General features: G+C 38.8%; 1 protein-coding gene across 2 annotated transcripts; it reads right to left on the minus strand.

Moving 5' to 3' along the window:
• Positions 1–84,407: 84,407 nt before the first annotated feature.
• LOC108885083 (cadherin-18) lies at positions 84,408–222,566 on the minus strand. Of its 2 annotated transcripts, none has more exons than XM_018679270.2 (12): positions 222,370–222,566; positions 137,803–138,371; positions 125,839–126,133; positions 121,131–121,250; positions 111,333–111,500; positions 109,820–110,007; positions 108,881–109,134; positions 104,742–104,878; positions 102,313–102,434; positions 100,387–100,504; positions 91,072–91,323; positions 84,408–85,326 (listed from the first exon to the last, which is right to left on the minus strand). In XM_018679270.2, the coding sequence occupies exons 2-12, from the start codon at positions 138,031–138,033 to the stop codon at positions 84,821–84,823; spliced, it is 2,391 nt and encodes a 796-aa protein (XP_018534786.1). In that variant the 5' UTR covers positions 138,034–138,371; positions 222,370–222,566; the 3' UTR covers positions 84,408–84,820. The 2 variants fall into 2 exon arrangements, with proteins under 2 accessions (XP_018534786.1, XP_018534785.1); XM_018679269.2 differs by lacking the exon at positions 222,370–222,566 and adding an exon at positions 156,347–156,747.
• Between the last annotated feature and the right edge of the window lie 55,506 nt (positions 222,567–278,072).

Raw genomic sequence — 278,072 nt, forward strand, 5'->3', positions numbered from 1 at the left:
GACGTGACATTTAGAGTTTTAAATGAAGAGCAGCGGTGTGCTCAGCCTCACAGCTTCTACAAAGTCTAATTCCTTGTTTGTGCGGCTTAGATTTCAGTGCTGCAGAAAACCTGCCGGTGGACAGCAGAAGAAGATGTTTATAGCTTATTAAATGTGTTACTTTCATGCTATAATGTTAAAAATCTTAAGTGTAAATAGAGGTTGCTTGTGTAAAAATATACTTTAATTGTTATTCCTAAAAATTTTACCACCATCTGTTAGATTTAATGAAAATCAGTAGAAAGTTTTCAGCTTGCATGAGTAGTAACTTACTGAATGTAAAAACACTCAATGGTTATTGCACAATGAAATGTTGACCATAAATAGGGGGTTGATTAGAATCTTAAGGATCTTAACTTAAAGTACATTTTTCCAATTGTTCTTACACACTTAACTATTGAAAGTGCTCATTATTCAGGTTGGGTGCTTTTTTTGAGTGACAAATGGATTATGATTACAGGGCACTCATGTATGAGCAGCATGAAATGTTGCAACTGAATTGGATTTGAACTATTCAACATACTATAGAACAGGTGCATGATGAAATTACAATAGTGAGTCAGATTTTATAAGCTGCTTGTCTTAAAATCTTAATAGCTGTCAGATAAATGCAGTAAAGAAAAATGTGATATACTAACATATATTAAAAAATATAATAGGTTGCTTTATGGCTCCAAAAGAGATTTCTTTAGGAGATTTCATTTTTACTTCAGTATTTCTCAACTTTCCTCCTGTCCCACTCTTCTTAACTGCACATTCTGTCAAAAACATGCAGGCTGCTCAGCTCTTATTCATCCTCTTCAGAACAAGTAAACACTAAAGCAGCAGCAAAAACAGGGATGGGTGGGAAAGCAGCAACATCCTCTTTTTGAGATGACACACAAAATACTAAACATAGCACCTTTTTAATGCACCTCCACCTCACAGGTGAAGCATGTTATAACATTTGTAGACTGTGACAATGTACAGTATGTAACAGTGATGTCAGCACAGCCAAGCATGCTTTATAAAGCTGTACATGATCAATAAGTAATGTCAAGATGATCCTGTTCTTGCCTCTTCAGCTACACTCCACTCCTTATTAACATGCTGCTTATGTGAAAGATTTGTTGAACAACAAGCAAAAAGCTTGCTTAGAGAGTATTGCCTATTAAAAGTGCAATGTCTGTAAACAACTTGTGGGAGTATGCTAATTTACCACATGTGAAACTGTGTCTATCATTACATATTGTCCAATGACGTGTATGTGAAAATCGTATCCCTTCCAAAAATATATTTATCAGAATCAGCTTTATTGGCAGAGCATGTATACACATACAAGGACCTTGACTCTGGTTTGAAGTTTTTCTCAGCGTACTCACACACAGTTGCAGAATAATTTTCAGGAAGAATGAAATAGACATACAGCTAAGAACAAGGACAAAAAGTTGAAGAATATAGGCAAATACAGACATGTAACTATTACAAGTTGGTGAAAATAATTGATGCATATATGAATAAATTAAAAAAGCAACAAGGAACACCAACACACAATAGTTACTGTGTGTACAAGAGAGTAGATTCTAAATGAGAAGTGCAAAGGAGAACAAATAGCCCTGGAATAAATATATGAGTAATGTTACTTAATACACATGAAGTGGGTGGTTATGTTATATGCATATATACAGATTATGTAATCTGTCCAAAAATATATATATATATCTATATATATTAATTTATTCCATGGTGCTTAACCTATGACACATATTCATGTGTGTTTTTTTACAGTCTGATGTAGGATTAGTTGAACATACTGTGCAGGTCTGTGGGTCCAAATTACAGTGTGGCTCACATACAGTGTTTTATCCTGAATTGCAGTTGGAAGCAGAGGAAAATTGTGACACTTTTTAGTTGCTGTGTAAGCTTTAGCAAATATACTCACTATGGTGAGACATTAGTTGTATTTGACAAACATCACAGCGGAGAGACAGCGGGTGTCATTCAGCATCATCTGAGTGTGTTTGCTCAAACATTGTATCCCTCCTCATTAAGGTCGTGGCTAGCTCGGATATTTACTGGCCCTGTGTTGGTGATTGTGTTTTCATTCAGTAGCTGTCCCTCAGTCACAACTGCTTTCTTTCACACGGTGTGAGCCAAGCCCTGCTGCGACAGTGATTTCCCGAATAGTGTTTGTGTCACAGTTCCTGGGAGTCCTGTCCCTCTTCAGAAACAGACAGGATTCTCTTCTCCAATGCCCCTAATGGGTCCCCTGTTCTCTTCTAGTTGTAGCACTGGCAGCGATCTTTACAAGTTCCTCTTTGGGGAATCTTTTCTTTTTTTAGTCCTTTCCTGCAATGGGAACATGGAAACGTCTAGAGTTTTGCATTTCAGGCTGCGTACCCAGGTTTTGATGGATGTCATGTTTCCTCTGGAGGTTTTTGTTTATGACAGTCACTATCCATTTTAGCACATATCGCCACTGCACAGTGTGCTGTTACGTAATGGGCTTGTTGTTTTACGCAGAATTGATTTATACACCTTTCTGTAATGGTTTTTTTTTTGTGTGTGTGTTTTGTTTTGTTTGGGGCCTTGCTCGTTTTCTGCTCTGACCTCAGGTTATAATGCAGAATGAGATGTTATCCCTAAAACATAATGAAGTGCCTGTAACAGCTTGCCAACCTATGATGTGTCTGCACTGACATTTGTTGTGGGTTTACCCCTTTGGCACAGAAAGCCATGGTGAGGAAAGGCTTATATGTCCCACCGTTTGGAGGCAACATTAAGCACAGAACCACCTTGTACACTGCAAAAATATCCAGCTTTGGCAGACTTGTTGTTTTGATGTTTTAATAAGCCTTCATTTTTCTTAAAAGAACTAAAAATATTTGTAAATGGAGACAGAAAAGGCATATCCTCATTTCAGAGGGTTCTTTGATGACAAGTGACCACTGCAGTCGTTTCACGTTGTTATTATTAAGGGCATTTCATTTATCAAAATCCCACAAGCTGATTGCCGTGAAAGAGGGGAAATGATTGGCAGCCCTTTTGAATGCAGCCTGCTAATTATGGAGTTAATTATTTTGTAAATGTGGAGCACTTAAAACAATCATTTTCAGGCACAGTAAAGTGGCTGCAGGGGAAACAAAAATACTGAAATAATGTTAACTACATTGTCTCTATGAGGAACTTTTAACTCTAACCCACACCTCCAAACTCATTTCAATGATTGGACTCCAGGTTTGGTAACACCTGACTCCACTTGGTTTTTGGTGTCAAGTCATTAGTCGTGGGATTCACATTCCTTTTACAACCTGCACTGAATGTTTGATATGGACAAGAACAATTCAGTGATTTGTGTATTAGTTAAAACAGATTGTATTTGTTCATTACTATAACTTTGATGAAGGTCAGATCATATTTTATAACCAAGTAATGCAGAAACCCAGGTAATTCCAAAGGTATAAAGGTAATTCCTTTTCTTGCCACTGTTTTTGGTGTGGCTCAATACAGTTATATGCAGAAAAATCAAATACTGGATGTGAAAAAATGGTGTAATTTACTAAGGTTATACATGTAGAGTTATAGCATTTTTCAGTTGCAGGCACCTTTTTCAGGAACTCAGGCCCTTTACTTGCCTCTGTAACCTGTGTTCCTCATTACTGTTTCAGAAGAAGCAGTCAAATACAAAGAAAACACTTGATCTTTGCTTCTTGTTGATTTCTTCTTCTTGTTGACAAACATCCATATAAAACATCAGTTGCACAGCAGCACATTTATTTCATGTAAAACTTCCCTCACAAACAAAGCTTGGTGGCGTGCATGGACGCAGCGGCTCAAGGCTCCCTACTTCTGTGCACTATTTTGTGTTTTTCCCCCCACAATTTTGTTGTACTCCCACAATTTTGTTGTACAGTGACAATAAAAGCCTATTCTATTCTAATCTTTTAATTGGACTAATTTCCCCAGTTCTTCAGATGCAGATGAAGCACAAACAGAGATGCACAAAAGGGAGAATTTTGTCCTGAATTTAGCTCCTGCGGCTCCCTAATCTCTAGGCCTGTTTGTCTGAAAAGGGTCATTAGTGACCACAATATGCTGTAATTTGAGGGTGCTCAACCTTCTTGTTCACAGTAATTTTGGGTAAAGAGCAAAGTTGTCCCACAGAAAATCAAATACTACACCTGACTATCTAAGAAAATGTTCAGGGTCATGAAAAGCATGAACAGGTCTTTTGGAACTTTTCTGATAAAATGGTAAAATATAGTGTATGCTAGATTTTTTTTCACTGACGCCAAAGAAACTTTTCTTACCTGCACTGTATTACAAAATGTCACTGTGATAATTGGGCATCTACAAATAAATATATTATGATGTAACTTCAGACAGGCAATTATTTGCAATTTAACATCTGTAACAAATGGTGAGTTGGATAACCGGCCACTTAGTGTGAGTTCACTGCAAAATACCCTCATCACGTTGCCAGCACAGAAAGGTTCACATGTGTCTGTGCTATCTGAGAAACAACATGATCTCAGAGCTGCTGCTTTGAACATGCACTTATTTCAAGTACATGCTGAGAGGAAATAATAAATAATGGAGGATGGTAGCTGATGTTGCCAGTGAGAAACAGGGTGGGAAGGTGTCACATTGAGCATTAGCAGTAGGCACAGTGGGTCAATTACAGAGCTGTACAGTGATGAATACTCCCAGAGCTGCTTGTGAATCACAGAGACTGTGAAACAACAATGTGCTGTAAGCCTGTCTAGTTAAACTGCTGTCTTCCCCCAGTAGCCTTGCTGTTGCATGAAAACAAGAAGGCCTACCTTCCCATTGACCCCATATATCCATGGCAGACTCTACATACTGCCAAAGAATAAGCTGATGGAGTTGTCAGTCTCTACCACTTCACACTTGATATGGCTTGAATGCAGATGAGCCATTGACAAATTGCTTTTTGCCAGAAGGTTCACCCAGAGGTAAAAGCCCCCAGGTTCACTCCACAGCAGCAAGAGGAGGAGTGATTTATAAAGACGCATAGACATGTCTTTGTCGAGCCTGTGGCATTGACAGGCGCTTCATCAGCGTCCAGATTGGGTTTCATGGTCAACTAGAAGGCAGTGATGCGGCAAGAGGAGATTGGCATCCTCTATATTCAGTGCTTTAACATTGCCTCTCTTAATGCTGTTTTTGACTGGAAAACATTGGCATCAGGCAGGAGAGCAGAGAGACGACAAGCAAAGTCATGTGACTAATCAAGAGTATGTCATCCCTGCTAAAGGATGACGATGTTTTTATACTTTTTAGGTATCAAATCCACTAAAAAGTCCAAAGCTTAACTAAAAAAATCAGTGCGTCATACTAACAGATGTTGTCTAATATGAATAGTGTATGCCTCTTATGCCTTATGCCTCACCTACAAACTATTAAAAGATAGTTCAGCATCAAACTTAATTCCTTTTCTCCTTTTATTGCCCCGTAAGCAGCTTTAAGGCTGGAATAACCATCTAATTTTACTCTGTCTGACAGTGGCATATACACCAATCAGCCATAACATTATGACCACTTGCATGATATTGTGTAGGTCCCCTTTGTGCCGCTAAAACAGCTCTGACCTGTCGGAGCATGGAAACGGGACCTCTGAGGGTGTTCTGTGGTGTCTGGCATTGGGATATTGGCAGCAGATCCTTTTCATTGCAGACCCATGTTTATACAGCTACACCATTTCATGAAATGGAAAAACTGTTTGCATAGGATAGGTTTCAGTGTAACTCTACTTAAGAATGTGTAAAGTAATGTGATTACTTAAGTAATGAACACGTGAGCATGTCATCCAGTTTAACAGTTTGGATCTTTTATGTGGTTTTAATATTAAGATTTTATGTGAAACATAAGCAACCCTGACTAATAATACTTAAATACATTAATTGTTGGTTTTGATCTTTTCATGGGATTTATTGATGTTGAAATAATTTTTAAAACCAACAGAACACCATCCTTATCTTTTAAATTGTGAAATCATTTGAAACTGTGGATGAAAAAAAACAGGCCAATATCAAAAAGAGGTTTAGCACAATGTGAGTGACACTCAGCGCCCGCAGCGCAAACCTTCATCTAAATAATCTACCTTCATTAGAAGAAAAAGAGAACCACAGAGTGGGAGAAAAATAACTAGCTGTGTTCCCCACCGGCATTTTTGACCCATGTGATTGACTAGGATCTGAAGCGAGAGCGCAAGTGGTTTTGAGACGGTATGAAAAGAGATAATGACAACAGAGATGGGGGTGATATCTAAAGTGAGTGCTCATTTGTCACTTATCATGTCTGCCTCCTGCTGTGAGTCTTGAAGTAACATGGTGAAAGAGGCACTTTAAGGTTACACGAAACGTACATCTCCTCACACTGGAAGAGGATATTGGAATCCTTGTTAATGGAGGAGTGTGGATCATAATGAACAAAGGGAAAATAATGATTATCATTAATGGGCTTGGGGGAGGAGGGCGAGTCAATGGGAATGCTTTTCATTCCCCTCTTTAGGGCCACTGAAGAGTGATGCGTCTCTCAGTAGACTGTTGTTAATGTGCCATCAGGGGCTTCTGCAAAGCTACTGCAATGAATAATAAGTTTAATGATGTTTGTTCTCTGTGATGACACATCTACAGTGGTGGGTAACCACTTAGTATTAAACCACTACTCAAGTGCAGGCACCCAGCCACTTACACTGCACTCCTCATTTTGTTATTCATAGTGATGCGTAGGAATATATTTCATGCTATAATATTTCTGTCAAAAATTGATTCTTCTTCTCACAAAATTATGGATGATTATGAACATTTTTTTCTCTCTCACTCTCTTTTTTCCTACTGTCAGGAACCAGGCAGTGTGAGAATAAATGGGTTCTTATTTCATTCAAAGTGCCTTGAATTTCAAATAATATGACCTTTTTAATATGCCCTCCCATTCCAGAGCTGCATGATGGTCCAGCAGGTTTTTGAAAGGTGCAATTGACAGGTGGGCACAATATGCCTCAGTCTGGACGGGCATTTTTTATTGATATCACTATTTGAATGAAAATGAGTCCAAGACCCCAAATGTCCCCTTAAGTGTAGATCGATAAAATAATAATATATAGCCACTAATTAACTGGTGCTTACAGAACATAATCTTTGGTAGATTTTTTTTTCCAGTATTGTTTTTCTTCGACTCCAGTAGAAGTGTTTCATCCAGAGAATGAATGTGCACAATATATCCACTTACACACAGAAAGCATTCATTCAAAGGTCCAAGTTTCCATTATGAAATCTGGCATTTCATCTGAAGCAGCAGTACACATGCTTGTTCCCCATCTCTTTGTCCCTTTATCCAACATGCAAATAACCAACTGAACATATGAAAAAGAGGGAAAAAAACAACAAAGTTTTGTCTACACTGAGAGCAGGAGGTGCTGGCACTGTAAATGCTAGACTGAATTATAATCAGAAAAAAATAAGAGCACAAGCGTCTGTTAGTGACTGCACACTCATCTCATAAAAGTATATCATCAGAGATCCTTAGTTATTGCTTATGGCAATGTTAATAAAAGATCTTTGCTTAGAAAAGGTTTATTGGCTGAATGTGCTGTTGCTTCCTCAGACACTTAGGCTTTAGTTTTCTGAACCTGCCAAACCTACCAAATAAGTAAATAAGTGAGAAAGCAAGTGAAACTTAAAAAGGCAAAACATAATTTAGTCCATATTGCTTAAAGAAAATTACAAACAAAACCAAGGTCAAACTCTGAATTTATGTATTTGAGGGACACAATTGACAATACATCACAAATATCAAACATACTGTATTCGATGTGGATGAGATGTGGCAGCACTGCTTGGTGACCAAACTTCACAGTCACAGTCACACAAAATGTTACAACATGAGAATACACTGAGGTCAAATCAATAGATTCCTCCACCATGACAGGATTATATGACATGAGTAGCAGCAGTAGTTCCTAGCCTAGGGGTACTTGTGAAATACAGGAGAGTTTTACCTCTTTTGGCCTCTAAAAAACAGGGAACTTCATTCTTTGGTGAAACTGCTGTGAGACATACACAACTTGTAATGAAAGGTCAATCATAGGCAGTGCTTTATTTAGTCAAGTAATTAGAAACTTGACTGGGTCAGATGCTACTGACAAGTTTGCCTGTAAAAGTCAGTTAAGGTGGAATGTTCAGGTTGTGAAGACACTAAACATATGATTTGTTTGCTCATGAATGATGAATGGGAAAATGTTTAAAACTTTTAAAGTTGAAAGCAGTTTTGTGAGTTACATGGGTTTATTGAAGTTGAAATCATATAGATTGGACTTCCACACCATTACCACCATTACTACTTTGTCTCTACTCCTATTTCACATCTCCACTTTGTCTTACCATATTTGCATTTTAATCCATCATGCATACTTCTCAGAATTTTTGCAGACTAAGCTGTATAGATGCCACACGCAACTTGTTTGTTTACTTCACGGTTAACACCTTATACGTCTTCCATATAGATAATTTCCTAACTACATGATCCCTAGCAGTTACAGCAGATCCGAAAAATTAATGAGCTGTCTGTTCAGTGGTAACAATGAAAACATTGCTGTTATGCACCCTTCAGTGATGCTGATGAAGGGCTATAACCAACTCAAGTATTTTCCCCCTATAGCTCCATCGCCATGGTGACTGCTCACACATGGAAATCAGTGGTTAGAGGAAGGAAATGACAACAAGAAGGGTCAGCCCAATTAACCTCATATATGTGCTTACAGTGCAGGAGTTTTTGTAAACGCCACTGTGAATGCTGGCTTTAATTGGTCATGGCAAGGGGTTGTATATAATATTGTAATGTTTGAAGCTTAAAGGGCCACTGCGGAAGCACTATGTAAACATGGAATTACATGCTAATTAATTGATTGTGCTAATTTCAATTATAGTAGGAAACTAGACCCGGATGGTTAAAGAGTTTCTGTTGAAAATGTAAAGTCTGCCTATTAAAAAACTTGCTCATGTTCACACAGAAATATTCCTATTGTAAAACAATACATAGTTTACCATTTAATTGTCATTTTTAGACTTTTGCACACTTATGTGATTAAAAAACGGTTTTTATTATGTATATTTCATAATGTAGGTGGGAAAAATGCCTCAAACATAATTGACAATGTTTTCTTGGATTAACAAACAAAGCTAAGAGGACAGTAATTGTTCTTTTAGTTAGTCTTTTCCGATGGGTTACTCTGTGTATTGATGAAAACACTGCTGCTAATTATGTAGAGGTCCAGTCTGTGCTGATGCGTTGTGTAGTCCATTAAACCACTGTAACTACTCCAGCACAATTTCATATTGACAGAAAAAAATCAGCATTCTCCTGCTCAGAGAGCCCGTCACACATTGTTTCCATGTACCAGTATGCATCGACCGCAAAGTTCATGAAGCAGAACACCTAAAGAACAGCCCAGCTCAGGGAGCGAGTGTGTGTTTACATGGCTGTTAGCAGGAGCTGCTCATCATGTCTGACTGCGAGCACTGGATAGTAAAATTTGAATACCTTGTCAGTTTAAGCAATGATAAAAATGAGCATTTAACAAAAAGCCACCCTGTGAGCTATTGACATGCTGTCACAGCCTTTTTTATTGTATTTATTCACTGGCTGCCCATTTACAACAACAGTGCTTAAAGTGGCACCCACTTGGTATTGTTCCTGTCAGCCATCGTTGTTTTAACAAATCATATTATTTAGGGTTGACTGGCCACATCTGTGACATCATGAGCATATATTTGAAGATGAAACCTGCCTCTCTAAAACTCACTTTTGCAGCTTTAGCCTCAGGCTTTCAGTCATGGACTCTGGGTCATACTTAAACTTTGATAATATGTTGAAATGTCAAGTAATCCATTATATCCTCTGTGTGTATATAGCATAGGAAAGCTGCATTGTTCATGAATGGAGACTGTCATGGAGCACTAACAAATTTTTGGTGTTTGCACTGATTAATTAATATACTGGAATTAAAAAAAACCATTGTACAGTGGAGTGCTGCCATACACACAAACGTATCTAGTGAGAGCTGTATTTGGTTTAGTCTAATCTCCCAGGGACTGATAATAGGAGCTTGGTGCTTTTAGAGGGGTAGAGATTAGCCAGGTTTGATATTCATCTACACTGTTCCATCATCTAAAGCCAAGCTGGACAAAGCGCTCTGAATGTTAACGCGCTGGGGCCACATCTAGACCCCACTTTTTCATGAAATCGAGTTCAAGTGAGCTCTCAAAAAAATCCCCATCTCGGTATACCCTTCATAATGTATCAAACAGATGCTCGTGCATGTTTGACTTCTGATATTCGGACTGCATGGAAATGCCTCGGAGCTCGCTTGGCTGTAGCTGTGTACAGATAGCGAGGTGGGACATGTAAAATGCATGATCTGTTTAATCAGAGCACACATACACCAGAGATAAGACTGCCAATCAGCACACAGGCTCAGATGATATATTATAGTTAGACAAATATCAGATATGACAATATTTCCATTATGTGAATATAAGTTACCATAAAATCAGCTTTCACATAAATGCATGTTTGGGTCAGTGTTAAGCTTGACTTGCTATGAGAGCTACATGGAAATTTATAAAATCTCTTCTAATGACAACAGCGTTGTGATGACTGCAACTCCACTGATGCTAGTGGTTTTTCTTAACTCAAACTCACAGTATTGTAATTCGTGTTCTTGCTAGCTTATGCATCTCATACATAGTCATAAATGTTATGCATTTCCTTCTGTTATTCTTCTGTGTCAGCTGTCAAAGTTCAAAGCCTTTGAAATATTTCCCAGAGTCTCTTTGAAGAAATTTAAATTTTACATGCCCTGTTGATTTAAATGCAATCAGACAGAATATGGCTGCGTTTGCACAACAAAGGGAGAACTGTTATGTGCCAAGTAAATACAGTATACGTCCATAAAAGCAGGAGAAGCAAGTTTAAATTATTGCACTTGAATTATTCATGATTCAGTAACACCTTGCACATCTCTCATGGCCAGTGGTGAAACCTAGAGCTTTTTTGTGTGTGTTGTTGTTGTCTTCAGTTCTGAGTTGAAAGGCTGTGCGCTGACAGCTCAAGCATGATAGTTATTCCTCAGAATTGGTGCCGTAACATTTAGTTTCAGCACCATCATGCGCCCTTCATTTGTCAAAAGCCATTACCACTCTGGTTCAGTGTGTACCATGGGTGGTGACATAGTGAATTTTTGGTTAATTTGTTGCAAAATGATATCAAAACTAGTGTACATAACATTTCATTGTGACATACAAAACAAACATACACAGTGCAGGGGCCTCAAGGCTGCTTGTATGCTCTTCATTAAAATGTCTGCGATCAAAGTGTGTTGTGGCTATGCACTATGGATGGTTACAGATGTGAACCGCGTAGTATAAGATGCCCATGGCAACTGTGTCCAAACTCATAATAAATTGAAAGAAAGAAAAAGACATAAACACACACACATGCATCGTCACACACACATATCAAAGACCTGCACACAACCTTCAAACAGACAGCCAGACACACACAAGCTGTAATCCCTGCCTCTTAGCCTGCTGTTGTTTTTCTCCTAGTTTTTTGGGGGGTCTAAATGCTTGGGCCTATCTCAACAGCAGATGGGGGGGCACAGCTGGTGTTCCCCTGTGCAACACAAGTATTGCCAGTGGAGATGGATGTTGAAGCCTAATGTATGCGGGCACACAAAAGGAATCACACTTGCACTGGGGAAAAAAAGGACAGAATGGATTTTCAGACTCATCCCTGGTGTCTTTTGGCTGTCTGTGTGGAGGTTTGCAAGAGCCCAAGAGCTGTAGATTAAATTTCTACTTTGTTCTGAATCTTATTTGATGACTAAAGGTGCTCATGGATTCACAAGAACGTGTCTTTTCTTCTTGTGGAAAATGAAAATATTTTTTCCATACTTAAACTTATATATAGTAACGGTTTGATAAAAAAGTCTATAATGAGTGAATGATTTATCATCACTAACATGATATCTAACTGTTTGACATTCATTCAGCCCTAACTTTTTAATTCTAAATTAATTGACTTCGTGACTGACTGGAGTAGATGCACTCCTGATAAGATTAATAAGCTTTGTCACACTTTAGTCCATCTTTTCTCATTATTGTTGTTATTATTTTGGATAAATCTGATTTTTTTTCAGAGTTTGAATACTTAAGTTCACTTTGGATTGATATCCATCTGTGCTTATGTGATATTCTGACAGGGCTTTGAACCCCCAACCCTCTCACATTGAAAATATTAGTAGTTTTACACTAAAGGCCAAAATATGCATGTACCTGATTGTCCAAGCTCTTGTTTCATGACTTAAAGATGTGATTGCTACATAATCAGAGGTACGAGAGGCTTGTAAATACATCTATTTCAGTGTCTCCAGCCACTCCACTATTGCCAGAATGGTGGAAGTATACCTTCCTAATGAGAAGAATGCCAGGGTGTGCCAGCCTTGGCTGATGAAATGCCTGTGCTAAGTGTCCAGGTGAAATCACACCCGTTACTTGTGTGTGTGTCCAGCTGGTGCTCTGCAATGCTGCCATTTCCCCTGGCCTCTCTCCCAGCCCCTTAGACCAGGAGGGGCCTGGTGCAGGGTGTTTGCACCTACAACTTCTCATCACAACTGATGAGGCAAAACATCTTTCCCTCTTTGATCAAGTCAAAGCCCAGCTGCCTCCCATCCACTGAAAGTGCCCAATTGATGTTAATAAGTTAATCGACAATGCAAGCAGATAGGGCAGGTTGACAGAAATTCATTGTGACAGTATGTAAATGTAGGGGGACAACAGATTAAACACAAGATGACATAAGGTATTAGTGGTAAATAAGAAGCATCAGCAGGTCTGAGGATGTTGTGGTAATGCTGTCAGGGGCTGAAATGCATTGATTCTGACTGAAAAAAAAACAGTCGATTTAAGACTTCACTAAAAGGTTTCTGTTTTTAAGAGTTCTCATCCATGTAGACTAAACTTTAGCTTGAAAATTTAAGATTGTTTCCCATTGACTTCAATGTCAAACAAGCTAAAATGATTTCATCAACAGATTTCTTTTCTTCTACAGGTAGATATATGAAAAACTTCAGGTTTGATTTATTTCTCCCTAAAATTCCAAACAACTTCATGAATTTCAGCTCAGGATAAGTCAAATCTCCCACATTGATTTGTTAGGTGTCCATGTGCGAGTTAAGAGACAGAAAAGATTAAACTGATAATACTGGTGTTAACTTCAGACTTGTGCAGACTTGAAAATTGCTTGAGTTAGATAATCCATCATAATGACCATAAAAGTCTGTATTTGTTTTTTTCACTGTTTCTTTTTTATTGTCTTTTAATTGTGCCCTTGAATTGAGTGTGTGAGTGTCAATCATTTGACGCCCATGGGGGAAACAAAAAAAATGGAAGTCTTCACCAGGAAATAATTCCCTAGAACACATCATCTTTAAGACTTTGCTGCAACCCTGTCTACTTGTTTGAAGCATCTTTGGCAGCAGTAGATCCTTTGGAGGACCACAAGTGTCACAGAAATAGTAATAAAGTATTTCATTATTTACTCATTATAAACAAATTGATATATTAATCTATAAATAGTGTGTGTTTTATTGTGATATTTTATAGTTAACCTCCCCCCACAAAACAATTTTTTTGTTATTGATTAATGAAATGCGTCACTACTTTCTCCATGACACATGCAGTCCTCCATAGAAGTTTTAAAAAATGAAAAGTGACTAGATAATTTACAGCATATGTGTTGTAAAATAGTGGAGCAAAAATCAAAAGACACACAAGTAGACCACAAGAAACAAACTATAACTCTAAATGAACGTCATTTTCCTTAAATAGGACATAATTTTGTCTTGTACTGACTTGATATCAGCTGCTCTTGAACTAAATTGAACCTGGTCTTGGAATTCACAACTGATCACAGGCTCCTCTCAGCTGGAGTCCTGATGCCTTCTTTCAGATTTCTGATTTTTTTCCTCTAAAGTGCCACAGGACACAAAATAAGTTGGAGGGTGTTTACACCAAAAGAGAGTGGGGAATTTAATAAGACCTAAATATACTTTATGCTGTACAACTTGTAAACGAATACCAGTTTATAAGTGTATTCCTATTATTATAGTAATATTTCCCCCCATGCTCACTTTGAAGTTCACTCTGTGAAAGCCACTCTAATCTCTACTGATTTCAGCAAAGCATGTTTTACTGTGAGAAATAGCTATGAAAAAAAGAGGATATAGAACCCTTTGAAGCCCTTGGATCCAGACCTAAATAAAAATGGTGTTTTCCCCCTCTTTTTTTAATCTTTTGCCTTCTTCCTCTTTCTTCTCTTTGCAAACTTCAAATGGTGGTCTGTTATCTAACAGCATTCCAGATCAGTGTGAGTCCAGAAAACACTGATCAACAAAAATGGGAATTCTGGGCAACCTTGTCGTACATCTTACTTTTCCCAAGCCACAGAGAAGATGTTTGTACATTAAAATGATAAAAGTAAATGATAAATGTGTTTCAGAATGCAGATACATCTGGAAACATCGGAAGGGCTTTTCCTTTTGTCAAGGGAGGAAAAATATGGTGAAAAGTAGACCCCCTACAGCAGAACATTCATTTTTAAAAAAGTTACTGGGACACCAGAGGAAAGAGAAGTACAGAGCTTCAGACAATAGACATAAAAACACTACATTTCACTGAAACATAATGTCCTCTCTTTTGTGCTCTGTGTCTTTTTATTGTGAGAATGTACACAGTCGGTCTGTGATAATTGGACCAGAGATTGGATCAGCATGAGGTTTTTCTGTCGAGAGTCTGTCACTCTGGTCTAGAGATGCCTACTAAAATATTCACAAGAGAAAAGAGCTTGCAAAGAAATACAGGCTGGCTGTCGCTTATAGTTTTAAGTGGTGGTTTTGAATACAAGCCTGTGGGGGAAAAAGTGGTAAAAATGCACTGATCTCCAACTGCTTCACCAGAAGGAAGCTGTTGTTGGTTTGGGCAGCTCCCAGGTGTGAATGATGGAATGATTAACCAACACAGGTGTTTTAACTAGTTTCCAGTTTAGAGCTCCTTCCAGGTCTGTGTGGGAGGGAGTGACTGATAGCCGCCTCCTCTCTCCCCTTTCTTTATTATTATAATTAGTCTTTATTATTAGTAGAACTTCTGTAACTGAAAAAAGACAGGCTTAATTGGCAGTATTTATGAGGTTGAAGAAGGTTCAAGTGTTTTTTTTCCTCACAGTATATACAAGGGACTTCTAACTGTATTGATATGGAGCTAGAACAGTGACATTACGATTTGGCATTGAAAACAAAACCCAAACTGAAAAAGGAAACATTGGCATTGAAATATTTGTATTGTAAAAAGTTGTATTGGCACTGAAACAAGTATTGGCATTGAAAAACGTTTTCCTGAATAAAACACAGACATCAAAAAATTACAACCTCAAAATACTGTCTACTATTTTACTTTATGATAATATCTTTTGTATTATGATGATGTTTTGGCGTGGAGAGGCAGGTCTGGAGGGGAGGGGCAAGGAGTCCTGGTGGGTGGAGTAAGGTGCTCTCTAGGCTAAAGACAGAGAGAGAAAGCAAGACATGGCACATCTGAAAACCACCTTTAAAAGGTGTCCGTTTTATGTAATGTTGCTCGTATGATGTCAATATGACTAGCAACAAATCTTTTCCCAGTCTATTTTTGTCTTTCGCCTAGGTGTAGAGAGCACCTTACTCCACCCACCAGTGCTCCTTGCCCCTCCCCTTCAGACCCGCCTCACCATGTCAAAACAGAGACATAGAATTGAACTGAAAAGCTGTGACATCAAAAAAAATACTGACTTCACAAAAAAAAAACTGAAAGCAGACAGATTGAACGAAAATTATCTGCAGATCATCACTGAAAAACACATCATAATACAAAATATATTATCATAAAGTAAGATAGCTAGCTATATCTTGCGTGACTACAAGGTTAGCACTATAGCACTAATCATCTTGGAATAATTCGTGATCACTCCCAAGAGTTTTTTTCCAGTTATTCACAGTCTCCTGACGTTGTGTGAATGTAGCATTAGTCCCTAAAAAGGATGCGATTCAATGGCTAAACTGTAAAACTGTCAAACTGTGTGGGTAAGCCATTAACGGGACGCATTCTTGAATTCATCTTTCGTACATAATCAAAATTGATGGGAGACAGGAAAGATAATATATATATGTAAAACATCTTTGATAAGAATTTATTTTATTTCATTTACTTTTACACCAGCAGCTATATAACTGTGTTTTTTTGACCTGAAGTAACTCTGTGTATAACTCAACCAACTGCATCCGAGCTGAGGTCTAATCAGCTCAACTGAAAACACCTGTGTGGGAGCACAGAGTCTTTAAAAGGAAAAGGAAACCTGAGGTAGGGTTTGACCACACTGTGTGCAGAGCTTCATGTGAGAAGCATGGGAATGGGGTTTAGAAGTCTGTGCTCACATGACACAATTGATTGAATGGTTTATCTGAAGTCTGAAGCCTTTTTGTATCTATCTGGGCTCACATTGCTACGTCCAAGGCCATCAAACTTATTTCATTTTTGACTGAGGTCCCAAAAGACATCAAATATATCAGGCTGAATTTTGTGTTGTCTATCATCATATCTATGTAAAAACTTTTGTAGGCTTATAATGAAGGGGGAATTTAAGGCCAGATATTTGGCCAAGAGTTAACCAAACTCTGACACCTGCAGGTCCTCTGACATGTGCTCACAAGAAATGCTTAGTGGGACCAATGAAGCAAACCAGTCATGATATCTGCTGGTATTAAGATTTTGATTCATCCTAACTAAAGTCAATCATCCAAGTCCAATCATGCCAGAAGAGTAAAGCTGAAGTTACAGATACAGATGCAAGATTTGTTTTCACTCCCCCTGCAGCCAGAAAACAATCAAAGAGAATAGTAGATGTGACCACACTTTTGAAATATTTGTATAGATTGGAAATAACTGCTCTGAAAAAAAATGTTTTTGCACACTGCAAAACACTCATAGGAGTCTTGAGCTGCACTCATAAATCTGAGTATGTGTGGTCTCATGCGACAAGCCTGCATCATGTTACACTAATCAATCAAGGGAATGTTTTCAAGCTTAATTACCTTTCCCTGTATGTCTGTACAGTAGGTTTGGAAAATCATTACATTTATGAGATTATTGCTTGCTAATTTCATCTGCAGGGCTGGGCTTTAACACACAAATAAGCTTAGCTCAGCAGACTTGACAAAACAGGCAGCTTACAGATGCTGTGGAGGAAAACAGAGAAGAGAAGCAGTGATTTATAGTTGTAGTCTCAACAAGGCCAGGCTTGAGGTGAAGTTGTTTACTACACTCCATCCTTTCCACATCTAATTCTGCCACTCATATACAGTTCACTCACGATGGGGATGTATTGGGGATGCACTGCGAAAAATTTGCATTTTAACCAGTAATTTAATCTTGCATTGAGTCCTAAAATCTTAGAGAGGAATGTCTTTGATAAAGTGGAAGTGGTCTCTCACTCTGACACTCAGCAGCATCCCACACACCGAGGCACGTTGTTATGACAGGCTCCATTTTTCATAATTCTGCCGTCTGATTACAGCTGTGTCATGATTGATGAAGCCCACCGGTTGACTTTAACGCATCATGCCGGGTCTCGAGATGGGATGGTAGATTGACATGAGGAAGTGAAGAAAATTCAAGCAACTCACTCTTCTACTACAGACACTGAATGACAATTAGTTATTTAATCCTTTTTGTTAATGTTCAGATCTTTTTTCCAACACAATTAAGATTTTTTTTGTTCTCTACTGATTTGGTTAAAAAGAAATTTGCAAGACAAGGCATGCAGTCACCATGTGACTAATGAATCTTGACCCAGGATCATGCACATGACAGGAACACAACCTTGTTATACTGTATGTCAAATGTTTGAATTTTTTTTTTATTCATGTAGATTGGTTTGTTAATGACATTTCATACAGCTTTTGTGGATTCTCATAGCAGAAGCATTGCTTTCTAAGCATTTTGTTACTATTGTCTTTCTGTTGTCTAGTGGTCTCTAAAAGGTATTTCATTTTTTCCTGGTGTCTTGAAGAGAAATGTCAGAGTCCAGAATGGCTGTGGCAGGGAAGTCTGCTCTAACTATGTGGTGCATGTCTGGATGAAAAAGTGTGCCTATGCCTGAAAGGGTCCCTGAAAGCTTGGTTTTCAATAATTTTCACTTTATGCCACAGTGCAGAAAGTGTTTGACAGGCACAGAGGAAGAGGAAAAAGGGGAGGCAGGAATAAACCACTTTATATCTGCAGAGACTAAAGATGGACTATCATTTATTTAAAATATGTGTTGTCACAAACATTAGGTTTTTATCAAATTCATGGCTGCATATATTTTTGTGTTGTAGTAGCTTAGCTTCAGATCTGACAAAGTAGCTAGCCTTGCTGTCTCAGTCAGTGGTGTTGTTGAACATCTGTGTCGGCCATTGCTATGAAGCGGGGGGAAGCTAGTGGAGCTCCTGCCATAGTTCAAAAATACTGATTAAGCTTATTGATCAGCATGTTTGTATATTTCATGCACCATCATAAATGTAAAAATGACTAGTTGTGGTTTTAATAGGAATTTCTGTATGTGATGTGACTATTTGTACCAGGTGGCTAGGCTAAGCTAATTGCAATAACTACTCCTTCAAACATGAAACAGTGCCACTTCCATCTTCCATGAAACGCTCAATCCTCTTTTAAGAAACTCTTCACATTCCTCTCCCAGGTCTCCATGCTCTGCTTGTACTTCTTTGCTGCTTTTCTGCTTCAGCTGTGTTTCTCTTTTCTAACCACTTTCTCCAACCCTTTGGTATATTAATAATTCCAGGGTCAGCAGCATTATTTGTACTGTGTTAGGGCACTTTGACCATGACCCTTTTGCACTCCTTACTACTGCTTGTTTTCAGTGCTGCAAATATAATCTTTAATAGTCAAAGCCAGCTACTTCGCTAAATGACCTCTCAATAAATATTAATGGAATGATGACTGATTCTTTGAAAATGATGCAAGATGATTAAAAAAAAGACACAATATGAATACTGCATACTTAGAGTTGGTTATAAAGAGCTGCATCCCCTCAGCAGTTCAACCTTTTCTCTACAGGCAGGCAGGATCGTCTTTGGCTATGCAGTGTTCAGTCACCCTGCCTGCGCTTATCAACTTACCCTTTTCCCATTTCCACCTTATCAAAAATAATTATCTTTATTCTCGGGGCCTCTCACACTTGGATTTTTTTTTCTTTTCTTTTTTTTTTTTATATCCCACCATAACCTGTTATCGCATGCTGACTGGCATGCAGGATTTATGTTATTTATAGCCCTCCTAACATGCAACCCAATATGGTTTATTTCTCAATCTCTCTACGCTTTCGTGATCCCTGTGTCCGTTATCGAGCTCAGTGGCTGCTCTAAAGATACTACAGGATGTTGGCTGTGGCTGGAGTTCAAAGGCTAAGAAACCAAGGGAGTCATCTTGTGGGCTACTCTCGACCTGCTTCTCCAGGATGAAAGGCTACCACCTGCCCTTTTAGTTCAATGTAACAGGCAGACATAGAAAATGATGGTTTTATGTCACCTCGTATACTACTGATTTTTCTAGTTTGCTTAGACCTTTGACATATGCACATATACTGCAATTGAGCAGCTGCACTATGTTATTCATTTTATAACATTTTATTCCACTAATAATCAATCAGGGTTATGAGGACAAAAATACCTCATGGAAACATTAAATCACAATAAAATGGCTCAGTTTATCAACATAAAAAGCCTTGTCACTTAATGTTGCCTACTACCTTTCCATATCAATTCCCACATGATACAGTTTCTAAGAGATTCACGATCTTGGCGGATGACACAGGTGGCTCCCTTTTTGGGTTAATAGCCACAAGAATATTAAAACTGATTTGTCAGTAGAAACCACTGCAGTAAAGAAATGTTTCAAGACTCGACACAGCTCTGACCCTGTCAAATGTTTGCTTCTGTCAGATTCGTGATGGAGTGGTGGATTTGGTCTTGTGCATATTACTACTGGCTATGAAGCCATGTGAATAGAATATCTCCAAGATCATTATTTTTAGTGATCATGCATGCACAAGTTGTTGGAAAATCACTATGTGGATTCATTTTACTTGGAAAGGAACAAATGGTCACAGCTGCTTTGTGAGCAGCCTGATTTGATTTGAATTTTTGGTTTGTTTTAGTTGAAGGCTTTGCATGAGTGAAAACAATGGAACCATTAAAAACCTCCTTTTGATAAACTAGAAAAAGTGCAGTGGTCATGGGAAAAATGTCACTCATATCCACTAAAAAACAAATAATTACTGAAATTCAGTTGAGCTTTCTTACAGATCTCAATAGACAATCATATTAAAAATGGTAATACTTCCAAGTATGTTTCAGTTATAAAAATCAATTCTGTCTCCAGCATTTTTACATCCTACTAAATGTGTGTTTCTGAGGAAGCAGAATGTTATTTGGCAGCATTTTCCCTGTTCACACAAGACTATGTTGTCGGACTGCGCAGAAGTTGTAGAAAGGTGCACAGCGGCCATACAAAGCTCAAGACTTTGACACCAGAGACTGGTGCTCACCTCTAGCATTCTGTTTGAGGTCAGATTTAGCTTAAAGTTAGGTTTGGGAAAATTTGTGTTTAGCTTAGAAACTGAAAGTAAAGCATCATGGTCACCTTAAGCAAGTGCGGCTGTGCACTTGAGAATATGTCTATATTTATTAATTATATGCACTATTTGGAGATCTCAGTGTGAAATGGCAAAGAATTATACCTTTTGGTCTTTTCAGCACCACATCCTGTAGATATAGCACAGTTTGACATATAGCTTCCTTTCACGCCTGACAAAAATCTGTCCAGGAAGCATACCATTACTATTGTCAAATTGGGACTGCCAGTTTATAGCCCAATAATGCAGTCATCACTCATACTGTCACTGACCATCACGTGTTTCACATTAGCTTTGAGTTTGACACTGATTTATTCCACCACCCCTGCAGCTGCAGAATAAGAAAAAAACCATCCAGTCAGCATCTGTTGTGCCAAACTGTCTTTTGCCAATACTGTATTTTTATTGTAGTTGTGTTAAGATCACGCAAACTTCATTTCTTCGTGTACTTTCTCATACATTTCTTTTATTACACTTGTTGTCTTCCGGTTTAGCAGACTTGCTCTTGCTTTGACCCATCCCAAAATGAATATTTAGCAGAGAAAGAGCAGACTTGTATCCTTATATCAACTGTATAGGGCAGGCCTTTGCTGTGCCCATCTGTTGTGGAATACACATAAATAATGTGTGACAAAAGGCTGCTCGGGACACTCCTAGGCCTGCTCATTTTGACCTTTCGACAAAGAGAAACTCGACAAAAACAAACAACTCCCCTTGACACAAGGACGCAATCTAATTTGGTGCAGAGAGGCTGAAACAAGGCTTTCCATTTCAGAGTCTTTCGGGGGAACTGATTCCAGCTCAGCACACCCACATCAGGACTGGCACATGGAGCCTGAAAAGAAATCAATGGCAAAGGGTTTAACAGGCTAACCATAATTGGGCTCATAGTCTAGACCCACTGTGGTCTTTGCAAGTTTTGTAAATACCAACAGAGAATAACAATCTGGGTGAAAATAGCTTGTGTCTGTCTAGATGTGGCTCATTGATTTTTCTTTTTTTTATTATTTATTTATCCTCTGTTTTGTGCATGCTTCAGAGAACCTAGGAAGACGACGAGAGAGAGAAGCTTTGTCAGATGAAAATATCATTCTGTGCACAGACCATAACATTACCAGATTATCCATATAGCCAGTACATTCTTTTCATATTTTAAACAAATTTAGTGCGTGCTCTTATCCACTGAAACTGACAGTCAGTGCTACATCTGAATGAGTAGACACCTGGATGTGCAAGTACTGCTGTGACCCTGTGATCATTATATATGATATATTGCTAGAATAAGGCTAAGAATTAAAAGGCAGGATGAAAAGGCAGAAAATAGGCTATTTGTCTTGACACACTTAACAGTCTGAGAGTTGCTTTTACTCAAGTCTGACAGTCACTGCAAAGGGACACTTAGCAGAACAGAGGAGACTTTAAATATTGGACTGTATAAATATGTCTGAATGGCAGTGAGGAGGTCAGAGAGTTCATTCATTCATTTGGATGATGATGAAGTCATTTACTGAGGGAATCAAGAGACATGTCACCTAACAGACATTTTTCTTCTCCACCGGCTGGTGGTTTGAATATGATGGGATTAAAATGACCTCAGGCGCAAAAAGCTGGAGAAAAGCACAACTAGGGTCCTATATACCAACCAGGCATCTTACAAATTACGTGTATATATAGCTAGACTGTTGTAGAGAACGCGCTACATTAAATAACAGTAAAGTTGCCAGGAGGTGATTAGGGTGGACAGCAAGTATGCAAAGTGCACAAATGTCACACCAGATACCCCTGTTTGCATCCTCCATCCTGTCAGTGGTTTGTCCTAAACCAGACCACAATTTCAATCTAACCTTAACCAAGTGTTTATTTTGAAATCACTTACCTTTTAACTTCCTGCCTTTGTGCCTTTGTTTCCTGTCAGCCTTTTTCCTGACATTTTGCCCTTTTTGCCTGCTCCCTGCCTGTATTGTTTGGTATTCTTATTCTTCTTGTGTATGACCTCCAGCTATCAAGTAAAGACTTGGATTTTTGAACTCTTACCTGGTCTTGTGTGTGATCCCTATATCTGAGTCTGTTCCTTGGTTGGAGATTGTTACATTAGGATGTTTTCAACTTTTTGGCAGTGGTTTGGGGAAGGCTCTCTGACCTCTCTGAATGGTTCTGACTTTAGTGTGAAAGAACTTGCCTGGCCTGCACAGACCCCTGACCTGAAATCCCATCCAATTCCAAATGGAATGCAGACTGCAAGCCAAGACCAAATTTCCTCCAAATTAAAAGACAGAATATATTGTCATTAATGACAAACTTTTTCTGATCTGCCACCCATTGACAACATGATGTTGTCTGTCAGTTGGAATCCATTCCACCCACCTCCCTCTCCATACCTTTGTGGGTCTGTAACAATATCACACTTACTGTATTTCCTCCTCTGCCTCCTAAGGACAAGAGTCATAATTTCTAAAACCACTAGAGGCCTTCTCACTTGGATGGAAGTGTCCTGCTCTTGGGGTTTTGCTGAAATAATAAAGTAATGCTCTCACTTTGTGGGAGGACAGTCTTGCCAGGACTTATCACCCAAAATCAGTGACCAACCAAACTAATACACTTGTGGCAGAATGGGAGCAAATCCCTGCAGCCAGGATCCAAAGTTTTGTAGAAAGCCTTAGCTAAAACTACTGCCCATGCCTTAAGAATGAGATGTTCATTTTTGCACATCTGCATTCTTTTTGCCATATAGTGTATGGCTTATGGTCATACACTGTACAACCTGACCCATCAGTAGCCTTTACATAAGCAAAAGGCACAAATCTGCAGCATTTTAGTTAATGGGGGGGGAACAGTATAGAGCTCTATGACCTCATTTTGTGATGTAGGTTTATTTTTAGACAAAAATGGCAAGATTGTGGGTTTAGTACATACTGTGTTTGTGCAGAGGCTTTGTCACTGAATTAATGTTTCCATGTGTTATGCACATTAAATGTAGCTGTGAAAACATATAGTGATGATGACACAGTCTTTTGCATGATTCTACCCCCATATGAGCCAAAATCATTTCAACTGTGTAATAGTCTGCACATTTTTGTGTTTTTACATTTCTAAATTTAAAGGAGCACTAATCTAAATAATGTGACAAACAGGTGAAAATGGCATATCCAATTTCACATAATCCAGTTTGTAGCAGAGGAAGGCACTCTTAACATAATCACATCCACAGCACGTAAGCTGCATTTTAGAGCTGTGCTCATTTCACAAAATGTTATGAGGCTGTATTGAATATTACACAGTTTCAGCATATTTAAGATGACTTTTTAGAGTCCCTGTTTTGCGATGTGCATCTGCCAAGTTGCATTGTGTGGCTTTCATATTGTGATAGGCAATGACCCAGCTGTAAACTGTAGAATGTGTACTTGCAGTGTCAGCTGCAGCACAATGTGCCTGATAGGATTCTGAGTCTTAAGGACAGCAGGGCATTTGCTGAGGGATCTGAAGGTTGGTATTTGGAACCCTGCCCCCCCTCAACCCTCAACCATAGAGGAAAATATTGGCAGGTGGATACTTGTGTCTAGACTTTTCTGCAGCTTTACAGGAGCTGATCCTTATTGTTATGCCATCCTATTTTTTGCTGCTGCAGCTCCTGGACTTTGACAACTTGAGACTGGGCTGTGTTCCATGAACTGGTTGTTAAAGGGGAACCCCACTGATTTGACAGTCTGTTTACAGGTCTTTGGAAGTGCCACTTAACATATGAACAAAGTTGTATAAAACCTTTTGTGGCTTTAGAGAGAGCTGCGTGAAATCTGATATTTCCTCAGACGATGTCAGCTTCAGTCAACACTGGTTGGGTCTAAAGATGAAAGGAGGGAAAATAAAAAATTAGATAAAGTTAGAAAGAAGTGAGCTTAGCTACCAGACCTGTAGCCTGCTTGTATCTCTGCTTGAGACTACATTAGCTGGTACTAGCATAACATGCCTGAACCTTTTCTGAACTGAAGGCTGTCGAGATGCTTTGTGGGTAATGTTGGCACCAAGTTTTGACAAGGAGGAAGAATGAATATGTGGAGCAAAAGATATCTCTGGCTCTGCAGAATTGATTTAGATCTTATATTTAAATACTTTTATTTAAATGTGTGGGTGGAATTTAAAGGTATTTAATGCAAATGTTGGCATAATTTCAGGACATTACATGTTTTATTTCTTGAAACCTTTTATACCTTTATATACCTTTTTTTTATTTTTAATTACGGTTGACTGTTCACATACATCTTAACACAAAACTTTATTTCTTGGTACATAATTTGCTGTCCCTACCTCCCTGTGTTCCCATCTTTTTTTTTTTTATTTCATATTAACATATTTTCATATTATATTGTACTTATTTAGTACTTTCTGTATTGGTGTTGCAATGAAATCACAATATTCTGCGTATTTCATTTAGCAGGTTTTTTTTTTTTTAAGAAATAAATAATTCTAAAATAATTCAAGTGAAATTGTGTACATAAAGGATATACAAAGCTCTAAGTAAATAATTAATGAGAAATGTGTAGTGTATTTCAAAATGAAACACTAAAAATAAATTGTCAGTAAAGCCTTTTTTCCCCTTCCACCTAATATTTTTATTCACTTATTACCTTTTATTCCCTCACAAAGTCTCTGCAATATTACCAACAGATGGTGTACAGAAAGGGTTTTAGTGGCTGGCTCACAGACACTGATACAGTGCTTTGCCGTCCATCAGTAATTACTGTCACCACAATTTCCTGGTTGCTTAATTAAATATTTATGAACACGCTCTCCCTATTTTTGTCTGGAATCACTGTAACAAACATGAATTTATAATTAATTGCCTCACAGAGGCTCAGGAGACGGCTCGAGTGATCACACAATAATTTGCTGTTGCAATTACAAACCATTGTTCACGTAATATGATGTATATGGAAAGTAAACTTTAACGAGATCTCAGTGAATTGCTGCATAATTATATAGGAGACCACACATCTCCATATACACTTTGTGTCACAGACATAGAAAAATTGACCAGCAGTTCATCAGTAGATTTACACACACCCTCATCCTGCAAATAACAAACCTGAGAAGTGATTCATCAGTAATCATTTTGTGCAGTAATTACTCAGCCATTTCTTCTCGAATAGATAAATTACTTCAAAACAAGAGCTAAATTTTGATCCAACAGTGAGAGAGGTCCCATGTGTCAGCAGCTGGAGCCTTTTGGCTGTTAATCAGTGTTAGAGACAAAACTCAGGAAAACCTGTTAGCCTCAGCAATATACATTGTTGTCCAAAAGAGACATTAAATGACAACAAAAAGAGGCCATGCAATCATCACCTTTTTCGAACATGACGTTGACTAAGAATAGCTGACTGACTGAGGTTTATTTTTGCATCAAGGCTCTGCAACTCATCACTCCTTATAAAGCAGCAAATGAGAGCGTGGGGAGTGATCAATGCAAATTACTCACAAGGCCTGAGGAGAACAGAGTCGGCAGGTGGGTGCTGGGGTGGTGGTAGAGCAGATGAAAATGCATGCTGGGCAACAATTCAGCAGCCGTGTTGGCAGCAATAAAACAGCTGCAGTAGAGAGAACATGTAAGCAAAAGCTAGGCAGTTAGAAAGGAGCTGTGAGGACATCTTTAGAAGCACCACTCAGGTTGTCTATCAAAACTAGCTTACACGTTTGTTTCATTTCCAAAATGTATTAGAGCACCATTGTGTAGAAAGCTCTAGTCCAAACCCAGGGGTGTTGTGAAGCTGTTGGAGGATGCAATAAATTACACCTGCAATTAGTTGACAATTACTGGAAAATATTACATTTAGTATATTAGTAACAAGTTCTAATGCCTGAATGACAAATCGTGTTTCTAATTTCCCATGAGTGTTTTCTGGTGCCCCCATCAAATGCACCAGCTTGTAGTACTTGAGCTTGGGTATTTTCAGCTGGTTGGTTGGGATTAGAGGCAGTGTGGAGATGGCAAAGACATTATTATTATTGGAAGTAAAGTTACACTTAGGTAATTAAAAGTACAAGATAAGGGTTAAATCGTCTGCATGGTTAAAAGGAACCCAACACTGACAGGTTGTAAAATCCTGTCCATTAAACTACTTCCTGCTTCATCAGTGAATGTCAGCGTGAGTCATTTTAAGCTGGTATTTTTTTTTCTGCTGAGGACAGGCTCATATTTACAAAGCCTGAGGAAACACAGCTTCAGCTCCCTCATGCTGTCGACAACTATGGTAAATTTATGGATTAGAAGTATTTCGGTCCAGCAACCTTTTGTCAGGCAGTGTTGTCAGTATTAGTGCTGCTAGTGTGCAGGAACTGATTTGTTACTTTCACTCATCACTTATTCTCCTATGCACCTGTGTTGTATCCAGGTATACTGATATTTTTACCATAGTTAACCACAAAACTGATAGTGTGCAGAAACACCACTGCTCACTGCTGTACATGTAGTTCTCTCTGATCTTTCTGACCTTTCAGCAATGAATGGAAAATATACAAAACAATGTGTACCTGTCACTTTAATTTGAGGAACAAAACATTGGGTTTGTTAATGAGCTTTGTTACTCTGATTTTGACCTTTCTTTCGGCTATTTAGAAGACTTTAAATATTAGCATAACATGCTTGTATATTCATAATTGAGGTAAAACATTAGTGTTTGTAGGATATCCTGAAGTTTTGCCTGACCCTACTTACCAAATCTTAAGACATCAATTTCCTCAACCTGTTACACCTGACAGTTCCCTGAAGTTATTATTTCCACCTGTAGGACTTCCTGCTGAGGACACATCACTTCATTGAGCGCAATGAGCCTGCCCTCTGCAGTCTGCTAAATCATGCAGCGAATTAACCATGCGTAGTAATGACTTCTCTTTCCTTTTTTGGCAAGTTTATTGCAGATTGCTGTTTAGCATGACATGACACTTTACTCCTAGCTATGTGGAATACAGTGCATGTTGAGCTACGTGGAGTACTTTGGTTTCTATAAAGCTGCAAGCCACCAGTGAAGTATGAAATAAAATGTCAGCTCCTCAGAGTGAACGACTTGTTCTGAATGCTCAGATTATCACCTCTCTGTCTCGACTGAGATGCAATTTGTTTTCTGTCTGAAAAAGTTTTTGGGGAAAAAAATAGAAAAGAAATAGAGCAGAATAGTGAACAGGAAGTTGGTGGCTTATTAGAATGCAAATGTACTGCTGGGCTGAGATTTTGCATGCCGTTATCAGTAGCCATCACAGGGAGAAAGAGTCACCGCTGTGACTCATTCAGGGAAACATGACATTTAGGAGATAATCTGCCTGTCTTTTTGCAATTGTTCTTCAACTTTTCAGCAGTGTGAAACCCTCACGCTTATTCAGAGGCTATCTGAGCTGCAGAGCAGGCCTCGTCCTGTCCTCTGGCTAGGCTTTGCTGATAGAGGAGGAAAAAAACTGGAATATGAGCATGTGCTAGAAATCCATATCAAAGTGGTTTAAATTTCAAATGTACAGATTGTGGATCCTCTGATGGTTTCCTTCTGTGTCACTATTTTTGAAATGAGGAAGTATATTGTATCATGTTGGCTCATAAAGATCAGCTAATCTGGAAAACACTCACGCAAGCACAAAGCAAGATGAGGAGACAGGCGAGAGGTTATACTGGCCAACCCTCATTTCTGCTCATGTGCTCATGGGAGATATTTTTTTTTCCTTACAGTAAATGGTGTGGTAAATTTAGTTTATCACTGTGTCAAATACATTTCTAAGATGATTTTCTAGCCCAGTTGCAAAGTGTGACTTGCTCTCCCATCACAGAGAGAGAGAGAGAGAGAGAGAGAGAGAGAGAGAGAGAGAGAGAGAGAGAGAGAGAGAGAGAGAGAGAGAGAGAGAGCGTGAGCGGAGCGTGCGCTAGCGCTCTATACTCCCCCTCACTCTGTGAACATTATATCCAGACAGTTTGTGCTGCATAATTTAACTCCATCTGTGAAGAAATGTGGAGCTAGAGCAGAAGAAAGGTGTGAGGAATCTGGGCTCCTGTGTTCTCGGTGCCACTTTTCATACTGAAGCTGGGTGGTAAAATAACATTATCTGTCAATAATAGTCAGACCTTTAAAGTTATGAAAGGTGGGAGGATGGAAAAATCTTGCTTCATCTTATTTTCAAAAACAGTAAAATGCTCTTTCTTTTCAAAAGCATTTTATTTGCTGTATTTCTCAGGAGAAATCATTAACTGTTCAGAAAGACTTTCACAGTAACAGTGATATTTTGTCATATTTGAAAGAACTCGATGGTAGTAATAATATTGAATATAAAACAGATAGCATTTACATCATGTTTAAAACTATTGTTAGAAACAGTTCTTTGGTTTAGGGTGATCTATCATTAGTGGCTAAATGATTAGAAATGCAGTCTTATCACTAAAAAGTCCCCTATTTTTATAACAGTTGACACCCAGTGCAAGCTTTGGTCATAATTTGCCATTTCCAGACCAAAAAAAAAAAAAACCCCTTGAGCTAGCATGGAAATCTGCACTCATCACAAGAATTCATAATATGCATTCCAAGACTTTTTACCTTGTTGTGAGCTCTCTCAGATGCTTAAACTCTTTTCAAACATTGAAACATTTGATTTTTACTGTGGCCAAAACTACATGTGCTTGCAGTTAGAGCACCTTGGAGATGAATGCATCAATAAGTGTCCACTGAGAGATCAGCAGGAAACGGGACAGTGAACACACTAGGCAGTGAACACACATCAAATATTTGAGATGTAAGACAAATATTCTTCAGTTAGCACAGAATCCATGCTCGTGTGTCACCACAGGTTGTGATGTTCAAGCCTATAGAAGAATGGTTTGTGCATCTCTAAGACAACATTCTGGAAAAGTGTGAGCAGTACAGTAATTCTCAGACTTTTGAAAGTTTTCTTCAATAAGTAATAGTAGTTCATCAGCAACGTCTTGATCAGGACAACAAGCCCTGACTCTGCCCTGAGGATTGAACCAGCCTCCAAAAACCTTTTTAAATAAAAAAATAAAAAACACTGAGGCTTACAAATTCCAAAGCAATACACCTGTTTAGTTTTGGTAACCATGAGTATATTATTGAAATAAAACTGAATTATTTCCCAATAGTGGCTAGTCCCTGTTGTTATCTTTCCCAGCTTAATTTTTGCTTCCCCAAAACCCATGGTTAAAGAAAATAAAAGTAAAATAATGAACTTGTAACAGAAAACTAATCTCAAAATTAAGCAGTTTGTGGAGGAATTTGATAGTTAAGCCAGTGTTCCTTATATGTCACCAGTGAACGACAGGCAAGCCTGGTGCAGAGCAGTAATAACTACACTAATTAAAGTGGGCTCAATCCTCCTCACCTCCAGTTACGTGCATGTACGAAGGCCAGTGAGGTAGCTGAGGTTGAAGCCCAGTTAATGAGGTTTGCTGGGGGAAGCGGTGGCGCACTGTTGTTGGTTGTGGGTTGGCCGCCTCCTCTCAGCTGACCTCGGCTCATTACCGCACATGAGAAGAGGTGACACTGGCGTTGTGACCCCCATGGTCCAATTCATTACCCTGCATCCTGCACCCTGCCTCCCCAAGGAAAACACCATTTCCACAGATTCAAGGTGACGATGATGGATATAAAAAGAAGAGGAAGAGGGATAAAATGAGGGGGAGAAGGGAAGAGAGATGAGGATTCAGTTTGTCCACAGGGAGATGTCACACTTCGGTGAAGGGTCTGATTAACAAATGCCCTTAATTTGTGATCCATTCAAGAACCATTGTCACTGTCGAGAGTCTGTGGATGATGTAAAAGTCACTGGAGGACATCCAAGTGGGAAAATAAAGTTTGAGGACTAATGCTTTGTCATCCAAATATCAACTTTTGGTGCAAAATATCCACAACGTATGTTCTGACCACAGTATAATTGAGTGTAAAATTCAGTGTTGACAGCCCTGTGTTTAAAAAACCTTTCAACACAAAGGATTACACAAATGCCCCCCCTTCCTTTTTTAAAAATAAATAAATAAATAAAAAATCCTGCGACAGGCTTTGAGCTGTCCTGTATGGAAGTGTAATTATGTCGGTGTCTCCGTATGAAGTAGCACAGTGAGGTGCAGAAAGCCTGACACATCATCTCTCAGCAGCACTAAATTAGCTTTTGGAAGTGTCATGTCTGAGTTGTTGGACTCATCCTCATCCTCAGCAGGAATCCCCCCCCCCACCAGACCTGTCAGCTCCCATATTGCTGCTGCGGTGTCAGATGGGGCCTCTCACCCTGCAGAGCATCACCAGAGCCCTGTTCTTCTTTCCCTGTGGCAGCTTGTCACCTGCATGCACCCCATCCCATCACTTCCTCCCTCTCTGTCTCTTTATTTCCTATTTCCCTCTCATTTCCTCAGCGTGATTTTAAAGCAAGCGAGAGGAGCAAGCAGATGACCTGCACACACTGCCCTATGACTTGCTCATACAGCTTCTGCTTCGCTGTCGCTCCATCCGCTCTCCCCCCCCCCCATCCTCGGTCTCTGTTCTTGTCGGTTTCATTTGATCCCACAGTGTGTTTCCTTGTCCGTATTGCAGGGCTGTCCTCACTTTCAGGTCACAGAGTGACATGCCACCAATCCTGCTGGAAAGCTCTGCCTTATCACCCTCTCATGCCTCTGCTAACTCAGACAGTTCACAGAGGTGCACTATTAAGGTGAAACTGCCATATATCGCTTGATGCTTAAGATAAAAGAGCATGTTAAGGGACAGATCTGATTCATCACAACTTGGATTTTTCCATAGTTTTGGCCATCATTCCTGTCAGTGATAATAAGTTCATAGCTGAGATCTGGAAATGCAGTATCATAGCTCACAAAAGTCAGGTTGGCCGCACATATTTTTGAGAGAAAGTATTGTTGTCTGTCTGTTAAATATGAAGACAGAACCAGGAGATGGTTAGCGTAGCATCTAATTTGTTGAATCCGTACTAAAACTGAAGTGTCAAAGTGACAAGTTGTGGCTTTATGGGTAACACCTCAAGGCAGCAACAAGACACTCAAACTATTCCTTTAATCCCCCTCCCTTTCAGGTAACATTTGATCCCATGTTGGATTTGAATCATTACATCACTAAGCTGGTGGAACATTGCAAAGATTCATTCAGCGTCTGACACAGAAAGCATCATACATGCCTTCACAGAAGGACAAACTGACAAACACTCCTGGGAATCTTTTAACATTTATTAGGAGATAGGATGACATTACACCTGTTTTAAGTATAGCTGAACTGCTTTGTAGCCTGTTTTGAGTCTGCAATTTATTATATAATTGCTGTCTCCTTCTGTTTTTTATGTTGTAATGCACTTTATGCCTCAGAAAATGCTACATAAATAATATGTATTATCGTTATCTTATAGAATTACTATCCGAACTGTGAACATCTATTGTTGTTTAATGGCCACCTTCCTGTTACATCTTGGCCAGTCATACCTGCTGTGGTTCTGGTGCTTTTAGGAGCAGCTGTTGCACAGGAGGTAAAGTGGGTTGGCCACTCACCAGAGGGTTGGTGGCTTGATCCCCGGCTCCTCTCGTCCACATGTGGAAGTGTCCTTCTGAGCCCTATCAGATGTGGATGTGTATGATAGAGCTCAGCTGTGAGTAGAAGCACTGAGATGTGTGAGAGTGAATGTGACTTGTAGCGTGAAGCGCTTTGAGTGGTCATTAAGACCAGAAGTGCTATATAAATGCAGTCCATTTACCATGCAGCCCATTTACTCACTTTCATCCCTAAATAAAGCGGTTATATGGGCTTAACAGTTATCTTGTTTATAACCTCTCACATCGTCTGACCAATTACAATATTATCAACCCTGATAGAAATAATTGCTTAGCTGTGGAATTAAGACTAAAGTTATAATGACTCACATAATTTTTTCCAAAGTGTGTTTCTGGGGGTGCAATCCATAGCTAAAGCTCTTATTTTTGATGCTAAAATATGCCTGGTTCTTTCTCAGGGCATGTCAGGCTTTTCGAAAGTTGGGCATTTAGCAAAGTGACTTCATCTGTGCTTCATCTTCGCACTCGGTTTGAACCGAGGCATCTGAGCGCAGCCACTGCTGTGCAGCCAGTGGAAAGAGTTTGACTTTTCTGTCTCTTCTCTTGTTCCTGCTCTCCCTTCTGTTTGTTACTGGTCCTGTTTCTCTCTTGTTTATCACTCCTATAAACACCTCTTGGTCACTACCAACAGAGAAGGCAGCCCCATGTACAGAGCGCAGGCAGCAGGAACAGCGGGGAGTGCTAAACAAGACTTCTGCAGGTCTGTCGCTAATGGGAAGGCAGTATGCTCAGAAAAGCCATAGTAGCTCACTTTCTCTTTTTCTAATGGGCTCGTGGATGCCAGGCAAATGAGCTTGCCCTGACTGGCCAGGGTCCAGTTCCTCCCCTGCTACTGGAATGATCACACTCATTATCTTATTTAGCTCCCGGGTCAACACGAACAGCACAATTCGTGCTTTTTGCCAGCATCGGGTTAACAAAGGCAGTTTTTCCTGCACCTCTCCCTCTTTTTTATTTCTCTCTGGGGATTCTATGCCATCTGGTATTGTTGGTGGCGGTGAAATCAGGGGGAGCGGGAGGTATCAAAGGGGCCTGTCCTGCAGTTGATCAAGGGAGAAATCCCGGCTGCCTGTCTCAGGAGTAACATGGCTGGAAGCAAGGGGTCCACACAGGATGAGTTAGACGATCATCATTTCTGGGTGGAGTCTTGTCCAATATGTGGATAATTTTTTTTTGGCTCCGAATGAGTAATGTTATTATTAATGTATTGAGAGAGGAGGAGAGGAAGAAGAAAGAGAGAGAGACTTTTGCATTGGGTTTTAGATGTGGGGATATTTCCCCTGTGTAGACTTTCATATCCATTACCTGAAGTGCCTGGCAGTCAGTGCCACAAATGGAGATCCCAGTCGCTCTTTATCATAACTCTGACATTCAATATTAAAAATACATTCAAGCATGATTGAATGTTTGATGGTGTTATTCTATGACTGATCTTAGTGTCTGGCGGCAGCATATCATTTGGGGACTGGTGCATTTGTAGAGCCAAACATAAAACGTTACCTCTGCCAACACTGGATACTCTGGTGGATTCTTTTTAGCTTTTTTTTTTTTTTTTTTTTTTTTTTACCAGTATTACTGTAGCCATACAAACAAGGCAATTTGACTTGTGTGTCATATTTATTATTGGCAAAGAAAAGGTGCTAGATATGAGTCTGAATGTTGTTGTCAAGCATTCTCAAATTAATCTCAATTGTTCCCTTCCATTATCTCTGCATCTAGCTATTTAACAATAGACTCCAGGGGCAGAACCTTTCATGAATGCTCACCCCAAAGACCTCCATATCAAACAAGATAACTGCACATAGAACATCAGAAAATAAAGTGCTGATGGTCACTGACAAAGAATCAGATAGGAGACATCACTCATCCAGCACTTAGTCCCAATTGTGATCTACTGCATAAATTAAATATGCTGGAAAATGGCTGCAGCCTTTTAGAAATGTCTGCCACCAGTGAGATGGAGTTTTCTGAGGGGACAGGCAGAAACCTCTCTGGGGATTTAGCTCCCGTTTCCAGCGTCCAGATCAAATGAAAAATGAATCATTCTGCAGAGTGAAGAATATGATGCATGACTAAAGGGGATGAGGAAGCTGATGGTGGGGTGGTGTACTGTAAACTGTAACTGTTGGCAGATGGAGATGGACCAACATGTACTGTGTGGTAAAGGCAACATTTTAAAGAGAATCCAATTTACCTCCAAAGTCTGATTCATAAGACATTTTTAAGTCTGTTCTTCTCTCTGGGTTCCTGCAGTGTCTTTTTGGCATTTAAACTTCATTATGGCAAATTTCCATGTTGACTCTGTTCAAACATGCTAGGGCCAGTTATGGATAGTACTGCCATGCTAGAGCAATAAAGGAGATCCACAGACCTTTTTCTTCCTCAGCATGGGAGTGGCAGAACAGCACTGAGGTAGAAAATGTCAATGAAGAAGGGTGTTTGTTCTTTTTGATTGATGACCATTTCCAGAGCCGGGGTAAGGTCATGTAACCTCCCCTAAACTACTACCTATACCTTTACACATCTCCAACAGTCCACTTACTAGCTTGTCCTGGAGCTTTCAGACACATCTCAGATAGTATATTTTACATTTTATATTTATCTGTGCTGTAATTCTAAGAGTTGCTAAATGGTGTTTCATTGTTTTGAAAAAACAGTGACAATAAAGATCTGTTCTATTCTATTCTAGTCCTTTTCCACTGACATGGTGCCAGTGTCTAATCTAGAACCAGTTCCACACATTTACAATGAAAATGGTCTGGTGCTGGTGCAAAAAGCTGACACGAGATATACATTTTGATAATAAAATATGCATATACAGACCATATATTTGTGCTTGTTGTGTCTAACTGCACTGTATTCACACTCGTGGGACCCTTCTATATGTAGGCAGACTATTAAAGTGACTTTCTCTCAGACAGGACACTAAACTGCTAAATGCACCACACCCTACTTAAATACCAAAGAGAGATGCTTGCCCTGATATCCTAATAATGTTACATCAATATTTAAAAATGTTAAGTTATTTTATGGGTTTCAGACATTTATCTGACAAAGTTCCTGGATCACACACATCTTGGGTGTTTGGGAGAAAGTGCCAGAGCTTCTAAACCCACAGGATTGACTGTGCGAAAATTTAGAGCACAAAAAAAACTGAAAAATTCACTTGACCCTCTGAATTATGAATGCAGAAGAGAGAGCATAGTATTAGTATCATGTTTTTGATGAATATTTTAGCCATGCATGAGTGCATCATTTATGACTCAGGAGTGGCTGTCTTCTTGACAGGGTCTGGAGATGTTTTCCTTTGTACAACTCCAGGTACGCTGCCATTATAATGACCACACTTGAACATGGATGATGTTGTTGCCTCTTGCACCGGGAGCAGCTAGAATAATGAGCCGCTGATGAGTCACACCGTGACAGCAGTGCAACTCAATTACCCAGCAACAACAAACACAGACGTGAAGAAGTGCAGTTTGATGATCCTGAGGAGAAACAAAGCTGTCTTGTTTGGCTGTCTAGTAGTTTCAAGATTCGTTTGAACGCCCTTCATCATCAACTCCACTGGTTTTCTACTGTAGCTACACAGAGCTGCCTGCCCCATTCATTTTATGAGTGCAGATTTGTAGGGTTAAATGACTCACTTGTGTAAGGCTTTCACCTTGCTGTCTCAATATGAGCGAGGAACAAAGAAGGTGCATTTAGCAGGCACCTTTTTGTCAACTTCATCTGTGGAATCTGACATCCAATCATCCACACAACAAACACCCACATACAACAAACACACAAAAACATTACAGGATTGTTTGCACATGCTTTTTTCAGTCTGTGAAATGAACAAGTCAAAGTTCACAAAAAATATAAGTAAAAATCTTGTTGTATTTCCAACCTTTGTGTTCCTCTCAAAATAAATACAATTAGAAGACATACTGCATATATCCAGTTATGAGTATATAAGCCCAATTCATTCATCATCCACTCCAATAACTACTACAGGAATATTGTTGATCATCACTGACTGATCAAATTAGATACTTAATAAGATTAGAGAAAATCATTTCTGTTGTATTTCAGTTTGATTTTGCCATTGAAGATAAACACACACTTTTATTCATCTATTCTAAATCCCTAGGATGGTTACATAACAAAACAGCCCCATTTTACTCCAGTCCAGAATAGAATAATGAACAGTTAATGACTCCTGTATGTGTGTGGGTGTCAGTTTAACAGGTTTTTACTGTAGAACATTCATTATTGAAGCAAACAGATAGAACACTTGGATAAATCACCAAAACTTTGTTCAGTATGTTTATTTTATTTAACACAAAGAATGGCATGGCAATCCTATGTGGATGCCTAAACATTATACCAGTATGTCCACTATTAATATCTTATACCAAAACGATGGGCATTAATCTGATGCTATAACAGCCTCCGCTCTTCTGGGAAGGCTTACCACATTTTGAGACTTGGCTGCAGGGATTTGCTCCCATTCAGCCACAAGAGCATTAGTGAGGATGGCCACTGATGTTAGGCGATAAGGCTTGGGTTGCCATCAGCATCCCTCAAGGTGTTGGATGGGGTTGAGGTCAGTGCTCTGTGCCAGTCACGTTCTTCCACGCTAAAGAGGGAAAACCATTTCAGTAAGGACCTCACCTTGTGTATGTTGTTGTCCTGTTTCGAAACAAGAAAGTGTTGTTCCCTCTGCTCCTCTAATTACTATAGTAATTCAATCTTAACCCTCGACCAAAGTCTCAAAATAAATGCTAACTTCACTTTGAAAAAAACATCCTCACCCCGAAAGTCTAAAATACTGACTCACATAATTATTGCAAACAAGCCCATACACAAACACACTTTCTGGTTATTTCCCATTGAAGAGGGTGAGGGCAGCTCTCATACACACAAAAAGCATGGTGGGTGTTGATTAATACAGGGCATCAAATTCAAGTTGGCAGCCCCAGAAAAATAAACAGTCCACACTTTAATTAACTCTGCAGAAGAAAGAGTATGACTAAGTCAATATTTATCACGTCTGGCGATGGAGGCCCACGCTGGCTTCCCCCACTAGGCCCGGCGCTAATTACCTGGAGGCCAACAGGAGCGCTGCTCAGAAATGATGAGATGTTTGGTGGATCGTTTCTTAAATTTCCCCCAAGTGCCATGGGTAACACAAAGCAATCACATCAGGGAAAACACAAACACATACACACACGCATACACCTTTTTTTGGTAATTGGCTCTAATGAGATGCATGATTAAAGACAAAAATATTTTTTGTTGCAACAAACAGAGGCAGTGTGGTCGCACTAGACAGCTCCCTGCTGGTGCTTCCACCTGATGAGAGGGGCTTTGCAAGCTTGATTAGGAGCAACACCTCTAATTGTAAAACACACACACACACACACACACAGGTTCTGAGTAAATCCTGAGGACTGGTCCTTGTTGTTTTACTCACTGTTGCATGCAGACTCTGATGCCAGTGATACAGCTTACAGTAGACATGCACATTTGGAAATCATAGGTAGGCTGAACTACACGCTGTAACAGGAACTGCAAATACTTGCAGGTGGATAAGAGAACAAAAATCTTTGAGGGAAGCATTTATCTGGCAAGCTTCAAGTTTGCAGGGTCACAGCAAGCCTGCTGTGAGGGCAATAAACCAAAAAGATATCATATTCCCTTTTCACAGCGTGAGGACTTGCCTTATCCACCACTGGGGGAAAAATACGTCTTTGAGGGAACAATTTTAATTAACTCCCCTTTAGACGTTTTGTGTTGGTATCTTTTGCCTCCCTGGCCCCCCAACCCCCACCCCCTCCTCACCATTTTTCTCTTCTTTCTTGCTCTCCCTTTCCCTCTGATATGAAATGGTTTCAGGCACAACTTGCTCAGTGTAATTGTCTCCAAAATGGCGCTATGAAGGTCGAAGCCGAGTAAGGGTCATTTGAATAATTTGATTACGGCACGTTTTTTAACCTGCAAAGCTCTTAATCCCGTGGTGGGCAGGGAATGTTAATGAGTCACCTGCCTTGTTGTGCTCGCTGATAAGGGAGGGAGGGGAGCAGGGAGGGAGAGAGGGAAGAAATTTTGGTTTTCATTTTGTTGGGGGGGGGGACTACCTCCAACACAGCTGATAGACAACTAGACACACTTATGCAAGCATATGCACAACTCTAATGCAGCACTGAGCTCTTTAGGGTATTATTTCCTACCAAATCGTAATGGCCCCCAGCTGTTTCACATATGTACAGCGATAACTCATAAGCAATTAATGAGACAATGTGACCCCAGCAGATAGAATGGGGCTTCACTCTCATCAGTTATCTGCTTCCTAGTGCTGTTCAAAGAGCCAAAATGGAGCCTATATCTCACACTGGGGTATCCAGTTTGTACTCTTGAACATATCATAGCCTCAAATGCAGGAACTACCTAGAAAAAGGGGAAAAATGCTTTTCAGTGGGAAATTGGGTTTTTTGTAAAGGCAGTAAGTGCGCTCCTCCAAGAAGTAAAATTGGGGCAAGACCATTTTAAGAAGAAGATAGGCCTATTGAATATCACTATGGAAGTGTGTTAGCCAATCTGAGACTGTTGGAGTGAAACCTTTTTCATTTTTCAGCCTCCAATTCTCCCTCTGTATTAGAGCTCACTAACAGTAATTGAAGAATCTCAGTCTTACCTCTGATGTGGCTGGTAGTTTTTTTTCCCCAAATAAAATGGTAGTCTGTTACTGTACTGTAAGACCCAGAGACTGACAGAGACACTCTCCAGACTGCAGAGTTTTTGTCATAATGCCCAAAATCTATACTGAGCAGTGATCAACAACTGAAGAGGTACAGTTGTGCTCACAGAACAGATGGACAGCGCACGTTCCTTTGAAAGTCATAATTTCATAGGTTTAATAGGCAGCAGGATTTCACACTTTGTTAATTTGTATTCATTGTGAAGCTGAGAGACAGACCAGCACAGGAATTTCTTACTGAAATATTCATCAGAATCCCACAGGGCTTGTACCACTGAGACGCTGGCATAACAGAGAAAGCAAATAACATCCAAACTAAATTCATTCAGGGTAAACATTTTGCCCTTCCAAACAAGTCACAATTACAGCGACTTAAGAACTGCTTTCTCCTGGTGTTGTTTTTTCCACCAGAAAAGACAGGAAGGGAAACAGAAATCTTTTCTTTCTTTTCAATTAGAAATCAGCTTTTATGACAGTCTGGCTCGATGAAATGAATGTTAATGAATGTTTGCTAATGCAAATGCATACTACTAGTCTCAACCCACGCTTAAAGATTCAAGATTGAATACTTTATTTTCATCTCAGCAAACTTGCAAAAATTATTCTAGCAGTTGTACCAACTCCACCCAAACAGAAAAAAGGGGTCAAACCAGGTGGATGGATAAAAAAAGTTTGTTCTACTTTTCTTGGAGTAGCTTTCCAGGATTCACTGACCCCTTGTCAATGCTCACATTCAAGATAATCATAGTGGGGACAGTTAGAGCTTAGGGGTTCCCTGGAGTTTATCCTGACACTGAAGTTCCTCTGTATCTCTACGTATTTAGGCTGTGTTTGCCTCCCTTTCTTTTCATAAGTATGTCTCCAGTATACAAATAGGGCTTGCATAAGCTGGGCAGCTGGTAGGATGTTTATCAGTGTCTTTGGAGCTGCTCTGCCTCTGGGTTGAGGGCTGCTCTTGTCCAAATAGAACCAGGACCCTCCATTGCTGGAGGACAGGCAGTTTCCAAGTGGCTTCACTGGTGTCTGCTTGTGCCAAAATGGATGAATGCCGAATGCATATATGAATATAGATGTGTTTACTCTGTCCTTTTTTGTCTCTATGCTGACTGTGACAGTGTGTAAACTCATGTAACTATGGCTACATTCATGCTGCAATTGAAAGAGTCCCAATTCTGATATGTAATGTCACCTGCGGCACCAATCTGATTTACAGAAAAAGCATACGGATGCATGGAGCCACATTTGTTTGGCGTTCTGATCTGCACGTGTGGTGCAAAATTGGATCCTGAGGCATGCAAATCTGCCAGCTTCTCCATGACGGTACATAAATCTTACATAATTAACCTGAGAAAAAATGTCATGATTTTTTTGCACCCTTGGCAGCTCGGCTGTTAGTGTTAGCATGGATGCCCAGAAGACAAACAATGGAAGGAAACCAAAAAAGCCAAAATAATTGGTGTTTGGGGAGAAGCCTTGGTTGAGTCTGAACTGCAAAGCACAGACATTGCTAACAAATGTGTTCAAAACAAGCAACAGGCAGGATGTAGATACTTAAATGTGCTATTATTTTAGTTTTTACTCTTTGCATCCATGTCTTCTGTGGTCCTTTCCTGGAGCTGATATCAAAACAATGAACATTACAGGATATAAGCAAAGAAGCAGACCTTTAATATGAAAAGAACAACATCAGTTATTTAAAACTTACATCAGTAACCAAGTAAATCAAATACCTTCTTGGCCAAACTTAAACCAACTGAATGAAAGCAGCAACACAATTACATATTGTTTTGTGTCTGTTAAAGTGCCTTTGGTATTGCAAAATCTGCAGGACCCAGTGACATAAAGAGTGATAAACATCTGGCTGCAGGGACTCCTCATGCAGTATAATGGCATGCTTATAATGAATGCTTAGCTGTAATCAATGACCAGCCCTAATGTGTGGGTGGCAATGCCCTGTAGGCCCCGCAGTGTTGAAAAATGATCCCCAGACATGACAGCACATCTCTGTATGGAATCTCATTTGTTTATACTTCTAATAATGTCATAGGCAGAGCTGTGGTCATATTAAGGTAAACTCCCCCTAAATGAATGCATATTTTGTTGAGGTGAATTAAGCTCAGTATTCAACTCAGTAGATTGCTCAGCAGGTTGCTGGCAATGTGTGAAGAAGTGAGAAATGGCAGTGCTGTCTAACATGAGCTCTCGCTGGCACACTCTCCCACAGTCATGCTGTTAAACCTAGTCTGTACGTCCTGGCCAGAGGATGATAAAGGCAGCATTTTATATTTGTTGCGAGGTAGAAAATACTTATATTCTTCATATTTGATGTTAGATTTTGTTGTTTGTCAGTGTTTTCCTTCTTGAATTAAAGAGCAGAAAGACTCTATCATAGGCACAAATGATTTTTGATACTGTACACAACAGACAGATGACATATTACTGACAACAGTGAAATGAAAGAAGGCCTGCAGTTTATTATTATAAATTATTGTAATTCTAATTCTATTATGTAGGGAAATTTGATCCATATAAAGTATTATAATCCATGGCAATGCAACCAAAATTACAGAAATATATTGAGACTGAGATCAGCTGAAGCTTATTTGGAGCTTATCCTGTGTTCCTTAATCTTTGGTGTCATCCTCTTTTAATTGGCTTGACAGATGACAGATGTTTCAGTTGTTTTTTTTTTTTTTTAAATCCCTGATGTACTTTGGGGATTTTCTGAAGTCTTGAGCAACTCCTACCCAGGTGCAGTTTTTTTTCTTTACCTCACCTCAAGCTGCTCAGGAATAACAGCAGTCTAATGTTGGCATCTGAAGTGCTCCACTGGGGCACATTTTTGGGTAAAGTGTCATACTCCGTTTCACTAGGATTCACCAAATCTTCACTCAATTTCTCATTTCCCCAGCTAAAGAGTTGCTGTCACCTGCAATACCTGAGTCAGCATATCAGACTCCACACCTGGGGATGAGAAACTTTATCCTATGGAAAGACTGAGCTCAGATGGTCTTCTTATTCAGTGTGTGCACTGAAGATTTTGGTTTTGTTGTCACCTGTGTCTGCTCAAAACCCTGCATCTTTTGTCCTTCCCTGGTGGAAACCAGGACAGCGACGTCACCTTTTTTTGACTTTTTTTTGCTGACATTACAAATGTTATGAGCCTTAATTCACAATGGTGGTGGCCTGTTCTTGCTTGTACCTTGGCAGCGCCTGACGTTAGCCCTATTAGCACGGGACTGTTATTGTGTAGGGATCTGGTTTGATTAATGAATTACTGCCCAACCTCTGTGTTTTGTGAAACACTGGACGATAACATAAACCCATTCAATTCCTTGGGTGCCTCCATTTATAAAGACTGCATAAAGGTACAAATTTGGTGTCTGTAAGAGGAAATGAAACTGAGCAAATCAAAAGTTCAGTTACTCTCAGGAGACATTTGTCTTTGCCAACATACAGCAGGTAACTTGAGCTAGAATTACAGGCATAGGTGATTTGTACTGGATTAAAACCTCTAACAATCTCAGCAGTCATTAGAAACCACCACATGATCCCAGGTACTTCCTAATTGGTCCTGTGCGATTGGAGCTTATGTCAAATAAGCCTACAGTAGCTAAAGTCTCCACACATCCCTGCTGCCAACTCCTGGATTCAGCTGCTTATTCCCTTGGTGTAGCCAAATATCCGCTGAGCTGCAGCATTGGCCCCAGCTTGCAATGTCAACAAGTCCTTTACCAGGATAAGCAAGAGAATTTCCCACAGCAGGGAGCTAAAGAGACTGGAACTGAAATAGAAATTTCATCACTGGAGCATCATTCCTGACTCACATATTCTGCCTGAAATGTTCATCTAAACAAGTAACATAACAGGTTTTAGACAGTTTTCACTTTTAAATGTGTTATTTATTTATTTCATCCCTCAAAAAAACCTACATCAGTGAAAGGCAATACAATGAAATCAGATTATATCAGGGCAAATCCTCTGGTAATTAAGTGAAAAAATGAGATCCAGTACACTCTTACAATCTAATAAAAGCTCAATGGTATTTCTGTTTCCTGATTTTAACTTATAATTATGGCAGACTGAATGGAATAAAGGCATTTAACAGATTTCTCGAGAGGGTCGATTCCTTCTTTTATCCATACAAATCTCAGTGACTTGTTAAGATGAACATTTCTCTCTCCATACAGAAGCAGACTTATCCAGTCTTCCATTTGAATAACCAATTGACAGATCTGAGTGTCAGGAGAAAAGTCTGCCAGTGCAAAGCTGAACTTTCTACATTGACTCAGGCTTTGGTGAAACACGTCACAGAGCCTACCCTCAGCTATGTTCAACCTGAAGCTAATAAGGATGGCCAACTTGTCCGGCTTGTTAGCAGCAGCCTTGGATGTTGTAGGCTCATATAGAAAGACAGTGACCGGCGGTACTGAAGCCTGAGATAACGATAGATGGGATACCTTGCTCCCTGTGCTGTCAGTGTCTCATGTATTCAAGTGTCTGGCAGAAAAAAATCACAAAGACAGATTTTTACTTTGACAGGATTTCAGACTTACAAGGGAAGGGTTCTATTCTGAAGCAGTCAAGTTACATGAAATGCTTGCTGCACATTTTATAGTGGTTTTAACTTTTGGCCTAAATGCAAAAAAAATTGTAACACCTACAGAGCCCTAAGTTCATTAACAGAAACCTTACTGCTGTTAAGATTAATCATTTATGATAATAATGATTCAAATTATTACATGTGCATATGAAAGGTCTTGCTCACAGTAATTACAGATAATTAACACCAAACTCTGCAGTTCCCCTCATCTCTATAGAGAATTTTAGTGTCATCTCATTGTCCTGGTGTTCTGACCTGCAACTTTGCTGTTATAATTCGCTCCCATGGCTCTTTTTATCTTAACCCTAAATAGATGCCCAGCACACCAGAGGACCAGGAAGACTATCTCTTGTACTTATATACATGTATACTCATACACCATTTAGACTGACACAACCACATATGGCCCTGTTAAAAAGCAGATTTACAGCTCAAAAGCAATGGATGCCTTATTTGGCAAACCAGTTCTGATTGTGCAGCTATTCCACTCGTTCATATTTCCTTCTCCTGAAGAATGTGCTGACTACCTGAGCCGGTTGTCAGCACATTGAACTTGCAGGGGCATAAAGAACAACGCGAGCAGACAGACAGCAGCATGTTGCCACAGCAGGGCTCCATCTAGGAAAAGAACTGTTGAAAGCACTGTTGCCCTCATTCTGCTATAAGCACTGAAAGATACATGCTGCTGGCATTTGAATGTGAATTCAAATCCAAGAGGCATGGATCTCTCGGCCATGTCTGTGCTGAGCCACACTTTGATGCTAATCATTTGAATCTTTTTTTAAATGTGATTTTTGTCATCAGCTCAGATTGCCCGTGCTGTGAAACATCTGTGTGGTAGATGAACCCGAGACACAGATTACGCAACGACTTGTTAAATGTCACAACTGACTCTCTGATGGCCTCAAAACACAAAACCAGGGCCCGATGCGGTTGCTGTCATACATGGCACAGTGGAAAAATTATGCCATTTATGAAATGACAGTAGAGATAGAAGAAGGTACTCTATCAGCAAGTTACTGATCTGAGGCGATCGTAATGTTCTTCTCTTTTCCTACTTTTTGAGTCGATGACAATAAGATCATGTTAATTAATTCCTCCTATGTGCTGCTATAATGTGGTGTCATCTGTTCAGTGATATTGCCTTTCAGTCTCGGAGCTATCAGGCCATGGACAAATCTCTCTGACGTACCACAAGGAACTAATGATGTTCCTCTTTCTAACCAGCTGTCATATCCCATTCTCTTGCTCTCCACATGACTGATTTTATTCTTTTTTTTCCAGGTTCAATTGAGTATTTAAAGGTCGAATTGTATTTTCTGAAGAATAGAAATAGGAGAAATCATTGGTGAATGTCAAAGTCAAGCTATCAGGTTTGCTAATCAGCCAACACAGATCTTGATAGTGTAACCCATTTTTTGGGCCTGATGATTTATTTTTTGGTCAGATCCTGCCTTCTCTCTTCTGCCTATCGATTCATCTGACTGTCTAATATACATGCTGTATGATAGTCTTATCTATTATAGATATCAGCTACATCCATATTTCATTAAAAGTGATGAAATGAAAACAGTGAACTGCTATAAGTCGTCAAAGTGTACTCATTCACTTATAACAGGTTATGGCCAAGGCTGCTGGAGAAACTTCATCACTCATAATTAAGACTGTTGCGTGTGATAACATGTTGTGGCTGTGTTTGGAGAAGAATATGATGAACAATGGAAGTGGAGTTAGTTTTACTAGTTGAAGCAGTAAATTAAGGCAAGCTTCGTCTGGACTGTAAGCTACAGGCTTGGTAGGAGTCCTCAGAGACATGAGAACTCTGCAGTTCATACAGTGCAGGAACAGTAACCCTTTTCACAAATAGTTCCTCAATTTTTGGATAAAGCAATAATGAAACGTAAAAATACAGTTAGGTTTTTGTAGAGTCAAAGAGGAGCAACCAGTTTGAAGGCAAAAAGCCCTCAAAAAGTAATGCTGACTGCAGTCCAGGCTTGGCAGAGCATCATCAAGGAAGCTACCAGGTGTGAGCAGCTGGCTATAGGTCTTAGACTTCTGATAAGCCAAATAAGTTTCTGCATTTTGTTTCCCTGGAGGATTGTGTATTAAAAGTGGTAAAAAAGTACAACACATAAAGCCCCTAAAATAAGAATTTAAATTCAGCACTTTAATTTGATAATCATTCATAAATTTAAAATACAATACAGTGGAACACCAAGCTAAAACAACACAAAATGTAATAGACTGCAATGTATGATGTAATTATGGCAGAACATCAGGCAGCTCAAGGGCTGCTATGTTATGCATATGTGCTTATATTGCATTTTTATGACAAGATAGCCTGGCAAACACTCTCATTACACATTCCTTCCAGCACAAAGAACATCAAAATTTCACTCATAAAAGTTTTTAGTACTCAAACTAACCACATATTACATCTGAAATCATAGATTAAAATGCCACAGTTCCTACTCCTGAAGTTGGAAAAGTCTGCTGGGTATATTTTTATTTAATTTAAAGAAGCAAAAAAAAAAAAGAAACGAAAATGAGAGAGAGCTGCAGTCTCATAAATGCAGATGGCAGCTAGACGGTAGAAAAGCATCGCTGTTAGCCTGTGGAAAACCCTGAGAACAAAAGCATGAGCATCCATCAGGCTGCCGCTGAATAGAGCTCCCTCTGGGGAGCCAGGGCAAACAGGCCTCTCCTCTCTCTGTCTCTGTTGCAGCACTTGCTACATAATAAGGATAAGCCCTTCCAGCTATCCAACTGTGCATGCAGAGTAAACAATTACATCTCTTTTTCATGCTAGGAAAAGAGCTAGAAAGCTTCAGTTTGTCTTGGGTTCCCACCAGGTATCGCTGTGTGAAGAGAGAGGGAGAGAGAGAGAGAATACTGGAACATCACCCTGACCTTGCTGGCAGAAATCTTTGGAGCTCTTTCATGTCTCACGACAGGAGGAGTAACTATATCCACTACAAACAGTCATAGGCTAATTGTAGATTTGAATCTTGAGCCTGACCAAATGACACTTGGAGCTTGGAATTCCAATTAAGTGAGCAGTGAGGACTGCAAAGGGACATAGAGCAAGTGTGTGAGGAGCGTTTGCTGAGCAGCTGTTTGGAATTGTGTTTGTTTATGCAATGAATAAGTCATGAATGTTGAATTATCCGGCTGGTTACAGTGCAAAAACAATGTTGGCGTGGGTGGCGGTGAAGGGGAGTAAGGGTCCAAAAGACTTCTCATTGCAATAATTTAATGATTCAGTCTCCAGAGAATGAGATGAACGCATGCTGAAATGCAAGTTTGACATGCTGAGGAGCCTCCGCTGGGTTGTATGAGTGAAGGATGGGAACGATATGAGAGTTTGAATGAAGTGGTTTAGCTATAAGCCCTGCTGCTTTACTCCTTGCTCTGTGGGGTGCTTCAGTGTTCAGAGAGACCATCTCATAAGCAAAAGGTCACAGGTTCAGTCTCTGCAGGAGCTGAGAAGGCCCATCACCAATCAGTCATCAGTGAAGTGCTTGAGCAGGATGTTGAACCTCTACCTGCTCCTGCTAATTGTCGTTCACTTCGGATAAGAACACCATCTAAGAGCTTAAAAGGAAAATCCACCCCTGGAAACCCCTTACGCTGTTATAGTAGGCTTAGTGGAAGTTCAATCAGGAAGACGACTTCATTGACGAATTATCCCTCTCCTTCTTTAATTCGTAACAAGAAGACAGAATGCCTTTAGTTTGCATCATCCAGTCAGCTAAGCTTAAGAATATCCACTCCCTCTCCCACACCCACTGGGGAATTAATCACAAATCAATGCACGCTTTATTAGTTTAAATCGTCTTCTTCAATATGGTGCTGTCATTCCAGTCATTCCTTGTGATCTAAAGCACATCACTGCCAGTGTGGAGGATCTACTTGGACTCCCACTGTTGAGACAAATTATTATTATTTTTGACAAATTGTTGCATTTTTTCTTCATTTTTCTTCTTCCAATTGAATATGGTCGAACAAGAATGCTAACACTACTGTGTTTCTGCAGCTAAATACATGTATTTGCAAGGTTAAAAAATAGTAGAGTACATAAAGGGGCCCTTGCTCTTTCACACAGAATCTGATATTTGCAGTTTTAGACAGATGAAACATTGTTACAGCTGCAGTAGAACTGTCTGTGTTAACACAAGGGGGATTTAGGAAAATACATCATCAAACAACAAATTGAGTAGGCTACATGACCAGTAGCTGTAGTTTTAGTTGTTCCGGGTCTTGGAAAATATCAGCAGATGTCTGTCATTGCAGATCACTCACTGGATAAAATACTAGCTCCTCCTGTGCAGTTGCTCCCAGTATTTTATAGCAAGGTACGTGGCAAATTATTGTATGAGTGTCTCCTTTCTGTTCCTTCTGTTCAATGGCCTTGGAGCACAGCTGAAAAGATAAAAGAGAACAGCACATGCATTCTCACTAAAGAATGACTTGTGAGGCACAGACTGCATTGTCTCCCAGCTTCGGCAGGACTCCCATGGGTTTCCCATTATCTTCCCTGAGATGACGATTTCAGACTCAGTCAGTTCTCCAGCTCCAACTAGCCCACTGAAAGGAAGACAAGAAACCACAGTGTGACAGGAGATATGGGAGTTGAAATGTGATACCTTCAAGAATTTTTCCTCCATTTGTATTGAATACAGTGACCACTTTGACCTTGTCAGTTACCAGTTATTTAAAATATTCCTTCCATGAGTCTTGAGTGCTGGGGGAATTTGCAGGGGAAATGTTATTTTATGAGCGTGATCCTGAAAGACGGAGAGAATTATCAGCTACTCTTGTTTGCCATGTGTGAGGAAAGAAATGACTGATTTCTGGCTTTGAAAGTCATCTTCCACACTCACAGCAGCAAGGTTGGTTTAGCTCTGTCAAAATAACAAGGCCTCAGGCCCCAGGCTGCATGTTTCCTTGTTTAAAAAAAAAGGCAAAGTCTGTGTTAGAGCTGTTTTTACTCAGACCTCAACATCAGAGTGTTGTTACCGCGCACAGACCATGCTGAGAGACAGGGAATATTTCTCTGCTGCAGCAACCAGGTAACCTGCCATCAGCACCCTCGCACCACCAGATCTCAGACCAGTCTCATCCCTGAGCACAGAGACTGAACTGATACAAGCCTTCCATCAAAATCCTATTAAGACAGCCAACAAGCGCAGACTTACCAAGTGTTACTGGGATTAGTAAATGTACTGTAATTACTGATTTTACATTTTAATCCCTTACACTACTCATTACTGAAAGAAAGTAATCATATTACTTTACCTTGTCACTGAGTAATGTGTTTCTACCCAACACTGCTGGCAAACTGTGTTGTGTAGGGTCAGAAAGATGATTAGAAAATGCTCATATGGATTATTTATAACATAATGGCAAGCAACCATGTTTGTCATTTCGGTTGGAGGACTCCTTTTACCATTCCTAGAGCAATACACAAAATGAAATAACTGGATCCATGTACTTTCCAACTCAGTATCGCACTGATTGACACCTTATCAGCCTTTCCTTCACATTACATTGCCGGATATTTAGAAGTCTAGACAGTATTTACTGACAGTCTAGCTGTCTTTCCATGCAAGGTTAGTGCATATCTGTTGCCTGATTATTGTGTTATCAGGCAACCCCTCATGTCTACATGTCTCCTGAACAAGGTTCAAACCTTCAGACCCTCTTCATCAACAGTCTTGTCTGTTCTTGAACAGTGGGGAGATTAACATGCATAACAGGATGCAGTCAGCCTCCAAAGGCACTGCTGTCTAAAAATTTTAATAACTGGGCTGCAACAGAATACAGCAACCAGACCTCACTAACTAAGACAGCAAATTACCCAAGTTATATCACAGCATTAGGTAATTTTTTTTAACCAAGGTTCAATATATACAGTCCTTTTGGCACAGTATTGGAAGGTTTGAGGATGAGCCAGGGCAGTTTTAATAAAGAGAGCTCACTTGAGCCCACCCTCATCTATGTAACTTCATCAGTTCTAGTGTGTTATTCCTCTTTATGGTTGTCAGTGTTTATTTTTCTTGCTAAGCATCACTCATCCTGTTCTCTCAGTAGCATCACTGACAAATGTGTCAAATGTGATGCCTAACTATTCTCAGGGGTTTAGTGGGTTTTGCTTTTTGTTAATCTTTGCCTGAGTCCCTTATGTTATTAGTTAATCCTTCTGTATCTTGGGCTAAAGGTTCACAAGTCTACAGCTAAAACCTAAGGAATGCTATGTGAAGTTTCCTCTCCCAGTGATGGGAAAATATTACCCTTATTTTCTGTTTATAGAGTTATGGACTAAATGCACTGACAGAAGAGAGGCAACACCCACACACAATATCTTGACAAGTCAAACACTTTTAAGAAGACGTTTTTGCCTGAGGATAATCAGTCACTGCATAGATATGAGATCCAGTGGATGAAATTTGCTTATTTAGCCTTCTATAGATCTGACTTGTCGGGCTAATCATTCAGTCTTTACACAGTATCATTAATCTAAGGACTACATAAGGAATTGTGAGTGTCACAGGTATTAGACGAGTCAGACATGTTAGTGCGCCTGCCTTCAGGTCAGAATGTGATCAAAATTTAATTGTAGTGAAAGATAAAGTTCCACAGCAGACATTTCCAACAGGCTCTGTTTACATAATAAGTTTACATGATTTTGTTTACATTATTATAATAAAGGCATTAGAGAACGAGAGAGAGAGTGGGAGGATGTGGATGCCCATTCCACAATAATCAGGCAACATGTTGAACTGGGTAACAAATGCAGTAGATTAAATTAAATACAGTTATACCAGAATAGAAATAAGTGTAGACGTAATGCGTTATCTCTAAAATAGAAGCAGCAAATTCCTGAAGGCAGTGTCATAGTAAGGTTTCCATAGGCAGTCTGGGATCTCCTACCAGGATTGTTAACAGTGTCAGTTAACTCACATGTGAGAGTAATACAGTACATGATTTATGCGCAATGAAGTGGCTTTTGTATCTTTTATTTTGCTTTTTATAGATGCCCAACAGCAAATTTTCTCCTATAGAAAAGGGTATCTTTGGAAAATAACCCCTTGAATTGGCTCAGTCAGAGTGCCAGTGTGAGGAGGAGTAAAGATCACTGCAGGTATAAAAACCAAGACAGACTTCAAATAGTCCAAAAAATATCCTTTAATCTCAGGAGCAGGGTTAAGGTCAGGGTTTGGGGTATACTGCGGGGACTGAGCAGACTGGCAAGCGACACTTGAAGATAGACATTTTTACTTTGTCAAGTTTACACATTGGTTAAATACAGCATGATTAATAGCATAGGGTGGATAGGGCTCAGGCTGCACATCAGTGTATAAGCCATTTGTCTTTGTACTCAAGTAAATCCAGAAAAACAGAAACATGGAGCAGTAACCTCTCTAAATGTGTTCATGTGTGTGTTAATGTACCCAATTAGAGCTGTGGGACAATCTACATATTACCAGTTCTTGCTACAGTGAGGGAGAAAATAATTTTAACCTTCAGATGAAAAACATGTAGGTGACAACAAGAATAAAAAGACATCAAATGCATGTTTTCCTGAATTCAGTATGATAGTGTTTTATTTTAAATTAGTGGCACCAGAAGAAGAAAATCTCACACCACAGTCTCTGATGCTGGACAAATCAAACACTACGCAACTTGTGCATGGGCTGGAGGTGTGTAAGCCAGTGGGAAATACTCCCTCAAAACAAAGCAATTTCAGGGAGATCACACACCTGCAGCCAATTCCCCCACACTAAATCTATTCAAGATGAATAGTTTGTGCTCGCCCAATTGGAAACGTTGTGTAAGCTGATCTAGTGTCTCTGAAAGCGGGAAACGATGAATTTCCTTGGTTACCTCACCAAACAAACTCCTGTCCCCAGCCTTTCATTGATTGCCCATGCTGTATCAATCCAATTGAGATGTTTTCCTCTTGAATTTGGATGCTCCACTGAGTTGTTTTGACCAATATTTTTAGCTGGCCTGTATTTTCACATCATCACAGCTTTGATTGTGTGGTGTTTACTTTGAAGTAGGAAAAAAAAAAACATGATAGCAAGCATTCTGCCCCACCCATGTGGGGGCTTGTTAGAATATATCATTTCTTATATTAATTCACTGCCATCTCTGCTTTATTAAAATGCTGGCCTGTTCTCATCACTATAATTACTGTGCTGCAGATAATATATGTGTCCTTTGCCCTTTTCCTTTAGAGGAAGATAATATCATGCTTGATGCTCTGACTTTATTGGATCATGAATTTTGAGCTCTAATTGTGCATGCCATTTTTTAATTAGCAAGTTATTATAGGAGGTCGCATTGCAGATGTGCGTGGCACTCCTTGCTCAGCCACAAAGTTAATGTATTTAGCACTGGGAGTGACACCTCACACCCCTGGCTGGAATACCTATTTTGGTGGCCTGGCGATGACGTCACACCCCATGCATAGCCACTCTGGCAATGCCTGCTAATGTTCTGGCTGTTAGAGACAGGGCTGATGAGAGCAGATGAGAGGCCACTGAACTGCTGTGGCTCACTAAGCTGCTAACTCACATATTAGCAAGTTGAGGGACGAGTCAGTGAACTCTGCTATGATCTCTCCCTGGTCAGCTTTTCTCACTTTTTTCATTTTTACAGTGGATCTGCTTAAAAATAATCTAGACAGTGATTTTTCTTACCACTTGCATTCATTACTGTTTATGAACCTGAATTTCACAAGCAGCTCAGTCTCAAAAACATTTAATAAAATGAGCATACACTCAGAAACAGCTTATGTGTGGGCGCAGTTAGAATATGATGAGCCTCTACCAGGAAAGGATTTTGTGAGAATTGCATGAATTAAACACAAGGTTAAGTTTAGGCAACAAGAAGTGGTTTGGATAAATGAAAATTTTTGCTGCTAATTGCATGTGCAGACACACACACACAATTTATCCTGTCACTCTTTTACTACCCTGGAGGAGTTTTCAATTCTGCTCTTTTCTGCTGTATAGCATCCTGTAGTGTTGTGGTGAAATTTGAAATCCATGGAGACAGGAGAGTCAGCCTGTCTTATGTCTTAAAGCCTTTTTATCTGGTATAAAGTCAATCAACAGCCAATAGCAGCCCTTTGAGGTGTTGTACACCTGTGTAATGGAGGCAAAAAGACTGATATTTTCAAAGTGGCCATGCTCACTTCACTTACTGACGCATGCTGTCAGTGCTGAAACCATGTCATCACACAAGAATATTGGGAAAGATCTGTAGTTCAATGTAAAACTTATTACAGGTCTAACATGGTGTGAGCTCTGCTGTGTCAAAATGTGACTTGCTCCACTCCCATTCACCATGTCAATCTCCATACTCTTAGTTTCCTCACCACATAATCATCACATCGCTTTCTGCATTGGCACTGAACATAAATTGTGAGGTGCAGAATCGTCTAATTTGTACATAATTCTTTGGGATACCAGGCTTCAGTGATGATATGTGCACTGATACTGGCAGCTGATATTTATATTAGTTCATTCACTTGCAGTATGTATGTAAGAGTATGTGCCATACTACTCAGCCTGTCCTACAGTGCCTATGTACTGTATATGTAACAAGATGCATTCTTAAAAGGCAAGCTCTCAGACTAGTCTGGCTTTGAGTGCATGTATGCTGTAAGCATTATTTGCATGTTGGGATAGGTAAGGTACTAGTTAGAGGAAGTTTTTGACATAATTGGTGGTACATGTTGGGAGAATTATCAGACGTGTTTGTTATCTGGTTTTAAATTAATGTGATGTGCAGCATGTTAACTCATTTTATGCCCTTGTTAATCAGAAGCGATCCAGTAGTAGCGATATGCAGACAGAGACACATCAAACAAATGCCCCATGACACCTTGGAAACATCAGTATAAATGCTGCAGTGGTGTTTGTCAGCTGAAAAACCTGCAGAGAAGAGGCCTGTCAAACTGGATTTTTGGAGACTTGCTGTCACTAAAATCAGGGGACACGCTGCCATGTTTGAGGCATGCAAAAAAAAATGTTCCTGCATTTCTCATCTGGAAAGAGATGAAGAAAGTTTCTAATGTTTTTTGGAGGTTCTTATGGAAAACAAAGACGATTTGGGTGAGAGAGAAACAGGAGAATGGTTTTTGCTTTCTTTTTCCAAAACCAGTGTATCCCTGTAAACACTCTATGCAGGAGTTTTTCTTCAAACATTTTCTTTCTAAAGTGAAATACACTACAAACCAGCTAACAATTAAATAAATTAAAAAGATAATACCAATGATTTTAATTGCTATTGTGTGTGCCTGTACGTGTGGCTCTGTGTTAAGCGTCTTCATACGAGGTTATAACTTCGCTCCGGGCTCTCCACCCTTAATTATCACATTCTTAAGAGTTGGAAATTGAATTGTGTCACCCTTCACACATAGATTAACACCTGTTAGACCAGTCGTGATTCATAAAGGACAGAGGCAAAATGACTGCTGTTGACTGCTTGTTGAGTTTTTCTGTTAAAATGAGTGAAAATGCAAAAATAGATTTATCTGAAGTGCCATTCAAATTATTGCTAAGCATGTTTTTTCATTGAGGAAGCACTTTCTTTTCAGTCAATAAAACCCATCAAAAAGTTTTAGACTAGTAGGCATCAGTGTGTCTTCATCTAATCTATCAGTTATACCAGGTGATACAAATCCATCACAACAAACTGTTTTATCGTTCTGAACTACATGACCCTGTTTGCTTCAGCTCATTGTACCTTTTCATTGCCCTTTAAAGCCTGTCAAATGTGCAGCGGGGGAGACTGATCCATGTGATGGATAAATTAATCTTGACAACTTCCACATCAAAAATCTCACGAATCTGGCCAGCTTGCAGGCTCCCTAAAGGAGAGAGCACATGGCTGACATGAAAGCCTTAATGCTTGTTAATTCATGTGAAGGAATTAACCAAAGCTAAGAAAACACAGCACATTAATTATTCAGACATGCTTAATTGGTTAATTATGATGGCATACGCCCGTATCTGCCTTAATAACCTCGTATATGGCGCTCAAGTGTGTTATAATGAAAGTATTTAGCAAACGGCAGTCTGTAAATCAACATCACCACTTTGTTGTTTCCGTCAGTGATTGTGAAATGTTCCAATCAACTTGACTTCCATGTTTAAATCGTTTGAATGAAACACCTGTCTCTCCTCGAATTTGCTTCTGTGGTTGCATCTGTCTACGGGTTCAACATTGGCCTACAGTTTCAACACAGTGCTGAAGGGATCCTAATTATATATTATACCCCAGCCTGGGCTGTAACCAGGCTGCACTCAAAGCAACGAGCAGTCTGAAATTGAACATGATGAACATCAGAGCATTTCTCTGATTTAACCAGTGCACAGTATCTAATGCAACTACCCAATGTGTATTAAACTGGTTGTGCGCTTATGCTGGGCAATATTCCCAGCCACTAGTTATCATTATGTGCAGCTGTGCAGTCACAATTAGTGATAGAGCCAGTTCTTGTTAAAATCTCTCAGGTTTGCTTTCACACCTACCATAGGTAGCTGTTTGGTGCAGACACACTGTGGTGTGTTTGCCTTTTTTGGTTTGGTTCACTGGCTGGTGTGAAAGCTGTAATTCAGACTCTGCTGTGAAACCGTACAGCAACAGTGAAACAAATGCTTTTCTGTCTCCCAAGCAAACTCTGGCATGGTTAATTTGTGGTGTGAACTCAAAGCAGACCAACCACAGAACTGTGATATGGTAGGTGTGTGGCAGTACTATTAAAGGAGCTATTTGTAAGTCTGCCATCATGTGGTTTCTTGTTGTTTGGCAAGATCTTCAACCATTGTTGGGTTTACAAGAGGTTAGAATACGCCCTCTGAGCAACACTACTTCTGCAGGGCAAGGGGCAGGGCAGCCTGGATGCTACAGTGAATCATTATTGCCAGGGCTAGCTGATTAGCATGCCAAATTCAGAAGAAGAAAGCAAGTGATAGAGAAGCAAAACGCTGAATGTTTGCAGATTTATTGTGCAGAATGATACATGTACAGAGCCTGACACTAGAGGACTGTGTAGAAGGCAATGTGTACATATGAGTCTAATTTAGTGACTTCACAGCTAGTAGGAAGCCAATTATGGCAGTGCACATACACTGATGAAGGTGTCTTCAGTGAAGTACGAGTGTACAGAAATTACTTTATTTCAGTGCAGTTCAAAATGATAAGTTTGATTATTTTAGCAACTGTATCATTATGTAGCAGTGCAGATGTAATCATGATTATAGCTGATTTTGTCTGAATGTCTGAGTAGTGGAGAGTTGATATGTTAAGTGGACAGTTTTCATCACAAAACTTTTGACTGAAAACTATAAAAGCCTCAGCTGTAAATTCAACCCCCTTCCTTTCCCATCCCCCGCCTCGGTTACAACCCTCCAATCAGAAGGACGATTGAGTTCAACGGGCCACTGATTTTCTGGACTCTGGAGGCTTACAGTTAGCCTCTCTGCCTCTCGACTCGATCTCTGCCACAGCTTCATTACCCATTGACTACAAAGGATTTCTTCTCTCTAGTGACTCACATACTATGATCACCAGCACCTGCTAGACAATGTTTGTGTGTGTGTGTGTGTATATATGTGTCACAGCTTTATTGTCCTCATCGCTCATTAAAGCTATCCTCTGAGGGATGCAATGGCAATAAGCGCAGCAGCAGGCAAAACGCTGCCTTTCCTCTGCCGACCACCACGACGGCAGGATCGATGGTCTCCGTGGCCGGGGTGACGACCACAGGGTCACTCATCACATCAGGCAGCTGATAACGTGGGAGGATGCAATTGTGGCTGCCTGAATGGGTTTTTAATTCAAGCTTTTTATTGGAAAGACATGGTGGTATTGCCCTCCAGAAAGTACTGCTCAGCCTCTTTTAGATTGACCTTGGCACACAGGGGTTGAAGTTTCTTTTTCAAATCTTTTCCAATTCCCACAGAGAAGCTCAGGATGTACAGTAATTGTTTGCCTCAAGTGCTATGAATCACATTCACAGAATTTAAATTTTAGCTGCCAGATCCACAGGGACACTGAGATAGTGTGAGTGTGAGTGAACTCATAAACACATGCATAAAAACTAGAAATACCAAGAACAATGGAAAGTAAGCTGTTTTTTTCCATTATGTCACAAAGTTGAAAACTGACACCTAAAGATAGATGACTGTGTTGTAGGTTTAAATCCAGATCACTTAGTGTCTCTGATGGATAAACATACTGGTGTGATAAATTTGTTACATGGAGTTGCTGTAATTTTTTTTTTTTTTTTTCCCCAAAACATGAGTTCTCATGGCAGCACAAAAAAGGGGCAAAAGTAGTTATGACATGTTGGCACTTTCCTAACCTTGATATTGGCTTTGCCAGTGACATAGTGCTGAGGATTTGCCTGAGAAGCAGGGCCATTTTTAACTAGCCTACAAGTCTAGGCTGTACTTAGGCACAGCTGTGTTTTGTTGGTACTTTTGAACCAGGGGCTTATTTTCCCATGTCTTTTTGCTTCACTGTGTTTTTTATTGGAAGTGTTTTTATTATTATTCCCAGTATTTATTGCATGCTTTTGACCTATCTATCTATCTAGCTACCTATCTATTGGTTACTTTGTGGTGTTGTGTCACTTTCAGTGCTGGAGAAAGTATTCAGATCCTGGAGGTACCACACAACAACTCAAACAAATGAATTGATTGAAGCAACAGTGCTCCAGCAACTCCTGTGTTCTACTTGGTAATAACAATCTGAATCTGTCAGTGGCAAAAACAAGAACTTTAGTGCTATGTTCTTTGACGCGGACAATCGCTCATTGGATTAGTATTTGTTTGTGGTTGCTGGGTACACAGTAATGCACAGATTCCAAATAAAGTACAGGTGCAAAGATACCTGAGTTTGTTAGCAAGTGTAATGCTTACTGTGTTCACTGTCTGTACCAAGTTTCATGGTAATCCATCCAAAAGTTGTTGAGATATTTCACTTTGGACCAACTGACAGATATCACTGACCCCAGAGCCACACGCCAGTGGCTAAAAAGCATCTTAAGGTAATGATGATTTTAGTCCCAGTGTAAGTCTCTGGGATACGATTATCTAAGCCTTAAAAGGCTTTTGGGAAGCAGAGCTCAGATCTGCTTTCAGCACAATGTCACTCAGTTTGTAATTTGTCGATTCTACCAGCAAGCACAAAATAGAATACATGATAGATATGTGTAGCAGTTACATCATAATGCTGCATAAACACTTTGATTGCACATTCTCCAGCCAGTGCACATTAAAAATGGCAATCACAGCAGGACAGGTATGTGGGTTCCCTCTGCAGCCTCTGATTTAAAAAACACAGCAACAAAGCACATTGTCATTATGCGTAGTGGCCCATTTTGTTTATCATTTATCAAATTATGTGCAGCTAATACCGGACTGCTGCAGAGTACCACTCAAACCATCAAATGATCAGTCATCTTAAAAAAAAAAAACAGTACAAAAATAAACTCTCTCCAAGTTTAGAAACACAGTCACCTGTTCACTGTCAGTGCTGCCCATGAGCTGAGGACGTCCTGTGGCCCAAGAGGACATTTTGAACTTGAGGGCATATGTGTTATGTCACCTGAAAGCCCAGCTTAATATGATTATGCGCACAAAAAAAATCAGGCTTATCATTTCTTTAGAGGGGACTGCATGTTTCTTTGATGCAGACTGCCTCTCGTATGGACTGAGTCAGTGACTAATTAGTAAGTGGTTCATTTTTCCAGCCACCAGCAAAGACCAAGCATACACACACTTTTTAGAGCCTCTTCACTGTGCTTTTTAATTTTTTTCTTTCTTTCTTTTCATTTTTAATTGTGCAATATTTTAGCAGAATTTTAGGTTTTGTATGCAGACATAAGCTACAATACTATCTTATTCATCAACCAGTGTGACAAGAACTGTATAATATACTGTAGCTGCCTCCATCTCCATCAGTGACAAGTCAAAATTTCTGCACATGATAAATGCCAAATGGAAATTCGTGAATGATAGCTGGTAATTATCCTCTGATATCTGCAGGCTCTTGCATCCTGTGACATACGTATCCACTCCACTGCTATAGTGGAAACAGTACAATTCAAGTCAGGAAATTGCTATTATTCCTTGTGAGTTGTTCTTATTGTCTACTTTGGTTCAGACCTTTGTACTTTTCAGTGTAATCCCAGTCCAGGACAATGGGCTAAAATTTGGTCCAGCCAGAGGAGGTGGTTTCAGTCCAGATCAAACTGAGCCATGGTTTAGGTCATTTGCAGCGTGAAAACACTTTTTTTCATTGAGTCACTGGCAGAAAAGGGCTTCCATAGTTTAAGACAAAACATTTAATAATCCACTCAGAGATTCAAGTTACAAAAGACATGTTTGGAAAAAAAAGTAAAAAAGTATATAATTAATCTATTATCAAAGCATCCATAGGTAAAACTATTACCATTTTCCAAGAGTTTTTATGTCTAATGTCTCAGCTGTAACTAGTGAAATTTCTCTCTGTACATTTAAAGAGTGTAGTCTTAATTATCCAAGGTGATTAAGCACTGTGAAAGGCTTTCCAAACGCAGTCATTATGGCACATTCAAATTCAATCTACCAGCAGGCAGAGGCTATTACAGCCAGCATGGATTTTGATTACTGATTATATGCTTTGATGACTTCAAACCTCTCGGCTACACGTTACTTCATACAACTGGAGGGAAGAAAACCACCTTTCTTAGCCATGTATTCATTGTTACTGCTCCCTTTTCACCTGCTGGGGCGAATGTCTCCTGTCGAGCTTAAACTTTGCAATAATGGACTGCATAGGGTTATGTGGTTGTTGCTTATGGATGAGGGGAGTGTGCATCTGTGTCCTGCTTCCCTAATATGGAAGCCATCCTATCATTGCATCTCTAGTCCTGAGGAATACAAGGAAAGCCAGGTGAGACTGGATATTATCTGCCTGCCCTGAGCGCCTGACTGTGAAATAGAGACTGTGTGACAGGAAACACACAAGGAATGCAACGTAGTTCCATGCCAGTCTTTCCTAGACTGGCCATTGCAATTCACAAGTAATGAATACTGACCTTGTTACTTTGGATATTGGTGTAAAGAAAACACCAGCACGATGCAGAAAGTCATCATGGGTGAAAAGCCATGGGCAGACCATGCACAGCATTAATAAAAGGATAAGTGGTTTTCATGGTCTAGCAGTGTGTGATTTCGATAACTCTCCAGAAGTAATTTTTATCAAAATGCCTCATCTAAGTCAAGGCTGAATTCTACCTCACAAATTTTAGTGTATTTGATGAACCCAGCATGTTGCATATTATGCCCATATTAAAAGATCAGACCTCTACAGCTGGAAAGTGTGTCAATTACACTGTGATCTAATCAAGAAAGAAGTTAGAGGATACCTTTCATTTTGGTTGATAACCTTCTTGGAAGGATACACACAGACACAGCTCTTATCAGTCACATCTAGTACACGCTGCCTCTGTAACTCAGAGGCCCTGGTTGTCTTTGATGTGTTACAAGAAATAGGTTTGGTTTTAATAAAGGAATTTCATGCTAATTTAAAATTACTCTTGTCCTCATCTGCAGTATATGAAGGTTATTTAGGGACCATTGTGATAGAAGAAAGGAAAAAAAGAAGGACAATGTCAGCGTGCTGTACGCTTTTCTGTAGATCTAAGCTAGCAGCACACCCAGGCTCCAGCTGTGATAGTGCAGCCTAAGCATAAAAGTGACCCACCATTATTGCCATTTTCTGAGTTACAATAAAGTGCAGTGACAAAAAGAAAAAGTAGCATACTGGTGGTTATTTGCAGAAATGTGTGTGTGTGTCCTAATCTTATGTAATCTATGCTGCAGTGCTACACAGCAGTTCTCTTTATCCCTGGCTTTAGCAGGCCCATATCGTGTTGTCAGAATCACATGGAAACAGGGAACAGAGTGCACTGCGCTAATCCCATTTTTGCATTTAATTACCCACTACTTCAGAATGCTCACTGCACCCTGGCTGCAGAACTGTTTGCAAAAACTAGGAAGTCGAATACCACTCTGCAGCACACTCTCCCCAAGGGAGAAGGGCTTGGCTGAGCAATTGTTCATACTCCTCACATACGCATCACATTAGCATATCTGGCTGCCTGCACAGACATTAAATGCAGGTGAAGCACAACCAGGGTATTATCACTTTGTTTATAACACAAAAGGCTGTGTGTGCGTGCTCTTCCCCTCACTTCATTTCCCACCGACAACATCAGGCAGCATGCTTTGCATACTCGTGTTTTTAATTGCCTGCTCGGATTCTGCATTCTGACCCATAATCTCTGTTCTCAGCTGCTTGTAAGCCATTTTTCTTTTGTGCTGTCCTTTATATAGATGTGTTGTTTTGCTCTTGCTCGTCAAAGAGTTTGCAGAGCACTGTCTGCACAATGAACACAGATGTTTATGTGCCAAAGTATCATGTTAATTTCAGTGTAGTGTCAATGAAATTGAATGAGCGATGAATGAATAGCCTTAATGCTGTTGTGTGTTTATTCTGAAGACTATATCTGACACAGTTTTTCATGATGAGAACAAAACCACTTATAGTTAATGACATTATCCCAAAACAGCAGTTTTATCCTGTGAAAAAAGGCAATATGCCTAATTTTTTGTAGATATTTCCTTCATTATAAAAAATTTGCATGACTGCTGAAATCACAAAAGCTGTGGAATTATACTTGAAAAGGAGAAAAGATGCAGAAATGCTCAGTACATTGACTCAAAGGCAAATGACTAATTTGACAGTTGGAAAATTACCTCTATGGACAACAAAGGGACCAAAGAATAACATTGAATAACACAACAAAAGTGTGGAGAAGTGATAGTTGAATTACAGATAACAATTTCATATCATACAACCATCCAATTACACAGCCAACAAAGTGCGGAACAGCTCTCAACTTGAGGCACTTATTAATTCGGGACACCATTTGAAGGGGAAAAATAGGCTCCCCTTCCACACTGCATGTGTAAACACCAGCTAATACCCATCATGCCAAAAAAAGAAAAAAAGAGTGAGACAGGGAGAGAGGGAAAAAAAATCCTTCTTCTGCATCCTTAAAACCAACAAACATTCATAACGTTCACAGTGTGATTAGGCTATTTACAAGTCACAGCAGTGGCAGTCAGAATATACCAACAATCGAAGCTGGGAACATCTAATTAGTGGTGACATCTCTAAACACTCGAGCTGTGTGATAGCATGCTGATTACCACACCATCGACATAGTGCAGGCTTCTCTCCACCTGCTGTGTTCCCTCACTTTGACACTTACCTGATAATGCAATGACTCATTCATTCATTCTTCATGCCTGCTAACACATGTAAACACTACACCATTGCTTCACGCTCCTTCCCCCTCACTTAGTCAGGTTTCGCTCAGGTTAATCCACCAAGGGTTTTTTGTTGTGAAGCTACAGGCTTGTAATAGGATCTAGGAGAGCATCTGGATGTGCAGTAACACTGTGAGCTCTTAACTTGTATGAAACAGGGCGTACCTCAGCAAATCGTCTTAATGGATAATGCTGGATAAAGACAGGGATAACATTTTCTTGTAACGCATTTACCAAGAGTAAAATTAAATTGGATGAGTTGCTGTATTTGGTATGATGTTAGAAGAAAATATCTACATTTTATACATAAATCTGTGATTTTTTTGATGAAATACCGAGGTTACTGTGTTTTGTAATGAAGTGCTGTACTTTACAAATCCCAGAGAACATGATGTTTACGGTGTGTGGATGTGGAGTATCTTTATTCTAAGCGAGGGAAAGTGTGAATGGAAAGAAAGCAAAAGTATGATGTACCATTCAACATTGAAGTGGATATTGCATTTCATACAGATTCAAGCTCTGACTACATTGCATTATGGTTATCTGAGGCCACAGTCTATTGGACACTGGACTTTTATTCTTCATTGTTATTTTCTCTTTCTTCTCCTTTGCTTTCTTTCTCACTACTCCTTCTACTCTATCATCATCTTCCTTCTTTCTGTCTTCTTCTCATTTTTCACTTTGATAAAGTACACTAAGTAACAAAAGATGATTTTAAAGGACATACAATGTGTTTCATCTAATATTCCAAAAGAAGGATTTTATCATAGTTGTTGCTGTCTGCCTGAGCACATGCAGAGCCATTTCTTCTCAACTCCTGACAGAGAAAAGTTGTAGTTCAGGGGAGAGGTCTCACTCACACTTACAGTATCTCACTCACTGCATGTGATCTCATCCTGTGTGTGTATTAAAGGGGTTGTATTGCCGTGGATCCATGTATGGCAATATGTGGAAACCATCATGGTAAACACTGCCTATTGCCTGCCCAGTCTCTCTCTCACTGACTTTGATTCATTGTGGACAGCCTAACCATAGCTTAACCATAACCACTTCATGTCTAACCCTGACTTTAACCAGAACCTCAGAAATGACATTTAGCCTCATTAGGACCAGGCTTTGGTCCCCATGAGGACTACAGAAGAATAGAATTTGTGCTCGACAGTACTTTTGATGTACTAGCAAAAGAGTAATTTTGTAATCTATGTTATAATTTACTGTATATATGACTTTTATATATTACAATCTAACTATGTTATTTGCTAGATATAATATTAGCCATAGTATGTAGCATAGTAATAATAAAACACAAACATGATATTTAGTCAAATGCAACCAAAGCCTATATGCTATGAAACCTTAAACTTTTAATAATGAAAACTGCTGGAAGGCCCTGCTTGATCTAGCCTTGGAATGTGGCATTGAAATTGGAAATTTCATACAGTTTACACAGAGAAAAACTGAATTGGGCCAATGTGTGACTCACACATGTGATCTGGGAAAAAAGGATCATCCATAATAAAAGTACTAGCACATCTTTAACTCTGAAATTAGTATTGCTAGAAAATAGAGTATATACATGGAAATTAGTATTGCAGTGGCAGTATTTGCACACACACTCTCTGCACCCCCATCTCAACTGAATAACCTCATTGATCACTGGCGCTTGTCCTTCAATATCCAGACATAGATTGCTCACCTAGCTTTCAGCACAGCAACCTCTCCATCTGCCTAGCTTGTGTGCTCTCTGAGGTATGCTAAGTTTATCAGTTAGGCTCAGGTAAATGTCTAGACTGGTTCAGTAAGGCCCTGCAACATACTGACATAAATGATGTAATTATACCTTAGATGGATAATGGCTTATTTACAAAACCTAGTCATTGGTGGGGTCACGTTCATTCTAGATAAGGCAATTTGCCTTGATAGACCCTCACAAGCTACTTGTGCATGCAAATGGCAGCATTCATTAACATGTGACTACTCTCTGCGTGGCATAGAGAGGCTATTACCACCAGACACTGGGTGCCATTATCAGACAGAAGAAAGTGAGATGGATAGACCTTTCTCTTCACACTATCCATGGTTGATGTTATTAATTTGGGTCCTTGCATGTGGGAGTGGTGTGTTTTTCTAACAACCCCCTCTAAGTTAGTAATTGGCTGGGGCATCTACTGCAGACAAGTTCTTCCACTGGACTGTGATGTTTGTCCTGTGCATCCAGCATAGACAGGGTAATAGTGAGCAGCATGTGATGGAGTGCTTGGAGTGTAAGCACACACAGCCAGTGCTGATGACATGAGCCGAGATGGCCCCCCAGACTCAATGACTCATTAATCATGGAGTGTGCTGAAAGTAGGATGACAGGCAGCTAAGAGCATACACATTCAGATTCCGCAGTGTTAATGACACAGAGTCCACAGGAAAGCCTTGCCACTATGTGCTTAGGTTGATAACGTAGCAGATGAAGTGCAAACAAGCTCATGTCTACTTGATAACATTGACGTCAGCCTGTGGTTGCCATCAGGATCAGGACACATTCTCCTAATTGTGTTTGCATTGTCTGAACCTTAGTTATGTGACACATCATTGTGCAGGTGTGGGATAGATGTATGATGCAGTAACAAATTCACTGTTCTCTCATTAGTAAACTTATATAAATGTTGTTATATATTGTAGGCAGATTCAGCATCCAAGTGCAGAGGACACTTTTTGACAACAAAAATCTATGTATGTATTAGCCAACAAGGAGAGATGTGGCAGAGAGATGTGCACAAGACCAAACAACCAGGATGTGCAAGGCACAACCTAACAAACGGGTGAAATCAGTGATTAGAAATGGTCTTGGCTGTAGCTTGAGGACAGGAGTGAGTATCATGGACCGCTTCTTTGCCACTGACAGCTGCGGGATCAGGACCTTGGTCAGTGTACTAGTGTGTAGTCCTGACAGATACACTCACAATCTGTCTGTATCCTTCCTTTTCCACAAACATTGTTTTTTTCTGGAACTGCTGTGCCCTCTGGCAGTTCATCCTCATGCTAGTTTATGGCTCTTTAGTATTTGAATGATGGAAATAAAGTAGATGTTAGTTGTTAAAAAGCTTCAGACTATATGCAGTTTGTTTCACCTCAGTTGTCTTTATAAAGCTGTCTTCAGGCTGACATTAGTATATGAGAAAGCACCCTCCTCATTCCTTCCAATGAGACCAGTGCACTGGCACAGTAGAGGTCCAGATGCAAAGGCTCAGGTAAGAGAATGTAGGGTTGTCTGGCAAAAAAGCTGAATCAGTTCAACATTTGCTGCTATACAACAGATGCCAGTTCAAATTACAGGTGGAATACTTTGCAACACTGACAGGCTAATTCTATTACTGACCTTACAGCCATTGAGAGAGATAATGACTGCTTGTCACAACACAACTGCATCACCGTAGCCTCCTGAATATTTAGTAATGTATTGCTTTTTTTGTTTGAATACTTAATTTTATTGACGAAAGATAATTATTTGACTGTATACACTGTATAGTATTCATTTCTCCCATGTTTAAGGTGTGGTTTCCCCTCTGCAGCAAGGCTTCTAAACATTTCAAACAAACATCTCAGGACTCTCAAGTTGCCTTTAATTTGTTACTCTGAGTCTTGGTAATCTGTCATCCTGCCAGGTTACAGGTTTTGTCGGCAGGGGTGTGTCATAACAAATCTGATCGCAGCCCCTGAAACTTCAGCTGAATGTGATGGAGTGTCTGCGCTCTTTGCTGCAATTTACCTTCTCTGGTGTTCATACCAATTAAGAACACATTAATCAAAACTGTATTTGACCTTGGTTGATCTTGGTATGACGTCTTTCCAGTAATGAGCAGGTGTGTTTGTGTATTGGTGGTTATTTTTTCCCACTTATTTTAATCACTTACTTAACCATTCTCAGAAAGAAATCAATGCAGTTAGGCGTGATGACTTTGCTGTAATATAGGAGTGTTTGATTCATCATAAACTGCCCAATAGCATATACCATGACGCTGACATGCATGATAGTCTGCTATTTTTTATTTTATTACTTGAGGTTAACACAGAGGAAGATTGTACTGCTGCCCTTTCTCTTTCTTGTTAGAAAAGTATGTCCCTGTGCTGCATTCCATGCCAGAATATACTGTACTGTAAGTCAGTGCTCTCCAAGGACTGTGCAGGTGGGGAGCCAGACTGCTTTAGCTTTGCAGGCAGGATGATAGAGGAGACAGAGGAGGGAGGGGATATGCGTGAGTGTATGTGTGAGAGAGAGGAGGGGTGGGGGGGTATTAAAGAGAACATAAGACACGTACTTGCATAGGAGTGGGTTGAAGAGACCCATACATCCAGACAGAAAGACTAAGGATGTATTGGGCAAAAAATAAGAACACACAAAACCAGAAGGAATGTATAAAAGGTGGACAGGGGGACAAATGTTCAGTTAGGCCTGGTGAAACAGTGGTTATATATAGCCCGTCTATGGGTGGTGAGAGGAGAGGAAAAAAGAGAGGAGAGACATGAGAGGAAAAGGAGAGCAGAAAGAGTTCTGTTTTGGTGGAGATCACAGTGCCAGACCTTGTCACAGACAGCCAGTGTGCAGATGTTACAATGTACAAAAGGTCCCAGTCGCCCATGATCTCGAACAGCTTGACTATGGCTGCCAGGGCTCTCCATGGAGTGGTCAGGTGGGCGAGAGACAGATATAATAAGATGGACTATTGTGTGTGGATGGGACTGCGGCGAGCCAGGGCACTAAAGGTCTAATGAGGCAGCGTGTTCCTACAACCACACATAAATACAATACAATGTGACCACCTGATCGCTGCAGTTGCACGTCCTGCAGAAATTGAACAGCCTGTTGGAAATAATGGAGTGTGAAAACCTCTGCCCTCGAATATAAATAATGATATCATAAAAAATAATAAAAATAAAAAACACTGACAGATGTAAATGCTCCTCCCCTGTGTGTGTGTGTGTTTGTATGCATGTAGAAATATGTGTTATGAGCGTAAGCAGAGTGGATTCAGATCCTGCAGCATTGGTAGTGTTGGCAAATCAAGCTGTTATTAGAGCATTATGGGGCTTTGGATTCACATAACTCAACCCGTCTATATTGTCAGTTTTGGAATATGGCGTGTGCTGCCAAGTGTGTTTCTGGCCATTGTATTAAAATCTAGCACAAGGCTAGATTGGCAAGACAGTTTCATTTATATCAAGCATACTAAGGTTACATTCAGTTTGGAGCACATGATCAAAGAGCAATGCAAGGCTTGTGTGTGAATATGGACAGTATTGTTTGTGACCACATCTTTGTAACACAGAGCTGAACATGTCACCTAATTGTATTTTACAGACAAAGTATCTTTCACAGCCATGTTCCTCTTGGTCATTTGCAGGTCTAAGTCAAAACTGGGTTAAGTTTAGTAGGCCTCAAGGTTAGATAAGACCTTGACTGAACATCATTTCAGTGACTTCCTCTAATGTGTGGTTAGAACCAGGTTAAAGTTTTATTAAAACAATGGTTATATGTAACCTAGAATCTTAAACATTTATTTCCTTTTTAGCTAGTTTTAACCCTGACATTTAGATTTTATTTTTATTTTTCTATACTCTGCACACTGTATAAATCAAATTCTTTCAGATAAAGATGGGAAAAAAAACAATTAATTGTCTATCTTCTCTTTGTTCTGAGCATCTGATAAGAGTAAATGGATGATTTCGACAAGCAGGTCTTTAAAAAGAATGGTGTGAAATTCATTATTTACTATGCATTTCACAAAGATTCCAATCAAAAAAAATGTGTTAACCTAGGTGTCTAAAGAGGTACCCTGCGATTTTTTTTTACCAGCAGCGGAGCAACAAAATAACATTTCAGTAAGTGGCTCCCAGTTTTCTTTGCATCTCATGCTTTATGAGCTCCTGCGTGAGGGTAATGAGTCCTGCCAGCGGCTGCGGGCAGCAATACAAATAATAGTGCATTTAAGCGCTATGACGTGTCTTGTTATATAGTGTGCATGTATGGGGACTGCTAAGCAGTTCAGGTTTCACCATAGCATTTCACACATTTTTAGCTGGATAGCATGCTAATCTTAGTAGAAGAAAAAAGTGATAGAAATAGAAGCAAACAAGTTAACAGTGGTTTGCCTTCCACCACTAGAGACAGCTCTTGGTGAGAAACGGAATGAAGTTTGACTCTGAACTCACAATGTTTCCTCCTCCTGACTATATGAAAAATTTTCATATAACATCTTTAAGAAGCCTTTGTATGTATGTAAACATGATTCTTGTGGGTTTCATTCCATTTCCAAATATTGTGTTATCTCCAGTTTTTGTAGGAACCTCATACAACATACTATACTGAACTGCTCTTGGCTGTAGGTGATCTCTCATGCAATGATAAGTCTGGCAACAGGGTTTCAAGTGATAAATGCTCCTTCCATACCTCTCATCATAACAGAGCCATTAAGATGCTACATGCCACAAAGTGTGACCATAGGCCTTTTTCTATTTAACTGCCCAGCTGGCTGGGAGTCATTGCTTGTATTTTCAGTCTTGCTGCAATGAAGGCCCATGGGTATTTGAACACATTAGTGCTTTAGAGGGTAGCTCTAAGCTGTTGCCATGCTACTGTGTTTGAACTCAGCAGAAGTAAGGTATTTCTGTCTGCAGTCATTATTGGATCAATTTCCTTTATAGATATGGTAATATTTCTGAACTGCACTGAGCTGTGAGGACTTCAAAAAGATACGCTGGAATCTAAGGGTCAGGTGTAATACACAGATGTAAAAAGGTTTAGTGTCAGCACTATCTCTCAAAGGATATAAAACACTATTCTGCATTGATGTCTTTTAAAGACCTGCGTTAATGTTCTATAGTTCATTCATATCATTCACAGGCACAGCCATTAATGTTAAGGCCAGAGATTTACTAATTTATCTGATGTTCATATTCTGAATGACTTACAATCGGTGGCTAGTTTAGTGTCTGTACTTTCATAAGAAACTGCTGCAGGGTACAAAACTAAGAGCTTCTGCCCACAAGGACAGATATTGTCCCAATATATTAAAATTGTAGAGCTGTATTTTTTTCATAGGCACACTTTTGATCAGTTTCAAAAGAGAAAACTGAGGCAAGAATACAAGGAATGGACAAGTAGTAGACGAGGCAGAGCTGCTCTGTTGGGAGTAGTAATGATTTTAGTTGGGTGTAACCTAAGTGAAATGAGACAAGGACTTAATATTTTTCTAGTTCTGCTCTAGTATTTTCCGAGTTGTTGTTGGGAGATGTCTCCTTACAAACAGCACATAATTCCAGTAGAACAGTGACGGGGTGGACATCTCTTCCCATGACACAGCCACCTTTTCACTACCCTTTTCAAACCAACTTTCATTATGTTTTATTATGTTCAGAAGCAAGCTGTGTAAGTTGGGCAGACACATTCAAAGAGCAAAAGTTAACCTGGCAGTGCCTACAGTGAATTATAGTGTGAAAATGGAAATGTTTAGATCATTATCCCAGTCGACCTCCATGTTTTAATGTGCCATAATTCTTGCCAAAATTACTGTTTTTTCTGAAATGTTAATGAGTATTACAATTTTCTCCACACACTACATTTACTATATACTTTGTCCTCCTATATACTGCCTCACCCAACATTCTCCTTTGCTCTCATCATAATTACTCCAGCCACTAGGGGTTCCTTGACAACAAAATGTAACTATGGGTTGCAATAATTTGCTCAGAAACAGAAAAAGTACCAATTTGTGCCTAATGTGAATACAAGAAGAACCATTACAGTATAGAGACCAAGTGGAATTTTGTGTATCCAGCTTTACAGCCCTGTTTAAAGCTCCTCTGAAATATATCCACAACATGAGAAACATTTTTTTGTTTTTTCCTGGTTTATTTGCTTCTCTGATGCATTTACCCAGCCATACGTACAGTACAGCCATCACCACTGAGCACCGGTTGTGAAATGTGGATGTTATTCATATAGCACAGATGGCAAGGCATAGAACGCTACCAGTCTTACTTAATGAATGTTGGCAGTAATAAAACAGTCAGTTCGTCATATTTTTAGCCAAGTGTATCAATTTTCCAAAGAAACTGACATGTCACCAACAAGATGAGAAAAAATGCAAAAATAGAAATGTATTTATTTAGTGCATCTCAATACTTTGATTTGTCATATAAATGGTAAAAAAAAAACAACAACAACAAAAAAAAACCAGCTAGTTCAAGGATCATTATAGCTAACAACCTGGATTCACACCTTTCAAAATATAAGACTCACTTTGTTTTCAACAATAGATTAGATAAATCAATATGAAACATGTCAAATCATCATTCTTATTCCACAGAAGCTTTACTAATATTTGTACAAAGAAAGGTAAAGATTACAGCAACATTACTACTTTGATATTCTTGGGTTTAAAATATCCTGTAGCATTGTGTGGTTAAAGTGGGATTTACCTCCTATGCTGCATAAATACCTGCTGTGAACAAATGAAGACCAGGGCTCAGTTTATTGTTTGCTTAGGCACATGAGATGGGGTGTTTAATTTGTCTTTTGCGAGTTGGCTGCCAGCGTGTTGACTCTTAACAGGTTATAACACATTTTGAAGGCATTTTAATTGGGTATTAAAATTATTTTAATGGCTTTTAAACATTTTTCAGGAGGTTTTAGCATCAGGTAACTTAGCCAAAGGTTTGTGGACACCCAGCTGCCACTCCTCTGGAAACAAAACGGGAATTCCAATTTACATCAACTTTAAGATGCTCCCTGTGGTGAATGCTACAAATTTATGTTGTACAGATTCGTTTCAGGTTTGAAATGGTGAATAATCTCTTCAACTAAATGAGTTTGTGTGGGTTTATGAGCCAGTTTTATGATCTTTTTTTTTCTCTTTTGAATGATACTGATGAAGACTGCACAGCCAAAACAGGTTCACTCTAAGTGCTACACCATTGCAGTTCAATCATATTTTCAGACTTTGAGCTGGTATTTCATCTATCGGATATATCCAAATCCATTCCACCTCAATTTGTCTTTCTTTGGTGTGTGAATAGAGCTGAATGCACTGCTGTAGTGCATGTATTTGATGGCACTCAATGAGAGATTAGTTTCTCAGACATGTAGAATGTGAAGGATTCTGAGTGGGAGGCCTACATCCTGCAGTAGAGGTACCATGCGGCAGAGGAAAGAGTTTAGCTTCCTAATGAAGTAATCAGACCAGGGAAGATGTTTATCACTCCAGCAATCACACAGTCTGAAATTCACTGAAAGACAGCCAGATGAATTACATGAAAACAGCCAAGCATATCAACTGCATTTAGATTTGCTTTTACTGGCAGCTTTTTATCAGTCCCGGATGTCTGTCCTCAATGTGTCTTGTAGCTTCTTTTCATATCTGCTTGCTTTAAAAAGCATACAGAATGCTATCAGTTTAGTTGTGTTTGGTCAAATTTACAACGTGTTATTTCTGATGTCATAAAGCAGGCCTTGAATGTTAAAATAAAGAGTAGACATTTCCTCTGCAGTTAGAAGGCTTCGTTCTTGAAATAACACTGAATGTATGCTGAGAAACAATTTACTTGAAATTGACATCCACAGGCAGATCATATTAGCATTTTGATTTGTTTTCTTCAAAATTTACACGTTTTATTTAGAAGTGACAAATCAGGTTTCCACTGAAGTTAAACCATTATACATAATCATTTACAAATCACAGAATGTCCAAGTTTCCTATGAAGAATCAAAACTTTGCTTAAATGTCAACTTTCCACTGCATCCACTGGTTTTTATGAAGCAAATGGAGCTCAACTCCTATCAATTTTTCGTTCAGAGAGAGTTGATGTAGTTGGTTTCTGGTGTTCATTCAGTCTCTTGTCCAGGGTCCCTGCCGTTTGGATGATTTGATACACTGCTGCATTCTAGGGGGTTGTTATATGTAGGATGTACTGAAATAGACTTGAAGACTCTGGCTGTGGATGTTCTAACAGCCCATTCACATAAGGGAGTCCTATGTTCTTGGAGGTCTCCACTGAGTCACCAGTGTCCCTCCCTAGACCAACAGGGCCATGTAGACCCCAGGTTTACAGAGCCATCTGATGATTATTTGGTTGTGATTTAATTAGTTGGATGTACCATTAAAAACACATTATAAACTGAAATGATTGAGGCCTGAAGGCGACACCTGTATTACTGCCTTATCCTGACACCCCACCTTGTAGAGTGGCTGCAGGTAAAATGTAGTTTTATGGCTTTTATTATGTCGATCTGTTTTGTGCTTATGTGGTGCATTTTAACAAATATATTGTGCCCTTATGTAATCATATAAACACAAAGTACTTTCAAAGTACTTTGGTCAAATTAACTCCTAGGGCCCCATATAATCTGACCATGGCTATAGTTGAAAGCTTCTCCTTTATTGTGTTTAATGAAAGTAAAGCCAACCTCCTAAACTATCAGCATTCACATGCTATGTGAACACTGAAATGTACGTTCTTTTGGTGAGAATATCAAAGACAATCTGGAGACTATGAGACTCTCATTATCAATTGTCTAATTTCCTTATGTCCCTTTTTTTGTTCCTGTTTTGGTTGTAAAAATTACCACCGGTGAGGGAATACAGTGGGAAAGATAATAAAAGTGTTGCGTAGCTGGGTTTCATTTATTTGTTTATTCCTTCTCAAGCATTATATTAAATAAACTTACCTTGGAGATTTGCCTAGTCAGCTGGGACATGACTGTGCTATGAGGCAGCCGCTGTGCAGGCTTGCATATTAGCTTTTGAGTAACTGGGACAAGATTCAACACTGCTGTATGATTTCAATATGTCATCCGCACATGTGGGTCGCAAACATTTCCCCAGAGCATTGGAATTGGAGTCTGGAGAACCAATTGTGTTCCTCACACAACACACATGATAATGAAAATAATCTTGCCCAGTTCTCCACAGGGAAATCTTCCAGCCCTAGAAAACTAGTAATTCTTTGTCCGTGTCTGTTTGCTTTTATATAGTTTTTTCTTCCATTGTAAGTTTTTGCAAAGCATTCTAAGAAACGAGCACTTGAAGTTGATGTGAGAGCATTGTTTGTGTGATGTTCCCATGACAGATGCCTCAAGCAAAAAGAAGAAAAAGCCTGCTGAAATATTCCTCAAATCACTTTTGTAAACAGTTTCTCTAAGCTCAATAACAATCACCATCCCATTTCTACCTGTTTGATGTTCCTCCTTAATCTCTGTATATGTTATGCTTTTCATCTCTTGCGGTTCCTGCTCATTTTGGAAGCAGTAAGAAGCTATTTAATTTATCTCAAAGATGGAGCATGTGAGTGCTGTCTTTAGCCTCAGTTAAACATGCAAACACCACAGGAAACATGGACAGCAGCAGAGGCACATTCCTTAAGGCTTTTCTCAGGCTGTCTTTTTATCTCAAGATCAAGAATAATATGGGATAATCATGAGACCTCCACATGTATGCTACATAAATATACATAATCATGAGACTGCAAACAGCGACAGGTCCTTTGCATTACCTATGGCATGTTGTTGTTTCTCCTAGCAGGTTTTCACAGATTATTCTGCACGTCCCTGCTACACTTCAACTCCACAAATAATGTCACCACAGTGCAAACAAGGCTTAGGGGGAACTATTACCCAAAGGAATTCCTGCATGCTTTTTATTTCAAATGCTGCTGTGGAAGTTATCCTTTTATTAAGTACTGTGTTGTAGTGTTGTTGCATGGAAGTTTCTGCCTATAAAACCAGTGATATCAATGTGAGCTGTGCCTCAATTCCCAACTATAATACAGTATATTGTTTTTATTGTTAGAATTCAAGAAACTAATGTCACAATATGCACCCTTACTCTGGAAAATGCCAACCATGATGACGCTGACACTAGGTTTACAGAGAGAAGGCAGAACTATTTCCAATTATTTGATTTTCTTAGATTTTTCACGACCATCCACAATTGGTTTTAATTTCTTGCACTTAGAGGTAGCTCCCCTGGAGTCTGTGAAACATTTAATCTGTGGGACAATAGGCCTTTTGCACAGCAGACACTTGTAGCAGGAAAAGCTCAGGTGTAATTAATGCCATTAATGGTTGGTTGCATACTGTTATTATTATTACAGTTCTAGTGCCCCACTGTTGTGCCTTCCAGCTCACTGGCATGGCTTACTGGGACACTTAAAATAGAGTGGAGAAATCCTTCATTTGATTAGTTCCACCTGTGATTTTCCTGCTTTGACAAGTAGAAATACCTGCTGTGAAATAGCCTATACTGTACATCAAAAGCACACTCAAATTAATTCATGTGCATTTTTATTTCCCCCCAGTCACTCCTACTTTAAAGTTAGCGGTGTGTACCAGGGTAAAGCAAATGTTGTATAGCTGTGAAGGGACATTCTCCCTTTGAATGTCATATTCAACAATGGTTGTTCTACTCAAGTTTCTCAGTGAATATATATTATTGTGTATGCTCATACTGAGACCCTGACACTGAAGCTCCTAAACACTCATTATTTCTTTTACACATACACACACACCTGTACTTTTCCAACTGTTATACATCAAGATATATTCAGTGGACAAGGGAATACAATATATACAATTCTATTTTTTCCATGCTGTGTATTTCTGATGCTTTTAGTTTTAAATCAAAACTCAAACAAGTCTCTCAAACAGTTAGCCTGAATACTTGCAAGTCATAAACATGGGAACCAGCAAGGTTGCTGAAAACCACCAACCCCTTCCACATTCAGCTGTCAGTGAGCAGAAAAATAACGTTGTCAAAGTAGGTGAGTGTAGGAGCATCTGAATGGAGGTTTAGGCTGACATTTATGATCATTTACAATAAATAATTAACAAATCTTGCTAACTATTCATGCACCTTTCAGATCACAATTTATTTATTTATTTGTGATATCTAGCCCTCTCACACCACATAACCCATCATACTCTTTGCAAGAGACTCACCACTTCTCAAAGAAAATGAATGGTAGCTGGTGCAAAGCATTTGTTGTGTTTCTGCCCTTAATGACAGTCTGCAGGGCTCAGGGGCCTGCTGGTTTATATTGGAGCTCTGTTATCAGTGACTGATTTGCACCTGGGAAACCGGGTGAAGGCAATTAACTGTTAAGTAGCTGCTAAGAAAGAAAAGCAACACAAGGAACAGCACTGAAAACTACAGCTTGGAGAGATATTTTACAAGATTTCATGCCTTCCAATAATAAAAAGTCTGTCTTTGGCAGCAGGAATGTTAAATTAAAATGAGGAGGCACATCTACAATCAAGTGAATTCTTTCAACAACCTATGTTGTTACAACTTGGATGCTTGATGCTGCTAAAAGAAAATGTTTTCTTCACATACAGCATTATAGTGTACTGTATTACTTGACCATTAGTATGTGTTATTATCTGTAATTGTTATCAAAAGTGAAATGCTGCAGTGTCCTCTTTTCACAAGCATCTGTTTTGAGAAGGCTCAGTGGTTTTGTCTCTTGTGAAGGCAAATCAAAGTGGTTTACATACTCTGTCCCTCATTCAGCTGAATGTCAGAAACACTCATCAGTGTCTCCCCGAAGACCTCATTATCCTCTTAATTTCCAATTATTTCAAAGACAAATGAGTACACCTGGCATCCCAAGCAAACCTGTCAATGATGAACACGGGAGACGGTGCCATCCCCGCCTCTCTCACTGGAGATAAATGGGCCCATGATCAAACCTTTTCTCTTTTTTTTATATTCCAACAAGGCAAGAATTCAAGTAGGACTTCCTTCTCACAGCTTCTGTTTTTCCTTTCAGTCACGTTCACAAATAGGGTTCAGTGCTATCTCCATTAACTGCAATGCTTTTGCTTTTGTGGTGGAGCTCAGTTGTGGTTGACATTGAAAGAGGATATCCCCAGTGTTTCCTAACAAGTGTGCAATACAGACGTCCTTGTGACTCAGCTGTTTGGGGCAATTATACTGTGTTGAGCTTTGACCTGGGACCTCTTTAATTAGTTAACACCCTCCAAATATATAGTAGGCACTTTAAGGCTTTTAAAGATATTTTGTGCTTGGCCATTCCATTTCTCCTAAACAGTAGCGCTGCCTGAGAAGGCAAGTTCTGGGGCAATAAAATCCCCCTCTACAAGACTTAAAGGTGATATATAGGTTTTTGTTATCTCTACATAGCTGATGTTAGCATTAAGAGCTGTTTATTTACCCATCTAGCAGAAAGGTTCTCCAGCGGTGGGCACGACTTTAATTTGACTTTGCTTGCTTGCCTTTTTTATGTGGGAAAACTTCATTTAATGGTAAAACTGGCAAGCATTCCTCCAGTGCAGGCATGTGTCGCTAAATATTAATTAAAATTAAATTGAGTTCTTTCTAATTGCAAAATAGGGAATTCCTAGTGAGACCCCACCTGTGGTGCAGAGGAGCATGAGCCCAGCAGGTACTGAGGAGTAAAAGTTTTGATCATGCCTGCGTACAGATTAGTAATTCATTCCTTCAAATGAATAATTCCTGGACAAACCCCAGGCTTCAAGACATCTCTCAAAAAACTGAGTGATGTCACAGATAATCTCCTTTTTTTTCTTTTTTTTGCATGATTTACTGCATACATAATTTATTTAGTATGTCACATTAAAAATTTACCTGATGTAGCTTTTGAGGAACTTTTAAGGAGTAGATAAGAGTTGGCATGTGTACTTGTGGGTATCAAGTGGGAACCTCCCATCACAGATGTGTAATTGAATTAAGCCCGTGAGCACTGATCAGACCTTGACTCACTCATACTGTGCTGACAGCGCACCAGTCTACATTAAGCCCACAAGAGGCCAAAGTTATCAAGTTAAAAACACACCTCATTTCAAATCTGTCCAGTAAAACATGTTTCTACCTTCTGGGCGCTGGGGATAATGTTCTAATACATTAGTGATTCCATGTGTGCAGTACATGTGGCTTATTTCACACTTAATCATTTAAGCTGTTGTGATTTCCGCCTGTCAGAACAGTGGGGAGCACCAGAGCACTGAGATGGATTGTTAATGTTCGTAATGCACCCGCAGTAATCATTTGTTGTGTTTATGAGGGTTGTTGATAGTAGGGAAGGTATTACCACACTCTTATTAGTGAAGAGCTGTGAAAATTGCTTGCAGCTGCCATCGCTCATGTTTTAGCAGTTTTCAGACCTGTTCTTTCAGAAGATGATTAACTCATGACGTAACTCAAGAACAACATTTGAACTTTAACTACAAGTTCCAGTTTTGGAGCATCACGATGTCTACATTCGCATGTTAATTGGGGAAAATTTGATTATAAGTAGACTAAATCTTGAATGCTTCAACATATAGAGTAGAAATGAATATTGCACATGTAAAATGAAATGACAGATACAACAGGGAGCAAAAGTGTGATTCTACAGCAGCAGTTGCATCTAAAACAAGCCAACTAAAAAAAAAAAAAACTGTAGTAAAATGACATTCAAAAAACAAACATCAAACTACAACCCGAACAGGAAAGTAGAACTTTGCAAAGTACTTTTTCAATGACAAAACACCACAAAACTTCACTGAGGAAGTGAAAAAAAGAAGATGAATCAAAGTTTAAAGTTTAAACTTTCCAATTTCAGTTGGAGAGCTCATGTGAGGAGACATCCACATTGGGAACTAATTAGAGCATAAAAACCTAATGTTGGTGAAAAGATTCAGTTATTGGAATGTTTTTTTATTCAGTAGTTCCACAGCCTCAGTCCTCACCCCAAAAAGAATTACCACCTCATTCTGCTGCGGCCCATCGTCCCCTGTGGCTTAGTGTGAAAGAAGATTCATTCTCCAGTGGGACAGTGACTGTAAACTTGCACCAAAGTTGCGCCTGACATATTGAGAGTACTGAGTTGCATAATTTTCTTGTTAATCATCTTTGGGAACCTTTTGAAGAGACTAGGTCAAGCCTACATGTAATATTAAAGCCCAGGTGGCAGAGTAAAAACACTCTGACCTGGGTTCAATCCCCAGCTTTGGGACTTTGAGCTTTGTGCTTCATCAAGCCAGAGGAGCAGTGATTGCTGGTGGCAAGACGGGGAAGATACTTGTCAGAGTCTTAGCAGTGGTTTGGCAGGGTGCTTGTGCAGTGACAGGATGGCAACTAGAGGGATATAACATGAACCTCTGTATGTTGGACTGATATGCAAAGATGTATGGACCAGACAGATACAAATTTGCTGTGGGTGGCTAAAACTGAAGTGAAGAATTGTCCATGTGAGAAATTTGTGCTCTTACCATAAGGCCTTGTGAACACGATTCATGAATGCAGTCAGGAATAATGGAAAGGAGTAAAATAATTAAGCTGCTCTCCTGGTAGGTTTTGAAGATCAGTATCTAACTTTGAGAGTGCACACACAGTGAGGTGCAGATGGTGTGAGACTCAATCCATCAAAATTAAAACACAACTCTTCTCCAGTACACTATACTTTATTCACCAAACCGTCTCAGCAGACTGCCCTCATTAGGGTGGTGTGGCTTTGAGGTCAGTCAGAGGCTAAGCTGTCACTCAAATCAACACATAGTATTTTACTAGGTCACTGCACTGTAAAGACACTCCAGAGGTCATAATTGTGCAAATTGCAAAAGGTAAAAATCTGCATTGAATTCAATGTGAATACCAAAGACTTTTGGACACCACACTTTAAACAATGAACACATCATAATATTGTATATTGTAACTGGTTATGTCTTATAATATTAATTGGGCATTAACCAGGCCAAGTGTCAAAATTAGTTGACAATGCTTTTCAACTTTCATTTAATTTCCAGAATGTTCTAAAATCCATACTCTGGAGGTCTGGGAGTGAATGTAATTATCAAAATCTAGCTAACACACTGACTGAATTGCATTTTAAGGCATAGAATCTGCAGTTAATTCCATGTGCATTAAGCGGCACATGAATCCGCCACATATTCATGAAGTGGTTTCAATTTCATGATGTAGCTTTTTATTAGTCACAGGCTGGTGAAGAAAGTCAGCAGCAGCTTGTCCCCACTCCTCCTCTGCATAACTTTTCAGGCTATGTAGGTCAGCTGTCTCACTGATGCTGCTGTTTTCAACTGCAATTTTTAATTTCTTCATTGTTTATTCTCTAATGTCACTGGAAATTATGTATCACTGCAGAGGTGAAGTGACAAATGCTAATCAACAGACGTGCAGCCTTATTTCCCCTTTTCCCTGACAGCAGTGGAGACATTTAGAACCTCCAAAAATCAGAATTATGTAATTGTGCTCTCTAAACAGACTCATTTTCAAAGCCTGAATTCACAGGCATACAGTTTTCCCATAATGGTCTCTCAACTGTCATAAACATCAGTGAAAGAAGATGTGACACTTATAAGACATTTTGCATTTTTAAAGTTGAAATTTCAACTTTCGCAAAGTACTTTTTAACAGCAAACAAACCTCTCAAACTTTTGGGTAAAACAACTTTAATGATTGCAAGTTTGAATTTGAAAGGTTTTTTAGTCTCTTTGATCTTTTATTTCCAATTCACCTTCACATACTCCAGAGTCATGAACATTTATAATATGCAAAGCCATCCTCCATTAAATCATACTCTATGTGAAAGCTTCAAGCCTTCTTAGAAGCCTCTGACCTCAAATGGTATGAAAAGTAGCACCAACTGGCTCTGCAGGCCCTGAGGTCTTCGCTTACACAACCCACTGAAAAAAAAGGAACAGAAAGTAAATAAAATGTACCCTACATACACACACCTTACCTCTCAGGCAGTCAGATACACAAACACAAATGCACATCCATCCTTGACCTGATATGCAAAGTGCAATTAAAGCTGTTTTGGTATAAGCAAACATAGTCTGTAAACAAACTCCACTGTATGATGCATGGTTGCTCTTCCAAAAGATATGAGGGATGTTAAAGGTGAAGGAGACAGTAAAACATCACGAGAACCATCACCACTTGCAAGAGTGGGTAGAGACTAGTATTTTCTGAAATAATCCATTCTGCTTCTTTTGACAAAAGATAAAACCTCTGGAGCTATTTCCCCAACACATATCCTCATACGGCCTGAGAGATATTACCCCTGGCTTATCTTAGAAACATATGGGCACAGCTTTGATAGATTGTGGCTCTATAAAGAAGGAATCTTTATTCAGGGGGTGACAGTTTAATCCATGTAAACCTCTCGGTGTCTAACACTTATCTCACCATTCATTTTTTGTACAAAAGCGCGATTTGGCACTCTTTTGGAAACTTTATGCCACTTTTTAGTTACACTTCTCAGCTAAAACCTGTTCTGTAAGTGTCATGTATGCTTAATTACCTAACAAGTAACTAATTGCCAGGAGATTAGTTTTTCCTGCCATGGATGAAAAATCTCCCCCTCTTAAAAAGCGTTGTTCCCCACAAGATTTATCTTCTACACAAATTGCATGCCTATGGATTTGATAAGAACATGCTATGTACAATAGAACGGCACTGAGGAAATGATGTTGATTTCATGTCATTAGTCTGGTGCAGAGATACTGCAGGGAAGTGCACAGACCACAGTATCCATCAGGGGTCAAATTCAGTGCCCTCAAGTCGAATAAGATCCTTAATTACACATAGTAAAACTAGCTAATCATGCAACTAAATCATTTAAAGGGAGCAAATGATTTCCTGCTCCGGGGCTGATTACTGACTTGAACATCATCAACTGTACAAAAGTCAGATCGTGTTGAGGTTTTTAAATTATGAGCATCAGTATTTAAATGGCCATTTAATATTCCACTCTGGACAGACAAAAATAAAGCTATAAACTAAAAGCTTAACTTTTGTTTAACCCTCTCACTAGACTGTAATATAAAAAATACAGAAACTATATCTGTAAATAGAAAATTGGTGAATTTTATTACATCTATTACATCTGCAAATAGATTTGTTGAATTTGTTTGTTTGTTTGTTTTTTAGTTTGATAAAAGCAGCATTTATGAAGTTTGAAGCAGATGATATTTGCCATTTTTGCCTGACAAATTAGAAAAGTTGTCAATTTTCTTTCAATGAATCGATTTAAACAGTAAATCTTTTCATCACTGTAGGAAATTAAAGATTTGCTCCAATGATTTGGCACTATAGCTGTTTTTCACGGGTTGAGTAGTACTTCCCTAAATGAGTAAAAGCTGTAAAACTGGTGGACTTTCCCTTATAATCTTAATTATGTCATTCAAACAAGTGTACATGACTTCTTTTCTTTTTCTTTTTTGGCAACTTTTGTCTCCAAAGCACCTGAAAGGCTGCCTCAGGAATCCTGTAACAAATAAATGACTTTGCTTTGATTCAGGTCACAGAAACAGAATAATTGCAGGTCTATATTTTCTGGCTTACAGACAATTTTACCATTTGGAGCACTCTCCGCTGTAGGGAGGAAACTATCCATCTTCCAGAACAAGGCCCCCCTTTTCCAAAACTGCCTTAAAAATTTCCAGTTTTACTTGTTTACAAACACAGCCCCCCAGGGCATGCACTGGTATATTTGTTGCCTGAGGAAAGAAAATTTGCTGCTTTAGGAGCCTGGAAGTCATCAGAAAGTTGCAGTTTTGTGGGCTATGTTTCCCTTGGCAACAGAGAATGATTTTGTGAAGAATGAGGCGGAGGAGGGAATAATGGATGAAAGGGAGAGGGATAATAAATTTTGAGGAACTGAGTGACTCCTGCTGCATTCATCTGATAATCAAATAATTTAGGTTCAATTCAAACACAATGCCTCAGATAGAAACATAAGCAAAGTAAGAGCCACTGACTGTCAGTTTTAGCAAGTTCTACGCTTGCCTTTGGCTGCCTTATATGACCTTTGCCGTGGGCCAGCCCTCGGGCTCCTCGCAAATGTTGGAAGATTTCTATGCTTGTCTCTGTGCTTCAGTACAATTGTGAAAAAGACAAAAACACAGTCATTCTGTGAGCAGAGGGAATTAATGAGCAAGGAAACGAGGGAGGAAAAAATGAGACAGAGGATTGTTATGGAAAGAAGAGAGTGGGGATATCAGGAGGTAGGAGTGGAGAGTGTAAAATATTCATCATCCTTCCTTCGTCTTGTTTAAGACCATTGTCAGCGTTTTTGAACACTGAACAAGAGCATAAGGACAGAAGAGTCAGGCCTGGGTGGAGATAACTAATCAACATGTAAAAGTGATACCAATTTGTAAGTTCTGAAGTTAGTGCCCAAGTACTTTTTTGTTTCCTGTCGTCTTCATCATTACGCAGAAGAACTGAAGAATTTTGTTGCAAAATGAGACATTCATCAGTTGTGGCAGCTATTGAACTTTCCACACATGACCCCGCTTTACAAAATGCTTGATAGCACAAAATGAAAGCAAAGTGGAGGTGAGTTAGCAACTTTAACTCCCAGCTCACAAAATGATACCACTTTGAAGTTTACTTTTCTTGTCTGTTTGACATTTTAAGTTATAAATGTGAGGCGATTCATTGTTCTCTAATGGATGTAAGGGATGTAAAGTTTCTTCCATTCAGTGTCATATAAAATATCATAAAGATGTCACTGGTGGCACTTTGAATGGAACAGATCAGATGTGATTCCTTTATAAAGAAGATACTTTGCCATCATCCTGAGAAGTAATGAAATGTGGCAATTAATCTTCTTTCCTCAGCAAATACCAAAAAAATCAGAATGAAATCTCCTGAAACAATCACTAAAGAAACTTAACATCACTGCACTTAGTAAGCTCCTTTTTATAGTATATTGCATCAACCTAAATGTACGTGGCTTCTCTACACATCCCATTTCTCATTAACGTGACTCTTTCTGTAAATCTTTGTAGTAACTGTTTTGGCAGTTGTTAGTGTACAATAAATAAAAGTACTTCACCCACTTTTATACTCACAAGAATGAGAAAAGATGTGTGCTAAGTACTATATGAAAGTTTTTGCTATGGTAAAAACTATACATAGCCAATGTTACCATTCACAGCTGTTTACTTACCAGTCTCCTCCTGAACTTCAGCATCAAACTTCATTCCTGTACTTGCCAAGAGCTGTTTCCAGTGATGGAAAGTAATGTCAGTGTTAACTCTTGTTTTGCTTCTATCACTTCTTATATTATTATATCATAATACCATGTTTGTGATAGTGAGTCACTGTAGAGCCCAGTCTACCCTGAGTCCAGCATGAGAGGATGAAGAAGTAGCGCAGCCCAGAGGGCATATTCTAACCCTTTGTTGTTTAAACCCAGAGATGGCTGAAACAGATGAACAACAGATGAACAACGCTGGCTATGTATTTAGCACCTTCTTAAAGCACATTAGTCAAACTGGGACTGATATAAAAAGTGAAAAGTTCAAATCAAATCAAAATGTTTCTCCAATAATTTCATACCATTTTTATTTGGCTCTCCAAAATGTCCCCAGAGCCATCTCACCACTGCCCACAACTTTCAGTTTAATTTTATCCAGCACTACAGCTCCATTACCGTTTTGCATCACATTACAGGATGATTTTAAAATTTCACAAAGCACTAAAAAAGGAGGAAAGTTTAGAACAGTATGCATACTGATGCTTAGTGTTAATAAGTATGAATTAGTATGGAGTACTGAAATTGGGACTTAGCACTGAAGTTCCTCTGCACCATCTACATACCCATATTTCCCTAAGCAGTCTTACTGCAAAAAATGTCACGCACAACCAAATTAATGAACCAATGTAGACACCAGCTCCTATAGGGGGGCTCTCACAAACCTAATAAACTGGAAAGTTGACCACGAGGAGACCCTGGGGAAACTTCGGAATACCAAGGTTGCATTTTTTGGTTTTGTGGCGTTCGCTGAGTCTGCTGCATTTGTGGGGAAGCAAAATGTGTTACATCTTGATGGGTTCACAGTTTTGAGTAGTAACTAAAAGATTTTGGCTTTGGGGAAAAGTCAGTCACATTCATTGTTTCGCCTTGGATTATACTAATTACATACACTGATAGTATAATGTTAGAATTTAAAATGCGAGATGTGATAGCATTATCTACTTAAAGTAGTATTTGATAAGTCAATCCATATTACCTCATCTCTCCTCAATTAACATCAAAGAAATTTCCATATATTTCCATATAAGGCTGATTTCATGAGTGTTTCAAAGATAATGACATGGAAAAAATGACACAAAACATAATTTAAGCTCATTTGACTGGAGGTGTCATTATTGTGCATATGGCTGGCTCAGCATCAATCTCTGCTTGGTGAATCATGAACACCTTTGGTAATGCCTCCCACCATGATAATCTTAACTGCATGCAGTGCTGTAGATCCATTCTTGGAGGAAGAAGACAAATATACAGTTTGTTTTCACATATCCACTCATATGGATTTCAGGACTTTATTGAGCAATAAAAAATATACACCAAGGAAAATATCATTTTCCTTTTTCCCCATATTGTTGTTCTTTCATCTCAAAATCTGATTTAATACTTCCAGATGAACGACCCATCATCCAAAGCGACAGATTGGAAAAAAAAAAAAGAAAGAAAAAGAAAAATAGAGCAGTCTTTTTAGTTCAACAATAGAAGTTGAAAACCACCAGACCAGTTTGAAAACATCTCTGTTTGTTTTATATCGTTCACTGAAAATTTGAAAAACAGATTTCAAACAGATTTGGTTTGAACAGGAGTGAAATCACAGACTAGGTTGTCACCTCTGACTCTGCCGCTCCATAGAGTTCTGCCAGTTTCTGGAACTCAGGTCCCCAGTCATCCAGGTAGTTATAATCCTGCTCTGATTGCGTGCCTGGAGAGTCTAAAGGACTAATGGATCCTGTGGGTGAGCCCTGACCTTCATAAGCGTAGGTCTGGAGGGAATCGTAGGGTGGCACGCTGGTGTCCATGTCAGCCTCTACCAATCTCTGCTTGATAAACTCATGCACGTCCACCTCGTCCAGCTCCACTGACGGGCTCCGGCGGCTTGGAGCCGGGCCGCGGTGTTGCCTTGTCTCTGGGCGAACGTCCCGCCGGAACTTGAGCTCCTCGGCGGCAGCCGGGTTACGAAGGGCGATAATGTCGAAGGCCTCAGTGTCTTCCTCGCCTCCGCCTTCATCGTCATAGGTGACCACATTCTCTCGGATGTCCTCTTCAGAGATGATGAGGGGCTCTTTCTTACTTCGCCTCAGTGTGATGAAGAGAACCACGATGGCTGCAAGACAGAAGAACATTATTTTCTTATTTTCCAAAAAAAAAAAAAAAAATTGAGAAATGCTGAGGATAATGACAGAGAAAAAAAAAGTACCAATAATATACATAACATTTTATTTTGTATAAAGTTATTTTCAAAAATCTCATACAATAAACTGACATATTTAATTGTTGCAGATAAAAATCAGACTTAGAGAAAATTGCTTTTTTCAACAATTAAATTGACAAACTGCTTAGCAGAACATCACATAATGGAACAGCTGAATGTGGTTACAATGCTCAGCCATTTCTGTTATGCTAATACAAATCCCTGTGTGTGCCTGTGTTGTTTGTTAATTCATAGCTCATGACAGGCAAACATGTTGTGGTTCGTAAACAGCAAACCAAATGAACATGAGCCAATTTTATGTGCATATTTATCCGATTTTCCATCAGGACACTAAAACTGGCCAAGCGTTGAGGAGTTGTAAATCAATAATCACATTAGCTGACAATAGCATTGAGGGTGTGAAGATTCTTTGAATGCAAGCTGTTGAGATGATGACAGTATACTCATTATCATCATCTGCAGAGCAAATTCAACTTCACATCCAGCCAAAATGCAATACATCAAGTAAGGAGGAAGCATATGGAGGTATGTCGCATCAAATCATCTCTTAGTTGTAGGTGAGGTCTGTAATGGAAAGAATGAGTCAGTTGTGCCACATCAAAGAAGTATAGCATGATGTTGCAAAATGTGTCTGCTGATAAGTAGCTTACAGTCTGAAGTATCTTTTCCAACTGTTAATGAGGTCATGAAGCCAAGTAATATTTGATGACATGCTACAGCTTGGAACTTGTTCCTACAACTAATGAGAGTTATGCTTCTTTGGGTTAATGATGACCTCTCTGCGAGATGTTAACACTAACATCCATTTAATAAAATGGCGTCAGCGAGGGAAGTACATTTTTACAGCAGTGCAATATCTAAAAGGAGTTCATTATGCTACATCAGCAGAGACGAACAAGATAGATCACTGCTCCTGCAGAGACGTCTTCGCTTCATAATGAAACTGGCTGTTAACAGCAGGAAAAACATTACAGATTCAAAGGAACAAAAAAAACACATTCACAAGGTGATATAAATCTTTTTGTCAACTTGGTGTCATACATCAAACTGTTATATGTTATCTTTGTCTAAACAACAGCACACTACTGTGTTAGATCAGCCTCTCGGGAAGAGGCACCTTATATATATACATGCAAGGTGAGGGCTTGTCAGAGAGACAGGAGGGTGGTGGATTAAGAGAAAGGTGGAGGTTTCAGCTTTCATAGTGTCAAGGATGCAGTGATGCACTTGGCTGATCTACTGTAGTTTACTCAAGCAGTCCATTTTTGTTTGGTGACTATGGCATGCTGTAAACAGACTATAAAGCGGTTTCAAACACAAAATTTAAGCCTCAAGGTAGACTTAGACTACAGGTGCAGTGACACCAAGCTTGAGGTGTTTAGTCAAACACCAGAGCCTTTACTCCTTCAGTTCACTTGGCCGAGTCAGAATAATCCCATTGAAAATGAACTGCATTGAATAAGTGGAACACAGAGCTGTTCCAGGATGTGTCACAACTGAGAATCTGAACTAAATTCAGTACATGATATTGTCCTTTTAATAGATGTAATCATGGACAGATTAGCCTGCTAAGCAGCCCCGGAGACAAAAATTAGAGGAAAAACTGTTCGTGATCATGTCACTTTGAATGAGGGGGTGTCAACACAGAGGGCTGTTGCAAAATCAGGATCACAGACAACAGAGTTGATCCTGTGGGACGGTTAACAATTAGCCCAAGTGATAGTCCAGCCTTGAATATAAGGCAGATATTAGCATCTGTTATCCTGCAGTTTGCTTCAAACCCACAACAATAAGGAATTGTCTGGATTCTGCTTGTTTCATGTCAGAATGTTTCAATATAATATAACAATATAACAGATAACCACAACTAAGTCCAGTAACTAAGCTACTTGTCATTCCCCTGAGGCACTGCACAAGTCCTGACTGAGCTGTAATTGGACAGTGTCAAACGAAATGTGAATTGCAACACAGTAAACTTTTCCATTATGCTCTGTATAAAAACGTCTGACTGTACCATAAGACACTTTTGTAAAAGTAATTATGCACAGATTCATCTATCTACATATATTTCATTGTTCAGTGCAGTTCCATGTCTGTGTTTTTAATGAAATGTCCCCCTACCTGCATGTGATTAATCTATGCAAAAACCCCAAATTCGCTTCACTCCACCTGGTGCACTGGCACTGCCCATGTGGGGTTAGAGAGGCTGAAAAATGCAATTTGTCTGGGACAGTGCTTATCGCTCTACTTGTTTAAAGGAACCAATTACACAATACAAGGATGTGAGAGTCTGTGAGGTGGGCTAGGTCAACCACTGAGAATTTTAGCTTTTTTTATTTACCTCCTCGTGCATATTTTGAAGTTGGTACATTTTTGGTCATTTTTTGCTCCTGCTATCTACAGTTTCCCATCTCACTGTGGTTTAGAGGTAAACAGCCTCCATATAATGAAAAATAAAATGTTAGCCATACACTGAGTTAATGCAACTTTATTATTTACCATCATTTGTAATACTTTCATGCACTTTCCACAGCTCATGATCTACTTGTATTTCTACTATATTGAGTCAGCTGAGGCCTAACTATTGCTCAATACCCCACTCATGGCACCAGGGAGCAGTACCCCAGTCTACAGATATCTATTTGCTGCAGTTGCCATTGCAGAAACCTCATTTGTGCTGCATTTATACCCAGGTTGTTATTGAGGATTCCACTGAAAGACTAGAGGGTTATTTTGCTTTCTAAAATAATGTCTCTAATCTAAATAAGAGGCCATTTCTTGTAACTTTTCAAGGCTCAGACCTCAGCTTAAAAAGAGTAAAAGTTACACTGCAAGAAAAATGCTAAAAAAGTGACTACTGCAGTATTTTAAGTGTCTTGTTTTGTTGTCTCATGTTTTTGAAACATGAGTACAGTACAGCACGTCTTCACAATGATCAGTATCACCATAATACCATGTCATTCATCAGCTAGACTCAGTTCTACAATAGCTACATAAATGTGGTTTATAGTTTAGAAATAGAATCCCTGAAAAATATTCTTCACCCAGTCAGACTAATATTATCTGTTTGCCTACTAGTCCTTGAACTTGTTGCTGTGGAACTAGAGTGAGATGGACCTGCTCAGGATTATAATACAAAATAAGAGTTATTTCTACATTAAGTAGAGCTGTATGGTTGTATTCTTAATCCAGTTTCTTATTAAATCCAATTAGAAGTGTATTCTGTACCATTCTCTTTTAAACTAAATAGGTAAAATCTAAACAGTGGTCTTCTTCTGAACATGTTATGTTATTAAGTGATGTGTAAAGGCCAACATTATCAACAGAGTCAGTTCAGAGATAGTTTGTATCCCTTTCTGGTTTGCTGCAGGCTTAATTAGGATGGCTTATTAGAGGGCACAGAGATAAAACATGGACATTAATTGGGCAGATGGAAAACAATCAAACACAAACAGATAAGCAAGAGCTGAAAGTGTGAGCCATGACTATGTAAGAGATATAGACACTGATGTGCTGGCTTTACCACTTTTGTCAACTAATGAGCTTTAGTCTGTTTTTCTAAAAGACACAAGTAAAAACCCTCGATCACTTTGCCTTGCATGACTGCGTGTTAAATATTTTTTCAACCTCAAGCAAGTTCTTTTTGGTCAATTTAGACTAAAGTAAGAATTTAGATGAGGAAATATTTGATCAAACAATAAATAATGAAGCCCTAGACTTCCATACCAACTGTCAGTACTTGAAACTTTTCAGCACTACAAATTTCTGTCCATTATTTAACATGTGATCTGTATCTGAAAAAAAAAAAAAAAAAACACATTAAAGGAAGCTCATTCATGCACAATGCATTGTCATTGGAATGTGACTTAATGTCAGCCAGGTGTAAATGCAATCAATAATAAGCATGTCCCGTAAAAACTACAAGTTGTAGCAGTAGCAGGAAATCCAGTCAACTGGATGCCATTATACAGATCAAATGCCAAAGCCAGGTGTAAATATGAATGAATATGAGCAACAAGGATAGTAAATTATGAAAAATGGTACAGGAAAGTCAAATGAATGGCTGTTAAATAGAGTGGAATCTGATTTACTTTGACTGTGACCCATTGACAAAATCTCACATCTCTTGGAGTGATGTGTTACCAAAGCTCTGTCCAGTAGCGAAGCTATGTGTGAGACACTTGGCTTGTAACTGGAAAGTGTGAACCCAAAATGCAACAGAGGTCAGCTCTCACCCCCCCCTCCCAAAAAAATATATAGGTGTGAACAGTTCCTGTCTCTCCCTCTTTCTCTTTCTGTCCCTCTACTTTAACTAGAATTTGCTTTGTGCTGGTGATTAGTGATTCAGCGTGTGTCTCTCACTCAAGCGTTTGCTCCAAACAGTGGTGATGGCCTTTTGTTCGCCTCAGCCAGAGGCTTTGGCATAGAGGAAGCAGACAGACAGTATGAATATGTATAACCTTCACGCACTAATGTCCACAGACAATCACTGAGGAGAGGAGGGTAGAGCAGCAGCAGTGAAGCTGTGTTATTAGACAGTTTTGTATAATCATGTTCTACTGCAGTTTTGGTTTGCAGAGGAAAATACTGGTCTGCAATGCCTCTAACAGCCCAAGATCAGCTGACAGCAGACTGTTTACTTTGGGAAATTTAATGATTTGATCTTTGACATAGAATTTGTGTCACATTTGAGACATTTTCCACTTCTAACATTATGTTCAGATTAGTTTTTTTAATCTGACCTGTAAAGCTGATTGTCCACGTTCCAAATTCAAAGTGACAAGATCATATTTGCAAGTATATACATAACTTATTCACTTAAAAGACTGGTTGCCATAGTAACAAGGCACGCACATCATTGACTGAGGACATGTTTTCTGGGTGCTGGTAACATGGAAGTGGCCTTGTTTATTTTCACTGTATTTCTGATGGTGTTTTGAATTCATGGTGCAAAACACATCCGTCACACATGATATCAACAAGAGTGGTATCTGTGTTGGCTGTCACCACATTCCTCCATGCTTGTCCTCTGCTCTTCTAGTTACAACATGCAATGTCAAACACATGCCAGGCAGAGGAGGGCGGGGGAAAAAAAGACAACTCAGATTTGAATTGAATTTCAAATTGTCAACAAATGTGATTTAGGTCTAATCTAATTTTCTGATTTGAGGTGCCTGTTTGAACATGAATCCTCACTACTGTCAGTTTCCCTCTCCAACTACTGTAGAGTTATTCTCAGTATTCTTTCAGTTGAATGCACTTCCTTTCTAAATCACACTGAGCCTGCAGTTTCCAATTCCCTCTTCTTTGCTGTCTTTGTCCTTACCATCTCCTTTCTAGTCACCTCTCCTCCAGCCTCCTCTCTGTGTCCTTCTTCTCTTCTGTCCTTCATATCCTTTTCTTTTTCTTCTATCTCTGCCCTCTCCGACTCTTTCTAACCTCATTCTAAATTCTACCTGTGTCCTCGCATGTCTATTCATCCCTCTCTCCTCTTCTGCCCTTGTCAAACCCTTTCAAACCCTTTCCACTCTTCCCTGCTCTTCTGTGGTCCATCTCCTCCGTCCAAACCCTCGGGATATTTGCCCCCAGCCCCCCCCCCCGCCTGCTGCAGTCCCCACAGCGGCTGTCCCAACTTACCCAGCAGGATGACGATGCACAGCAGGATGGCAATCAGAGCCCCTGTGCTGAGCCCCGCCGAGGAGAGGAATGCCTCGCCTTGGCACAGGCGGATCCTGCCATGGCGCTGGCATGGGCACACCCGCAGGGTCAAGGTGCTGGTACCGCTAAGCGACGGCTCCCCACCGTCCCACACCACAATGGGCAGCTCATACAGCTCCTGGGTCAGGTGGTTGAAACGCCGCCGCCTTGCAATGATGCTGGCTGTGCTGTCTATAATGAAAAAAAAAAAGGTTGGGAAAATTAGACCCTTTGGCTATAAAGACTAACTGATGGTTTGCTTTTCTTCTCAATTGCGTCGCTCTTTCATTGTAGCCTGCAATTACCCATTCACACAGACAGACATTTAGATTAAAGGTAAGAATTGTCAGCAAAACAGGGGGAAAAAATTCAATCCACAATATTTGCCATTGTGAATTGTTTTTTGTTTTTTTTTCTATTCACGTATCTCTAGCTGGTAGATTTCTTACTGTGTCAGCTGCTTCCCTGTGTGCCAAGGCTAATTAATTTCAAAGATGTTCGTTTACTATTTTAATGTGCTGTGTAAGAGCAGTTCACCTTGGCTTGTGCAGAAACACCTCTGTTAATGGAATATGTCATGCAGATAAACAGAAATAAAAAGGCTGACTTTATAGAGAAGAAAAAGCAAATAAGAGAGAGCTCTGGAGGAAGGTTTACAGCAAGATTCAGCAAAGCTGAGGAGGCAAATAAACACAGCTCTAACACGTGTATGTAATGGATTAAAATAAATTTATTGTGTAACTTGTGATGTCAGTACTCTCCCAGGTGGGCTTTAACCTTTAATCTGAATGCATGATCTGAGATAGTGATGAAACAACTCTAATTAGCCTATGCTCCTAGCAGGCAGGCTGTGTACCACCACTTCAGTCCATATAAATATTTGTGATGAATAGACAGTCAGAATTCTTCAACAGGAATGTATACTAGTCACAGTGGCATCCTTATTTTGATGTAATGTGTATAACATGCACAGCAGGCTTCTTGCCAATGTCCTCTATATTGCTGCAGCCAATAACCTGAAGTTGTTTGTGCTGCTTGGCAGAGCTACCCATTCATATCCAACTTTACAGCATCATTTGTGTTGTGGTTTGATGACTAGCATACAATAGCTGCTGAGATTAGCTAGCTAGGTTAGCCAAACGTACACAAGAATGTTTGGAATTCCAACTACACCATTCTACTATATCTGCACAAATGCGCCAATTTGGTCAAAGCCTATCTTGCATTTATTCTATTTGTTAAACACTTCCTTAAAGGAGTGTATGCAAAGAAGCTTATACAACACATAGGCTAACACACAAGCACTTCACACGCTGTGCTAGTCTAAGGGTTTAGCATTAAGAATCTAACATGCTATGCACCTGTAAGCTATGTGAGAGGGGGTGTTATCTCAGCACGAAATCACCAGTTTATCTGGAACATGAAGTTTGTCCAAATAGTGTAGCTTTTGTTTTATGGACTAAACAAAGCACTAACGCAACAGCCTGAACATGTGCAATTACAAAGCCAAAATATCCATTTTAATTCTGTATTATGAGCTAAGGAATCACCTAATGCTTGAACACCACCAGCTACAGTACATGATCATCCATCCCTGTTCATTCCAACTGTATGGCTAGGTGATTCAGGCACCTGGATGACTAATTTGGTCCTCACTTGACTGACTAACTGGAGACTTGCAGATGACACACTGAATGCTGATATATATTTCTATGATATTTTAAGCTCTGAAAATGCTGAATCGTGCACAGGGCAACCTTTTCCTCTCCACCCAGCAAAAACACCTCCGCCGTGCTGTACTATCATGCTGCTGCTCTGAGACCTCACCTCCCACTCCAATCTCTGCTCCATCTATGAATAATTATAATGATCGACAGTTGGAATGACAACACGTACTTCAAGCTTTATTAAGTCAGAGTTGCAGTATCACTGTATCAGCAAGCAGATGGGTGGGGGGTTTGAGACAGTGGAGAGTGAGAGATGCAAATAACAAGGAAGAGAGATAGGGAGTTGAAAGATGGGGGGGGTGTGAATGAAGGAGGTGTATGTGTGTGAGTGAGTGAGTGAGTGATCCAAAGAGAGCAGAGAGGACGAAGACAGAGTCTGAGGCAGATAGACAAACAAGCTGTGTGTACGTAATGTTCACCATTACAGCCCTTACACAGAACCACAGCGGCACAGGTCCTTGTACAGACCACAATGAGGAAGTGCACATTAGTTATGTCATGCTAATTTCACATTAAACCGCCGCTCGTCGCAGGTGGGTGGAGGAGAGCTGTGCGCTTGTTGATTAACACTGCAGTGAGATGGGCCATCTGCAGCCAAGCAGCATCCACATAAGAGGAGAGACAGCACGAGTTAGCACAGTCACAGTTTAACTGTGTTGTGACAGCTCGCACTATGTGATGTTACCTGCAGTGCAAAGGCAGATGACCACCGAGGAAATGAGGGAAAATATGCTTTTAAGAGCATTTCACGCTCCATTGAGAATGATGTTCCACGTTTTTATCCGTGTCATTTTGCAAATCAGAAGTGAGCAATTTTTTTTGGTCTTCTATCACATAAGAAAATGCACACAAGCATTAATATGCATGTGTGTGAGTGAGGTTCTACACAGCCCTATGGAATTCCCCTAGCACTGGGTTCGTTAAGCCACAGTATGAACCACTAACTGGCAAATGGCCTCATTTTTTCACTTTTCCAAAAGCATTAGCATGATAGGCGAAGTATTACTTACATAACGTTTGTATCACTTATGCATTCCTGTCTCTTCACCTCAAGATAGAAAGTTAAGTAAGCTTTCACAGCAGGATATAAAACAATGGTGTGGAAACAGTTAGCCTTTAGGACTCAATTATAATCTATAGGGTCAGTTCTAACTGTCTCTTGTGTTTTCAAGATTAAATGGTTATGAAAGAGTTAACAAAACAGTGAGGTCATTTGAACTTTGCTCTCATATGTCTAAACAAAAGCCTGAGAGTAGTAAGAAAGGCAGGTTTTTTTGTAATGTTTTGCAGGGAGTCCTTGATTTACAATACCGGCTACAATTAAGACATGCACAACTATAGCTACCACTACTATTTAAGGTATTCACCATATAAAGAATGCCGATACCTTTGTTATAGAGCTGATTCAAAACTGAACATATGAAGTGTGATTAAAAAAAAAAAGCAAACCAAAAATAAATCAACAATAGACACAAGTGACACAAACACATCTCTACAGACTTCACACTTGCCTACACATGCACCTAGCTGGATTCCTTGTGAACTTTGGTGGGTGTGTGTAGGTGCCACTGATGGGATTCAGCACGATCCTTCTCTTCAGTTGCCACTTAGTTCACAACATACTGTGCTACAGTATGGGGGGGCATAATATACATTGGCTCACATTCTGAGGATGGGTACTTAATGTTAGAGATGACTCAGACTTGATTTATTGAAAATGTATATTGTGTTAAGTGTTAGTAGCAATAGATTGTTGGTAAATCTAAGTTTAAATAATTTTATTGTTATTCTGTTTACCTGCAAGCCTCTGTAGGGTCAGTGAACCCAGCAGCATCAGTGAACAGAGAAGATCACATTGGGGATCAAGGATATTGGTTTGTGTAATTATAGTACAGTATTTTAATATTGGAAAAGCAGTAGCACACAAAGTTTGGCTGAGTATGGTAACTTGTGCCAAGCACTCTCCATCCCTCTATCCTGTAATAATCACGATTGAGTGATGTTGTTGGACATCATGTTTTGCAATTTTCAGGGAAGTATGGTCACATGAAATAGGCCAAACAATGTCAACACAGAGTTTCCCTCCAATACAGTGGGTACACTGAGAAACCATAATGTTCCCACAGGGTAATTAATATGGTTTACCGGCTCTGGCTTACAATTTGCACCTATTGTGCTCATGAAGTACAGCAGTATAGCTTGAGCTAACCAAATTGCTAGTCAGCAACCAATACACTCCCAAAGCTTTTTGGTGGAAACTGCACTTTTAAAAACACTGTTTGATCCACACGGGCCAAGACATAGAGTGTAATTAGTCTATATTAGACTAATTATGCTGCAGTTATTTGGTTGATAGAGGCTCACTGAACCAAAACAAGTCACATACTAAACCAAACCTTCTGTACCAAACAGAGCATGGCCAACACATATACTGTTGGCTCATCATAAAAGGGCAGCTCTGAATGGGCTCAGTGCTGTTCAAATACTAATATCATTTTCTGTAAAAAAATAATAAGTATTTCATGCAGAATAACAAACAGCACATCAAGAGACAAACGTAACAATCTCCTTTAAGAGAAGCCTCTGAATTCAATAAGGATTAGTCTGACTCAGTAAGGCTTAGCTTAACAAAACATGCCTGGCAGTGACAAGAGATAGCAGCCACTGATTGGGCTGCTCGTAAAAAACAATATGTTTTGCTCACTGCATTGGTTTCAGCATATTCACACTGTCACAGTATGGTATGTTTGTTCAATACGGCTGTGTTTTGTGTATTTGATTTAATTATGGGTTGGCCTGGGTGCTTCTGCAGTAACAATCAAAGGGGACTGGTGAGTACTATTATTATGCTCCTCTGTTAAGCAGGAACAAATTGGTTCACTGCTCCGACGTGGCACCAAAGGCTGTTGAGGCCATACTGCATACACAAGGTTTATGCAAAACAATATTGTTTTTTTGTTTGTTTGTTTGTTTGTAATCTTTTCGATCATAAACATCAAGTAATTAGGGAAATATCGTAACTTTGCTTGAATAATGGGAAAGCTAATCAAATACTCCGATGTTAGACTGTGACAATTTTCAGCTGTTTGTTTCAACAAACCCAGCATGAGACACTGCTCTGCCCCCTCTGCACAAATCATGCTGTTTCAGCAGATAATGGGTGTTTGGGAATCTAACAGTGTAACAACCATTGCAAGTGAAGTGTGAATGACATAAAAGCTAATTAAATGTCCCACATATCAATGACTTGACAGTGTTTCTTTCAACACAGCTGATTAACTGTAATATTATAAGGTCTTCTGTATGCACACTGGAAGAAGATGCCTTCAGAAATCAGTTGATCTATTTAAGTATGTGGGTTATTTAGAGATCATAGCCTCCATTTAATTGCCTTTTTAGAAGCAAATGTCATCATGATGTGACAGATAATAAGATCAAAGAGGCATTCAATTTTCACTCATTGTAAAGTAGGCATAGTCAAGTTGAATATATTTAAAGGGCTTTTAACAGAACAGGTTTGTCACAAAGTGCTTCCCCAGAGCAGCTGAGCAAAAGCATCCCCCCTTGTTTTTCAGCTTTAATGGTCCCTCATCCACTGTTGGAGTTTGACCTGCATTTATTGGAGAACATCCAGCACTTTAATTGCATCAACGTATCTGCATGACAACTGGGTGTTTAAGGAGGTCTGGCTTGATCTCTCAAACAAAGACTGCAGTTCCACAGCAAGGAAATAGCCTTGATCTGCATTTGTGTTTTCTTTTTAGCTAAAAATTCACATTCAACCGGTATGCTGATCTGATATTGTTAGAGTTAGACCTGTTACAGGTTTACAGAGAAATAGCACCAATTGTAGAAGGATAATAGCTTTTAACAAATCTGATATGGTTGCAAGTAGACAGAAAATAGCTTCCTGAAAAAGCCATAATGCTTTAGTTAATGGCTTCTTTTAAAAGGCATGATTTTTAAACCACCTGAAGTGAGTGAGAATGGGAAATCAATTGCAGATATCATTAGTTATTTAACTAAAGATGCCGTCATTAAACATATCAGAGTGTGTCAAAATTTTTTCTCTATACAAAATCTGAGCACAGAGCCACAAAAAAATTAAAGCTTTATGACAATCCACTGTGAGCAAACTCTAACTGAGGAGGAAAGGAGGTCAGGAGAGAGTTAGTCGAATGAGTGACTGAGAGGGATTTTCATCAGTTGCACAACAACAGAGGGAGGTATTAGGCCCTGGCACAGAGCAGCTACCAACTGTTGGTCTGCTACAACAGCAATGAACAAAGCTGCTTCGAGTGTGAAGAGCTTACTTTAATTATCAGACACAGGAGTCAACAGTATGGTGCATTGTGTGTGTCTCCCTCTCACCCAGATATTGTGAACACAGCAAATAACTTCTAATACACAGTGGCAGTCGAACGCTATATGACTCCCAATACTGCTTTTGAGTGTAAGTGCAAATGCAGGCTCCAAGTGACTGGAGATGACTGAGGCAGTTTGAGCTCTGGTTACAACTGCTTATCATTAAAAGGGAGGTTTGTGCAGATGAGCTAGGAAGAATTTAGAGAAAAATACTGTAAGTGATATGAGTCATTCTAGGTGGACAAGGAATTGCAATATAAATGACTAAGCAAAGAAATTACACAGCAGAACAGACCAGAAACAGGTGGGGAAAAGAAAATCTTGATGCTTAACACTGTAATATAATGATCTTCCATTTGAGTTTTTGGCCTGAGAATGGCACTCTCCTTCACTGATGAGCTGCTGAGTATAAATTAAAGTGTATGTGTGTGTCTCTGATGGTGGTTAGCTCTTAAAACCACCACTTTTCTTGTCTAAAAGCTAGCTCTTGTGTGCCCTTGATCAAGACATTTAGCTGCTCCAGTGGAGCTACTCTGTGGTCAACAGAACAAGTTAGAGGCTTTGCTGGGCAGCTGCCTCTCTTTCATCTGGTCAACTAACCATCCAGCTTGTTGCTCTAAATCAGAACATGCTCCTTAACAGTTTTTCTGTTTAAAGAAAGGATGCTATATGAAGAAATACATGGATCCCTTTATGTTACAGTGGGTCGTTTGAATGCCACCTCCATGCTACCCTTACAGAATGTAAAACTGATACTATGTTTCTAAGAATGTAACAAAAGCCTTAAAGTGTTTGTGCTGTAGAATCTGTTAGTTGTACAGCTTATTTTTCCTTATACTTATCCCAGAGTTATCCCACACTATGGCTTGCATAAAATTCCCTTTGTTCTGTCTCCATGACAAATGATTAAAACATGAATATTTTTTTAATTCCATGTCATGACACATAATCGGCCCATCCCACATGGGATTATATCACAGATATAGTCTGACAAAAACAAGAGCCTGTGGGATGGTATGCAGCAGGCGCTAAAACCTAAATTGAAAGGCACCATTACTCAAACAGCATGAACCAAAAGAAGGAAAAAAAAAACTATCAATCCTTCAAGAAAGAAGGGTTTCCTTCCTGAATGCTTTGGGAATATTGTGCTGCAGATGGCTCTGTTGTAATAAATTTTACAACTTTTGACAGAAACGTTTTGCAAGAGTGGGAAGTATTTTCAGATTGCTGTTACTGGGATTAAAAATCTAGTGTTTTAAGAGTTTAATTTGTACTATGCACTGATAGTAGACCTTGCCTGGCCTGTCCCCATGGGTAAAACTACCCACCAGTCACTTGCTGTTAGGATAACAGCTCTGCTTCTCCCTCATTCTCTTATGTTTCTGCTGTTTTGCTTCCCTTGTGTCTCTCGTTTGTCCGTTTTGTCTCTCTCTCAGTGTATTTGTGCTGGGCGTGGCCTTCCAGTTTCTTCTCCCTCCTATCCACCTGCACACCTGTTCCTGATCATCTACTCAACAAGCCACTGCAGTATTTAAATACCCTGGCTCTTCACTTCACTGTTTGCCAGATTGTCTGTTCACCTACATGGTGCTGTGTCTTGGCCCAGCTCTTATTTCCTTGCTTTAAGTAAACTTACGTTGACCGTGCCTCAGGATCATCTTCACCTCTTTGGTCAAAATATAACAAGTATCCCTATCAAAGTTGTGTTAGCCCTTTACCTCGCTCTGCCTTTTCTAGTATCTGTAGCCAAGGAGCCATATTCCTCACATGTCTGGCAGACATCTGACTATACAGAAAGCACAGCAAGGAGCAGCAGTAACAAATAATGACTGCATTACTGTGGCCAGCTTGTTGTTGGCTAACATGTTATTTCTCAGTATTAGCTTTTATTAGCTTTCCTTCAAGTCCACACTGATTTCCTAACACAGCATATGGCAAATCAGCAAGGGATGTTTTGCATGCAGTAGTGACAGTGTACCTCAGTGTATTTCTCAGTAATACCCGAGGGTGACAAACTGACAGAGATAAGAAATATATTTAACAAGTGTGTTTCACAACATATTCACAGCTATAATGAGATGCCAAAATACCCCTCCTCAGTTAGTTTGGATAAAATGGTGTCATTGTAGTATTATGTTTTATATCAAGCTCTGAATCTTTCTTTTCAATGAAATAAAAATGCTTGGATCCTCTGGGGAATTAGGACTCCTACACCAGACCGTAAAGGACCTAATTAGTAAAGTAAATATTCAGATCGCACTTGCTGGCTTCTGAACTGCTATACTGTAATATGTGTAAAACTGAAGCAAACTACTGCCCGAAAAAATATTCATACCAAATTTGTACTTTCAAAAAAAAAACAATAAGTCATTTTCCTTCAGGAGATATGTGGAGCAGTGATGCAGTCGATCCTTTCCTTGTTTGATTCATCTCCCCCTTTAGGAGGGGAGGTAAGCAGGAGGTGAGGGACGTCTCTAAGTGCCACTTACATGAATGTAGCAAAAGTTGCCTCTGCACCTTAATGTGGTTGAAGTAGGCAAGGGAAGGCTTGCAGTGGGAAGCAACTGGACCAAAGGCCAAGCAGACTTATCTCCTATTATCGCATTGATTTTTTTTTTTTTTTTTTGGTTTTCTATCTCACTCGCCCTCCCTTCCTCTCTGTTTTCCTGCCTCTCTCTGTCTCATCTGGAGTGCTGTGAACTCCTCTTCTCAGTGGGCAACTGTGAGATCTTCTGGCTGAGAGCTTTTAAAAGCCCTGTGATTGCAGACCAACCTAGGGCTAGGTATTCACCTGAGACTGAGATGGTTACCATGGTAACACTCACTGTTCTGCGCAGGCTCAAAATAATGCACGCAGGAAAAGAGAGGGCGTCAGAGCCGGTAATCTGTTTGACAACAGAACGCGCAAACATGCCAAAACTCTATGACTCTAATGTTTCACAACAATCCGGCTCACAGTGGATCCCGGTGGCGTTCGAGTCTCAAGATGTCTGCCTTACCCAGTTGACAGAGCACATATTATTATTGCACCTCTAAGGTATGGAGGAAATCAGTACAGCTTATTGGATCTTGGAATGTGAGCAATGAGGATGGAGCTCTGCCCTGAAGGCAAAGTGCAAAACTCATAAGAAATGCAAACAAACATATTGATCGCTTAAATTACCTTCATTGTCCTTCAGGGTGAAGTTGGGATTAACTGGTAGCTGGCTGGGCAAAGCGAAAGAAAACCGCTGTCCATTGGCAAAGTCATCCTTATCCACTGCTGTGACAGTCTGGATCACCTGTTGTTCAGAGGAGAGTAAATTACTTCCCAAAGACGACATCTGCAACATTTAATTAGCTGTTGCACTATTTAGAATCACTGTCCACTCTAACTGCATGCAGGAGGAGGAGCTGATATAGCCTGTGATGCATGTCTCATGATTTGTTGATCATAATTGGACAGAGTCGGAGTTCCTCTGACCTACAGCCAGCTGATATTGTAACATTTTCTCCTCTACCTGTGTATGCTCCCCGAAGGAGAGTGGCTGGTTGTGTCACTAGGATTTCAGAGCATTTGGCTTGTGGAGGGGGAGGGTTGGGGTTGGCATCCAACAATGACAGGGGTGCTCTCAGGGCAACCTCACCGCCACTTATGTCAGCTTGTTACCCTTAATTGGTAAAAAGCACAGTAAGAGCTGGGAGAGAGCCGGTGTTGAGAGAAAAACGACCTGATAGCCCCCTGTCACCACCGGGACTTCTTAACTTCAATGTGAGATTTAAGGTGTTGGAGTGCTTCTGGTATACTTGCCCAAGCCTTTGTCTGTAACTGTGCAGTATTATAATGGGCTTTGTACGCGCTCGAGCTTACTTATGTGGATGTCATGGTTGACAGGGTGACACTTGGTTGAAGAGTTTGGCTGAGAAGAGCAGTGTTCTTTTTATTCTGGTGTTATTTAATGGTTCCAAAGCTAGGATGTACTAATTTATGTTTTTCATCAATGTGAAAAACCAGTTTCAGAGGAAGCAATACAGTACAGTGCCATGATGGTTGAGCATGCGCATTTGAGCATTTACCATGTCTTGGATTTATTATTTATTATTTACAGGCAGATATGTTCTTGCAACTGCTGCTCTCAACAGCATTCACAAATCTGGATTTGGGGCACTGAGAATGACAGCTGTTAAGCTTGAATCAAGTCAAAATGTGAATTTTCTGATCACTTTTAAGAGTGATTATGGTCATTTTAATTCATGGATTGCAGTACATTTCAATTGTGAAATGTTGGTTACCTGCTGTTTAATATACCTTGAGCATTGATTTAGAACAGTGGTTTAACTCTTAATTGGAACTAGGTTCTGTCACAATTTTGATGAACACCTGCCAGCTAATTAGAAAATCGTCCATCGCTGTGGTTCAAGAATTGAGATGCAAACAGATTCTGAAACAATAATGAGCAGCTCATCTGAATGGTGGTGTGCTACTATCTCATTCAACATATTATAATTCTTCCTACTTAATCCCCTGGGCAAAGAATCCTGAGGCTATAATGCAGCCATAATTCAAATTTAATGTAAACTTTAATTCAAACTTTTCTTCCACTTGCTTGAAACTATTAAAAATGTATTTAGTTGTGTCTTCCCAGTCTTTACTCCATCATTCTCAGCTGAACCAGCCTTTCAGCCATTTCCATGCTGCTGATTGCTCTATATCTCAAAAACCTTCTTAATTCGAATGAATCAAAGACTACTGAGAGCAAATTGGAATGAGCTTCGATTTAGAGTTGTCATGGTTTGCTGCTGAGATACTCATTTTTAAAGAGGGATGATTAAGCAGCTCTCTCCAATGCCTTTGCGGTCTCTTAATGCTCAGCTCTCTGTTAGCAACCCAAACTGCTGAGGGAAACAATAGTTCAGTGCAGAATGCATGTATTCAGGATGATGACTGAGGTCATTGCACGGCACTCAACACTTTCCTTCCGAGGTATGTTTGAGGTGTAGAAAGATTTGAATGTGTAAGGAGAGAGAGAGAGGAAGAGTTAAACAGAAATAGAGGCAGAGAAACCGTAGGTGTTACACAGATTTTTCTAGGTGAATCTTAGACACTCACCTGCCCTGGCCTTGAGCTCTCACACACAATGACCTCCTCGTCTGTAGCTATTTCTGGTGGATTGTCGTTCACGTCCAAAATCTGGACGGTAACAGGAACATGACTGAGAAGGCTTGGGTTGTCTATAGCAGAGAGAACATGTGACAAAGAAGATGAAAGTCAAATGTAAGCCTTAATAACAAAGTAGAGCATCAACACTGTAATTTTAAACTGGGACACACTGTGCTCTTCTTGTTGAGCTGTTTATGGGTTTTGTCTTAGGCTGTGCCACTATAAAAGCACTAAGGGATGCAATGCTGCAGAAGGCAATTTTGTGTATTAAAGCACATCTGATCATTTGTGTGCAGTGTTGTGTTGTCCCAGTTGCTAGCGTGCAGTCATGATGCATTATTTTCCCGTTGTACTGTACGAGCAACTCGTGAAGCATGTAAAACATATGCTTTTCATCTGATGCTAATACCAAGTCTTTTCTGGTAAAACAATACAAAAAAATGAGATAACATAATTATGATTTACTCCGCTGAATTCAGTATTCATATTGAATTTATATTCAGTTCCTACAGGTAACCCTCATCCTGTATCTCAGTCGCTAACAGAAGATCAGCTTTACAGTGGAGCTTCCAGGTGCAAGTGTGTTTTACATTATGTGCGTGCTGCAGGACAAAGCTGAAAAATAGCATGCTCACTCAGCGAGACCTTCCTTGAATAGAAAACAGCCATGCAGGTGCAGCAGTCTATCTATTAAATTAATGCTTCAAGGTTTTTATTTACTTCATCTCATACATACAGCAAAGGTTTCCATGCATGGGATTTTTTTCAGCACCAAAAGAGGGTTTGATATTGCACCCTCTAATTATAGGACAGTTGTGGCTCTTTGTAAATGTAACATTCAATCCTGTATTCATTCTCTGAATCACTGTTCAGGGTGCTTTGTGTCTATGACACACTGTGTGTCCTTGCTCATTCAAAGTGATAAAAGTGTCTTGGTATGTAACTGTATCCTTGAATATTAAAGAGGTGAAGAGATAAAGAAACATTAGCATGCAGCACCTCTGTCGGTTGGCAAGAGATTTGCCTAATTGTGATTACAAATTACCCAAGTTACCTGATAGCAATTCTTGAAGTTAGCAGGCCCTGCATTGATTTAATTAATTTTCAATGTAGGAAAGGACATTGAAACAATTGGGACTAATTTGATTTTGTAGTTAATTATAAGGAAAATACACTCTAACCTATTTGAATACATACTAATCAATATGCAAATGAACTCCTTCATCCCTGTTTTCTCCTGAAATGTTAATTTCACTATTAATTCACCTGATGTTGGGCTGTGTTTAAATACTGTTTGTAATTGTGATATTACTATTAATTATACAATTAAAGCATCTTGTAGCTGTGAAAACTGGACATGTATAGAAATGTAAACAACCAGAACAACAATGAGAGCTGAAAATTAAATTGACCATGTTAAACTTGAAAAATATTTTAATCATAATTTTTAGTGAAGAAAATGAGCAGAAAACTTTTTGAATATAGGGATGATGACCTGGACAGATTGGAAAGAGCTCCAGGTGACAGCCACTGATTGCAGTTTTGGTGACTTGATATTCTGCTGCAGTGGGTGTGTGTCCATTAACATGTACACTACCCCAGTGAAGTGTCTAAGATGAAGACATTGAAGTGAATATCTGCCTAAAATGTGTTGCAGATTTTATTCTGTAGGTAAAGGGAGAGGGGGCGCAGCACAGATTCATATAGCTGTTCCTTTTTATGGAACCTTTCTTTTGTTGATATTGATTCTGACTCCAGTTTTACACTCCATGAATTTGAACCTGGACTGCTCTCTGACTATATGATCCCCTCAGGGTGTCTTGTTATCTTGTAGGAAAAGAAAAAATCTGGGTAGAACTATAGCACCTACCCTTGTTTTTCAGGCAACTGCATTACAGCAATTCGCATATCAAACATGGGAGAAATATACCATATTTATAAGTCAGTGGGTGATGAGAATGGTACAGTGTATGTAAAAGCTGTTTTTATGTCAACATGAATACAAAATATGTAGATAAATCTGGGCTGAAGTGCCTCTAAACCTGGTGAAATTGTGGGTCTACAACTACATAAAAATTGCTTTTTCATGTTAGCACAGAGACAGAACTGGAACATCTTCAAGCTACCAGACTTTCTTGAACTTTCCAAGATGAAAATAGAATCAGAGTCTGTTTGTACATTTCTTTTTGAGAGTTTGAAGAAGTGGCATGTCAATGTGGCAGGAAATTCAGAGCTTGGGAAAACATCAGCAAAACATAGTTGGCTTCCTACATCTGCTCACTCACATTCCCATAAGAACAAACAGGCGCAGCAGGTGCATTACGTTTACTCACCCACATGTAAACATTCAGTGTATGAAAAGTAACCTGGGTACCTACCAACCTCCGAGGCCATCACAGTGATGTTATGCCAAGGCATGTCTTCTCTGTCCAGAGGCTGCGTCGTCCGTACAACTCCACTACTCTCATCAATTCTGAAGTACCTTTCTCCCTCCTCTTTGCTGTCCAAAATATACCTAATAAGGAAAGGATATTATGATTGTATGTATCCACTCCAGATGCATTTGTCATAAACAAAGCAATGTACAAATAGAAGATGAGGTACAAATAGTTATATAATATAAAATCACACATTCAATTTCCACTACAACTAACTTACAAACCTAAAGGGCCATTCCAACATTTAAGTGTTCAACCTCAACTAAATTAGAGTAATCACAACAGAGCCAAAAAAAATGAATGCACAAAATGCAAAAGAGACTGAGTTAGCCTGACTTTTAGTCCCTATGGATCAAGTCAAAAATACTAGGTCCTACATTTCCCCCGATGCATCCACCATCTCTCAAACTACCCAAACTTTAGTAGTCAGTAGTCAGCTGTCCCCAAGCCTCATTATACAAGTAGTATAATGAGAGTATTACTGCGCATTACGAATAAACTGACCTTCATGTAAAATCAGTAGAGTGCCCCTTTAAGCCAAACAGTACTTAGTGAAATGCCTAAGAACACTTTGCAGGCACTTAATGTCTTTTTGGCCTTGGCTTTCATTCACTGATTCTACTGAGGCATTAGAAAACACATTTATTTATTTTGGTTTCGGTCATATTTGGTAAGAAAATGTATCAAACCAGAAAACAAAACTTCCATTAATGATCAGAGATTCAGTCAACCAAAACCGTACAGTGAAATGAATGAAGCACAGAAAGCTGTAAAAGCCAAAGGGGATGTTCTCACGCTTCCATGATTTTCAAAGTCTTGTCCCACCTCGAAAGCACGTGAACAGAATAATCCCAACGGCTTTTAAATGGACTTAAGGTCTTGACAGAATGTTTCGAAAATACATATTTCTAAGTCAAGCGCAATTATCCTCAATATTTAATAATGACAAAAGGCAATGTTCTGCTGGCAATGTTTACACTGTTGTAATGGCTTTCTAGCAATGCTGTTATCAAACTAGAAGCAAGCAGTCTGTGGAATACAAAGCAGAAATGGGCTCAGCTGCTCCTCTCAAGAGTTCAAGCACGAAATGAGCATTGACTGTGTATTCCCTAATTTATCTCTTAATGACCTATTTACACCTTTAATCCAGCATTCATTCTCCTGAGCAATACAGCCTAAGTCGCCAATTTTCAATCGACATGAGAGATGGAAATGGTATAGGGATATTAATGCCAGGATTGCATTTATTTGAAATAATGAACTAATTTTTTAAGCATGGATTGCTTACAAGTGCATGCGGCACTCTCGGTAGGAATGTTGTCATGATTTATTAAATGCTCAGACTCATAAGAGCATGAAGGCTTTCCAGCTGTAAAAGTGAGAGTTTAGGTGCTGTGTATTCACTTTGTTTGATAGAGAAGCATGCTATATTATGGCCCCACTGAAAGATACTGTTAATTACTGCAACTGCTGATAAATCATGTGCATTTTATTGTTTGCTGGTTTATTCTATTCATATTCCTGCAGATAACTAGCCAAAGTATAACGTGTTGCACCATGTAATGATTATTTTCCAGAACACCTTGTTAGGAGAAAAGCTTTTCTTCTCTTCATTTAAATGTCAGGTTTGAATCAAACAACAGTAATAGCCCCCTTCTCTGCATTCTTGGAAATTTAAACTGAAACACAGTAATTGTGGACACATCCACAAAGAATAAAAACAAAACTGTGAAGTGAAAACTTTATTGTCCTTAAATCCGTAACACTAGTGTGGCAAAATTCAAAAATGGCCTGAGGGTGGTTAGAGATACTGCCATGTTGTTACTCAGTTTCTGATGTTTATTGTCTTTAAAGTGGTGGTTCTAGGACTTCTCAGACTAAACTGGTTTCTACATTTTCAGACTTGACTCAGTCTCAAAGTGGGTGTTGTGGTTAAACATAGAGTGGGTGTAAGATACTTTCACCTTCAAGCATGAAGTGTTCATGCATGTTCACTTATGTACAGCCTGGAGAAGCATGTTCATGCCTTTGTGTAAGTTACTTTGTCAGCTTCAGCTGTGCTTTGCTTGTCTTTTCTTTAAGCTGTGTTCTAATATTAACATGCTGAAGATGATTCCTGTCATGAGCTGACATGTGAGAGAAATGGTGGTGCTAGATGATAGGTAACAATATTCAGTGTGAGTGAAATAGGATTTACCATCTGGGGACCATAACTAGTTGTGTTAGCTGAATTTTTCCTTTTATGATAACTAATCTGCCTTTATAACTAGATTGTTAAAACTGGCAATATGTATTATACCTGTGCTACTGAAGGTTAAAATAAGCTGAAGATGGGACTGATTTTGAATCTGCACAGTGATTAATAGTAACCAGGCCAAGAAGTTTTTCCAACTGTTCCTGGTGATTATGTTAATGTATAAGAGCAACCAGAGGTAATGAGCCATCAAGACATGGTTTGGCTCTTTAGATGTCAATTTCAGACCAACATTTGAAATGTCACCTCAATAACATGTTTATTTCAAGGCATGCATGGGTAGACTTTTGATGATCAAAGCGAGCCAGATACTGATCCCTGCTGCATTCTACATGCTGATGCCATCACAGAGAGCAGTGGCACAGTTGTTTAGCTTTTTTCTGGGTTCAAGTGGGTGTCATTGAAGTACTTCCCGCTGCCTTCTCCTTTATGTGGTGAACATTGGGAGAGATGTACTGTAGGAATGGACCAAGAGGAGGTATCCCATAAGGAGAGCAAGGAAACTCTTTCATATGTAGATTACTGTCTTGTTTACTACAAATCTTTCACAAAGTTTTAAGATTCTAACATGAATCAAAGAATCATCTTTGCCCCATATCTTCCTGCCATTTCAAATTGTGCAAGGGCCGCAGATCTTACCACTCCAAACCATAGAGGACTGCAGTATGTTAATAGGTTTCTGTGCTTACTGCTTAAAACTTAAACTATGACCCTATAATATGTAATGGCAACAGATGATAGCTTGTTATTGATGTAGTAGCAGTACTATATTTCATGAGTTTCATGTTTACAGCTATTCCATCATTTACACTGAGGATACAGAAGGAATTCAAATTAATACAAGCAGTGCATAGTAGCTTGAGTGTAATGTCATGAAACGAGGTACCTGTGCAGAGCAGAAACCTATGAGTGGTCCACTGCCTAAGGCTAATATCAATCTTTTTTCAGCAGTACACAAGCATGTGTTTAGAGTGCATACAAATGTGTTAAGCAGTTGTATTGCCCCAGGTTACTTCACAGGCTTGCAGACAAAATAACAATCTATCTGATGATGCCAAAAAATGAGAACAATTCACAGTGAGTATTACTGATTTTTGAGGGGATATGAAACATTTAGGGCATGTATAGTATCATTAACACACACAAGGCTATTAACCACATTGCAGTAAATCCTTTATGACCCAAGATGAGTTCAAAGCCACCAGAAATATTCTTAATTTGATCATTGATCAAATTGTCATATAGTGCTTACAGACACTGCTGCATATTCAAAATGCATCATGCATTATCTCATATGTGCATTATGACAGACAATGACTAATACGTATCTATAAATGGTGCAATTACATGAGACAGGGATATTACATGCAAATTGGAGTTTTAGTAAGACACACATTCTTGGAGGCAGAAATAATCTTATCATCAGTGGGCAAAGCCAAACCAAATTTAAGTCCAAAAATGGACTCTCATTATCAGAATTCTTGCATGGCAAACATACGCTTTACTAACTAATTTTTTAAAGAATTTTTTTGAAATCCGTCTGGCAAAGCCTGGTATGTTTCAAAAAAAGTTTTTGGCAACAAATTAGTTGACAAAGTGACATTGGCTGCCGGTCACAGCTGAAAATGTTGAGTCTTAAAATAAACCTTGTAAAATTAGCAAACTCCTCTCTTTGCTTTTGCATTCATATTTCTTAAAAAGCAAACTGTAGATTTTCAGCTCTATCCAATAAGACAGGATGCCTATAGAGCAGCTCTTCCCCTCAATATTTGTAATCATGTCACTCCTGATTGTATAGATACACCTAACACTTAAAGTGTCTTACCTGACAGGACTGTTCCTGCTGTCAGGATCTCGAGCCGTTACAGCGCCCACCTCTGTGCCACTTGGTGCATTCTCATATACATCCATGATATAATAATCCATAGAAAAGACAGGGGCCTCGTCCACATCCCCAACTGTGATTTTAAGGGTGGCAGTATCTTTGAAAGCCCCAAGATAGGAGAAACGAGGATCCATGTGTGTATTCACTCCCTCAATGTGGAGAGTGTAGGTCTTCTTTCTCTCATAGTTCAGAGCCTGTTGGGAAAAAGGCACCATAGGGACATGATTAAAACATTTATAGTAGAAAGTAGTGACACTCTCTTTAAGTGTGTACAACTTAATTCACTCACATTTTTGCTTCTTTCTGTGGCTGTAAGACCTTTTTCATTTATCTTTACTAAAAATAAAAATAAAACAGCCCAGTATTTACTAAACTTAATCAGATGATATTAAATAGCAAATTGCTTGTCTAAGAACTGTCAGTTTAATGCCATGTATGTTGACAAGACAAATCTCATTTCAGTGCATGATTTTTTTATCTATATAGTCAGTTACACTCTAGTGGAGTTTTCACTGTATACTAAATTATTTATTTGACTCAAATTCATCACTACTACAAGCCTCAGACCTACTTTTTGAATCCATTTCCTTCTGCAAAATTTAGACTTTATTTTGAAGAGTTTGGAGCTTGCATATCAGCTGGCATTCTTCTTTTTTCTCTCTTCTATTTAAGCATTCCTACATTATTTAGTGCATTCCTTCCATTTACTGTCCACATCACCATTGTTCTACAGCACCACTAGAAGTCCAAAACTCCACAGTTCAACTTTAGTCTGTATCCTAATAGCAAAAGACTGATAAATATGGCCACTACCTTGTACATTTTTCTAAGAAATGTCTCAAAGATGCCTTTCCTGTGTTGATGAGAGTATGTGCTTACCTTTTTGAGGCTGATGATTCCCTCTCTTGTGTCCCTGTCCGTGGATATGGAAAACATGTTGGCCCCCTCTGAGTTAATAATGCTGTACTTGATGTCTGCATTGATGCCAAGGTCCTCATCATTGGCTTTGATCTTCCCTACCGGTTTCCCTTCTTGAGCTGATTCAGGGACGTACAGCTGGTAATTTTCTGTGGATGAACATTGATGTGCACCCATTTAGAGACAGCAACAAAAATGGTTTTAAACACAGAGTGATCTGCCCCACATCGCTGTCTGAATGTCATCCTAAAAGGGCTTAGTTAAGCAATTTGATTCTGCCACCCTTTGTTCCTGAGGGAATGTCATTAAAAATACTCTGCAGTGCTTCAACTGACATTAAATGCCAAGCTGAGGTTGATAGCGCTGCAATGGAGCAGATCAACTTCTAAAGCAGATGATTATTCAGAAAACGTTGATGGTTTTGAAATAGTTTTTCACTGCAGCACAAAATGAAAAACTCCAGGCCGAGGGGGATTTGTGTTTGATGAGGCTCTTTCAAAGACAAAGAATCACAACTTCATCATTACTTAAATTTATCATTAGAATGGAGAAAATTTCAGACTGCAAAACAGAGGCCTTGGATGAATGCTTGTCTAATTTTGCTAATTATAGAACATTTTACTGCAATATTAGACTACTGAGTCGCACAATAATGAAGTATAATTCATCATAGTGAGGAATGCTGAATAGGTCTAAGAGGGGAAGCCTCAATAATCCAAGCTCCCTGAACCTTCTAAGACTGATATATAGTTAATCAATAGATGCATGAAAAGAATATAAAAATTATTTTGTCTCTGCAAATACTGACATATTGATGTTTTCTCTTTTCATTCACATAGAAAAACCAGAGAATACACTGTGAAGGATAATCTTTCATGTGGAAATGCATCAGGACATTTACTCTACAGTGTACATAGCACTTTTCTCACAATTACTTTTCCTGCTATCTTTCCACTCCCACAATGAAAATTCAGTATAGAATTCTTCTTGTAAATGCTTTTCAGGTAATGTAGTTGCCTCAGGGAGCTGTAGTGGAGGTCTTTTGCTCGGAGGCCAAAAATGGCTGAGAACAGCTGATTACATTACCAGCCACAGCATGGCCATTTAATGTAAAAGAGGCAAATGTACTCAAGTTAGTATTACTAGGACATTAACATTACCAATGGTTACTTTGTTAAATTAGCCTTCTGGCTAGTTAAGTAACAAAGAAGCCAAAAGGCAACAATTTTCTCAGGGTAGTGTTTTCAGATAGAGGCTTTGGACAAAGATAATGTAGACTTTCCTAAATATAAAGCACTTTATTCCAACACAAACAACTATCTAGTTTTAGAGAAGTATAATTTTCCAACCCAATTTTCACATTTTTTTTTTTTTTTTAAAGACTTTGATGTAGTATGGTTGCAGAGCATTTATCACTGAAAGGCCTGCATTTTGTTATTAGGGGTGTCATCTTCAGGTAGTGTTATATACATACTTTGGGGAAACTTGGGCGGGTTATCGTTGACATCTGTCAGAGTGATGTTGATGGTGGTCGAGCCAGAGAGGCCGCCGACCTGGCCTGCCATGTCTTTGGCTTGGATAACAACAGTGTAGTGTTCCCTGGCTTCCCGGTCCATGTTAGCTAAGGCAGTCCTGATGATTCCTGCATGGTTGGAGGAAAACAAACCATTTAGACTAAAACAGGTATTGATGAAGTTTCTCCCAGACATTTTTATATCAGCAGAGACAGAATAACTACTTGGTTAACCGCAACTGATGACACTAATACTGGAAAAGCAAAGTGGATAAACAAAGCTCCAGATTTGGACACAGAAAGAGGTTGTTGGTAAGAGACTGAAAATAACATTTAATGTTGTCAAAATGTTACTGTCATTGTCCTAATATTCTTCCACAAAAGCCTCTCTCAGTTATGGACTACTCATACAGCACCATATTACACTTTCCTTTAAAGACTAACACCATAAAATTGTCCGTCATTTTTGATTCTCCCGGTCTCTCATTGGCAAGGTTAGCCTTTCCTCACTTTTCGTCATATTTAAAATGACTATGCAACCTTGGATCTAGGCAGAATGCAACTTTCTAAGGCACCCACTCAATCACATTTATTACTACAATAACACAGCAAACACAGCCATGAACTTTCACAATGCTAACTCAGTGATATATGACTGCACCTCTGCCCACTACAGAGAGACTCTACACAGGTAAATTGCAACACACTCACAAGCTAAAAAGACAGGTGCAGTATTTGCCTCCTGTGTTGCTGGGTGGTAGGTGATATACTGAATATATAATAGGTGCATGTCTTGCACATATATTTGTCTGTGTGAGTTTGGTACAGACGTAACATGTCTGTTAGTCTATATTAGTTTTGTGTGTGTGTGTGTGTGTGTGTGTGTGTGTCTGTATCTGTGCTAGAGGGTTAATTCGCCATCTTAGCTCCTGAAACCTCATCACCACATGGAACCTGATTTAATATGTTCCACCAGTTACATCAGTGTTGATTGTAAATCTTACAATTCCCCGGAGCCCAGGCCCTCTGGCAACCACTGAACTTATGTTCTTGTGAACTTGTGAACCCTGCAATAATACACAATGCCTGAGCAGGAGCAGTTACTCCCAGGAGGAAATGGCATGGCGTTGGTCATGACGTGAAACGGACTTTGCTGCTGTTGCCTCAAATGACGTTTGATAAAATGGCTTTAGAGAATGGATTAAGGTATTTTTTCTGGTTTACGTTTGCAAAATTAAGTGCTAATCACATGTTTTGCATGAATTACATGATACATAATCAAATCCCATTATACTCCTCATTTGAAAAAAATAAAGGAACCATTGTTTTGTTGTACATTTGTAGACTCTTACTCCACTCCCACTGCTTATTTTCATTCTTCTCTGGGAGGCAAGATGAATGCAATTAACTGCAATTAGCCCTTTTCACAAACATGGCTTACAAATGATCATTCTCATTTTGTATTTCATAGAGCCACCTTTTTTTCAATTATTTTTTGACTCAAATTCACAATAAAGTGTTCCACAGCCCTTACTTTTCATTTGTCACAAGACTCTAATCAGTTAAAAAGCAGACTAGCTAACAAGCGAACATTAAATCCTGGGTTGTGTTGTTTGCTGTTTGCTAAGAGGTTCACCAACTTAGATGGTGATGGTATATAAGTGTTAGGTTTACATCCAGCAGTCATGAAAATCCCTAGACACCTACATCCACATAAAATATAAATAAAAACTCACAAATGTAATTGTTATTGTTGACAGAATGACTAATCTAATCAGAAGATCTAATCCACTCAGAAATGAGTTTTTCCTGCATTTATGTTTCTGTTCTTTAAAGTTTAATGTGGCAGCTGGATCTAAAGCAAACATTTTTGCATTTAAACTGGACAAAATATTAAAAATGCAGGGTATGTCTACATTTCTTAAAATGTGTCTGAAGTACATGATTAAGCACTGACTCAGACGACTGACCAAGTAAATGATCATTTGTACCAGTTATTCTGTTAGTACTCCGTTTCCATTTCAAACATTAACAGCTTGAATTTAACAAAACTTAATTCTGGATAAAATTAATGCAGTTTCATGATTTCCTAATTTCACCAAATAGGCAGCTATAGCTGTGTTACACAATAGGTCATTTTCCTCTTTCTTTCTACAGGGCTCTATAGACAGAAACTAATCCACTCGCCTCAGGCAGAATAATCATTAAAAGTGGGTCAAGGAGCAAGGCAGCCAACAGTATTAAGATCCAGGAGATCTTAGGTTACACATCATCTGTGACACTGAGCTGTGGCTGAGGTCCCATAGACTGTCAGTGATCCTGGACTCATCAGCAGTGAATCAACACAAAGGGAAAATATATCCTAAATAGCATGATAGATCAGAATGGTATGGCAATATGTAATTATGAAACAAATGAAATCTAAGAAGACTCATATGAGCAGAAGATCTTATATAAGGAGTCAGTGTTCTGCTAAAAAAAATGCATTCAAGATTTGATCTAGTGTCAGATGAGTCTGCAATCTCTGCAATGTAACCTTTTAAAAGTATAAACTTGACAAGGTGATGAAGTTTCTATGAATGAGCTGTGAATAGTTTCTACTGCTGCACCCACAGTACTATGAATAAACTCCAACCTATTGATTCCTTCTGTTCATATTTCTCTGGTGGCTGATGCTTCAAGACTTTTCCCATAAAAAGGACAGAACCAGTTGACTGGTTAAAAAAGTTTGTCAATGTGAAATGTCACAGTATACTGTGTGTCCCCAAACTCTACTCCAAAGCTACACAGAAACACCACTTGTTAGATGTTGTGAGGTAAAGCAAAACTAGATTTAGCCATTTTTGTGAGGTAGTTTCAACTATATTGTGGTGGTTCAGTTTGTTTTATGTACCAACTCTGATAGTGGTTCTGTTGTGTCATTGTTTGTGTATTAGTTCTTCTTGCAAAAGAACAACCATTAAGTGTGGCAGCAAGCTAGACACTCATGTGTTGCTGGGCTTTATTCCAAGGGATACAAAAGCAAATACATTTATTTTGACTGCCAGGTAGGCTCCTCTCTGACAGTATGTAAAAATATTTTGTTACAGCTGCATTTGCATTTAGTTCATTTATTCATTTATTTGTTTGGTATTAGAATTAGTTCTTCATTTAAAAGTAATAGTGGTTATGTATTGTGACTCTAGTTCTAGTTGAATGATTACCCTAATTTAATGGGAGTCGCCTGACCTCTGAGTTGGTGATGAATTATACTTTGGTACATTCTGCCTTTCAAATGCTAAGCAGACATTAACAGGTTCTGTTCTGTTTGAACTCTGACCGAGTTGACGGGACAAATTAACACCATGCTGCCCTGACACTTCTGTTGTAAATGTCAGAACTATGAGTTAAATGCCTTATATTTTGAGACCTTGTATTATATTTCATATTAATAATAATAAAATTCAGCATTTTATGATAAGACTCAAGGGAAGCCTAGAAGAATGTGTGTCTTTTGCTCTCATAGAGGAAGTTCCAATTTAAGTTCAACAAAATATTTCCAAGAACCAGAACACAAGGATTTTATATTTGTTACACTGTTATTTTCAAATGCCAGGCCTCAGCATGGATTTGCTGCGTTTCTTGGTTTCAAAACTTATCAAAGTGCTTGGAGTCACTTTCCTCTAATTATGCCAGCTCTGCAAACTCTATTGGAAGTCCTTTGTTATTAACTGGAGTCTTAGCATTACTTAACCTGGGGTCCTTGAAACACACAGACCTTGGCAAGTGGCCACACTTTCCATTAAAACAACACTAAGACAGACGATCTGACCTTTCAAGTCTCTTATTACCCCTTTACTCATGAAGGCGCATCGCTCCTGAGCAATATTTCACAGAGTACACACAAAAGTATGAGATTTTCTTTTTTGGCCTCCTCCGGAATTCTACTGCTGTCCACAGCAATGAAGAGGATCTGCTGTCAATCATTTGTCATCAAACAAACTGTTGTCCTGCTGTTTCTGACCATCCAGAAACACAGAAAAAACTCAGCATGGAAGACAGATTTGTTACCACCCAGTGCAGCAACACATTCACCACTGATGCAATGCACTACATTACAAACATATAATCACTGACCTGCATTCATTCTTAAACTTTTTTATAACAATACAAAAAGGCCACAAGGGCATTCTTTGGGAAGTGCAAGCACCTGACAGGTATGTCAGTGCTTTGACCTGAAGATCACACCCCTGAACTCTCTTTCCTAAGCCGTAATATCTCAGATAGTCTCCTCTAAATCTCTATGGAGCTCGTCAGTTAATTTAGAAAATAATTGAGAAAAAGCTGACTTCCTTGAACCTGGGCCCATTTGACACAGTGAGGTGGTTAGCCTTTTTCTCAACCTCCCCAGTCTATTAGAGTTGATACCATCACACTATCCACCTCTTTGTCTGGCTGGAAACTTCTAAAGGAGGACAATCTCCTGGGTGAACAAAAAGGATTATAGGAGATTACTAAAGCGCTCTTCAATCTCCAGCTCCAGGAATCTTGGTTTTTGGCCCATCCAATACGATGTTATCCCTGTGTGTCTGCACTCTTACAGCATTTCTAGAGAATAGGTAGATAACATCAACAGAAGTAGCTATAATAATCACAGAAATAATAGTAGTACATGTCTTTTTTTTATTTTACAAAGATTTTCCTTTTTATATATTGGATCATATATCTGATTGAGAATAATTGGTTGGACTGCTCAAGGCTACATCACAACTGATTGACAAAGTGACAGCTTTTTCCTTGATCCAACCAGCGATACGACTTAATCCACAAACCGTAAAAACGTCTTGATCTGTGTCAGCTCCTTCAATAAACTCGAACACTCCCAAATCCCAGATCAGCAGAGAAATTAGCCTATTTAGGATGCAAAAGGGACTTAGGGGTTCTTCAGCATGGCACGTCTTTGCCTCTGTGTGTGTGTGTGCAAGCACAGAAGTGAAGTGGGGTTTTGGGGGCCATTTGACAATGAGACTCAAGAGGAACAACCTTGATGTCTCTGCGGGTAAGTGACAGATGCGCAGTAGTGATGGGAAAGACAGGAGTTACGACCCAACTATAAAAAGGATGAATGCAGCCGCCGTCTAAGATGTACTTTTGCTGAGATATAGAATGCTCTTATTAAATCTGCTGACTTGCAGTTTTGAGATTTGCAAACCATGTAATCAAGTAAATCCATTGTAGTGAATATTCTCAATGCAGTTAGCATGTCACTGAACTTGCCACATCACCAGGCTAGTTATATTTCCAAATAACGTAAGAGCACGCTGGCAACACGTGACAGAGCTTTCTCCGAGCACACCACTGAAATGTACATCCAGGCACCATATTTAACTTTTATTCTGTGTGATTTATATTCAGTAAGCACATAGAGGTTCAGTCTGTCTAACTCTCTATTGTCCTTGTGCACCTGCTCTTGTTTCTGACCAAAATCCCCAGACTAGTCTGACATGAGCAGCAGATAGGAAGTTCAGGGTCCTTCTAAAAGGGCACCTTGCCAGGATTTGTGATTGTCTTGACTAGAACAAACATCTGTCATCATCAAGCATGTTTATAAAATGCAGCACATTTAGAAATTTAAAGGAGTAGTTTGACATTTTGGTAAATAGAAGATCCATGCACTTTCATATATGTCCAGTCAATATGAAGCCACGCCCAGAAGCCAGTTAGTTTAGTGCTAATCCTGGCAAAGAAATTCCAGCATATGCTCCCCAACCACAAACTGTCATTTTTACTACACTTTGGTTTTTGTGTGCATTAAGCAAACAAGATATAACTTATTAATGAGCTTTTGAGGGGCATCCAGGGTAACTGTTTCCTCATAGTTAGCTGAGCTCATCGTCTCCTGGTTCTAGCTTCATATTTTGCATACTGACATGAAAGTGGTATTGATCTTCTCATTTAACTCTCAGCAACAAAGCAAATAAGTGTGCTTAAATATGTCCTTCAAATCCATTTCTGGGATATCACAAATAAGTTCCTGCTTATTAGTGATGAATATGTTACTGTATGAGCTACTGCCTCCACATGCAATAACTCAATGTAGAAAGGGAGTGAAGGAAACTATACTGAATTACAAGTTTGCAGGTTCTCACTCTAGCCACATGCTACACCAGGTGATTTCACTGATTTGCCTCTCCACTCATTTTGACTATGTCATAATCAGTAGCCTTCGGTATTGTAGTGTGCAGTTGGAATGAAAACCTGCAGAGTCTCTGTGCTTCACTAACAAACAAGTGGATAATCTAGACACACCTTTAAATTACTCACTGTGATTTATATAATGCTAGAGACACCATCTAATTTTGAATTTGCACAAATGTGCCCATGTTTTGCTCAGTTATGTTACTGATTTGAGTGGTATTTTAAATGCAGCGTTTATGTCATACATATATATAAGATATATAGGCTCCTTTGACTGTCCCTGAGTGAACAAACATTTCCTAAGATGTAAGACAAGATGTAAAATTTCATCTTAATATTCTGGTGAAAGCTGGCTGCTAGAATCTTTGGATTCTTTGTAAATAATCATAACATCATGACAGGGTACACAGATACTTCATTTAAATGTTACAAATTTCCCTTAGCCAGCACCTATACTTTGGCATTTGCGCTTCACCTACTTCTACAATGGAATAATGACTTTTAAATAATAAAATGAACAAGTTTCTCCCATTGCCACACTCACCATTAAAACTGGTTCTCTTGTACTGTGATCTCAACACTGTGAGGGACTGTCACGTGTGCAGATGTCAGATCATAAATATCAAACACACTGATCATTTAGAATGTTTATGACAGAACCACATCTATATTGTCACAACACTGTCAGTACCTGTAGACAACTTATTTTATACGTAACTTTGAAGAAAGAACGAATGAAAAAGACTTATAAGGCCATACTACATATTTTAGAATGAAGTATTCTAATGCAGTGCAAAAGTTGAAACATCTGTTTTCATCATTATCGGCTATAGCAGTTATATTTCTGTCTTTACAAAGTCTGTGCCATGCTCATTTATTTCTTCAGTGAAGTAAATCTAATCCTAAATATCTATCTTGCCTTTTTTGCATGCCGCATGACACCATCATAGATGTGTCAGTTACAATTTTACATCCGTGACTGAATTTTATTTCCAGTGCAGAAAAGCAGCTGCGTTGTCATTCTCTGAGTCTCTGAGATTAGTCAGTAAAGCAATAGGAACTCAATGTCATTTTTTATTGAGCTATTAACACGTCTGTCTTAGTTATCTGAGTGTGAAATCCAGAATGTTCAGTGGAATTCACCTCTGGCTTGTTAAAATATTCACAAGTGCCTGTTGGTTCAGTGTCTAGCATTTTGCAAATGTAACTATGTTCATTAACCATCTTGAGGAGTCACTGACACTCAACAGGAATGTCAAGTTTAGTTTAACAGGCTTTTTGGGACAGTAACAAAACATGTTATAGATGTCAAAAAACAATTCTAATGCTCATTTTGGAAATTTTGCCTTGTAAACATTTATGTATGATTCCAGGTGGTGTATAGAATTAAACTGATGTTTTAAGTATCTGCACCTGAGCAAATAACTGTGAACATGGATTATTTTCACAGTTAACATACCAAACCCTGGTTTAGCTATGGCATGGTATTTCAGATTACTGAGGGGCACTAAGTCATAACACACTGCAGTATCCACAGATGCTCTTTAGTTTGAATAGGGACATTACGATACGGTGTTATAATTTTAACAGCTGCAAGGAGACAAGAATACTTAATAGAATATTTGGTAAAAGTTTCACAACTTCATGATTGCTTTGCCAAGGCAGTCTGTTATATCAACACTATGTTGTGTTCTAAGGGTTAGAAGAGCTATACACTCTAACAATGGCCAATTTACCACTTAATACAATTTCTTAAACAGTCAGAAATGTTTATTGTTTCATTTGCTGGTGGGTTTGGGATAATGTTATCAAAACTACTAAGCCAGGGGGAAGAAATAGGTAAAACTGTTCACATTCTTACTTGCTGAGGATTTGGGTCTAGCCTGAGACGGTCCTTTGGGGATTCCGTCAATGCCATATGTCCAGGCCAAATGCTATCATTACCCTCTGTCCTTAAATGATCTTTCCTTCTACCACATGGGCCTTGTAAAATCTGTCACTGCTGCATCAGGCCACCAGACCAAGGTCAAATGGGAAGAGGGAGAGTTGTCCATGTGAGTGCATGTGTTTGCTTGTGTGTGTGAGCTCTTTTAATCCTGCTAATAATATATGAATTCCCCATGATTGTGTCTCTGCAGTTTAAGCATGGTGGTAGCCAGGTGCATGTGGATATGAGGAGGTGTAAGCAAGCTAATGCGCAGTGAGACAGATGCACGAGCAGCTTCAGCTCCCCAGTGTGCCGCTCAAATTTGGCAGCACGCCAACACAAATGCTTTAAGACTTAGCATATTAAAGATCACATGCAAGAGCAACTCCCTCCATGTGCTCATTTTCCACTGACCACTGGAGTTCCTTGTCCTAATTTGAGGGAGGAGGGTGGTTTGCCAGTGGCGAAAACAGCAGCCGACTTATATAAATTAAAACATGTGGGTGGAATAGTGCTGTGCAGGGAGAGCAGCTGGCTAGGCCTTCGATCACGTCCTTACTCCTCTGCACGCCCCACGCTGAATTATAATGCAGACAAGATGCCGAGTCAGCTCAAGCAAAACAAGCCATCTGATGTGTCCAAGAGCACACTGCATAGAAAGAAAATCACAGAATAATAATATTTTTTAAAGTCAAAATGTGACCAAAATAGATTTCTACAGTACTACAGTAACATATAGTTGATTGAAAAAAACACATGATTTGCGTGAGAAAGCCCAGTTTGCATTACTTTGGCCTTACCAAACACTGCTGTGAAATTGCTCCATCAATCCTCACTGCCTTTTCCCTCGAGGTAAAGTCAAAATATTCAGCAATTCATTTGTGTTGCTCATTCAGCAAAGACTTCATGTTTTACATGGGCGGTATAGTCTCAAAGGGGCCAATAGTTGTTCCAGACAGCAATGAATCAATTCATACAAGTGGATTGTTGTTCATGTTTAACCGACAGCAGCAGCAGCAGCAGCAGCAGAGGCAAGCATGCAAAACTTTAGACACATGCGTGCTTGTACACACGCACTGTGTGTGAGACAAAGAGAGATCAGAAATAAACAGATAAGCACACACTCACAACAACACATTTTTCACATCATATAAAAGTTATATGTCTTGCACTTTAGAGAGTTTATTAACATTTAATAGATCTAGTAAAGGCCTCTCAGACAAAAAAAGATGGATTTGAAAAAAAAAAAAGAAAAACAACTGCCTGTTGTGGCTTTCTCCCATCTCAAAAGGTAGGAAACAATGGCTTTCTGAAGGCATCTCTACAAATGTCTCCTTTGACCCCTGAGGAGTTAGTTATGGCCCACAAAGAGTGGATTGCGTGCTCAACAATATAACAGTGGTATGAGTAGTCCATAACTCTACTGTGGCTGCTTTAGCTTTTATGATGTCAGACGTGCTGCAATAACAGAACAGGATGTTCACTGCAAAAAACATATGGTATACAGATTTGAGAGCATGATACACACATAACTTTAGGAGTTCAACCATAGAGATTATAGTTATTACTCCCATTTATAGTTACAGTTACCATGCTTGCGAGAGCATGGGTGCTTACTTTTTCAAGCATTTCCAAAGCATGCAGTAATACCACACCTGTTTTGGGGTCGACAGAGAAATATGGCTGTCCTTGTAGAATACTGTAGACTATTCTGGCACTGTTTCCATAGGTCGGGTCGTCAGCATCAGTCGCCGTGACTTGCAACACAGATGTGCCTAAAAATGAACACAGCAAAATTATTTCTCAATAATTGCTGTACCTCTCAAATGTTTTCAAATGCTAATGAAAGTATATTGATGTGATTTAATTGTGTAATGGCTATGTGTTGAAAATCTCCTAGCAACCATGTCTGTTGCCTTTAGATCTGAGGAGAATTGCAGTGCACAAAATCTGAATATAAGATTGCAGGGCAAGAGGGAAAGAGACACTTAAAATGCTGGACGCATCTTCAATAAAAAAACACAGACTTTCAGCTTGAAGAAGAGTCATCTCCTTTAACCCAAAGAAACAGCTAGCAACCCGATTGTATGCTGATGTACTGATTGTTACAGATATTATGGTTAGCCACCTAGCTAGCATTCATAAAAAAGTATATATATATTATAGTTATAGATCATATAGAGACATATAGAGACACATGCACACTGTTGCACAAGAGCTGACCAGAGTGTGTGTTGAGTTATGTCTCATGAAAGGATAATTGTTGGACAATTTTTCAGATGTTAAAGCTTTGATGGGAAAATACTTTGAGTGCAATCACTGGTCTTAGTTTTCAAGCTTATTTCATTGCAAAAAGATGACAAAAACAAAGACAAATTATTTGAAAACGTGGTGGAATGGCTTATTATTTACACTGTTATTTAAAAATTCTGTGTAAGAGCCATTGTAGTTCAATTTAACACTTCAAGTGTTGCTCAAACAGCATTACAGGCTTCATTAACCCATTGTAATTGCATGATGAGTGCATTGTAATTGCGCTACAAGCTTGTATAATGGATTAGTATATGTAGGAATCGTAGTATGATTGGGTTCGGAGATATATGAGCTATATGATACGTTTTAAGGGACACTTGCTTTGTTGTTTTGCTCTGGGAATTAAACTAAATTAAAACAAGTGAAACTCACTCTACTGTGTCATACCAGATATGACTTATTTTTTCTAGAAAGCTGAAGGAGCAGAGTGAAATGCCAGCCATAATGAACCATGTACTCCACAGCATGCTTGGGCACTTTCTGTCAACCTCGCAGCAAAAATTGCACTGGGAATTATTTGGACTTAATCAATTCTGGGATTGCTTTGGAAGCTGAGCCGGTTCCAAATCATCTGTCTAGAAAAAAAGTATTAGTAAGTACATCATTTAATTGATGAACTTTGAATTGGTCTATGTTAATGGTTCAAGTAAAGAAAATGCTCATCTGTGACCTTGTATCATTAATATTTCTGTGCAGTGCAGTTAAGAATCTGATTACCATATATATCTCAGTAGAAATAACATCTTAATTGCATCATTCTTTAATTTTTATGTTTCAGGTTCTCCAAACTGTAGTAACTGATTCATATTATTGCATATTCTGACTGATAAAGCACTTGATATGTACTCCTGATAGAATAGAATGATAGTACAATGAAAGTGCTATTGCTCACAATACACTTCAGCTTAAGTGTTCAAGTACTATGTATTTGGAACTATTAAAGTGACAAGTGCAACACTAAAAGGTCTGATTCTAGTCATTAAAGAGTGAGCGGTCAAGAGTCAGCATGCATATGTTTACTGAACATTAACCAGTTCACCTCTGCAGTACAACTCTGCTGGGAACCACAATTAGTCAAAGGTTCTTACAAAGTGACCACGACCCACCATGACTACTACCATATAAGAAGGAGGCTGCAAATGGACTAAACCTGATGGTTAAACCCTCACAATTAAGTCCAGAGAGTTCTGGAAGAAGATAATGAAACTTTCCACAGTGCTAACAGTCCATGAAACTTCTGCAAAGTTTTAGCACCTTGGATGCAGAACAGTTGATGGTAAATGTTTAATCAAAAAATATCCAGTACTATAAAATGTCCTCTCAATTTCCTGAAAAAACATTATAAAATATGCACTTGGTTTGACACAGATCATCACTTAAATTGTAAACCTAGTCACATACTGTGTCCCATTTTGCATCTACTTTCATCATCTCCTTTACGTTTCAGTCCATCTATCTCTACTGACCTCACTGAGCTCACTGCCATGACCACAAAACATAATGCACTTTTAAAGGATCAGGGTTGGTCTCTGAAACTGTTTTGTAACCAGCAGTTTCTCATCTTCTTCCATCAGTCTGAGTCAAAGAGTGCACACCATTTGTTTCATCCCCACTTTCATTTAATCTTGAAATGAAAGAACAATATTTCCTTGCTAACAAAGCAGCAATTTGTTAGCTAGATGCTGATTGAGACTTAATGGGTTGAAACAGGATGTCAGCTTAATGGGATAAAATATGTCAATACATAGGAAGAGGCCTGTTATCAGATATGGAAAACTGATTTTAATTTTGAAAGTAAAACAAAATGTGTAATAATACATTTTATAAAACATGATTGCATGGGGGAAAAAAACAAAATTGATTTGTGTTTTATGATGGATAGCAGCATCTAATTATGAGAGGTAAATAGGGGAAATAAATCAGAAGTCTGTGTTCTATCCTTTGTATGTGACCCTGAATCTCCATTTTAATTTGTTTACAAAGGGTTCAACACTTATCCAAGAGTGAAACTCCTGCTCAATTCCTATACATTGGTTCCAGTAACCCTCATTTAATCATAACTACTCTAAACAAGCCACCGCCTCAGCCTCAGGGTATTGAAACAACTATTAAACAGTGATTTTCCCAGAAGTGAGACAGTTAACAGGAAAGCAGAGCAACTATCTCCAGAAAGTCCACTTAGAACATCTCAGCTGGGAGACATACAATAGTAGGAAACTGACACTCCTTTCATCTTGCACTCAAAAAAATATGATTGTACCATTGAATGAGAGGTATGAAACAGTAACGTTGGATTACCTGGCACGTGCCCAGCTAATCAATTTAGACAGGAAAAGGGAACATCACAACCAATTAGCTGCCACACTCCCAGACAGCCCCTTCCTGCACTTGGGAGCGCCAGTATTGACAAATGCTGGGGGATTAGTGCTCTGGAGTGTGAGGACAGTTGATTGTTACAGCCGATTTGACGCTGCAGACGCCCAACCGAAACAGAATTACTCTAATGGACAAGAGCAAAAGAGGGGGCGGGAAAAAAAAGGCTAATTATTTTCCCCTTCACAGTCCTTGATTTGCTCCCTTGGGTCATCAATGGTGATTGATTGTTTTTGTGCAACCGATGATGAAGTTTGCAGCGAACATGGAAACTTTAAAATGAGTAGTCTTGTTAGAACTAAACAAAGGATGCCAATATACAGATTAGTGCCGCAAGTATATTTTCATTACCCTATTATGCAGTCATTTACAGCTAAAGATTACAGCAACCGAGTTATCCAATGATCAGAATCATTTCATGTAGGACTTAATATACATATTTTTGACTTACAGTAGCAAGAGCACCTTAAAGTATAATATTCAGTACGTGTTACTCCACAAACAAAGTACCAGAATGCATAATCCAGCACTCTCAGAAGAGATTAAGACATGTGCTTGACACATCCGACTTAGAAACAAATATACAGACTGGCAAAGTTGTATGTGTGTCAGGCCTGTCTGTTCATGAATATTCATGAATGCAACCAGGGAGATATTGACTGTTTATAAAGAGTGCGCCCACAGGTCTATTGGGGTTTGCATATTTAATCGGTTTTGCACATTTCTATCTTCTTGCTGCAAGAGGCTGATGAAGCTATTCGTTTTCTCTTTGAGATATTTTTTAATAAGTATTTCTCTGTCTTTTCAGCAACTGAAGGGATTATTTTAGACAGACAAATATAAATAGAATGTTTTCAACAAACTGTCAGCACCAGATATTCACTATCTTATAGTATATTTGAGGAAAAATTGCACTGACAGCAGTTTGGCCACCATTTGGACAACCTACATATGTTTTGAAGGAACGCTGTGAAATATCGGAGTACTTTTTGAGCTATTGTGCTGTGAGGCAGAATCCACTGGACTGAGAAAAGGGTGGCTTTTGTTCACCCAGCTAAAAACAGAACAGTAGAATAAAGAAATAAAAAATAGATGTTAGCCACATGATGCTGAGCATACGAGGAGCAGCTGTCTCAGTGGAGGTGGATAGAGGCTTTTCTTTCCACCATGATGTGGAGGACTCCACAGTCTCGATGGCAGGGATTGCTGTGGAGGCACTATTGAGTGCTTTATAAAGACCTGCCCACCTGGGAGACCGTCACAGCAACCAGAACACAAAGATGAAAAAGAGGACTCGGCTGGCTTACAGAAGATCAAACATACTGGAGAACATAATCACAGACAGGACACGCTAATATGTTGCATAGGATAATAACATGTTTGATCCCGGTTCTTAATACTAATACCTTCTTTTAAACCATCTTGGAGCTGCAGTTGTTCACGAGTCTATTTCAAACATACACAGGATGAGAAGTCATAGGTCTTGCTATATTATTTAGCTCTTTACCACAGGGATGAAAGGGATTATAAACATGAAGAATATCTAAAAAGCAACAAAAATAACGCTCAAGTTCAGACACTTTTTTCATCCTTCCACCCATTCAAACAAAGGCTTACTGCTGCTGACAGTGGAGAGCAATCATCTGAAGGTCCAGTTTATTTTGTAGCACTACTCACCCACTTCAGACATCTCAGGCACCGTAGCTACAAAGGGCCCATCTGGAAATTTGGGTGCATTGTCATTGATGTCTTGTACTTTGATGATGAATTCTGACTTTGGTTCCAGGGCCTCCTCTGTGTTGCGGTCCAAGGCTTGTGCATGCAGGACATAATGCGTTTTCCTTTCCCGGTCCAGGCTCTTAGTGGCATGAATATCTCCTGTCACTTCGTCGATGATAAATATAGTCCCAGCTCCTTCGCCGCTCAGAATGTACCTGACGGATCCATCGCCTTTATCTGAGTTTGAGTGAAGCTGTAAGGGAAACCAGACAGAGAGTGTGTGAATTCAGAGCAAAGAATGATGCCAAAATCACTTTTCTCTGTTGTTTTTGATTCATAGTTGTAAAATGTACAATGGCTGCAGCGCACTGATGTAGAATAGCTGCAGGAGAAAGGACTTCTACTGCTATTACATCCATATTAGTGCAGAAATAATTTGTTGGTTCATTGGCAGAAAATTAATCATAAATTTTAGTAAATACAACAAAACAGCCAACATCTAGTTCGAGCTTGTAAAATGTGTACATTTTCCACATTTCTTTGTTTTATATCACTGTAAACTGAATATCATTGGAGTTTGAGCTGACAAAAACAAGAAAAGAGACGTAAGCTTGAGATTTTGTACATTGTGATGGGCAGGTCTCACCTCTATTTGAAATTTGATGATAATTATCAATAATTGCAGCCCTAGCCCATATAAAGACATGCTGTATAAATATAAACTGTGATGTATATTTACCATACTTTCATATAATCTCTGCCAAAACTATTTAAAATATTCAAGCTTATAAAGCAGTAACCTTTGCAGCATTACTGCACTGCCATGGTGGCCCTCAGCCCACGTTTCAGCTTCAGAAAACTCCCAACATCCAAGTCAGACATTACATTATTCAATATTCCTCTCTCAGGCTTGACTGTACCCGAGCATCGCTGAAGAAATGCATCTTTAGAGATTAAAGTTTTGGGGGAAATCCTTACAAGACTGTTAAAGATGGAAGAGCGCTGCCTTCTCTCTCACCAGGAGAGAGAGGAATAAAGGAAAACGGAGCCACTTGTTCAGCCATAATTGATACCAAGAGGATTAAGACTTTCATGCCAATTGCTCAGCTGGGTTGCAGTTTTAAACTTTATAAATATATATTTTACAGTACCACTGAATTTCCAAACCAGGGCACCATAGTAACATCATTTAAACAATTTCATTTTCACCCATAAATAAAACATAAAACATGCTAAGAAACACTGTTTTTCCCCCCCTTAGGAAGAACATAACAGAACCATCCATTTTCCCTGTACATTGGCAACACTTTGCATACTGGTGGTACTGGTGGTATTTTTTGTGTTTCATATTTGTAGATGCACATCAGCAAGCTGTGAACACAATCTTTGAATTCCAAAGCGTACCTCTGACTCATCTCAAACAAGAATTATGCAAGTCTATGGAGACACTTGCAGCAAATAAATAATTCATACTGTGTTCATATGGAGATGATATGTTACTCTTTATCCCATTATAATATACAGTATACATTGTCTGGATGAGCATGAATGTAATAGACCAAATAGACAAAATAACGAAAAAATGTAAAAATGGCATAAAAAGGGACTCATAGCCATTGCTACAAAGATGCGTTGTTTTCTGTTGAATGCCAATTAGCAGCAACTATTAGATATAAACGAGTTCTGGCGCGCCGCACTTTGAGTTTTCACAACAGCATTTGACAACTAATGGAGTTCCTCAAAGGCCAAATCAATTGTTCCAAAACTGCAGGCACGTCAGTCAAAAATAACAAAATAAAAAATATATATATCTCTAGGTGGGTAGTTTAAAAATGATAATGACAAACACAAACACAGCAGTAGTGTTGGCAAGGATACAGCAGTCTAAACCCCAGGTTCAGCTCCGCCTTTGACTTTCAATATTAAAATGAAAATTAAAATATGTGTTGAGGAATACAGTGTAATACAGTGCAACTACACGGCGGAAAATTAATGGCTTTTATAAGTTAACACTCTCTAAAAGCCTTATTGGTCATTCCAAACCGAGCCCTTAGACAGAGAGTAGGTGTTTAACATCTTACTGAATTTCTAATGTGTAACCTTAGACAGAGTGTGATATGTTATTTTTCATATTTTGGAAGCAGAAATATTAACTTAATTCATTTTATAATACATGAAAAAACAATGTAATAACATTTAGTTTTTACCATTTTGACCACATTTACATTTATTTGATGCATAATGATTAGATACTGTTATCCTCTACAACCTGCAAAACACTACCCACTGTGATTCTGCTGTAAATGCATCTGACTGGTGCTGTTGCTGCACTGGGACACTACTGTGTTTCTGAGTACAGACTAGAGATGAAGACAGGAGTCTACTTTTACAGTAACCCAAATTAGAATCAATCAATCATCACACTGTTCAGTTTTAGTTAGAGCCATAAACAGTGCACGTATTATTGACCAAACCGCACTATACATATTTTTTGTGTCCATTGGTTACATAATTAATCACTGTCTGAGCACATAAAATTTTCTCCTGAACCTCCATCAGACAGCTTGGCTAGGAGAAAGCCTGTATACCTATGAAGCCCATTCGGATACATGTGCAATGGAAAACGTGCAAAGTGAATTAGCTTGTGTTATGTTACTGACCCTGAGGCTCTGCACTGGTTAGCCAGGGTGTATTTTCCAGTCACTAATGATGGTTACAACCAAGTACTTACAAATTTATATTAAAAAGGCAAAACCCTTTGGTTGTGCAGTTTATACTAGTAGAGCAAATCACAGAGACAAGTTATTTAACAAGTTGAATGCCGGAAGTCCTAAGGCCACATCTAATCAAAGCCTGGACTAGCAAATAAATTACTAATTAGAAGGTTGCTCTTGATTGCAAGCCTGACTCTTGATGAGAGCCGACTGTCCTTTCCGTGGTAAATATCAAGTCTGTAATTAGATAAGGAGTCAAAGATCCTGTTGAATCAGGTAGTTAATCAGTTGCTGGGTTGTAGTAATATGAAACACAACCTCCAAAGCTAGAAATCAGACATGTTTACACATCAGTGGCAGTGTGGTTAGGGCCAGTTTCTTTGTTGGCACAGTTTGACCCATTTGAACTTACAGTAAAACATAAATAAAAACATAAATAGAAAGACAGAAAGCTGAGAGCCCCGAGCCGCTGCATACACACGCGCCACCATGCATTGTGCATTTCTGCACACACTCTTTTGATTTAGTGACAGACATGTAGAAATATTAAGTGCCAGTCCTGCCAGTAGTTTGATAATCAATCCCTAGCTATAAATTGAATCATTTAAATACAGAGAAACAGAGTCATTACTTAAGGACAGTCCATTTCCACAACTACTACAAGGATATATCCACTTCTGTCCAGCAGCACTCTACAACTCCAGCTCATAAATGTAATTTCGCCTCCAGTCAGAGCGCTAATTTAGCCATTGACTTCCTTTGCAGGAGCCAATAAATCACGCCCGGCAAAGTGCGGACCAATGATGCATATGGCGACTACTGCCTTCCAAAATCTATTGGTGATAAAAGTGTCAACAGGTTGCGGGCCATTACACAAACATCACAGGCTGAAAGAACAGCAGTGTCAGACCAGCTAAGAGTGAAACAATATGAAGATATAGAAGGTTTACATCAGAGTTATTGAGCATATGTGTATTTTCAGGCGTTAACTGGTATATATATATATATATATATATATATATATTCTCCAACCTTTTTAAACACAAATGTCTCCAAAGATTCTAGACTCCAGAGCTGATTAGAAGATCCAGGATCCAGAGATCTTTAGATATATTCAGAAAAAACTGAGATCTCTCAAGCATTAGATTCTCAACCAGACAGTTAGGTTACCATGTCACCTTCAAGGGTGAAAAAAAAATTAAAAATGTACAAGATACTGAATCATTGTCACTGAAGAGTTGTGATGAATGCCCTCACTACTTATTTAGTTCCAGTTCATTTTCTCAACAAAATCTCTAAACAGAAAGATTTAGAGAGATTCCAGCCGTCATCACCAGCATCAGCTCATATAGGTCACCTTCAATTATGACCATGCACTCACAGGAATTAGTTTCACAAGTGCCAACAAGTTAACTTTGTGGAATATCTTTGGCCTCAGGTTTTACACTGCTGTAATGGAAATTTACTGCTTTTCTTCATCAGATTTCAATGTTGAATATCATTGGTTATTGTACATTGGTCAGGAAAAAATAAGTGGGCTTTAGGGAACTGTGATTGATATTTTTCACCATTTTATAGACATATATTTCTAAAAGAAAAAAAAAAAAAAAAAGCAGCTTAAATAATTCACTGTTCATTTCACTCAGAGCAGTCAAGTTAAAAAAAATAATATAAATAAACCCTGAAGTGCAGTCCATCAGAGCAGGTAAAGAAAACAACATGAGGTATTGGTACAAATATTGATAGATACTGATATCCCCCTGGCTGTAAGTAAACTGCACAGTTTTCTCATGTTTACAAACCATCTGTGACTGTTTGATGCCAGGGGATACGAAAGAGATGAGAAGAGGCAAAAAGAGAACAAAAAGAAAAAAACTCAGACAGAGACCTCCCTCACTGCTGTTTACAGGGCAGTTTATATTTCACTTATTTGCCTTCTTCTATCAGTCAAAACTGATACAAAAAACAGTCTGAGGGTTTTAAAAACAAAGCTCCATTTCTCTGCAGAGGGTGCTGCTGGCACATTTCAGTTTCAGCATTAGGATATTTTATTTATACTTCATTAATTTTGATCACACAGAAAATTTCATGACTACCCGCCTTAATGTAATAAGTGCTAATTTTGTTAAACCGTAGAGCAGGCTTGAAGTGAGCTTGACGTACATCAGGACTATGTGTGGCATTCTGAGCGGACTGGAAATGTATGAAAATCTCTGATACAGGCTGATCACAGAAGTCCACCATCAGGTGAAATTATGACCTCTGCAACCTTCTTTTGTCATCTCCCCACAAAGACTTAGAGGAATCCTTTTCCTCCACAGGGCATCAAAACAAGGGATTGTGTTTATCTCTCTGTCTCTATGGGCGACTTTATTAAAGACTAGTGGAATAGATGACTGGCATGTGGCTGGCGGCTGGCAGCTGGCAATGCATTTCTGAGGAGTTTAAAGAGATCAACACAGTCTGGGGATTTAAAGTCACTGGCGAAACACTCCAATCTCAAGGAGAACCTCACTTATAATTTCATCATATGCCCACAGGAGCAACCCAAGAGAAAGTGTATCTTCACTTTCTTTTGTCAACAAGCTACATGTTTTCTCTCTGTATGCTCATTGTCAAGAGTAGCCTTAAACAGTGTGTGTTCACAAGCTAATTGGAGCTCACAGTCAAACAGTTTACCTTTGGCTCTGTCGTACCACTTGTCAGGTGTCTAAGTCAATTACAAGGAGGGAGGAGATTTGAGGAAGTAAGCAATCCTTTCACCTGACAGAAATCCACTATTAGAGCATTATTTCTGCAACATTAAATAGTATTTCTGCTTAGTTAATAATGCTGGATAATATAAAGTTAATGGGTCACAAGTGTAATCAAATTAGATCTGTATATTTTTTTGACTGTTATTTAGTCACTCATTCAGTCTATCAAACAGCAAGTCATAAATTACGAGTTACAAGAGCACAGTGTGAAAATTGCAGTGATGAATGACGAGAGAAAATGTTAGAAAGTATTTCACCCGTACCTGTTTGACAATTATCACAATTGTAAGTAAAATGTAGCAAGCTGCCATGCAATGTACATTAAACCAGCCATTAGTAAAGTCACTGATTTAATATTTGCTAAATTGCTAACTGGGATGATATCATGTAATATTGAAATTTTCTCATTTAATATAATAATAAGCATTTCCTTAATAACGCAGTGCATTATATATCTACTCTCATGCTGGCTTTTTTAAATATATTTGTCTCAGTTAATTAAAGCATGAACAGTAAACTGGACTGGACTTTGGTCCGACTCATTTTAATTATGTGGATGGTACAATATTGACATTGTAATTCGATGAATCAATGTTAATGTAATATTTGATGAGATATATCTGTGTTTCTTCAACATGTTTCATCGTGTTTTAAACCCAGTCACAAGGATTTTTATTGCATGTGTGCTTGGGCTGCAACAAGTGATTATTCTCATTGTCTGGTTACCATTTTCTTGATTAATCATTAATCATCATTTTGGATATAAAATGCCTGGAAATAGGCAGAAATGCTTTTTTATAATTTCCCACAGCCCAAGATGAAAAATTCACACTGGTCATACTATCAACAGAATATCATACAAATATCTATAAAAGGATTAGCACAGAGCTCACACCTGGGATGTGTGGAAATGTGAAATGATATATAACCACCAATAAACCTGTTCACCCCACAGCAGGTAAGAGAAGATTCAACTCCATTTATGGGCCAATAGAACAAGATGCACCATTACAGTATTAAGTCTTGGTTTAGACATTACCACCATGCCAATTATTCTACTCCTGCCAATTTTTGTGCTGAACAAATATAGAGTTGACTGGCCACATGGTGCTGTGATAATCATCCAGAATGCTCAGAAGTGGCTGCAATTCAAACAGACATAACTCGTGTCCCATTTCAGGTAGAATCAAGAAAATTACTTAAACTCCTTATGCTGGAGAACTTCAATGGAGCATGGAAAATACTAACGTTTTGGGAAAGGAGTACATGACATGTAACACAATCTTCAAAATTAGCACCAGTGGAAGATACGCTCTGTTGAGTGCCATCCTGACACATTATTAGTTACTACACAGCTTGACCTTCATCTGTTTTGCACCACTACTTCTTTTCTCTTCTCCACTGACGTCCTTTTCATTGTACAGATCCTGATAATGTATGTGCCTGGTTGGACTGCATTATCGGTGAATGCCCTCCCTTTGTAATGACTTGGTCATATTCAGTGTACAGATCCACATAATGTATGTGCCTAGCCAGCCTTGTTTGCTCTCTGCTTGTCTGAGAGGATGTTGCTTTACTGCTGTTATGTCCACTCATTATGAGCTTTGTGGAACGAGGACAAGGGGTGAACGAGAAGAATATCTCTCTGCTGCAAGCAGAAAATGAATGAGTATGGTATAAAACTCTGAATGTGACAATGATATGAAATTCAGAATCAAATTTTATACCAGGCTCACAGCAGAAAATATGTCAAAATACAACCATGGTGGCTACATTTCAGCTGATTGGTCCCATAATTGATTTTCCAGCAAGTTAAACTTTCAGTGAGACATCAAGTTTACAGCACAGCTAAATGGACCTACAGGCTACACCAGGGTGCAAGACGCACCAAGCCTACAAATAGCTGTACATGCATCACTGTAAGCCCAACATCTTTGTTTCTCTGTGTCCTTGGTTGTGATTTCAAAACTCTTGTAATCAGACTGGGCCTGGTCAAACAGTAGTGACGTTTACTTTGTGTTTTTTCCAAAAAGATTCATTAAAACTGCATCACTTCGATGTTGAAAGCAGGCCCTGCTGATGCATAAATGGGAGCTGAAGGTGGGAGTCAGGGAGTGGAGCATTTATTCCATCAACAGTACGCGTGGTGAGGGGAGTGGAGGGGGGATAAGAAGGAGAAATGAGCAGGCTGCATGCCCTAGCTGATGATCAGTGCTTTGGCTTCATATTTGCAATTAGCAGGGGGGTTCATTTTTGATTAAATCTCAGCTCTTATACTTCACTGAAGAGGACTTAATCACTTTTTATGTGGGCGTGCTTGATTGTCTGATTATCACCACATTTTGGCCATGCTCCCTTCCAATCAACTCCTCTGAGCACCCCCTTCTCTTCAATTGATTTGTAACAGTCACAGTAAACCCTGATGATGGAGCACCAGCTTAATGACCATACATCAAGAGACAGCAATGAGGGGCGTGCTGAAGACGTGCCATTGATGCACATCACGGAGATCCGCCCTAATAGTTGTCCTCTATTTTGACATCTGCGGGGAGAAACCGAATGAATCGTTGTCTTCCCAGCAGGATGGTTGGCTTCTTGATGTACAGTAATGAGATTATTAGAGCCCCGGAAGCAACTCTGACACTCATTTAATGGCTCTGCCTCTAACTGCTGCTAAAATGTAATATTTGAATGAGACAGAAATGAAACCGTCAGCAGATCAGCTTTAGAAAACATGAATTTTCTGCCTTGTGCTCTAGCAGTGAGTGAAGGCAAATGGTTTGGTCTCAAGTGTCTAAATGGTGTTAATAGGTTTGAACATTTCATCCAGTGGACAGGGGAATGCACTTTGGAACTTATGCATGCCTGCACAGACAGCAGACATGAGCTTCCAGTGTTATTTTCTGCAGTTGTTGAATCAATGGACTGTAATGCACTTGGCTTAGCCTTACATTGATGTACAACGTTTATGTTAGTGCTGAATTACTCTGTCAGTGACATTGATATTAATTAATTGATTAAAGCTTCATTTATCACTATTTTCATAGTGGAGGATTATCAGCCCAACTCTGCAGTCCTGTTCATACCAAGATTTTTAGCACCATTTAGCTAATGTTTTGGTTTTACAACCCCCAATTTTACTGTTTGGTACAGATTTGCTTCATCAGCTTCATTTCCAGATGCAGCAGTCAATCTCCCAAAAGCTCTGATAAAATGCTACCTGTCCAGTTCAAATAGCAGACAAAGTTAGCAACTAGCTTGTGAATGTAGTAGAGCTAAAGAGTCAGTGGCTACAGCAGAGCTAAAATTAGAATAAATAGTGGAAAATAGCTTCATTGTTTTTTCAGTGTATTATCATTATAAATAAAATAACTTGGAATTGAATTCACAGACAAAACATGCAATCTGTAGACATCACTTACAGCTCTGCAAAATTTTGATGAGTGGTTTTCACTATATTAAAAAAATATTACATTAATCAAAATAGTAACTATGAGTACTCACTTGTAGTCTTACAAACATTGATCATTATACATTTTCAGTGGTTTGTAAGTATTATTCTGCATTTCAGGATGTTCCTCTTTAATACAATGTAGTGTAATAATGTAAAACTAGCTGTGAAATCTTCCTTGTTATTTCATTTAACACTTCAGTGGTTTAACATTGAAAACATTCCAATCTGCATGCACTTGTTTCCTACATTGCAAAGCGTGGGTGAGAAGTAATTTTATGTAAACCACCTCCCTTCACTTTTTTTCTTCCCACTGTTGAGCTATTACTGTACATACAACAAGACAGTTGCCTGATTCTGTCACAGCACAATCCATTTTTAGATGTATGAATAAAACATTTAGGCACCTTTCTTAGAGGTTGCTACTTTGCTCTTCAAATGAACACAGTATAAGACAAGAGGGTATTCCTCCTAGTCTGGGCTGAAGCACCCATTCTGCCAAAGCTCACATTATTTACTGTATATTTTAGCAGCAGCCAGGAGCCCAATGACAGTTCAATTCAAGGATTTCTGACCAAGGATCTGGGTCTTTTTATCAAACAGCTGCACACCATCTTCTAGCTAAGTTACAGCAGACGGTTCACTGCAGCTCACATTCATTCAGAGTTTGGGGATTTGCATCATCTTCTGAAAATTACTATCCAGTCTGTAACCTGCCCAACTACTTCAAAGCACCACGGTGAGCTGATTGACATGAAGACATTCACACCTCCCATTGAGAGAATGGGTTGTCTCCTGTCTCGTATCTGGACAAGCCCTGTCCCCTACCAAGCATTTGCGTCTCGCTCATGCACAAAGCTGTCATTTCCCAAATGCATCAGCCCCCCAGAAAGGTGTCACTGGGGATTATGGGAAACCTCAGGGGGATTAAAAATGTTCTTGACAGACTGGTCGCTTCACTTATTCCCAGGAGTCACTCTTTGCTGTCCTTTATGTGAGAGTATCGGTAAAAAGAGTGCATAACATTTCCAACTGCCAAGGCCATGTCTTGCATTGTGGGATGGAGATGTGAAGTTTAACCTTGCAGATTTCTTAGGACACAGCTGTTTTTTATGTTGACCATGCAATAATTAGAATTCCAGGTCTGTGTGCACTTTCTGCCACATGTCTTATCGTGAAATGTCTGTGTCAAAATTCACATTTTTTTGATGAGAGCAATTATGGACAAAGAAAGTGTTGGTAATTCCCTGTAGTGGAACTGCTCATTTGCAGCTTGCTAATGTCCAGAGTTTTTAATCAAGCAAGGAGAGGAAGAAAAAACAATACAGCACAGTACTTGCCGAGTGCATTAATCCCCCTCCTCGCCCTCCTCTCCCTCCTCCCCCTCCCCCTCCTCCTCTCCTGTCTTTGTCTAATTAAGGGTCATTCTGTCTCCTGGCCACATTAGGACACTGCACACCAGTCCCAACCCACATAATTAAATGTTTTTTTGTGCTAACCATCTGGAGACCTCATCTCTTTAAACATGCATGTCAAATTGATTCCTTAATAATGTTTATGTTTCTTCTCAGTGCTTTATTATCATCCAGGATTAGCTGTTTATGTTTATTTTGCATTCATCAGTGGCACCCGCCACACACAAACACACACACACACACACACAGAACAACAACACCCTTAAGGTAGGAGTAGAGCACATCAGCCAACCAGCCAGCAAACCAAACAATCATGAACTTCAAAGCAGTGGATGAATTTAATGTTAGACTAACCACGTCTTCATGCAGTTACTGCATCGACAAAACAATGCTTTGACTTCTGTAAATATCTTTGTATTGTCTAATGCTCAGGACACAATGCCTGGTGAATGCTGAGGGATTGTTTTTGTCGGCACTGTGAGATTTTATGGTTCATTCATGCGTCAAATAATATTAGCAAAAACATGTTTCACCAATAAATAACCTTTCTTTGCTGCTTTGTCAGCCTTGCAAGGACATTAGTGATTAAAACTGCAAGTTTATTCAATAAACAGAAATCCGAGCTGGAAAGTGATATTTGCTGTTGTTGTTTTTCCTCTCACCCTTTTTCCAAGCATGTCATCCCTTTTTCTTTCCTTTTCCCTTCAAATGGCACTGTTGTTGAAATACAGACATATGTGCAGTCATTCTCTTTCTCTCTGAGTGCAGTTGAGGGGATTAGTCTGTGCCTGAGTGCCTAGAATAATGATCACTGCAGCGGAGAAACACATTTTCACATTTCAGGAGATAAGGGCAGGCAATCTGCAAGCAGAGGACTTAACCAGCTCCCTGTGGCTTATTGTGGAGCTAACAGAAAAGTCACCACCAACCACCTACAAGCACGCTGTACCTTACCTGCTGCACAAGCAGGGAGAACACCTACTACTACCTTTTTCCACTATGAGGGACATCAGTCACTCTGCAATGACACTGAAATTACACTCAGAAAATTTTCTAACTATGAGGCACCCAGTCCCTGTTGCACTACTGCCCAATTTCTTACTGTGGTGGTTCATTTCCCACCAAGAGATCAAATCTGGGTTCATTCCACAGAGAAACTAAATCTAATATTTCAGTTCAAAGATAGCTTGATGTAGAGGGCTATTCTCAATTTCAAATTTAATCCACTCTTGCATAGATGGCTTCCCAGAGTGGCGGGCATGCTGAGAGGCACTCTTTAATTACAGAGAATAAAACATTTTTTTGGACATTAAAATGAGAGGAATTCAGTCAAACATTGAAATGACAGGGATAAAACACACAAACCTTCACAAATGAGGACTGAGTTTCCACATCAGAAGAGAAAAAAAGCATGTACAATGCCAACGTGGCAATCTACCTCAATAGAACAGCTTGCTTGTGCTGCAACCCATTTCTCTATAAACAAGAGGGGAGACAAAAATGCCACGTAAGCTGTTCAAAAGCAAGTTCCCTGGGATCAAAAGATTTCTGTTTTTACTGTTGCAGTCAGTTCAGTATAATCTTACCTTTCCCACATACTGTGCATCTGGTCCCATGTGTTCTTCTAAAACAAAGAATTGGTTCCAGATCCAGCCACGCTTCGGCCTGTGGTGCACCTCTGTCTCCCCATTGGCCAATTTGGTCTGGTTCTTGGTGGGCACTTTGGCGGGGACATGGTGGCTCGCCCCGTAGCACCTCTGGATGAAGCAGAGGCAGACCAGAAAGGGACAGAGACAAGAGGTGGTGGATATCCTCATGGTGGCGTGCGCTTTTGTAAAGTTATCCCTGTGTTCCAAGGTGGCAAGGTCCTCCCGCCACCACCACCACAGCCACCACCACTACCACTAGCCACCGCTGCAGGCCTGTAAAGTAGTCCAGGCAAAAGAGGAATCTAAATCCAAACTAAGGGAAGAGCAGTCCTGGTAGCTCCTCTAAGGTTCATGGCCCAAAGATGAGGGTTTGTCAAAAAAAGAAGAGCAAGATACATTTACATTATGGAATTTCCCAGGCTTGTGAAATGTTGTGCAAATGGAGGTGAACTTCTGGGTAGTTCTATCAAGAGCAGAGGTCAATCCCTGAAGCCATTCTGGATTTCCTGGGAGAGAGACAAGGGGAAAGAGAAACACAGAGTTAGAGATTAATTTGATGGATATTAGAAGCTAAATGTCCACTAATTCCCTCCAATTAAATTGCAACTCATAAATCCTTACAGATGAGGGCATGCACTTCAAACTGGCAAACTGTGATAAAGTACAAAAAGGCAACCAAAAATCCAGTTTCAGTATTCTAGCCATTTTTTTGTTATTATGCAGATGATATAAACAAGTTTAGACTTGAGGAGCTACGGTGCTATTAAAAGGTTGTCCATGCCTATAAGGTCAGATCACTGCTTGTTGACTGATACTGCCATGTGAGGTCAGAGTCGTGTATCAGTGGGGTGCAGTGCTGGCCCCATGACTCAGAATGAGTCGACTTTATTAAACATCTGAAAAAGGTTTGATTTGGATGTTTTAACGTGAGCAGGGCACACTGCGAGGCTTAGTGTGTGCCTCAGCATGGTGAATAATAAGTGTGGCAGGAAGAAATACATTTACTATGATAAGGACAGACATCAGGCCGCTCAGACGTAAAGCAGAGGGTGATTTTTAGAAGGCACTGGAATGGAAAAGACAGAAGGAAACAGTTTCTCTAAATCAAAATTATACATTGAAAATGGCTTTGGAGTTGTAAAAAAATATATAACTGCAAGCACTGTTGAATTTCTATGTAAGTGAGTGTTCAAGTGAAGCTCTGGTACTCCTGTGTCCCCTCTGCAAGAATGTGCATTACATCTCTGCAGCTCTGGTCTTTAAAGAGGAGGCATTATGGGGAAGTGTTTAGGCTTGGGGTGGATTTTAAAGTTAGATATGTTATTTAAGTGCAGCTGGAACATGAAATCAGTCCTCCCTGCTCACATTTTTCCTTTTTTTGATGAGAGGAAAATGCATCATTTGACCTTGATGTTCTGAGATGCCCTTCAGTGTGATTTCGCAACTAAAGAAAAATATGATTCCAAATCTCTTTTAGGTTGCTATAAAATGAGATATGAGGTTGTTCTCAAAACAGCACATGTCAAGTTCGAACAACAGGAAGACACAGAATAGTCCGTTTGTAAATGGGACAAAAGCATTCTTCCAGGCTCTGATGATTACACTTAAAAACACCCATACCTGCTGTGTGACAAAATATTCTCATCTCAAAGGTCCATTTGACCTGCTTCTTCCGAGCTTTCAACCATGTTGACCATATGGTGCACAGATATACCCATTATTATTACTGCCAGCAACTGCTAGCAAACCCTCTGCAGAAAATTTTCAACTTGGCTTTATTTTGAAAAATGAACCATATATTCAAGTTCGAATTTCTTATATAAACTGCAGTAACAGTTGCTGAACAACCATTTTAACAGGTGTGTCTGGCTCATATTCGTTACTCAATTTCAGCAAAATGGGTGAGGAACGTACACTTCCAAGAAGTTGGAGCATTTCTGGCTAAAAGCAAATGGAGAACTGGGACAATACTCAGGCTTTTGACTCACATTTCCACAAAAACACAAGTACAGAATGAGACAGAAATTTAAAAATGAACAGAAACGAATGAAAAATAAGACATTACGGGGGCACAGACACTTCACTGCCATCATAATATGGCAGTGGGCAAGGCCAGTAATAATGCCACCCTATCAGTGTGGTGGATTATGTATGAAGCTAGTCTTTAACAAGCCAGCCTGTTTTAGTGGATTATGGTGTGGAAGTACTGGAAGCAATGTGCTTCATAAACATACATTTGTCATAAAAATAGGAAAATATCCCCTTTAAATGAAAACGTTTTAGAGAAATGTGAGTCAACACTGTAAAACACAAAAATAATAGTAAAAGTACATACAATCTCAAATACTGACTTCTAGCAGGAGAGTTGGTCCAACATTCCAAGTGCTGCAGTAGAATAGCAGCTTTGTGGGGATTATCAAGAGGACAAACACATTTATTTGATATTTAATAGGATATAGGAGCTGACAGACTTCAAAGGCTGTTGCTCTCCATCTCTTACAATGCATGTGACAACATTAGAGAGAAACGCTAAAAAGAGACATTAATGCAACTTACGACTGTCACATACTTTGAAGGATAATCACTGAATTCTTTTTTTATGAATATAAATATTTTTGCATACATATATGGATTAAGATGTGCTTAGAACCCCCTGACTAATCCCCATGTTTCAAATATCTCTACATGCAAATTATGCAGCTCAACTATAGTTGGTGATGTTGACTAAGTGCAGTGGTTGTAATGGGCAATACCTACTGCTAGCCCAGGCTGGGAAAGAGAAGGCAAAGTCTGTTCCACATCAACTTGGATTAAAGCAGCGGACGATAAATACTCAGCCAGACACTAAACACGTGTAATCTGGGAAAAGATTCTCATCTGCATAGGTACAGCTACGCCTAAATCCTGCTTTCCCTACCCTCTTTCTATAACTGGGAAAATGATAGCAAGCCTTGCAAGGACTACTGATAGAGTTCTTTCAAAAAGGCTGTTTTAGGGATTTTTAGGTTTTTCTTCTTCATTTTTCTGATTCAATAACATCTTGATTCAACCTCACTGTAGCAAATTTTCCTACACAGTCAAAGCATTGGTGAGACAACTGTGGTACCTGGGCAAGTCAGAATCTGTGTCAGAGTGAGAATATCTTTTCCAGTGGTTTCACTTTCGCCTCCTGGGGCTCTCTTCAATCAGTCTCCTAATTGTCTGATTATCATGCTGATTCTAAGCAAAATACATTTCAGGGAGCCATGAAATCAACAGCATCTGGCTCCTTCAATGGAAATAATTTCCCCCCTTTTTTGTGTTGGCGATATTGTTTTGAGCAGCCTTCTGCCCACGGCATGTTTATATATGTGCAGCGTTTAACAGGATGGGTTATGCACAGCAACAGCCACAAAGATTTTTGGCAGGATGTGCACAAGATGGCTACATTTATATACACATGTAATTCTGTTTGATTTGGTTTTGCTAATGCTACCTCGATTACAACATCCTGGTTAAGTTCATAATCTGATTATGAAAAACCTGATTGTTCTATCCTTTTGAAGGATAGAGCTTGATATACAATATTTTTCATATTGTTAACAAATCCAATTAAAAGACGAAAATGTTTAATGATTAGAAGTCTTCTTTAGTGTAGTTGCAGCTGATGTTGCTTACTCCTGTTGTGCTACAGACTTCAAAATTATTAAAAACACAGGAATGGGCCACTGACACTAGAACACGACCACATGGGTACTTAAATTTTCATTCCACTAGAGCAGTAAACGTGTATTCATTCATTGCTGATAGTCCAATAAATGCACTATTTTCTCCTGCTTGAGTTATATTGGCTAAAAACTGCAGGACCCAGCTGCTATAGAAAGTGAAATTATAGATTTGTGACCTGATTTACGTTTTTACCAGGAGCCAGTGGGTTTGGGAGTGAGTCATAAACAGGGAAGGGAAACCAGAAATACTGAGAATAAGACTAACATGCATACATAGAATAATTAAGTATTATTTATATATATAAATTGTATATAACACCAACTTACTAATTTTATCAAGTCTTTGTGGATTTTACTAATCATTTAACTTTTTGCTCCACCATCTGTAAGACTGAAATGTTTAATTGACTGATTGTTTGGTTACCTGGCAAAAAAAGTGGATAATCAATGAATCAGTCATTTATCAAGTAAAAAAAATCAGATTCTCTTATTTGAATATCCCTTGCTTTTCTTTGTTTAATGTAATGTAATGTTTCTGCATTTTTTACTTTTTTGAGTAATCAGAATAAATATATTACAATTCAAGAGTTCCACAGCTTAGCTGCTGGATTTCTCTCCCAGATAACTTACTGCTCAGTCAACAAATGTATTCATTAAACATGATTTTAGGTTATTCAACCAGTGGTTAGGGCACTATAGGTAGACAGAAATACTGTGTCTATGTCTCCTTTTTTATTCATGGAAACAGGACAACTCAATCGCAGGGAATCAACTGGTCATGTAAACAACTTAAATTGAATAAGACCTTAGCCGGAGTGCAGCCAACAGCTTTTGCACGTAACTGCAGCCACTGATGACACGGTGGGAGGTGAAACACTTAAAAAGGCAGAAAGATAAAGTAAAATGAAAGACAGCAAGAGTGGGAGAGATGTTGAGAAAGCAACAGAGGTGCACCTCAACTCAGTCTGGCAGAGAGAAAGACCAGGCTCCTGTCGCCTGTCGCTAATAGCTAATGTTTTTGCCTCCTGCTGAGAGCTCACCAACTGCATTCGATTTCACAGCATCAGTTTTCTGCTGATGTCAAACGCCAGATAGCAGAAGACTGGGGCGGGTCAAAACACATATCACTGAAACACTGTCTATCCTCAGTACAAAGATGGCCAGCCAAGAGACTCTTGACTTTTCACCTCACCCGAAAGGAACAAATACAAACATTTTCCACCCATTTATAGGGCATGTTTGTTGCCTTTGGTCTCAATGTTTCACTGAGCTAAGGTAAGTAAACAGGAGGGTTAAAGTAAGTGCAAGAACACACAAACAGCAGAGGTAAAAATTAGTGACACAGCAAAAATGTGTTGTGTTTGTCTGCAACAGTGCTGTGAAATGTTCCTGAGGCCTGAGTGTGAATTTATGCTTTTCTTCCCTGTTGTTTCTGCTGAATCAGGTGGAGCTCTCTGTTGTAACCTGTTGTAATGGATGCTTAAATGGAAGGCAAGCTCAAAGACATATTCTGTGCTAGTCGAGGCAATGTGTGGTCGGGTGTCTTGTCAAGAACTCTCAAAAAGGTTTTAGAAGAGGCTTTACAAATACATGGTTTTATACTGACTATATACATAGAGACACTACATGTGTATTTGTATACCATCACAAATTGTGCCTTGTTGTTCTTTCAATACTGTGCTAGGCTTTATATACTTTCTGTATCTAAAATATTTTCTCAGTTGCACGAGTGTTTGTTCCATTAGAAATCTAAATATATGTTAGAGCTGTATTTATATGAAGCCATATGAAATCTATTTATAATATCCTAATTCTAAACGCGTTCATCTATAATCTGTGTAAAATATTAAAATGCCCTAAGCTAAACAAATACTTTGGGTTAATTTTCAAACATTTATTTTGGCTTATTGTGTTTTCCAGCAAAAAAATTTCCTGTTGCTAAATGATGTCCTGTTGCATCCCCTTTAGAATCCAATAAATGCTGGATAAGATTGTCTGTCTCTTATCCAGCCATAGTATGTGCCTTGGAGCTAAATGCTGTGTAGACTGTATTTTTTCTGATTCGCTTATAGTGACAACAGCCAGTTTTTCCAGAGTTTCAAAAGAACATTTGATTGATTGTACCTGTTCTATAAATAAGCACTTTTGCCTGTAGTCTATAGGGTGATTTGACCCAGCTCATTGTTTGTGAGAGGAAGCAGATTAGTCTGATCAGCTTCACAAGCCAGGCAATCCTCTGAATGTGTGGCACACTCTAGAGTTTCAACAAAATTGGAGAAGACAAATAGGTTGGAGAGAGGTGCCAGCCATGCAGGGGGTTTAGCCAGGCAGGCTGTAGTATTTCCACAATGCCATCTTACTAGAAAACACACCAGGAATTATGGCTGAATTAATTGTTAGTGGTTCATTTTTCTACAAAAACTGGGAGCCTGAGAGACTTTTTCTGGTCTGGTCTCATACACAAATACATCATGATTGTTTTAATATCACAGTTTTTTTTTTTTTTTTTAGCAAATTAACATCACCCACTGATGTGATGAGGGTTCTGTCCACAAAGCCACATAAAAATAGCTTTCATAGATGTAAACTACAGTTACAGTGTCACAGTTTTTCTGCTGATGTTAAATGCTTTGCTTATGATGTGATGAAGGGTCTGTCCACACAGCCACATAAAAATAGTTTCCAGAATGCAGAATCAGAGTTTTCTTTCTGCTGGTGTTAAATGCCTCGCTCACCTTTAAAGTAGTTTCTGAGCATAAAATATGTCCTGAGATTCAGCCCGGCAACTCTGCATAGTCTCGTACTTGCTTCTCCAAACTTCAAGCATCCCAAGCCCCAAAATTAATTGCACTCATCTTCATAAATCTAATTTCTTGCCTGCAACTGCTCTACCCCACAACTCTACTGCTTTTAATGAAAATCCACATTCTACATCAATTTGAGTACCTTTCCAGAAGTCAATGATTGATATTTTCTTCTCCAAGTTAACCTGAGCTCATATTCTAACACCTGCAAGAACATGACTTTGATCACATTACATAACCCAAGGATGGTCGGCAGAAAACAACCTCAGGATCATCTAATAATCACAACCCAACTTCCCTCGACTCGTCGTGTTGTCAAAACAAGATCTGAAGATCTAAGAATCAACTCTCTTTTTTCTTGCCCAAAGTGATGAGAGCAAAAGTAATTTCGTTTTCTGGCTACAGACAGCACAACTGTCTGAGTAACATTTTAAATGAAGGTGTAAGCTGGGAAAAACAGAAAGAAAATATTTGGCTGTCTAACACACTTGTGCTTCAGGGTACGAGGACAGTTGAAGGACCATGTGTAAACAGTCCACAAAATACAGAACAACACTGAAGCTATGATTAGGCATTGAATGCTTAAATATGGCCTACTGTAACCATCTATTTTCTCTTCTGTGCACATACAAATGCAGAAATGCAAACAGATAAATGCTCCAACCTTGCATTTCAGTCTTTTTCCTACACTTGTGGGTAATTAAAAGCAATAAGCAGCAGGTTTTTAAACACAGATTAGGCCTGAAGGTAATTAGGCCCATTGCAGTAATGACTCCCACTGAGTCATGTGGGCAGGATGGTGTGTCAGTCACCCCCTCCCACCATGTCTCCCAAAGTCAACAGCAACTTGTCCTTCCAGTACACTACCCTCCAAACGCCATCTGTCCTAACCCTCAGCTTTGATTACCTCAAACCCAAAACACACCACTCCTCATACAGCTTGCCGAGGCAAAGGTTTCTGAGATGAGAGTGGGAAGCCTCTGATGGTTTCATCTCCTCATGTTTACATGCCAAGTTAAACAACCTTAATTATATCTGTGAAGGAGGAGTTCTTTCTCTTTTTTTTTCCTTGGTGTCAAATTAGAAAACATGTCTGCACTCGTCAACCCCACTATATGTTGTTTGGCTGCTTAATGAGAACTGGGTGGAAGATGGAAAATGCCCCATCTGTTGTGTGTTTAATGGCTGGATTCTTGAGCTCTCATCATACAGCGGGAGTGCCAGGATGGAGCAGACAGCACCCATCTGCTGGCCACTGCAGGGAAAAAACACACAGTTTTTCAACTCGCATCATCATCATCATCTCTCTCCACTCTGACTGCAGCGCTGCCGCACAACATCCAGACAAGGGTCCATCAAAATGATGTAGAGGAGGTAAAGAAAACTGGAAAATGCTGGGATATAGGGCTCCAACTCCTGATTATTCATTATCTATGGATTAATCTGTTGACTATTTTTAATCAATTAACTGTTAGGTCTATAAAATACAAGAGACAGGGAAAAAAATGTGTCACAATTCTTTATGAATATTCAAATTGCTTGGTTGTTACACATTTTAGTGGCTGGAATCAATATCAAATATTAGACATTTTGGCTGATTAAATGATCAACTGACAGTCCAAAAGTTGAAGGTACTCTGTGGAGTTTTTGACCACTAGTGGCACCGTGTTTTGTTTGTATCTCAGGCATGAGTTCTGGCAACTGTTTCACGCTATCCCACTAATCAACAGTTCGTAGTAGTAACATCATAAGTGCAGCAATACACCAACAAAACCAGGGAAGAAGAAGAACCATAACGATGATGGTTTGGTACATCTGCTGCTGTAGGGATACTATTTCAGCTTGGACGACTTTTACAAATAAATGGGTATCTTGATGGGCATTAATCCATTTTGCAGTGAAACAAGAAAAGCAATAAATCTGTGAATGTAAGATGCATATTGACTTGATAAATTATCTAAAATATGAATTAGTTAAAGTTATTGTTGATAAATTTTCCGTCAGTCCACTAATCAATGAGTTGACTAATCATTTCAGCACCACTTGGATGAGCCTCTAATGCTGTTGGGAGTTCAGTCATTCTCTGCCAGAAAGAACAAGCAAAAAAGACATGGGGCGAATTCAGAATGAAAATATATTCATATCACCTACAGCACTTGGTTATCCTCATGTCTGAGAAGTCTAAATTCAGGTTGAGGCTACTGGAGTTTGGCAGGCTTCACCATTTCACACATGCTAAAACACACAGAGCAGGTGGGTTTTACAACAAGGAGAGGGCCTCTGTGCTCTCATCCACAAAGTAGGGCTGAGGCTATTCACATTAGCATTTCATACACAGATAAGCTTGCTTTCTCGCTGCCAGGTAGATTCCCTCGTGAGAGGATGAAGTGCAAGAGATTTGGGGGTTTCGCAGATGCTCGCCACACTGCTTTTCAAGTGCCCGCAGAGACTCGTGGGGGGGTGTTAGGAGCCGCAACAGACAAATATGCCACCTCATCATCCAAATAAAGAATAAGCTGGTGATGTAGATGGCAGAGACAAAGGGAGGGATGAATAGTCGTGGGGAAGTGTTAAGGAGAATGCACAGTATGTTGTGTGGGCTGGGGGGGATGGTAGTGTTTTCATGCTGACATTTTTTTCTGTTTACATCATTACCAATGCTGTTGAAAGCTAACACTACTGCAGTACCATGAAAAACAAGGAAAATTGTCTGTTAACAGAGCATATTTCTGGCCAAAATGAGAATCACGACTTTCCAAATTAGGACCGAGATCATGATTCTCTCACAATTTATTTCCTCTTTCTCTAAATCACCAGTGGGGTTTCCTTGATTCTGACTCATTTTGTTCTTCTTTTTGTTGTTCCTTCAAGGCTACTTCTTTCACCATGTTACTTTCAGAGATTGTTTTACAAGATTTGAAACATGGTTCACATGCCTGCGTATAGGTCTCATATGGAGGAATGCAGTTTGTCACTTTTCTGGGCATGTAAATATGTTAGGTCTGTAGCGTTCACTGCAACAGCTGTTTTTGCACTTTCTCCGGAGAAAATGGAGTTACGCTGCCCTCTAGATGAGCATCACTGCAATCAAGTACTCTCATATTGATTCATTTAGCTATGAATGTTGATCAAAAAATATCAGAAGATAGTGAAAAACTCCCCATCTATGACTAGTTTGACTGTCATCAGGAATGTGTTTCATATTGCCTGCGGGTAAAACAAATAGAAGAATGTTTGGTTGTATTCCAGAAGCCATGAGACTTGTGAACAGCCATAATACAAGAAATACTCAGTTTGACTTGATTGTAGACTCGTAAATGTTTTTGTAAATTTGCTCTGGACCCCTTTTTTAATATATGTGCCTCTGTGGTGTTGGACTTTGTTGGCGAGCTACAGACTGGTCACTGTTATGGATCTTTTTGTATTTTTTTTTTTTTATCTCTTTCTTCTATATTTTGATTCTTTCTAATGTTTGGATTGATTTTGGTGGTGTCTATGTGTGCTTTGTTTGCAGACTCACTGCCTGAATTGTTGGAACAAATTATATATCTTGAAATGAACTGAATTACAAGTTCCAAGAGCCTTCAAAACATCTTGTTATGTCTGATCAGCCATCCAAAACCAGCTTACTATCATAAAAGACTGAGAAAACCAGACAACATTCAGATCTGAGAAGTGTGGAACCCGTGAATTTTTCCATTGTTGCTGAAGAACATACTTAAATACTTACTTACTGAATTATAAAGACTATAGTAAATTCTGTCCGTGACAGCATGGTGAATTTCGATGTTTCACCATGAAATATAAGCATGAGATTGCATGTACATAAACTTAAATAAAGATTTAAGTTTTTTTTTTTTTTTTAATTTGGCTTCTGACACGGGGTTGCCAACTTGTTTAGGTATACTGAGATTCATTTCAATACATGGAGAGCTATTTGAGTCTTTGGCACATGATTTGACAGTTTGGCAACACTGCACTAGCTCACAAGTACAATCATTGGGGCATGGAAGTGGGCAGATGTTGTTAAAAAGTGGATGTTTCATTCACAGTTCTAGAGACTGTTCAAAGAAAATCTGCTTACATGCTACACCAAATAGAAACAAAAAACTAAACCAAAAAGCATATGCTCTTGTCTAAAACTAAATTCTCTTTCCTCTGCCTATTCTGATTCACACACTAATTGTACATAGATGGGATACTTTTAATAGTATTACAAAAAATATTTCTATTTAAGTGCGCTATTGTTGCTTGTTTAAAATAAATTCAGTATTGAATTCAACCTTTTGCAGAGGTATTCAAGTGGGATTAAAATTCCCGTTGTCCTCTTAACTCTAGTGGACAGCCCCCCGCGGCTCGCAGCTCATCCACCTCAGATCTGTGAATCAGTAGGGACGCCCTGTCCATCTCCCCCCTCTCCCTCTCACTCATAAAACATTGGTATGGTCCAATTAACATCTATCTCACATTTCCACGTCCCAGAAATGCACGCGAAGGGTGAGTAGGTCTGACAGGCGCACAGCACACTAATGTTTTATCAGTGCCACACATCAGGGTTCCTCTTTGCACTGTGACACCGACAATGAACTGACGTGAGTTGTCTTTTCTCTCTGTCAGAGTACTACATGTCGTTTGAATAAGAGTCCGTAATGCAGTAAAAGCAATATTTGAAAAGGCAGTAAAACTAAAGTCTCTCACAGCAACTGTGCAATTCCTTTTAGGGTTCTCTTGAAGACCACTAAAGCCACCAAATTCCACTGACATATATAGGAATCTGGCAATATAATTTATCAAGAAATATTTAGCAAGGATGAGTAATTAGCTTGTGTCATCAAAAACTACCCCATCAACAGATGTTTAATCTTGGTTTTGTCTATGAATATGCTTATATTCTGCTGAACTCTCCTTGAGCAAGATGCTGACTGTCTGCTAGTTTATTCTGTGTACACTGTTGAGTTTAAAAGCGTTAGTGAAATGCCTAAAGCTTAGAATGTAAATCTAGAGGGGAATAAGTATGACAAAGAATGTGCCCAGGTGAATAAAACACAGGCTTTTCCTTGAAGAAGCTGAAACCTCCCGAATGTGACCAAAAGGCATCCACCACCCCAACGCTTTTAAGCAGAGAACAAAATAAAATACTTGGAGGCAGCCTCCAGGATCCCAGACAGAAACGCACGGCGATTACATAATGACAGTTCATCCTTAAGAGCTATTTAAAAAAGGGAAAGTCTCTGAGAAAACACTCACAAATGTGACATGGAAATCCAACCCCTCTAATAGTACATTAACTATTCATGCTGCATATTGGCAATCAAATGGATCTGTTTTCATGGTTTGCAAAGACATTCTCCCCATAAAACTGTGGGCAAATATGCAGGCAGAGAATATTCTTATCTACATCCCACTGCAGCAGCATTTTTTCTTCTTTCACATCACACATTACTTCTACTGCATCACACTTTGAAGCCATTGCATCGTTTTGTCTACATTTAAATCTAACACCCTTCTAAGTCTAATTTGAGGTCTTCATTTCTTGTTTTATATTTTCATATATTAAATCTGAATCAGCTCAGGTCTTTCCACCATACAGGGCCGAGCAATGTTTCAATTAAACTACAATGTGTTTAACACTTTGTTGATGTGTAGGACATTGTGGTTGAAGGAGGTCATTTGCAATAGCTGGATAGTTGTGACTGCCCTCTGCTGTAAGCTAAGAGGAGCGCCAACTGACTTTTTTCAGCATCCTCTCATCATAAATGATACATATAAATCAATCCTCAAATTGTAGGCAAACAATTCAATATTATATCATGGAAAATTTAAAAAAAAAACAGTATATTTATGATTCATGCAAAATTATGACATCAGGGTTTTACTGAGGCAGACTGTGTTTTATTTCTTTTAGCCAATTAGGGATAACTTTATAATTCATTGTATTTTCCTTGGAACAAAAGTGCCTTAATTCCATGGTCTGCCATACAATGCTCTGCCACGATCATCTTCCTTTTATAGTGCTGAATGTTATTTAAGGAAATGCTTTGCTGCCCATTCGTCACTGCCAGTGAGAGCAGGAGATGAATCATTCTAATGTTGCTCTCACCCATACTGAAGAAACCCAGAGTGCAATAATGTCAATGTGATTCAGACTGCTCTGTGTTCCACTGTAAGCAATGAAAGTCTAAATCAAAAAATGGAAATGCTAGATGACAACAGGCCAGAAATGGTGAGTTTAAAGTACAGAGCTGGAGACTTTCTTTTCCTTGTGGTATTGATGAGTTAGATATGTATGATTTTAATCAAGAAAAGCTTTTGCTGATTAACTTTTGTTCTCCTCAAAGCAAGAGAAGTGAAATGCCCCCAAGGTGTTACCACTTTCTGAATGATTACCACGTGGCTTGGCTACACCTACCTCACTGATGAGTTCATGGAAAACACACTCTGTCTTTTAACACCTGTCTCCTGATTGGCCATTTGTCAGCCTATTTAAGTCACAAGTAGTGGATGGTCTGTAAGCTGTGGTGATGTTGGTCCGATGACCACAGCTTTCTCTTTCATTTCTCATCTTCATGCTCTTTTAATCAAGGTTCTTTCCTATACTACATGGCAACAATGCAAAATACCCAACAAGGAATCATGATAGAGAAAGAATACCAAGGCCAAAGAAAAATGCTGAGTGTTGAATCATATGATGTTTAGAAGAAATCTGACCCATGAAAGCAATGTCCCCATTGAGGGACTACAGTGTTTGCAGTCTCTGACAGAACTACTGATAAATATGATGGTGACAAGTCAAGTTCATTGACAAGAGACAATAACAATGGGAGTGAGGATTTGCCACAGTATGATCAATGTAGGAACCTCACTCAAAGCAATAATGCCACTGGAAAATCATTACTAGAATCAGTTTAACTGGTCACCAGGTCATGTGGAACATATAACGTGCACACAGGAGAAAATCATAAATGATGGCAGACAACTGGACTTGAATGTCAATAACACTGAATCCTTAAGTCTTAAACGGCAAGACACGGACATTTTTATTCCCTCAGACATGTTGTGGGAGAAATAATGCTTTTCATTCAAGATTCCATCAGTGAATGTCTAACTCAGTGTCTCACTGACGTTAGCAGTTGTATGTTGTCAGTGAAGCTCTTCCACTGTAGATAGGTGGTGACTGAAGCAGCAACACATGTAGGTTAAAGTTGCAATCTGAGACATTAACATGAGATTGTTTTCCTCTTTGATTTTTGCTGCAAAGATGGGGCAAAGCAATCATTTTGCAAAACAATTTTTGAAAACTAACCACATTTTTGTGAGTGTGTGCGTGTGTGTGTGTAAACATATATATATTCCCATCACAGGAGCATGTCTGATAAGAAATTTAATGACAAAATTCCATGCATCATTTATCTCTGTAAGCCACACAATAACATCACAGTGCTGCATTGGAAGCAGGGGATTATTTTTACCCTGGATTTAGGAGAAGATGGCATCTCTGATAAGACTGATCAACACTTGCCTTTTCAAAGCTGTAATTCTCACTTGCAGAAAAACCCTAAATTGTCAGAGTCTTGGTTTGAAGACCAGAGCCAGTGAATGACCACTTTTTTGTTTGCTATCTGTGAAGAGACTGCTAATGAATCATGTGGACGAAAGCGTGATTCATCTTTTGAATGGCCCTTTGACTGTGCTATTGGAATAATAATCCCCTGTTTTTTTTTTTCTTTTTGCCATCTAGTCTGTTAGTGATATGTTTGACTTACAGGAGAGGGCAATATGGCCTTAAAATTCTATCACAATATTTTCTTTTATTCATTGTGATAACAATATAAATGACCATAAAAAATATTACCATTCATCGCCATCTTATTACAGTGTTTCCCCTAGGATGACTGTTGGCAGGTTGTCCACCTGGGGGGTGGGGTGGGGGTTGGTCTACGAGGTATGGCTTAAATAATGAGACTGCGCTTGTGAGGATGGAACCACGGGGTTCACGGTCACAACAAGTGTTATATATTAAAGGTTGGGTATTCACGCACAACTGCTGTAAGTTTCCAATAAGTGACGTCTTTAGTTCACTGCTAGCTACTGAGTGAAGTGCGCAAGTTTTTGCTAACACATCAAAAAATTATTAGCTTAAAAGTTGAACGACGCATTAACTTGAATTTTTTGATGAAATTGAACAAAACAGCAGCCGAATCTTTTTGTACATTAACTGAGGTGTATGGGGAACACTGCGTGTCACATGCACACGAGATTTTGTGTGTCACAAGATTTTGTGAGGGCAGAGAGGACCTCCAAGACGATGAACGTTCTGGGCGCCCATGCACGTCAAAAATTTCTGAAAACATTCAACAAATTGAACAAATCGTTCGAAATGATTGACGACTCAGTGTAAGAATGATAGCAGAATTGGGCTCCATTGGAAAAAGCGACAGTTCAGCAAATTTGCATGAAAATTTGAACATGACAAAAGTGTGTGACAAAGTTGTCCCCCAGCGTCTGCGTGGCAGCTCACACTGCGCTCTCAGTAAAGCAGTTTCTGGCCCCAAAACAAATATTTGTGCTTGATTACTATTACTATTAAGTGCTTGATCACCCTCCCTATTAACCTGATCTAGCACTGTGTGACAGAGAAACGCAAACGTAAATGACTTTTTGATTTTGACTTTTTTGTCTCTGCTTCTCTTGGAAGGGCGGGGGATTTCGTTGGCAGGCTGCCACCTCAATCGAGGTAGCTCCTCATTTAGTGATGAACTCCGCCTTCTGCCATGCTTGTTCTTGCACTGCATATGAGCTGCGGGCTGTGAGTGTGTCGCACACACAAATACGTCATCAAGCAGTTTATCATTATTATTGTAAGATGACTAATTCTTACCGTGGGGATTTTTTTTACGGTATATTGCAAATTATCCCTAGTTTGAACATATAGCGGCCCCATCATCTCTGCAAAGACCATGACTTCTTGATCATCCTTGCTTGCTTTCTGAGTTTGATTTGGCAGAATCTAGAGAAAGTTTTACTAGCAGGAAATGAATACGGGGTGGGCGCCAGCAATTCTGTGTTGCACCTCCATGAAGTTTGGGGTCTTGGGGGTCTAGGGTCTCTGAATTTCCTGTGCGGATTAATAAAGTATCTATCTAAAGCATCAGATGCCTTGACATGTTGATTTTAAGGCCTTGATGGCCCAATCACCAAACCTCTCTGGTCAAAATCATTTCAAAACTGACCTTTCAGAATCTAAACAGCTGGATGGAGAGTGAGTAAATACTCAAGTTTTCACAATGATAATATGTGATCTACGAAATGACTGAGCAACATACACAGTTTAAGATGTCCGTTCAGCTGCAAGCACGCTGTAATGAGTGACTGATAATTTCACAGTTGCTCACACTTGAGTTGACACAACACTTGAGGGCAGGCTTTGTGTAACTGGTGTCAAATCAGTGATTCCAGTGATTAACGTGTACAGTTTGGCCTTTATGCACCGTGTTGTCTGCATCACACACTGATATTCAAACACTGTAACTGAAACAGACATTTTCCTGGGTTGCTGTCTTCAGTGAGATTAATAATGGTGTAATTAGCTCTGTGCCCTTTTCAAACAAGAAAACATCCACAAGGCTGGACAAACACCCATACTGTTATGTCAACAAAGAGTGTCTGAAAAGTAATAGGCCCATCTCTCTCCTCTCATCTGCAGGATTTCTGCCAGCCAGGTGCTGATCCTGTATATACGTATAGTGGGGTACCTGACAGACCACTGATGCAACAGGAAACAGGATATACAAATTTCCCATAGGTTAAATGATCCTTTGGTCTGTTCTGGGATGAAGATGTTTTGTTTGTTTTTGGTACATTAGCAAATCCAGTTCACTTTATCCAGAAAATGAATGAATCACAATTTCCAGAATTTAACATTTTAGCCATTCATCAAGTAAAAAACAGTTGTGTGAAGGTCCTCTGACTTTGATTAGCTTCATATCATTTGTAAATTTAATATCTTTATTAAGTATTGTTTTTTTCGTCCTCTGTCTCTTTTGGTCAGACTGACTAAGCAATTTCAAGGCCTCCATTTTGGCTCTCCTAAATCATGATCAGTTTTTGTCTTTCTCAAAAACATGTCCAGTTCCAGTTGAGTGTTCATCTATCCCTGCTCTTCTTAAGTGTAAACACTGCTTTTTTGCTGGTGGGCAATGGTTTGCACATGTTGTCATGCTGTCCCACTCGCCAATTTATGAGCAATTTTATGACCAGCACATCTCAAATTCAAGCACCCAACTATTAGACTTCTTTAGAGCTCAGTCGGCTGCCTCATTTTGCTTCAACAACGTCCATGGAAGTGACAGTAGTCAGCTTTTAAAGCTAACACATACTGTGTTGTGGCTTTCAACTTAACATGACTCACCTCTGTAGCTGCTTCAGAAGTTGTGATGGTTCAATTCAAAGTTTAGGTTGTGTGGTGCTGCTGCCCTGCACATTTAAAATGAACTTACCACTGTAAGACAAGATTGGCATGATGGATGGGTTTTCAGCAGAGGGCTCTCTGAGGCTGATGCCTTCAGTGTATTCTGTGTAAGTCTGTTATGCATATTGCATAATGTGTCAATTCAATTCCTGATGTTTCTTAAACAACTTATCAATCATTTAAGATTTATCAAGCAAAATGCCAAACATTTGCTCATTACAGCTTCTCAAATGTGAATATTTGGTGATTTTTTTGATTTTTGTAAATAGATTACGCAACATAGTGATTGACATGGACTAACCTAAGTAATTAACCATCTGAAAAATAAGTCACAGATTAACTGATAATGAAAAGAATCACTCTCTTTGCCTTCTACAGTCCAGGGAACGTAAGATCATATCTCTAAGGGAAGAAGAACCACTACAAATGCGCCCAGGCCCCAGCTAGAGAAAAAACTAAGATCAAAACTTGTCCCTAAGCACAGCTTTCCCAATCATACATATGAATAACAAACATGTTGTCTGCATCAATGTCAGAGCCCACAGCAGCCAACTGGCTCCTACAGTGGAGCCATTCTGTTCAGATATATAGGGAAAAAAGCAACATCCACATGTTGTAGTCCAACATGCTACAACACTACACTTGACACTTGACATCTTTTTCTTACACATTTGCAAACACATCAGAGAGGTGAGCACCTTGCAAAAAAATGCAGTGCCTCAGATTGGCAGCCATACAGTTGTCTCCCTGTGCTCACTGGAAGCCAATCAATGCAACATTAACAGGGACAGCTTAGCATCTGGCACTTGGCTCATGCATCTTTTCTACACACGCGACTGTCATAGCATTTCACAGATTGCAGATGACTGAGGCATTCACTCTAAACGTGTCTTTATGGGGTTTTTTTCCTCTGCTGTATGGAAAGACTGGATGCGGAGAGGAAAAGCTCGACTTGTACAGGGGCTGCAGTCAATGAGTGGACTCCTGTTTCCTGCAGTGCGCGTAAATTTCAGTCTGGCTACACTGGTGCGGCACACGCTTCAGAGGGATCGGGGAGCCTCAAACTCCCATTCTGTTATAGCAGCCTGTCTATCATTCATAACTCCACCGAGGCGCTGTGTGCAACAACACCCCAGGAGAAAAGGCTGAGGCGCGCCAGAGCCTAATACACTCATTACAGCCGAAAAATGACTGCGAGAAAGTGCGCACTCCTTTACTTCTTTACCCCTCATGCCTCTTTCTTTCTGCTTAGTGCCCAATTTCATAGGGCGCAATCGCAAATGCGCACACGGTCAAACTAACCGCTTACGAGCGCGCGCGCAAGTACACGCTCACGCGCACAAGACTCCTATTTATTTACCAGTTCTATCAAACCCAACACAGTATATAGTCTCGGGCACACGCCCGCGCCACTGACAGTCACGCGCACAGGTACAGATGAAAACTTGCACACTAATACAGATAAAAGCTCAAAGCCAGACAAACTTATTTCTCTGCCTTACCTGTCCCCGCGCACTCCCTTGAATACACATGAAAGCTGATTAACGGCGAAAAAGATGCACGAGTTTGACTTTGTTCCTCATTTTCTCCTTTCTTCCTTTTCTCTCTCTCCGTTTCCTCTCCCTGCCGCTGCCATCCTCTCCAGGGCAGAGCTTGACTGCACGGAATGCAGAGAACCGATACTCTCCCTGTCTCCCCGCGCGCGCGCGTGTGTGTGAGTGTGTGCGCGCGCGCGCTGGCGACAGGGCGAGCGAGTAGAGCCAGTGCGTGTGCGGATCTCTCTCTTCTGAAGCATCCTCCAATCCTGCCCGGCTACCGCGGCGGCTCGGGCCGAGGAAGGCAGCGGATTGGTCGGTTTCCAGATCAATCTACGGCTATCAGGCTCGGACCGGCCTCCCCTGTGCTCCCCCCACCTCTTTCTCCATTATCTCCCTCTCCTCCTCTGCTCTTCTCTTTCTCTGTTAACACGTGATTATATAAGATAGTGATCAGGAAGCGATATGTTATCCCTATCTCATTTTCTTACACACGTATACACAGAGCCAGGCGTAGCCTACCTTCCCTCACTGTCCCAGTAGGATACCGAGCATCAGTGACTGTGAAGAAAACTGCATTGCGAAACAAAAATGTGCTTTATAACTCAAAAATACTGGAATTTACCAGTTAAAGGGCCTAAAAAGTTCTTGAGTGTTCATTTTTCTGTTATTATTTCCTACCTCTAACAAAACAGTACCAAAGTGAGCAAGTTATTTTTTTCTCATTTAAAGCTGCAGTTTTATTTTAAAAACATGGGAGAGTCGGGCTCAAACTCTGGGCTGAAAATCACACTGACACTGAGAACTGTAGAGACTGTAGACAAAAGTTATACACTGATTTCCAACAAAACTGGAAATTAGTGTATAACTTTCAACACTATGCATTTATCTGCCTCTCAAAATCTCTTATCAGTGTCAAATATGGATGTGCTGAACATTTTCCTTTTAGGGCTGTTGCAAAATGAAATGTATTTTATGAATAATTGCAAGCAAGAATCAAGATGTCATGTTACTATTTCTGTGTTCTATCTGACTTGACATGGGTCAGGGGTCAATATCAAGGATGTGAGTAGTAAACAAGTTTTAAAACAAACAAACACTTAGGGGAAATGTTTGAACCTCAGCAGCAATGTTTTAAAAAGTCCTTATCAAAAAATAATGAAGTCCGTGTTTGAACAAAATAACTGAGCCTACCTATGAGGCTGTTACATCTGTGTTTGTATGATTTATTCATTCACTTATTTAGTTTCCCAATGAAGATGGAAGTCCAGATTCTGTTGCAAAAGCTTTAAAAAATATTCAATGTCGAATGTTTTTTAAAAACATGAAGTGTCTTTTAGGTTCTCTGGTTGAGATTTTTGAGTCCGGAAGAGCTGAGTGCTACTTTCATCCTCCAGAATCTTAATAGCGCCATCAGCAAAGCACAGATACCAATTACTCCAGTGAGTTCAGAGGAGTTGGGAGAGTGGGGTCAACATCTAAGCAGTGGAATTCAAGAAAAATAGTATGGAGATTCACAAAGTTTAATTTGGTCATCTGGCCTCGCCTAAGAATGAAAAAATGTGTAGTGTTCAATAGTTAAGACAAACTTTTACATAACATTTTGGGCTTTTGGGAGTCTTAGGGAAAGGAAAGAGCTTTGTACATGTGCTCCAACACAACTTCATCAGGTCAAACTTATACTCCAAAGGCATAAAACATGGTGATGTTACTGGCACATAGGATTAGAGCATATACACTGATCAGTCTGTTTTATTTGAATGTTTTAATGGTCTTTCATTCTGGCATTTTCTAATAATTAGACGTCATACATAATTGAAAGCTTTTTCTTCTGTCTGTTGATTTTCAGTAACATTAATTGCTATGCAAAGTTTTCTTGAAGAAATATGAAACATTTGCTGAGAGCAGAATAAGTAAAAAAAAAAAAAAAAAAAAAAGAAGCTAGTAGGTTTATAATAAAATTGACCTCAAGCTGTGCAGTTGTCGTGGTACTGCAGTATCCTTGCTCCCACTCACCCCACTAAATGTTCACTTCTCCTGCATAGCTTCTGTTTACAGGCAGCAGGGTACATCAGTAGTCTGCTGTTGCTTTGAGGTGCATAAGTGATGCGCTGAGGCGTTCAATAAAGGATGACGTTTTGTTTCGAAATGCTTTGCAGTTCTTGCTGAAATTCAAAGCTGTATCTGCAACCATGTATGCACCTATAAAAACACTTTTCCTTCTCAAGTGTCTACACATGTGGTGTCACTGACAGCCTGTCACAGGGTCCCTTCCCCTGGGGCATTTCAATGATGTTCAGTGTCTTGGCCATAATCTGACTGGGGAATGAATGCACAGACTCACAATCATACTGTAGCATGGATAAGCAATATCATAGTCTGTGCAAAACCTTATTTTAGCAGAACTAGTGTTTATCTTTGTGCCAAAACAGAAGATTACTGTCAACATGAGTCACAACAACATGTTTTATAAAGACAAAAACTAATAATAAAGTGGAAAAAATACAAATAAATATGAAAAATAAAACATGCTTTTCTAAAGCCTTAAAATGTTATATTAAAAACTAAATCATGTTTAGCTCCTATACCCTATGTCAGGGATACCTACTTTTGCCATATCATTTAATCACTAAATTATGTAAAACCCTTATTTACTTTTTTGCCAAAATAGAAAATCAGCCTGATTACTCTTTGATTTGATCAAATAAGAACACAAACAGGAACCTGAACACAGTCCAGCTCAACTACTAGAGAAAGAATCTTTGACACCTGTGCAACAATGTTAGTAAACAGTCGAGTCTGTGGGTTATAAGGCAATGTCACATATCACAGCACTGCAGTGTAGCCACTCATATGTTGGTGCTAAGACATAATTTATGTGTTAACCTTGGAGATGAACATTTTTTTCACATAGTATAGAAGTGCCAATACTTTTGAAGGTTTTTAGGTTGAAAAGATATTTCATTCAGTTTGTTTTCTTTCTGTTTGGACTGCGTACCTGCCATACAGCTCCCTCCTGCTGGCCTACACTACTCTGCTTTCAGACGGAAGCTGACATACTGACTGTGCCTGAATAGTGTCGCTTTCTTTCAGATTTTTCTGTCTTTGAATGAATGTGGATGTACATGGTGGAAGTTATTGACCAATCATATCATGACCATGGAAAATACGTGTTTCTGATTGGCTGGCAAGTGAGCTGTAAACTTGTAATAGGACACCTGAAACATACTCCCAACCAGAAGAGCAACTATTGTCTTCAATGTATAACATATTAAACTGCAGGTAACCTGAACTTCAAAAAATAGATGATGATTTGATGATTCAACAATGTCATTATTGGAAATAATTATGCACAGTGAATGTGTCCTGATATAGAAAATATAATACCAGGAACTCAGTTGTGTCATATTGTTTACACAGTCTCTAGAATTAATGTTTCAGTGACACGTTTGCTTACTCTCAACTTTTTGAGAGTAAGTACAGAATTTTTTTGTCAACGCAAATTCAACACCGTCTTCCACTCTTAAACAATTTAGTGAAATTCAGAGTCAGTCTCTTTTTAACCTTCAGTCCTCTGGTCCGTGCCACTTCTCGGCTTGGCAACACTCGCCTCTTCTTTGCTTCAAAATACAATTACCTTCTGCAACCAGCACTTCTCAGCTTGGCTGCACTGCGTTTCCTGGTTTCCAAGCCCAAACACACCTTTTAAAACACATTTTCAGTGGGGTGATCTTATTTTTTGACTTTCACTCTTTCCTTTTCTGTCCTTTTTTGTGTCTGTCGATCAATTAGCCAGTCAGTCAGTGAGTCGCTCTCTTTCTACTTCTCCCTCCCTCGCTCTTTTCCACACACACACACACATTCACATTGCTCAGGTACCCTGGGGCCAGCTGTTGAGTCTGCCTATGAATTCAGCCATGCTTTTGCTCTCCCTGGATCCAAAGGGAAACTTGATGAATAATGAACAAAGCCGTGAAAAGGGCTGGTGAGGGTGGAGGATGAGGAGATGGGCAGCACGAGAGTGAGGGAGAGAGGCCCTTCAGGACCAGGGACACGATGGAGAGATGGAGGGAGGGCAACTTGTTAGTGTTCACCCATCAATTAGGCCATAGAGGAGACATGAAGAGAATGGAGGGTGATGCGTCATGGACGGGGGGGAGGGAGATGGAGGTCTATAAACTAAAGTGTGCTTGCTGAGGAGACAGATTACAGGAGGCGAGCATCAAGATGAGAGTCAGAGGGAAGTGGACACGGAAAGGCAGGGGTCTCAAAGACGTCAGAGGCTCCTCAGCACACTGCCTCCAGCTTCATATATCATCCAGGCCTAGTTCTTCCTGCCAACACAACTGTGTCTCTGGTCCACATCCAGAGTTGGCATGCAGCTTCAAAAACACACTAAAGTGGATGTGCTGAGGATATATAAAAAAAAGTAATGACTCTCCTTGAGACTCCTGCAGACAGGTGTTTTTCATTCTTAGCTCTAACCGAATAAGAATCACACTTTCTGAGATTCAGATTTTACATTTCTACCAGATGTTAAGGCTGGATTTTATACTTTCTCCGAAATGAGTGTGGGATAAGCACCTGGTTTAGATGATAATGCCACTGTCTCCATTTTATGCCCATCATTTAGCTCTCCCCTCTTCGTCAAATCATTGCTGCTGGTATCAGCTGAAAATCAGCAGAAGTCGTTTTCATCCATTCATTTTACCACTTTGTGAAAAATCAGCCCAATCACTTCAAGTTGAAGAATTCTGCAAAATTAAATGTAATTTCTTGAAGACAAGGTTGATATAGTGTGCTCTTCATGTGGCTGCTAAAATCTCAAACCTTAACCAAGCACTTTTCTTGCCTAATATTAACCCTGCTTTCGCCAAACTGCAAGTGTCATGTGCCAGTATTGTAGAATTAATTACATTTTCCAAGGCATAGTTATTTAATATAAGGTTGCAGAATCATCTAATATCAACATTCTATCTGGTGAACGTGTTGGCCTGTGGTTACCAGCCCTAAAGTGGTGCATAGGCTGTTTATATATATATTCAAAACAGGGATATCTAATTCCCTAAAACCCAAGATTAAAGTATGAGGCCACAGCTCCTTCATTAGTCCCTTTAATACAGGCATCGATAAGATCAAAGAGTGCTTAGACTCTGGACATCATCCAGAAACAGTGCATTAGTCACACTATGTAGATGTATGTGCCACAGTGGAAGCATCCTATGTAGATGGAAAACAAAGCCTTGCACTAATGACCGACATCCTTTGTGACTGCATCACACTATCACCTTTCACGTTCTTTTGCACCTTTATGTGGAAGAGCATTTCATTTCTATCAGAACTGAACACTGTTGGGGTTTTGGTAAAAAATACAAACGTATGTAATGAATTTCACAACGATCTGGGAAAATGTAAACTGGTAGTAAAACAATACAGCTTAAGAAGCTGTAACCCCTTATAACGCCGGTAGAAAATGCATGGATTTCACTGATGGTTTATTAATGAGTGTGAAACTCTGTAAACACAAAAGCTTCTCCCTAACAACAAGCTGCACAGTCCTTTAAGGGTTACATGGGTATCGATCCAAAGGGCCATTTCTCTGCATGATGTCCGTTTCCCTGACAGGTTTTTAATGACAGCTCAGTAAATCATTTAGCCAGGGGGGCTAATTGCTGAAGAGCCTTTAACGATACACTAAGATTACAGTGTGTTCTGTGGACAAGTTTGCAAGTGATTAACGTGTGAGGACATTTTGCGGTATACCAGATAACCAGTGTGGGTTTTTTAAAAATTGTGCAAGCTGGTGGACTCTCCATATATAAGAGTCATTTGGTCAATTAATCACAGCTAAGCAGAACTGAGGGATTATGCACTTGACTGAATCTCATTTCAAGCTGCTGGTTTGGGTGGGTGTGTGCATGGGAACTGCTGTGGACACAGACAAATGGTGGAGGCAGTGGGCTCTGCTGGTGCTGGGAGACACATATCAGCAGGGTAGGACTGGGAATTTGTTTGCCTCCCGCAACACATCTAATTTATGTGGTTGATGAGCATCAAGGTTACACCGTGCCCCGCCATTAAAAATCCATATACCACTCTTCCCTCTGTGGAGAGTCGTGTGAGTACTGTTACCCCTGAGCACTTACCCAGCCAAAACAAATTGCTGCTCAGGAATCAAACAAATAGTTGCTCTTGCTGCCGACTCTGAAAACATATTGTTGTCTAGTTAGAATGCATCAAGCGTCTTGCTGAAGAATACACAGCCTCTCAAAGGCCAGTAGTCTGTCTCATGCACAATGGATTATGCAGTCCTTACTCTTAGATATGAACAGTCTACCACTCACAGAAAAATTTGCTGTGAGTGGTAGAATTTTTAATAGGACTCATTATTAGTTCTGATTGGTAAATTTAGATTACATATTTCAGTTTCTCTAACCAAATGCATAAATGAAAACTCTATATTCTCATTAATTATGAATTCACAAGGTCTGATTTATAATCCAAACAGATGCACTGCTGGGTGAGAAGGAGGGGAGAATATCAAGAGTCAGTCTATTTTACACAGGGGGAAGTTTATATGAAGCTTATTTACATCCAGCTCAGACACACAATGGAAAAAGTGAAATTGTCAGAGAAACTGAAAGTAACTGCAAATCACGTCTGACATGAAATACCAGCTGTATAATTGGAAACGTAACAACTGACAAAATACGAACAAAAATAAAATAAATCTATCCTATGACGGAACAGAGTCAGTGACTTTCAAATCCGCATTTTCTTTGCACTTGTGTATCGAGTGGCACCATGTAGCTCAGCTATGTTGCTCTGAGTGATGACTAAACACAGGAAATGGTGTGAGTGGAGAGACACTGTCAAGAGTTATAACTCCTAATGGGCCGAGTGCACTCTGACTGAACGATGGAGCAGCTGCTAATGAAAACAAGAGGTACAATTATAGAAGTGGGTCAGGACATTTAAATCCATATCAAAGTATGGAAAACTTCAATCTCTCAAATGAGCTGCTGATTGGTTTAAACTAGGGCTGCAACTAATGATGTATTTTCCTCATTAATTAATGTGATTGCTGGGAGCATTGATTTTTTTTTTTTTTTTAGTCTATAATATTAAAAAATAGTGAAAAAAATGCAACCATGCCCCCTAAAGAAGTTTATGCACTACCAATTTGCAACAACAATACTTACTTACAAACTCTGTGGTCAAAAAATATTGCTCTTTGGATTAGGGAAATGGCCCCAGTAAAAATAATCCATGCGGCAATTATGTTTCCCACAAAACATAATGGCCAAAACTATTTAGTACTACTTAAATGTTATTTTCAGGACACAAGTTGAAATGCCCAGCACAATTCCCCAGGGTCCAAGGTGGTGCCCTGAAATTGCTTGTACTGTCTAGCCAACTGATACATTTTAGCAGTTTTGCATAGTATATAACTTAAAAGAATAATCAGTCATGAAAAATAGTAGATGGTCTGCAGTCCTAGAGAACTATACCAGGTCATATCACATCAAAAATAAGTGATTCACTATGATTCATTTGTGTATGTCAAAGAGGAATCGTGTGTTTCCTCAACTGCACTATGCAGTCTAAGATATACACAGTGCAGAAGAAAAGGAGACTATTGATGGTTTACAACAACCTTGAAAACCTCTCTAATGCACAATGATAAATCCAGCTCCAGCACACTCATTCCCATCATACCTCAAGGCTTAACCAAGGGGTCAAAGGTTTCTCAGTAGGATACTGTTATTCTACCCACAGAAATACTATGACAGCCCTGATGTGTAAAAGAACAGCAAATATTCCTGGAATGCTGATGTTGTCCTCCCTTCCCCTGTTCACCTTATCCAGTGGGATGGGGGGAGGCTTTTTCACATCTTGTTAAGCTCCAATCACTGGTGACTTTGTAAAGAATTGACATGTGAAGACACTGTTATTTTCATCTTCAATTAGGGGCTGTTTCTGCTACATGTCTGCACACTGAACAAGGTGGAAATCATTGACAAATTGCAGGAATGTGAATTGGAAATGAAATTCTGTAGCCACAGTAGGTGTTTTGCATGATATATATCTATCTGGACCTGGCTTTGTGCATGGGTCTTCCCTAAACTGTTGCCACAAAGAAATTGTTTTCCGATGGTGTGTAAGAACTTTACCGGCTTACCCAGAACCCCAAACTGAACTCCATCAAACACATTTGGAATAAACTGGATCGCCAATTGCAAGACTGTTCTCACCAGCAGCCAATCTGACTAATGCTCTTATGGCTGAATCCCTGCAGCCAGGTTCCAAAACCTTGTGGAAAGACTTTCCAGAGGAGTGGAGGCTGTTGAAGGGACATGAATGCATGGCATGCATTTGGCATGACACACTCAGCAGTTACATTTGTGTGTAATATTCAGGTGTGCTTACTTTGTTTTGGTGTCTATAACCTTATAAACTGCAGTATGAGTATGAGCTCCACCTCAACCACAACACTAAAATACTTCTACAATAATACAATATAACATGCAACAAAAAATAATATCATACTCTGAAAGGGGCAAATTTGAATAGTAATACATTTTGCTAATAATACATACACACTTAATGTCAAATTTTAAATTTGTATTCTTCTATTGTGGTACTACAACTAGTTTTAGGATGTAAATATCACTTACATGACTTTTCTACTGTGTGAACAATCAGAATATTTATTCTGTCTCGTAAAAACATGTATTTGCAACTGTGGTGTTCTTTTTCAGTTTCTTACTCAAAATGAAAGGTCACATTGTTATTTCTGTAACAACCCTTAGCCATTGATTTGTGGGGAAAAGCACCTTCTCCAGCTATAGTTTCTGTCTGACAAGACTGAAATGTAGCTGTGAATGAATTATTTAACATTTCATGTTGAGGCATATGCCATTAGATATGTACTGTTGTGTGAAGCATGTTTGGGTGACATTGCAGGTGGGCGACTTGCTTTCTTTCAGTCGTGCTTACATGAGAATGAATGATGGTACATTTGCTGCCAGATGATAAAAATTATAACAGTATGTCACAAAGTATACACGCTTTGCAGGTTAATGTTGGAAACTCTCCACCACTGTGTGCTCCTGCCTCTGGCAGCGCCTCGAGGATCTCTGTCCTCCCATGCATAGAGATCTCATTTATAGACCCACTGTAACCAATCAGGACTCACTCAAAGAGTTTGTTTCACACTGAGATGCTCAGCAAGTGGAAAAAGTGACACCTACTCATACAAAAATAAACCGAATTCTGGGAAGTTTTCGATGACAGCTGGTAATTTATGGTCTTATTTGACAAATGACCAAAATACTTATCATCATACATTTTCACAAGATAAGTGTATTGACACAAGGGTTTGATTCCGTGGATTAGTCAAAGAGAGACAGATCTCTCTTTCTCTGCCCAACTGTGATGCTTTCACTGAACTTATTGACCTTATTTATTGTCTGTTTTCTCTTTTATCAATGACTCTTGTAACTTGTAATGGTAAATATGACATATAGAAATAATAAATGAAATTGCAACACAATGATATATATATATATATATATATATATATAATATATATATATATATATATATATATATATATATATATATGTATGTATGTATATATCCTGATAAGAGATTTTGTTAATGTTTTTTCCCTCTGCTAAAAGACACACTGGTCAAAAGGCAGCAATAACCCAAACAAATGTCCACAAAGCAATGGGCTTATAAATACCAAAAACTTAATCAACACTCAGTTTCAGCTCAGTTAATTCAATCTCAACTACATCCTATGAACTGCAGTAAGGAAGTATCACCTGCAGGGCTGCCATTAGGAGACTGTTTGTCATCAAGATTGATGCACATTGAATGGAGAACTCCTTATGTACAGATTGTCTTCATAACAGGGAACCTAGCACCAACGGCAAAGACCCTCTACCGTCTGTCACTAATGCAATGAGAAGCACTGTTGAGGATTAGTTCTGTGGGCAGACATCTAATGGGACTCAATAGAGTCACCAGTGTAATAGGTCTGCATGGTCATGTAAAATACTCAACCACAGTATTTGAGTGTGACAACCACTGAATGTGAGAGCATTTTAAATGAGATAAGCCCCCTATTGTGCCAACAGTTCTGCCCCATGATGTTCCCATATGTTACAGATTAGTCAGTTTGATTCTGTTTATTTTATGGGAGAGTGCTGTTCATTCCCCAATTCCAAGGTGTTTTGTGTCTAAACCTAAGCAAACCTTAGCCATAGCATTGTCATATGAAATATTTTTCAACAGTGACTTGTTAAAAGCACAAAGAAATGATGTCATCCTGCCAATAGGAGTGTCAGACCATAGATAGTGTATTTTGTCATTGAATTTACAGGATTTGGTGGAAAAGTGTGTGTATATATATATAAATGAATGCATCAAAAGATGTTTTAGATTCAGCAAAAATCTTTGGAAAAGGTGGCATGACAGGACTCATGATGATAATATATTTGTGCAGACTGGAGATATTGAATGATTTATTACATCTAATTGTTTTCCACTTTGATAAATATAGATATATCTATTTCACAGCACAGATCTGTGCAGTACAAGTGGCTGCTTTGTGCTCATAAAAGTTAAGAGGATGGAGCTCAGTTATCAGGATAAAGGGACTTACACCTCCATCATCTCAAATATTGTGAGTAATGTTTTTTTAGGTCAGTCGCCTTCAAAAAACGTACATGAGTTACTGAAGGACTGTTGACACGGTGCCATAGTTATTAGAGGAATGATGGAATTGGACAAACTTGCTGTTTGCACAAAGAACTCAGGCAGTCACTTTCCTGAGAAGTCGCAGCCCCAGCAAACAGCCCAAAGCCCCATTTGGCATCTGAGAGGATCCACTTCACTCCACTTGATTAATTCTTTTATACAAATAAAACCAAGTATAGGTATTTTGTCTTTGCTGGCAGCTCCAAATAAAAATAAAATGGCTCCCTAAATTTAAATGCTATTAATAATGGTATGTTTGTTTATTATTTGTCATTTGATGGCTGCTTGTGACTCACTTTGCCCTTTGAATCATTGATGTGATCAATACTGGGTCAGAGCACTGCAGCTGCAGATGAAATCCAAGTCGGAACTTTAATATCGGGGCAGGCACAGTGACCACAAAGCATTGAATCATCCATAATAATAGCTGGATGAGAGACTGCATGGCGGATGCCGGTTAACATCGGATGCATTAAGAAGGATGCTGCACAAGAAGTTAGGGCTGTAAACATGGATTTTTTTTCAACTTTTGGGTCAACAACCTTGTGGGACAGCCAATAATAGTGGATATCCATAACTACATGACTCCACACTGTTGAAATGCACATGCATGTAATAGCTTACTCATCCACTCATTACCCTGATGCTGCACCTCTGTAAGAAACTGGGCTATAGGGTAAATGGCCATGGCAGAAAAGAGCATTTCTGACCAAATGAGCAGTCAACACACACTTACTCATAAGGTCAGAATCATGTCATGAATGTACACCTAGTTAAAGTGATGAAGATGATGGATTTACAGTATGAGAATTACTTTTATAGAATTTTTCCAAGGATGCATTGAAGTAGGAAGATGGAGTTATTCAACACTTTGAGACCACCTGTGTTTGTGTGGTACTGGTACACAGAATGAACAAGATGTACCATAATGTCCTCAGACTCACACAATAAATTATTTAAGTATAACTCAGATGATCTTGGCCCATTATTTATAGGCACAGACAGGGAAGAACTTGCCTGGAAATGCATCTGCCCATATTGTTTAAGGTTTTTTTTGACAGAGTTGCATTTTGTACGTATATATGTGAGGTATTTTTGCAGTTATTTAATGTGCAGACTGAATTTTTTACACACAGTCCCTATTGGTGAGTGTAAAACAACTTTGGTGCTTGCCTGAACTAACACAAGGCTCCAATTTTATAATTTTGGAATGTTGTAGTTAAGTCAATAACTTAGCAATTTAGGCATAATTTGATCAAATTATGAGAGTCTGCAAAATAGCAGAGAAGTGTATTTGTATGCTTGTGTAGTTTGATGAGTTTCTATGGAAGTTTTGACTGCCATAAAGCTGTATTATTTGCCCCCCATGTGCCTACTACAAACAAAATATTTGGAGCATTGGGTGCACGCTATATGTGTAGATTCAGATTCCTGATGCTGTGTTTGAAGGGCATCATTTTGACCTAACACACATCCCAGGTATCTGCAACAATGGCCTCTAATCCCTCTGGGGACCATTGTTACTTACTTACTCTCCTTATTTTTCCCTCTTCTCATTTAATATCTGCTTATCAATAGAATAACCGCAAAAGTGCTCCACATAATTAAACAGACTTTACTGCATTTGGCACTTTATGTGAAAATTCGATGTACACCATATTCCATTTTATGAAGTACTGTGGCACAGGGCAGAGTCCAAGACCCTTAGATGTGCTCACACATCTTTCAGACTCTCAGCAGGGAGAAAGAGGGATCTTCTGGGACATACATGAGGAGAATGTGTAGTAATATTTATGGATGGACTTTGTAGAAAGTCATGGGTCAAAAGGTTTCTCTCTCTGGCAGACAGTGTTTGCCACAGGCTCCGTCTGCAGTTCAGCTTTACTAGACTGTACAATTTTTTTTACCCCTAACCCTGCTTGATATAAATATGAGCTTGGTGAATTAGATGTTACAATACAGCTAACATTATAGAACAGTTTTTGTATTGTTTAGAAATGGACTCATTTTTGACGAGGATGACATGCTATACAGTATTCTACTAATCATCCCAATAAAATATTTCTTATTGCCTTTTAGGTGAAGGGAAATGCAGAGATTAGTACTTTCTCCTATTTGCTACAAAATAGGGTACGTTCGAAAAGGATAACCCCTTGTGAAATAAACACTCTGAAGCTTTTAGTGGGTGTTGTGTACCACAAAAAAATGAAAGTAATATTTAGTGACAGATGAAATTGCAATCTTTTCTTAGAATTGCAGGGATACACAAGGGATTCTAACATTCAAGGGACCAATTAGAATAATGTCCTTTTACCGCTGAAGCCCCAGTCAGCCTCCGTCTCAGCTTGTGTCCCACACACAGCAACAAACCTATTTGAACGCTAATAGACCGGAGGATCATTTTCAATATCTTTTACACCCTCTCAGATGGTTAAACACAGTCAGTTCAAAGGCGTCACTGGCATGGGTACAAGTTACATTTTGGAAGAGGCTTTAAGAGCTTCTTTCTCATTATGCTGAGTCAAGAGCATTTGAGTCAAGAGCATTTGATAAAACATGAAGTGACAAGCGTGTTTTCTACAGCAACACCACCTAAATGTCTGAAAGGGATCTGCTGCAGACGAGACAAGAGGAAAGGTGCCCAGAGCCTGAGCCAAACTGTTCAGTGGAAATCAACATTGTCAGATGTCATTCACACAAGGAGAAGGCAATGTAGGGACACCTGCGTCACTCAAATTGTCTTAGACTCCAAGACTAGAGGGACACAGACAGGAAATGGTGACAGAAGATGATCACACAGAATCTCAGATAACAGAGGAAAGCACTGAATTCCTTTCAGCAGCTTGGAGTTTTAGTTATACAAACACTGTACAAAGTTACATCTTGAAGAACCACAATCCTCTTGCTAAGTAATGTCAGATTGCAGACAAATGAAAAAACACAAAACGGAATAAGAAAAAGCACCTAATATTATTCAGTCTCTAATAGCCATACAAAAAAAGGCATCTTATTAAGTTTGCTGGGGAGTTTGCTGTTTGACCCATGGCCGCTGTGGGTCATGAATGAAAGAAAAAATAAGTCATACCCATTTATATTCTAATTAATATGTTTATGAGAGTCGCTGCTTTCAAATTTCTTGAATAACAAACTCGACTAATTAGATTATTTCTGCCAACAGAGCAGCTCTGCCTCTATGAAATGCTCATATTAATCCAACCTGCCTCATTTGGAGCACATATTGTACAAGCTGAGACTGTTTTATAACCAGAAGAATAACCACTTCCTGCTTATAAACAGAGGTGGGTGATTTGTTTTGGGTGTTTCTTCTACTTTTTACCAAGTGCCTACTGGGAAAAGCTCCACCAACAGCACACCCATGATGATGAATTTTCATCCTGATTTTATTTCCCCATAAATCCGAAAGTTCTGGTTATTCACTGCAGTTTACACGATAAGGTCCTCCTGTGATGAAGCTAGAACTGGTACAAAGGAAAGACCTGGTAAACTGGTAAATGCAAATTACTTACTCATTAACCCAGGATTCATTGGCCTAAAGAGAATAATACCATTTAAAAATTATAGATAACGAAGTGGTAGTGTTAAGCTGCAAATGCAGTTTTTTTTTTCTTATTTTCAGGCAGGCAGTTTGAAATAAATAATAAATAAATAAGAATTCCCCAAAAATAAAATAAAAACAAAAATAATGAGCCCCTAATGCAGGAGAAGTATAGTGGAACTATAGATGGCAGAAGTTCAGATGTCAGAAATAATGATGTGCCCACCAATTACAACTATAGAAACTCTCTCCACTCCTCCATAAATATATCACACCATCTTGACAATCAACACCACTCACCAACCATGCTGTGCCAGTATTATAAAGCTGTATGTGTGACAGTTGGTCTGTCCTTGTGGTTATGTCACACCCACAAAACTTGCAGAATGAAGATCAGATGTGTTTTCTGACCTTTAGTCTGCTATATACTTATAACTATAGCATAAACAGCGCAAACTCGTGAGTTACAACAAAAGAGTGGGATCACAGGTTCTTCTGACTTAACCTGGCTGAAGGCTAGATGGCCAGGGTGTTCAGCAGATTAAAAGGCAAAGAAAGGCATATCTTTACACACTTTAGATAAAGACTGTGAACCCTATGGGTTGTCTGCAGCTTAGTATGACCCATAGGCATGTATTATTGTTAGGCAACCTCCAGCAGATGTGGTAATTAAGATGGGAGCAGGGGACAGAGTCAGGTGACACAGTGCATAGAGAAGCAAAGTCCATGCCAAGAGGAGTTTGGTCTGGATGGATAGGTCAACAAAACACAGGACTTTCACATGGAAGACTGATAGCCAACAGTGTTTCTTTTATATATGACCATTCCACAGCTTTAAAGGGACTATTTGTAAGTTTTCTTTGCTGCTAAACATGGTTTCTCACCAAGAAAGGGTGGTGATGATGGTCACTTGCCAAGAGCTTCAGCCATCATTGTGTTTACAAGACAAGAAGTTTGAATACTCTGAGCAGTGTTGCTTCTTCCAGGCACTGTGGATTCTACAGGCACTTGTTATTGGAAAGTGAAGAGATGGGTCAGCTGTGCCAGGCTAGCTTGTTAGCATTCTAACTTCAGTTGGAGAAAATAAGTGATGGAAAAGAAGCATAACATGAAACAATAGCAACAAAGAGCTCCTTTGACTGCATGTTTATTAAGGTCCTCTAACCTTAAGAAAATATTTATTTTAGCCAAAACCTCAATATTTATCTAAACCTAATCAAGTCATTTTGTGCCCAAGCCTCACTGAGTAGTTTTTTGTTTTATTTTAACATTTTGTTTTTTTCAGTGCATTTCAGTTACTGTGAAAGTCAGGGTTGGTATAAATCTACAATGTAACTACAGAAGAAGAATCCTTTTCTCCTTCATTCATGGCTGCTTTGGCACAATGCACTATGCTTTCCTTTGAGAGTAAGGCTCCATAATCTTGGAACAATAAGATACTCTCCCACTGAGAAGTGCGACTGTTCTCAAATGTGGCAAGCCTCTTGATCTGTATGCGGATCCTGCTTCAGCTTCTCGTCTCCCACACACTGTGTTCCTCAGGAGGTAGCACTCATTATGTTCTATAACACTAAAGTACGCTCTAAATTCATGGAACATTTATCACATACACAAGCGAAACCAGTTGTTTGGCCAGCACATTGGCTATGACTCAAGGGCATCTGGGAAAATGTTAGAAGACAATGTAACCATAAACTGTTAAAAAATATTAATACTAAATATTATATTTGTATCTAACGTAGAGATTATTTCAGCATGTGCAGCAGGTGCAGCTTGTTCTCCATTAATGTGTCCGCTCTACTTTCACTACTGAGAAAGTCATTTGACTACAAAAATGTTATAGCATTTCAACACATTAAAATTCTAACAAATAATTGTGTTTCAAAAATATTTTGCCAAATTCAGACAGCACAGCATCAGCTTGATGGTCGTCTGCTCCAACAGATGTGGGGTGTGAAATGACAGATCATGACAACTGCTCATTCTTATTCCACTGCAGTGGAGGACAGAGCAGCAGCAAGAAGAATGATGTTTTTAATCATTTCAGTGAACCCATAAACATTTGACTATGACTCTCGGGTCAGGAGCATTATATCAAATTAGCATGCATCACCCACTACACATGCATACATGTATGTACAGTGTGCACTGACACTACCTCACTTTGTACAGACTGGGGAAGGAAAAAAGCAGATGCAAAGTTCACAGGTGATGAAGAAGGTGGTTCAAGGTTCCTATTCATAAAATCGTGATCATATACTGAGTGTTAACATTCATTGTTGATGTAGGTAAAACACTGAAGTCAGTCCTTGCCACATCCTTTTGATCACCTTTGAATGTACTGCAAGTCATGAAAGACTATGATTTCCTAACATGTAGGCTAATTGTCTGCCAGGTTACGCAAGATATGAGTCTGACACTATGGTGCAGTTGTAAATGTTATAACTGAATATAATTATTAAAATGCCATTTGTAATTATCAGCAATTCTGTTTATATAAAATAAAGCACAATTAGAGTTTTTAACTCACAAGTTGCTTCATAACAAAACATATTGTCTAGGCCTAGATCAAGCTCTTACACCAGCTGAAGCAAAGATGTGAAAATGACATAGCTGTGGTGTTTTTGTTCTGATGAGACTCAACAAACAACTTCCTCCTTAGCCTGCTTGTGGGAAAAATCATTATCTAATGAGAGCAATGTTTAGAGAAGCTGAAAATAGCTTGATGAATATTTTAAAGCCACTGGCTCCAGCAGCTATTTACCAGGAGCAAGCTTCAGTGTGGCTGAAGAAAAAAATCTTAACAAATATCGGGTGGGGTGGGGGGGCAGTTAAGGCGTGTCACTCCTCAGCCTCGCATGTGGTTGATTTCCTCAGTGTTAATCTTTGTGAGACAGATCTGGTATTTAGAGAATCAGGAGCGTATCACCAGGTAATCCAGCTTGTGTGTCTCGCTGGCAGAGGTCAAGCATGTTAGCGTCTGTTGCTAAATATGGCCTCCAGCTGGTGTGCTGCAGGACGGCAGTGAGAATCTGGTGGGATAAGCTTCTCACCCACCCTAACAAGCAGCGTTTGTAAGTCAAGTCACCGAAACTGGCCTTGTTGGCTGATCCACCAGTAGATATATGTGTAGGTATCCTGAAAGTGTACATGGTGCATTCTCCATTCCAAACTCTGTACATTTCCGGTTGACCTTTGAGAATTCCATTTGTCTGAACATAAGTGCCTAAGACATGAAGGCTGTAAACATTTAATAACATGTAATCAGTGTTAGACTTTAAGGTCAAACTCTGCCTTTGCTGTGCTCTCTGAACATAAGCGAGTGGCTCCCTCAAACACTGATTCCAAGAAAGCTATAAGGTGATTCCTTATACTGTCAGAAACATCAAGAATCCACATCAGGAGGTCAGGGTCAGGAGGGTGTGTCTCCCTTCTCTCCCTCCACCCCTTTTCCTAGAAATTCAGATCTCTAGACATCACACTTAAAAACTGGAGCCTCTAGATCAAAATGGGAGAATTACAGCATCTTGGTTGTGAACTCCCATGCCAGTTGCCTTTTACACCCAGCCCAATCAATACTGCCCACCCATAGCAACCCTGCAGCATTGTGATGCAACACAGACATTGGGTAGCATCCTGACCTGAAGAGGCAGAGGCCTTTACCTCCCAGGTTAATATAGAAGCTGAAATAAATTCTTTTCATCACTCTACAGCACAGCTCTAGGAAAGTGTGCTGTCTGCTGAAACCACCACTGAGCTCTACAATTGCACCTTTTCAGTATGAGGGACAAATCATGACAGGACATGGTGCCACAGTGAATACTCATATAAGTACAAAAATATTACAATAATGATTACTTTGAATAATAAATAAAAATTATGACATCTTCCAAGATACTAATAACCATTAACAATGTTATGATTCAAGGTCCTCAAAGTTGCAGTCTTTTACGACACCTGTGGTTCATAGCAAATACCCTGTAAGCAGCTTCTTTGTTGCTCAGGAGACGCACAACTGGTCTAAATGTTTACAGTGAAACCAAACAAACTAATATTATTGGTATGGTTAGAAAGACTAAATTACACAGTATAAAAATTGGGTTTGATTTCAATTTGAGGTTTCAAAAAATGAATAGGCAAATACATTTAATAAATTAATAAAAAACACTTTTCATTTTCTGGAATATGTTTTTTCTTTTGGCAGAAAACTAAATATAGATTCTTTTGAAAGCACCAGCACATCATCATAGTATAATTACATCATCAATAACCTCTGACTTAAATCAAATGAAAACTGTCTGGTTATAAGAAGAGGTCCAAAAGAAATCCCTGTCTACTACCTCCAAATTCCACAGCTAGAAATTACATTCAAATTAGAGATTTGTGGAGTAATCTCCGACCACTCCATCACTCTCACCCCAAACAATGCCACGAGAGGTAGCCGCTGAGCAGAGTCATTTTGAATCCAATGTGCTAATATAGCCTTTGCAATGTGAGGGCAACATCTTAATCTCTTACCTCATTAAGCTGTATAATGTGCAATAAAATTCTCATTCCAGGCACAGAAGCAGAGAGTGTTGACTTCAGAGTCCAGTGTTACTGCCAGTAGCACTGATGGTAAAATCCCACATGAGCAGCAACATGTTGTGTGAGACCATGCACTTTTACCAGGGATTTATGTTAATACGGCTAATCCCTCATTATCAACTTAGAGATATTAACACACGAGGAGATCACCTCTTCATAAATGGTTTTTAACACATCTTTTTGGTATAGATCACCTTACTACAAATATTTACTATCTGACTCTCAAGTTTCACCAAGTGTGTATTGAGAGTGGATTTTAATGGGTGCTAAGGGTGAACATGTAATCTACTGTTTACAAGACAGTGTCTCTGACCACTTGGTGGTGCTATCATCTTAATAGATAATGATGATAATGAATGCGTAAATATACATACATCAACAAAAATAAATAGCCTTTATATCAGGGTAATATTATCATTAACCCTTGTTTTATACACTCTATTCACACATTTAATTTTTATTTTGATGTGTTTTATTAATTATTTATTTGTAATCCCCCACTGTCCCCTGTCCACTGTATATATAGTCATCCCCATCCTAAGTAGAAAAATATTTGTCAAGAAATGATGAAAACTGGTCACATTTAAAGAAAATGATCATCTACTGCTGCTGTCAAGCCCTATTTAACAAATGCTAATAAATGCTCGAAATGACATTTTGCCGTGCTAATACAACAAACTCTGCAATTTCATATAGATTTAAAGCATCTGGGCAGTAGAAACCTTTTATCAGTTCAAGCTTTCCTTCTTCTGTTCAAAACGGTTTCTAGTTATTTTCTTGCTAATGTATGTTTGAAGGTTGCATGATGGTGCAGTGGTTAGCACTGTCACCTCACAGACTTTACATGTACCCTCCAGGTACTCTGGCTTCCTCCCACAGTTCAGAGACATGCAGGTTAGGTTAATTGGCAACTCTAAATTGCCGGTAGGTATGGATGTGGGAATGAATCATTGTTTGTCTCTACATGTCACATGTTACATGATAGACTGGCAACCTGTCCAGGGTCTACAGGGACTGGCTCCAGACCCCCACGACCCTTAAAGGATAGACAGTACACCTATTGGATGGACTAATGTGTGTTTTACTTTTTATGTTAGCCTTGCTGCAGAAATAATTTTCCAATAAAAATGTGAACTGAATTTATCCATGAAGTCATCATCTCTGTTTACTCAACACACATTGAAAATATGTTTCAAACATGTTTTCTAAATGCATATTTGTATGTATTTACCACAATAGGACTGTCTTCAGTCTACTGTAAGCATAGTTCTCAGTTTGCTCCACCAAGGGCATATTATTTCTAAAACATTAAAAGCAGGTTTACAGTGAGCGACATGTTAATTTATCTTTTAAATGCTTGTTTTGCTCTGAATCTAACATGGAGGGATCATCATCAACACATCAAATTGAATATTGAAATGCATTACAGAGGGTGCTACAATGTCAGAACTTATTTAAGATGTATTTTTCTTTCACATCACATCAAACCACACTTCTGCTTTAGTCACACAACAACCATTCATGGAATCACTTGTCAAATATAATGCATTAGGACACAAACAGGCCTTCTCATCGATCCAGCCCCAAGGGTGCTTTAAATTGTTCCACTACCACTATGCATTATAGCAGTAACAGCAAGAGAGAATGTGCGGAGCTGAGAGCTTCCATTTGCCTTGCTTATCAGTGAAACATCCTTAATACATCCTGGTGGTGGTAATTAACAAACTAGATTTTGAATCTCAGAGAGACTGTTTAGGATGCTCCAGACAGCCTTTAGTCCAGACGCCTTAGATTTTCCCCGCTTGCATCGCCAACAGTCTCCCCAAGGCTTTGCCTGCTCCAGATATTTCTGTAGGAATGGCTACGCTTCCGCTCTGTCAGTCCTAGTGATCTTCAGGAGGAATGGCCCTGAAGAGATAAGGCAGCCGGACAATGAGCATGTCCACCTGGCAAGGCGAGATGCTCCATCACAGGGCCCAGGGTTACTAAGGTGTCAGTAGCTCTCCCGGTCTGCTACATTGAAGAAGTGCCATATCCTCAATGGTCCCTGGCAGATACAGAAGACCTCCTGGCTCATGAATGCCGGTGACTGCGCTGACTGCAGTGTCTGATTTTATACTAAACTCAGAATCCTAAATTAAAGCTGCACTAAGCAAGAATGTTATGTAACAAGGACACAGTGTCATGATGTGAAGCACCTGAAACCAGGCCCAGGAGAGCTGCTAGCAGTTTTATAAAAGCAAGTCTGGGCTTGCAATCACTGGCCTGTGCTACCTACTGGCAATGGAAGTAACAGCAATGCCAGTTTAGATTTGCAGACGTAGATGTGTAAATGTGCAGCATATATACAGGCAAAGACGTAATAGCCTATGCAATTTTGACACAAAAAAGTGTGCTTACATCTTAAATCCCCCAAATATTCTATTAATTTATATATTGAAAACAATATTTTGATATTAAGTTGATTACTTTGTTAAAATAATAATAATAATACTTTAATTTTATGTCAACTAATGTGCTCTGTGTTTCTGGATACTTAGAATATAGAAGGGAAAGCTTATTGCAGTATAGAAGCAGCAATATTACTGTTACTGTTAAAAAGAAAACTGTAACCCTATTTTCTTGGGTGGCACATATGTTATCATTGTAGCATCTTTTATTTCATTGTCTATAGGTGGAGATATCTACACCCAATGTTACTTACTGTCTTTCTTTGCCTGTAGGTGGCAGAGACTCTCAGTACACAACTGGTCTGACAATGATTAAATAGCTTCACTTTGGTTAAAGCCTGCTAAGTGTGAATAAGTGGGTTTGTTCATTTAAGAGTTAGAAGTTGCTTTGAATTGAAAACCGCAGCTGCAACAGAAAAGAGTCCATCATGCTCTAGGTATGGGACTGTTGATTAGTTGTTTGAACCTTCATAAAAATCTGGTGTCAGGTATGACCCACAGGCAAATCAAAACAAGAACAAGTGAAATACAAACTCTCCTGAACTGCAGTGAGCATATGCTCTGTCCAGAGAGCACCAAATTAGATTCAATTTTTTGGAGGGAGTTGGTGTATTGACGTTCAAGCTGACATTTAAAACTTTTTGATTCTCTTTCACAATGTGATGGGTATGTCATTCATCCTCTAGAGACTTACCAAACAGAAATAAAGTTTCAGCTAACGTGGGACTGGTTATCTCTCCAGGCAGAGGAGAGACAGATGATTAGATCCTGCCATTTTGTGTTGAGCCAGCATTACAGGCTGTTTGATACAGAGCCATTGTTTTTCTTTTTGATTTTGCTGGCTCATTGTCAGACAGAGTGTAAAGTAGCCAGGGGGGAAATTTTAATACAGACACTCCAGCAACTCTGTGTAACTGAGCTGTTCAAATATCCTTCAAAAAGTTCTCTGGTTTGAGAACTACAACTGAAGACAAGGGGGTGGACATCTTTTGTTGTTTGTTGATTTTTCGAACAAAGGTACATTGTGTTTCAAATCTTGGTTAATTAATTTTCTCAACTTACATCCTCAATAGACTTATTAAGTTCATCTAAAAAATCAACAGGAGCACATGCATCCCAGTGAAAATTCCCTGTCATGCCTCACCTTAACCCTACTTTACTCTACACATTATAATATACCACCACTACCATCTTTTTTCAGGACACTGTAGTGAAAAACAGATAATGCAATACAATATGATCAAAACAGTACTTGCAGTAATGATTATATATTAACTGAACCAAATATTTTGAATTTATTTCACAATACACACTCCACAATTAAATAAATTAAATGAAAAATCTAGGGAACAAATTAAATCACTAATTGTTTTATGCTCTTTTTTAATTGACTGAAGTGGCCAAGTCACTTCTGAGTCATTGCCATCTTTTTCTTAGGTCAGGGAGAAGCTGGCGTTTTTAAAAAAGTGTCTCCCACTGCTTAAATCACACCAGATGGCTCAAGAGGCGACACAAGAAGTAGGTAATCTGGATTTATGACCTTGCACATATGCTGAAAGCAGGGGCATCTGCTATGATGAAAATGGCAGCTATTTTAATGAAAGCAGGAACTTTGTACTAAGACCTCATACAGAGAGGGGGTGTAAAATTACAGCACATTACACTGAGCTAACCTTTCCAACGGCCTTGCATTCAGCCTTGCAATCATGGAGCAGCTTTGAATCACACTCAAAAAGGATCAGTCACACCATGCAGCCTCTCTTGAGCTCTCTGAAACATTTGTTTGGTGAAAAATGCAAGTAATAATAACAACAATCATCATCGTCATCATCTGTATTTATACAGCAGCTCTGAAATGCTCTTTGTGTCTGGTGTTGCATGCCTTACATCAGCAAGTCTCACTAAGGTATTACTAAGGCTCTCACTGCTGCTGCTTCTTCACTCAGGCACGGATAAACAACTGTCAGGTGCTGTTAAGGGAGAGGCAAAGGAATGATAGAGAGACAAATGACACACGATGATATGTTCTGGCTGTGGAAACAAATGTCAATTGCAAAAAAAATCTACTTAAAATGTAATTTTATCTTGTAGTCTGGCATAAAAAATTGTTGTCATGTTTATATGATTCTGTGACTTATTATTGAAATGTTCTCATTTTAGTGTTTGTCTCTGCTCAGTTTTAGGTCATGACAAACAGCCCAGTCAAATAGATCCAGCTGTTTCAGCAACATTTTCTTAAGTTATACAAAGGCTGATTCTGCCACAGGAGCCAGTTGAACTGATTTATTTGTCTCCGTCACCTAAGCATTGCTCATGCTCCTCTTCTCTCTACAAAGTTGCAATTTAGTATGACAGCCATAACACATAATCCTCACACGGAGATGACGAGGAAGTATAAGTCATGTCACACTGACTCTGAAATAGAAATAGAATCAGAAGCTCCCTGACGAGGGTCTTGCATTTAAAATAACAGCCTGTTCCAGAGAGAACTGACAGCTATGCTGGTTATGATATGTACACCATCTATGCGATCTGGTGGGATTTCATATAAATAGCATGTCACTTTCAAGGACATTTCACATGTCATGTTCACACATTTTAAACATTTCACAGGTCGTTTAACACCTTTGATATAACAACAAAACTGTTATTTCTTCACATTTTGTTGACTTTAATTTCTGAATGTTAAGCCCTTTAAGGAAATTAGAGTGTTATTTGCATTCCATTTGGTGATGCCTAGCTGACACCATTGATAATGACCACTCTGCTCCTATGGGAGGACTTGGATCTTTTTATACATGGTGGTAATGTTATTTTGGCATGAAAATAAAAGCCTCAGAAGTTAGACAGCTCTTTTAATGCATCCTGTCGGGGAGGACTGTGAGCACTCATTTTGTCCATTTGAATTGTGCTTAAAGCTTAAGCTTTATGACTAATTGATTGTTAAACGACTCGAACACAAACAGATTCTGTTGTTTTTCCTGCCCCCTCATCAGGGGAAGAGACAAACGCAAACAACATCATCCATTTGATCTGGTATTGTTTGATTCAGAATGGGGGTGCCTCAATCAGAACAAAGCTAAATCCTCATTAGTGATCTGAGCTGTCAGCGTCAACAAAGTCATTTCCCACATTAATTTGTAAAACTGTATGTCAAGTCCAGACTGCTAGGTAATTAGAAATAAAGAAAGAAATCACTCCTGATTCACACTGTCAAATATGTTGCCTTTGTAAATTACCCCTTACGTAAACTGCTGCACATTATCAACAACACATATATGTGGGTGCCAGGTAAACAAAGTGTGAGCACTTTGACACAGGAAATTATAAATAAATGAAAAGGTGTCACACTGTGCAATAATTTCACCAACCTTTCCAATTTTCTTCAACAACCTTTTTTTTTCTTTACATTCACACCTGTCCCTCCGTGTAAATGAAAGCTGGCCAGCACATTTCCATGCTGCTGATGAAGTAATTACTACAGTAATTAATATATAATTACCCTTAACTATAAATGAGAGATATTCTCAATATATAGTTGTCTCATATATTAGGTCTGCTTTTTACTTCCTTAGTCACAAAAGTTTAGTTTGGAATTTTGTTGTTTCTTTATGGCCCTGAAGGACTGGGACCACATACTTAGGAACCTTTAGGATTTACAACACATCAGGAATATTGGTAACATTTCTCTTCTGCAACACAGCGTGCTGATGCAGTGTAAATTAAGGGAGCTCAGTCCGGCCCAAGCGACAACACCTTCACCCTGAAAAGTGATCCACAGATGGCAGGTCATGAATCTTGACCGATAAATACCCTCGCCTTTATCAATTCTACTCAGCCTTCTCCAGTCAGACATGGTTTATGTGAAGCTACTATGGGAGCAACAAACTTGGATAGGAAACAGTGCGTTTTCCTGACACAGAAAGGAGCCCCGTTGTCGTCCCTTCAAACTGCAAAACTGACTCATAAAGCTTTTGGATACAGCCGTCCGTTTTCTTTTTTTGCACAGTTTGAGAATGTAATTGAGATGCTTCTAAATCACTATGTCTGAATGGTAGCCAAGTGTTTTAACATTTTAACATTCATATTTTTCTGAAGGCTGGCTTGTTAGGATTGCTTTAACCACTTAGAGCCTGTCGGATATGCTTCTTTCTTCCTCTGTTGATGAACAGTGAACAGTGAGTGTGAAACCAGATTTTTAGCCTTGTCTTGCATCCATGCTGTTTGTGTTGTTTGTTTTTTTTCCTTTTTAAAATTTTGCTCCCCATTACTGCATTTTGGACACATGCCTACTCATGTCCTGAGCTGTCGCAGTGCATCCTTCACTCTTTTACCCTCTTTGAAGTACAATTAGTGTTGATGAAGATCCAATGCAAGCTGTGTAACTGACAATCAAACTGGAGCAAAGTCAATTTGATTTAATTGGTTAAAAATTAACTATGGGACCAGCATCTCAAAGCACTCTGGCTTTAATTGTGGCATTTCTTCTTCTCAGTAAAAAGCCACACTCTTTAATTGATTGCAGGACAGTTGCTTTATGAGCATCCAGGGTGACTGCTGTTCATTCTCAGCATGGGTTTGCGTGCTGAATATAGAGGTAATGACACTTCTCATAACATTTGGACTACAAGAGCACCGCTGTATGACATAAGCTTGAAATTTGCTGTAAAAAGTCGAACAAGCTGGCAGACGCATGTGACCCAGTGCCCCCACTGTTACAAGCTGTGTTGGTTACCAGACAGCTAAATTAGTGCTTGATGCAACTTGATCTTGCCTCCCTAAAGAGCCTGACTTTGTATTGACAATTTGCTAATCAAATTAGAGGATGGATTACGAGCTGAACATCTGGTCTTTGTAATAACACTCATTATTAAGCTCCACTATGTGGCGAGGAGCAGACTGTTCAAGCACCTGCATTGCTTGCATTCACATCCCAGTACGCTACACATGCTTATTGCTCATGATGCACAACATGAGAAACTCCTGCACTCACCTGTGACTTTGCCTTTTCTTTACCCCCGATCTAATTTACTTTTACATATGCATTTGCAGAAAATTAATAGAATATTTCATTTCATTCTCATATTGTGGGAGATGGGACACTTCAATCTTGTGGCTGGTGAGATGGCTGGCCCCTCAGAGAGCTTATCATCACTGATGTATAAACCTCAGTGTAATTTAATGAAAGTCATTTTTTTTTCTCCCTACTGTGCAGCATATAGCAGGAGTTTCCTACATGCAAGCCTGATTGTCCCTTCCTAGAGGAGAGGAACTCTTTATAACATACAGTATGTTCCTTCATCCTCTTAGCATCCACATGCTTTGAGAACAGAGGATGTGTATTTATTATCATGATTTACCATCCATGAAAACATTTTTTAGAAATCATGTTATATAGTTTTTCATTTGAAAATAAAAAACAGCTTAACACATTTAACAGCAAAAGACAGTGTGACACATTCTTCAAAACTCATACAGTAATTAGATTGCTCTGTAGCAATACCACTGGCTTTTATATAGCAAGCACAAAATTGCTTATCAGGTGTAATTGGTTATGGTTAGCAGGCACTGCTAAACCCTTAAATGTACAGTAAATATTACTTCATTTTGGATTGGTGGCATAAAAACAAATCTTCCCTGGGTTGTAATGTTACATTGCTAATTACCTCCAAACGAAATAAAGATTTAGAGTAATTACATTTTTCCTGCTCCGTTCTCTTATTTAGCATCAGCAGTGCACACTGACAGTCATAAGGGGACTTACAGCTGGGATTACCAAAGTAAATCAGAAAGCTTCTTAGCCCCAGGACCTACGACAGTCCCCACACTCTGAAAATTTGTGTTCATTTGTGTGTGTGTGAGAGAGAGACTGAGTAATTGTTTGTGCTGCAGAGATGCACGCTATGAACTCAGTAGGATGGCTCTAAATTAGAGCAGTTGTTCTCAGGGATTGTTCTATTAATTCATCTCCTACTGATAGATGCCATCTAATGCAACAACACAGAAGCCACAAGCTGCTGTGTTTACAGTTTGTTAAATCAAGAGGTCTCCTATTGGTTTGCTCTACACAAATTCTGGCTCTGGTCTTCAATTTTGCTAATGGTTTTATTGCCACTCTCTTTCTGATATGCTTGTGCTTCTCTATATGCTGTTTCTTTTAGGGGAATAGAATAGATGCTGTCATTCTTTTTCTCTCACAGTAAAGAGAGCTACAAACAAGTGGGTTTCTGAAATACTGACAAGTAAAATTTAGACTTTCTTCACTTCAAGCTAAAACTTTGAATCTTTGGCTGTTTTTGCAAATTTTTTTTTTTTTTTTTTTTTTACTCAATTTCATGTGCTTATGACATAGTCACTGCATGTTTTAGCTAGGAGGAAGTGTAATGTTGCAAAGAAGGCTACACAACATCTGATCTTGGGGAGGGTAAAATTGTAATATGATTTCTGAGACCAGGTTACACAGATCCCAGCAGTATGTATGTGTTAATTAGTTAGTTACATATAGTCATTAAATCAATTCAGATTTAATGGCTGTGAGAAGAACTGGTGCAATCAGCCAATCCAAAGGTCCTCCAACCTAACAGCCACAAACACATTTGTCATTGCTCTTCAAAATGATGCCTTTGAGCATTTTCTGATCTGGTGCCTATCAACAGGATGACACCATTTGTCTGTGCTTTTGAAATAAATACGACCATTTCAAAAATGAATGGTAAGAGTAAGTGGCACTAAATCCAGTAGTGCATGATGTCTGTGGATTTTGGTCGCTGATTTATGACTGAGAAGAAAGGGTGCAATGTAATATACTAAATACATCATTTATTGCCACAGATTTGGTGTCAAGCAGCTTCTCTACACCCTGTAAATGATCATGCACAACGAACAAACACAGCTCAACAAGAAACTAATTGATGTTTCCAAATGAGGACTGGCCGCTGTTTCCATCACAGTAGGGAGGTTGGATTACACATCATCCATAGCAGTTTGGAACCCATGAGATCCTGAGTGAAAAATGAGAAAATGAGTCACTGACGTGGCCTGCAGGCACAACCCTCATTGGGTTTGTGTGGCACATGAGATGATCCCCATCATCTTTCTCCTGTTAGGGTAATAGGAGTCTGTGAGTAGTTCTGCATCGATTTGCTCTTTTCTGAGCTGTGCCTGTACCATAAACAGGTCTGGAAGGCAAACAGGTCCTCAGTTTCTCTGATCATTGTCTCAAAACAATAATCTGAGTGACCACCACTTGTTCTCATTTTGTCAGCAGGTAATGATTTAATTCTGCAGCACCACCCTGGTGCAGTGAGCATTCAGAATTATTACAATCTGTGTTTGTGCACAGAAACTGCATGACTGCTGAGAGAATCCAAACCAGAACACATTTGCATGAGCTGCTGAGGTTTTTCTCTGGTTCCAGTGTGGTCTGGTGAGACTTGCGTTCTGACAGCCTGGGGCCTCAAAGCTGAGCTGAGGTCTTATTGACATGAAGCACGCAGCTTTGCTGTGACCACCACCGCGGCGGCCCTAGCTGATCTACCGACCCTGCCGCAGAGACACAGATGCCAATGTTTAAGAACACAGCAGGGAGTAGTGGAGAGGGAGAAGATAAACTAGAGCCAGACTGAGAAACAGAGGACACAGAGAGAGAAATTCTTATATCTCTCAGAATTTGAATTCAGAAAGAGAAAGAAGCCACTTCAAACTTGTCGCCCCACGAAAAGCTAGGTTCAGACAGGCATCTGACATTTAGCACAGATGCAACATGAGTAGTGAAAACAAAAGAAAGGTCATATGGCATCCAGTCTTTTTAAAGTACAATGAATCTACATTCACAGACTTGGAAATGCAAAGTATATTTGACTCTCCCACACACATACATATAATGTCACCCACTGGAATTCGACAGCAAAGAAGGATAGAGGAGAGCCAGCAAAAAAAAATAGCATTAAGGACAATGTTTCAGTTCTCTGCAGCATGGCAGATTTCAGCCTTCTTCAGTGCTGATGGTTGCCTCCTGTGACAAATGCATTCTGCATCGTGACTTGAAAATGCCACCATGAAAGGCAGTGAGAATAAACAACGATGACACTTAGCATGTTATGTAGTAATTGGACAAAAAAATGAAACCATGTAGTAGTTAGCAATTGCAAATCTTTGCTATTACTCTACCAACTGATGTAAAGTCTGCCAATGAATGCATATGGTAAATGCAAAAAGAACATTTGACATGTTACTGTATAAAGATGATGAAACTGTTCGGTATTTTAGCCCATGTATGGAGTCTAGTGTTTTCTGTCCCTTGTTTGCTCGATCATTAGCTGGACTGTGAATGTTGTGCAATCAAAGAGAGTGGGATGAAGAGAAAAAAGAGTCTTATGAGCACCGGGGCAGCATGTATCTCAGAAAGTCTTTTACTTATACTTAAATTCTAAATCCTTAAATAATGATGAGATATTGTCATTAGGTGAGATAATTATAATTTTAAGACTCAATTCCACCTTAAATAACTTATTCATATTGATTTACAGTGCAGTGTACTAAAGAGTTATCAGCCCTCTTCTCTGTTAAATTTAATATTATTGTTCTACCCACAAATAATTCACTTACTTGATTAATTGCTTGATTAATTTCATTACAGCTAAACAATTGTGGTCACAGTTGCTGTCTCCCTTTCTGTCAGTAAAAACAGCATTAGTATTGAATGTGCTTCATAGCAGCTAGTGAGAAATATCACTATAAAAGGCAGCTAATTGTTTCAGTTTTAATTTTATCTATATTTAATTTTATATCTAGCCCATTATAACCAAGCTTTGCTGAATGTCTTCACATCTCCATCTCAGACTAAAAGATCATTGGGATTCACACATTTTCTATTACTTTAAGTACAAACCTGTCAGGAGACCGCTCACTTGCAGTCATAAAATTCTACCTTTACTTTGGTATATTTATGTCTTTTGCTGTCATGTGAAGAAAAAAAAAACATCACGAGACACTTGAAAAACAGCTATGGGTTCATGACAAACAGCAAGCACTTCTTTGTAGTGAGGATTCACTATTTTTCCACTGAGCACTTACTCAGACACAAAGAGAAAAATAAGTTAAAAGGGGAGAGGTGACATTTTTACCTATTGTCAGAAGCCTCAATACACCAGATTGCAACGAAAAGACATTGTTGCATGTTGTGTTACATATAACCCATATAACCCATAGCTGAATACATGGCGTCAGTTTAAAGGACTGCTCTAAATCAAGGCATAGGTTGCTCTGGGAAATGTAGGAAACTACTACCAGGTTATGGTCATATTACTTATTAACATAAACATTTGAAGTCTAAAAGTATCCTAGGATGCTTGGCAAGTCTGTTATTCAAATGACCCATAATTAGATGACAATAGTTTGAGAAAGTAGAACAAAGCCTGTGTTTGTCCCAGTAAGGCCTTCATATTCACTTTTCTTTACTTTTAATTGCAGTGTAGCGACAACATCTAAAAGCACGAAGAATCAGAAGGACGCTGTGAACCCAAACACTTCTCTCATAAAATGACTGCTGTGAATACCATTTTATAATCAATTTCATCTGCTTTTCTATGCAAATTAGCAATAGCATTTGTCTGCTTATTTAGTCTATTCAGATTGAGTGATTGAATGAATTTTGTGGTCATACAGAAGACTCTGTGATGTGTTAAAAAGATGACAGTGCCTTTCTGCCTGTCGGGAGGAGCAACATTTCCCATTAAGTTGCGCTGGCTCTGTTTCACTTGATTTGATTCAATATGCAAAGGCCCTTTGAGAAATCAGACAGCCTGTAGGGTGTGTGCCATGGTAATGTGGCCCTGAATGAAAAGCATGATTATGAAGAGGGTAATACAGAGCACACAGCAAATGACAAACTCTATGTATCCATCCATCCATCCATCCATCCATATCTCCAGCTTTCACCCTTTCACCTTCATACAATGTACAAAATTAATATTAATTGCACTGCTAAATGTGGCCTTGACCTATAACTGGCACTCCTAGAGCAGCTGTGTCCATAGGGTGCCACTTTCTAGCTGGCAGTGCTAATAGGTTGTATGTGGGAAGTGATGGCTATGGCTCTTGTTGTTGCTAAGCGACTATAGAAAACTCATTTGAAGCATGGCGTTCTTTTAGAAAAAGTTTTCTTCTTGGTACTTGACGCCATATTCATTAAAAAGGGATAACTGACACTCCTTCATGTGTTCAGACAGGTGGCTCCGAGTTGATGCTTGGTAAGATTTTGTAGATTAATATGGTTATTTCAAGTGTCTAAACAGAAGAAAACATAGTCTATGATTTAAACATATCATGGCATTCAACATGTCATTGATTCGTCATTGAAGTGAAGTGGACAAAAAATTAGAAGTACTTGTCAGTATAATGCAAAGAAATCAACAGCACCATAGACTTCAGCCACTAAAATGACCATAAAGTTGAGTAAAACTACTCTAAAATGTTTCAACAAAAATATTCCATTGCATCAATGTTGTATTAGTTGTACCTAGGTTTACGTAATAAATTGGCAACTATGTTTGTGTGTATTTGACATCATAGAGATCAAACAATATGAAAAGCGCTAGAGTGACAAATGATACTCAAAGAATGATGGGATTTTCATGACTTTTTCTCACTTTTCAATGAGGAAATGGTGTCATGAAAACAGAATAAACAACAGCTACAGGACATTTTCTTGTTACTTGCTTCTTCCAGCAGACTGGTTTTGTCAAGCACAAAATATATCTGCACACATCTACACATTTGCATTGTTATTGTGACAATGACAGCAAAATATACAGGTGAAACCCACAAACACAGTTTGGTCACTTGTAAAACACAATGTGGACAGTCATCCATAAATATCAGATCGACAAAACAAATTGCATTTGCTTGCTGTCTGAGCTTCTGTTTCTGCAGAAACTCACACAGTCCTCCTGTCCCATCCAAAATAAGAAGGAAATGAAGCCAGCACTGTAAAGTGAGGTTCCCAGAGGGCCCTTAAACTGTAAATGTTTTCACACCACGCCAGCTGAACCAGCAATGTGCAGCCAAAGCGTGACATGCATTCTCACACAGTCGCACCACGTTACACCGCAATCAATGATATGTGGTGGTCAGGTGAGCAGGTCCTTAACCTTCACACCGGAGGAAGATGAATGGTGTCGGAGGGAAAGGCTGTGATTCAGCATGCCACCACAAGTGCAAGTGAAAAATGGTATGAAAAAACCTCATCCTGCATGGCAGAAAAGATTAATATGGTTGTTTTGTCTGATTAAGTAGAAAAGTACATTTCAAAATTGCTGGAAGCATAGACATACAACTAATTGCAGGTGTCTACAGGCGTCCTTATACAATTCAAAGTGGTTTCATTTAACTGCTAGTGTGACTTTGCTTTGTCTTTGCTGGTAAATAGATAAATAAAGTGGAATAAATGAGTAATGCTGCCATCTGTTAATGTCAGTTCAAATAGCCATATAGTTGATTCCTCAGGTGCTGAACACTAGAATTTGTACGTACCTGGGGCATTATGTGGAGAAATCAGATGCAATATTTATAATTGCATTTGATTTATTGCTTCTTAGCTGTTGATTGCTATCATGTCCTTTGTCACCCTTCTATTCTCATGTATTTAACAAGATCCCTCTCAATCTTACTTCCTAATACCAAAGTATTCCCACCTGTATCAGGTCTTTTGAACACCTGAGCATCTTTTACTGTGGGAAGTAATTACAAGCCTCAGAAATGTGTGACACCTGCAAACTGTAATATATGCTTTAATTAATTTATTTATTCTTGATTTAACCAAGAAAAAATCTTGAGTTTCAACATTTCTTTTATAGATAGATAGATAGATAGATAGATGTTGAAGCAAACAAATTGACAATCCTTTTCTTAGTCCTTTGTTCACACAATTTAAAACAGAATCATTCTTCCCATTTTACTGCACTGATACAGATTTCACACTCAGGTCTCTCATCTATAATTATATATAATTGCAATAGCTTTAGTCTCAGAAATGACTGCTATGGCGCTTTATTGTAATTTCATACATTTAATGTGAAACAAACACTGTCCAAAATGTCTTCAATTCCCATTAACAAACTCAACTATGGAACTAAAGGCAATTCATATGACATGCAAAATTAAATTAAAGTAAACTAGGACTGCTGCAAGCTTATTCTTTTCTCCCTCCTCACCAGCTAAAGTGGTATTCACCATCTGGTCCCTCAGGCTACTTTGAGACATCACTTCAGAAATACTCATATGTGTGAAATTTGGATTACTAAACTTGCTTTAATCACTCATTTAATTCCTAAGACCATCATAGTATGCTGCTAATGTCTTGTAAATCTACAAGAGCTGGAGTGCCATGGCTGAGGTCTATGCTGACATGTTGTTGGGGGAATATATGAGCCTGTTTCTTCTTCATGAGCTGCCATTAAGTTTGTAACATGTTTTTAAGGGGGGGTTTCAATAGAGACACTGTTTGCTTTCTCCATGCAATTTAGTACTTGAACACACCAGAGCAGTTACAGGCAAATTCTGAAATATAGAGAGCCAGACTTAATGTGTGAACAGGGTTATTTATGCAGACACATGACTCCAATAGCTCAGTGTAGTTAATTTGAGTCTAAAATTGTTCAAATATCTTTCTGATTTAAGTCTTTTACTATGTTAAGAACCAAGCAGTAATTCATTGGCAAATAATACCTGGCAGATCTGGTGTTTTGCATATTTGGGACCTTGATAGGCTGTCATACAGCTACTGTAGTTATTCCCCTAAACAAGCATGCAACACTACAATCCTGATAGTTTTAAAGCCTTGCCTTTGTTTGCTAATTCATGAAATCAGTGCTCTCTCTTTAATAATTAAGTGCACCACTACTTGCAGGGGGAAATATATGTGGATTTGTTTGTGTGAATAGCCACATCACTTGCAACATAATACTCCAAAACACCCTGTCTGTGCGCGAATCAGCACAGACTCGGCACACATTACTGTACAGGTGCTTGTACATGTTCACAAATGAATGCACATTTGTATAGGCAGCATACTCATAATCACATATGACACATTACCCATGCAGATTTGAATATTTATGATAAAACAACTGCAAGTGCACAAAGTGCAAAGAGGTACTGTGCTTAAGACTAAAGACACAGATACATACTACAGACTACACTCATATTGTGGATAACACTATTTGTAGATTCTCAGATTCTAGTCTAAAAGCAACAACAGCTCTCTCCAAGGATCCACAGACAAACACTGCACATTTAAGACTTCTGTTTGGCATCACAGCCATTCACTTCTATGGGCAAATAAACCTTAGTTCGCCTTGGTTTGCAGGGAACCTTCACATGGATCCATAAAACTGTCAGCGGCTGGCTTTCCAATGGTCTGTAATGTGCGCTCGCAGCAGTGAAATAAAGACTGTCTTTCCCTCTGCAGTACAATATCATCATGCATCTTGGAAGTAACCAAAACAAGCAGGACAAGGAGATGGCTTTAAAATTCTGCACACGTTTAAAGACTGAAACATATGGAGGCAAAAGCACCTTTCTTACATCCTCCTTTGATGTCTCTTGCTGCACTTGATTATTTGTGACAACATCAATTTGCATCTCATCATGTTTATTAAATAGACAGCTGGCAGAATAAGTTAATATATACCAGTGACATGTATGATTTTTTATACACTTTTTTCCTCATCTGCAAAGTCTTTTGTATTTCTCTTAGGACAAATGATATACTCTAATTAGTCATGAGGTTCACTGGTCAAAGGACATTCATTTGCATCATCAATGCACATACATTACTAAATATAGGAATGGGAAATCTAATAATATCCTTTGGTTTCCAAGGACCACACTTTCCTAGAAAACAAGGCTTGCCTGGACCTTATTGATGTTTTTGACTAATATAACAAATATCACACATCAACTCAGTATATACATAGAGCTTAGACTATGAATCACACTTTGCTCAAGTATTAATTAAACTTGATGGTGGTGACTTGAATTTCCACCCTCTCTGGCAGTTTTATTTGGGAACAGGGGGAGCAGCCAAATGAAGATTCTTTGAAACCTGGCAGAGACCTGTTTCATCAAATATGGTAACATTGGCCTAGGTAACCAAAGCACTGCTAGCTGCATAGGGATAATATCAGCCCTCACTGATGTCTCTCTCTCTCTCTCTCTCTCTCTCCCTCTCTCTCTCTGCCTTTCCTTTCTCTTTTCAATTTGGGTAAAAATCAAGGCTAGATTTTGGACCTGGACATTAGTCAGCGTAGTGACAGATGGCAAACTCAAGATTTATTTTCATGGTTGAGCTGGTGCTGCTGCTATGTGACTGAGATTTCAAAGGAGTGGCATTAATCTGCCTCCTGTCTCGCAGTGGGCTAAGGAACCAGTTCAAGGTGGAACCAATATAAGACAAAAGTCCCAGGAATTGACGAACTAGCAGAGGGCATATTAACATTCTTCAAAGGGACAACTCAGATTAGCTCTGTGAGAGGACAACTGCAGGGGAAGTCAAGGTTGGAAGAGAAAATCCAGTGTCTCCATTTTGGGGACTAACTCGTACCTATTTGAGCAGCTATGGCTCAGGAGGTAGAGCAGTCACCCACCAACCAAAAGGTTGGTGGTTTAATCCCCAGCTCCTCCAGTCTGTATGCTGAAGTATCCTTGGGCAAGATACTAAACCCCGAATCACCCCTGATGTCTGTGCATCTGTGTATCATTGTGTTAGAGAGCACTGTGTTTAAAATAAGTGCTGTATGAATGTCTGTGTGAATGGGTGAATGTGACATGAAGTATGAAGCGCTTTGAGTGGTCAGTCTGACTAGAAAAGTGCTATATAATTATAGTCCATTTACCTTTAAAAGTTTGCCTCAGTTTTGGGCTGTGAATCATTAAGAATGTAATGTCTATCAAATGTATTTTGCAGTCTGCAAATAAGTTGCTCAAACTCCTGAGGAGAGAAAATCTGTACACACAGAGGGCTAATATTCCCTGAGATGATGAAGTGATTTCTAATAATAATGAAAGTCGATGGATATGATGATGAGATTCCATGCCCATAATTTGTAAATCTACCATGTTTTTGGAAAGGACAGATGCCCCCCTAGTAAAACTAATCCATTGCAAATCAAATGCTTGATAATTTCATACATCTATTGTTTGGAGCATTTATTAGTTTGCGTGGTTCTGTCTTCCTCATATCATCAAAATGAATGCAGCAGAGGAATGTGTTGAGGAGCATTCTAAATCGACAAAAATAGTTTTGAGTTTTATTTTGTTAAATCAGAGTGTGGTATTTTTGAGGTGCCCTTTTTAAAAAATTACCCCACAAAAACAAGACTAATGTGGGCTACGTTCACACAAACAACTTCTTTCAATGTTTGATCAGTATCAATAACACAATAATGTTGTCACAACTCAAATGAATAAAAACATGCCATCTACAGTGGTCTGTTAAATGGCTGAATGTGGAACAGCAACAGTGTGATGACTTTAATAAGCTCTAATTGACTGGTTTATGAAATTGCCAACCTCCCCATGATGAAAGGCAGATAAAAGCCTGTGATGTACTCTTTTTTTTAAGCTAGTTTTTTACTTGAAGTTGGAGGTGGGGGGAAAAGTCACAGACATCACTCAGTAGCCAGGAATCTCCTCTGAAATACCTGATCCAGGCCTTCATCTGATCCTAATGAGCCACACTAATGAAATATGATAAAATAGCCTCCCACTGAACACCAGGATACTTAGCCATTACCCAGCTTAAATGTCAACAGTAAACAAAACACAAACAGACCCTTTTTTCTATGAGCCTGTTCACTGAGTGGATGATATGGGAATATTCTATCTTACCTTGACACCAGCAGTACATTAAACCCAAACGACAGAGTTTCTGATGTTTACAGTAAAGCTAAACTTTGAAGTTTGCTATCTGTGGGTATTTCATAAGTTCATGTGTCTGTATCATTGCTGTTGTCAGAAAGATGTTCCTTGTTCGAAATAAGCAGGGCATGGTGTTCCCTGCCACTATCACTTAGACTTGTCTCCTCCTCCTCACAATGATTTCAGACACCTGAGTGAGACATTCAAAATTCGAGTATCCTTTGGCGAAACCTTGGGCCCTATACTGATGCAGCCTTTGTTGACAATGATGGATGCAGCCGTCAAAGAGACTGACATGGTAGGCTAAATTACATTACATTCAAACTATTTTTTAGTCCTTTTCAAGGCTACTGTTGAAATGAGATGAGGCACATGTCGTGGGAATAGTTGCATCTCAGAGACCGAGGGTGACAGTAGCAGCCGCATACCCTTCATCACTCAGCACTGATAACCAATACATTCAATAAATGACTCTAAATATTGTTGTGCAGAAGCTTTTGAAAACACATATTTTTCCTTCAATTTAACAGTGTTCTCAATAGAAAAATGTAAAATCTTTCAAATATTTGATGTTTCCCTCAGATTTTCAGCTTTGTCAGCCCTCAAACATTAGACTTGTATGCTCTGAAAGAATATTATGTGGTGCCTTTTCTATTGAAGTCATTCATAATCCATAATTAATTACATTCTTTTAGCTTGGTCACCAGCTCCCAGAGGTAGAGGAAATGTTTTTCGGTGCATGTTTAAGTAATTACACCCTACATCCTCAAAATACAAGCAGGAAACACATTGATTGCTGACCAGGCCAAATGGGGCCAGAGCTCCGGGACCTCTGACCATGGGGCTTCAGCCTTGGCTGACCCAAAGGTGAAGCCTCTGGTGGTCAGAAGCCCTCAGGCATGGAATGGTTTCTAGATTGTTGGCCAAAGGATATGAACATCATACATCTTCAAAAAGAAATTTGAAGTCTTGACTAACTCAAGACCAGACCACCTTAAGCTCAAAATTTCATAAGCTTAAGGATTTTTTTCAATAGGTAAATGCACGAAATTAAGAATTGTACTATTGCTATTTTTCATAGTTCAAGTTTCCAATATCAGACAAGCTTAAAAGAATATTTTGATGTTTTGGAAAAGATATTCTCCCATGCTGAGAGTCAGATGAGACGATCAATACCACTCTCCTACCATTTCTGTTAAACATAAAGCTGGAGCATGAGAACAGTTTAGCCTAGGTAAAAGTGGATGCAGGAGAAAGCACTGTGGCTCTGTCCAAAAAGAAAAAACAACTGCCAACCTGCACCTCTAAAGCTCACTACTAAACATACTGAATCAAATCCAATATAGAGAAAGTTGGGTTTTATGGGGTGTTTTCATTTAACTCTGAACAAGAAAGAGCAAAAGCACATCTCCCAAAATGCTGAAGTATTCTTCACAGATCAGACCTGGAGACACTGCAATGAATAGATTAATAATTGAAAAGATGTGATAATGATATTACAGACAGTGGCTTCCATTTAACCAAAAACTGTTTGTTACCATTGTAGATAAGGCCCTAACCACAAAGTAGAATCAGCTCCTGTCTGCTGAGTTGCATTATGACCCAATTAGGAGCAGATTAATTGACAACTGGGATTGCATTACCCCATCAAGGATTGCTTCCTGTAGTCTGCAGCTGCATCAAATCATCACATGTGACTATTGTCAGCATGACTCCCTTTCTCTCTCTACAGAACTGAAAGATGCTCATTGGCAATAAAGTCTGCCCTGACATCTGTGGAAGGTTGTTAAGAGAAAGTAGGAGCTAGTCAGCAGAAGAGTAAGAGGGCAAGGGGACAGGAGAATTGAGTGGGTTATTATGTTATTATCAGTCCCTTAATAGTGTTATTATGCAAGTGCAAGCAGCAATGTTTTGGTAGCCTTTAACATGTTGAGCATATCTGATTAGACTGGTTACTGCAGCAGAAGAATGGAAATGCACTCAGCAACACCCCTTCCCTCCCAGCAGCATCACTCACATTTAGGCAATATTTCACTATCTATTATCAATGCCACATTTCAAATCTCCCCAATCAGTCAGTCTTGTAATTCATTGACATTATTCATGCACACTCTTTGGCGCAGGCCGTTCCGTGATACAGTTTTGTATCACAGACTGCTGGGCAGGAATCGCCGTCAGCATTGCTCAAATGCAGGCAAGTCCACAGGCTGTTTAACAGGCTGCGAAGTTACGCATGGTCACTACATTTCATTAAACAAGACAAGGTCAGCAGCCTGGGCAGAGGGATCTGTTTTACTGGCATTCGAGGAACGCTGCGCTGCTAAACGGCAGTTGACCTTGTTGTTGTATCCTGACAGACAGTGGCTCCCATTCCCACCACCCTGCTCCTCTGAGGGAGGAGCTGATATGCTGCTTAGCCACAATAGGGGACGTGCTCCCACTGTGCATGCATAATGTCACAGTTTTGACGCTTGATTACAATATTATTAATTCCTCCACTCTGGCTCTGTTTTGGTCCAAGTCTCTATGCCCAGAGGAGTCCTTCCCCACACCTCTCCCATCGAAGACATCCACATGGCCATGTCAAGGGTCTGGGCCTGGGCAGCTAACACAGCCAATTATAGGAGGTCATGTGTTAGGTCATTTGTTAATCATGTCGCAGTGGTGCTGAGGACTGTGTCAAGTCTGTAGTGGGAGAATTTGGGAGGTGCAGATTAGCATCAACTGAGTTTTTAGAGCTTTCAAACAGAGGAACTCTCAAATGATAAAAAATTACAAAAAAAAACTTTAAAGAACTTTATCACCTCTGCCATAGAGGTTATGTTTTCTGTCCTGATTGTTTATCTGTTTGTTAGTTAGCAGGACATCTCCAAAAATTACTTCACAGATTTCAGTAGAATTAATCACAGGCTAGACACAAAATTATTTGCTTTTGGTGTGAATTGCTTAACCATTTCTACATTTAAGTCACCTCACAAGTTTTGATGACGCATGCAGCCGCAACACTGGTCATGAGCTTCCATGAGTCAAAACGCTAGACAGCCTTAAACAATTAAGTTAGTGGACCTTAATGGAGAATGTGTTGTCTATCCATATTAGTATTTTGATGCATATTTATATTCAGATTAAAAACCTTGAAACATTTTTTATTTTACAAATAACTCATGTTACTCATGTTACGAATGTTACGAATGTTTGTGTTCCTGGTGCTCTGCCTGTCCCCTTTCTTCTCCTGTCTTCTGTGTAGCTCCACCCAGGTGCTACCTAATCAGTCATCAATGAGACGCACCTGGGCTGTGAATGAAGTGCTTAAAAGCTCCAGTGTCAGCATTAGAAGTGAGAGGCTGCAAGTGTGAGGACTGCTGATCTCACTGCCTCTCGGGTTTATGTTTTATTTGTGATTTTGTGTCTTTGTCAGTGGTGGGGTAGTGTTTGTTGTGTCTTTGGTTTAATTTCTCCACTCTCTCCTCTTATCTACTCTCTTGTTCAATTCTTTCAGCTTCTCTTCTCTGCCAGTAGTGTAAGACATGCAATTCATAGCCCAACTCCTCTACTTATTTGAAAGCCAAGCAATTGAACATTCATTACTTCAGGGTCACATGCGGGGATTAATAACCTTATTACTCATTGGACATGCATAAAATAGAAGCCTGACCTTCCTTTAACCTGTCTTCAGCAATAGATGGAGGGTGTCCATTAATTGAATATAAAGGAGCTTCAATATACTGTACTGCTCTTGCGTTTACTTTGGCCTTGCTGTAAATGTTATGAGATCCCCAGTTAGTAATAAAAATAGTCTTGCTTTTTGTGTGCGCACCAATTCATTTATGTTCCCTAAGTACAAGCTGCAATATGGGGCTTATGATGATGAAAGGCAGCAGATCCTCTCAGCCTGGAGTGTCTGTGCGTACTAAACCTGCACATTCCCAGCTTCCATCTGAAATGATGAATCCCACTTAAAGAAATATGTGAATCTCACTCTCACAAAATAACTGCTGGCATGAATACAGAACCTCCCTTATCAAAAAAACAGGCAGCCTCATATTCATCCATGTTGCCTCTGATTTGAATTATCACTTATCTTGAAATGTTTACAGAAAATAGTGGCAGTTTAGAAAATATTATGATTTATATCAATATGGAATATGTTGACTGGAAATGTGATTATATGCAACCTTTTAGGAGGACTCTCTTTATACACTCACTGGCTTGCACCACATAAATAAAATAAAATGTTGATTTAGGGGTATTTTACTCACTGAACTCCATGTTTTCTTTTCTCCACCCTGCCTCTAAAATGTTATGGTTACTTCCTTCCAATGCTTTCTCCCTCTTTCGGCAGAGGTTATATTTTAACCACAAGAGAGCCATTATTTAGTATCCCCATCTCTGCTGTCCTCCTCCCCAAAGCTCTCCCGACTCAGTGCCATTCTCCTTTGTCATTCTAATCTTTTCCTCTGGCGTTACTACTTAGTTTTGACCTCTGGTCTGTGTGTGTGTGTGTGTGTGTGTGTGTGTCTGTGTGTTTTTCTTTGTCTGTGTATTGTGTGAGTAAATGCATGTTTGGTCTGAAGAATTTGCTTTCATGATTGTCCAGTTAAAGGCACTGAATAAGGCAGGGCAGTCAAGGGAAAGCTGAATTTGTATTTCCCATTCAAAGCTCTTTCCTTTTATCTATTTATTGGATAAGTATTTTATAAATGTTTGTGCACTGTGCAACAACATGCAAGAGTTATCATTCTATGGAACTCAATTTAATCAAAATATATAATGTTGTAGTTATTTTTAACTTTTCGTTAGTATTGTATTTGAGCATTTGCACTCTGGGCCAGTAGGTGGTAATTAATGCATCTGTGCACTGTTGGTGTATTCTGGATGACAACGGGCACAAAGGCTCTCTGACTCAAATGCAATCACAAGATGAAGATAAATGCATGAACTACTGGCAGGCGATACGTAACACAATCTGCTTCATGTTAATGTCACATAAATAACCAGCTCAAATCATCCATTTACTGTGTCAGTTGGCTAGCTTAGCAACTGAACTTTTGAATTTTGCTGCCAATCATGCATCAGACTTTTAGTTTGTAAACTGTCACATAATTATGAAAAATGCCCACCACTATCTGAGAGATCCCAAGGCAACATCAGTCCAAAACCCAAACAGTTTCAATTTACCATCATAAAACAGATAAAGGCAACAAATATTTACAGACTGGAACAAGAGCGTATTTGGCAAATAATTTCTCACACATTCTTACAGGTGCATTGGAAACCAGACTCCAACAGACACTGCTGGTCACTTTAATCTCTACAAACAATCCTGCAGCTGTCAGTCCAAGGAATGTTGAAATGTTGTTTATAAAATTAATTCAAGTGACTGACAGTTTGCAGAATTCTTGAAAGAAATGATCTATCTAGCTATCTAACATGGTCATACTAAATGCAGTGCTATGAGTGATTGAGCTTTCATACAGCAAATGAAGACATATATATGTGTGTATATATATATATATATTATATATTTTATATATATATATATATTAGTTTGTAAAGATACAGTCAGCACCTGGATGTAAAAAGAGGAAAAGAGGAAGTGCTGTATCTATTTAGCCTAATAGGGATTAGCTACCACCCACACTATTTTTTTAATTGACAAGTGACTCTCTGGTGAGTGCAGTGTAAAAGCACAATAGCAAAGACAGGTATAGAAATAAAGTTGTGCCCACCACAAGGCTTTACCACTTTTATATGGGCCACAGTATGTGACGTAACAAGTTGTCACCCACCATCTCTGCATGGCCACCAGCATCTGAGATAATTGCCATCAATATTTCACACAGACAGTGACAGTAGGGCATGACCTGATGCAGCTCAGGAAAAATCAAAATTTCTTGGCTCTGACAGATCATAACTCAGCTGCTACAATCTATCACAGCAAAAGGTGAGACCCAGAAGGAAAGTTCCTGACAGAGATTTGACTTATCGCTGTTTATACGGCAGCTTGTTGAGTTTGAACTATTAGAGGAAGCTTTCTATTCAGGTCAGATGTGTTTTTTATTTTGGTGACATCTTTGGTGCAGAACTGCTGAAGTGATTCTCCATTGCTATACATTTCAGTGAAATGACCCATGACCCATCTATGTCCTTGTGCAGGGTGGAATTGTCATGTTGAAACACAGGAATTTCAAAAATATGGATGTATGCTGTAGCATTAACTTTCATTGGAGCTAAGTGGTCTGAACCAAACCATGAGCAGGCCCATACTTTTATCAGAGATGAGTTCAGGACTCTCAGGTTTAACCACTGGCCATTGATGCCACTTGAGTCCACAGGCTGTGAGCATTCTTATTCTAAGATGCACTGAAAACACTCAACAATATCACTAATTTCTTTAGTCAGTACTGTGTCAAATGTGCTATGAGTATACACTGAATCACTGAACATTTCCTTCATAGAGTTTATTTAAGAATAGGTACAGCACTAGTTATTCTGCACTCACACAAGCAATGTGTAAACTGACTTCTTTATACTCTGGTCAAACTGTGCTTTATATCTGTTTGTCTTATTTCTCTAGCCTATGGGAAATACAGAAACGTGCACACTGACTGACTGATTGTCCCTCATCACATCTTGAGCTCCAACAGTAAAGAGGCTCCTGAGTGGAATAAATCAACAAACAGTACAATTCCTCATGCAGATGAATATGTGTCCCTGCTTATGCTTTTTTTTTCCCTCTCATGAGTCCATGGGATTTCTAGTTCCTCAATCATCCACCATGTGCATAATGTATATTATTGATTGTTGTCCCTCTATCTGAACCTAGTGAGTGCAGCTTTAAAAATTAAACCTCTCAGTAGGTTCAGATGTTGAAAAGGCTGGAGAAGAAACTCAAATCACGAATGGAATCATCCCTACACTAAGTGCTTCTTTAATTTAAGACATTTTAAATTAACAGTTTCCACTTTACAAACTTGGGTCAGATGTAGCAGTTGTTCATGTTGATTCTGATTTATAAAAAAAAAAAATGTTTGATCATGGGGTGGATTTAAGTGAAGTTTAACCATGAAGTTAGTTCCTTAGTCCTTAACCATTTTTGTTATTTTATAGTATTAGAGCTATACCTTAAACTAATACATGTATTGAGCACAAAGAGAACTGTGTGTGAAAAGCAGTCAAAAGTACATGCATCATTCTGTTAATATGATGCTCTTGTCCTGCTTTGCACCACATAAATAAAAGAATTTCGCTTATTAGCAGCTGAGGTTTGCACACAGGTGAAAATCAATGGCATAGAAACTCACTATGGGTGTTCACTAATGTGTATGCCACCATGGGGATAGGCACAATCGGACCCCATTGTTCCCCCCCAATAAAAAAAGGAAGGTTGCACAAGCTTAGTACTTATTCAATATAAGGAGGCCATGGAGATCAGCCTGGAAGATTTCCACACAATAGACCCTGCTGTCTCACTCACAGCTGGACTGAACTGGAATGAATAACGGATGGAAGGTGGCCTAGACCTTAGCACAGATTTTAGTTTTAGGTACTTCACATTGATGAGGCAGCTTAAACAAGAGAAAATGATTAAATGAAACTCCAAATAAAATAGATAGCATTTAATTATCAGTATTTGGCTCTCTCAGTTAAAGGGACATTTCAGAAATTTTGATTTGCACTTTTATAATGTTGAAGCACTTTATCACAGGCAAATTTAAAGAGAGGATGGTCAGAATCAAGGCAGCAGAGGCTCAGATATTCTGATTCTTATACCCTAGTATATTTGGAAAACACTGGATTCTATATTTCCCACACTGAATTAAAGATAGTGTTAAAATATACATATTTATTGCAAAACTATAACATCATGATAGATACCCCAGTCCCAGTTAGGGAATAAGCTTATTTTAAAGATGATAAGGGGATATATTAGACCATGCCCTGTGAAATTGGCCATAGGTAAATTCAGACAGTGTGATACATGTAAGCTTTTTTGGGTGTTTTTCTTTTGTTTTAAGTGCCGCCCATCCTATGTAAAAGAAAAAGTTCAATTTAATTTGAAAATGGGCATTAATATGAAATAATAACAGTCAAGACCAGGCTTGCTGTAAACTGAAAAGGAAAGGGGAAACATTATTTTTTGAATTACTGCTGAAAGGAACCTAGGACAGATTGAATGTTTACTACCTCAACACTTGGAGCAGCTGCAAGGTCTGTATTTTCCACAAACACAAAAGACATTTACCTCCCCAGATTTGTGAAGCAGCATATCTCTTTCTTTATAAAATGCAATGATTTTTTTCTTTCATTTTTGTTTTTCATTTCCTGTGGAAGCCAGCAGTGAGATGGCGATCTGCAACAACTGTTCTCCGCTAGAATCCTATGAGGCTACTAAATGTGAAATATAAATTAAATAATTTTGAGCAAAGTGAAATAATAAAGCACTGTTTCTGGCTCAGAGTCTAGGAAATGATTTACCATGTTTCTGTTTTCCACGTCTTTGTGCATGAATGAATGCAGCGATGCATGAATTATAGGAACTGAAAAGCAAAAGAAACTGCATTTTATTCATGGTGATTGCATTCCAGGAAGGAATTTAAATTCAAGACAGTATTAAATGAGATCAAGGGACTGCAGTTATACAAAACAGTGTCCTGTGTTATAGAGAAACTATTAAAATATGAAGCTAGCACAAAGTCTGGTTAATCTATCATGCTTTATCCTTTGACAGAACTGAACAATATCCATTTCTATATTATTGGAGTTTTTACAGGTTGGCTCCCACTAACTAGGAGTTACTGACATAAGTTTAACCAATTGTAAACACATGCAATTATCTAATATGTGACTTTTTCATTTAAGATAAAGATCTTTATGGGGATGGATAGGAACTGCACATATTGAAATGAAACATAGTAAGAACTTCGATATAAGAGACTATTCATTAATATCAATATCATTTACTTGACAAATAATTTTTTGATTGGTGCTCATTTGAGAGCTATAATTTGGTTGAAGGAGTAGCACAGTACCTTTTTGATTTTCACATTACAGTGCAATCTGGTTTGAATATAAATAGTTAAGTCAGGTGCTTGTATGTTTTCCAAAGAGAAGGACAAGTCAAAGAGGAAAAAAAATACCTTTAGTTGTGGCTTGAATAGCTGAAGTGCTTTTGAGCACCATCCCTCCATTTCAGTCCAAGGTTGAGTCATGATGAGCCACAGAGTGTTTCAAAATTCAAAGTGAATCAGTTAATGTGGCGGCATTGTTTTACTGCCAGCATCGTAGATAATATTAATTTATTAAATATTATTTTCCATTAATGTATTGCTCTATAGAAGTGAGCTGGTAATTTGATTTATTACATATTTAGCAAGGCACAGCTGGAAAATATCCACAGCACTGAACCAGTCTCCACTACTTCTTCAAACAGTATTCATTAATGATACAATGAATACAGGCCTGGGGTTGTGTCTGGTGCTCTTAAATTTGAGACTGAGCGAATGAGAAAAGGTGTATTCATTGCCATTCACTCACTTTGCTTCATTAGTAAATTTAAACATTGCCACAGGAAGTTCAGTTTTGACCACAGCTGGCTTCAAAGTCTTAACTTTAAGCTTTCATCAAGGAACATTGAGCCTAATCCTCTCCAATAATAATAATAATAATAATAAATAAATTTAAAAATCACAAAAACTGAATTTTAAAGCAGGGAGAATCTTAAAATTACAGTTAGGATAAGGACTTGTGCTAAAGATGTGGTTTCCACACATGGATGCAAACACACAGACAGCATTTGCAAACGCAAGGCTGTATCAGGCCACTGTACCATCAGGAATGACAGTTCAACACACAGCTGAAGTAAATCAAAGCTTTCAGAAAGCTTTCATTTAACCACCCACTGTCTGCTAGGTCTTTCAGGGAAAGAAATCCTCTGGCACAGAGGAAATGAACAGCTCTATGCTTCCAGCAGCAGCAATGATTTTTTTGGAGTAACTAAAAGAAGAACTGGATCATCACCAAACTGCCAAATCTGAGAAAAGAGACTATCACTGTTTACAAAGAACCAGATATTATCATCATAAAATCAAATGAAAAGATGTTTTACTATTGGCCTCAAAACAATCTCTGGAAAATACAGTGATTCCTGCCACAGCTACATAACTGTCAGTGAGATAAACAAGGCAATGTGGAAAAAACATGGAAATTTTAAGACACTGCAACAATTTGACAATAAAACATAGAATCTGCTTGACAGAGCAAAACCTCGTCATTCATGAATTCCAAACCAGTGAGCTAAACTTCAAATGTCACATCAAAATCTATGTTTAAGACCAAGCATTCTGATATCCACACTTTCCAACAACATCACAGATCCCGGGATTACAGATCCATAAATTGAAGACAGTCAGAAAAATAATCTAAACTAAACATCACTCCATTTCCAGAGCTCCAAATGAAATGTAAAATCTTAAGCAACGTGGGACAAATAGCATTTTATGGCAACATTTTAACTTCACAGTCATGGGACTGAGCACAGAAAACAATATCTGAGTACTGATGCTGTAACTTGGACATGAAACCCACTTTAGCTGATGTTCTTAATTTTTTTGCTATTTTGCTACCATCTGAAGCTACTTTGCAAATATATCTTTCAAACTTTTGAACCTCTTTAATCCAACCTCTCATGCTGAGCAGCCAAACCATATTCAAATCTATAAAACTTTATTCAAAATTTTAGTGCATTTCCCAACATTTCCAAAAATGTCAATTATGTCAGGCTGAATTTGAGAAGCTCTGTCTAAAATGATGTACAAAACATTGAGAATATATCTATCTGATGAAAGAACACATCCATATAAATGTAATCATGGGTTTGAATAAATTAAAGGTTGAAAATGGGATGTCAAGAAATCAGTCAAGAAAATTATAAATACAAACAATACAATCTATGACAACATTGGCTCTGTCTCCAGCCAAGGAATGAGTGTCTTTCAGATCACTCACCATCTTTTGTCAACTCTAACTGTGTTTCATGGCTGTACAAACTTCAGTGGAGATTCAACTGACATTAGGCTGAGTAGATAATGACAGAATTTCAATTGTGAGGTGAACAGTTCTTTAAAACAACTCTGCAACGTTTGCCAAGGCTGGATGAATAAGAATCCATCGATTTGTAAGAAAAGGAAAATCAATCAGCCAGTCATTCTGGTTTAAGGTGACACAAGGTGATGCCTTTGGACAGCCTGAAAATACAGCTTCTCCTTTCAGATACCGACAACAGGTAGCACAGAGGCAAGGACAATACACTGTCAGATGTTAGTGTCCAATTGAATCAAAGCGCAGACAGTTAATCAGTTAAGATGTAAAAATTACAGGAAAATCATTTTGCTGGTCTTTGCTGCTATTGAGCCAAACCACAAAGTCTGCTGGGATTGGATGTTCAGTGAATCAGTGACAAAGCGACAGAAAAGATTATTTCTTGAGGAAACAAGAGCATACGCCATTATATGCTCAGTGTAATAGGACATAAGGGTTGTATGTGTGTATGTGTTTCTTGACACTCTCTTAACCTGCTAAAACAACACTGTTTAACTCCCAAAGCATTTAGTTATCTTTATTCCTGGAAGTAGTTGTTGACTTTTACCCAACAGCAGGAATAATTTGCATCCAACTGCTGTGCATAAGTAGCACATATTATGCTCTCACATATGGTTGTACTGTGGACTAAGATATCATCTTTGAAACCTCTCATCAGAGGTTTCATTTTACTGAGTACATGTCCTGGCATCATGTGCTGTTGGTGCATCTTTCCCCACCCAGCTGAGGGAGGACTTACCTTAACCCAGTCGTGGCTGTACAGTTACGTGACTGTGGATATGAGCACAGGATGGCATGAGAGCAAATGAGGCTGGCTGACAGTTTTTAAAATGCCAAATATCTGCCTGGCAGCAAAGACATGTTTCTCTCCTAGGGGACATCTTGCATGGCAGGTTTTCAGCCATCTGTGAATAGGCAATCCATTTATTTATTTATTTATTTAATTAGGGTCCCTCTCTCTGTTCTTAGCCAGCGCTTTTTCAACTATACAAACTGTCTCCGCTTTCTGGTATAACTCCCATGCAACCCCTACACAGTACGTGACATTATTTAAGAACAAATGTGCAGTATGTACATGAAAAAGCAACATTTTCTCTGAGGTGTTAGATTGTGTGAATGTTGGGTGTCAAGGGTTTAAATCTGAAACCATCACCATGGTTGCTACACTCCCAGACCGAATGGAGCACATATAGCATGAAAACTTAGAGATACATTCAATACACAAAATCCATTGTATAATGTATTCCACCTGTGTTTTTCTCTTTTTTTTTTTTTAATCCAGGGAAGGTTTGCTGAGTGTGCATGTTCTTTTTCAGCAATGACCCGTTTTACATTCATGCAGTTGCAGACATTAACACTTAACAAGGTACTCAGTACAACTACAATCCTTTGTGTGCGGCCAATGACTAGTATCCTGGGGCAGCTGCCTTGCTCAATAGTTCATCAGTAGCACTGGTATGGAAGGAGAGAGTTGTATGAGATCACTTTCTTTTACCCCTCAGGTTGGTTGGATTCTATTTTTTCTTTTCCTTTTTTGATTTTTTTTTCTTGCCCATTTTAGCAGATAGTGGAGAGATGACAGGAAAGAACAGAGAGAGAGAGATGGGGAATGACATGCAAGACAGATTGCCTGCTGGAACCAAAAGAGGAAAGTTACTGTTCATGGCTGGCACCATAACCCATCTGCATTGTATTTACTGAAGTACTGTACTGTATGTTTATGTGACAGCAGGCTACTAGTTGCAGGTTCAAAGCACAAGAAATTATGGTGTATTATTATAGATTAAGCAACCCAGTGGTAAATAAAGCAATTAGCTCAACTGTAAAGTGATGAACACATTAATGCATCAATAATTACAATGCAACATCATAATAAACAATAATTTGAAATAGGTTATTAAGCATAATGAGTACATTTACTTTTGGTACATTAAGTATATTTTAGTTTTTCTGCACTGTGGTATTGCTACTTTTACTGAAGCAAAACATCTGAGTACTTTGCACATTTTGTACTTACAGAACAGTACATTACGTTACTATTCCAAGTAAACTGTATCAATGTCAAGGATATTTCAACTTAGTAGTCGTACTACAGTATGTGACTAGTTGTATGTAGGTGTCCCACAGTAAAGGGGGTTTAATGTAGAAGTGAGTAGCAGCTCTGAAGTGGTCATAAAAAAGATATCATGGTTAATGGAAGACATTTTCAGACTACCACCTTCACACATCATCATAGCCATTCAGTAGATGGTCAGTTATGATGCTTGATGTGTGAGCACACTGAGCTCCTGTAGAGAATAATTCATTACACACCACAAATGACTTTCAGGAACGCCATTTGTCTGCACAACTAGGAATGTAGATCTCCACTTTAAAAAGAAGGGTCAAAAAGTCATTACTATGGTAATGCAATGCAAAGGCCAGAGGCAAGAAGCCAACAATTGATCTTGAAATTGACATGCTGTCGCCATGACTGGTCCCTACTCCATTGAGATAAACAAATGTGCTGCCTAAAAAAAGAATAATCAATTCTGCATTCTCAGCCTCGAAAGTTGGTAAAATGATTATTCTCCATGAAGTTATCAGATTGAAAAGTAAGTACCTTGGGAAAAAATGCTGGGAGTATTTACGCTGCAGGTTTCACATTTGGAACAGTGGGTAGGCTACAAGAAAGACAGTACAAGGTCCTGAGAATTAAAAAGAAATACTAACCATTATTTATATATATATAAACTTCATATTGGATGAAAGTAATCACAGAATACACGGAGAGGAAGGCAGGTTGAAGTAACCATCTGAAGTCATTAAAATATATCTATATTTTTCCTGCTGCTAATCATAGATATGTTTTCTCTAATATGTTTGGCATCAAGCTGTTTCAAGGTCAAGATGATGGAGCTGCAGTCTCATGAGATTGTAAATAAATGTAAATTTGGGAATTAAATATAAATACAAAACATGTATAAAAAATACTCTACTAGACATGTGATTACTGTATTCAATATACACATGAACATACCTTTTACTGTGGTTCTTTGGCTTTGACAGAAGGTTACTGGATCTGCTGTTGATGAGAGCTTCAGTAAATTGTCAAAAATGTAATATTTTAAAATGCATGGCTCTGTGACATCAGCCATCTGACAGTAAAACCATGGAATTTACAAACAGGATTTGATATTGCAATCCTTTGTGCAATGATGCAGAATGAGCAGAGGCCTAATTCAAATGTCCAAAGAATGATGCATTAACCCACAAATGTTGATTATGGAGGACCTCAAGGACCATACCACACCAGACTACACCTACATAATTTGCAGATTCACAAAATATTAACACAAGTTAAAATATTTCCAATTAAGACACAACCTTGCACTGTATGAAGATCAGCGGAGAAGCAGCTATTGATGGTTCACGCAGTGCTGACTTAATCCCCGCGTCAGACATGCTGAATTTTAGCTCTTATTGCAACTAAGTTGCATCATGTTGAAGAATTGTCAGGTCACCGCTGTCTATTTGATTAGATTTCAGTTCCAGTTTCCTACATTTGCATTTTACATTTAAAGAATTAAGTCAACACTCTTCACCAGATCAACTGAGTCTGATAAGCTTCAGTTTCCTTATCAACAACAAGCAACCAGTAAAAGTGAGGAGCAAAAGGGTCAAAACTACTCTGCCTTAAGAATAGATATAACAAACATTCAGTGTATGATAGAGATGTCCTTGATAATGAAAGCTAGCTGCTGGGTAACTTGGGGATTTCATCTAGCAATCACTGGCTATAGGAATCCAGTGACTGACATAATAAAACAAACATAAATATTACATGATACAAATACGTGATGTAAACTCATTTGTTAGAGGACAGCTTGAAATGAGTACAGTCTGAAAATGCAAATAAGTGAGAGGAATAAGTAAGTAAGAGGAATAAATTTCCCCACAATGAAAGGATTGTATTGTGGATACACAAGTAGGAATCTACTGAGGGGGTGGATAGATTGGCCTTGACAATGTGAATCAGTTCAAAGAAGTTTTCTACTGTGAATGAGGCTTTTATTTTTTGGGGAAATGCATTTTTTTTTTTTACCATAGCCAGAATCTTCCCAAAACAAGCAACTTAACCAATTGTAACTTTAAAATTAAACACTTTAAACAATTCGTAACAAAAAACAAGCTCATAACAAAACACTGTGGGAGTAACTGTGTGAATGTCTGTGTTTCAACAAGCTGCATGAAGGAGATTCTTAAAAAAAAATACTAAGCATGTAAGTATGTATGTACAACCTCTGCCTATTGTACACATTCTGATTCTGCTTCTTGGCCTTACTGAATGTGTCCACTAATGTAACAAAACCAGTAGAATTCAATGACAAGTCTTCAGTGATTCACTGAGTCACTTCTTCTAAATATTTAAACTTCTTTTGGCAATTTTTTTGATTAAGGACTTTGTCTTGATGGAACTTAATCAGAAATTACTGACTCGGGTCAAAACCTGCCACCTTTATTCATTTCAGATGTCTGGGTGTTTGACTCATTTATTCCCTGTGGCATGTCAAATTAAGGCACCTCATAGCAAAGGGTTTTGGTAAAAATGGAGATTCATTAAAGTTCATTCTGTGGCCTCTAGGGAAATCAACAGTGATAGAGTCAAAGGGCTTTACCGTAATCCAATCTGCCCAGATATGAGTAATACAATCGGTAGTTCTTTATGAGTAATAAAGTGAGAAATATTTAGGTTGCTCAGAGACTTGAGGGGGCAATAATTGAACTGGGGAATGATTCAAATTGTCAAAGACCCTCTGTCTTGGAGTCGTCACGTACATTCAAAGTCCCTGAAGTCAAGCTCCAGTGTGCCTCAGGTAGGAAATGTCTGACTTGGATTTTGAATGATGTCAGAAGGGGGTCTGATTTAATTCCATTTATTTATCAACAGCAGCCCATTAACATTTTTTGTGCAAAAAACACTGCTGATTTCTTGGAACATTCATGTAACATTGAGCATTAACAGACAAACCTGCTCAAAGGCAACAGATCATAGTGCCTGAAACCGGCTGTTAATCATAACTAATGTAACCTTGACATTCACATTCGTGTGCCTGTCACAGACATTTGTCTGAGACACAGACCACTAATAATGACTCTACTTTATGTCCAAATAATTAAAGTGTGGGTCGTCAGATTCATTTTCCACCTCAGGTCCCAAAACCTCAGAAGGATGATTTCAGAGTGGAGAAATGCATTATCAGCTATTTAAGGGCAGTGCCCCTGATTTCAGTTGAAATGAAGCCACAAAGCTTCATTTTGGCTTTCAGTTAGTCTGAACTGTGCTCAGTGCTTATTAAAGATTTCTGCATGAGGGACAGTTTTTGTATTTTTTTTACTTGTGGCAGTAAAATTGAGTTTGATCATTGATGTTGTTATTGTAAAAGTTTAAATATGAGTTTCACTGATAACTATTTATTTAATAGAATGTAATGCTTTGTCTTGTGTATTATTGTGCCTATCAAGAGGTTTATTGCTTATTTAGGCAAAGCTACTGGTGGTTCTTAAAAGATCTTACCAGCGGATGTCCCTGTCCACTTTTCTGTTATTTAAGAGTGGATTTAATGTTAAAAAGCTTTTGAACTACTATTATTATTTCTATTATATGAGAAATACCTAATTCGAAACATACAAACATAGGTCTGCAAAATGTTGAGGTATAAACATTCATCAAAGTGCTACATAATGCACCATATAATTCCCAGTACTGGCAGCAGTATATGTTTCATAAAATCTTTCATTCATCTGTCATGAAATAGAGACTTTTCCCTCAAAGTTGAAATCCATCATTGTTAAATGTTGACAAATGCAGGTTCCCCACCATGCCCTGACAACAAGGTTTGCTGCCATACATCAGTAGTTTGAGAGACTCTTTGAACAATAAATAGCCAGTGTTAGTAGGCTTTTTTACAAAGAGGTGCACAGGCTGCCAAGCACATCAGGTATTTTTGTTTCTACTGCTGATTTCCTGGAGGCATGTGGAACTTAAACATTTTTCTTTAAATCCCATAGGCCACAGAATAGAAGCAGTTTTCTCGAGCAAGAAGAATTTAGAAGAATTTAGTCTTGTACCAAACTGTGAAAGTTTCAAATCAGTTCTGTTTGCTTTGTGCCCTAAATGCATGTCTAAAACAACAACACAGTTAAACCAATCAATATTATGCTCTTTAAAATACAAATAGTTTGTTAATATCATTAATACTACTATGAGACTGTGTTAGATAATCTAATATTTACTTATGTATAAGTCACACAAAGAGAGAAACTGGGTTGGAAAGATTCACCATAGATATAGACACATAAAGATACTGGACCTGAATTTCTCAGCTCTATGGACAGAGACAAACAGAACAACTGGGTTTGAATGTTTCAGCACCATGGAAAGAGACAGAGCAAGCAAGACTTAAGTTGTGTCCCAGTGCTGTTCTATGAAACAGTTGTAGCTGGGTTTTGAGTTGTTGTGTGCTCATATTGGAGAAAAAAGTGATGGCAAAACTTGTAGTCTAGAAATACCTTGTAACCAGTCCAGTATGTACCACATGTCTCACCACGTAGGTGGTATGGAAAATACATGAATTCAAGCACACTAATTAAGTAGAAACAAGGGGGTGTCTCAGTTCCTGACATGGCGATGTTAAGTGTTCTGACAACAGATCGTAATATGAATTAACAGGGGGCCCCTAAAATTCTTTATGCTGCAGTAAAATACTTGTTTATATATACTACATAATCAACATGGTGAACAGATGAACCCTTTCTGCCTCAGACATGATCACACTCCATTATGGGATTAGAAACACAACAGTGAGACCGTAACAACAGACTCTAACTTCATGGTCCATGTAGTATGGTTAAAACAGACATGATGTGGTCCAGATGGACCAGGAGCTCCTGTACATTATAGCACCATCTACGCCTTTTTCCACATCAGCGTGCTCACCCTCACATATGCTCACCACTACACAACCTGTTCAAACATACCTATATGTGGAAGTCAATGATGTGTGGGCTATGCTTTAACCAAAGAAGGAGAGAGTGGGTCATAAATGAGGTGATGACTGTTGTATAATCCCATGCATGATTACACATCACTACTAAATGCAACAGAGTGACAATTTATACAAGTGGGACCTGCTGAATGGCTTTTTGGATGTCTTGTATCTTGTGTTACAGGTTTCACTGATGATTCAAGACCATTATAACCTACTCTCTGTACTGAAGAAAAGAATGTGTTATTTCCTTTACTTCTTATCAATGAAATAGATGTGAGAAATATACAGGTCATCATCAGTTACACTAAGTTATCTGTCCAAAGATATGTATTCATTATGTATTCATCATATACTGAAAGCATTTATTTATTTATTTTCAGAACAAATACAGCTCTGTAAGAGTTCAAAATGACCAAAACGTCATAAATAAACTCTGATTAGTACAGACATACATTCTGGTATAACTTTGATTTTACCTACACTGTTTTTTGGTGTGGTTTTAATCTGCTTTGTGAAAAACAAATACTTTTCCCAGGACATCAATTTAAACAGCAATGTGGCTCAGAGGAATGCTGTCTGAACTGAGCAGCACTGGGCTCAAGAATTAAACACCCCAACACAATAATATGTATTAATCTAGGGAGGGTTTGCTGAGTATGCACGCTTTTTTTAAGCAATGCCCTGCTTTATAATCACACATACACTGCACTTCTAGCTCTTTAGTAAAATCACAATCATGCACACTACAGTGTACAGTGCTCGGGACCACAGGACAGCTTTGGGCATGCATGTCTTGCAGAAGAGCATATGATTCACTCCCCCCAATGCAAGGATTTATGCCAGGAACCCCTTGTCTCAAATCTTTTGTATAAACATCCCACTGTCTGAGCCATACTGCTGAGTGGCACTATTGGAATCATTTTTGTTTTGCTCAAAGGAGTGAGATATAGACAAATAAATCTTTGGCACAGTAAGAGCTGAGACCACAGCATGGCCAGTGGGGGTATGCACCACATGCATGACAAACTCCATTGTCCCAGTGGCTCTGACTACAGCACCTCAGCACATAAAGCTGAAGCTGAGCCACTGCAGTCAGCTTCGTGGCAGCAACACAGGGGCTGCCAGTCATTAGAGAAATAGCTGAGCCTGCACAGAAACGACTGCTTCATTCAATCCAAAAAGAGTGGGACGAAAGACATGGCACATTTTACTCCTCTGTGTACTGGTTGCCACACCTGATGTGCACTGTGTATGTTTTTGTTGGGTTTTTTTTAAACACAATTTAGTGAAGAATCATTTTGATGCAGGACCGTGCTATTAGCATGGTTCATAAGGCATTTATGATGCTTTGTATGGGCTACTTGAAAAAATATATAGTTTCATAGAGGATTAAAATGGAATGAAACTGCACTATCAAGATGTTTAATGTCTTACAATGAAAATGTTGCAAGTATTATGAGGGTACAACACTGCATGCTTCTGTTCTGCTTCATCTGCCTCTCATTGTCAATTTAACTACTGCAGGCAATAGCAAGGTCTTTCTAATTTGATGTTGTTAGCTTGCTGTTAAAACACTAAGATCCATACATGCACAGTATGTTGCTAGTTTTCCACATTTTCTTTAACATTAAGATGATATATCTCAAAATACACACACACATGGTGTTTTGCTATGAACATTTCAATCAAGTCAGTAACTGAAGCTGGCATCTATGCAGCCATGTCCTCTACCTCTGTTTTTAGAGATAGGATTGCTTTTTGTCTAGCTGAATTTTCAGCTGCATTCTATGCACATAAGCTTCAACTGACAGTTGTAATGGGTGCTACTCTCATATTTAAAAGGTGTTAAAGGTGCAGTAAGTAAGATTTTAAGGTTCTGTAGCATAAAAATGTCCATGATATATCTGCACTTTGAAAGCGTTGTTGATCATTACCAGTGAGTCAGCTGCTTGTGAGCCAGGAACAAAGATTTCTCACTTTCAAAACTCTCTGCCTGTACCATTGGAACAGCTTCAGCCGCTCTCATATTTTCAGCTGCTCGTGATGGATGATGGTGTGAGCACCACAAGAACTGTTGCTCCTGAGCCAAAAAAGCAAATGGGAGATTAGAGTATTTAGCATTTGATATATTTCCTCTTTACTTGATGCTTCTGTTATTCACTCTAATTAATGTGACTTTAATATTTATGTCAGTTGCAGTTCGCCATAAACTGTGTTATAAGCTGCTGCTGATGGTAACATTCCTTCATTTTTTGGCAGAGCTTGACAAAAATCATAGATGGTTCATTCCCCTGTTAAGAAGCATGTTAATTTACATCTTTATTGAATCACAGGTCTCTTTTCCTTATTAACAGTTCATTTAAATCCAGGACAAATTCTCCTATTATGGCTTAATGAGTAAGTAATTCCAAGTGGCAACAACAAGCTAGTTGATATTTATCAGAAACAAAGGGCCAAATAAGTCATCAAGGGAAATGTCACAGGGAGCTGTAACCTTTTAGAGGGGCTAACCTTTGAGGCTTGGTGGCAAGATGGAGAGTCATTTGGTTGAGGTGGAGTAGTGCTGAGTTGTAATGAGAGCTGATGTGGTGTTTGTGACAGAAATTAACTTTAGGTTAATGATTAGGGAGTGTCACTTGGGAGCTCCTTAGCACACAAGTGCTGCAAAACCAAGCACAAACAGATGCACAAGCTCCTATGGATGCACAGGCTTTAATACTTGCATGCACACACAAAAACATACAGATGCAGTGAGGCGTTCAGTAAATGCAGAATCTTGCACAATCTTGTGGTTTTATCAATTAAACACTTGAGGCTCTTTAGGATTATTTGGTCAGCAGCTTGTCTATGATATGAAACAGGTACTCTAGATTCAAATCAGGTATTGGAGGAGATTTTAGAAGTGTTTTAACCTCAGAGCGCTTTCCTGCTCTGGCTGATTTGCTCAGTGCAATCTGTAATTTAATTAGTCTGTTTTGTTCTCATATACACCCACAAACACACAGCAAGAATTGAAATTTAGTACCAGTCCTGCACTGGCTACAAACTCCTGAGGCCAATATTGATGTTAAACTTCACCACAGTTGTCCACATAACAATCCACAGGAGGCCTCACCATCCTACCAGCTGATGGTAAACACTTTATTTGTGATATGTTTGCTCATCACCACAAACTGTCTGTGTGGTCTGTCTGTAGCTTTGCTTCCATGATGAAGCATCCTGCCCCAGGTTTAAGTCATAAAAGTGAAGCTGCTGGGCCAGAAAACCACATTTTCTGAGTAGGTAATCATGACCATTAATCATGCTGGCACACCTCTCTTTCCCATTGGCCAAAAAGAATAGGTCATGGCTAAAGACTGTACCTCCACACTGGCGGTGAATATGCATCCCCCTCCACCTACTCAAGGCCATTTGGACTGATTTGTAGCAGCAGTCCTGTGAAATTACCTGAGTTGTGGTTGTCGAAAATAAAAAATAATGATAAATTGGCCATGTAAAAGTCAAGGCTTTCCTTGCACAGTAATACTATTATGACACAGTCACTAACAGCTCTTTTAATGATCTAATTTAAGATAGTTCGAGGATATACTCTGAGCTAAGAAGGAGTTTATTTTTCAAATCCAACTCACTCAATTATTTACAGTTATTGCAAATATAACTGTGAAAGGACATTATTTTTTTTTTCCTCAGAATTGGGAGCTGTGTCTACCATTTTAGCAGCTTCTCATGGTGTAATAAATTGTGGGCTTTTCTGTGGCACTGGATCACTTTTTATGGTTAAGAATAGGTCTGTACTGTGACTTTTTTTCAAAAGCAATTTCAGTTGTTTGAAGAATCTTCTCTTCTCTGTGTAATCTTGAAACAAGGGAAATTAAAGCAAATCGTTTAACTTCTGTATGGAAAAAGTATGTTCACCTTAAGAGGAAAAACAGGCACTTTCATTTTTTACAATGCAGTGATTTATTTCATGTCAATATCTTGAAACAAGGCAGGCCACTCCACTCCTTTCAAGACTCCAATCGATCCACAAGAACTCTTTACACAAGTTAAATTGCCTTGGAAACAAGCGACACTCAGCACTTGTATTCAGGAGAGTGATCTTTCAAGACAAGAGAAAGTGACTTGTTGAGATTAGCAGTTTTTGCATCACACCTTCAGTGTGGCAGCTTTTCAATTTCCATGTTCATGCAGTTATTCCATGTCACCTTTTGGGAACTGGCTCAGTGTAGGGGCAGATTATAACAAATTTAGGTCACACTCATACTGTAACTGCTGCTCTCGGTTGTTTCCTGCACTCTTCCACATGTTGGGGGCCAGAACAAGATCTGAAATGCCCCTTTGGGTCCTTTTAATCTTTAAAGGAGTAGGGTGATAGCTGACAAGCACAGATGCTGTCAAAAGTCCCCCTGACCTCATACCAAACTGCTGCATTGCCACTGCTGGCAATATTGCTGACATAATGTGCTGATACTGGATAATGACTTTTCTCATGTGGAGAAAAGAAGTCATGGAAGTAGTTATTAGATTCAGAGCTAATTTAGAATTGGAGGCAATTTAAACGGAGACTTTATCTCACCAGTGCAGCATTTGAGATGTCAGTGCTGTACGTAAAATCACCTTATGCTGTCGAGGCCTATAAGTACATGCTCACATGCCACATGCTCACTCTCTCCTTCATTTTTGGTGTGTGTAAAAATAAATGCACTATATATGTACATGTAATGTTTAGTGAGTAGGTGTACCTAGACCATTTTTTCTGAGCAATGTGTGCATACATTTCTAATGTGGGCCTATTTAAGAATCTTAAATCTGCATATGACATTAGTGGCAAGTCACTGAATCTTTGAAAGTTGTTGGTTTTACAATGCTAATTAACTCAAATTTCATGAGTTTATTTGCACAGTGTGTCACCTTCATATATTAGTGGTAGGATTGTCTCCTGTTTCAAAAATTTTCATTTCATAAGTAAGTGAAGTTGCATTGGAACTAAGTATATTATTCACCTCAATTGCACATTTATTTGATACAAATGTCATGATTTTAGGACAGCTACTGTCTTGCATTAGTTACCATAACAAACCTTTTAAAGTACGTGCCACAGTGAATAGGCTCAGTCTTTAATCAAATCCCTGATGAACTATTTTGAAGTACCACGTTAAGCTGTGAAACTAAAGTTTATGTTTAAACTGTCAGCCTCAGTGGAATCCCCACAGCGGACTGCAGCAGTCACTTTCATACTGTAAAAACACAACCCAACTTTGTGGCACATGTGTTTATGGATGAGCCCAATCTGTCAATGTTTGAATGTTTTTTGTGAAATGTTAATGAAATAAACAGACTGAAATCAAAATATTTGCATCCTATTATGTCGACACACTTGAGACATTTGCTTCTCTCCTCCCTGTCTCAGTGTATATATAGATATATTACTCTGTCTTTTTGCTTTGTATATTTCCAACAATAGCTCAGTGGAGATTTGTTTTGAAGATTCTTTCAACTCATCTGCGGTGGAAAAACAGCACCCCCACAGGGCTGTTTAGTAACAGCATCCACTGCTCTGGCAGCATTAGGGCAGCCTACAGTAACTTTAAACTGTGACTTTCCCACCCATAATCTTCAAGTGGAGCATTTCTGTAGAATCTGTGGGACAACCATCTCCTTAATGGTGCCTGTCTTCATAAGAAGAAATGAGCTGACTGAGACAGAAAAAGTTAAGTGGCTTGAGAGAAAGCCAGGCAAGAGAATAAAGAGAAAGACAGAGAATTAGCCTCTAGACCTGGGCTATTAGTATCTTAGCAAAATCTTATCACCTTCAGACCATATGAGAAGATTAGTATGGACTAGCTGAAGCAGGAAAAAGATAGCAGACATTTGTATTTACCCACTGGACCCATTGATCAAAGTAAACACACTCTGAGAGACGCCCCATGTGGAATGAATCAATGGGGATCAATGAAATCAGACCAAACAGGCTGCAGCCTGTAAATATCAAGGGTCAATTTGCTTGACCAGAAATGAATCGCAGTAGAATAATAAGTGAGGTGAATCTCATCAAAAATGGAAAAAACATTGCTCACAAGTCACCACTAAGCTTTAAATGTGTAGATTTAAAATACTGTGGTCTTCATTGCCAAAGCAGATGATTATAATCTCTAAAACAGAGGCACACAAATGTATGAATCACTGAGGCTCAGCTGGTGAAGGTGTTTACAAAGTAAAGGCAGGCAGGTCTTTGGGTTTGCCTGGAATTGCTGTTGCTTTGTTTACCCCCACCCCCACCCCCCCAACCGCCCCCAGACTGTCTTTGCACTTCTAGCTGACTAATGATGAAGAAATGCCATCAAAGTAATCTTTTAAAGGGCACTTCCCCAGACACACAGAGAGGATTCTGTGCCATGATGCTCCCCAGGGAGACATTTTTTAAAATCTGCTCTTAATGTGAGCAAATCCTCAAAGGTGGAAAACAATGCAGGCAGCACACTTTCCAAAGTTTTTTTCTTTACTTTTTTCATTATTCAAGCTTTAATACATTTCCATTTACAGTCTGCATTGCATGTGGCTTCTGTCTCCTGGATAAAAATGTCCATTTTAGTTTTTTGTTATATATATATATTCTGTATTAAACAAGCCAAGCCAAGAAGCTACTATGTAATCTAGTCTGGATCATGAATGATCAGATGTGTTTTGGTAAGATAATGTATTTTAAAAACAACAACAACAACAACAAAAACACTCAAATAACAGCCTAGGGTATTTTTCTACAGAAAGTGCTTATAGTAAGCAAAATATCCGTTCCATCTTATCCACAAGTTGCCTCTCTCTTTCAGTAAAAGTCAATGGTCTGTTTGCCCTTAACACTTTCAGGTGAATCTACACCAGGCTGCTGTAAGTGAAAAGGCATTTTGAGAATCATTTTATTGACGGTTCAGCATGTTATTCTAAAGCTGTCTGAAAGAGTCCCATAGAAATCATTTTGTTAAAAAAAAAAAAAAAAAAAGTTGAGTCAAGAAGATGTCAGCCAGGGTTTAGAATAGAGGTTTGAGTTTCTTTTGAATGCAGTTTGACATGTCAGAAGAAAGACATTTTGGCAGCTTTTCAATCTGAGGGAAATCTATTGTGCACAGCTAGCAGAGTGAGAGGAAAGCAAGAGTCTTATGATTGTTTATAAAAGATGAAAACATCTATGTGGCCTTCACTGCCAACCAAATATAACTGCTCTGTTAATGAAAGATCATTTTATTTTTATACTACAGTTAAAGCAATGTGAGAATATAAAATTATCTCATGATCTTGAAAATTTAAGGATTTACTCTTTTTTTCCAGCCATTTGAAAGCCATTTCAAACTTCACTTTTCATTGAAACTTGTATATCAAGCAGACTTGTGACATGAGCAAAAGAGAAAAAAACAAGAATTAAAGTAATTTGACCACCACACACCTTTGCCACTATTATGCTTATTGTATTCCAGTGTTGGGTAGCAGATGGGTAATCACATGTATCTGCTGGAGGCATTTTTAATCAACAGCGATATGGAAAGTGCAACAATGAAATCCTGTTAACTCTGATACCCAGATGCAGACCATCAGCTGTTAATAGCCCCATTCAAACCAAAGCAGCATCATATTTATTATTAATGAATTATGCCTCAGCCTCTGTGTTTCATGATTTCATTCACATGATGAAATTTCCTTGACCTCTTGTAGCATGGATGTAATCACACAGGACTAAGATTTTTGTAATTTATCTGTGTCTGTCTAAGCAAAGCAGAGCATGTTTTGTGACAAAAATGTATGTATGTTCTGAACATCTTAAGTCCTCATATCGATGGTATATGAGTGGAACATTTGTTTTCCATGAAAGACCGATGTGACTCATAAGCGTTCTCTGTGTTCTGCCATGTCTGTTGTTAAAGGTCTGGTTCAGTTTAGACAATTAAAACCAAAATTCTGGTCAAAAGAAATCAGTTTTCCCAGTGTTTGCCTATGATATAATTAATCTGAAATTAGGCCTCAGATGTCAGATGCTCACAGAGAAGCCAATGCACATGTCTCTCAACTCTAAAAAGTGCATTGTAAAGCCCTGCTTGTCAGTCAGGCTGATTAGTTGAACCAGCAGGTTCTGAAAAACATTTATGTTATACCAAAAGTCCACAAAAGCATTAAAACTCCCACATGAACACCTCAGATGCATAACCACTTAGCAGCAAGGTAATGACGTCAGAAAAATGACAGATGTCTCTGATTCCGTTACTGTTATTTCACCTGGCAGGAAGATATTCTTTTTATTTGACATATATTACTGCATTGCATTGGTTTTACTTGAGAAAAAGCCCTAAGAGGAACAGTCACTGCTAGCAATTTGTGGCTTGCTGGTAATCAAAAGACATAGGTAGTTACCATAAGCACAATCTTGTGTAGCCAGCTTTCCCACTTATGGAGGTCTGTAGAACCTGAAGTGGAACAGTTCTTGGAAAAGGACTCAATACCCTGTTGTACTTTACACCAATAAAGTCTAGGATTATTGTGCTGTTGCTGTAGTGTATTTTCCATTCTTGCCTCACTAAAAACAATGTGTTTGCGCCATGATTGTCACAGACTAATTTCATCCACACATCAATCTGAAGCTCACTAACATGAAAGGACAGACTGCATCAGCTAAAAACATTTCTAAAACCTGTAATTACATCCAGGGTTCATTATTGTACCGTTCCTAAAATAATACAGGAAATTATATTTCTGTGGTACAAACTGAAATTCAGCCTCAGCAAGGTTTAACATTAGCTTTGGCATTGACCCCATTACAGAAAAACAACAGAAAATAGAAGCAAAAAAGATGTCCTCCCACACAAGATGAGCGACAGGTGATCTTTTGGAAGTGCAGTGCATAAACACCTCCTTAAAGACAGATTAGCAGTTCAGCTTTGACAATTTATCACCAAAATTGTTGCCAGATTGAAAACAAATGCATGTTTTTGTTCACTGACTCTTTGAAAAGTAGTCAGTGTAGCGCATGACATGGACAACCTGTGTGATAAAATATGTCAGTGTCCAACTGAATATAATTCAGTACTTATAATCAAGTACTTTGACTACAAGTTTTCAAGAGCTGAATGCTTTTAATTTAATTAAAATGTCCCCATGTTTATACCAAACACCTGTGTTTCTAAAAAGCCCATAAGCCAAGGCATCTTTTTTCTTTTCTTTTTTTTCGTGCTGTGCTACTTGCATCACACACATATCATCTACCAACAGAGAATCTGAGCCTTTAATAATCTAGTTCCCCAACAGTGAAAACACAGTAAATGTGTGATGGCACAGATGTTACATTAAAGAAGGAAAGTGTTTGATCATGTAAAACTAAAATGAGAAAGAGTCCAATCAATTACAATATAAGAGTGGTTAAATCTGCTTTGTCTGGGCTGTTTTACCCAGTAAACATCACTGTTTGAGTTACATTTTTCCTGTCTCACTCAATTGCAAAATCTCAACAGTATCCTTCTCTGAACCAGCCTCTTTGAAATCCAGCTGTGTTGACAATCTTGCGTCAGACTTCAGCTTCAGTGCACCTCAACACTTTCTCATGTAGCAGCACATCAACAGCCAGTCTCACTGAGATGTTACACATTCTTTTTCTCTCTCTTCCTTTTTCTTTTTGCTCTCTCCAGCAGCCTGTTCTACACCCACTGCATTATAAAACAGAAAGTCAACACGAAATCAACTTAAAGGTATGCCACAGTATATCAAATCAATTCCCTTCCCTCAGGCAGGGGTCGCATATCAGTCTCTGGCCACATATTGCTATGTGTGTACATGAGTGAGAAACAGAGAGAGAAACTTGCACAGAAATTCCCTCCAAAATAAAGGCTCAGCCAATTTAAACTTAATTCTTCCTGACCTGAGGTTTCGAAAATACGTCTGTGTGTTTGTTTGTGTGTGAGTATGTACGTCTACGTATTTATGTACATGGGCATATTATTTATATATTATTTATATATGCCCATGTATGTGCTATATATGCAGTTTTCAAATACAGAGCCACAGAGATATCTGATCAAAAGTTTATATAAGATACAGCCAAGGCATATCTCTCAAGAATCAAACGGTGCTATAAAGCCTCAGTCTCCACAGGATGTGTCCATGTGCCATAAAACATGAGTGAATAAAGGTAGAGAAGTCTCTGGAATGGGTGAATGGTGTGAGTGTGTGTGATGGTGTGTGTGTGTGTGTATGTTGTGGGGCTGGGGCTGGGGGGATTAGTGACTCACATGGGGACATTAAACTTTATTGCATGCCAAAGACCAACGCTCCAACAATTTCTAATGTACCCCCTGATGTGTTAAGACTATCACAGACTTTTTAAAAAATTTTCCTCAGTAAGCTACCATAGCAACAGTCTTCGACCAAGTCTTTGCTCCAAAAATCATCTAATTGCAAAAAAAAAGGTAAATTATGCAGTAAGTTAGGAAGCGAATCAGCCACAAGACTTTAAAAGATGCATGCAGCCAGCATAAATTTCACACACCACAAACTCTGAATCTCATGAAGGCAAAGTAGCACTTTGTTTTGCTCTCGCCTTACCTGTGCAGCTTGACATAGAGTTCCAGATGGGTGGTTTACAGACGACTGATACCTCAGGTTGTTGATGCTGTGCTGAAGTGCACACGGTAGTAAGTAGCAGCAGCAAAAGCAGTGGGAGGAAGGAGACAGGAGGAAAAAACGGGAGGAAGGCGCAAATGCTGAATAATGGATGTGGAGGGGGGAGAGAGAGGAATTCCTCTGCCGCTCTTACTCCCCAGATCGCAGAGCGTGAATCATCTTCTGCATGGATCAAATGGCACAGTCCACTGAAGGGCTGGGTCGGTGCAGTGAACAGAGCAGAGGGTATCTGCCGAGGCTGGGATTGGATGTATTTTTTTGGGGGGGGGGGTTATGCTATATGAGAAGCAGCACAGAACAGAACAGCACTGTTACGGACAGTATAGGGAGTCATTCCTCAGCTCAAACACTTAGCAGCTCACTAAACAGTTTCTCTGTCTCTTTCTGTTCATCTTTTACTGCATGCACACACACATATAGTCAATCTTAGTCTGTTTAATCAGTTTATACTCTGACTGTAGATGACTGCCCCCTATTTAACCAGGTAATCAATGCCTGGGATTCTTTACGGCAACTGGATTTCAATATCCTAGCCCTCCTCCTTCAACGATTTATTCTCACCTCAGCCAGACTCCTTAAATCAGTTTGTTCCAGTGTAGTTTCATAGACCTCTCATCAGTCCATTTGATATTATTCTTACTAAACTTCATGCTCTTATTCAGTTTATGATTTATGAAATTGCTGAAAGCAGTCAGTAAGGGCCATATGCACTGGCATCCTTAACTTAACCAGTATGCTGCTTTGATAATGCATATCAAAGTGTTTAATCTACAGTAAGAGTGCATTCATCCATTTGGTTTGTTGGGCTGGTGTGAAGTATGTGAACTGCATGGTCATTTGTAACAGAAGCCAACAACAGTTTGACAACAAAAGGGAACTGACTGGGTAAAAAGGAACAATGACAGCTGAAAGGATAATACACTGTGCACTTTTCATGCACACATCTGTAAAAGAGCCCAGTGGTGTGGTATGGTATGTGTGGTCATGATGCATAATTGAGTAGATGGTGTAAATTGTTTCTACATGGACTTTAAAGCAGTATTAATAGATTTTTTGGCCATTTGGAGACAGTGCAAGAAACTGCAAAACTGATGTAACAGAGGGTTTATCAGAGCTTTTTCCCTGTAAAACAGTTGCCTGCTGCGGCTGGAAACGGGGTTGATGAGGACGATGAGGGCGAACCAAAACAGGCTGTAAAACCACACAGCACTGGCCAAAAATGAATGGACTCATTTTTTTCCACTGGTATTTTTGTGGATTTGTTCCAGTTGAAATTAGACTGGTACATACTGCCTTCAGGAAGTAGCCACATGCCTACACTTTGGACAGACTTGCTATTTCTGCTATATTCATGATACAACATATATACAAGTTGGAGTTTGTTTACTCACTAAAAAATGTACTAAAACATATGTATTGCATCAATCATTAGGCAAATGAATGATACTGAGACCAAATACTGGAAAACTCAAAATGCTCATACATTTAGAGGTCCACATTCGATATACACTGAGGGGAAAATAACACTTGAACATCCTAGCACAAAAAAGGAGCTGAACGATATAGCACTGAATCATAGCAGAGGTGATCTCAGTGCACTTTTCATATGGAGCAGATCTAGACCATACTCTCTATAATATAATGATTAGTGCTGCTTTAAGTTGGCAGGCATACTGATACACTAACCAACTTCACATACTGCCTTTGGTAAACAACACACAAAGGAATTTAGCTGTGCCACTTTCTGCAGAGGACTTTGGTCTTCAGTTAGTCTGGCAGGCACCACCACTCTGATAACACTGGTCCCTAAACAACTCTGAGCAAATTTCCAGTAAAACCTCCTCAAACATCATCTCCTCTGTCAGTTAAGCCTCTCTTTAAAAGTGGTTTGAATATGGAGGTCCTTGAGCCATATTTCCCTTTGTTTAGCAGCATTAAGTCCAACTAAAACGTCATCAACACAACCCCAAAGATGCATTTCTACCAGACCCAACCCAGACTAAAGGCTATGTGCTTTGCAACTTGAAGCCACTCTCTTCCTCCATTTCAGTGTTAGTTACATTACATTGCATTATTATAGCTTCACTGCCTCCATACTCAGTGTGAAAGCTATGAAATACAATAGAATAAAATAAACTGATTCTAGCTTTCACTTCCTGCATTGATGGAATGTTTCAACAAGCTCAACACTGCATTACAGCAGAGCATTATGAGGGTTCCAGCTCACTGTTGTTCATCTCGGAGCAATATTCAGTTCTGAGAGCACAATATTTTATGGGTGATAGACAAGTGAACGCTGGGAAGTGCAGTACAAGGACACAACAGCAATGGTTGCTTAAGAATAGGGATGGAGACAAAATTAAAAACCATGGTCTTGTCGCCACTGGAATTCTGTCGTGGAGCCTTGTGTTTTTATGTTTATAACCCATTATATGACACTGAAATCACAAGCTTTGCTGTTAATGTGCTTAAGAAATTGTAGCTTTGAATCTGAGCTGATATGTTTGAAAGTAAAAATAACTCCTTAATATTAAACTTTAAACTTGTCCTGTACCTTGCTAACAGTCCCTACCATATAGATGGAGGGGTAGGCAGAGACACTATCTGATGCAGCTCTTAGGTGTTTTTTTGTGGCAGAAAAAAAGCTGTTGCTGCCCTAAATCTGTTTGCTGTTATTTACCATGAGAAGTAGGTGACTGAGCTGATCGCAGACTGCAGTTTAAGAGATAGCTGGACACATGTGCCTATTGAATACCAATAAGTGGAAACAGTCAGCCTGTATTCACGCTCCATTCCAGCATAGGCCATTGATGCAAACTGTTCTATATTTATCTCAATCTATACAATCAACTGTGATGCCTCTTCAAGTGTACATCATTATATTGATGGCACCGAGGAGCAATTGTCTCCCTCTGAGCATGCCCTCGGCTCTGTGATTGAGCTTTACACCTGTGTTTTCATTCCTGTTAGGTTTCTGCCTTGTTGCACCTATCCTCAGCTTCTCCTGTGCTACCCACTGCAGCTCCTTCCCCTATCAATGTCAGTCTGTCAGAGCAGGAGGGAGTCAGCAACAGCTCCTCTGCTGCTCAGTCCAGCCATGCGTCTGCAATCATTCTGGCTGTTGCCATGCTGATTGGTGCTCCTGTGTCGGGCCCTGCTGTAGGTGAGTGATCAGCCCTTCTCTGGGATACACAAGTCTGCCGTTGATCAATTGCCCCATTAATCCAGCAGCAGAATGGATAATGCACAGCTAGCAGGGATACACACTCCAGCACAGCGACACAGGCACGTGTTCTCACTTTGCAGGGCTTGTAAAACAACCCCTAGAATTGTTTTAGGAAAAAAAGTCTTACATGGATGATGTCCTTGCTCCATTTCCATAATGTGGTACCTTTTTAAGAACTGAATATTACTTTGCAACACAACAAGAAAGCTCTCGTTCTGATGATGCACTGCAGTGTGCAGGATGGTGAAACAATCATTCAATCCATCAGGGAAATGATCAACTTGGGGCCAAATTAATTTTCACAAAGGTTTTGGAAATGTCATCAAAACAAAGCCTGCAATTACCAATATCCACTTCAGTTGTTTTGTTTGTGTAAACAATAGAGACATAAGAGGTATATGGTACAACTTTGGTCTGTAAATGATTCTTCCCTTCAGTGAGCAGGAAGGTTGCCTGGTTTTCAGCCCCACTAGACTGCAACTGTAACACCATATTCATTCATATGGGTTTTAAAGTGACAGGCTGTCTCCTCTATAGTCTGTAGCATTCAGACATGGTCCATGTTGAGCACACAGTTCATATACTCTGCTCCAGCTGGACAGTCATTCACAGACAATGACTTAATAGTTAATCTCTCAAGCTTATTTCTATTATTATTATTATTATTATTATTTTAGAGAATTATTGGGAAGCTGGAGACTGCTATGATCAGCTTTTCCTGCTTTTGATTTAACTTCCTTCAGTGAAGTGGACCAGAAAACAGCTCATCTGTGTGCTTTCTGTTTCCCATTGGAATCAAACTAACACTACTGGATGCTGCTTCTCAGTGTTACATTTTGCATGAAGTGTAAACTTTCTCAACAACCATGTGTTACACTGCTTTGTGACTTTTAATCTTAAGTCTCAGTGGCTGGTGGCAGTATGTACATTATAGTGACATTCACAATGACTGTCATCCGGTCTATTTTTAGTATTTAAGTCTGTACGTGTTAACAGAGGTCAAGAAGAATGTGATGCTGTGACACCGGTGTCACTAGTGCTGTATATAGATTCTCCTTTCACTGTCTCCATAGACGCCCCAGCCAAAGAAAATCTTGTGTCTGACTGGCATGCTATAAAATGTTCAGACAATCTAAGTCCGGACGCAGGGTGTGAGGTATATGAAACTGGAGGTGACTATCACTGCAGAACGTCCTGCCATGTTGCCAGTGACAGCTCAATGGTGAGTCTAACCATTGCTCAGACTGACTAAAAACAAAATGACTACTACTAAGTGAATGACAAACTGAACAACATTTCTGTGGCCTGTGGTTAAGTGGTGTGAGCATAACAATACACTCCAGGGGCTCCATATATATATAGACTTGGTGGAAGACTCCTACACCCAATCATAATTTTTTATAGAATTACTTCAGATTGAGTTATTCATCACTTACAGAAAACAATCAATCTTTCTGTAATAGTACACACATAAAGAAAGAGCCATAAATGTTTATCTATCCCAACAGCATTTTAATGATCAATCAGTTCTATCCCCCTCACATTCAACATTGATCCAAAATAATGTTATCATATGATGAGTTGATATAAGGCTGATAACTTGTTTTGAAAAGATTTTCCACTCTGTGCAGTCTCCTCCTAATGAAATAAAGACATCATATCTGACACTTCAGCAGAGCCAATCATCAATACAGGTTGCAAGCTGGCTGACATTTGCTTTGTGCGAATGTCTAGCTGCCGACTATGTACAACTTTTGGAGTGGATAATATTTCTATGATAACACCAACACACTGTAATTGCAATTGGGAACATGTTTGTGGGCAGTAGAACATTTTAACAACAGTTTCAAATAAAATCTGATTCTTGTTCAATAAAGCTGAAATGTAACTGATGAAATTTTACTGTTCTTTTAATTGTCCCCTCTCAATGTGACAGCAGCTACACAAGTTCATGTATTAAAATGTACACTGTCCCTGTTGTCCTCTCTCTGTCTCGCTCTGTTTTATGATTTATTCATAGAGCAGCCATGTTGAAGTTCTAGTTATGTTTATGTGTACCTGTGGCAATAAATCTCCAAGAAACATCATCATACATTTAAAATGTATTGTTTTAAGGGAAAAGAACAACTAACTTATTTACTCATTCATTTTTACCTCAGTAGCTGTATGAAGATGAAAGACGATACTTGACTACCTTGATACACTAACTCTTTATCTTATTCATTGTTTCGTTCTGATTTTCTTTCTCTTATTTATTTTTGGTGTCTCAGTGCTCTAAAATTAAGGACTGCAATTCAGCATTCATTTCCCTTGCAGAACCATTGTTTGTTTAGAAGAATATTTTGTTTTCATATTGTATCTATTTATGATTTATTTTCATGTTCTTAGAGGCTGTGACTCATTCCATACAAAAACCTATACCACACAGCTTAAGCTACTAATTAATCTATATAGTATGTATATAGTATACTGTTTTGACAGGTAGAATACAAGAATTGACATATTTTACTATTTTTGTTCAAACAGGAGATAAGACAGACTGATTTTGGTACACAGATTAAAATTTGGAAACTCAAAAAAAGCTAAGCTAAATTTAATTAAAAGATTAAATACTTAGCTTTAAACTCACCCAAAAACCAAGCAAACGTCTGCATAGTGACATCTTTAAGTGTTTAATTTAATTTTGGCACACTGTAAACAGTGTGAAACTCCTCATACTCAAAACCCAGTCAGAGGCAGTGTGTAGTATGAAACAGGAAAACCGTAAGAGTCTCTTGTGAACAGTCAGAGCTGCTGACATTGAACTTATGTCGATTTCAACCAACTGAGTAAATGCTGAAGCAGAAAGAAGTGTAGCCTGAGTAAGATGTGTTGCTTGTACAGCAACAGGTGACAAGACAGTGTACCTTACTCTCCTGAGAACACTGTCCTGTAACAAGTTAGCAAACGCACTAAATATGTCAGTAATTCTTAGTCAATATATATCTGACATCTACAAAAATGGCTGTGCATCATGTAGAGCTAACCGTCGAAGATATATTACATGTAACTAGTTTAATTTCCTGTGTTACTGTCACTCTCTACTATCAGATAAGGCAAAAATGCTAAAATTTGTGAAACACCCTAGAATCTGGCGTACCCTCTGCTCCAGTTTCTGGCATTATTTTATCAAGAGGTACACCTGCTGTCAAACTGTCTGTTGAATTCACATCATGACACAGATGACTCAACCATATGTTCTGGCAGCACTAACCCTAACCCAACCAGAATGTTGCTTTGATAACACATATGATTCATCTACATAAGACGTAGAGAGCACTGAGACGAACTCAGCATTCACACTTTCAGCTCAGTTTGTATTGGCATATGTATGTAACTTAGTCCCTTTTTAATGTGAACAGCAGGGTCAATCGTGATAAGAATGAACCCAAATATGACAAAAAAGGGACAAAACCAACGCCTAATTGGGCTCCAAGAAATAAAGAGATCTGGCAACTTGGGCCAGCTTGAAAAAAAAAAGTAATTTATCGGAAAACTTCATAGAGGGGGTAATTATTGGCAAATTTTAACAATAACAGGAACTGGATTTGTTCTGATTCCCTGCTAAACCTAATTCTGCACCAGAATTTGTTAATAAATAAGTTCCCTGTTAGTCCATGTGACTTGTATTTACAAGCACTGCTTCCCTTGTAATTGGTATACATGAACCTTAATGAACTAAATACAAAGATGCAAATATTTATACCACAAAAAATTTACACTTCAGTGGGGAAATACTTATTTTTACACTTCACAACCTTGCACCTGATAATTGCTTTTTGTTTCCAAATTACAGTTGCCACAGTTACACCCCCACAGAGCTGACGAGTCACATCTCAATCATTAATTAAGAAGATAAAGCTGAACAGTGCAGTCATTCATTAGATGTAGAGCGACTGGGTGTGTTGTGTATTCTGCTTGCCGCCACTCTCTCCCTGGACGATATTAAGGTCACTGTCTGCAGTGGCTCTGCTCTGTTAGCAAAATTTTGTGTCCTGTTTATGTTCCATCAGGCATGCGACCACCTTGTTCTACAAAATTAGTCAATCATTACAGAGCAGTTCAAGCATAATGACTAAAATGCAACATGCTTTCAGGCAGTTATTGAGGTTGCCATGCTCAGTAAATTCTCCCTCTCTTGTCAGTTCAGCTTTATTGCTCCTCTCAGTATTGACAGGACACTACATTTATACCACACTGCATTAATACTACAAAATGCAACCTAAATTGCTTTTTGTGTGCCTGCATCTATACATCCACTCACTATACTGAGTACACTGAATGCCCCTGACACAAATAAATGAATCTATACGAGGTGAAGGAACGATAAGTGAGGAAGGAGCAGGAGTCTCTCCTGCAAGCCCTCCATCATCCTGTCTCCCAATCACCCACGATGATTGAGGCCAATCAGTAGCATCAGAGCCTACCTTTTTTTCTACCTCTTTGCTCTCCCCTCTCCTCTATTTGTGACCCACTGTAAAAAGCATTAGCCCTCCACTCAGAATGCAATTCCCCCCACAGAATCTCCCACGCTACACCCGCACCTAATTGAGGTTTTTTAAATCCTCCTCTCCTTACCTATGGCTCAATCATGCCGAGATTGTATCATCCATAAACATTGTGGTTTTATGTGTGTGGGTTTGTGTCTGTGTGTGTGTGTGTGTGTGTGTCTGAGTTAGTGTACGTATATGCAAGCCCAATGCCTGCAAAAATGTGCCCCTTTGCCAAGAGGAAATATTTTTCTCAGCTTTAAGAGTACAGGCTAGATGTGAAAGGAAAACCTGGGCATGTAGAACCTGAACTTTAAGCTTCATAGTTAATTGAATTTCATGACATTTTCATATAAATAATTTTCCATTTTCCACTGTTATCACCAAATTCATATAATACACTAAGGAGTCAAACTAAACCCATTCTGGAAAGCCTTGACGTTTTATTTTCTTAACACCATGTGCGCTTCAAAAGGTCAGAAAATCATTATTGCTTCTTTACCTGCATGACCCAGAAAGATGTTCATATAATGTTGCTTGTCCCAGCAGCTGATAAAATGAGTGAATTGGCTTTTGATGTCCTGTGCAGCAGAGGAAACATAGGTGTACACTCTGCAGGAAGTCTTTCAATTTTGTAAGGCTTGACCTAACTAAAAAACATGTCAAGAATAAGACATCACTGAAAAAACTTGAAGCAATAGTCTACAGCCATGGAAGTGGCTCTACGTTTTTGTAATGTTTGTACAGAAAAACTAATTGAAGATGTGTAGCATTTGTGGTAAAATAAAAATAAAATGAGAGTTGTCACACTATATGACCTGCTGTATTTTCATGATGTACAGATTAGTGTGGGTTAACATAACCTACAGGCACCTCCAGCTTGCACACCCTGAGGTCTTTTGGATTGGGTGACACACTTCTGCCCAGGAGATATAGTGAGCAGTGGCTCAACCATTAGTCACCACAGAGAAGGGTCAGAGCTCTGTCTCGGCTGTCTGCCTGATATTGGCCCACAGAGACTCATCTGGCTCTAATGATAGCAAGGTGTGAGCCTGTGGACATTTCCTGCCTCACCTGTGACCTTTGTGTTACTTCAGGAATCCGCAACTGCTGGCTTGTGAACAGCATCTGTTCCCTGCCCCTCCTCAAGAAAAGTCCACGTTTTTACTGTCCATTAGCCAAAATGGCTGAAATACACGTAGAGGATATTTGATGGGATTGTTGGTCTATGACCTTCCACATGTGATTTCAGCTGAATAGAGTTAAAGGAAGTATTCTTGTAAAGCTGTAATTGTGATTTATGTTAGTTCATTGTTTTTAATTGGTTTGACTGCTGGAATATTTTGGCATTTTTCACAGCAGTCAATGATTGTGATCCCTTTTTAAGAGAAAGGTCATATGCTTTGGCTATGAAACAACACATATTGCTTCTGTGTGAGACAGGTCACGCAAGCTGATGAGAACTGATGTGGTAAAACCACCAACCCTACCAGTAATAGCTGCATGACTCTGTCACCTGAGTTGCAGTTGGCATGCACACAGTTGTATCTATTTAAAGCAATCATAATATCAAAGATTCATCACACGAACCTGTAAACCATCAGCAGCAGTGATAGCTCAATTACCATGGAACATCAGAAATATGATGATGAATGATTTATCATAGTGCTGACATCAAAACAGACCTTACAAATTGCTTCACAAAAAATATTAAAATGTAAAAACACAGAAATTAAATGGTGCCTCCAATTTAAAAATAAAATTCAGGACACAACTAGAGATGGACCTTAGATTGATATATTATCATAAACCCTTGTGTAAACAATGTTATTCTCACATTCACATAATTAAGTATTTCCATTTCAGCATCTCACACTAGGCTCACTGTGGAAAACCACATGTATACTCTCTCTTTGTATGCACAAGAGCATGACAACAATCCTGTCTTTACCCCTTTTCCCCCTCCCCACTGCTGAATTCACTTTGTAATGACCCTCTTGCCCACTCAGGTGTGCCTTGTTCTTTTTTGTCTTGCATTTTATTGGTGGGCGGGGCTGCCCGGTCACTTCAACTGGAAACACCTGGGCCCAATGCTCCTCAGGCACTATAAAAGGTTCACTGCCCTTTTTTTTTTTTTTTTTTGCTGCTCACTAAGATCCCTCCTCACCAGTCATGCTGAGCTCCACATTTTAATTTATTTTCTGGCTAAAATAAGCTCATATATCAGTAAATAAATGTCTCTCACTTTATTTTCTGTGGTGCTTAAGCCAGTCATCACATCTATTTATATCTTTCCAAGACAATTATATGTGTTCACACCATCCAATTTTTGTTGTTTGTTTTTTGATCAGCCTTACTGCCCCAGTTCAAGACATGTAAGTGCTGATGGTGAATGCTTGAATGCATATACAGTAAAAGTCCTAGACTATTTGGGCATGGGCTTAAAATAACCTTTCCCAGAAACTAGTTTGATGTGACAGTAAAAGCAATGCATTCCATTAGGTGACACTGAATTTGGCCACCTCCCACCCTCCACCATGTTCAAAGACCAAAACACTTTTCAGTTGCAGCACCTGTTTTTGTTGTTGTTGTTTTTTAACTGGCAAACCTTTAATAATAGTAGTTGCATGGAGCAGCCACTTCAGATTCTCAAACCACCCACTGTGATAAAACCAAGTAACTTGAGGTTTTGGTTCTGTTCCTTAGACTTCCTTGGACTGATGCTTGATATGGTCATTTATGTGTTGAGTGGTTTTCATGACTCTTCAAATCTCAAACATTATTAAAGAGCGATTGTGAATGACCTATGACTAATTCCGTTTCAGCCATAAAATCCTGAGAATGAAACTGATGGAAACACTGGGAAATGGTCTAACTCCACAATGCAGTAACATACATTACAGATTTTACACACTATTTTCTGACATATATAATGTGTTTAGAGACAATTCTCTGGATTTGCTTTACACAGACTTGAACAGGGAACACCTGGTCAATATTAGCAGCACTCAGAAGCCAGTGATTCCTCCCCACCCCTCACAACTCACAATGCATGTAGCTTTTGTGCTGTGTATTTGAGTTTGTCCACTCTAACAATAGACATGTCTTGATGATAACTGCACTCATACATTTAGCACTGACTTTCACAAATTCACTCCATTCTTTGTCCTTGCTCTCTATATTGTTTGTTGTGTATTGTCCTTGCTGTGGCCAGGGAACCTGTCATACGAGCATAAGGTTAGGAGTTCTAAATGAATTCACAAAAAATATTTTCATCAAAACCATTTCTAAGGTTTGAATTTGCCAAATGAGGCAAAGCTGCCACAAACCACCAAGGACAATAAAGGCATTTCACTCACACATATTCAAAGTTAACAAGGAGAAATACAAAGTTCAGCAGCAGGACACTGGATGACAAGTCACAAAAGCTGTTCAGAAAAGTACCTCCATCTAAGTCAGTGTGACTAATGTTTACAACTCTTTGTTGTTTGAAACAAGACATTCTGGTCTCTTAATAGACTGAATGTGAAGTGCAAAACACTGATGGTTGTGGTTTCTGTAAATGGAATGTGTATAAACCATATCTGGGTATTATACAATAAGAGACACTATAAATGAGCAGTGTTTTTAGCAAATTTTCTATCCTACCAGGTACCTGATTACAGATAATTACATTCACCTTGCACCCCTGGTGTAAATCAGTTCCTGATTAGATGGCTGGAATATAAACCAGCAGGCTGTTGGATCCATACGGACCCCAAATTAGAATCACCCACTCTCGAATCATCAGCTTTATCTGTCAAATGTGTTTGTCTCTAACAAATCAGTACATTGCCAGTGTTTTTCTTTACAGAAGGATAATCTGGAAAGTGGAGCATTTTGCTCTGTTTTGTGTACCACACTAGGTTTGGGTTGGAAGTTGTTTTTGTACTTCATTCCAAAACTTCAGCCTGCTCACTTAGATTTTGATTGGAAGAGTGCCATGCCTTCTTTAAGTTTATAATGAGTGTTTTCTCTCAGAGACGACACTGAGTTAAAAAATAAAGTTGCTGTGTTTTGCATTCATTTAGTATTCCAAGGAAAAACTAAATACAGTTTACTTACAGCAATACTCAAATTACACTACTGCTGTGAGAAGACTAAGTTCTATTTTTTTTCCTTCTCCTTCTGAATTCTCATTGACAGCAGGGAGTATTGAGCATTTATTAGCTTCTTTTTTGATATGAACTTTTTGAAGAACAAACTGCAGTAACAGTTGAGGAGAAGTTCAGTTTGCAGTGCCATCACAGAAAACCACATTCATCACATGCAACAGTGGACAAAATCCATTCACTTTCATTTATTATACTAGCAGGTTCTATTTGCTGCTGTATATCTTATGTGACAGCAGAATTAATAAAATGAACCGATTCAGACATGTGAGCCTTTTTTTTTTTTTTTTTTTTTTTTTTTTGTTAATACAGTTCATCATAACCAAGACTTTCAGCTTTTGAGGCTCACAGTGGAATATGAGAATGAGATTCAAAACAAGGCATTTAAAACAGAATTAGATGAGGTGTGCGAATATTTTAGCATATTATCAAATGTATCCACTATCAGGGAGCTGTTTAATTTCGAGGATACATTTTTCTTTTGCTAAGCAGATCTATTCTTTTATGAGATCCTACACTCCACCTGACTGATCAGTAATTGTTTTTCCACACTAAACCAGGCAGTGATTTACTGTCTTCCCTTCCCCTTTTCTGTTCTTGTCATCCGTTACAATGAAAAGAAATACACATGTACAGACATTTTTTAAGAAACTGGCACAGTTTAGCAGGGGTGGTCTGCTTCCAGGCACCATGATATTGAGCAAGAAGTATTCGGCAGACCAGATTTGATGAGGATGACTTTAATTGAAAATGGCATGGAAAACTTCGCACTAATCCTGTTGTTCCACTGAAGCACTGCATGGAGAGACTGCAGGAAAGTGACTGACAGCTGCTGTGGCTGCCTCCCAGTCAAATATGGTATTTAGAAGTCTGCTCACAAAATGTACTATCCACCATTAGCAAGAGGTGACACTCATCAAAATCTAAATCTATAAAAAACGTAATATTCAAAATGATAGAGGAACGTGCCGGTGCTTCGTGTATGAGACATTTTTCGTAAATGAAGTGTTGGAATATGGTGCACACAACATGCATAACTCTCATCAAATGATCACATCTGATGGAACCAGCTGATTCAATTAAAATTTTATAATTACTCCCATTACTTCCAATCATAATGAATATTGTGTTTTACCCATTTACATGTTGCCATGTTGCTTTTATTTCATTATGTGAGAAGGCAAAATTGAAAGACTGTGGCAATCTTCTTACTCACAGCTTGCATTATCAATTAATAGGCAGGATTTGGTTTCAGGACCTGATGACTGTGACAAGCTTCTTTTCATTCACCTTGAGATTTTAGTGGAACTGCCCAGTTTCAATGCTGCATTACCTGTCAGTGTTATATAGCATAATCAAAGGCTTACACTGAGATTATTGACTAGAAAATTCTAAACACTGCATTCAAAATATAAATAAATATAAAATGACTGTTAGATAAAAGATCATAATCAAAGTACAGCTAAATCAACTGAGAAATTCTAATTAATATTTAGGAAATTAAATGAATCATTTGTCACAACACCAATAAAACCAAACATGGGGCTGGATTGGATTTAGCATGCTATTTTATACTTTTAATTTACTTTTCCAAGTTGTTTGTCAAGGGAAATTAAAGTTGTGGGTTTCTTAAGAGTCACAGACAGTTTCGTTGCACAGTCTCACTTTGACATTTTAGACATTTAGTTCTCCCTCTACTCTAACAGACTCAACAATAACACCAAACATCTGGAAGGAGAAATAATTACACAAATTCGATCCAAAACAATTTGACAACTAAGTTTAACCACATCAGCATAAGTTCAACACCAAACCCATGAAACTTTCTGCCACAATTGAAACATTTCATTTTAGCACTTCTACATTAAAAAAAATAACCCAAACCAGATGTTTTAGTGGTTTGTTCATAACTGATGATTTTAAAATGCCAGTTTACATATGTCAAAGTCACTGACATGCACAGAAACAGTAACCAAACTTATATGATGAAGTACAGGTGTCAGACCTGATCCAAAGCTGGTAAAGGCTAAGGTAAAATTTCAGCAACTGAAATAAAGTCATTTAAAATGCCTAAATTGTTATTATATTAGCTACACTTCTTATATGTATAAATTATTCACCCAATTAAGTTTAATGTCAGTGTCTTTACCATCTTTGCAGGAATAATCTGCAGGGCACTTATACTGAACAACACAACACCACAACTGTGAAGAATAAAACTGAAAAGTCATGTTAGCACACACAGGAGGTCTGTATATAATTTAAAAGCTTTTATGGGGATACATTTTCAGAGGATATTAACTCTAAACCTGATGTTTGACCCTCAAAACAACAACAACAACAAAATCCTTGCTTTTTGACTTTGCTGCAGTTTTCTCATATTTCAATATTACTTTTACAGGCTGAGAGCAGACAGGCATCTCTCTCTCTGAGGGGATATAAGCCGAGGTGAAACTTGCATCCTCCGTATAATTCTTTGGTGTTTACACTGTGATTTGAGTTGCTTCTCATTTTATTTCACAGAGCAGCTTTATGACAGACTTGTTTGAGACGAGCATTAAAGTGTCAAGAGACGAATAAGCTTTCATTTTAGAGCCATCTGACATTTTTAGAGCTACAGTGTAGAATCCATATCCACCTTTAAAGCCTCTTTTTTCTGCACAGCAGGCTATTCTTCAGAGAAGAAAATTAGATGGTACTTTGTGAGCCAGCTGCCTATGACTTATTAGTGATGAAAAAGATGGAATTGAATCGGCATATAATTGTTCACAGTTACACACAATGTGCCCACCTGACAAGGATGATTTGGTACCATGGCTCAGATATATTCTTAATCCTCTGAGATTAGAGATTAGAATCCTTTTTTCTTGTAAACTTGTTCTGATTGTGACATATTGTGTGCAAAGCTGATCATTTGAGTCTGAGAGTAGCAAAAGAAAAAAGGGCCTTGCATTAAAATAATACTATTGAGATTTTAACATATCACAGCAAATTCAATGGAACTGTCTTCTACTTAACTGTAGTGAAACCCTAGTTTTGGTACCAATACAAAGCTATACCTTTTTCAGGACATTACTTTGCGGTATATAGACATTTCTTTCAACATAACTTTTTCTTTTTCATTTAACAAAAAAGCCAAACTTCTACTCAGCAGTACCAGTACTGTTATTTTAGACTGTATTCCTTAAAGTTTATCCTCATCTTCAGACATTTGAGCAAGATACTTAGAATAGGCTCATGTAATCAGGTTTCAGTCTTTCTGCTTTTAGAGAGAACCATATAGCCTAAATAGCCCACAGCCTGTGATTTTGGTTTTGTACTTTTGTGTAACAGCTTTGAGCTGTAGAATAAATCTGAATTCTGATCATGAAAAAACATTAACAGCCTCTCACTGGCTTTTAATGTTACTACATACACATTTTGCTCAGTAGCAAAAATGGCCCATGGTTAAAAACCTCAAGCCCAGCCTTTATATGAACTCTTGGATTTATCATTTGGCCCAACGCATGCATCTTCATTCTTGGCAACTTGACCTTTAGGCAAAAGAATCCTGCTTCAAGTGAGACAAATCTATCAGAACTGTCCTGATCCATTCTTTTCGGTGTCATTTCTTTTTTTAATGCTGCTTACAGGTATTACAGACTGCAGGTCATCCATGTGCAATGTACTGTATACAGTACAAACTGACTACTGAATACTGTTCAAAGCTGAGAGTAAAAATTAACTTGATTTGTTAACAGTCCTGAACATTTCTCATCATTTTCACATGATAATGTTGAGGACAAGCAAACATTTAGGTGAATGATGGAATGTAATTTCACAACTGTGTTTATCCTTGCACACCATTATCCTTCAATGAACTGTTTCATTCTAATTTGGAGAGCTAAATGCAGCCTGCAGAGCTACATATCCAGCAGTCAAGTCAAATTAGGTCAAATCCATTCCCAAAGCACTTTAAACAGATTTGTCAAGAATTGTTTTAAAGGAAACAAAAGAAGAGAATGCTTTCTAAAAAAAAAAAACAAGATAAAAATAATGGATAATAAAACAAGAGATAAAAAGAAGAAGAAACTGAATAAATATATCACTAACGTCTCAGAAATGGGGCCAGAGATGTGTGTGTGAGTGTGTGATGGGTATGAAAGGGAATACAAATCAGAAACCATGAGCCCAATCTGATCTGTGTTGTTCATATAATTTGGTTCCAAGGAATAAAATCAGCAGGTTGAGTTGACCTCCACTTTACTTGCACATGTTAATGTGTAAAACACATTTAATATAGTGTATAAACCATATGAATTAACTGTCATATCAGTGCAAGCACTGCACTTAGCCATACAGTTTCAGCAGCTTTATGTTTCAATAAATTTGAAAGGGATTTTATCCTGCAGCACTGTAGCTAATGCATCTTTCCCAGCACTGAAAAAATGGACATTTGGGTGATGAATCATCCTGCACTTTTTTGGTGCAGGTTTCAATTTTCTCTTTATTGTACAATCAAGAGAGGATAATTAATTTAGCAGTGTGCAAAGTTGGCTAGCTTACACTGTACATAAATCACTCTGCTGTTATTCTTAAGCGGTTTGATCAGCATATTTTGAGAAGTACTTCATACTGTGATAAATCAAATTGACTATAACATCTTAGTTAAAGCTGCACTTGGCAAATTTTTAAATGTAAAATAATACTAAACCAGTAAAAAAAATTATAGTGGTTCAGTGCTTTAGGTGCTTAATCCACTGTTTTTGCTGCTTACTGTTTTCTTATGAGCTTCTGTGGTTCTAAAAACTTCCCATCTGCACTAAATAAGACCCTGTAAATTTGCCTTATTTGCCTAAGTGAAATGTTTTTTATTGGGTATAGGCACTTCATTTGTTCCATCTAGCTCAAGTCTTTTCCCCTCTTGTCCCTTTGCTATAAAAGTGATCACAGGAGTAAACATGAGTGCATTGGGTGCAGTTTGCTGATATCAAATTACATGACGTCTGGGAATTGAGGTTAAAGTTTTTATACAAATTACTCCTTGGTGCATTTTAAAGTTATGGTATCATTCAAAAAGAACTAAAAAGTAAAGCAATGAGTATTATTTATGGATTTGCGGGATTGTTATTAATGATATGGCTCATATGACAGAATGAGTCCAGTATGCTTCAGGTGAAAAAGAATACATAAATATCAACACTTATCTGTTCACAAGCAAAACAATCTTAATGTAGTATGTAGTAATGTTGTATGTGGGACTAAATTATTCACTTTTTGGCTTCCTTTCCCTCATTGTGGGGTCTGCTGGATGTTTCTTTTTCACTTTAAGCATATACTGTATCCTAACTTTCCCCTCCTGATATCATTGTAACTCACAAATTTGCAAATATACACCTGTAAATGGTGCAATGATAGCACATCTGCAGTGTGAGAGTATCCCTGAATAAGTTATGGAGGGATTATACTGAACTTATGTCTAAAGTGTCCCAGTAAGTGATGTAATGAATTCAGCCCTGTAGAATTCTGTAATTATCATAACACAATATCTTAAAAATCGAATTTACACGTATTTACCATTTAAGAGCTACTGCTTGAAGGACCAACAGACCTTCCTTTTCCAGATTTTCAAATATGTAGAAGAAAACAAAAATCATCTTCCTGACCACAGTGAATTTCCCGTTGAAGTAGATTAGATGAGCTACTTACTGTACTCATTATTGTAAAGGCCATCTGACCTGCTTGGGTGTGCCTGGTGGTTTGCTCTTGCTGCCTCAAGGTGTCATTAAACTGATTTTTGCCTGGACACCTTTATGTTGTGTGGCAAACAAAACAACAACAACTCAGAGCAACTGGGTGCTCCTTAACTACCATAAACCACCAGAGAGCATCTCACCATGCTGTGCATAATTTCTCTTTATGGTTCACTGCTTTCACTGATTTCCACCTACAGTCTCTTTTTGCATTTTAGTTTCTATTTTAAATATCCAGTTATTTTGAATGTATCTTTTGCATCTCTGCCCTACAAGCTAGTCATGACAGTATCTTCCCACACACCAAACATAACAGTGATAATGAACAATACTACAAAACAGCATATTAATTTTAACAATGTGTTTGAACATTTAATGCAAACAGTTATTAAATCTTCATTTCTACAACAGCCACTTAAGACTTAAGCTACATGTTTAAGATTCAAGAAAGAATATGATCATGGTTAAATATTGAAGAAAGCCTAAGATGACTGGTGGTGTTTCAGATGGGATGCCACAGGTGCCACATGCCCCTCAACCCTAACACCCTTCATTTCTACTGTAATATGAGCATAAATGTGGTACTTGATTTTGGCCTTGGATTTTAATTATGTACTGTATAATCATCCAGTATGATCAGTCATACTCCGGATCAGTCTGTCTTGTCTTGGAATTAAAACACTAACATTGAGTCAATTGTAAAATGCAGCTAGACAGTTAGATGATGCAGATGAATGTTCTAAATAAAGAATCTGTTACCAGGACAGTTCAGATGTTTGTTATGATAGAGTGACCCAATTGCGTACAAGACTATTACATATTCTTCATCAAATACATTTCCCTTATAAGACATCTATCTTCTCCTACATGCTCAGTAATTACATATTTCTGAACTAGCAGTAAGTCAGAATCCTGAAAAATAAATGCAACAAGATGCAACTTGCTCCCATTAAGCACAACTGGCTACAAAGACATTGGTGGCAGGGAGAAATAATTACATTTCTCTCTAATGGTTTTATGTTTTGTAGATATGTTTATGCAGCTCCAAACAAGTGTCTGAATCTCAGTATCCCCACTTTTTAAATTCAGTGTTGTTGTGTGCAAGGTTTTTTTTTTTTTTTGACCTCTACGCATATTTGCACCATCATAAATCTGGCTATGGGGAGAGACATGCTCTGAATGCACTGCTTGCCATGTAAATCAATCACTCCTGTAGGGGGTAGAAACCCACACATCATCAGTACTGTTGCTGAATACTGAGCTGTAGTATCATTCTTTAGTACCAAGTTCTCAACTGTGGTTTTGTTGTATACAGGGGCAAAGAACCCTGTTAACCCAGTGCATGTATTTCTGTATCTAAAAATGAGCTCAAAGTATCATTGTACACTCAATATATTCTGATAAGCATACTCAAAACATATTTAGTAAATTTAAACTATTGTGCTTGGCTATGAGTAACATGGCTAATCCCACATAGCCAGCTATTTACTGTTTTATCTGTACTCATTGCAAGGACATCAGACTTGTAAATGTGTGTAAAGCAATGAATGTTATTAGAATATCAGAATTTTAAACTTTCTTTTGAGAAACAAGATCCATGGAAATGAGGAGGTGAAGATTCCAAGTAAAGATACTCCACTACTCCACTCCAAAATGATTCACATGTACTAATTTGTCATGTAAAAATAGCAGAAACAATATCTGAGAAACTCTGACAAATATTTAGAGAGAGACATTTGAAATGCAAATCGTCAAACAGATAATGTCATAGGAAAGCTTCTAATTCAATTGTCTTTGTGCCAGTGTTTTATTTTATCTTCCAGATTTTTGTTTCAAGGGCAGCCATTTTTGTGCAAGTTATATTCTCAGAAGTTTTAGAATGACTCCTTTTACAATGAGGTTTTACAATGTCAGTGTTAAATTTGGTGAGATGTTAGGGGCTCATCACTTAAATTAAGCTAACCTCTGAGACAGACACACATACAGGGACTAAAGTGGCCCATTTTGGCTGAAATGCCCCCCTTTGACAAAACTAGCAAATAACAAAAGATAATATTGCTGCTGCTATTGGAATACAAAACACTCTGATTTATTTGTCATTAATTTCTTTCACTGACTAAAATGAGAAGGAACTTGGCACTCTTCACCTTTTCTCTTTGTCTGCAAATGAACAGAATGTAAGCTGTTTCTCATTGTTGATTTATTACTGTATTTTATTTTTGCCTGAAACAAAATTTCTAAGACCATTTTACTCCTAATTGGATCTATTTAACTGTTAATAAGAACCCATTATGGAGGCAGTATTTGTATTAGCTTACACGGTCAGTCTTTTCTAAGGGCCCCAGAGGAAGTCAAAAGGGTGACATTTATTAAGCCACCCTGGCAGAAATAACCGTTTTTGTTGTTGTTGTTGTTGTTGTTGTTGTTTTGCAGCATTATAATGCAAATGTGTTGTTGGACTGGTCTACAAAAACAAATTTAGTTTTGGCTCATAAGAGCAAAATAGTTATACCCCTATATCACTTTGTAGCAGATTTCTACTTTTTGAATTGCAACTGAAGTGTACCTTAAATTATCCACTGAGTATTTAGATTCAGAATAAATATTAAACAAAATGTATCAGCATAGTGAAAAACTGGATTAGCTGTGGACAATTTGAATGTTTATAAGGACTTTCCTTTGGGGATCTAGTTTTGGAGGGGTGGAATAACTGCATGAATATTTGCCACTGCCATTGGAAACTGTATTATTGGGGGGGCGGGGGGCATCCATGTTTTTCTCCTGTTTTTTTCCAAGTTGGACCACTGTAATGCACAGAGGCTGTAAATACAACCCACCATCTGTGAATGTCTGACTTCCAAGTGTGAGTGCAATGAAGAATAAGCCTGTGTAGTTGAGATACCAGCCCTAAGCCAATGTATAGGATAAATGTGGGTTGTGGTTGTTGTTTTTGTTGACATTATATAAAATATTGGTGCTGCCTGCAAGCACTTTGCAGAAGTCTTTCAGCATTATAGGGGACATGCTAGTGTGTATCCTTTCCTTTAAAAACAACTGTGAGGGGCTCCGTGGTTCCTGGTGGACACTAACTCTAAGTGTGAGTGACAGAGATGACAGTAGGTCATCCTTTCAGTTGAAACATGTTTTTCAAATTGAATGACAGAATGACAATAAAATTGCCGGGTAGTGTTTTCCCATGTCGATACAACACATGAACAATTTTCACCCCCACAAGACAAAGCAACCGTTTGAAAAGATGTGATGACACCTACTGTAGAAGAGAAAAGATTGATGGCTTGAAACTCTGCAGGTGGTGGACAAAATTTCAGGAAAACACTGCATGATAGTGCACTCCAAAACAATAGCCATTCACTAAGATTCCTTGATTCTTTTTGTTGAGATTGCAACAGAAAGCTTCAAATAAATTATAGCTTTTTTACTTCAAACTGTGATTTTGTGTCTTTGATACTATGATGCCCCAAGGGGGAAATTAAACTTTTAAAAGACTGTTGTTCCACAGAGAGTTGAGATCCAGCAGAACCAAACTTATTGATCGCTCCGCATAGGGATTTAGCGTCCTGCTCAAGGACACTCAAGCAGGCCGCTTTGCTGTCATGGGTGCTTGAATCTGGGACATCTGGGTGAAGGATGGTCACACTAATTTCAAGTCTTTTTCTTTTCTGTCTTCCTTTTTTCGGTTGTTTCTTTGTAACCTCACCAGTGCAGCCCTCTATCTCTGTCCCTAGGTATAAAAATGTAGTTTGGGTTTTTGGAAGAGCTCATTAAAGAAACATCTGCCGTAAGGGTCAAACAGAGGGGCAGAAAAACAGAGCAGTGGCTTGTCTGGAAAAGTTACACACACCTGTTAAAGTCCTTGTGGAACAACAAGGAATCAGATCAGAGGTGTATTCTGGTAGAAAATAATAAAACTGTTTTATTATGATTTAAAACAGAACACCCTCAAACTAGAAACACTCTGTTCTGTTACAGCAACGTCGTGGAAAGCATAGACCTGCAGTGAAAATACTAAAACTATACAGCTACAGCATTATAAACACATGCCTAACAATAATATATTAACGTTAAGTTTACCATAGGCGCATAATCTTAAATTGACTGTTTTGCACCCCCTCAAGTAAATCCACCAAATATTTACTAACTCTGTACTATTGTTATTAATAAGGTGCCAAAAATTGTAAATTAATAACTCAAATGCTGCAAAGCTCCAAACTTATAACACATTGCAAAAGCCAAAAACCGGCAAAACCTTTTATTAATTTAGGTTTTTAACGATGTTGTGGAAGAGGTTTACTATTTTACATAATTGAAAAAACCTTGAGATTGCTCTCATTTGAGGATGTTGAGCTACAAGGCTAAATCTTGGCAAGGCTGCATCACAGTGATGTGACTGATTATTAATTTATGTCCACTTTTACTAACATTGGAGTTATTTTGTTGGCCTCAAAATTGTCCATTCGATTTATAATTTTTCCCACATGCATTTATATACACGTACATGCTGCAGCCTTTATGCTGTTAATACCACAGTACATCATTTCTGATCTGTAAACTATCCTCATGACCTTTAAAGGTATTCATTAAAGTGGCTGCTGTATTTATAGCAAGTCTCACCTCCACAATTTTTTATCATATGGTCATGGAGATTCTGGATGTCCAGCTCAGCTTCAGAGACTCTTTTTTTCTCCAATTCAGTTCAACTTCATCAAATAAACATAAACCTGTCAAGGTGGAGAACAAAGGAAGTCTAGCCTCTTTTGGTCCACCTCCTATTCTGCCATCAAAACCAAATTCAAACACCATTAACATTTTAAATCACCTCTCAAAATAGTATCAGGACCTCAAAGGGGTTTTTACCAAAAGTGGAACTATTCAGGTGTGATGTGGTTTCAAAAAAAGCTCACATTCTCTGTCACAACGCTCAATGGCATCACTATAGTGCAAAGAAATAAATAATTTATTGACACCTGAAATTCTTTTTCAGCATTTTTCCATACCAATGCAGGAAAGACTGTCAGATAATGTTCAGATGTATGAGTCAGGATTTTGGGCTGTGTTTGTAAAGACTGCTGTGGCTGTGTATCAATCTTTGTGCTCAAGCCAGAGCTGTGAGTCTTTGTGACGCTGGTCTGTATCTTTATCTCCTTTATCACAGCAGAACAGGCCACAAGCTGAGCCTCCACATGCCAGGAATGGATGCAACATCTGTATACTGTACATCTGCATCCATTCTACTCCCACTTTATTCTGCAACAAATATCATATAGCATTTGTCAGTTTAGTTGCATGGGACTAACCATGTGATGATAAACTGCAGAGCGGAAAGGAGGGATTGATGATGAACACATTGCATGTCAGACTGCTGGAACTGGAACACCTAAATCGTGACTTTCTTGCTCAGTGGGTATTTGGTTTTGATGTAAAAAATATATATATATTATTTTTATAGGAGTACTTAAAGAGCAAATATGATTAAACTCAGGCTAATAATCTAAAACTATATTTAAGGCACTGATAATCACCAATGTTTTACAGTCACGCAGTAAGGAATTCTCTCAGACTGTTACTTCAATAGTCCACAATCTACAGGGAGCACAACTACGTTATTCAAGTTAAGAGCTGTAGCTTGACTGGAATAATGCCCTCTGGCCATTATTAAGGTTTTTGCCATTGTTAATTGCCACGTTTACACTTAAACTACCTGTAAACCAGTGGATAATTCAGACAGGACAGGGTCACAAGGTCATTATTAGCTGATTTGAGATAGCTTGAGAGAGTGTAGATCAGACAAAGGGTCTGTGGAGAAATTTCAGTTTGGATGCATGGCATTGTCTGTGTGGCTGTGGGCCACCTCATTTATTATGCATAGCAGCTTCTCTTAGTGGGCAGGTGGTGGCTGCAGCTGGGAATATCCAACATGGAGGAGATCATCAAGCAGGTGGTACTGGAGCCCCCAGAAAGCAATGGCTGACTGGTCCACTGGCTATTCACCTTCACTACAGCCTTGTCCCTTGCAGACATCCATCAGCACCTCCAGCCATCAATGACCTAAAACCAATCCATGGTTCTGTCCCTTGATCTTGCTTATTTCTTTCCCTCACCTCACCGGACATTTTAATTTTGTCTTGCCCAGTTCTTGTTGCCTCTCTGGTCCAGACCAGCAAGCAGTGTCTCTAGAGTCAGAACAGAGTGTGGCACTGGGTCATTTTGTGACAAATGCTTATTATTGAAAGTAGGGCAGGTTGTTTGAGTTGCCTCTGGGTTAGCTTTCCTTATACAGAAGGGATGTACCAAAAACCAGTGTGTGTACAAAGGATCCAAACCAGGATCTGTTGTACTGACGATGCTCACACTTTGACAATTAACAATTTAAACCCAAACTCAACCCCAAATCAAAGCATAAGAATGTCTTTACTGTCCTACAGTTCAAAAGGTTGATGTTAAAATATACAAGTGTGTGTTTCTGACAGATAGATTGATTAAGATGAACAAGTTAAGATGCAGGAGGAAGGTTTGGCTCCCAGCAGCCGTCTCAGAATGACACATGATAGACTGATAAAGGAGGACTGTGGCATTATTAACCACTATTAGCCACATAGAGGTTTGTTTTATTAAAGGTTTGTTTGGTAATTTAAAACTGTCAAATACTTTTCAATGTTTCTTTGCAGTGTAATATTAATGTTCCTGTTGTTTCAGCATCTCCTGCCCATTTTGTTCTTGGTACCTTATTACTTTACTTTAGGTTTTATTCATTCTCAGACTGTTTTATGGTATAGTTTGTCTTAAGTACATGAAATATATCTGTGCTGATCTCTTCAGTTGATGTACCCTATAAAAGAATTGGCATGGAACACATCAGACAGCAGTGTAGAGATATTGCTTTATGCTGGTCACAGTTGATTATGCAACACACTGTATCCTGATGCAATGCTGGATGTCTGGCAAAAACTGTTGCCCTACAGTTGTTTCATATCAACCTCCGGGTCACAATCAAAATGAGACTTGAGATGACCAAGATTTGTATTAAATAGTATTTGACTTTGTCACCATGCTTGTGGCTTGGCCGGAGGGATGGAAACGTCAGTTCACTGGTCCATCAAGCGGTTGGTGCAACATTTTGTTCAAGAGTGAAATATCTCAACAAATTAAACTTGGTAAAACTGATACAGTTATAAATTCATAAAGTGAGCCTGTTCAAAGCCTCCAAAAGTCTACAGTGGCCATTCACTACTGTAAGCTGTTAAAGCTGATTTGACCCCTGACTGACCTAATTTGAAGAGATGTCTCCACAGTCCTGACTTTTTTTTTTCCTTCACCTCCAGACAAATTAATCAAACAGATGGCTGCAGGCCGTTTTGTCCCAGAAGATCAATTTTCAAATGATCCATATGTTTTTGACAAGCAAGGCAGTTGCTGATTTCCTCTCCTGCTAACAGAATGGGGTGGAGCTGGCTCTTGTAACCGTAACCTGTTTAAAATCAAGAGATGCATGTCTATGTCAGTGGAACAGCAATCAAACATTCAGCAATCAAGCATATGTCTGTACATCTAATCATCCACTGAGGTGTGTCCATTGAAAGTCAGTGTAACCTTTTATTTTAAAAGTTGCTCAAGGGCTGTGCATCAATTTCTGAAATCTTACAAAGGACAATGAAAAGGATTATGTGATTTAAAATCAGTAATGTGGGAAAAAGGTGTCCTACATTGTTGCTGGAATTAATGTCTTCAGGTACAAACACTAATATGGCCCTGTTTAAAATAATCCTAGTAATTTTAGGTAGGTCTGACCTTTTACTTGTGAAAATTACATCATTACAGCATTTTTAAAAGAACAAAGTGAAGAAATGTTTTTGGTATCACCCAAGAAAGAAAGCGTATAACAGAGGGGAAAAAACAGGCGTTCACAGCTAAACATTTAAATGAGGCATGCAGTCCCTCGACAGGAAGAGTCTCACTATCAATGTTTCCTTATGTTGTGGAGTTTTGGAGCAGGAACAAGACACTTTGTGCTTTAAAACTGGCAAAATGAGTGAGTTTGAAACTTCATGCTTGATGTAAGAAAAAACACTTGACAACTGGGCTAACCCCACCAAGTCCCTCCAACTTTTCAAAAATAAAAATATTACATGGCCTCACTGTCTGCAATGGTAACTACAGGCCTACACTTACTATAGCATTACGCATAGCCACTTTGACTAGGCCAAACAGAAATTCTCTTCTACTTTTTGAGAAAAATACATTTATTCTTATTATAGAGTGACAATACGTTTTTGCCAACAACTGGAGTCCCTGTCATTGACTGTGCACAGTAAAACCCCCTCAGTGAAAAGTGCACTTTCTCATAAGACACCAGGGTCCATATTTATTCATCAGGGGTACTGGATATAGCTGGAAAGTCACAGACACATCTCCCTGCTCCTTCCTTCAAATCCACATTCTGCTTGAATGGTATTCCCTGGGATCCCTCCTCAGATTGCTGTATGACTGGGATGTCCTCTGAAGCAGTGCACTCACACTGCAAATCCATGCTCTGCACTGGCTGTCCACTGTATAAGAAAATACCCCGAACTGAATAATATACCCCCACTAAGCAGAGCCTAGTTTATATTTATTCATCACTGGTATCTGATATAGTTCTATCCAGGGTTTTGTATGATATCTGAGGCTGTGGTTTCTTGCTTGGTACAGATGAACAATTCTAAACCTGTTTTTCTCTGGAAATCCCAGGCATCTATAAGAGTATGTGATATATTACTGCATCATGATCAGCTAAGGGGGTTGGGTGCTTCTATAGTACGCTTCTCCCAGCAGGAGTCAGAGGTCAGATGTGAATGTGTAAGATGTGTAAGTCCATAGTAGGGCCTCTGCCAGCCATGGATCTTTCCACCACACCTCCCTTTTACCTTCCTGCTCAATGACTTTGCCCTCTCAGTTAATGACTGACCCTGCAAGAACCACAGGAATATCTTTCCATTTTCTTGCTGAGACTGAACATGGTTGCAGAGAAAACTGCTTAATCACAACATGCAGCCATATGTAGATACACTCCATTTCTGGAATATCATTCTGTCCAAATCATGCAAGAATTGCCTTTGCTTTGGCTCTTGGGTCTAACTCACAATTTCTCATTAATAAATAAATTACATAGTTTAAATCAAATGTCAAGTTGCAAACACTGACATATCTTGTCTTTAACTTACTGGGAAATGCATATGGGTAGTTTATCAAATAGCATCTGCTTGCTGGCTGTTTTTGTTTCTTGTTTCCTCTTCCACTCTGAATAAATGACCATTATTACAAGCTCCTACACTCTACACTTACTCTGTAAAACTACAGAGGTAACTACAGAGGTTTTGGGGAAATTTTTTTTTTTTTCTCTTCATTTTCTGCCATTCAAACCCATGCATCATATCTGTGCATCTGCTTTTATGTAAATAAATAAGCAAACAAAATTACAGAAATAGCTAGAGGATATTCATCAAGGTTGGTGTGTGTGCTGAAACTGTGCCAGCAAGGGGGTGGTGGGGGGCGGGGATCTTCTTCTATCATTGACGACAGCAAAGAGAAACAAAGGCTCGGCCTCCAGAGGTGTTGTCAGGTGTCATTTGAAGGGTTTTTTAATGTATTTTTTTTCCTAACCAGCTGCAATAAATTAAATAATCAAGACTGTTCCTTCCATTATTTTTTCAGGTTAATTGAGAGGCAGTCACTCAGCACTGAGTGTTTATTTACGAACCCCCTGTTTCCCCACTCAAGCAGCAAAACACAACTTAATGAAACAAGTTCTTCATGATTCAGCCTCTATACTGGGAAACAGGCAGGATGTTATATTTCTGATTTACACTTAGAATATTTTTCCCCCCTTTGAATTGGAAAATCTACACTTCTGATTTTCTTGGTAATACCAGACTGTGCAGTAAGACAGGTACACGGTATCGGTTTGACAGTCACTGTGAAATGAGATCAGGCTCATGTGAAGGATGATACCTCTGTTGCTACTTTCCCTTTAGGAAAATAAAGTTACAGAATACACCTTTGACAAGAAGCTGAGGTTTAACCCTCTGAAGTCTCACAATTAGATAGTGTGGTATATTTGATGGTGATGTTGTGTAGATGATGAAAAGAAGATCTCCGCTGACATTGCACCTGTTTTTTTTTAAGTAAAAGCTCAGGGACAGCTTCTGCAGGATAACTTTTAATGATCACCACAACTGCTGGACAACAGAACTCTGACAACAAACATAATACATTACTTCACTATCCAGTCACTTACAGTGTATCACTCCTCCAAGACAAACAATTCCACAGACTCTGCCACAGTGTCTGTCTGAAAAGGACAGAGAAATCACAAAGAAACACACCAAGAAAAAAAAAGACATTTTAAATTTGGATTTTGGAGTTTGTTTTATACTTTCAGCATATAAAAACTATTGCTTCACACTCAAATTTGTAATAGACACAGAGGAAAATTGCAAGCCAAATTTACAGATTAATTTGTGAAGAAAAACACTGCACTGCAGATTTTAGAAAGAAGAAATTACATTTGTTTCGGTATGACATAAAATGACACTAAACTGCAGAGACAAAGGTTCATGTTTGATTTATTTATTTATTTATTTTTATTTATTTATTTATTTTTTTTATTTATTTTTTTTTTGGGGGGGGGGGGGGTAAATTATGAATGCACAGATTTGTCCAAATTTGAGGACATGGCTATGAGAATATTCACCTCTGGGTGTCTGGTTTCATGTAAATACAAGCGTACAGGGCAACCCCTGTTCAAATATAATTGATTGATCCATTCTAAAAGGAAAGAGAGATGTGTTTCTGGTCAGTGCTATGAAACTAATCCAAACCCTCATGGTACTACCCAATTATACCTTTGTCATGACTGTACAAAAATGTAGCTGTGTTTGTTATTTTCCCCTTTTATTCAGTGGAACCAAGAAACCAGACCCATGCCTGCTTTGATTTCACAAACAGAGGCGCATAAAAAAGTTCTTCTTGAAGGAGAGTAATTTGTTTTGTTTAGACACCATGCCGCTGCAGGAAAAATGAATCATATGAAAAATGTATGGACCTTAGGTCTCTTAGAATTACCTGCCAAAATGTTTCATGACTCATAATATGCAAACAGCTGAAGGGTAGGTATATTCAGCATGGGGTTGCTTCTTTGCATATAGTACATCAAAAATGCAAGAAAACAAATATTAGTCAGTCAGTCAGTCAGACAATCATTCACCTGCAGTAAGTGAAGTTATGTGTATTGAGGTGTTTCCTCGTGCAGAAACACCCTTTTCACTCTTATTTCCCATCTGTGATGCATCAGCATACTCAGGTGCTCCTGCTGTAGTGCCGTCCAGTTTAGGAGTTTTGGATCTTCAGGATGAGTACACGTGCATGTGCTTTTTCATAAGTGGACTGTCCATGAAGTGCTCAGGCCACATGACCCACTATATTCTTTCATTATTACTACTTTCTCCAGAGTAAGCTCTTCTGTCCCAGACTGGAGAAATGAGATTTAAACAGCAGAGAGCTCCAGGGTCACAGCACCATGCTACACTCCTCCATCAGAGTCTGTCAAAGCAAAAGTGACTGCAGAACCAAAAAAAAAAAAAGAGAGAGAGAGAGAAAGAAAAAGAAAGAAGGGAAAGGAAATCAGTACAACAGTACATACAGTGGCTAAAAGCTTATGGCACATGAACACATCTGAGAATAGATTTTGAAAATTAATCCTTGTATTGATTTTTATTATCAATATTAATGCGAATTTCCATGCCATAAGCTCTGCAATCATTTCAGATTCTTGAATCCATGGTTGGCACAGGGGGAAAGGAAGTAACAGTATGAAGTATAAATACTTAATCATGTGGAGAGAGATCTCTTTATAGACATTTGGAAGACAAATCAATATCTAATCTCATGGAGAGTGATCAGGTTTAATTTCACCACGTGCATTCTGCTTCTTTTTGCAATAGTTGAGCAAGCTTCAGCCAACTTTTTCTTTTCTTTACAACAGGAGGAACATCTTGTGGCCTTTGAGGTAAAAGGAGAAAAACATCTGAGGGGGAGATTCTACTTTGATGTCAAGTTGCCAGCTCTGACATTCTTTCTTTCTTTAAGCTGATTCTCAGGGTTATGCAGCTTGAGACCGATCTGATCTGCTCTGAGAGATTTCTCTTATTTCTCCTCACTACAGCATATCAACCTCGCTGAGTTTTCTGATATCTCATTGCAACACCTTGATGTTGCTGAACTCCACTGCCTTCCCTGCAGTTGTCTGTAAAATTGTTTGCCGCATCCCTTGCCAGGTCAACAAGAGTAGGGCAATGAATAGATGACTAGCTACAAGTGCAGAAGAGATTGTGAACAAAACTGTGTTGTGGTTCGTTTTAGAGGATGACAGTGATTAAAGTGTGCTGGGACTGAACTCTGGCGAATTCCAATTTTATAAGGGCATTTAGGATGGGGTACTCTGCAATTTAGAAACTAGCACAGGCAGGTTTGAAACACAAACCTAATGCAGTGCTGTTTCTAAGCAATTACGTGGATGATAATCTCTCACATTAATACAGTGGCTGAATAAATACAGGCCCATGTGCACACTGTACAGTTAGGGAGAGACTTGGCTAGGCATCTTTAGCTACGGGCAAGCTTGAGGAGATTTTCATTAACCTGTGCTTCAATTTTAAGGTGCTACTAAACAAGAATAATAACAGACACACAGAACAGATCGAAACACAATCACCCAGTATGCCTTGCCATAAGTGCAAAGTGAGCACACTGCACTTCTCTAACTGCTTTCAGCTCATGTTGAGGGTTTTGATTGTTTTAATGAGGCATTTTTAGTTTTATATAACCACCAGTAATTTTTAACATGCTACACTGAGGAGGAATTTGATGTTGAAATTTAGTCAGTTAAAAAAAATTCCTTTACTAGTTACAGGAATCAGGTATGACTGTCTGGGCAGCAGTCTCACATTTAACCCACCAAGCATAAAATGTATCATTTCCTCTGTCACCTTTATTTCCCAGAGGAAAGCACAGTGTGAATATCCCCCTTAGCTGTGCTGTAGGGGATTACAAAAGTAAACTGCAGCTTTACAGGGACAGGAGAGGTCACCCCAGCACCCCCCGCTCCCTCCCTCTCTCCTCCATGCATTCTCATACTTCTTCGATTCCATCAGACTCCTTCCCTTTCACTTCATCAGTCTATTGCACAAATGTATCCTGCCACTGATGGTCTCACCTGGGACTTGTGTGCGACCTTCCCCTCCTTGTATCAGTGTGCAAGGACAGAGCTGATATAGTGCCAGCAGCCCCCAGAAAACCAGCAACACATCTGTCCTACATAGACACAGGAAACGTGTCCCTACGTGTACTCATAGTGGTTGAAGGGTGTAAATTTCACTGATAACTGTGAGTAAAGTAGCCTAGACTGAGGAGACGAGGGCAGATTTTTTTTTTTTTTTTTTTTTTTTTTTTTTTTTTTTTGAACAGGCATGTATGAGCTCTTATAACCATTACAAAAGTCAGGGTTGTTGACCTGATCACTGAGTACAAGTAACTGTGTCTGATAATATCTGCTAAAGGTCAAGGACATAAAGGCCACTTATAAGAAGGGTCAAAAACATTTCCTCCCCTTTTAGGAAAGATGTTTTTTATCTTTTGACATGCAGACATAATTTTCATTTCAAGCTTCCAAGTTGAAAATGTTTCAATACATGACCAACATGTCAGCATATGCCTTGAATCTTAACACCAATAAGTTAACACATGTTAACAGGTTAAGCAGCTTAAATTCTCTGGCACGTTTCTTCACCCAACAGCTCCTATCTTTCTTTCTTTGGTAGCCACAATATTTCTAACAAGTTAGAAATATAAGATAGGGCACAGCATAAAAAATCTCCCTACCACACTGGTCACCTGTATTCAATAAAACAACTTACGTATTAATAAAAAGGACACTATGACCAGCCTCTGTTCACTGAGTTTAATTGCCAAAAAGTATTTGCTCAGGGAAATGAAAATGACCTCTTTAAGTACAATATATTTAGATTTGTCACAGAAGTGACATTTAGAAAGTAATAATAAAGATATGTTCCTGAAATATCATGTCTATACCTTATTTGAAAATAACCGCTCTGCTATATCTGAAATAGTGCTGCTTCTGCTTGAGATTAAGAGGATTCTGTCTTCTGGGATAGGAATCTGAATAAAAATAATTAAATAACAAAAACAGAATCTGTTTGAGGAAACACACCCACATGTACAAATAAGAATCAGTAGCATTTTCTTGAAGCTCCCAGGGATATAAACATCTCCAGGCAAACGGGGATACTCATGGATGATGTCACACTAAGGTAAAAGTTCAGCCTAAGGCCATTGTCTTTCCCTTATCCATTCTTTATTCTCTAGATGTAATTTTAATGAACGATGACTGAGGCTTGATTTTAAATGTCTAATGGATGTTTCTGATAAATTCTACTGCTTCTGGGCATCAGCTGTCATTGATACACATCTTTCATACCCCCCTCATTTAAATTAAGCTCCTCAGAGTCATAAAAAGAGGCACCTGGTTCACTCAAGTGATTCACTAATCAATTATTAACCCTATTTGCAATTTTTAAAGGCTCAGGCTATTTGAAGACATAAAGGGGAGAAGTTTGTTTTATTCTAACCAAAATACACACCAATTAAAAACCAACACTTTTCCTACATATGTATGCAAACATGGATGTATGCTGTAATACATATTGTAATGCTCAGATCTAGTGTTCAGAGTGAAGCTTTGCTGACCAGCTGAATTCACATGAAGATTTCTTGGTAATATCTCCATATATGCTCTGCATACTTACACGCCTATAGAGGCTTTGAATTTGCATTTACAAATCTCCTAGCAACACCTCTAGCACTATCTTGGAAATCTAGTAGAGTATTAGTTTGATGGTAATAAATCTCTATATATATAGGAACCTGGAAGAAAAAGAAAGAAGCTGTCATTTTAGTATGTAGTGAGTGAATGTTGCAATGAGGTTTTTCTAAATGCAGGTTACAGGAAATTGTCTCTCTCTTCCGATACAATGAAATACATGTTATAGCTTGAGGAGAAAATGTAATAAATATCAATGTTACATGGCACTATCACTAACATAAACTACTACTTCAGATGTCAAAAAGAAAGCATGTGTTCAATGCATATTCAGCATTATGAGCTTGGTGAAATTGTCTTCATAACTTGCCATCAGATCAAAAATGACCTACACTAACAGGTTTTATGGCAGTAAATCCCTGTTTGCATCCTGTTTCCTACCAAAAGTCAACAGTGGTGACTGAACCTAACCAAAATATACATTGCAATAGCAGATCAGTGTAACTCACTGTGACAGTGTGTGCAATTGTCTAATAAAAATCCACTTTTACAAAAACTTTGATCTCTAATCACCAGCTGGTCCAAAACAGTAATTATCCCTGAGGCCTCAAGATCATCCAAAATAAAAATGGACTGCTTGTTAACACTACGTTTATAAAGGTTCTAAAACTAAAGGGTAATTGTGTTTCTTCTATGCAACATCTGGCATTGCTATCCAAAACAGATACTCTGCCAAGGTGTAATGTTGAAAACACTGTGGATAGGAGGTTATGGGCAGGGCTGTGACTGTGAGTTAAAGTTCTATTAAAATAGAAGCATTTCTCCCTGCAACTTTCCAGGGACCAGGCAGGCAGTTCGTTAAACAGACAACTTGCAGAGCAGAGAGTCTCGACTCTTGACTGACTGCAGTGGGTCCTCGCACTCCCCATGTGCCGTGCATCACTCTGTTTGATGATGAGAGCAGTGTTTTAGCTCCATTCAGCAGTTTGCAAAATAATTAAAAGTGCATTTCATTTCTCAGCCTACACTTTCTTTTTCATTAAGAGAGGGTGAAGGAGTGGCTGTTAAGCTATATGGACCTGTGACATACATTATACTAGTTTATATAAAAAGAAATATATATAAAGCTTGCTAGCTTAAGTGCTTTTTGATATGTATAATCACTTACTGCACATATACTAAACTGTATGTTGTTGCAGATTTTAATTACATTCTGATGATTAGCATATACACTCTAGGTAGAAGTGACCGTGCAGTTGTTGAAGGTATATAAGGCAATAAATATGTCATTTTTAAAATGAATTTTGCATTTAGTCCATAAAACTTTTAAGAAAAGAAAACAAGTAAAGAGTTTGAAAAACAGTTTAACTTACTTTTGTGGTCAAGCTACAAGCATTTGTCCCCTTCAAAAATGCACTTTTGAATCAGTTCAATCAACAGCTCAGCCATCTATCACACCAGCAGTAAAGTGATGTAGCCGCAACACCGGCTCATTCCAAGAGGTCTGGAGAAAATCAAGTTAGAGGCTGCTGTATATGTGGGCTGTGCAGAGCACAATGTTGCAATTGGATTGGCCTGTGAGTTTGAGGCCAAGTTTCTTCACATACTCACATAGGAGACTTCTTTTGGTTTGTTTATTGGACTAGACAGGGCAAGTTCTCAATTATTACAATGCAATCTATAGTATTGTACATAGCCGGCCAATATGAGTCCAAAATAACAGGTGAAATCTTAAAAGTAAGTCTGGATTCTGTTTTGCCTGTAGTTTGCTTGTTGAAGCAGATGCAGAGCAGTTTGTGACATTTTTAATGCTGCAAAAAGGCAAGCAGGCATTTAGTTTGCCTAGCATGGTTGACCATTTATGGCATAATACAAGAGAGAAAGAAATCTATAATACTATAATTCTGTCCTCTTATATCAGTAATGCTGGATTGGTTTATTGTGATAAATGCAAAAGGAATCAGGACAGAAAAACACAATTTCTGAATAATTGGCATGTTGGATAAGAGACAAGATTATTATGAGCAAGAAAGGTCACAAGGAATTATTTCAGTTTTACAAGTTTTTATTCATGAAAAAAAATAGAGGGATAGTAATGAGGGAAAAAACTACAACATAAGTGTCAATGTCAGTCATGAGAAAAAAATCTATATTTAAAGAGAGAACCTGGATATATTAATGCAGAACAAGTCCATATGAGCCAATAAGGATTTATGAAATTATAATGACCAGCTCAAGGACTGAAAGTGTGAAAACACCAGTAATATACCCTCAGATTTCAAAGGAGGAGTTCATTTCTCTGCCCACCAGGCTGTTCTGAGGAATGTGCTGTACTTACCTCTAAGCTGGAAAATAACACCTAATGTTACACAGACATCATATAAAATACACTTTTTATGAGCCTCATAATTATCTGTAGTTTGTTTCAAATTTGATGGATGTATCAAATATTGGCCTTTGAACAATTAATGAAAAAAATAGGACAAACAAGATGATGAAAAACCTGATTTGTCACATGCAGCACATATGGGTTGCATAATGCACTTGGGTAATCTTGTTTAGACAAAGGGTGAAAACTGACAACCATGAGAGCAATGAGAATGATGTCGCTTTCATCAAAGCGATCGCTGAATTATTCAATCAAATTAATGAAAGTTCATAAAAAATGTAAGTCTTTGACATAGTGCCGCCTCTCTGACAGACATATCTCAGTGAAATTAACCGTGAAAAGCTCCTTTGAAATAGTGAGAAGTCCTTCATTATTTAAGATCTCTAGGGTTTGCTCTTTGAAATAAAAAATTACCAAGTCTAAGTGAGGGACACAGTAAGTCATGTCCTGGTCTGGTCCAACAAAAATCTAATTTGTTGCAGGATAGTTTGTCATGACATTTGAAAACAAGCTCAGACAAGACATCTGTGATACCCAAACACTTCTCTGTCTTCATGATCCATTTGAAATATCATTCAAATTTGTCCTGAAATAGCCATTTTATTTCAAAATGAGTGCAATGCCAGTTTGGTACTTCTAAGTCATAATCAAAACCTCTTCTTACTGAGCCCATATGCATTTCTGCCAATTTTCTTTTCTTTTATGGTCTCATTAATCATTGGAGAATAAATTGTTTTACTAAGACACAGCCACTGACTCACATGATGGCCATTAACTCTTAAGTGTTACTGTGTGAGCAGACCCTTATTAACCCTATTAACATTGAAACATATTTATATTTTTCCTATTTTTCTAACTTTAATATAGCACCAATGATTAGTTCTATGTGTTAACATTTGATTACAGTCTTATCCACACATACTTTTTTCTCAGTCAGACGTCAATATCTTAGATTGGGATAAAGTCTAAACACATGCTGACACTGCTAATATGCTGCACCTATAAAATATTCAGTCCTCGTGGACTCTTATTTAGCAAAATATAGCTAGTTGGGACTGAGTGATTTTTACCAGCTTACGGACAAATAGAGACAAATTACAAAGAAAAGGACAGAAGATCAATAAATAAGTGGGGAAACAAACAAATGCAGGTGTTTCCACATACAGACAGAAGACAAATTAAAGGAAAAACCAACATGAAGTATCTTAGTGAGGTGTTGGGCACCCATGAGCCACCAGAACAAGTTCAGTGCTCCTTGGTATTGATTCACTCTCTGTTTCTGAACAATACCAGAAGGCTAGAACACCATTCTTCCAAAAGATATTCCCTCAGTTGGTGTTTTGATGATGGTGGTAGAGAGCACTGTCTAACACATCAGTCCAAAATCTCCCATAGATGTTAATTTGGGTTGAGAGCTGGTGAATGCGAAGGCCATAGCTTATGATTCACATCATTTTCATACTGAATGGGACATGACAGACAGACATGGGCTAGCTAAAACAATGAGCCACTCACACACCATACTATATAAGAAAAGCTAAAAAGCATTATTGGCATGTCAGAGAGCGCTACACCACCATTACCATAACACCAAATGAGGGATTATCCCGAGTCAAAAAAGATTTATGGAGACAATTTGAACCTGCTGCTGAACCTCATGGATCCCTTCTGCAACGTGGTGCAGCCCCAATTAAAAATTCTTATTATGATGACCAACATATGGGTTCAATTGAGTGCATATTCACAAGTGGTATAACATTGTGTACACGCATAATTCAGAGACTTGCAGAAAGTCTCATGGAGCTGCAGAACCTAAGGCAATGTAGGTAAGATCTCATTAGGTGTGTGTGCACTACCCCCAGGTACCAGTTTCTAAATGAGGATATCTACTGCAAGGAAACACACACCAACCAGTATTACTCATTTACTGCCTAGTAATGTCAATTTGTATTCAAACTACATTTTATAATTTGAGAAATCATACTTTTAAAATAATCTCCATTTCCATTTTTCTTTCCCACAAATTCCCATCAACATTTTTCTTAAACTGCAAGTTTCTCTCGAAATGTTGATACTGAATTCACTGGGCAATTAATATGACTCAGCCAAAACGTTTTGATTGATTGATGATTCATGAAGTTTCATGACTGTAAAACAGAAGAAGAATATGCATCTGTCATGGTGCAAGTTTGTGGGGATTATGTTAACCTGACCGCTGAAGTAATGATGCTGACAATAACAATCATAGATAAGAATCACACTTAAACAGTCCCTCTAATGCAAAGTTTATTCTTGTATATAAAGAATTACACCTCAACACACAAATAAATGTTTGTTTGTATTCAGAATAACCATATTACACTTTGTTATATGATACTCTCTATAAGCTTAGGAGCTGTCAGTTTTAGGGCACTCACATTTCACAAGTTCCTTTGAGATTTACTGTTCATTAGACTCATGAAGTGCCCATATGTTGGTACCTCCTGCAAATTATTCTGCTGGACCCATATGCTCCAGGACAGGCTATAATGTCTGAATGACAAGTATAAGTATGTTGACACGTAAATGAAGAAGTGACACAGCAAATGCTGCATATTATGTATTGTCATTTTCATCCATATGGGAAAAAACAACAACACATGATTGGATTTACAGTATGATTTAATGTTTACAGTGTTTGGACCAGGACTGGACCATTTTCCACTGCTCATGTCAGGGGAAATTTGCTAATCCAGTCCAGATAGGTTGTGAATCTTTAAAGAGATTTAAAATCACGTTCCCTGAGGTGTTCTGTGGGAGGTGTGCTGGACTCAGGACTGGCAGCCATGTCCACCTACAGTGCATGGACAAAATAACAGGAACAACATGCAATATCATGCAATCCAATACAAATGATGTTCCAAAAAATTACCATATGATTTCTAACATTTGCTCTACAAAAACGGGAAACTGTAACTTCACAAAGTTAGTGACTTGCAAGGACATTAATCTGTACGTGTTATTATGTCCACCCCCTATATCTTATTTTAATGTGCTTGAATATATGAAATCCAGGGTTTAGATTCAGTACACCAAATGTTAAGCCTGTTTTCCAGCTTACAGTAAGATGTCCTTTTGCATATATTTCACAAATGTTCTTGGCACATTCACATAAACACAGAATACCGGTTTCATACTGGTATTTCATTTGAATCTACTTGAATTCAAGCCGCATGTGCAGTGGCTGGCATTCAGAGAAAAGCCCTCAGTGAATAATTATTGTCCTTAGTGAGGCGAATTTTAATTTTGTTCGCTTTGCAAAACAGCTCTATAGAGAGTTTCACTGTTCAATTAGATATTTCACACATCCCAGAAAAAAGGAAAGGTTTAGGAAACAAGGGACCTAAATTGTAAAAACATTTCAGAATTATTATATAACTTATATTGTTTACTTGGGATAAAGTTGCAAGTTTCCTGTGGATAAAGTATTTAATAAAAGAGGGAAAGAAATCTATCAATTTTTGGGTTTTAACATGGTGATCAACTCCTTGTTTTTCTGGCCTAATTCTGCTGTATGATGGATTTGACAGTTATTGTCATAGCATCATGTTTCCAGTCTGTTTTATCCAGTCATGTGATTCAGGTCTGTGGATTGAGCTCCTGAGCAGCTGAGGGAATTCACCATGAAAGTGTAAAGAAATCTAAAAACTACTGCAGAGCCAATAAAGCAAAACCTTTATATTTGAATGACAATTGTGTCTACCTTTTGTGACTAATTGGACATCAAAATGAGGGTTAAAGAAGAAAAGTTTAAAATACAGCAAATTGGCTTTCAGTAAGTATCTAAAATGTAATTTCACATGAAGTATGAGCTATTTCACAGGTTTGAGGCAATAAGCAATTACAGATGTAACAGACACACGTAACAATCTGTGTGGCATCTTTATGATGTGAGTTATATCTGACATGACATGAAATACTACTTTGAGCTTGAATAAATTCAAAAACGTTTTTATTATTGACATTCAGACACCAAAATAGTAATGTCTGTCTGTGCAGCACACAAAATGTGACAAGTGCCGTATCTTGCAAACATGCAATGATCATTCAGGGGAGCTAAGATCGTAAAGGAGCTTGCATTTCCTCTGAAGAAATCAGAGCTCATCAGAGAACAGACCTCACGGCAAAGCAATTTCCTGGCTCCACCAAAACTGTTGAAGACACAGCTATTAACAGCACCTGTGGGAGAAGTCGGCCCATAACCAGAATCTCATTAGCTACATCGCTGCATGTTGGCATTACAATGAAATGACGTGTGCTCACAAAGTTTCATTTTAATTATTCATTGTTTGCAATAAAAGTTCTCCAGTATGTCCAGTGAGGTAGACAATAGAGCTTAAATGAGATTTTCTATTTTCACATCTTCCCAGAACAAGGATTGAGAGGAAAGTCTGGTGCTTTGCTGTCTTTTTTGCAACATGCTCAGCACAGTAAAATTGACTGATGATCAGAGATATGGGTCTATATCTAGAGTTTCCAGTAGGATTTATTCATGCCTCAAGAATATTCTTTCTTTTTATTTTCATTCTTTTTTCTTATTCATCAGTATTAGTTGTACATAAATTCTTACAGAGATGTGGGATTAAGAGACAGGGGTATGAAATGTAGAAAAAGGTCTCCAGCTATAACTGAAATGGGGACAGTGTGGCTGCTTGATAGGCAGCTAAAGTGTGTGGTCAATGGTGCCCAAACCCTGCCTTTATATATTGTTTGGTTATATGTTGTTGTCTTTACATGCATCCTTTTTCCCTCACAATTGGAATAAAAAGATGTGATGCGGGTGTTGAACAGGATGCAAATGTAGCACTGATTTGCATACTCTGTGTGCTTATATTTCCTGATAATTGATTTTCTCTGCCAGTGTTAGCTGGTGAATCAACTCCCAGGAATACATCATACATGCCCCTGTATGCTGTCTTTTGTAATGTTGTGTCTCTTTAATGCCTTGTAGTTTAAAGGAAATAACATTACTGCATGAACATACCAGCAACTGTGGCTACCAGCATATATGTGCTGCAATTCAAAGTATGTTGTAGGTAGCCTTCATAGCCAGCCTTTTGATGCCTGGTGTATTAAAATCCTCTTTAGCAGAATCAAAAAAGGGAGCTGTAAAGACACTGGTAGGTCTCTGGTTCAGGTTTTAGTGGCATCTAGTTAGCACATCTTCACAAGTTAGCATAAAAGTTCTGTAATCTCAGCAGTTGGAAAACTGTGATTAAACAGCCTTATCAACACGCAAACCAATGTTATAATACATACACATTAGTGAGGTGTGGTAAGCAGAATTTTTCTCTTTTTTTTCCCTTGCTGGTTCCTACTACATAGCTACCACACACACATGAGAAATGTAAATGTCAAAATCTACTTTAAAAACCAATGTAATCTATTTGGCTTTTAATGATAAGAAGAAAGGAAAAATAAAGAAAAAAAGGACAATTTATAAAATATAGTCGCTTCAAAAATGATTATACTATGATACAGTAAAAGGCTCTGTTTCCCTGCATGACAGCACATAGCAACTACTTGCGACAAGCTGGCTCCAACAGGGCAGGTTACAATCTTATTAGACCTACTATAAATATAATAAATAAATACATGAGTGACATGATGTTTCAAAGCAAGTACCCGACAGATATTTATGATATGAGTTCATAATTTTGGGCTTACTTATTGTACTACACTTTGTAGACGTTTAATACTAGCAGTACTTAAGAAATCAGTGGTTTCTGTGTCATGATTTGAAACAGAAACCACTGCAGCACATTGTTCCCATTTCTTTACAATACATATGTTGCTGCATAAGAGGAATCTGCACAGGTCACCACACTCTGTAGCCTAAACAAACTTCACAGGAGGGGAGACTGCTGCCCTTGGCTCATACCTCCATCAATAATTACTTGGCTTTAAAACTCGCTTTTGGAAAGCAAAGTGACTGTACTGTTGTTAATTTTCTCCTGCATGAGAAGAGTGTCAGCGGGTGGCCTGTGGTGAATTTCACTGCAATAAGGTGATTTTCAGACAAGACTAATATGGGGTCAAGCAGGTGAAGGTTTAGGAGAGGATAGTGATGACACATCAGAAAATGGTTTTACAGTAGGCTATGTCAGCTTTGTTTGCTTTCAGATAGCTTCCAAAACCTTTTCAGTACATCCCTCACCATGTGTGGATGTTTGGCTGAGTCTGACTGAATGATACTGCAGTTTAAGTAGGCACCAATAGAAAAGGATAAGAACCTCACTTTCAAAGGTTGCCGGATGAGTGAGGGGATCCCTTCTTGATGGCTAAACTTTCTGAGGCTCAGCTTTGTAGCACCATGAATGAATCCACTCTCGCACACTCACAGCCCACAAAAAGACAGTATTGAGAGTATCTCTGCGGCATTTCATTGTTTTTGAGGAGAATACTGCTCCCTTGCCTGTCTTGTCACTGAAATAGGGCAGCATCAGCCAGAGTTGCTTTGAACACTCTGACATGATTTCAGGAGGCATCTTAAGGGAACAGAAACATAAGAAATGATCTCTCAAAGGTGTCGGAACAAAGGCAAAAAAAAAGTTGAGGACTGTTGAAAGTTTATTGCTCTGGAGCCAACTATTTTGAGTTGCGCAGCAGTTAAGCGTTGTCAACAGTTAAGTGAGATTTACCAAACTGCCCACAAGTATAAACATGACATGATGGTCATTACAGAGAGAAACTGGATCTCATCACATTATCACAGAACACATCACTGCATCACTGTGATTTACACTTTCAAGTTTTCATGGTAGAACTACTCTATTTCCAAATGTAGTTTTGTAGCAACAAGGTGATACTTTCTGTGTCCTAAATGTTTACTGTATGTCATGTGTGTCATTTTTAAGTGTAGGGTATGTAGTGAGAAGCATTCATACCTTTTTTAGTGAACAAATGATACTATCTACTATATACTATACTATTAGCTGTCTCTGACTACAACATAAGTGCCATTACGCTTTACACAAGAAAAAAGGCGAATGTGCTGTCAGATTAAAGTAATAATCAGAGTGCATCATTTTTATTTATCTAGTTGATGGATGTGAACTTTCAGTGTATAATAAATTATTATCAAAGTGAATTGTATTGGTGTTCTTAATAGCATATGCCTATTTTTTAATTTTTTTTTGAAATGACAAAGGGAAATGTTATAGCACAAATTTCTACAATATGAGTGATGTTTGTTTCTCTGTGTTCCACATGTATGTGTGTTGTTACTGTGAGCCATTTGGTTTGGTATGTGCCTGTGCATCATATAAGATGTGCTATAAATGACAGATTCTTCAAAAGATGCATGAAAATGCATGTTTTTCTACCAATAAAAAAGGAGATGTCTGTTGACTTTACCACTGACATGCTATATATAGTTGCTCCCTATATTATGAGTGGTGAATATGTGAATAATTTCATTATCTGTCACCTGAGGAAACACATGCCAGCAAAACGAGGACATTCAAACTCCACACAGAGTTGACAGACACTGATATTCAAATTCAGGATCTAATCTACTGACTGAACACACTTATTTTCCACTGCAAATCTGTTTAAGAGGAGTTGTCAGTGGAGTTTTTATTATAAAATTTATATATATATAAAATGTTATTTATATAAAAAGATTAAGAGTATGGTCTAGACCCGCTCTATATGTACAGTGCCTCGAGATAACTTCTGTTGTGAATTGGCACTATATAAATAAAATTGACTTGACTTGACTTGAGTACTCACCATTTCATTTCCACAATGTATCTGGCAATGACTTGGACAGTAATGCTGAATTCTGCATGTTTCACTGTGCCGTACACAGGTTGACCTTTTCATTTAAAAACAGCAAACATACTGATGGCACAAGTCTGGAGTTTGGAGACGTGTATGACTCAAAAAAACCTTAGCTGCAATATGGTCAATGTAAAGTTGTAATAATTCTGTACAGACAGGTCTTAAGTAAACTTAATTCCTTGTGAGCTTCTTTGTAAAAAGCTACATTTTCTGTGGGATTTAATTCATGATTATAATTCTCAATGAGTCTTTCTGTTCATTAGGCAAATAACCATCTGTTTATGAATAAAATGGCACTTAGTAATGGTGGAGATAAAATTGTAAATGTGAGAATGCTTTGTGGGGATGCAGTGCAGCCTATCTTGAATTCAGTGGTTAGATTGAAATTGGAAAAAGGTGGTGTGTAAAGTAAGAGACTGGCGGTCATGGATGACCACGCTGATCTCCATATCTTCCAAACACAGCCTTGTTCTCTGGGGTCACCTTGTCTGACTGCTTTGCTGCAAGGGGCTTCATGCATAATCATGCCATTTACTCCTATGCTCTAGAAACACAGGGCTTATAGACACACAAAGCTCGAGTTACGCCAGCAAAGCTTGTGTTCCTGCACTGATCCACACCTAAAACGCCCATGTGGCAACCTCGACACATGGGGGATGCACACAGATAAAGCTGGAATTGCTTGTTGTCTTACAATGAAATGACGCTTTGGAAAAGAGAGAATCTAACAATATGAAATATAACTGAGTATTGTTTTTTATCTGTTTACAAAGTGGTTTAGCATAAACAGACACAAATCCTGAGCTTTTCCAGTGTATTGCGTGCAGGTAAACACACAGCAGAAGCTTAAAACACTAGTTAGTACGCTTTAGCATTGTTGGTGACGTGTACTTAGAAGAAGAGTAGGTAGCCTGTAAAAAACAGAATCCATTTAATACCATTGTTGACATTTCACTGAGATTCATTTTAATGAGCATGAAGTGCTTTATTATCCAACTGCAAAGGCATATAGCAGATTTAACAATTGCTTTGTTGTATGCTTTTGTTTATGTTGACTAAATACCCAAAAACTTTTGAATCTATGATGAAAACAGGATATTTTTGACTAAAAGACTGACTCCAGATGGCATTAGTATCACCAAGGGAGGATCTGGTGATTAGTAATTATTCTCTCAGGACCCTGTGCAACTTGTCGCTATAAGGAACAAACACAGAGATGAATTTTCTTTGGGATCTCTGATATGCAAACATATGAATGTTAAAACCTACAATATCTTGAGTTACCTCTAATGTCTAACTTTGTTCCTGTCCTGTCTAACTTGTTCTGTCAGCTAGGGAATTAAATGGCTTATACAGACTTTGTTTTAAAAGACTGTCTTGGTTTCAGTTTGGCAATTAATCTTGGTAATGGGATCTAGAGATGGTGATGTTGGTCAGGTATGGTCTGGTGCAGGCATTCATGTCCCCCTTGAGATAAATTTTAATGATGCTGATATATATTTTTTTTTCAGCACCACCATGAAGATAAAAATCTAAATTCATATAATGCTTTGGGTTATGACCAGATACTTTCAAAACTAATGGAATTCCATTCCTTAGCTTAGTATGTTAGCAGAGTCAGTTTTATACAAGCTTTGAACCACAATGAATATCATTACAAAGTAAACAGTTCATTAAGTTGGAGCTTGATGACACCTAACAAAACCTTTTCTAACTCAAGGTAAAAACTAGCATTTTAGATTTAAGTAAAAAATCTAATTGTTGATTTGCAACCTTCACAACAACCTACATATACTCCACCCAGTGCCCTAGTTTTCACACATCAGGTCTCATAGGGGATGTAACCTATTTTGGGAATTTATAACAAACACTGTGGAAACTTAGGGATCACAGGAGGTCTAGACTGTCCCCATACTTGTTTGCTTTTCTCCAGCACAGTCTAGGAAACAATCAGTCTGTCAGTGTTAGCTTGGTTCATGAGAGGGAGAATTTACCAAAGTAAAGCTGGCAGAAGGAAAGTGGTGAACTCATGAAATAAAGAATTTATAGCCCACACAGACAATACACATACCAGTCAGTCTAGTGCAGGATCAAATAGCATTGGACATTTTTTTATATTTTTTTAGTCAGTGTTGGTAGACTCAAAACTGGCCCATAGCTTAACCAGCCAGACAAAAATCAGGAAAATACCTGCAGCTTTGTCAACAATATGGCTTACTGATTGTGGCTGTCATTTCTCAGTGTATTCCTGATGATTTATTCCACAGTTAGAACTTGCCAAATGTCTTTTTGTGGTTGTAAAATAAAATAACTGAACTTCAGGTTCATTGCATGAACTTCATTTAGCAACACTAAATGAAGTTCATGCAAAGAGCATGAACAAACAAAAATCTTTATTTAACTGTGACTTAATTCTTTATTTTATTTTATTTTTTTCACATTTGAGACCCAGTTACACAAAAGAGAATGCCCTCATTTTACCTTTGATTAACTGTTCTGAGGCTTAAATGACTTTGTTTACACTCGCTCACAAGTGACATCTAGTGGTCATGAGAGTAATTACTGTCCTCTCTAGGTGGCAATGTTGAAAGTAGTGTGATGTACCAGGGGTCAATGTGTTCTCCCAAACTTAACTATGATCTTCCCCAAAACGTAACTGCATAGCTCTGATTGGCTAAACTAACCAGGCCTTAACTACAGAGGTGGCTGATCCAAAAACACTCATATGAATAATAAGAAGCAGCCATATGGGTCATTTTAGAAGATAGTGACCTATTTTGTTTTTCAGGTACAAGCACTCCTAAAAAACAATTCCCAGATGTTTTCCAAGAGCAGTGTTTGTCAGACTGCCTCAGAAAATTGCGTCTAGCTTATATCTCCTCAGTTGACCAACATCAGCAGAAGGGCACAACAACAAACTTCATTTCAAGCTGTTCATTTGATCCCTTTTAATCCTTTTTTTTTTTTTTTTTTTTTTTTTTTGGACTCATCATAAAACGTTCACACACTTGTTATCATGTAATGTGTATGTATATCAAATAATAATTGTTGTCTGTAAAATTGCTGACGATTTAGGCCCTTAAAAATGTATTCTCCATTGCTAAAACAGTGCATCTCGAGAGTCAAAGGAGGTTGTATTTTTGTCTTTTTCAGATCACACAATTCAAGAACAGAGGATCTGTTCTGTCTTTTCTGAGAATGGTGTGCAGCAGCCTTTTCACAAAACTGTTTTATACAGTTGTGCAGCGTGTAGGTGGTCTTGTTGCACCAAGTTAACAACATAATACAATGTTCAATAAAGCTTATAATTACACCTTCCTCTTTTTCAGTGTATCACATCTTTTCCACAATTAGATCACTGAATTTTTCACAGGTGCACATGTTGCTAATTGCCACTTTTCCTCAAAAGATTCAGCATCACCGATCCAGAGATTCACTTTGTTTATGCTGCCTAGAAACAGTGGATGGCTGATCTTATGTACCAACCAGACCACATCAAAGGGAGGATCTCATTTTGAAATTGGCATCCAGGGGCAACCAATGAACCACTACCCGCAACAAATGTATGCAGAGTTCATGTTCATTTTAACTTTCAAAGGCTTTTAGTTGTTCTTCCTCACATCAGAAAGGTGTTCAGTACTTATTTCTTCCAGAGTTCCTTCATTAACTGGAAAAGGGATGAGAGGAGCAAAGAAGTGAATCAGTTTCACCTGTTTGCTGATAATACTGTAGAAGCAGAATTGCATTTTCCATCTTTAAATTCAAACTTCTTTTCCACTCTTTAATCAATTTTTCCGTATTTAAAAATAGTAAATGTTGCTTGTTAATAGGGTTGTAGAGTCACTGCATTGTTGACTCACAAAACCTGTTGAGGAAATTATTAGCTATATTAATATTCTGTCTGACAAAGATGGTACAGGTAAATATCAATCAGAAACAAATGGGAATGAATAATCATACAGCCTTTTTTTAGACATACAAACTAACCACAACTGCTCAGTGAATCAGATAGCATAATGATAAAAAATTAACATGGTGTTCTCTCATGCAGACAGACTAGAACAAAGAATGCTTACAGGGAAAACTGAAGAACTACTCCTGAACCGAACACTGTTATTGAAGACAATTACGTCTTCATTCTTATATTAGTGCTAGGTATGAGCTAGAGCTTTGCCATGACAATAATAACATAAGTAACTGCAAGAACTCTGGCAACAAAAACTAAATGCTGATAGTAATTTACGTTATTTGTTGTAAGAAGCTACAAACTTTTTAAAGCCACCATAAAGTAAGTGTTTAGAGTTTTTAGTGGAATAAATGACTTAAAAATGGCTCTAGAACAACACCACAATCCAAGCATAAACATTTGCTTTTCCACTTTAGTGTCTTGAGTGAGGTAGCTTGCTGGGTTTGATTACTATCTTAGTTAAGCATCAAGAATTAGTTTTATCCTTTTTTTTGCTGGAGTGATAATGAGAGTTTCATCATGCAGAACAGAAATACACTGTAAACGTCTGCTCTTACACCTGAATGAAGTGGCCAGTTTCGGGGTTACTATATTCTTTCTTCCATTCCCTCTTCCCCCTGGCAGTTGTTGAGTTAGAGTAGGGTGCTTCTCATCAGTGAGCAAAACTGACATGGGTAATGAGTTTCCTCATTTCCTCTCAGCAAGTTTCTATTTCAGCAGTGTACGTGCTTTTGGCAAAGTCATTAGAGTTAAACTTGTGCCACCGTCTGCTGGTATTTTCTGCACCAGTTTTAGTAAAGTCTCCAAGCACTTCACCCAGACTAATTTTCTATCACCCCAACTTAAATTCAAAATACATATTACACCAATGACTGATAAAATCTCAAGTATTTATGTCTCATAATCAGTCATAGTTTTAAGTATCCAGGTGTTTTTGCTGCATTGTGTTGCATTCCTCATAGCAACAATCAATATGAGTGTAGCTGTGCTTTCTCACATATAGCATACAGCTTCTTCCTACAGATGAATGTAGCACCTCTTATTTTGAACTTTTTTAACCTCTAAATAGTTTGATTTTGAAAAACAAAACAACTTGCTCAAGGTTTCTGCAAGATACTAATTACATGAGTGTAAGCAGAGCAGGGCTGCAAGTGTCACAGGGAACCAGTTATCTCTCCTGGCAGAGGTGATGAGCTGCCTTTTCGTTAATAGGTGGAAGCACTGATATGGTGTTTCGTTGTTTTGAAAAAACAGTGACAATAAAGATCTATTCTATTCCATTCTATTTCCACTAAGTCTCAAATCTAGGTGTTGGAAGTGAGATGAGTTTATGGTTGACAAAAACAATAAATGAGAGAAGAGAAATAAAAAATACATAAATGAGATGATAAACAAATAAACAACTGAATCATGATAAGATTAAACTAAATGACAAGAGAACAAAACCTGGTAGAAAACAACAACAGATGCATAAAATTTCAAGAGAGATTAAATGAATTAATTCACTTGGCTGAAGTCGCCTGCCTCAGAGATATTCCCCTCACAGGATTAAGTGAACTGCGCAGTTGAATCTTGTTACACTGAACAGACTGAGGCAAGAAGAATCTTAAAGCACAAATCTAAAGACTTCATGGAGTCCATCTTTGACTATGAAGGTCACACAGGTATTACAACCAGACAGTATTAAGATGGAATCATGGAGATCAAAATCTGTGGCACTCTCACCTCAAGACTAGTTCATCCCGGGAGTAACAGACAGATCTGAATCTGAATTAATGTTTAAGTTACCTTTCAGATCTATGCAGATATTCTAGTACCTCACATGAATACTCCATAACTCCTTCCAAACATGGCACAGGGCTCAAGGTGATAAAATCTGGATCGTGTATCATGTGATACTGAAATCTGGCAGCATTACACAAAAAATCAGTTGCAACCTCCTTGGAGGTATTTCAATCAAAAAGAACCAAAGGAAGAAAAAATACTAATAGGTTTTGCTCTTATTTAGTTAGTAAATCAAATGATAATATTTACCAAAAGATAACATTAAATTCTCTAAGTGTGGAGAAAAAATAATCTATTCAGTGCGCATACAAAACTGATTGAATGATGAAGACATAATTACTATTATCAAATCGTCTAAATAACATGCACATCATATGTCACTTCTCCACCGACAAGTAAAAAGCAGCTAGTGCATAAAAGCAAACCTGTCACATCTTTGTATGGCTACTGGGAAAGGCAGCCATTAGCGACATAATGTAACAGGGTGAATTGGCATCACTTAGTTTCTTTTCATCACCATTTTCATTATATATTTATATATTGCTTGTAATGCTTGAAATATAGATGTGGTCTGTACTGATAATGCAAACCAATCTTGTATACAGCAGACAGATATTAAACATTAGAGCAAATACATAATGTCGGCATTATAAATGACTAAAAGGGTGGGTTTAAGTTTCAGATACAGCCACTAAACAATGCAGCTGCTTCCCTTGTATACTTCTGACTTATTATGATCATAAAACCGTTTTTGTCACTTTGTCATGTTTCCCTGTACTCAGCCTAACTCTGTTGTAGCTTGGCTGCTCCACTCCTCCTTCCCCTTTTTCCCTCCATGTTTCCCCTCTATTATGAGTGCTTTTTGTCTTTGGTGTTGCTTCCTGGTTCCTGCTCCTGCCATTTCTCCTGTGCACCTGCTACTAATCACCTAATCAACTCCTCAGCCTGCTGCAGGATTTAAACCCGTGCTCGGTCCTCTATTCTTCACCAGTTTATTCAGTTAGTTCCAGTAATAATGCTATGGCCAAGCTCTCAGCTTTTGCTCTTGCTCTGTTTTTGTGCACCTTTCTGCTTTTACTTATACCTCACCCCCCCCCAGCCCCTTCAGTTATTACCTTCTGTATTATGTCCAGCTTCAAGCCTGTCTTTCAGATTGTTCCTGTCACCACCATCGTGTATCCTCTGCCCAGCCTAAGCTAGCCCTCAGTCAGCTCCATTTGTTTTTTTACATTGAATTTAAATCACAAAAAATTAGTAAAAGTATACAGTGTCAACAGAAAAAAATAAAAGTGCAATATTTATTACCTCCTTTTTTTTCCTGTTGGCCCCCGAGAGACCCCTGAGGGCAGGCATCCCAGCTCGTTTATATTCCCAGACTGGGCTGTAAAAATACATTAGCCTGGAGCCTCAGACTGAATGCCTGTGTTTCACCCTAGAGTTGAATAGAGGTGGCCATTTCACAGAGCACAAGGATAATCACAGGCATCATTACACTGTATTATATGGTTGAGATATTATTTTGGTTGTTTTTCAATAGAATGTAGTGCTTTTGAATTTTGTTCAGTAGCCCCAGTGGATGTGGCATGAAATTACCAAATTTATAGCGTGTTATTACTGGCAACATTTACTCCAAATACAAACTATTTCTAGAGAGTTATCACTGATGATCAGTGTTCTACCACAACGAATCTATCCAGGCTTTAAACAGACAATTTTATAATTATAATCAATATTTCTCGTATCATTTTTTTTACAGCAGCTGTACCTATATGTCAACTGCATCTTAAATATGGTTTAATACAACTACATGTCTCAGTCTCTCACAGACTCAGTCTGAACGTTAACTTAACTCAACACCAGATTCCTATCTGCTTATAATATGTGATAATATGAAAACTGCCAGACAACATGAAAGCTCATTAACATGTGTAACAAGTGTAAGAAAACATGTTTGTCTAATAAAGTAGGTTAACAGCATTAACATCTGAACACATACCTGCTAGAAAGGCTTATTATCATTACGTGATCAGTACATCACATTTCCATTTATACATTTTGCACATTCTTTTGTCCAAAGGGACAAATGAGGTATAATGCAAGCCAAAGTAGATGGAGGAGAACAGGTGCCACAAGGCTGCAGGTGCATTAGGTGATAGATACAGTAAGTGCAAAGACAGAGCAGGATCAGAGAACAGAGAGAAAAAGCATATTCGATGAGTGTGTGCAAAAGGGATTGGATTGAGGTTTCCTGCCTCACAGTGATGGCAGCATTAGCTGTCATTCATTTGCAGATAATGCTAAATGAGAAGTAACAGTTTTTTATATATGATAATTTTTTTACACAATCAGAGGTATATTATTCACCATTATTGATACTTTGACATCCCCTAAATATTACTGGTTGCCAGCAACTTGTTTGCCATCAACTGCAATTCTTACTAACAACATTTACTGTCAGCAGGAAGTGAACAGTAGTATCACATGTCAAAGTCAAAAATTTGTTGGACAAGCCATTCTTGTACAAATCCCAATATGTTTTATTAAAATAACAGCGTTTAGAGGACTGTACAGTTTTGGCAGAGGTATGCACTGTCTGAGAGCTTTCCAGTGTTAATCAGTAATCTTCTCAATTTCACAGATCTGTGGTCAAATCTTTTCAAGGAATCAGGGGTCTTCCATGCTAAATCATTTACTGTACTGGCCGTGCATCGAAGAAAGCTTAAGGCAGGGATGCTCCACTACATTCAATACTCTCAAAGCTCTCACTCTCAGCAGACCCAGATCCAAATTGGGTGCTGTGATAACAAGAATTCACACACCAACCTCCAACACAGATAATAAACAAACTGGTGATCATAGCAGCTGAAGCCGTGGTTTGCCCTTAGGTTCATTTTCTAAGCATGAGTAAGTGCTGCCTACTGGATATCAACATCCACCTTATTATAGTCATAAAACCTTGCATTTTCAGGTTTGCTCTTGCTCAGATGATTTGTACTTAAATACCACAAGCACCACTGCAGTTGGAGAAGATTTGGAAACATCTTGGCGCTGTTCTTTGATTTCCCCTGGAGTTGGAACTGTACAGAACAGACTTGTCTAAAAAGTTAGAATAGACTGCTTCAAGCATGCTAAATGTGTACATCCTGAACCTAATCCTTTACTCTATCAAGGATATTGGGGCTTTACAGAAAGGCAGCTAGCTGTAGTCCTTCCCTTCCACCAAAATAAAAAAGTATGAATGTACTTTCATAAATATTTTGAAAGAAGCCTATGAAGAAGAAGATGACTGCAGACAGAGAATCCCTGTCCAATATGCTTTTAGATATCACCTTTGTGGTAGTTGGCTTAGTAATAGCATGCACGTTTTTATCTCACCAGGCAGCTCAACCTGCTTTGTACTGACTTTAAAAATAGCACACACAAACACAGTCCCTTGGGACACATACTGTGTAGGAAATGGTCTGTGTCTGTTGGTGTTAGTAAAGCATACAAGCAGCCGATTGGATGAGTAAGAGTAATGAGTTCAAGCCATGTGTACTCTACATGTTAAGTCTGAACAGAGCACAGAACATATGGTCCTTGACTCATTCAGTGGGAAACAGAGAAGCTGTTTTTTTCTTAGTTAATGAACTGGCAAAGACAATGGTGACTAAGAAACGATTGTTTGGGGATTGTTGGTGTTACAATTACATTTCCTGATTCATGAAGAAAATACTTTTTTCCATTTTCTCTTGTATAATGACTGAGGAACAACAACAGTGTGTTTTACATTTTTATCAACACCACAGGAACCCCTTCATTTCACTACAAGTGGAACAAATAGTGTACAAAGTGGCTTCAATTTCCCTTTGCTGTTAGTTGTTTATGAGAATGACCGGTTTTGTAATCAGATTTAGTGCTCATGCATTGTATGAAAAAGTGAAATAATTGTTTGTAAGTTGAGGCAAAAAGCACACATTACTGGGAAAATTCCAAATTTTAGTCTTGTGGTGGCATACCACATTAACCTGCAGTAGTGCAGACCCAATCATTTTTTAGTTTATATTGTATGTCATTGCCTTTTTTTTAAGAATGAGAGAGTGAATGTGTGCTGGTGTAGAGTACAAGCTGCATGCTGAGTTATTGTGGCATTTAATGTTTAATGCATCTGCTTTCCACTCTTGCTGTTTATCGCCTGGAGCAGTAATATCCAGGACTTTCTGCACTACAGAAGAGTCAGGGAGGATTGAGGTGAAGATCAAAAGTTAAACATACTTGTATATGTTGCTTGTTAAATAACACAATATCAGTAAAGCAAACTTTGTATTTATTACATTTTGTTTTCAAATGGAAAATGTGAGAGATCTTATTTGATTCTACTCTGTTTGATTTTCCTCTGTTCTGTGTTCTGCATTTCTTTCTCCAGATGAAAAGCACCTAGTGTTACCTCTGTAAAGGTGCAATACAAATAAACCTGCCTTGCTTTCTTTATTGGACTGTAGGTATGTATTAGCCTGAACCAACATCCATGGTGTGCTTTTCAGGATAGGAAGGTTGAACAATAAGTGCTACAGGGAGACCTGTGTCCTCACCTTTACTCTAATTGGCACTGATTGGGAGTGGTTTTGGTTGTGTGTTTGTAAATGGACTGTAAAAGGACTTTGCTGTGAGCCAATGTCTGTGACTCAGCTGCTGATTGAAGGCAGGTGTGTTTGATTCTTCTTCCACTCTGTAGTCTACTTATGCCACATGAAGCAAACACTGCTGGTTTTCACACTGTTTTTCTGTGTACAGGCCAGGGTCTGCAAATTCAGGAAATGTTGTGCAATTCTACCAACTAAGCAATCTAAGCAAATTATAAGTCCCTCAACTTAAAAGACCATATAGGTCACTTGTTAAAGTTGTGGAACGGTCATTGGTAGCAATTCTGTTTTTCCTGCTCAGTTGAAAAAAATAAATGCAATACAATCTTTTGTTGACTTTTTAGAGTAGCAGTGGGTGAACAGCAACAAGTTGGAAAATATACCACATCAGAGACAAATTTAGAATTTTTCACACATGGAATTTTAAAGTTAAGGATGGATTTTAAAAAATTACTTTGCAGCTTACTTTTGATGTAATACCTTCAAAGGAAGAATACAATGCTTTTTATTCACTGGCTGACTTTTTCACCCTGTTCTTTTCAACCCTGTCTCCAGTGTAATACCAGAGATAGGGATGTGTTTGGTAGCCGTGACTTCTTAAGTGATTTCCGAGTAAATGAGCTGTTCATGTACCTAGACTTTAGAGTGTCATTGGTGGTTTTGAATCATGATGAAAATAAGGGCGTACTTTTCACCCCTCTTGACTCAAATGGGGCTTGACACCAACTTACTGCAAAATTAATTTAACACCAACAGTTGCCTTCAAATCAACCCCATCACTTGACAGTGTCAACAAGAAGTCAGCACATTATATCTAGCGTTTTGTATCTTTCATAAAGATGTGCCTAATACACTCGCACCTATGTGTGAATTGCCTATGCAAACCATTGTTTTTGTTTCTCTATCATTTAATGTCTGAATAACTGCTTAACACTCAGGAAACATGTTCTTTGACAAGATGACTGCTGTGTTTACTTATATGCCATGGTCTCAAGGGTGGTCACTGCTGCTTCTGCATAATTAACAGGGTTAACAAAGGTTAGTGGCCACAAATACATGCAGCTTTGTTCACTAAGATCAGCACATTCCTGTAATGCAAACCTGTTAGAGCACTCAGCAACAGTGGTGACAGCTTTATTTCCATATGCATAAACACTCAGAAAAGACCCTCAGAAGCAGAGTAATACAAAGTGACTGGTATTAATTAAAGGACCCATATGTATCAGCACCATAATCCCTAACCGCAATGCAATACAGGGGTTCATTAGAAACTGAGGCATATTTCCATGGCAAAGTGAAAAGTAATAACAGAGAGTGGTCTTGGTGATGTTGTGTATTCATTTATTTCAGTCTAAACAAATTGTTCAGTGCCTATAACAATGGAGGAGTTTATTCAAAAGGCACTGTGACAACTCGTCTTTGTTGAATCATGACAGCTCTGCTTGCACAGACTTGTCTGACTCAGAAATTGAATGCTGTAAACACATTGCTTCACAGCCAAACAATGCTCCCATAATTTGTAAGCCCTGTAAATTGTGATGTTTCCCTACATTGCAAAGTCAAATGTTTGTATCTTTCCTGTGGCAAATACAGCTTCTTGCTGTGATGAAATTATTGAAGGAAGGGGACATTTTGATTTTATTGAGTGTGTCTACTCATAGTGGAGTGCTGGCAGTAAAAAGGCTGGAGAGGGGAGTGAACAATGAGACTGGACAGTGCTGTTCAGTGGGGCACAAAGTGTTGAACCTGATCCAACATAAACAGTATCAATGCCATCACTTCTTTTTGATTTGGCAGGTGGTAATGGTCGTTCTCCCCTGAGATGTTGTCTATATTGTGCCAGTTGTCTCATGCTTATGCATAGGACGGCAGCCCCCTCACTCCCACAACCACCACTCCTCCCTGTTAGTGCTGATGTCTCTGTTTAGTCTGTCTAAGCAGCCTAGTGCCACTAGACAGCATGAGTCATAAGTAGTGTGGAAATGGTGTGTTTTGGGAAAGACCATGGAACAGTGGGTGGGGGATATAGTGTTTAGTGATTACAACCTCCTGCTGTTTCATCAAAATGACCACTCAGACAGGGCTGAAACAGAAATTAAACATACCAAACACACCAAATTTTGTGCTAATCCACTGAACATTCATTCATGACCACAGATTTCAACCTTGTGGTAGCATGTGGGTGTGGCCTCACCCACCTGGCTCCTGGCTCAATTCCACACCTGGTCTCAATCATCTCATCAAGCTCCTGTTCAAGTACCCCAGCTCACCTTCCACTTGTTGCCAGATCTGACTAGGTGGTAGCTATGCTCTCAGCTACTTGGATTTCTCTAGTCTCTGTGGTTTAAAAAGTTATTCTCTTGTGCCTGGTGTTAACCTGTTGTCTCCCATCCCTTCCTTTCCCTCCTGTAAATTTCCTCCTTGTAAATTTCCCCATTGTGGGACAAGTAAAGAATTATCTTATCTTATCTAATCGCATCTCCACCTGCCTGTTCCTTGCTGTCATCAGT

Source organism: Lates calcarifer, linkage group LG24, assembly GCF_001640805.2.
Source record: "Lates calcarifer isolate ASB-BC8 linkage group LG24, TLL_Latcal_v3, whole genome shotgun sequence".
Lineage (NCBI taxonomy): Eukaryota > Metazoa > Chordata > Actinopteri > Centropomidae > Lates > Lates calcarifer.

Coding starts and splice junctions, on each gene's coding strand:
- LOC108885083 (XM_018679270.2), bottom strand. CDS start 138,033: ATGAGGATATCCACCACCTCTTGTCTCTGTCCCTTTCTGGTCTGCCTC. Junction 110,008..111,332: donor CCCGCCCAAGTTTCCCCAAA/GTATGTATATAA, acceptor GTTCATCCACAG/AAAATTACCAGCTGTACGTC. Junction 102,435..104,741: donor TGTGATGGCCTCGGAGGTTG/GTAGGTACCCAG, acceptor TCTCTGCTATAG/ACAACCCAAGCCTTCTCAGT.